Here is a 288,358-nt window from a genome sequence, read left to right on the forward strand (position 1 = left end):
GGAATCTCCAGTTTTAGTTTTTGGATATTCCTCCAAGAAATATCCAGCTAGTCCCCTTCTTGGTATCTTCCCAACATAATTAAAAGCATCATGCCACAATAATATGTGCACAGCCATGTTTATAGTAGTACAATTTGTAATAGCTAAATCTTACAGATGGCCCAAATGCCCATCAATTGATGAATGGATAAAGATAATGTAGTTTTTTTTTTTTTAACACAATGGAGTGCTACTCAGGCATAAAGAATGATAAACTTGAGACATTTCTAGGTAAAAAGATTCACTTTGAGACCTTGAGGGTAATAGCTTGGACACGTATGTGTAAATATTATCTTGCTTCTCTGGTATGAGAAACTGAAAGTGTAAATAAGGACCAAAATGAATGATAGATATTGTAAATAGAAGGTGTTCAAATGAAAAGGGGAACTAGGCAAGGAGAATTGTGAAAGAAAGGAAGGGGAAAGAAAAATGAGAAAAGAAAAAATGAGAAAAGCTTTTGCAAATAATGAGTGATAGAGATGTTTAAAGGAATACAGGGGAATAGAAAATAAAAGAATCAAGAACTATGTACACATGCAAATTCCCTTTGATGAATGTGATTGTTATGTATACCTAAAATATACCAATAAAGTAAAAATTAATAAAAAATCCAACAACTGTGATAAGATCAAATTAAAACCTTTGGACAATGTGAGAAATAGTCCATGAGTAAGAGAAAATATTTGCTAGCGCTTCTGATGGATGGTTGATAACTATAATATATAAATAACTCAAAAATCAACCTTATAAATGAATGCTCCAGTCCAAAAATGGGTTCAAAAGAAGCAGCATTATGATCAATAATTGCATGAAAAATTTGCAAGACCTTTACCCACTAGAAAAAATGAAAATAAAGTCTTTTTTTAGAAGAAATTTCACTCTGGTCAGAATGACTATCAAGAACACACACACATACACACACACATACACACACACACAGAGGGAGAGAGATAGATAGAGAGAGAGAGAGAGAGAGAGAGAGAGAGAGAGAGAGAGAAAACTACTGAGGCTGTGAAAGAAGAGGAATACTCTAATTTATTGGCAGTAATGTAAGCTAATACAGTCACTATGGAGAGCAACATGATCTTTCCTTAAAACAGCAGAGAATTACCATTTGATTCAGCTATACCACTCCTGGACATATTCCTGAAAAAAACATCATTATGTAGTAACATCAACATATCTATATTTATAGTGGTGCAGCTCATAATAGTTATTATGTGAAAATAACATAGATGATCATCCATAGGTAAATGGATACATAAAATATGTATCTTTTCTTAATGGAGTATTATTCAACAATAAAGAAGAAAGAAGCCATGTCATTTACAGGAAAATTAATGAAACCAGAGACTGTTATGTAAAGTGAAATATACCAGATTCTGAAAATCAAATTTCATGTTTTTTCTTCTGCAAGAAACCAAATGAATATATGAAATTATTTAAAAATTACAACATGTGATATAGAACTAGGAAATAGACATTTGCAGACTAGAAATTGGATCAATGAGAAGAGAGAGGAATAAAAAGTGTGGTAATGGGGTAGAAAAATGATCAACATTTGGTAATATGTACCAATTTCAAGACTAAATTTCTCCTTTCTGTGATAGTAACACACACACATATGCGTACACGCACACACACATACACACTTCTGAAGATTTGAAGCAAATCTACAAAACTGCATTTATTGCCAATCCTAGGAATAATTCTTAGTTTTCAACATCCTTATTTGATAGGTATATTGATTGGCTGAACAAACAGATAAGGATACATGTATCTATGTGTATAGTTTTGGACTCCAATTTTATAGTTTCAGAAAACTTTATATTTTTTAGTCAGTATTTGCATGTCTAATTAGTGAGGTGACAGGGGGCTGACCTCCAAATAATTATGGAGGTATTAACTTTATCATCTCCTTAGGTTTGGATTATGTTACACTCATGTCAGAGGATGGAAATAAACATATGATTATAATGTAATCATATGATTAATTGCAAATCAAACCATCTCTAATGTTAATACTTAACGTAGACTTACAAAGTGGAATGAATTAGGAAGAATTGTTATTATAATATACCTTGAGAGATATTAGTGCTTTCAGAGAAATTAAACCTATCAGTCAGAAAATAATCCCTAATAAGTCTCCAGAAAAGACCATTTCTACTTCTAGAAACTGTTTCTGCTGTACATGTATCTTTCTTTCTGTTTCACTTCCTTTTGAATGAGGCTAATTTCTTGTTGAGAGAAACAACCTTCCTTTGGGATCTAGCCTCTTCTCTTTCAGTGGCTCAAGTCTGCTGTTTTTTCTTCTTATCAAGAATTTTAGTTTATTTTCTATTTCTGAAGAATAATTGAAAAAGTAGCTATGTAAATTACAAATAAATAGGCCTTCATGGCTACGTCTTATTTTATTTTATTGATTTAGTGCAACATAGGGTAAAATTTTATATAGGGAAAATGATACAGTGTTGTACTTAACATTTAAATATTTAAACACCCTTCCTATTCTAATGAGCAGTCAGTTGAATTTCAGTGCTGTTTACACACAATTTTAAGAAAAACTTTAATGCTTAACTTTTAACCATACAGATGCCAACTTCTATATTTTTTTCTCTTTGAAAATGAAAACATAAATCTATAATTCAAAAAATATTTAAGCATGTTCAAAGAATGTTAAAATGTTTTTTAAAAATCCAGTCAGTGCATTCCTACATGTCACAAAGTCAAACGACTTATGGTGTTCAGAGATGTGATTGTATCCACTTTACCCTGCTGTTGAATATCTCTCATAAAAAGTGTTAGTGTAGATCACATTTTATAGTCACTATCACAAAGCAAAAAAGAAAACCTAATCAGACAAAATAGACTTTTTTGCAAATAAAATTGGTTGCTCTTCTATTACATTTGGTCCATTTTGATTTTCTAATAATGGCCACTTGTTGATTTTTCTCTTGTAATTCCAGACTCTTGAAAACGTGATTAAAATGCAAAGCAAAATGGCAAGCAATTATATTGGATTCAGGAAAAAAGTTCACTTTTACTCTTTTAATCTCACATTAAATTTCTTCATATACTGGAATGAATCCTACGATAGCCACCTGGGGATTCTCAGAGAATACTTAGAGTTAATATTTAATATCATGACTAGCAGACCTCTAACATTATAGACAGGAAGGGAACAAACTTTTCCCTATATCTTGTGATTTTTACAATTAAATTGTTCCTCTTATCTTATGATTTGATAAATGGATTTAAACAGATGATGTTGGTTGGCCTGGAGAGTTTTGCAAGTAGCTTGGTCAGGATCCTGGAAGCTCCTGACTGAGGGTGTAGCTTACTGCTAGAGGTTTTATGTGGGAGATGCAAGGCCCTGGATTTGATTCCCAGCACCATCAGAGTCCAAGAGACTCACTGTTACTCTTGCTCTGATCACTGTTCTTTCTGAAAAACTTGCAATATCCTGCTGATTTAGTCTCTTCATTCTGCCATATGTATCTGTTAATTAATGAATTATCCAATCATTTATCAAACTTTGTGAGAGCTTAACTATGTGTTTTAAGGGATACAGATATACAAAAGAAAAAAAAACAATAAAATAAGAGTTAAGGAAAGACTGATTCCAACATAGGAATAAAATATAAACAGAGAATAAGACGTTTTGGATACTTAAAAGCTTCATGGCACTGGAAATGGACTCTACAAAGGCATCTTGAGTGTCAACAGAAAATTGTAGAAAAAAAGATCGCTGAGAGCTCCCAGCAGAGGGTACAGAAAATGGTGAAGATTAAGGTTTAGTTGAAATTATTTCACAGAGTAAGAAATGTCCTGGTCTCATCAGTGTTTAAATATGCTTCAGGTCTTTTTACTGCCTAATAGGCAAATAATTTAGCTTCTAATCAATTGTTGAGAAAAGGTAGATATCTTGTAGACTACAAGGGCTTGTTCAAAACCCTCATAGTTTAGGCTTTTCATAACTTCAAGGGCGGCCTGCAAACCGTGTGTGTGTGAAGCAGGCAGCCACCTGGATGGCTCAAGCTGAAGATGCTCAAAGAAGCCGCTGCCATGAAACTACACAAGGCCGCCTGCCCGCGCAAAGGTGACGTCACCGCCAGAAGCTACCACGGGGCCAGAATTGGGCGTTTTGTACCTGGAGCATTAGCAAGGTGTTATTTTGCTTGTATTGGGAATATTTTAAATATTTATTTTTGAATTAGAAGACGTTTTCCAGAATTCTTTTGTCATCATATCATAAAATTCAAGTTTTTTTTTCTGAAGAAGTAATTTTTCTTTAGAAACACACATATATTTTCTTTTTCTTTTTCATTTTTGGGGGACAGATCTTAGAATATCATTGATTATAGTTTATGTTTCAGTTTTGAAATACCTTGGTCTATACTTGGCTCTCCTCTTTGATTTAACTATTATCAATAATATAATTAGTACTTCTAAAATACCATGCAATTCAATACTTCGATTAGTTTTAACAATTTTCACTTACTTACATGGGACCCCACATCCTCACTTGGCCTTCAGTGAAGAAGTGACATATTTTATAGTTTATGTTTGTCATTTCCTTGTTTTTTTATTTAATACTTTCTCCCTAGAATATGTTCTGTATTTGTTTATTTTGAAAAATGAATTCAAAGGAATATTTCATATTAAAATCTTAATATAGGACTATTAACTATGATCAGACCCTTCCCACAAAAAGCAATAAAAGTTTATTTAACGAACATTTGTAGAATAATTACCATTTCAGATATTGAGGATAAAATTGAAATATTTCCTTCTTTCTGCACATATTGACTTGTGAGAAATGGAAGTGATACAAAAAGTTGTATATATAATGGTTTTAATAAGTCATGATGGGCATGTTTCCTAAGTCTTTAAGGATATTTGGAATATTGTTATAATACTATACATTCTGAGTCCAAAGAGACAGCTGTATAAGGTTCTTGAGGTAGATGTCCAGATACGAAGAAATTATAAGGAATGAAATTAAAATAGAAGATTGCGAGCCAGATGGATTAATATAAGCCCTGATGAATTTGGGGAGTGAATTACAGAGAATTTTAGGAGTTATCAATATTATTATCTATAAAGTAGATGCAATAGATTCTATAGGATTGATGCATATTAGAAAGAGAAGTGAAAAAATGATGAAGATTAGATAGATGTCTATATTCTACAACTGAAGTGTTGTAGTGTTCTTATAGTCAAATAAAGGTAAGACTGTAGGAAAACAAAAAAATCTATATGTAGTAGTATTTATTTTAGGTAATTACTAAATGATATGCTTTCATTAGAGAATTTTTAACATGTAATTGAATAGTACTGTATCACTTATGCTTTTTTGCTGCACATGTATTTCATAAACTGTGAATGTATCTGTGCGTGCGTGTGTGTGTGTGTGTGTGTGTGTGTGTGCGCGTGTGTCCTCCCAAATTTTAATGGAAGTGGAAATGTTCAAGGACACCCACTGCAGCATTGCCTGAGATGGAGGAAGGCAAGAAAGGGTTGCAACATGATTATCCACAACCTGAATCAATAAAGACTTTATGTATACAATGAAAGTGGGAGCAACAAATAAAATCAGTGTTTTTTGTTATATAAGTCTCGTGTTGCATCCTAGCATTTTATATTCTTATCACAATACTGGCCAGATGTGCCTGAATTGTCTAATCCACGACTTTCTCTCATGTGGAGTCACTGTGCTCCAAAATCTCATTACAGCAGAGTTTCCCTGCCACGTGATGTTAGGCTTAGCATGGATGTAATTTGTCTGGAAGCTTCAATGACTACTCTAGTGGGTCTTGGCCTCACACTCATAACCCCCTGCATTTTTTAAAAATCCAGTTCACATGCAACAATCTGTCTTTTTTTTTTTTTTTTTCCTGAGCCCTACATCACTTGCTTGCTGTCTGATTCTCATAAAATTATCCTGACATTCACAAAGCAAATGTCCTTTGAGTTTTGACTGCAGGGTGAAGTGACCCACCAGATGTGGTATTCTGGGGGTGGTTTGAAGGAAACAGACAATGTTTACATTAACCTTTTCTGGCACTTTCCTGTGAGTTTAGCAGCATAGTGGTTACACAGTGATGCTTAGTCATCCAGAATCCTGTAAGTACTTGACACCATGTCAGGTAATCTACTGTAGCCTCTATGATTGGGCAGTCCTGAGTATGGTTTTGTAGTAGCCTGGTAGTAAAGTCTCAGTGCTATTTGAACACCTATGCATTGATATTATTCTATATTCTCTTCTGTCTGACAATGTGCTTTTATCAAACCTCATAATTACGAGACTACATGGAGGAGTGAAAACTTCATCCTAATTTTATGAATTTCTGAACTGCAAGTAGAGCCATCAATTGTTTTATTCATTTGCTGAGTTATGATGCTATAGACAGAGCATAACACACAGGGCAGAATAGTAAACAATATCTCATCACATTGTTAACGGTACACAAAAGAAACTTCATGTTAAGAAGAAAACTCTCCTTTTGACTTTATGCTTTACTAAGAATAAAAAAATGTTAAAAGCTGGCAGAACAAGTAGCTTATTCTAACAAAGACAAAGATATTTATATAAATCCATCATTTAAACAGTTTTTCACTTGTTTTTAAGAAATGAAGACCAAATCTACACATGGGCCTCGTCTCGGTTAAACTCCTGATTTCTCTTAAAATAGCATGTGGTTTTCTTAAAATTTTGTTTTTCTCTTCATTTCCTTCTAATTTATGAAAGAAAAAAACCCAGCATAATATCTATTAGTAGATTTCAATGTTCCAATAGCTTCAAGGCAGCATAAATATCATTTTACAGAAGTGAAATCTGTCACAATTCTCAAGTAATGTGAAAACATCATGATAATTTTCTTTTTAAGCTCTTGAGACAGCTAAAAAGTAATAATTCCTTTTAATAAGTGATTGAATGTGTCCCAACATGTGTCCAAGCCTGCAACTATTATGCCAATAAACAGAACTACTCAGTGTAGTGTGCTGGAGGCAGGCACTAGCAGTGCATGCAAATGTAAAGGTGGCAAGCAGCTGAGTCCTAATCTGTTCTCTTAAGGGTTTTCCTCGGTGGTGACAGACTTGGAGGAATTCGTATGTGAATTCTCTTACATTTGTACCTGTCCAAAATGTCTGTTTCCAAGTTTACTCTTATCAGCGGACCATTCTTGAGTCATTTTTATTCCACTGTAATCTTCTGCTGTATCTCTCTGCCTCTGTAGTGTCTTACTTTGATTAGGGTGTGCACTTCACCATTCTTGACAGGAAGACTGAGGGTGTGGGAAAGAAGGAAGATGAGGTGAATGAGGGGAAACAAGGCAGGTAATTGAAATAGATTTTCTGTGTCCTGTGCTTAGTTAAAAGGGAAATACTACAAGTTACTAATTCTCAAGCTATTTTACAATCATAAACATATCAAATATTCTTATATATGTATGTGTGTGTTGTATTTTTATGTCAACAGCATAATATGTATATATGTTAATATAATATGGAAATTTTTAAATAATATAATATTGGCACTAAACATGAACTAAAAAAGCAGGCATTCTTGATAACTCTAGAAATGCTGGTCTGTTGTAGAGTCCATGAAAATGATTAAAGCTAGTTGTAAATTTATTTAATATTTCTACAGTGCCACATACTTTATAGATCCTTTTTTAAACTAGTTCTCACAAGACTGGTGTGAAAAAACACTGTTGCAACTATTTAACAAATTGCTAAAATAAGTGAATACACCATCTTGTTTCCTCTGACATGTTTCTGCCCCCAAGAAAATCTCTGCTAATAGAGATGAAAGTGTCAGACAAAATGATCTTCATTGGCCATAGCATGAGGCCCACAGTGGGAGCTCAGTATTCACCTTTACAGGTACCCTGTGCCAAAAAAAGGGGACAGAGTAAAATAAGCTTGAGTCGTGCATTCCCAGGCTGGGCATCTCTGCAGCCCAACTCCTAGGGGAGGTCTGGTGGACTGAGGAAGGCAGTTCCAAGGAGAAAGAGCTCTAGAGCATTTATAAAACTGTACTGAGGTGTGGGGAATGCGTTAACATCTCTTTAGGAATATATATACCCTGGCTTCTAAGTGAATTGATAATTCTTAAAGAGTAAAATTATTTTCTTTATAAATACAGGTTGTTCTGGAAAGTATTTCCAGATGTTGTCACCATAAGTGAAGTGTTACAGAAAGAAGTGGGCCACCTTAACTGTGATCTTGCAACTGTGGCCAATTTCTAATTTAAATTCAGTTCTGTGTGACTCTAAAATGTCTTCCTCTAAGTCTCAGTCACAACGTTTAAAAACTGCACAATGGACAATTTGTCTTTGTGTTGATACCCACTATCATAGAAAGTGGATAGTGCCTGGAATATTAGGATTAAGTTGTATGCTGGAAAAATGAGAGTTTTGTGTATACCAGAGAAGTATATCTAGCTTTCTGCAGTTTCCTAAAATCTATTGTGATCTAGTGGATCACAAACTGCCCAATCTGTATCTGTCTACAAACCATAAGTTAGTGAATGTCAAGGAAAAAACTTCATTGTATAATCTACATTTGCTATAAATAGTATCCTAGAAAATCTTAACAATTTCATCAATAGATGCACATGGACAATTATAATATACAGACAAATTCATAGTAATCAGATCTGAAGAGGGGGATGTAAAGAGAATACAATGGCCAGTATTGGCAACAAGTAGATTCTAAAGATTCTTTCCACACAGCAGGAACGGATATTTGTACTGCATGTACCTGGAGAAACATACAATTGTTTCCTTTTTCTGATGAATTTGAAATAGTATATTTTTGAACCTGGGAGTTGAGTTTGCTTTAGTAATGATTGTTGGAAGTATTCATCTTTTGTACCTTCATCCTGACAGGTGTAAATTTTCCCATTGCTAGATTTTCACTACATATTTGTAGCCTTTCATAAAAATCAAAACCTACAATGCACTACAACTTCTATTCCCACTACTGTATTCACTAGCACTGAAAGAAAGTACAGCTATACTATAAAAATTACTCTGAAAAAATAGGTAGAAGATTTAAAGGTTTCATTTAGTACAAATAACAAGTAACGCATCCCATTTGAAAGTTAGGTTATCTCTTACTCCCCATCAATGGCACATGAGAGAAGCTGTTCAATGAACTTTTTATCTAGTGGTGTAAACTCACAAATAAATGAACTGTGCTCAAAATCAGATATCTCGTGTTTCTCTCATAAATCCAGCTAAAATGGCACAGCACAATTTGAGTTTGATTATCTGGAATACTTAACAAAAATTCGAGTACAACCCCGTTGAAATTATTTGGATGCAATTTTCATAGTTTAAATCTTTGAGTGTACTAGATGAGTACCCTAACTCTGAGATAAAGTGTCCACATAAATAAATACATATACATTAAACCACACACTTTATATGTATTTATATAAACACACATATATTAAGAAAATTTACTCATAGAACGTTTAAATTAACATTTGAAAGAGTGTGATATACTCTAAAAACTAAGAAATCTAACATAAAGAGCAAAACAAAAATAATTGGAAATAGGGAGATAGTTCTTTTATGAAAAGAGAATAAAACAAGAATGAGGATGTGTAATGAACGTGGACCGATACTTCAGAAAGAAAGTAACTAATCACTATATGTTGCAAAGATGTGCTAATAAAAATTGAAAGCAAAATTATAAATAACTGAAGATGGTAAGAATAAAGACTGTTTAGAAGCTCAGATAAGAATTAGGCAGAAATATTTCTCTGAATTCCAGCTTTGGCAATCTTCTAGGTTTGGGGAGAGTGGGAGAGAAAGCAATTATTAAAGTTAAGAAGGTAGCTGTTAGAAAATTCAGGTTAAATACAGCAGCCTTGTTCTTAAAAAGAGAATTCAAGAACGTAAAGAGGCTTGTATCTGAGTTGGGAAGAATGCTGGCTATGTATCTTCGCCATGCTTTTCTTTTTCTGAGGTGTTGTTGCTTTATTTTAGAATGCAAATGGCCAAATGAGCTCTTTCCAGGTTACAAGGGAAAGTTTGTGAGTGATAATTTTCCTGTTGGCTTGGTTGTGTAGCTCCTGGAAGAATGGTGGAAAAAATAGAGATACCTAGTCTATTTCATTGAAACAGATTTTTTTTTGAAGCAACACCTGACATCTGCTCACACTTGTACATATTGTTCACACGCACACACACACACACACACACACACACACACACACACTAATAGATTTTCCCCTACTGCATACATTGTTAATGTAGTTACAGTTGTATTTAGTCCTCTTTTGATGTAAGTGACATATTATATTAGTGTGGGTATTTAAAGTACGTATGTATTCTCTAAGTAAAGCTAAGATTGCAATAGTAAGTTCACTAAAAGTGATTGTTTAATAGTAATCAAAATACACTGTAGTTACTCATTTCTAATAGGGATGATGGAATGACAGGCAAAGGCCACATTTAGGCTAAAATATCAACTATGTGACTAATAACACAATTAATTATCACTTTAAAAATTCATTGTAGCTATATAAAAATTTAAAATTCATACTTTAGTATTACACTTACTACCATATAAATATGCAAATATACACAGCAAATAAAATTGAAGATTAATATATTATCATTCACATATAAAGCCAGTTTTGTTTTTCATTGAAAAAATTCTGAAATATTTTCTGCTGGCTAGTTACTTTGAAAATATTATCTCATATAACATTTTTGCTAGTGAAATGTAAAATGAATAATGCCATTTATTTTCCTATTTACAAGACAACCCCATTGTAGCAGGGACAGTATTTTACTCTGTTACAATGCCTTGAAAATTCATTGCTAAAATGTTTTTATTAACTTGAATTACTTGTCTTATACAAATCAGAGAAGAAGAGATTCTTAATTCTATAAGCATAGTAGTCCTCAAGGTCATGTGCTAATTTATGTCAGAATTAATATGTGTCATAGAAATATTTCTATCAACAATTTCTTACTTCAATTTTACTGGTTTCAAAATGCATATTCAAATTACTAATTGATTGGCATCCACATTGAAACAAAGTATCTTGCATGAATGCAAAGGAAATATTTAGGTTCAACAGTGTTGGTCTTGTTTGAGCAACAGTGCTTGATTAGCTAGTAAAAATATTAATTATGCTCGATTAAAAGAATTGAAGCTGTTTGGGTAATTAAGAGCGTTAATGAGTAGGATTTATTCAACTCTAGCATATAGATATCTTAGTTTTAAGTAGGTACATTACTGCTTCATGCTAAACACTTTTACATTTCTTTTTTGCATCATTAATGTCTGTACTTAATATAATATCCAAGGATTTAAGTGTCAACATAAACTTGAAAATAATTATCTAGTAATACTGATATGACAGCTCATAGTGAAAATGCTAGAGAGATAGAAAACTAAGTTCTCCTGGGCCATGATTTCCATCTCTTTTTCTCTTTTTAAACAAATGTAAGCAGGCATTTTCTAAAATGTTAAGAGCTATTTTCTCCAAGAACATTCATTTTACAAAACCATTTTTCTGTTCTTCTCTGTTCTCCGGGGTAGCAAGGCTTGTGTCCCCACTCTCCAGATTGCAGGATCCTTTCCCTTCTCATCTCACATCCATTTCATTTTGAACACGTGAGCTTCTCAGGGAGTTCAAATTGGTGTCTTGACTCTCTACCTTTCTTGACAGCAAAGATTGTGAAAGATTTCTGGATTCAGAATCATTTTTTCCTCACAATAAAATTCTTCTCTTCTATCTAGATGAGCCATTGTCAAGGAAATTGATTTAGAAAGAGAAAGGACAGACAATTTCTACATTAATTATTATAGTTTTCAGGTTGATATTGTACCAAGTAACAAAGGTCTGGAATGATTTAGGTGGGTGTTTAAAGAAAATATTTGAAATTCAAGCTGTATGATTGGGTTACTGTCTTACTAAATTTAAATGTATTTCATCTGAAATTATATATGTGGAAATTATTTTCTTGATCATATATTCAATTGGTCTTAATTCAGCAAGTCTTAAGGATATTAAGCTAAAGTAATGCCTACCTAAATCCTTTCTAGAAACCTAGTAGGGGTAGGGGCACAGTACCCTGAAGATCTCAGAAAGTGTCCATAATGGTTATAGGAAACAGATATTTTCCTCAGGCGTGTGTCTTCAGTCTTCTCCACCAACTCTTTGGGGCATCTTTTATCTCTGAAACAATATTTGAACAAGATGATTTTCAAGTCACTCCCCGCATTTATGATGAATATGCCCTGTTATGAAGTTTTCCATTTCTAGAGACAGTCTGAGGCTACTCTCCAGAGACAGGTAATTCTGTACCTGTTACGCCTCAAAATGTGCTCTTATAACCTTCGCGCAATTTCCTGTAGGGTCCTGAGGAAAGCCAACTGAAAGTGGCCATCATGCTTTTAATACTTAGACAGGTATTTTTAATTCTCTCATACTGAGAGTTGACTGTAAATTATCAAACACAAATTATTTCGCTCCTCATAACTGTATCCTGACTCGCATATAAACTAATCTGGACTATACATTGGTTAAAATGTCCTCAGAGAATCATCATGTAAAAATTATTAAGAGTCAATATCATGAAAGAAAATCAAGCTTATACTCATCTTTAGAAAGGAATAAAAATTAATCAATTTCAATTAGGTTAAGTGACATTCAATAAGACCAAAAAAGGGATGCATTAATAAAAAGACTAAAAAAGAAAAAAAGGCTAAAAAAGTTTTAAGGCATTTGACTAGATATACAATATAATTTGGTATAGCATATAACTAATATACTAAGTATGGCCTGTTGAATATCTTTCTATTTTCTTATGATCTCTCACAAATAAAATCAATGCACACAACTGTTTGTATTCTTGGGAATGATATGGATGCTACAAAGTTAAAATTTTTAAGTTCATTTATATTCAGTATTGTTGTGACTAAGAAAAAAAACAGATAATAAGCAACACATTTTTATTTGTGGAGGTACTAACTTGGATGGTGCTGCATACACAGGGGAGGACAGGGAAATAATTTTAATAAAGAACCTAGAGGCATTACAAATATGGTAAAGAAATGATAAAACCAAGATTTAAGCTGTAAAAATGCAAATCATTACACAAGGGGAAGAAATAACCTAATGCGACTACTCAGAGTGTGAGACAGACCCAAGAAAACAGTTAGAGGCAAAACAAATCTCTGGATGACAGCGCACAGAAAATGCGATATAAACCGGCAATAATAATAGACACAAAATATTCCCTTGTGCTTCTGAACCACAGAGAGGGCTGCTTGCAGAGGAAGATGAAGGGTCAGGCGCCTAAAAATTGATTTCAGCTTCTGCTACACATATACAAAATGGCATGAATGCACAGTTGGACACACAGCTGTGCAGAGTTCGGACTGCTGGAAAGCTGCACAGTAGAGGGAATTTCTGTTACATGTCTATTCCGTGGACTCATTTTAAGTAAAGGGAGTGGGAAGGAACCGAGCAGGATACAGTGACTGCCCATAAGAGTGATGTCTAACTCCTAGGAATTCCACGCACACTGCCTGTGAATCACATGTTATTACACACAACTCAGCTTTCAGAAAAACACAGGCAATGGACAAAATCATTTCTAATGCACCAAAGAGAATTTTAAAAATTTGAAGCAGAGGTTGAGGTTATGCAATTCAGTGGTAGAGTACTTCCCAGGCATGCACAAGGAACTGGGTTTACGGTGGCACCTCAGAATACAAAAAAAATTAAAGATAAATAAATAAAAGTCCAAAGGATGCAAGTTATGATTCATCATATATCAAAAAGGTTCTACCTTGAAGATAAGGCACAATCTGATCACTATTGCCATTCTCTTATTATTTGGCTATGGAATTTTGCTTTATTTTCTCATAAAATAAAAAAGAACAAATTAATTTATTAGTATGAAGCAGAAGTTTAATGTCCATTTTACAGATGAGAAAAAATGAAGCACAGCAAAATGAATCAATTTTCCTAACATCCTTCAGAACTAAAGTGTAAGATCAGAATTTAAACACATGTATGCCTAATGCCAAAGTCCACGGTTTTCACATTATTGAACTTGTTTATTGATTCTGTAACCAACTCACTAATCATCAGTCCTATGAAGCAACTTGGTGTTTTTTTTCATGCTTGCAGAGACTTTCTTCAGGTTGTTAGCTTACAAAATCTTTGACCAGGTTTTCATTGGTTTTGTTAAAATATGAGAGAAATAATGTTTGAATTTTTTTCCAATTTGTATCCATACACTTTAGAAATCTTATAAAGGTATGCTTCACAAGTGAAAATAACTTTTATAAACAAATTGTAGCGTCAGGATGTGAGACATTGGTACATGTGTTTCTTGCTACTTGTTTCTATATGTCAAACCCAGTGATCATAGTCTTCACAAATCATAACTGGTAAAATATTCCTTGCAAAGAAGATAGTATTCATTAGGACCCCGAAAGGGAAAAAAGTGCACAGCCTCGGAAAATTTTGTGTTTTGTTTCCCAGGGTTTCTTTTATTTTGATAAATAACTTGCATAGAATGAGAAGACTGCCTGAGATTAAAGGCATGTAAAGGACAGGGTGTTCCCCACTTACTGTGGTAAGTACTACAATGCAGACACCTTCACCACGCAGGATGACTGTTAAGCAAACATGGTCTGAATTGAGCCAGGTCCTATAGACGGATTTATATAAGAGACCAGTTTTAACTAGGGAAGATAAAATGTAAATATGTCAGTTTGATAGAATTAGATTTGAACATGATTCTACAGAGTGCTATGGGCTTAAAATTTCACCGTGTACCCTGTGTAATTTGTTGAATGTACTGATAGACAACACTTCAGAGGCTCGTCAATGATTTAATTATCTTCATGGAGACAACTCGTGAGGCTGCTTTGCAAAAAAGAAAAAAGCCCACCATTTACCTAATGAAACAGATATGATTATGATTTAAAGCACTGAAGCCACAAGTTTTGAAAATTAACCTGCAAAAAGGGACTGTTCTAAATTGTTTGGTACTGCTTACCTTTAGAAAAAAAAGAAAATTGTCAAATATATTTATATATGGCAATACTTTTTTAAGGAATCAGTGAAAAACTCGTCACCTTTGATACAGTGAATTTTCAAAATACGTTTGTCTCAGAAATTATCTTGGGGCCCCAGTGGATTTACCACTCATTTCTGATTCCTAACTTAAAGGGAACATGTATAGAAATTGCTAAGGTATGGTTAGTGTGAGCCTGTTTAAAGGCTCATTCTGCCTTCCCTGATGATATTTTTTTTTTCTTTGAGAACACATTTAATTCAAGGAATTTCCTAAAGGAGCAGCTGAAGTTGAAGTCAAGCAGCAGTCAAGCTGGGTCCCAGAGGTATTCCTAGCATTATACCCATCACCAGCAGATCCATTGGAGAGGAAGTCAGCTGGAAAATCAGAGTATTGTATCTTGTTAACAAGATTGACAGGTGGAGGGGGGCAGGCACTTTTATTTGTTCATTGAATTCCAATACTCTGGCTTTGCTGTATGAGCGTGTGTTTCTGACTTGCACACAAAAAGCAAAGGTTATATAAACTAGCAGAAAACATGATTATGTTATTTTTGAAGAATTTAGAGATCCGGAGTATTAAACATGAATGGGATGCCCAGATATGGGCAAAAGTTGTGCTTAGTGATAGAAGATGAGCTTCAGTGAGAAAGGGCTGGAGTGGGGAATGAGAGCAGGAGCACGGTCAGTGATGTATTGGGGGAAGACAGTTTCTTCTCTAAAAGGTACTGGGGATAATGCAAGTTTACACACCAAGAGATTAGATGCCTAGCTCTCACCAAATATGAAAAGCAACTCAAAATTAAGAACATTAAGATGTAAGAAACCATGAGACCATCAGAAAAAAATATAGAGGAAATCTTCATTACATAGAAGTTGGCAAAATTTTTTTGAAGAAGGCCAAAGGAAATCAAAACAAGATTGACAAATGGAATGACAACAAAATAAAAAGCTACAGCACAACAGGAGAAACAGTCAGCAGTGAGGAAACAACCTACAGAATGGAGAAAAGATTTGCAAATTAATACCAGAATACATCATTTTTAAAGACAATATATTTTAAAATATAATCTCTAATAAATCTCTAAAATAATAATCTCTAATGGAGGTGTTGCACATTTGCATCATTAGAAGTTCAATTTATATGAAATAAACGTAGAAGATGTTAGTTAGGCAGGCTTTCCTCTGATGAACTCATTTGGACCAATTTATCTATCTGTGGTCCTTTTAAAAATGATTCTGCTCTGAGACAAGCACACATAAAAGTAGACTTGCTTTCTCAAAAATCAAGTTTTAGTTTGGAAGGAAATTCTGATAAGAAAGCACTCATAAAAAGAAAGCACTCTAATTTTCATAAACATTTTAAGTATTTCAAAATGAAGCATACTGGATGATAAAGTTTGCTCTGCATTTACTTAATGTCAAAAGATACTTCACATTCTTATGATTAAATATTCATTCAGTCAATGACATAAAATAGCATGCCACAATTTCTTATTGTAATATCTTTACTTTTCAAGCAGTATTAAGTAATCTCACAGCAAGAAAAAGTGTAACTTTGATTTAGATTTTAATTTATTTTTTCACCTATAAATCTATGCTTTGTTCCATGTAATATTATGTCACTAATAAGATTTGGAGAAATTTAAAACTAGTACTATATATTTTAAAATTTTGAACAAATGTAATAAGATTGAGACCAAATTGGAAGACAATACTAGAAGTTTGATCTCCTTCATTTGACAGGATAGGTTATTTGGAAGAATCAATTTTCAAAAATTCTTATAAAATCATCTTTATAATGTGTTATACTCTAGTTTATCAAAATCAATGGAACACGAGATGCTTTAGAAATATGGGAAATTCTCACCCAGTAGTGTTAGTTTCACAAGGAACAAGAAAGTTTTCCTAAGTGCCAGTGGATCTCAGTGGTGGGACTGCTCACATTCAACACAAATTCAGAGAATCAAAGAAGTTTTCACAAACTTTTTCCTTTATACAATTAGCCAAAGACCCCCTAAAAATTTTACCACTGTTCGAAACAACAGGAAAAATCACACGCAAATTGCTCAAAGAAAGAGCAATATTTCTTGACTAAGCCCATGCCTCTAATTTCCTTTTTAACAGCTGAAAAGATTAATGACTAACATAAAAATCAATGTTTAATGTCTAAATTTATGTTTTAAAGAAAAAGTTCCAAGAATATTTTGATAAATAAAAAGAGGAACAGAGGACAATCACTATTTAGAGAAGAAAAAAGACAAAAACAGAACATGGTTAAAAGTAAACAGATGAGTAACAGCAATAATGAAAGCAAACCTACAAACTAATGCATTTTTTAATAGTTTTTATTAACATAAATAATAATTATATATTCAAAAGACAGACAGCGCACCTCAGAGTAAAACGGATTCCAGGGTGTTGGGGAATACTAGGATACCATTCACACTCAAGGCAATTAAAGTAAGCATGGAATTACAGACAATGAAAATCATACAAAGAAACATACATCTATTAAATTGAATTTAGAAAAATAGCAGTGCAAAACCTAAAATGGTAACAGAAACTACAGCAGGAATCAGTGGAAGAAAGATTGAGAAAACTGCTGTTTGTGTAATGCACACAGTTACCTACTTGAGAATAACTATGTGATTTGGAGCTTAAGTAATTGAGTCGACACACAGGGCTCTGTGACACTTCGGTGGTAGACACTTTCCTCATGCACTAAAATCTCTAGAATAAAAGAAAAAAGAAGCTGATCATTATAACTTTCATTTATGAAGAAGAGAACATGGTAGACACAGACAGAAGGAAGCAATAAAAAAGATAGAATAATAAATACTTTTCTATTTTTAGAAAAAAAGTAGGTCTAAATGTTAAGAGTGAAAAGTGGAGCATATAGCAAGCAAACACAATAAAAATTGTCAAACCAAAACATTTATAATAACAAAACAAAAGATAACATGTCTAAAACTTATTTCATATTTATATGAATTTATAAAATATATTTTAAATAGGCATGCACACAAATTTTAAATATCTTTGAGAGACACAAATTCAGCTGAAATAAATAAAAATTAAAAACCAATAAATTTAAAAAGTTCAAATTTTTCTCTAAGTAAATCTGAATTAATATAATGCTAAAGAAACTATCTTTGAAATAAAATTTGAACAATTTCTGAAGTTTATGAAAAGAGATAAAATGAGAAAAATTTAGAAATATTTTAGTAAAAAGATAAGTAAAGATAACTAGTAATGGCTATTTAAAAATTTATAAAATTAGTCATTTAAAAATAAACGCTGGCACTCGACTGTAGAAATTTTCCATTATTTATATAGTAAACTCTCTATGAATTAGCAAGTAAATGACAGGAACAACAATGCGATCAGCGGGGGAAAAGTCAATTATTCTATATACAATGTGGAAACAATGAAGAAGGCGTAACAATCTAAATGCTAAGTAAATATAGAATATTAAATCACATTTGTTGAATTGTTATAGATATAAAAATTTATAACTTTTCAGATTTCTCTTTTTTTAGTATGTTTTAGGATTTTTTACTTCAATTTAGGATTTTACTTTCAGGTAATTCTTACTTTATAATAATGATATATATATTATTTTGTTACATTATACATTCTGTATAGAATAAATTTTCATGGTGAAGTGATTTTATTATTATGACATTTGTACATTCAACAATTTTTCTTATCCTTCTTGCCACAGAAATCGAGTTTACAAAGTTTTCTTTATTTAGAATTTTCTCACTGCTTTAGGGCAAAGGATGCTCAGAATCCAATAAAAAACTAAAAGGCTGTATTCTAACACTATAGACAAATGGACTGAAAACAGCAACAAAAAAAAATCAAATAAATGGTTTTAATTTAGGATTGTCTTTTATTTTTCCCGCTCCAAGATGACTTAGTGGTAGTGATAATTTCTGTCACAAAATTTTGAAAATCAAATGAGAGGAACCCTTTATTTACCTATGACCAAAACTATATTAATAGGGCTGGAGATTTAGCTCAGTGGTATCAGTGCCTGCCTGGCAATCACGAGGTTACAAGTTTGATCCCCAGTACCAAACACACACACACACACACACACACACACACACACACACACGAGAGAGAGAGAGAGAGAGAGAGAGAGAGAGAGAGAGAGAGAGAGACAGAGAGAGAGAGAGAGAGAGAGAGAGAGAGAGAGAGAGAGAACTATGTTAGTCAAAATGAAAACTTTAAAATTAGCCCAAAGTTGGAATTATCATCTTGGGAAAAATATCCTCCTTACCATATTACAGCACAATATTTTACTGATATAAATGAGGCAACCAAAAACACTATATACACTATATATATGAAATTTTAACAAATTATTTTTTCTTAAAATTTTTCATTGAAAAAATTTTTAATACATTCTAGAAATAGACACACTGAACTATAGCTGAATATGCATTGGCCTCGCCTGTCTATTGGATGGGAATAGAAAGCAAAATTATTAACTTCATGTACTGACTGTGCACATATAAATAAAAAAGAAATATCACTCCTGTAAAACCCAAACTATTTAAAAAGACACCACAGTTTTTTCACTTTTGGTTTAGCTTCAAACTCATAAAGTACTGTGTTTTGTTTTGCAATAAATTATCCATTAGAAGAATATGTTAGCTTCCAGGCAAGAAGTGAAAGTCTGACTCATTTTTAACCTCCGAATCATGATTTGGTAGAAGAATAGAAATGAAGAATCAAAGCAAACTTTATAGATTGGCATCACAAAACATTAGCAAAAATGGTTTAATTTGATGATGAAAGCAATGAAACTTTGTTAGCTCATGATTCATGTGGTTGTTATCCAAATGTGAACAGCTCACAGTGTCAATTGTAGCATCATTAGTGGCTGTCTTGGCCTTTTTTTTTTTTTTTTTTTCATGTCTGGGATTCTTGCTGCTCATTAAGATCTAGTTTGCATTCATTGCTTGTATTTTTGTTTATAGATACATAATTGTTAGAAAAAAATGTGCTCAAAGTGCCTGTAGTTCATGCCTTTGGCTAAATATTCAAGACAAAATCTTTTAGTACTATTATTTCATTTTACGCTAAACCCAAATACAGAGATATTCTCTTTTTCCTAGTGGTCTCACTGTGCCTTATTTTTACTCTACTTTCAATTGAAAATGGAATACACAACTGTGGTGAAATAACAATTTTAATATGTTTGATAATACTCATTTGGCAGCAATTTATAATAGTAAGTTATAATAAATACATGAATATGTTTACATATACTACATATAATCACAATAATTTCTACAGTAATAATGACAATAGAAATACACAGTTTTCAAGTTGTGTGAAAAATACTAATTAGTCCTTATGATCACCTTATGTGAATTTTATTCTAATGATTCATAAATTAATAGCTATAAGTTTCTTATGGTTTTGTTAACCGTTGATAAAGATTAATAAAATATTATATTTCTGCTTATGGTTAGCTAATAGTGTTTCAGATACTTGGGCTGGGACATAATTATCCAGTTCACCAAATAGCATTTTCAACTCAAAGTAGCATTTGAAATTCCAAGCTTGATTTTTGTAGAACATGTAAGTTTGCCCTCCTCATTCCTATTCCAACCTCCAAGACTCCAGTAAATGAAGAGAATGACAATTGAACTAAGTTCTCTACTTTTTACCAGTGAACTTCTCCCACTTCTTGCTGGTGCCTTCTGTCCAGGGATCTGGAGAGAAGAGAGGATTATAACAGTTAAAGTGATGTGATGACTCTTGCTTAGCTGGCCATAAACGTTTTAAATGACACTTTCATTTTCGCACCTCCTTCCATAGACTCACTAGATATTTTGCTGGAAGCCTCACGGCTCCAGTGGAATTTCTTAATTCATTTACTTACTCATTTTTTAAATGCAACAAATCTATTCTCTTTATCCCACCCACTGACTTTTAGGGGTCAACTCTAGCTCTCTCCATGTTCTTTTTTGAGATTTTGGTTTCTCTTAGTTCTTTTTTTTTTTTCTTTTTCTTTTTTTTTTTTTTTGCAAGACCTGAGATGACACGATACCACTTTTTGTGTAACAGAACATCTTCAAGGAAAGTGTGCTCTTGTGCATGCTACTGGCAATTTTGGAACTACACGATTTCAATGCAGTTGCACTTTCCTGGTTTGCTGTCAAGCCACACCTCCTTGAGACATGGGCCACCGTCTACTGTATCGAGTCACGGGGGAACAAAATCCTATGCTTCATGTCTTCTAATTACAGGAAATATATTATTGCCTAGTTCTGTAGTTAGAAGTTGCCCCCTTTCATCTGTGAAGGTCCTTTGGGAACTTAAAAGAATGTTATCTGCTAAAATGTGTACCAAATAAAATAGAATATATCCGTGGAACCTAGTAGAACGTTCAGAATCGATTTCAGACTAATTCTGAGAAGAGGATAGGTTAAAGATTTAGGTTGAAGACACTGCTGTGTGGTCAGAAGGAGGTCTGGCAAAACCATGGTAGAGTCCTTCACCCACTATTGGCTCTGACGAGTCCTATGTGTCTTAAAAATGGGTTCTTGTTAACAACACTGCCTGATCCAGTCACTGCCAGGGAGGACCTCTAGTTGGGTGTGTCCTTTATACAAACTACAATGCAGTAGTTGAAACTCTTTGCAGATTTGGAAGACATATTCTCATGGTCACCTGGTATATCTCACTCTTACTCCAAAGTGTGTAAGACATGCAAAGGTTCTTGTCCAAATGCATCTCCTCATGAATGTTTCCCAGAGAACCTTCTCTCTGTCTCATTCTTCCTTCCCTAATCTCTTACTCTTCATATTTTAAAACTACATGACATTTTTTATTAAAAAATAGTTATACCAGGTTTTACCATTTCCTTGGAAAAATTTCTGTATGGTTATTTGGGTTTAATATGTCCCATTTATCTTTTGTAGATCTTTGTATATAAGACATTTTAATTTGATGTTTTCTAGCATATCTACTCTTAAATCTAAAATAATAGTAAGGAGCTAAAGGCTCATGGTTCTTACCTTTAACAGTGAATCTGATAACAGAATGCTATTAAAATAATATTTTATATGAGAACACATGTTGTACTAAATGAAGAAAGAATGGTGTTTTATAACCTTGTTATTTAAATATTTATTTGTTATTCTTGGGGGTATTGCACAGAAGTTTCTCTCTCTCTCTCTCTCTCTCTCTCTCTCTTTTATTGATACGGGGGATCGAACTCACGACCCTGTGCTTGCAAGGCAGGCGCTTATGCCACTGAAATAAATTCCCAAACCCAGTTTTTGTCTCATTTACATAGTAGAACATTTATTTTAGATTTAATGTAACACTAGAAAAGTGTGCTTATATATTTGATTTATGTATCTAGTTTTCCCTTCAAATTCAAACACTTTTAAGATGTCATTTTTTTCAATGTCTTTTTGGTCTTACCTATAAAATATACTGATTTATGTGCAGAATTATGGGAACAAATGCATTAACACTGAAATCCACATATGAGAAACCAAATGAAACATTTTAAATTTTAAAAAGCTAATTCATGGTGAATGTAGTCTTTGTATATCTAAATCTACAATAAACTGTTGGCTCACTACTTTAAATAAGAAAAAAAATACATTTTAATTAAATTTTAAAACCCAGTGTAGATAAGAGTAGATTTACAGAAAGAAAATAAAACCAAAGAATGTGATATCTTGAATTCTGTCATCTTACTATGTATTTAATGCCTCATTACAAAGTATTGATTTTGGTGCATGAAGTACAACAGAAGTTATTTATTACTTATGCAAGGTACTGTCAATTCTCAGTTGAATCTGTAGTTAGATTTTTATGAATGCATAGAATATAACATTACTTGATAAATTACTGAATGGTTTTTAGTATTCCTAAATTTAAAACTGATACTTCTCGGGGCTATGCTTTACATTTTTGTTAAGGTCAAATGTAAAAGCTTTGCATTTAGCAGTCAATTATAAAATAGTTACTGCCTCAGGAATCAGCATGTCTTTTGCTTGATCAAAATAACTAACAGTTAAGAATTCATCCAGCTGTAATTTTTACTTACTATGATAATTTTATAAATGTGCCTACAAAAACAAACTTACTAGTCATACATGTAATATTGCCATTAAATACAGATCAGCTTTTACCTGATTCCAAAAATTTAAAAAAAAACAAAACTTCTTCCTTATAAATTGGAATATTAGTACAGATGGAATACAACTTAGTAAAGGACAAATTTAGTTACAAATGTAAGCAAACAGACAAGAAACAAAGTAACTTAAATCTTCTGTATGACTAAGGTTAAAATCTCAGAAAAGGAAAGCAAAACAAGAGTTTTCATTTTTTAAGTAAGGAGAAATCGCTTGCTATAAACCAAAATTATTCTGAGAAAACATTCAAATTCTCTATATACCATTAAAATTTTTTAAAGGCATGATAAATGTACTGAAAGGATAAAAGGGCACGATTTTTGAAATGGAATAATGGAAGTGAAGTCAGGCGCTTGCTGTGTTTGCTCTGTAGCCTTCTTCTGATAGTAAGCTTATTACATCAGTTGGAGAAGTTAGGGTTTTCCTAGATAGAGGGGAAAAAAAAGACCCAGTAGAACTTTTAGCACTATCTTCTGACGGGGGAGATAAGCTGAAAATGCGTGGAGACAGGATCTCAGTGAGAAAGGTGAGGGGAAAATTTACTCAAAAACGCACCCAGTTTTCCACTCAAATTGTTTATCCAATTCTTAATCTTTTCAAAACTAGCTGAATGCTAGGTTGAGAGTTTGAAAATGAGAGCAGAGTTTTTGTCTGTGTCCTTGTCCTGTCCTCAGCGGTACAGTTTGGGACTTTCCGGACAGAGGCCCTGATGGACATACTAAGATTGCACCTGAAAATTCTGGATATGTTCACATTGGAGTAAGTGTAAACAAAACGTACCAGAAACCTATGAAAATTGCTATCCAGTCTCAACTTTATTACTAATTAGATTGTAATCATTGACTATTACTCTATCTGTCCAGAAAAGAGAGGAGCCATTCCTAGAGAAATACAACAGTACAGATTTTAAAACCCATAATTATAGCATTTAATTTAAAAAGTGATTAAAGATACCAACAACCAAAAGAAAAATAATTAAAAAGAGACACACTTGATCCAAATGTTGGAATTAAAAAATAAATTAAAATCACCCTATACACGAGGCAAGAGACAATAGACCAAGAAATGGAAAAATAGATGAAAATAAGAATTATATCCAGAGGACTGGTATCTATCAATAAGGTATAAATGAATAATGCTAGAGCTGAATATTTAAGTCTCTAAGAAAACAAATGCAATAGAGCTTTTAACTGCATTAGACAGAGCAGAAAGAGTATTAGTAAATTTAAACCCTTTTCTCTCTTTTGTTAAAACCATTATTAACAGCCAATACCTAAACTGAAGCATGAGAGTGTATGAAAAACATCCAAAGAGCATAGAAAGCATTCAGTGTATAAGGAAAGGTGCTTTATATACAAAGAATTAAAGTTTCAGAGGAGGTAGAATAGAGAAAGACAGAAAGGAACAGTGAAAACAATAACTAACTTTCAAAAACTGGCAAAAAATATGAACTTGAAAAAATATGTGAAATCCAAACAAAATAAATAGAAAGTACATGACATCTAGATGCTACATAATGAAAGAATGGAAATGCACAAGAAGAATCATAAAATTATCCATATAGAATCAACAAATAATTCAAATAATTGAAAAAAATACCAGCAACTAAAATTTCTTTATTCAGAAAAAATATCCCTAAAATATAGATGAATTACATATGTTTTCATGTATACAAAAGTATGTAGAATCTATTACTAATAAACTTCCACCAAAGGGTGAGGAAAATTCTTTAGGTAGAAAGAAAGTGATCACAGTATATTGAAGTACAGGAATGAATGACTGACAAACCAGACATAAATATGGATTGAACATGACAATAACGAGGGACAAAAACAAGAAGAAAAAGAAGGAAACAAAGCATTTGTAAATCAGAGGAAGACAGGTTGAAGGGAGGGGAGGGGAATGGGAAAAAAGAAGCAGCTAGATAGATCATATACAGGTATACATTCCCTATGGTGAATGTAATCATCATGTGTATGTAAAACATACCAATAAAATAGAAAAAAATACACAAAAGATAGCCACAATGATGATTAAAAATTTTTTACATACATGTGATTAAAATATGTGAACATGACAATTGCAAAATTTGGGAGGGGGTATCTAGAATATTCATTTTCCATAAAGTTGTAGAGGAAGTGTGCAAGTATTAATTTATACTACAATATGATGGAACCTATAATTTACAGTAACCATTAAGAAAATCAGAAAGAAACTACAGCTAACAGATTAATATAGCAAAAATGCAATGGCAGTGAAAACCTGAGCCAGACATGGTGATACACAATTGTAATCCAGCACCCTGGGAGGCTGAGGATCACAAGTCCAAGTCCATCCTGGGTAACACAGAAACTTAACAAGACAGTGAGTCAAAATAATGATTGAATAAATAAAACAAAGACTCCCTGTGCAACCTTGTGTTCAATCTTCAGTTTTGTAAAAACAAAGTAAACAAAGAAAAATAAAACAAAAGAAAAACTCCAAATTCCTAAGCTCATATAAATGAAACTAGAACAGTATGAGTGTTTAAAGCAGGTTGGTATTTATGAAATCGAAGTGTTTTAAATTGTATCCAATATAAATGAACAAAGTATTTGAAGAATAAGATTATTAGATTGAATTAGGACAAAACTTCAAACATGTGTTATTCTTTAAAAAAGAATCTTTGCCTAAGACTCTGGAGTCAATCCAAAGGATAGAATCAAAGATACACCAAAGAAAGATCAGACACAAGAAAGTCCACATATGACTTTCCTTTTAAAGGTAATTTGGGGTCAAAAGTACTGCTAGTGGTAAAGAATGATATTTATAATGATAAAAGAGTAAGGAAAGATTGAACTTTCTAATCCTCTATGTTATCAGTACTTACTTCCCAGACACATAGAAAGTTAGCAAACACTAAACACCAGGAGTTGATAATACCTATTGTTTAAAACATTGGAAACATTGGAAAAATATGAACAGCACAATTAATAAACCTGCATTAATTGTCATATCATATAGCCTAGCTTCAATATTGGTTAAACAAATTATTTTCAGCAATATAGGAATCAATTACTGACATGATAGGTTACTGGATTATCTTTGTAAAATATAATTTTATTCTTAAAGAATGAAATATTTCAGGCTCAATCAGCTTGGTATCCCACTAGAATTTCTACTAACTTAGAAAAACATTTTATGCACGAAAAAGAACAAAATTTCAAGGGATTTTTCTATAATATGAGTTAACATTACTTGATCAATTAAAGAGAATTGTAACTTTCATAACAAGTATGTCATGGGATGTTGTATTTTCCAGTAAAGATCAGCATTATTAATTCTATTTTAAAATGTTATTGTAAAATGAAGAAAAGTGTGATTTCTTTTTAACTTACTAAAGTCTTCTTACACATATTTATATTATATTGCTGAACTCCACTTTTAGCTATGCATATGTAATTTGTATTACCTAAAAAAGAAATTCTCTCTAATGTTAATATGGTGAGATTAACGCTCTATATGGCAGTTTTCCAAATTGCTGTGAATGATGTCAAAGTCCTGGGTTCTGTTATTCATTGGTCAGTGAGTGTTGTATCATGCTATGTCCACAGAAGCCCCTAAATTGAGTAGATATTTTATAAAATGTGTGAGGCAAAAATTGGAAGGAAAATGTAAAATGTGTATGGATCAGCAGAACGATTTGGAAAAAATACTGCTTAAGGAACATGCCCTTTGAATCAATAACATCATCTTGTTTAATAAGCTCAGCCATTTGATTTATCAGAAAAGACTCAGATTCATCCCTCATTAATAGAAAACTGCGCTGCGGGCTTTGTTTACTTAGAAAACTAAATCAGAGGAAATGTTGCTAGATTCCATTTGTATGTGGTCCCAATAATTTACAATGAACAAAATGAACTTACAGTTTTGACAACACTAGGAATTATTTCATGTGAAGTAAATTACATAAAAATAAATCCAGCTCAATTTTAAGAAAAATCTATAATTACTGTCTCACCATAATTATCTGCAAAACAGGGTGTTAATGTAAGGATGAATTAACATAGACCTAGATGGTTTTACATTACTACCCTTGGGCTTCTCAGGGGCAAAGAGACACTGATAAAGATATGTGAGCCCATGAAACGTAGGATTATACAAAGTTTGAATAAACTGGTAAAGTGGCAAAATGAGGCACGTTCTCTTAAATGAAGGTGTATTTGATGTGTCAGTTTAATAATTAGGCCTAACATGCAGTTCATGCATTTCTCAGAAAACTAATTTCACAGACTTATCTCTGGAAATGCATGAATTTAGCTGAGAACCCATTTAGAATTCTTTAGCTTCTAGTCCGTATGTGTCTTTGTCTAATGCATAGAAATATAGGGAAGGTTTAAGAGTTGAGCTTTTAATTAATTACTCCACTAAATATCTTGCCTGGGTGTAATATAGAGAGTGAAAGTCAGTACTTCTTTGACTAAAATGTCATTATTTTTCACGCTATACTAAAGGCCAGCTTAATGGGTTACAGTTTCACAAATAATTAGACTAAATTATAAAATGTCAAAATAAATGAACAAGCATGGCCTTTGATATTATTTCTTTATTTAAAACACTACTGATTTGCATACAGACTAATTTTCCAAATTAGAAAAATTTAACTGTTCTTTCTAACATTTATGCAAATTATCTTATTTCATTTATTTATGATATTTCTAAATTTTTAAATGCTATTGCTAACAAAAAGATCCCAGGGGTTTTTACTCTGCTGAAGGAAAATTTATATTATCTGATAATTTCTCACTGAACAGTAATGACAATCTTTACAATCATTTCAGCAATTACTTAACTAATTAGTTCCCTCACTTTCTTGAAAATTTCTCTATCAATTACTGATAGTTTAAGTGCCAAAATGCATATGTTTATGTGTGTGTGTGTGTATGTTTCTGTGTGTGTGTGAAAGTTAATTCCCTGAATAACGCATTCAAATAATGTATGGAGCCATGTCTGCTTTCTCGATCAATTTACATTTAGTCTGCGTAAAACTGATACCTCAATTACTTGCATCCCATCACTGATCAACTCTTACTTCATTTTTTCAAATTTACCCTCCAAGTCATTGATAGCCATGTTATGACTACATTAGCACCCAGCTAATGATCTTACTGAAGTCAACAATGTTCTCTCTCCATAAGATCTGGCTTCCCAGTGGCATAAAGCCATCTGCCTTTACTTCCCATTCATTAGTGGCCCTATTGCTTTTCACTCAGATGGGGGGTCAGCAAGTACAAGCTGAGTCCAGGTATGCTACTTAAGCTGTTATTTTACTTGAATTAGTTAGGTTACCAGGGCAGGATCTGTCTATAGCAATGGCAAAAATCTAGAGGACAGGAAAAATATGAGACCTTTTAAGGTTTAACTTGTAAGTATATCACTCCTACGTGTGTTCATGTTTAATTGGTCAAAGTCAGTCTCATGGCTGAGTGGTGTGTCAATGGGTTGGGAGGTATACTTTGTTTTTAATGTTGCAATACAAAAAGTATTAATGCAAAAAAAAGTGTGCTTGTTCCACACAGTTTAACCACTAGGGAAGGATTTCTCCCTTACATGCATTCTTTAAAACCATTGGCTTTCTGATCTCAATTGTACACTGCTTGTGCTCTCTTATGGTTTTTTTCTCTTGCTTTCCAAATGTTGACATTTTATAACATTTCTGATTAAATACAAAGTTTAATTTTACTACTCATTCTATACAATTTTCTTTTTGAGAGTTTGATCTACTTATGCAAATTCATTACTTGTATTCATTCTAAATGCTTAAATCTCAATTTGTAGATGTCTTACTTGAACTTCAGACTCAATTTCTAATTCAACACTAGGTTTATCAACTTAAACAGATATTAAAACTCCAGTCTCTGTATGTCCACAGTGAAATTAATGACAGACATTGTAATTATCAAGAATGTTACTTCTATTCTCTTTAAATATTAATGATGACATTTTGTACTGAGATATGCAAGTTTAAATTGTAGAAAACAAACTAAACAACTTTCCTTTTCAGTACCCCAAACCTTAATCGTCACTAAATCCTGTTGAGTCTATCAAATCCCTTTTCTAATATTTCTGCAGGTCTTGTTCTAATTTATCTGACAAATTTTCTTATAGCGATTGTCATCAAGGTATTGTGCTAAGCCATGTTAAATACTCAGAAATAACTTGTCTTATATAGGATATAAATATTAATATATTGATAAGTACTAAATGGTGTCAAGAGAATGGAGTGATAAGTTTTAGAAGGTGACTTTATGAATAAATTGCTGTTTTATTATCCAGCTTGTGTCTTATATCATACAAGAGGAATAGTGTGTAGATATAGAAGGAAGACAAGATAGCAGAGAAAAGACATACTCAGCAATAAGTTAATGAGCATAATCACAAAATAAAATTGCTGTATTTAAATGTTAAATCTCAGCAAATCTGAATGTAGATAGTTTGTGGCCTTCCTCCAATTCTATGGGCTCAATTATTAGAACCTAGAAGGCTGGCATATCTTCTTCTTCATTTCTGAGGAGACAGGCATAATTTATTGGGAGTGTCAGTCAGAGTCAAACAGAGTCAGACAGAGCCAAAGTCTCCTAGTGATAGTGGTGGTAGTGAGTAGTTTTCTTTAGTAGTAGAATCAATGCATGTGAACGATAGAACTACACATCTGAGTATATTGTTTATATTGTAATTACCGTCATGCTCTGTTTTCCTAATTTGCTTAGTCAGTTTTTACCCTTTCTGCTGGTTTCATGAGCTGTCCAAAATATTTCCAATGTGCTGTTTTCTTCTGCTTCAGCTAGATGCAGTGTGCTTTTTACCAGCTGCCTGCCTTTGGCCAAGTTCTGTAGACGCAGACACTAATACGAGAGATTCTGCGTGACAGATCCATTAGAGATGAGACCTCAAGATTTAGGAATGTAGGAGGCAAAAAAGGAGCAGTCAGGGGCATAATTTCAGGCAGATTCCTGTGGGGGGTTAGACTAGCCTGTTCTGTGAGAGGAGATGGGAACTGTGAGCTACACTTTGGAGTTTGTCATTTTTAAGGTAATGGTGTCAAGTTTCTTTAGTCTGTCAAAGTCAGTTATCAGAAAACGTCCACCTCAGGGTGTGTAAATCCCAAGGTATTTCTGTCCGTATATGTAAGCAAAACAGCTCCTGCACTTTAATAGCAGTATCAGGGAGCGGTGTTGGTAGTAGGTACAGAGCAAAACACAAACTGCAGAGTCAGGAGGAAACCACACACAGAGAGATTTCTCTATGGAGCTATGATGTTTTCTATCAAGTACAACTGGTTAAAAATCATGAGGGCTTACATAATTTATTTCCGTGGAAATGTAATTGTTTAACTGTTCAACTTGGGAGGAGATGCAATGAAACTCTGTTCATGTCAGAGAATTGAGGGGCTTGGGATTTAGCTCAGCAGTATAAGCACCTGCCTGGCAAGAGCAACATCATGAGTTAGATCGCTGGTATCCACAAAAAAAAAAAAAAAAAAAAAAAAAAAAAAAAAAAAAAAATCAGAGAATTTGTCACACAGAAGACAAACAGCATTCATTTGCAGGTGGCAAAGAATAATTGTTAAATATGTGCTGCATGAAGCCCAAATGTCTTGCTTCTGTCACTTTGTAGAAAAAGACCTATAGTAAATCATATGACCATATCTATGTTCTTTCATAACTAGCATTAGTTAATCCTTGTACTTACACCAAAGGGGTTTTTTTTGCACTTGAATCAATTAATATTTCCATAAAATTCAGGACAATACCTGGCTTGTGGTAAACAATAGAAAGTTGTTAAATAAATGCTGTTGTAAATAGCCAATTTGATTGTCCTCTGGAATTTCCTAACAATTTCTCTGCAATGGAATAATTCAAATGACATTGATTTAAGACAAATCATTGGAATGCTGGAATTAAAGATGTTGACCATATAGAAATTTATTCTGTTTTGATCTCCAGCATTAAACTCATTATACTTATTTGTTTTGTTGTTATTGAAGGGAGGGGCTTCATTGTGTGAGTCTTGAAGGGAAGAAGAACCTGGTCTTCCTAGGATTTTGATTTTAGAAAGAGTGACTTACACTACTGGGATAGGTAACAAACATTCATGGAGATAGTAGTAATTGGAAGCGACCACGATTTTAGAATGCCTTGGCTATACTTTTTGGCATCCGATTTCCCTGATTGTGCTTATTTTCCAAGCCTGGTCCTCTAGATTCTGCAACTGATCTGTGATTTGCCAAAGATTTTTCAAATGAATTCCTTTTGTATTTTAGTTAGCTAGCCTTGATTCCACTGCTGTTACCAAGAACATATAGTCAACAAGCCTCCACCTGGAGAACTATGCTCAGGGGGAAGCAATAGGCGATGAAATACAGATGCAGCTTTAAAGTCTTCATTCATTGTTGAAGCTGAGTCTTGAATTTCTATGTTCCAAGTAAGCTATCGGCTTCTTATCTGAGTTCCTTCATACTAGCAACATTTCTATTGCTTGCACCCTCAAATGGACAGATACAGATTTATTCATCTTTCTACGAAATGCACTATCCAATTTTTTAATCATCAGAATCTTTGCAGTACCCAATTCTTTAAACATCTGATTCTTTTTCTAATTTTCTGTTTTAATTTTTAAGTACTAGCAATTAAACAGGGCCTTTGCTCTGACATTTATCCTCAGCCTTTTGTTTTTTATTCATTTTTTGAGAAATGGTCTCACTTAGAACAGGCTAGGCTTGCAGTTTTCCTGCGTCAGAGTCAGCGCTCTGGGATCGCAGGTGCTCACCATCACACCTGGCTCAGGTTAATTTTCATAGTTTCAGAATTTTAGCCTTTACAGGTGCCAACGATCCACACTATCCTGGGTAGTGTATGTATTAAATTCAGGGTTTTTTGGGGGGCAGGCTCATTACAAAAATGTTAGTAGAGTATTAACTCGAAGTGGCTTTTCCTCCTAGTCATTTGATTTTCTTAACATAATACTTCTTTATTTTAAAGAGAAAAAAAAAGATAAAAATAACAATGAAGCAAAATTTCAGAAGAACTTAGTAGGACAGTTATGATAATTACTAAATTGCTAATTGTTGTCTTCATATAGTTATTCACAGTATAAAATATACTGTACTTTGAATAATTTGCACTTTGGATCATGAATTTTGGAGCAAAATCGCATGGATTTAAAAGTAGATCTATGATTTATTGCTTTGGTAATTTCATGAAGCCCCTGTTATTGAATTAAAAAAAAATATAAGTTTAAATTCTCTGTAGTGTAATTAGGGAGTTTGATTGAATTATATGGAACATACAGGCCTCATAGTAAAGACAGAAGGGACAGTAATTATTATTACTTGCCAGCTAATATACAATATTTAAAAATACCCATTTTTAGTGACTAATTTCACAAAATGTGTTCTTGTATACTAATATGCAAATCTTGTTAATTTGCTATTTATTTTATTTTTAGGGTCTACTATATCTTCAGTAAACCTATTATATATTTCATACATCTGTACATGTATATATCTAATTTTTATCCTGCACACAAGGACTGTAATATAATTATTAGCATTTAGAAAGAAGGTTATATGAATTATAATTAAAATCATATAGTATTTTTTTATTTTGCATACATAAATCTGAGATCTCTTTTAAAATGCTCAGATATGTTTGTACTGTTAATTTCTGGGAAATAATTACACAAATGTTTCTTAAAATCAAGCAGTTATAACTCATATTTAAAAAATTAAGACTTAGAATTATAAATTTAACAAAAATTCTACTATATTTTCAAAAAATTTTGATGTGTTCTATTTTATAATGCTGAATATAAGATTAACAATGTAATGCGATATAAAGAAGAAACTGACTGAGTCTGTATTATATGGAACAAGATGGATAACCCCACATGGAATAAACTAAATACTTTATCCAGTTGCAAGAAAGTGTATAGATAAACTTCAAAGTCAAAATTTACACTATTTTCCCCTTCCAGCTGTCAGTAGCATTTTGAAAATACACTGAATGCATTTTATCCACAAAGAAACAAAGATCCTTGAGAAGAAAATATTTTTATCTTACTATTTTGTCTCAGCTGTGGGGTAAAGAAATACAGAAATGTTCTGGACATGTTATTCTCAGCCCAAAACATGTTTTGACATTCTAGTGATTGAACCCTAGTGCTTCACACTGAGCTACATTTCCAGCCCACTTTTATATTTAACTTTGAGAGAGCATGTTAAGTCACTGTACTGCCCATGAGGGTTCAAACTCACAGTCCTCCCGGCTTAGCCTCTTTGGAGTGGTGGGATTCCAAGTGTTCATCATTGCTCCCAGCTACAAGCCTACAATTATAAAATATGAAACAAGGAGAAGCTCTTCAGCATTTTGGACCACATATAATGTTTATAAATGCATTCTTTATCTAAAAATTGAAGAAGCATTAGTCTGCATGTATTAAGACGACATCATAATATGAACACGACTTTCCATTTATTCTTAGCAATAGTGATAGGTTAAACTGTATCATAATCAAACTCAGTTTAATTATTTATTGGTAAATACAGTTTCTCAGATAAGTGGAGAAAATGTAGTGCATTTATTAGATTACATATGTGTAGTAGATTACATATGTGTTTACTATACATTAGACAGAATACATCAGCTCATAGTTCACAGAATTTAAAATAATTTTAGGTGAAATGTAAAAATGTCAAATAATCAATGTACACTAATAAATTTTGCATTAAAGAAGACCTTGTCTAATAAGGTATAATAAACAAAAGTTGTAGATTAATATAAATAACAAAAGAGACAAAGCAAAAGAAAAAAATAATAATCATTATGACTACATAAAAATTTAAAAAATACTTTAAAAAACCTAAGTGATGTTATAATACAGATGACTGAAAAAATATACATAAAGTTATGTGAAAATTGTTACATTATGAAGAACAGTTAGGACAGATAAAAAACGAAATGATATAAATAGAAAATTTGCAAATAAAACCAGAAATGGCTAATAAATCTCACTAATAATTAAAGATAAAAAATTATTACAAATGAGTTGGCAATTTTTTTACACATTAAAATAGAAAAATTCAAAATTAAATGTTAAAAAGAACTAAAAAAATTCTAAAATGTATATTTGTTGGTGGGCAAGATGAACAAACAATATAGTAGTATTTCTGTTAGTGTTCACTAGAGATACAGAGTTAACATATGATACACAAATGTATAGGGATTTATCAGTTTGGTTTGTAGTGGCCATCCAGAGTCAGGTATGGAGGAGTGGTAAAGGGCTTTCTGCGTGCTAGAGACATAAAGGACCCAATAGAAAGTCTCACATAAGTTTGTATCCAAAGACCAAATTATCTGGGGTAGAAGGCTGTGGGATCTGCTCTGGAAGCAGGGAAACAATGTTCAAGTTGAAAGTGAATTCTGGAGCTCCTCCAGAGAAACAGAAGCGAGTCAACTTTCTTTATTTCCTTTTTGTCCCATCCAAGCTACCATCTATTAGATAGTGCCACTCACATCCAGGGTGGGTCTCCTGTTTTCAGCATATTCATGTGGCCAAACCCACAACTACGCTTATCCAATTAGTTGAATGATTTTTATTCGCGAGAACAGGATAAGTTAACTGTCACAAATCATGTATCTCCTAACACCAAAAGTGCATGTATTTTATGATGCAGCAACTCTGTATCTCAGTATTTACCTAAAAAACTACTTACTAGGATGCTCACTGCAGTAGTTTACACAAGAATGAATTTCAAAACAAAAAGGAATTGCTTATCACTCTCTGATGTCTAAATAATTTACCCATTCTATAGATTGCAATGAACAAATTAAGAAGATCCTTATGTAACAACAAAGATGAATATTCAAAGCACATGTTTTGAGAAAAATAAATGAATAGTGGATTTAATATACATGGTATATACATATAGAATGATGACTTATAAAAGACAAACAAAATAAAATTATTGCTATGAGTCCAATAATATAAAATATTTTTGTAGAGAAATCAGAGGTGTGCATGAGTATGCAAAAATGTGTTGTGTGTACGTGTGCATCTGAAAGTAAGAACTTACATTATTTGCAAAAATTTATTTGCACTATTTCCATGAAAATAATTATATACTGTGTTAAATATGCTTTACACAAACTCAGAACAATAATTTTCTTCAAAAAGTAGAGATTAAGATTAAATTAGCCACAGTTATAATCATAACTGCAGATACACAATAGTGGTTGCTCTTTTTATGGCCATTCTTTTCACCAGCATCTAAAAAGCGAGTAGCTCTTTAAATTTCATTTCTTTTGGATATTTGTAGTTTGTGAAATAAATATAATAGTGATCATCACTGAGAAAATGGATTTAGGGTATACTCCCGTGTCTTTCATTAACACACTTGGTGTTGACTCTATTTGTCTAAGACTAGAAACCTAATAAATGCAAAATTTTGTGGTAGGGAAAATAGTTAATTGGCCCGTTGAATTAGAATCATTTTCAGTATTGGTTGTAATATATATTTGTATATTATAAATAATTATCAATACAAAAATATTGATAATCACAGGTGACTGCAGTACAGTTTGAAGTTCTGATCCATTATTTGTTCAGTGAATTAGCTCTCAATCTGAATGGCATGCAGAATTATAGCTGATTTTAAAAATGCCAATGCCAAGAAGTCTTTCCCATTGTCCTGTTAATCTGACTGGTACAAAGTAACAAGGTATGAAAAGGGTAAAGAATTGTGGCTTTTTGAAAAATCTGGGCTGCATTTTGAACAGAGTGTATCTTTATTAACCTACTTTAAAGATTTCCCTTAATGAGAGAACTTTAATTACTTGTATAGGCTACAACTCTATACTTTCAGTTTATTATTCTTGAGTCATTATTAAAATCAGTATGACTTAATTCCACAAGAACTATTACTCAGAATCACTGAATAACAACATATTGTATAAAAATGCATTTCAAAATTTTAAATTCAGATAAAACATTAAAATTATATTATTATTTAGTGTATATATTCACAAAATTATGTATGTATGTTACTAAAAGTTATTTAAAAAATTTTATTTTCTTATATAGAAATAAGATTATTTCATAATCACAAATCCTAAACATCTTAACATGCAAATATTTTTATCAGTTGGCTTATAATTATTTTAATTGAATCAATTACATGCCTTTGCACAAATGATTATGAGGTGTAATACATGTATTACAGAAAATGAACTTCAAGGTAATAACTATAGTAGAAATATTAAGTTGGAATATTTTACTGCCTTTTTAAGTATAGCAATATACTATAAGCACAAAGTGGCTAATTCCATCATTATTATTCCTGATTAAAATATAAACAGCTATAACCAATAAAAAAGTACTTAACATTTCAAATATTTGTTCTTATTGTTTTTAAAGGGTGGCAGCAATAGAAGTGAAATTATAGAACAGAATGCTGATTTGATTTTAAGAAACACTTATGATTGTTCTGTGATGCTGAAATAATTATCTGAATTAATGCATCTGATCTAATCATATAATTTGAACTTTCACTGGTGATATTTTTTGGAAGCCCTGTGAGTCTTATCATCAATTTGTGCTCTTTATCACAAGTAGATCTTATATCTAAAGCACAAAACTCAGAAATGTTTTTGTGTATGTAGAACTCTATTAGAGTTCACTGCAGAATCAGATTTAGTACACACACATATGATTCACAACTCATTTCCAAGACGAGGATACAGTGCTGGACTGCATAGTCAGGAGCAAAAGAATGCGAAAGAGTTGTCTTCACCTTGGGGAGCCAGAGGGCCCAAAGTTTGAAGATCTGGACTTCACTGTAAGGTTCCATGTGAGCATCTATGTTGGATGCCTGGAGATGGATATCCAAAGCTGATGGTGAAGACTGGAGCTCCATGCTCAAAGCAGGAGCCCAACTTCTTTCCCTTTATCCATCCCTGACTCGAGCCTATTGGTTGGTATCACCACTTAGAGTGCTCTCCGACCTTCAGTAAGTCAGTCATCCAGACACATCAGCTGTGCCACACCCATCTGCTAGGTGTCTCTTATTCAAGTTGACACCACAATTAGCTATCACAAAACCTTTCTATTACAAAATAAAGCCCTAAGTGTTCTGCAATACAAAAATGACAAATACTGTATCAACATTCTAATATCTAGAACCTTTGAATATGTTATGTCACATGTCAAAAGTTGTTTTTCTGATATGACTTTGTAACCTGCCCTGGAATAGCAAACTCTACTAACCTTTTTTTTTTTTTTTTTTTTTTTTTTTTGTCTGTTTGAGACAGGGTCTTGCTATGCAGTTCAGGCTAGCCTTGAAATCACTTTGCAGCCCATGCTGGTCTCGAACTCATGTGATCCTTCTGCCTCAGCCTCCTGCGTGCTGGGATTACAGACATGTGCCACCATGCCTAGCTTAATAGCAAATTTTAAAAATTAGACTTTTTTTTCCAACAGAGAAATGGCTTCTCTAAACATTTTTAATCCCAAGTCACATGCCTCCACCTCTGCCTTTCCTCACCTAAAATAAGTGGACAGAATATGCAGAAAGTTAAGTCTAGTTTTCTATCCTTAGGCAATGGAGGGGAGATCTGCATCCGAAAGTGGGAAAACAAGCCTGCACAGAGACGGTCTCACTTCTCTAACAGTGCCGTCCTGTGAAAGACCCTGACACACCTGTATGTGGTAAGATGGTGAGAGAAGGTGATTGAGCTCCTCCTCAGAGCAGCTGTGACTAAATCTTTTTTCCCTTTTACCAAAATAAATAGCTTTCTCTGACCTGTGAACAAAGGAACTATGAGGAAAGGAACCTGATCTTACCCAGCAAAGTGGTGATTAACACACGGGAAGACTGTCTTGAACTATCGGTGTAGACCCAGAGTAACCACACAGGTTCCAGAAACAAGGAGGGAAAGAGTTCAAAGTGAGAGGGAAAAGATGCTGATGGAAGGCGGAAGCTTGATTCCAGCTTTAAAGATGGGAGAGAAGGGAAAAGTCAAGAGATGTAGCTAGTCTTTAGAAGCTGGCGAAGACAAGGAAAAAAATTCCACTGGAATCTCAAAGAATTCAGCATTAGTAACACTCTGATTCCAGCCTTAAAATACTCATTTCAGAATTGCAAACTTTATTTAACATTAAGAGAATATTTTTTTGTTTCATGACATTGATTTTCTTGTAGTTTATTAAAGCAATTATAAGAAAACTAATACAGCTTTCTACATATATTAGGCAGATTGCCAAATGGAGAGGGGATTAGAGCAAGGGGAGTATAGAGGGCCTTAGGAATAAAAATGATCAAAGAAGATACATATATCAGTTCCCCAAAATGAAGGTAACTACTGTGTATCACAAACATATACTAATAGAAATAAATGAAACAAGTTATCCCACCCAATAGCAAAGCTGTATAGTTTCTCCTAATTATTTGTTAACATAATTGATTCGATTTAGGTGAGTTGCCTATATTGAAATTGCATCATAGTTGACTTACTGATTAAAAGTAGAAGACTTATGGTGCCTAAATTGTGATTCATAACTCATTTATTCCATTATAGATTAATCTAATATTATCAATAATTTGATAAAAGGGTGAAAATACTGTCTTTAAGTTCTTCGAAATCAGTACAATGTGTTATATATTTTGCATGATTAAAGTCTATTATGCATGTGATTTTACCTATCATTTAAGAGCTTATTATTTTTAGTGTAATTGCATAGTATCCATAAATATCATCTAAAATTCATGCATAATATATGTTAGAATGGATATAATGATTTTTCTTCTGTTGAATCTTTAAAATATTGCCATATTTTAATCATTAATATTAATGTCAAAAGATATTCTAGTACATATTTATTTATATTTGGTTTATATATAAAATGATGATTTAGACTTTTAAGAGTTTTTTTAAATATAAACTTTTGGATAAAAAAGTAATAATTATAATAACTAAGATAATACTTCTGATAATGCTATGAGATATGATTTATGTATAAAATTATTTTATTATAAAATTGTAATTGCTTTCTCAAACATACATTAAATATAGTTAATCTGAAACAGAATGTACTGGACAAGATACAAAATTCTAGATACAAATTGCATAGCAAAAACAGTATGTCCTTTACTATTCAGCAATATTTGAGCTATAGCAGAATATGTGATAACCATAATTAAGCATAATTTATATTTTGATACTTCAATCATACTTCAAATATATTTTTACCCTTAAATCATTCTTATTTGCTTATAAGTTTGAAATTGGTTAAAACCTATTCACTTGTCTTTGAAGGCTTGATTGTTACTATAACATTTGTGTGCACTTTGTGTATATAGTAACTTCCATGTAATTAATATATATTTTCCTATTAGCTCTATTATCTGTTAAGTAATTGTAATTATACTCTTTAATTAGGTAAGGAAATTTAAAATAAGTATCAAATAACTTTCTCAAGGTCATATAGTGACTAAGTAGCAAACAGAAATGCAAATCCAAGTGTCCAACTCCAAATCCATGTGGTATATATGTGACTCTATTCCATCAGTAGTTAAAATGACTTTATATACTTTTTTCCTACTGACTTTTTCTGATTTTGCTTTCCTGATCTAATCTTTATGTAAAAGTACTGTCTGTGACATACACAAAACTACATCATATTCCAAATCTGTAATCATCAAGTTAACTTCATTTGTTTTAAGGCTTGTTTCTAACCAACTGATTCAATACATTTAGAAGTTGATGATGGTAAATGTGTATGCTACTTACTCATGAACATCAGGGTTACATATAGAGTGTGATAGCTTCTGACAGCTTTTAACTTTCACCCAATCAAGGATATTGCTGAGAATACATAGGATTTCAGAAAACCCAAAAGGAGTAGCTTGGTGTGCTGATTGGACAAGTGAAGTGGAAAAGGAGCTCTGGGAGGAGAGAATTGCATCTGATCTTCAATGCACTTGGAAAGCCCTACAAAGTCTCAAGTATATGGAAAAAGAAATTAACAAGTAAAAAATTAGACTATAGAATATGAACCACAGAGACATGACTAATAAGTCAATAAAAGATAATTTATTAATGGGTGTAAAATTTGGCAATGAACTATACATGAGAAATAAGATGCTGTATATAAGTAAGACAGGGTTGTTGTGGGGGAGTGTTATTTAATTAGTTTCATGGCTGGTAATTTTGAAGCTTTTGAAGAATGGAAGGTTTTAGAGCAAATTTTCTCATCAATACCAATGTGAGTTAACACATTGTTTAACCACCTTTCAAGCCAGAGTTGGGGAGAGGATTCCAGTAAATGACTATAATGTCAATTTTTGAAGCATAATAATAAAAAGATCTAAAGATTCTAGTAGCCTACATATAGTATTATATGACTTTGTTTCTCTTTAGGCATTCAAAGTTAAACAACACTAATTACTGTGAGACAGCAAGCAATGGAACCAATAAGCTTGCTAGCTTCACAATGCTAAGTTGGTGAGAACACAGCTGCTCACTGATGAGCTGGGACTTGGAATGCTCAGTGTGAACCCACAGCTTCCCATGTGTTAGTAGTCTGCTTCCAGGGCGAATTACCTTAATGTACTTTTTCTGAGTTATATTTATTTCACTTTTCTCTTGCTCTCTTGCTTGGTTCTGATTAAATGTGATCAGCAGTCCATCAGTCATTTTGAGGAAAGTCAGCTGTCATGTTATGAGAACACAAAGCGAAGTAGAAGACACAGAGCAAGAAGTAGTGATCCCTGGGCAACAGGTGTCGAGAAACCGAGACCAACCAATAACTTCGGGTGAAAAACTGTGAAGGTGGTCTCTCAGCCCCAGTCGAAAGTATATATCAGTAGTGTGCTGGTAACTTTGTAAGAGAACACAGTAATACTGTTTAAAGATCTTTGACCCATAAAACTATAATAAAATTTAATGTTTAAATGACTATGTTAGGGTAATTTGTTACATAACTGTAGATAACTAAGGTATTTACTGTCATTGCTTCCTCTGCTACTTGAAAGTTGACAATAGTAATCTACACTAGAGGATTTAAACAGTGTGAACTTGTAAGATAAAGGAGGAGGAGTTTTATAGTCAATACTGACACATTACCTACTTTTGTGATCTATATTAAGTGTTTTTTTTAATTTTTAAAGAGAAAAAAGATAAATATAATAAGGAAACAGAGATTTAAAAAGGTTATTAGGGTAGTTACAATAGTTGATACATTGTGTATTGTTGTATTTGTAGCAGTTATTCAGAGTACAGAACAAAAACATGACCTATAGTCTAAACAATATTAATGCAAATTTTGATACCTAGTCTAAAAATATTAGCACAAAACTTTCTTTTCATTGAACTAAGAGACTATCTGTATAAGTACTTTAACTATCTTGTATATACATGTACATATCTTTCTTTATCCCTTATTTCCTTTCTCCTTTCCCCCAGCATACTTTGTCTTTTCTTTTGAATAATTTCTTCCTTACTCACAATATGTATTATATATTTTGAATCTTCTTTGCTTGCTCAGTTTCTCACACTAGTGAGAAATTTGATGCTTGCACATATGAGTTATATTTATTTCATTTTGAGTATTGTCTCAAGTTGTATCCATTTACGTATGAGTCTTCATTTATTCTTCTTTATGGCTCACTAGTACTTTATTATATATATGTATATATATGCATATATATATATATATAACACATCCTTATTATCCATTCTTCAGTTTATGAGCATTTGGGTTGGGCAACAAGGACAAGGTAAAGGACATCACAATCCAAGACCTGAAATTATACTACAGAGCTACTGTGATAAAATCAGCATAGTACTGGCAAAAAACAAACATCAATTAAAAAAGAAAAAAAAAAAAACCCTGATGATCTGTGAAACAGAACAGAAGATGAAGACACAACCCCAAAACACTCAGCCACCTTATCTTTGACAAAGGAGCCAAACATGTTCACTGGAAGAAATTTTCTCTATTAAAAGGTACTGGAAAGACTGACTTTCCACATGCTGAAGACTAAAACTAGACCCATGCCTATCATCATGTACTAAACTAAAGTCAAAATGGATCAAAGGTCTAAATATTAAAAGAGAAATACTAAATTTACTGGAAGAGAAAATAAGCAGAAAGCTGGAAGAAAGTCTGTAGACAGAGACCTCATGAACAAAAATCAGACTGAAAGGCAGATAGTACAAACAATAAACAAATGCCATCTCATCTTATTAAAAAGCTTTGGCACAACCAAAGAAATCACCAAGAGAGTGAAAAGACAACCCACAGAGTGAGAAAAGGTTATTGTCAGTTGTCCCACAGACAAAGGGCTTATATCTAGAACATACAAGGACCTGAAAAAAAAGCAGACCCCCAAATTCAGTGACCAAATCCAAAAATGGACCTCTGAGATGAATATGCACTTCTCAGATCAAGAAAACAAATAGCAAATAAATTCAAGAGAAATGTTCAACATCATTGGTCATTTAGGAGATGCAAATTAAAACAACCCTGAGATTTCATCTCATTCCAGAAACAATGGCTATCATCAAAAAATACACTGATAGCACTGCTGGCAGGGCAGTGGGGTAGAAGGAAACCATGTCGATTGTTAGTGGGAGTGTAGACTGGTGCAACCACTGTGGAAATCAGTGCGGGGTTCCTAAAACAAACAAACAAACAAACAACTAGGATTAGAGGTTCCATTCAAACCACGTGTTGCTGTCTGAGAATCTTCCCAGAAAAATTAGCTCAGTGGTGTACGTGCACCCATGTTTATAGCAGCAAAATTTGTAATAGCTAAATCTTGATCTGTTTTATTCTGAAGCTGATAAGGTGATAGAAACTTTTCTCAAATATAGCTGATGAGTTCTTGCTCATCTTATTTTCATGGGTTTTACTATTCCATATTTTTCTTGTCTGTTCGTTAAATATCCATTTTTTTTTTCTTTTTTTGAGACAAGGTTTCACTATGCAGGGCCGGATAGTCTTGAACTTATTATGTTGCCCAGGCTCAAAAACTCACACCAATCTCCTGTCTCAGTCTCCTAAAGTTCTGGAATTACAAGTATGTGCTCTCACACCTGGCTAAGCATCCATTTTTTGTCTGGAGAGTCTCTCAGCTATGAATGAAATGTTCATTTATAATGTAACCAATTGAAGTATTTTTCTTGGGTTTGTGCTCATTTCTTCTTTAAGTTTTGGGCTTGTTTTATGGTAATTAGTATCAAGTTTCTCAATTAGATTTTAGAATCTCTAAGAAATGTGTATCTGAATGAATTGCTTGTTTATAAGATTGAGTTAAAATAAACTCTACACATAAAAATTATACCATTTCATATGATAAAATGGTTGTAACATTATTGTATTTCATCATGATCAGTATAATGTAAAGAGAAACCCAACTTTGGAGTCAGAAGCATATACTCTCTGGTGGAACAATCAGATAATAACTACATAGCATAAAGTTCATTTTTTTTTTTACTTTCAAAATTAAAAATTCCAGGATTATTTTTCATATACAGAATAAATATTAGATTCTCCTGAAAAGACTTATAAAACCTAAGTAATACACATATAAAACCATTTGGTTTACATATATTTCAGTTATTCAACAAAGAGGACCAAAGAATAGTTGAGTTTCTTAAATATAGTTATCATGAGTTGGGACAACTCTTTGACTCCATCATAAAAATCATCTTGTCCAGAATCTGCACTAAGAAAGTCAGTCTATTAGCAGTTAATTCCTAGGCAAAATAAAATATATCACCCATTTATTTTCAAATAGGTGTTGTAGAGTAAAATGATGTAATTTTTAATATAGTATTCACATGATGGATTGCTAGGGTTTGAGGCTAATAGAAATAGTTATTCACTAAGTGGCATTTATAGACAATGAATGATAAGTGTTTAAATGGCCAAAAAGTTCTGCTTTTTTATCAATTAATTTCTCAGAACACTTTTTGCTCTTAAACAAAACATCATGAATGCAGAGCTGCAGAATATGTGGAAAATGTTTAATGATATATGCTTCAATCAATGAGGCATTTAAAAAATGCACAAAGCATTGTTCTGCAAGTGGCCTGAACATAAACTTAAAAGAATTTGAATTAATTCAGCTAGTTCCAGAGCTGGAAAGAAAATGAACTGTACTTGTGGGAATTTGTTTATAGACCCTTAAGTAATTAAGGACAGTCTGCCTACTCCAGTAGTTTTTTGAAAGAATAAGTTGGTTGTCTCAATACCTAAGTGAAAGCCAGTATGTGTATATATTTGGGGCAAAATAATGGTGAGAAATGATAATCTGATTTAAAAATACTCCACAAGGAAACAGAGGAATCTCAGCATCTGTAGAAGTACTAATTGTTGATGAATATTCATTTCCTAGAGGAGCTTACTTCATGTGGAAATTAAATTCAAAGCATGTTTGTAAAAACCTTGAAAATATAAAAAGAGCAACAAGGTGACAAAAATTGTCAATTTGCTAGCATCATTTAAAAAATTATATTGTTCTTTAAACTATCACAGCTTTAGCACTTTTTAAAGCAATTTTTATGTGCATTTTTTTTCTGATAGTGAAATGCATGGAAAAAAGGATCAAATTCTTTGCCCTGGATGTAATTAAAAAATGCAACCATTGTCTCTGGCCACAGAGATAGTGCAGCATGTGGGTGGAGAGTCATAGTTAGAAGTGACAATTTCTAGTCCTAGATCCATGTTTATCAGCATTTTGGCTCTGGCTCTGATTTGGGGGAGCTCTCTGTGCCTATTTGCCTATTCTATTCTATTTACCTATTCTAAGTCAGCATCTATGAATGTTGTTAGCAGTAACAAAAACATTGATGAGAGGACGTGTGCTTTGTGTTCTGCTTTTTCCTGGAAGAAAAGTTTGAGTAAGAGGCATCATGTTGGTTCTCTTGTGCATGCAGTCTCATATATCAGTAGGAAAAAGTTTTTAAAAATTCTAGGTGACTTTGCAGTGGAATTAACACAAAAAGCTGCATGCTTAATACAGGTGCCAGGTGACATGGAGGCTTTCAAAAGTGAAATGTACCAAACATGAAATCAGAAGCATAGCACAATAACATGAAACACAATAGAAACACTGGGTATTATTATTATTTGTCTAATTTACTTCATTTTAGAGTTTGAAAACCACAGCTGAATCTGTAATTTTAGCATAAGTTGTTCACAGTAGCAGTTGAAAATCGATCTGCTTGATCTTATCAGAAGAAACTACACTGTTACTAGTTAAATAACATTTTCCCACCATGACAGGTACATGGGAATAATTTTGATTCAATTATCATTTTATGCAATGCATACATTGCCTTAATTTTGCTAATCTCAGTTTATACAATAATGTTATATAGTAATGTCCAATGAAATATTTGAGATTATTCCTTAATGAAAAATTTTTGACTAAGAAAAAATTGGTACCTCAAAGTGTAGAATGTGGTGGAGAGCTTATGTAGCAGGTGTAAAGACTTTGGTTTCATTCCCAGAACCACCATCACCCTAAAAATCTGAAATATAATAAGTATCCTTTTTTATAGTATGCTTTCTTAAGTTTTTGAATATTACTTTGGTCTTCTCTTTGGATGTGTATAATCCAGTGCTCCAATATTGTTTATCTGGATTGGGGCAATCAACCACATTCCATATTTTAATTTCAAACAATGGCTTCTCTGAAGAGCAAATAATTCCCTGTATCCCTTTTTCTTCCTCTCCTATACTTTATATCCATAACTTATGAATAGAAATAACAGGGCTTTGTGAAGTGAAAGCAGACTAATGCAATTTACTCCATAGTACTGGATTTAAATGAAGCTCTAACATAGCCATTGCAGTTTAAGTTAACAAATAAGGTAAAGAAAAAAGAAACATTGTGTGAAAATTATAATCCTACTTAGCTTGACTTTGGGGGCAAAGAAGAGGAGAGAGGTAGGGTTACCCCACAAGAAGAAATTATTGAAATAAGTCTCCCTGAGAGACCTGAATGTGAGTATGATTAGTTCAGCATTGCTTTCCTTCTTTCCTCCTCCCACTGGAGACTTCACTTTTATTAACGCTTAAAGAATAATGCCTGAGTCCCATCAGAATGACTTTTGAGATTAATGCACTCAATCTATTCATAGTACTGAAGTTGTAGTGGTGATCAAACAGATTTGCATAAATTATCATGGAATATTACAATGATACTTTAATATCCACATCAATACCAATTATTTGAGAGCATCAAATATTATTTTGAGTTAAGAAATTCTAATCCAGCTCGGTAGTTCTGTAGATCAATGGATCCGAATAGAATTTACAGATGCAACTCCAAACACACTAAACCACCTTATTTTTGATAAAGGAACCAAATATATTTACTGGAAGAAAGATAATCTCTTTAGTAAACGATGTTGGAAAAACTGGCTCTCCATATGCCAAAGATTTTAAATAGTTTTTTACCATGTCTATCACTATGCACTAAATTAAAGTCAGAATGGATCAAAAAAATCTAATATTAAAGCAGAAACACTAATAGAAGATAGAATAAATATAATAGAATAAATATAATAGAAGAAAAAGTAGGTAGAAATGTTGTAGGTGTAGGTGTAGGCAGAGACTTCATGAACAAAACTCAGCCTGCATGAAGAATACTACAAAGAATAAGTCAATGGGATCGCATCTTGTTAAAAGGTTTTTGGACAGCAAGTGAAATAACCAACAAAGTTAAAAGACATTCCACAGAGCTTGAAAAATTATAGCCAGTTGTCCTTCAGACAAAAGACTTCTATCAAGGACATATAAAGAATTGAAAAAAATCAAATACACAAAGTTCAAAGACCCAATCCAAAAATGGACATCTGAAATGAATATACACATCTTAGATTCTCAGATGAAGAAATAAAAACAGCCAATAAATATATGAAAAATGTTCAAAATCATTGGTCATTTGAGAGATGCAAATTAAAAGGCGTGAGGGTCCATCTCCCTCCAGAAAGAATGGCTATCATTAAGAAATCAACCAATAACTAGTGCTGACAGGGCTGTAAGGAAAAAGGAAATACTCTCCCTTGTTGGTAGGAGTGTAAACTGGTGCAACCACTGTGGAAATCAGTGTGGACACTCCTTTAAAAAGTAGGAATACAGGTGCCATTTAACCCAGCTATTCCCCTTTTGGTATTCTCCCAGAAGAATTAAAAACATTATACCACAGTGATATATGTGTACCCATGTACAGCAGCACAGTTTGTAATAACTAAATCATAGAAATAAACAAGATGCCCATCAACCGAGCAATGTATAAAAAAGGTGTGGATTTTTTAATGTAATGGAATACTATTAAGCCATAAAGAAAGACAAACTTGAGACTTTTATATGCAAATGGATACAACTTGAGACCGTATTCGAAGTATGAGAAACTAAAAGAGTAAACAAGATTGAAAACATACCATTGGGAAGAAACTAATAAAAAGAAAGAAAACTGTAATGGGAAAAAGGGAAAGGAAAGGAGGGAAAGAAAAAATATCATGTGATAGTTAAGATATAGAGTATATCTTAGTCCATTATTGAAAAGAAAGTTAGGCGGTAGTAAATTTTTGGACAATATTTCATGCCTATATCTTGTACTCTGAACAGCTACTATGAACATAACTACTCAATGTTTTAACTGTTGTTAATTTCCTCCTAACACATTTTGAAACTGTTTTATTTTACTTTTACTTTTTCCCATTTAAAATAATAAAAAAAAATTTTGGCGCTCATGTTTCTCTAGACAGACACATTTTGAATGTCTTAAATTTTCACAGATATGATAGATCCATCAGAATGGACTATTTCTTGCTCTGTGCTGTGTAGATTCTGGTTTGCTAGCAAGAATAAAAAACAAAGCATAATAAAACTATTAATATGTGCAAACAGAAGTATTGTCATAGGATATAGAAATAAGTTGAAGATAGTAACAATTGGTAACTGAATGAAATTAGAAATATAAAATCTCTTTTTGGGAGGAAACACCTACTTTTAAAGAATTACCCCTTGATTGCATTGTATTTTATTTTTAAGCCATTGCCCTGAGTGTGTACTCTCAGATAATAAACATCTGTACCAGATATCTGAATTATTAGTATTTATTCTTTTAAATTCCTCATCTTAATTTAGACATGAGGATGCATTTTTCTTAAAGTTATTTTTTAAACAAAATCACAAAGAAGAATTAAACATTTTTTCATATCACTATCCATTAATCATGGCATCTCACAGGTATGACTGAGAGCATGATCATAAAAAAATATAGCTGATAGCTCTATGTCTTTTGTTTCTTTCAAGAAACTATTACTGGAGTTTATTACTTTCTAAATTCACTATATGATTCATTAAAAATATTCTGTGCAGTTCTAGAATATAAAGCTTTTAAGATAGCTTTGGTTTTGATTTTAATGAGAGCTTGAAAAAAAACCCAAAGTTGATAGAATACTTTTATCACTGCACAACATTTTTTGTGGAGAGGGTTTTCCACATGGATGCTTTATGTTACCTCTTTTTTTCTTACTTTCTAACCAGGTAGAAAGTTTTGTTGAGAATGTGATCATGCCCAGAACCTTGTAGTGGTGCTCCAAAAGAGACATTAATCTATTAGAAAAGCTTTGATTTTAAAAAATTGTGTCTCATGAAGATAGTATATCTTAGTTAATCAACAAATGCAAACCCAGTGTGCTGGCAATAAATAAATAAAATTTGAAATTTAAAGCAAACAAAATTTAGAGGCCACCAAGAAGTATAACATAAGCTAATATAATAACTGTACAACTCTGTCAAATTTTTCTGTGAGCTTAAAATGTCTCTAAAATAAGTTTTACTGGTTAAAAATATGATCAATGGGTTAAAATAAACATTAAGTGATTTTTCAAGTAAGAAAAAAATAATCTGAGACATAAAATTGGTATTTCATTGTTTTATTATTCTTGATTATTAAAATTTTAAATTCTTACTAGAAAAGAAAGCAATTTTATTGAATTGTGAAACATTATCTCATAGTATCCTAAATTCTTTACTTTCTAAAGGATACATAGCAGACTTGTTTAGTTGAACATCATCTGATGCTGAAACCACATTATTCAGAGTAGTGTTTGCGAGTAACAGAAACCAGCTCTTCGTAGTATAAATAAAAAAAAGGAATGTGTTAACGTCATGAAGCCCACGTAAGTTTTGAGGCTTGGGAAAAACTGGACAGAGAAGCCGCACAGCCAGAAGGCATCTCAAATCTCTCCCTGGACCCAGGTCTATGAGAGCACAGTGGAAACTCCACCACTCACGTTGGACACACAGCCACTGGTAACTGGGGAAATTCCATGGACTATAGTTACTGTCATTTCTATCATTCCAGCAAAAATTGATTCAGCTCAGATTTTGGTTCTTTTCACCTTAGTTTCATTTGTGTTTTTGGAGAACAGCAACTCAGAGACCGCTGGTTGGTGCATATTGTCATTATACGCTGTCTCAGATGGAAGAAAGCCTGGGGAGGGTGCAGAAATCTTTTCACACCCTGCCTTGTCAAATGAAAATCATGGCATTGTAGTCATGAATATAAACTTATATTCCTACATATGGTTATACACAGATATCTAGTGTCTGTATACATAGATTGATGTCACCACCCAAGTAAATAATGCACGGATTTTAAATCATTAGTACATACCTGGTTCTCTGTTTATTTGTATGTTGAACCATTTTTAAGGTGTTATTGATTTTGTGGTTTATTCCTTGTTTTCTTTTAAAAGCAAGTGAGTGATTACAGAGGGCTGCTCTGTCAGCAGGATGTATTATAAACTGAAAGGATTTGACACTGATGGCTAAAAAAGCATACTTAAATACTTATTAGTAAGAATGGATGAAATACTTCACCCATGCATTTGTTTGATTAATGCATTAGCTCAGAATACTCTCTATGAATCTGTTGAATCCTTGAACATTGATTCCAGAGAGTGGACATTCACATAAAAATCATGCAAATCATATTAGGGAAATAAACCTGAATCAGAAGGACATGAACATGCCAACTAATTAGATGAAAAAATGTGAAAAACGAAACGAAGCCAATAAAATCCACACATCACTGATTCTGGCAGGCTTTAAACTTGGATGGTGAGATTAAGCAGGAAAATGACGAAGAACGATGAGGTCTTCATGGAGCTGGTAGTAAATTTATTTGAAATATTGTTGACATTTTCCTTTAAACTCAAACCTAAAACCTGCCAAAAGGCTCGTCATCCTGTCTCTAGTGTCGCTGTCCGGAGAGTGGTTGGAGGCCAGGACTGTGTGGAGCAGAGTTGACAGAGGTGGCATCAGCACAGCGCTTCCTTACTCAGAGTGAGAGAATATGCTGACGGGTTCCAGCTCTTACAGTGCTGGCTGTATTTTACATTTCTAGTGAAAATGCTATCTCTTTGGCCTTTAAAAAGTTTCAGAATTATTTCCTAATACTAAACTAAGCACTCCTGAGAATTGGCTTCATTTTTTCTTCAATGTAACAGTGACCTCTATCATTGCTGAAAGAGGGTAAATTTATGTATCTAGCCATGACTAGATTTTTATTATACTGGATTATCCAGAGAAAGAAATAGAATAATCTCGTTTCAAGGTCATTTACAATAGGATAAGATACCATCAATTTAGATAGTTTAGTTGCTAGTCTCATTATAAGTTGAAAGGGACAAGCTGACCTCTGAAGCTACTTCTCAAGATAAATTCATAAGTTTTTATGAGCTAGCAATCCCCAAAACTCATTACCTAAGACTGATGCTTTTCTCACTGCTTATTAGAATACGGTAGAAAACTAGCCCCTTAAATACTATTTTCTGCCTTTTACTGAGATTACAATTCATAAATGACACAGAGAAATAAAAGGTAAAAAATCACAGTATGTTCTTAAATAAGACAGGATAACCATTTGATAGATACATGTATAATTTTGCCTCTCCAGCAGGCAGATTCATTGCCAGAGTGAAACAATTCAAGTTATACAATTCATACATTATATCTCCTGGAGACAAAGAGAATTATTAAGTATGTTACTTTGTATTCATACAAAATTCAGTGAGGTCACATGCATTAAGAAGGACTTTAGGATATATAACATAAATACAATTTATTTTAGCAAGTGAAACAAAAATGGCATTATAATTTATTGCCAGCTTGCATAATTTTAAATAACATTGATGATCTTGGCTGATTTTTTGATTGACATAAAATAAATAATACATTTTACATAAATATGGGCATTTAACTGGATCATTTATACATATACATTAATGTTTCTATTTTTATATTGTACACACTAAATGATCTGTGTTTGTTTTGTAGTCAGAATCTATTTTATAAATTGTACTTTGTTGAAAACAATGTGAATGTATCAAATCTTTGCATTTTAGAATCAATAAAGTCTGTAAGAATTATATAGTGATTTTCTCAAATTCCACTTCTCATAGATTACTTCAAGATACCCAAAAAGACTTTGGAAAAAGAAACTCAGTGACAGAATACTTACCTAGCATTTGTGAGGTACAGTGGGATTGATCTTCTCACTGGAAAAAAAGATAAAATGAAGAAACATTGCCAAATATCATAAATTGAAATAGAAATTTACCTCTTTTTTTCTATTTGTCACTTAATACTTTCTATTGAATCAGAAGATTCCCTCAGAGTCTCTGGAAACATTAATTTGCTTATCCATAGTTGTGGATCTAGAAAGCACTGGAAAGTATATGCATTGTACTAAGATTTTATAATGTAACTGTATAGAGAACAATAACAGATTTACAAGATGGCCATAGTTATTCTTGCACCTGAATAACCAAACATCAAATGTGGCACTAACTTATTGTTTATGTTTGGTTTAGATTTAATAATTAAGTGTGTAGTGGTATTTCTTTTTTTATTGGTACTGGCTATCAAACTCACCTATCGACCGCCTGCTTGCAAGGCAGGTGCTTATGCTGCTGAGCTAAATCCCCAGCCTCTGTGTACCAGTATTTTTGCAATTTATATAGTTATTTGCTATTAATCATTTATATATTTTTTAAAATAAAGGTATCATTTGTTCCTGAGATTGTTTTTAAGGCAATTTTTTAAACAAGTGACCTGTACAGAATTGTGGACAGAACTATAAAAAGATTGCAGTTACTTATCACATTGATTTATTTAATAAGCAATATTTCTTAAAAATTGAAAGAAATACTATAGAATTAGAAAACATTTTTACTATTGAAATTCACTCATCAAAAGAATGTCCCATTGAGATAAACCTAGCTTCTGCAAAGGTACAAATGGTGTTCTATGAATCATAATCATAAGTAAACAAGGGGAAAATCCCCAGCAAAAATCCCAACAAAAAGAAATTTGAAAAAATAATTAACATAAATTATTTAAAAATTGATATGCACTTGTTAAAACCTAATAGCAATTTGCGAGTTGGTAGAAAACCAAAGTATAAAAGTAAATGATGCAATCCAGCATTAGAAAAATTCATTTTCCTTTTCTGCATTAACTTTGAAACACAACTTCATCATTTTACCATTTGTTATTACAATATAAATTGGTTTTATAATTTTAACTATTTATATATTGCAATGTGAAAGTTGCAGAATACGAGTAAAAGTCTGACATTACTTTTCAGCTAGTATAAATAATTCTTTATTACATACTCAGAGTTATAATAATGTAAACTATTGTTGAAGCAAATAAATTATCCACTGGTTTTTACTCGATACATTTTTAAAAATCACTTAAAGTATTATTTGATTGTTGCCCCATTCCCTACCATAGAACGCCTGATCTATGATCTTGATGTAAAAAAACTCACACTCTTTGTTTGTATACATTTATTGAAGATAAAAACAAAAGCAACAGACTATAAATATGTGTATGACATTCTCTTAGAATTTATTAAAAGGCTCTGAGGTAAGTCAGTCTTCTTCATTAAGAAAACCACAGAAATTTTAATATTTCAGATTCACAACAAAAATGTTAGGATTCTGGTCTATGCACCAGTGCTTTAGCTGCAAAAGTCCCTAGCCAGTTACAAGGCCATGTTTTGTCAATGACAAAATGGAAATGAACATAGATCCTACTTCCTTGGTTTTCCATAGTAGCAAAAGATCTGACAAAGAGTATATATAGCATGTTATTCTGAACCTTTATGTCAGAATCATTTAGTAATTATGTATACTTTATAAAATGGTTATAGATCTGTTTCTCTGAGGAGATGCCCTTGAAAATAGGTGATCTTAGGCATATTATATTTTGTTCATATTCATTTTATTAGCATTTTATCCTGAACTTCAAAAGAAAAATTGGAATAAAATAATTTATATTCAACATACAGTTTTTGTTTTAGTAGTCCTTAATTAGTTTGCAAGGTCCATAAATTAATTCTAACCTGAAACATTTGACTATTTATTAGAGGATGTATTTCCTCTTAAGTAAATTGCTTCTTTGTCAAACTCTATGAGAGTTGTATGTAGACATGAAGACATAATTAATTCTTCAATATTTGATTATTTCTTTAATTTATTTCTGAATTCTAAGGAAATTATTTTCTCACTATAGATTCCTGGAAAGTATGTTTCATATAATAGAGATATAATTCTCAATCTTCATTTTGAAAGAAACTTAGATTTAAGTAAAGGCTTAAAACGGACATGTCCATGATGTAATGCAATTTGGAAAAAGAAACAATCTTTCTTCCATGTATACAGGGTTTGAAGCAATACTTGGCAAGGTTCTTGAATTCAAGGAAGAAAGCAAAAACCCCATGGAGTTAGAAAGCATACTAATCTCAATTTCAGACACTGAGTACTAATTTTAACATCATTATATTAGGTACACATATGAGAGTAAACATCTCTTGGAATAGAAATCAAGATAGAGACAAAGTTTCTTTTTTCAATGCTAAAGAGTATGCTTTCTGATGTTAAAAGTTTGTGTCCTATTCTTTCATCTTTCAACAAATAAAGGGATGCTACTTGAAGATCCCAGGTATTACTGAACCTACAGAATAAATTTAATTAATTCTTTCAACTGAGGACCACTCCTGGAAAAAGCACAGAGAATGATTGTAACATCCTTCAAAGATATGAAATTTTCCTTATTCTACAACTAAATCCTGGTCAAAACAAAATGACATTTTAACCTAAAATGTCAACTGATATAGCAACTAAAACTTTTGATTATAAAGAATAAAAATTCTTAAAATGGAACATTGAAGAAAAACTTTTGATTGAAATGTGAGTATTCTGATTATTCAAAATTTTCAGTCAGATTTTCACTTCTAGAAAAAATTCATTAATGATTGATGAATTTTGATATTCATTTTTACTATGACAGAGTTAGAAGTTGATCCATAAAATATATAGAAGATTCTCTGGTAAATAATATGATTCTTAGGAGGCTCTTTATGAGACAGTGGCTACATTTATGGGAGATTAATATTTCAATACATTTACCAGTGAAATCAAGATTTATCTCCATTCATGACATTTATAACAATGAGATTTATGGGTTTCTAAAAATAATTTAAATTTTTTATTAACCTATTTTCTATAATCAATTTGAAAGGAATTAATCAATATCACCACTTTAAATATGTATATATATATATGCATATCAAACTACATTTGGACTTGTTCTTCTTCAAGGAAACTAAATTCCATTAGGAACCAATATGAATAAATTTTCTTTAAACTTGAAAATATTTTGACCCAGGCCTCCATTAGAAGAGTATCAGTTTATTCAGAAAGACCTTAATTGTACATATGATCGTTAGAAAAGGACTTAGTCAACTGGATATGGGGATGCACACCCATCCATAACTACAGTACTTGGGAACACTGAATCAGGCAGATGGTAAGTCAAAACCCAGCTTTGGCCATCTAAAAATGTAGTGAGACCCTTCCTTGAAATAAGGAATAAAAAATGGCCTGGAATTTACCCCTAATATAAAGTTCCTAAGTCCAATTCCAAGTATTAGAAACAAAAAGACGGATTTCCTGAAGAACCATTACATAGTTATTGGCCTAAATGATCACAAGTCTTTACTCATAATTCCTGTCTTTATTTTTTAAAAATTTAAAGAAAAAATACAATTAATATTGGAAGGCAGATAAAGGCATATGTGTATGCAATTATGTATAAACAATTCTAAAATGATTTTTTCATGAAATAGTAAATCTAATACATAATGGTTATTTGAATTATTCTTTAGATCACATATTTTAATCAAATTTAATCTTCTTTTGATTGAGAAAAGTAAAACTGCACACTATTCAGATTCTGAACATTGTATGGTGATTCCTAGACTTCCTAGTTTATGGAAATATGTAAGTTCATAGGCTTTAGTCTCTTACTTAAGATACACTTTTAAAGAAAAAAAAAATGACGGCTTGCCAGGAAGCTGGATAGCGAACTTCTCCAGAGTAAACAGCTCAGATGCCAGAATTTGACAACATGCAGAGAGTCAGATGATTGAAGAGTGATTCTCACTAACCCAGAAGGAAACTGAAGGGAAAGATAAAATTAAGAAGAGGAACAAAAAGTGTGGGTGGAGGGCTGAAGCCCAACACATTGGCTGAGACCAGTTCTGAGTTGTGCTGGGAGTGCTGCTCCAAGGTTGGATGATCCAAGGTCGTGCTGAAGCCAGAACTGCCAGATAACAGGAGTTGGTGAGTCCTGGGCCCTTGGCCGGAGGATGCAGCGCAGTGTGGAGTGGAGCCAAGGTAGAGAGCTTTATTGGCTCTCAGTGAGTACTGGAAATTGGGCCCCCACAGTGTGGGTGGCTGACTGGAAGACATATTGGAGTAGGGCAGAGCCTGGCGCTGTGGTGGCATCAGTCAATTGCCCCTAGCCCAAAGAGGGTTGGTGGGAGCAGCTTGGGCTGAACCACACCACTGTTTGGGAACCAATAGTCAGAAACGAAATGGTTCTGACCCTGTGATGTCCTGCACAGCACAGCATAACTTGCTGAAGGCCCTTGCAGATTGACTGGCTTAGAGGGCACAGGCCAGCCAGCAGCATTGCTGCACTCACCTCAGATATCAGCAAACTTGAGAGAGCAACAAGCCCTCAGCCAGCACACTTTAGAAAAACTCTAAGGAATACAGAGAGGGCCTGAGACTTCCTCCACACAGCTTTCTGAAAGAAACCAGAAACATGACAAGAGCAAAAGGTAAGACAAAACCTCGAGCCACTGACCCTGGGAAAATAAGCCCAGGAGAGGTAAATACAGAACCAGTCCAGCAATCATGCAGTGTTAGCCACTACATCAGCAGACATAAAGAAATATATTCGTGACTTCATAGATGAACTTAAAACTGAAATTCTAACCCAAGTGAGGTAAGAAATAAAAAGGTTGATTAAAGAAATGCTAAGCCCCTCTCAAGAAAACACAGAGGGAATATGGGAGGAACCCACAAAAGGAAGAGAAATATTTGGTAAAAAATATAAACAAAATCTAGAATACATGAAACAGATCCAAAGAGACTACCAGGAAACTAAAAGCTCCATTGAAAGCTGGCAAAATGTCTTGACAGAAACAAAACTTAGCCTTTATAAACTGGAAGAGAGATTTACAATGCATGATCATGAAAGAAAAGACTTATTAAAAATAACAAGGAACCAATAAATAGCAATTCAAAGGCTAGACGAGGACAAGAGGATCTATAACTTAAGAATAAATAATGTAGCAAATAAGCAGGATTAACCACAAATGAATTACAAAGACTATTCACAGAAATAATTAAGGAAAACTTCCCAAGCATAGGAAAAAGAAATGATATCCAGATAAATGAGGCATACAGAACTCCAGCCTACTGCAACAAAAACAGATCTACACTCAAGATTCCAGAAATCCACAAGAATGGAATATTAAAAGCTGCCAGAGAAAAGCAGCAGATCACCTACAAAGTACATATCATCAAAATAACAACAGACTTATCAGCTCAAACTATTAAATTGAGAAGAGCCTGGGAGAATTAGTCCAAGTCCTGAAAGAAAATAACCTCCAACCAAAATTGATGTACCCTGAAAAATTAATGGAAAATTAATGAGAAAACAAGATGTTTCGAAGACAAAGAGGAACTGTGGGAGCTCATGGCCACCAACCCAACCCTACAGAAAATACTGAAGGATATTCTAGAGAGAGAGAAAAAAAAAATACCAGGATTCCAGCAACAGTGGCAGAGAGGCCTCAGTGAACAGTAAGGACAGTGGAATGAAGGAGAAAAATAGACAAATAATAGCAGAAAAATAGAATAGCAGAATTGAGGCAGAGAAGGTGGGCTATAATTTTTAACATAGATAGCCTAGATACACTAACAAGAAGAAACACAGGTAGAGTAGATTATGAGGCAGGATCCATCGAGATGCTTTGAATAGGAAATATACTCAACCTGAAAGAAGCTTAGTAAACTGAAAGTCAAAGATCAGAAAAGGAAGCTCTAAGTAACAGGGGACCAGAGAGAAATGGGGACAACTCTTCCAGCAGCTTCATATAGGTTGGGAAGTTATGACAATTTGTGCAGTGTAGAACTACAAAGCTAGAGGGAAGGAAACCCTTGCAGCTTTAATAAGTAAAGAGATACAGCTCAAGATCAAGCTTAGGGGTAAAAAGATTCAGTACTACTCAGTTATATAGAGTTGACCCCCTAATCTAAAAACTCAAGAATTTAGTGGGGCCCAAAATATACAAAGCATCCTGAGAAAGGGAAAGGTGAGAAATTGCCTGAAAAAGGCAGACAGAGGACATTGTTAACAGTGTATCAGGGTTTAAAAGCCACAGTAATCTTATTGCTCAGATTAGTTTGATTTTATTTTGTTCTGGTCAGTCTACTTATACTAAATTTGAGGGCACAGATAGCTATCCTCAAAATAGCAGGCTATACCACAGTAACTATCCTTAATTTCCTATTAACTTAAACTGAGGCCCTGTCTTACTTACATTGTCTTTACTATGACTGATCTTACTTGAAGCTGATTTGTTAAACTGCTGTTTTGCCTTGACTGATTTTATTCAAATTTGGTAAGCTTGATGGTGATGAGCCTAAGAGTAGAGGCAACCACTCTGAAGATGACAAGTTGTAATAACATACCCATTCCGGTTTGATTATTAACTGCTTTTGAAGTCCTATAATGTCTCCAAAGTTATGTTTTTATTAAAATAGCTATGTAATGCTATGTTCAGTTATAAAAGATGATGTGGACAACTCTGTTGAAAATAACAAGAGAAAAGCATAGTAACTACTGTAGATCACCTGATATTGTGGTTTTATATGTCCTTTTCATTCCGTGCTTTTCTAAGTGGTTTTTTTTTTTTTGTCTTGTTATGATCTGTTTTTCCCTATAATACAGAAAGGATAGATATACATGTAGAGATTCACACATGGGAAGAATTTCTAAACAGTTTACAGGAACAGATTATATAAAGCACGATGTAATGGACAGATACTCTGAAGAAGAGACACTAAGAAACCCAGTGCTAATTTTATAGCATTATGATATAAAATCTAGTAAAACTATTATTCACTGTTCAGAATGATATTAGTCTAGTCTCTTATGCTCAATTTCAGCATATGTAAAGATAAGGACAGGTACTATGAAGAGAATGAGGGCTATTATGGCAGTCACTATTGACTTGCCTAACGTCAGGTTTGAAGACCTAAAGAGTCTTGATCATCCTGTTATGATTAGATTAGTTCTATAATGTTCAGTATGTATTCAATGTGTGTAAAGATGGGGACAACTATTTGCAAAAAAACTAGAAACAATAAGTCAGAAAGTGAAGATCTCCAGTGGGCTTGTTTTGAAATCTGTGCTTCTTAAAATTGTTTCCTTGAGATTTGTTTTGTTCTGTTTAATCTTACCCTCTTTAAGATATGGGCAATTCTTTTGAAGATAGCAAGAGTCATTATAGTAGCCATTGTTGATCACCTTGTATTTTGTTTTTACATTATATGTTATGTCTATTCTTGTTTTAACTGACTCCATTTTGTTTAGTCCATTTGGTTTTATTCTCTTCAAACAAAGTAAGAACTGTAGGAGTAATGAAACCTAAAATGTATAATTGTTATTATAAAAAAGAGGAAAAGAAAGTGCTCCAAATGACATAACTGCATGTCTTACACAATTAATTGTAAGACAGATAACCATACTACTAAGTTTTTGTTGGATCATTAACAGAATTGTTTGCAGTCTCATTGTTTGAATGTCCACTTAATATGCTTTAATTCTGTAACTTGAACAGTGACTTCTAAGATGACAATATGTAATCTATCAACTAATGATTTCTTACTATTTGTCTTTTTGAAATTCTGTATTACTTCTACCCTTTTTTGTTTTTGCTTTTTTTCTCTTTAAATAAAATTCTTTTGTAAAAAAAGATACACTTTCATTGTTGTTACTTTGCCATTACATCCATTTGTCATACTATCTACTAAATAAACACCATGTTCAAGATTTAATAGGTCCTATTATAGTTATTTTAAGAAACTTATCATTTTCTAAGTAAATCGATCTCAGGCTGAAAGTTTGATATGTATGTCTATAATTATAATACTAGAGTTTTAAGTCAATATTTCATACACCATCAATGAAAATTTTAGGGCTTGACATGTAGCTCATTAATGGAGAAATTATCCAGCACGTGCAAGGCCTTCAGTGTGATACTCAACAGAAAAAGAAGCAAAAAGTTGACTTTAATATTGAAGCTTTTTTTGACAAATAATAAATGAGAAAAAAGAATCATAGTTCAAATAGAAAACTGAGCCTCAGTGCTCGCTTTGCAGCACATGAACTAAAAAAGGAAAACTGAGCTACCTCTGCAAATATTTCCAAATAAAACAGTAAGTTCATTGTGTTTTAAAGCATCTAGCCATTTTGTTTAATGGACACTTTATTTTTACAATATACTGTATTTCACTTTTCTGCCTTCACGAGATCGAGTACTTGAAGCCAGTATACCATCTTGTTTTTCCTTTGCGTTTGAAAAACCTCCATAGAAATAATAAATACTACAGGAGGATAGATTTCTACTGCTCTTGTTCTCAGTAAATATAGGAAGTTTAAATTAAACTGAGAGGAAATGGTTAACATTGTGGTCTGAGAGCATATGTGTCCCTTTTGAGTCTCAATTTGTAAAAGATTTTGTATAATGACTCATTTCATCATTTAATTTTTAAAATTAAAGTGATTATTTTTTTCCATTGTGATAGTATGATAATTGATAAAAGATTTGTTCCAAACTTAATTTAATAACACTGATTAATCCCAGTAGTGAATGCTGAGTCTGATTTCATAATAAATATATTTCCCTCAAAGTCTAGATTTTTGTGGTCACCAAAATGAGTCTATTCACATTTCTTACTTAGGAAAAAATCAACAATATTCAACTCTTTTGGGAGGTTCTTCCTAAAGTTATAAATGAGTACTGGTAGCAAAATGCATCATGATTTGACTATGAGCATAAGGTATTTTGAATAGTTTAACTTCATATGTTAAGCTGCAGAATGTTTTTTACCCAAGAGAAAGGGGTATTGTAACAAATGCATCAAAATACACAGTAAACTTTATTTTCAAAATGTTCTATAACTGCATGTACACTTATTAAGTATTTCCATCAAATTAGCAATTGAACTGATTGCCATTAGCAGAACTAGAATAATTCAAAAATCACAAACTGAAGAAATGAGAATTTCATTGAAAAACTAAATTTAATCAAATGGAGAATAAAGTACCTTTTTAACTGAGGAGGAAAAAAAAGGAGCTTAATTATTATTTTTTCTCTTTCTTCCAAACTTCATTCCCTATGGTACATTTTGAATTTTAAAGGTTTGAGAATACATTGTTAAAGGGCCTTGAACCTGTTTTAATGAAACCTATGGAATCACTCTGGTCTATATAGTATTTAATGGAAAGAACACTCCACCCAAAGAGTGGTATGTATTTAATTTTTATAACTTTTTGCAACAGAACATGTTAAATCTTCTTTCTAAAGGCCTACTCAGCCCACATGTACAACATATAATTAACATATGCCCTCATGTATTCTAAGTCAATAGAGTGGTTTGAAGAGTAATCCACAAAAAAATTATGTGCCAACATCAATGTTGTGGGACTTAAGAATGTTTGTTTTATTTGGAGAGTTTTCTCAGTTGTAGTTAAGTTAAGGAATTTTAGGTCAGGAGATAACCTTTGATTGTCTGAGTAGGCCCTCCCTGCAATGACATGAATCTTTTTTTAAGAGTCAAAAGGGGAAATCTTCTATACAAGAAAAAAAGGTAGTATAACATAGAGAAAAGATCAAAATGATGTAGCCATAGCCAAAAAAATCCAGAGAAAAGAAGCTGTAATGTAGGAAAGTGTTTCCTAGAGCTTCCAGATTTCAAACTTCTACAACCACAAAGAAATAAAACACTGTTTTTATTAGAGTAGAACTAAGAAACTTATGCAGTCAACAAACAACACTGATGAACTATATTACCAACATTTTTCCTTTACAACACGATGCAAAGTGGTTACTAAATACAACCTAGATGATACAGGTCAGTGTGTCATTCCAGAGTTCATCAGTCAGCTCAAACAGAAGTTGCCCATTTAACTGATTCACTTATTATAGGACAATATCTTTAGCATTTCTTAAAATACTTGATAACTTTTACAATGATTTCTGTCTTACTATAATTAAATCATCTCTTGTTGAATGTGACAAGAAAAAGAAGCAAACATGCTATGTCACAAAGGCACACATGTTCTTAGTTATTACCCAGCAATTATCTCTGTATCTAAATTTTCAAAATTTAACTGGTGGAAGTTAGAATCATGTTCTTGGTAACCTAGGAGATGTGGTCATTTTAATTTACTTGCCATCCTAATGATAACTGCCCATATCCACAAATATGTCTGCCTATGTGAGTATAGTGTTTGCATTAATATGTGTATACAACTCTATCATCCATATCACAAATTTCCATACCTATTTATAATTTAGTGGGATATATATGTATAATTTCTATGTTACAAAGAAATACTGGGAACTTGATATAATTTCTGTCATATTTAACAGTGTCCTCAAAGTGATAAAAAGAAGCAAATGCAAAATGTATATATACACATATGGCTTTTTCTCCTGGTCATTATCAACCTTCAGAAGAATATCAGTGGCAATAGCATCGTTTACATAACCACTCAGGTATAACAATTCTCACCACCTTCCTATGGGGTTAGTATCCACTCTTGCAAAATACTTGTACTGTCTACCCCTTCCCGAGAGGCTGGTACATCCTTTGTTATTCTTGTCACTAATATTTAAGGATGTGCAGGATTTCTATTAGTTTATACTGTAATGTTTTTACAATTTTTCTCCAGCAGTTTTGAAGCAGGTGTGAAACAGGCCTGAATGGGGTTTGTTAAATGTGTTTCTATCTATCCCCACCACCATAAGATGCGAGCAATAGCTTTTCAAACTAGAGAGGTGAAGCTCATTTCCATGTCGTTTGTTGCAAGAGCCCTTTGGATTGAGAATATTTTATCTGTAATTACTACATAGTTAAATTTCTAACAGATTTATTTTGCTGTTGTTTAAGTATAATAGTGAGATATGTAGGCCTTTATTTAACCATAAGGTAATGACGAAGTCATATAAACTGGGAGTGGGACAGCATTCCTTAAGCCAAGGACTTTGGGAAACAGAGGCAGGAAGATCAGAAGTTAAAATGTAGCCTAAGTAATGCAGCAACTTAGTGAGGCTCTGTCTCAAAATAAAGAATAAAAAAGAGTTAGGAAGGTAGCTCTGTACCAAGGCCCTGAGTTCAATCTCTACTACCACACAAAACACACACACACACATACACACACCCCACAGACGACAAATGCGGTGCATGATGCGGGTAGACTGGAGAGTTTCAAGTTCTAATTGAAATATTTACTGACAATGTGACCTTTGCAACATTATTTAACTTCTGTAAATCGTTTATTAAAAATGATATTCCTTTCATAGGATTTCTCTGGACTTCAGCTATTATACATAGAATCTGTCAAGTCGTAAGGGTTCATCAAACCAGTAGTAAAGTCCTAAATATCAAAGTCAATGTGAATAAATTATATAAGATATAAGAGAAGGATATAAATCTCAAAAATGCAAAAATATTCAAGACCATGCTGCTATAAGTTCTTTAATTTCTTGCCTCCATAATTAAGAATTCAAATTCAACTTTTATTTTTATCTTAACAATCAATTTTGTATTTCAAGCCTTTTCAAACAAATTGAAATTTACTTCAATTACAATGAAAAAAACCTTGAAAAAGAAGTTATTGTAAACTTCCCATGCTGAAGATTAAGTGAAGAATGTACTGTAGATCACCTTGCTTCAGTTGAATGAAGAATATTCTTTAGTGGTAGCCACAGTATTTAGTCTCAAGTCTTATGGTTAAGCTTGTTCTCATTATGGTTTTATTGTGTGTCCTAATCACTGTTCTAGAGTACTTAAAGTTTTCTCACAGTAAGTATAATGTCCTGGTTTGTCACTGCTGCATTGAGAGAATATGCCAGTGTGAGCAATGAATTGCCAGTGGCTAATCTGAAGGTTTTTTCTTTTGCAGCAAGCACTGGGTACCTGCTGGGAGGCGCTGGTACAAACGTGCTGTGATAACAGCCCTGCTCATAGTCCTTTCAGACACACACTAATTCTACCGTGTTGTGCGATTAAGGAAAGAAAAGACAGGTTCATGACTTGGAAAATTTAGAGAAGACTTTTTTCCTCTTCTGCTTAAAAACAGGTGACAAAGCCCATAAAGATGATGTGTTTGAAAACTGTCACTCTCCTGTTTATATTTTAGTGATATGCATTCCAGAAGGAAGGAAGGAGATAGAGCTCTGTCATGATTTGGCTTAAATAAATCATTTGAGCATTTCTGCAAACATTTGAAGGCATGTATAAGTAAAACTAAAAAGAATCACTTGTGTGAGTGACCAACGTGCAGTTACAACAGCAATACAAGCTAACTAAACACTTTGGGAATTAATAAAGGAGAAATGGGGGAGGAAAGCAATGAGTGAAGCTAGCGGAGAGCCACCTGCCTCCTGTATGGGGACCCCTGATGAACCCCGATGCCTGGGAAACATCTGTGCCTGACCTGTAAATTTCAGAAAGGAATTGGAAGGATTAGCTAGCTGTTCACTCAATTGGTATTTAATTTATGAATGACAAACACATAGTCCTGTAATGCTGCTTTAGAGACTGAAGTCCTCTTTGATCATTGAACATACAGAGAATTTTGTGTTTGAATTGTTCATTCAAATTTATAAAGTAGGAAAAGCGAAGAAAAATAGTGAGTCTAGCAAAGGCATCTCAAGTAACCAAACCCACTCGGACACTAAACTGTCATATTCACTAGCTACACTACTGACATCTAGTTACACGGCTAAAAGCACACATGAACTCATGGTAGATAGCTGAGTTGCAGTAAGGACTGGCTACTAAAAAAGTTTTCATAAATAGGAAGGATTGCAGCAGTAAAATGAAAGTAAGCTTAAATATGTCAAATTTTACAGTATGTCCATGAGAATTCTAAATTTATTGTAATTCAGAAAAGCCAAGTTTTATAAATTTTTCATGAAAAATTGGAAATAATTTTAAGATAGATGTCTAGAAGTTTGGGGCTGACATCATAGAAGAAAAAAATGAGCTCTAACAAAACTTGTGTAAGAACAAATTACACAGACTATATACAGGGATGCCAAGCACACATATTTACCCCAATTCTAGTTACAAAAATACAGGCAACTCAAAGGTAAAAGCTCAAGATCTGTAAATAAATACCTTTATCAAAATATTTCAGAGGTTTCTTCTACAGCCCAATAATTCCTCAGGCTCACACTTATTCCCTCCTTTCCTTGTTCTGTCCCTTCATTCATCCATCATTTTTTCTCCCCCTTCCTCCACTTTTGTGATTAGGTCTTCATCTCCATTCAGTTATTTGAACCAGGAATGCCTTAATTAAATTTTGAGCTAGATCCTCCTATTGAAGCATCAAGTTGCTCCGTGGCTGTATAAATGATTAAAAGATGACTTGTCCCGAGCACCATGGTTCAGAAGATTGAATCTGAAGAGAATAGCAAACGTTGTTCTTCTCACGTCACTTTCCATCACAGAAGCATGTGCAGTGGACGCTTCATTACCAGCATTCTCTTCTCTTTATCACTGATGAAGTCGAGCAGCACTAGCCAAGCATGACATATTAATTCTCTTTAAACAAACACATCAATCTTGTGTTTTCATGTTATCAGTTCATTATTGGAGTGATGGAGTCACGGTTTTTTGTGGGGTTAGGATTCAAATAAGGTCTAAAATATGAATGAATGGCATTTTGTTTCTGCAATTATTTTTGGAGAATAACCAGTTATAGTAATATATAGAGTTATAGAATTCAGTTGACAATATAAGTAGTTATATCTCTAAATATGTTATAAAACAAATTTTATTAGTTAAAAAGCAAGTTGCACATTAAACCATTATTAATATCCTATTGTCTCTTCCAAATATTTGTTTACTAGTATTTGTACAATAGTAAAATGTACACAAAATCTCTAAAAGGTACAAACCAAGAGTTTAGAAAATCCAGGCTAATTGTTTTATAATTTGTAGGGAATTGTTGTAATAGCCTTGATATATCTTTATTTTGCAAATTTTAAAAATAATATGTCATAGTTATTAGTATTTTTCATCTTTTTTCACTTGAAGACTTCAAAAGGCATAACATTCAATTTGTATACCTGAATGATACTTTTTAGCTTAAAAACTATATTCTAAAATCTCAATACTAATTTAGGTACTATAAGTGGAAAGGTAAGAAAGTTATACATAGATATAATTCTCACTTCTTTACATTAATCTTAAATTATTTGTACATGTTTTAAGTTTCCCTCTCCCTCTTTCACACACAAACACACACACATATTCTTAGTTCTTCTACATGTAATTGACAATATAGGGTACAAATACCTGATTTTAAAATCATCATACACAAAACAGAAAATGAAGATAACAGAAAATATCTGCTGATTTGATAAGGTAAAATATTGCATATTAATATATAATTTTAATTATTCTACTATATTTTACTAGTATTACCTTCAATCAGATATACTTATTTGCTCCATTATTGAAACCTAGAATGCCTGAATTTAAATGTTAAAGAAAAAAAGTTGCAACATATACCTTTGCTGAGTATATTTCTGTTTCCTACATGTACAATGTACATGTAATAGGAAAATATAACTTTACTTTATTCTCCGTGTCTTCAAACAAATATCAACATATTTTTTTGTGTAGCAGTATAAAAATGTGATAAAATCCTCTAATAAGATTGGTACTGTAATTTTGGCATCAATGTATGTATATTTCATTTTCTTATGAACTGGTTATTTTTCCTGAAAGCATTTTTATTTCTTTATTTAAACAACTCAAAACAGAAGAAAGGGTAGAAGTAGTAAAGAATGTCAAAGAAAAATATTAACACTAAGAAATTACTAGTGTTTAAGTAACATATTATCCTCTTAGAAATAGTTGTTCTATTTCAAACAAAATCAAAGCATAAAAAGTGGACGTTCAGACATAGACAGCCCAAACCATTCTGTTAAATGATCTAATGTAAACTTAATAATATGCTTATCTACCTTACACACTTAAAACATATATATAATTATATCCTTTAGAGCACTTTCTTTCCCTTTAGGTTTTACAATATCAATTATGTATTTTGGATCTTACTACTCTTTCAGTTTTTATTATTTTTTTACTCTAGAGAGACAATGTGATATTTACAACTGTGAGTCTTACTTATTTAACTTATGGGGATAGTCTCAAGTTGCCTCCATTTACTACAAAGGCCTCAAGATCATAATTTTTACAGCTGAGTAATATTCTATTGTATAAAAATACCACAGCTTTTTCATCCTTTCTGCAGTTGATGGGCATTTTGGTGGTTTCCAAGATTTAGCTATTATAAATTGTGCTGCCATAAATATCAGGGCGTATATATTACTGTGGCATGATCTTTTCAACTTTGGGGGTGGGGGAAATATCCAGGAGGGGAATAGCTGGGTTGAATGGAACTTCAAATCCAGGTTTGCTAAGGAATCTTCATATTGATTTCAATAGTGGCGGCACTGGTCTACACTCCTACCAGCAGTGGAGAAGCGTTCCTTTTTCCCTAAGGTCTCACCAACATTTATTATTGGTTGATCTGTTGATGGCAGCCATTCTTTTGGGAGTGAGATGAAATCTCAGTGCTGTTTTAATTTGTATTTCTTGAATGACCAGGGATGGAGAACATTCTTCATGTATTTATTTGCCATTTGTTTATCTTCATCTGCGTAATGTGTGTTCATCTAAGATGCCCATTTTTGGAAAGTCTTTGAATTGGGGGATCGTTGATGTTTTTCAAATAGTTATGTATTCTAAATGTAATTCCTTTGTGTGAGGGATTGATGGATAAAATTCTTTCCCATTCTGTGGGTTTTCTTTTTCACTCCGTTGGTGATTTCTTTTGACATGCAGAAATTTTTCAATAATATGAGATCACAGTTGTTGATTCTTCGATGTGTTGCCCATGCAGTTTGTGTTTTGTTCATGAATTCTCTGCCTACCCCTATGTCTCCAAGTTTTTACCTACCCTGTCTTCCAACAGATTTAGTATTTCTGTTTTAATATTTAGGTCTTTAATCCATTTAGACTTTAGTTTTGTGCATGGTGATAGGCATGGATCTAGTTTCAGTCTTCAGCATGTGGAAAGGCCATTTTCTCAACACCATTTATTAAAGAGGCTATCCTTCTTCCAGTGAACATGTTTAGCCCCTTTGTCAATATAAGGTGGCTGAGTGTTTATAGTTGTGTTTGTAACTCCTAATCTGTTCCATTGATCCTTAGGTCTATTTCTTTGCCAGTACCATGCTGATTTTATCAGTGTGGCTTTGAAGTATAATTTCAAGTAGGAATTGAGATTCCTCTTACCTTGCCTTTGTTGCCCAGAATTGCCTTTGCTATTTTAGGTTTCTTCTGTTTTCAATGAATTTTCTCTTGATCTATAAGGTAGGTTAATGGTGTTTTGATTAGGATTGCATTAAATCTGCATATCAATTTCAAGAGTATGCATTTTTACAATGTTGGTTCTTCCTACCCAAGAGCAAGAAGTATCCTTCTATTTTCTGATATCCTCTTCAATCTCCTTTTTTAGCATAGCATAATTTTCAGCTTATAGGTCTTTTACATTCTTGGTTAGGTTGATTCCTAAGTATTTCTTTTTTTAAGATGTTATTATGAAAGGCAGTATTCCCATAATTTTTCTCTTAGTGAGTTTTTTGCTTGTGTACAGGAATGTTAAGTTGAGAATCCAGTTGTTGATTCTCTGAAGAACTTCCTGTGAAGTTTGCACTGTGTTCATAAACTCTTTGCTTACCCCTATGTCTTCAATATTTTTACATACCTTATCTTCCAGAAGAATTAGTGTTTATACTTTAATATTTAGATCATTGATCCATTTTGACTTTAGTTTAGTGTATGGTGATAGACATGGGTCTAATTTCAGTCTTTAGCCTATGAAAAGCTAATCTTTGAATCACCATTTATTAAATAAGCTATCATTCTTCCAGTGAACATATTTAGTACCTTTGTCAGATATAAGGTGGCTGAGTGGCTTTGTAGTTGTTTCTATACCTTTTAATCCATTCCACTGATCCTCAGATCACAGTACCATGCTGCGTTTAACACTGTAGCTTTGTAGTATAATTTCAAGTCAGGGATTGAGATGCTTTTGCCTTGCTTTTGTTACCCAGAATAGCCTTTGCTATTTTTAGATTTCTGTTTCCAAATGAATTTTAGGATTGTAAGATATGTTAATGGTATTTGGATTGGGATTGCATTAAATCTTTCTTAGAGTTTTGGGAGTATGGTCATTTTCACAATGTTGGCTCTGCCTAACCAAGAGCAAGGGATATCCTATTTTCTAATTTTCTCTTTAATCTCCCTTTTTCAGACTAGTATAATTTTCAGTATTTAGATCTTATTCATTCTTGATTAGGTTGATTCCTAGGTTTTTCATTTTTTTTAGATGCTATTGTGAAAGGCAATATTTCCATAATTTCCCTCTCAGTGAGTTTTTGTTTGTGTAGAGAAATGCTATAGATTTTTGAGTGGTGACATTATATCTAGGTATGCTGCTGAATTTGCTTATTATTTCTAGTTGTCTTTTGAGGGAGTTTTTTTGGATCTTCTATATAGAGTATCATTTCATCTGCAAATAGTGATAATTTAACTTATTCCTTCTTATCTTTATTCCTTGTATTTCTCTCTCTTGTCTGATTGCTCTGGCTAATATTTCCAGAACAATGTTGAATAGGAGTGGTGATGGTGACATCATTGTCTTGTTCCCAATTTTAGAATGAAGGCTTTCATTTTGTCCATTTAGTATAATGTTTTCTGTTGGTTTGTCACAGATGCCCTTTATGAAATTGTGGTAGGTACCATCAATTCCGAATTTCTCTAGGGTTTTTATCATGAACAAGTGTCAGACTTAATTAAAAGCTTTTTCTGCATCTATTGAGATGATCATGTGATTTTTGTTTTTTGCTCTGTTGATGTGGTATATTACAATTATTGATTTGTGTATGTTAAACTATTCCTGCATTCTGGGAATAAATGCTACTTGGTTGTGGTGTATAATATTCTCAATGGTTTTATGCATTCTATTTGCCAGTATTTTATAGAGAACCTTTGTGTCAATATTCATTAGTAAAATTGGTGTATACTTCTTTTGGTTGGGTCTTTCTCTAGATATGATATCAGAGTGATATTTGCCTCCAAGAATGAGTTAGGGAGGATTGCTTCTTTCAATTTCATTGAAGAGTTTAAGAAGTAATGGCATCAAATCTTCTCTAAATTTCTTGTAGGATGTGTTTTAATCACATTTTCAATTTCAGTAGTTGATATTGGGGTTATTCAAAATTATCATAGCTTCTTGATTGAGCTTTGGTAGTTCCTATGTTTCTAGAAATCTTTCCATTTTCCTCTGTGTCTTCCACCCTATGTGAGCAGAGATTTTCAAAGTAGGTATTCATGATCTTTTGAATTTCCATGGGATCTGTTGGATTTCTCTCTTTTCAGTCCTTGTTGTGTGAATTTGAGTTTTTTCTTTCTTTTTCTTGATAAGATTGGCTAAAGGGTTGTCAGTTTTGTTTGTTCTCTCAAAAAACAGCTCTTCAAATCCATAATTCTTTGTATTGCTTTTTTAGTTTCAATCATATTAATTTCTGCTCTAATCTTTTTTTCTCTCCGCTCTAATCTTTACAATTTCCTCTCTTCTAAGAGCTTTGGGTTTGACTTGCTATTCCTTTTCTAGAAGCTTGAGAATTAGCATCAGGTTGTTTATTTGTGCTTGTTCTGTCTTCTTGATGTGACAGTTTATTGCTATATATTTCCCTCTTAGGACCACTTTCATTGTCTCCCAAAGGTTACAGTATGTTGCAGTTGCATTTTCATTGAATTGAAGGTAATGCTTTATTTCTTCTTTATTTTCATCTGTAATCCATCTGTTGTTCAGAAGGTTATTATTTAATTTTCATGTATTTATGTAGCTTTTACAATTTCTTTTGCCATTAATTTCCAATTTCAGTGCACTATGATAAGATATTATGCATGGGATAATTTCAATACCTTTGCTTTTACTTAAGAATGTTTTATGGGTTAATATATGGCCTATTTTGAAGAGTGTCCCATGTGCAGCTGAGAAGAATGTATATTCTGATGTGGTTGGGTGGAACACTTTCTAAACATCTACTAAGTCCATTTGCTCACTGGTATGCTTCAGTTTTATTATTTCTTTGCTGACTTTTTGTCTAGTTGATCTATCTTTTTGTGACAGTGGTGTATTAAGGTCTCCTATTACAATTGTGTTCTTGTGTATTTGGTTTTTCATGTCCATTTGTATTTGTCTTATATAGTTGGGTGCTTCTGCATTTGGTTCATGTATATATGAACTTTTCCACTAACAAGTATGTAGTGACCTTCTTTGTCTCTTAATCATTTTAGGTTTGAAGTTCACATTTTCTGCAACAGAATAGCTATCCCTGTTTTATTTTCTGGGTTCCTGTTGCATGGAATACTGTTTCCCATCCTTTGACATTTAATCTATGAATTTCCTTTTGTATCATATGTGTTTCTTTATACAACATACTGTGGGATTCTCTTTCTTAATCCATTGTGCCAACTTATTTCTTTTGATAGGTGAATTGAGGCTATTTACATTTATGGATATAACTTATATATACTGGCTTGACATTGTCATGTTATGTTGTTGTTTGTTTTCTGCTTTTCCCCTTGTTTAATTGTTTGCCTTGCCTGGTAGTGTCTTTCTGTTGTTGCTCTGGAGATTGTGGTCATTTTTATCTCTATCTAGTATGACTTTCAGTGCACTTTCTAAGGTTGGTTTGGCAGACATGAATCTTCAGTTGTTTTTGTTATGGGAGTATCTTGTTTCTTCATTTAATGTGAAAGACAGTTTTTCTGAGTGTATCAGTCTTGGTTGAAAGTTGCTTTCTTTCAGGGCTTGAAGTACTATACTCCAAGATCGTCTTAACTTGAGGGTTTGTGTTGAAAGTCTGTGGTGATTCTGATAGGCTTTCCTTGATAGTGAGTTGTGTCTTTTCTCTAACAGCTTTTAGTATTGTTTTTATGTTGTATGTCTAGAACTCTAATTACCATATGCCTGGGTGCAGATTTATGTTGCTTGTGACTGTTTGGCATGCCTTATTTATCTATATATTGGATTTTTCCCCCATGTTTGGGAAATTTTCTTCTATTACATCTCTGAATAGATTACCTATGTCATTTGTGTTGACCCCTGCATCTTCATTGATGCCTAGTAGTCTTATATTATTTCTCTTGGCATCATCCTGAAGCTACTGTATTGTCATTTCATATTGCTTTCTTTTTTTTTTTAAGTCCTTTCATGATTGCTGACTGTGACCTTTTTTAAAAGTTCTTTCATGCTTGCTGACTGTGATCCTGTTCTCAAGGTCTGAAATTCTATCTTCAGATTCACTTAAATGGTTTTGCCAGCTTTCAAAAGATTTTTATGTTCTTGTATATCTCATTGAATTTGTTTCATAGATTCTGCTTCTTTTCTATATTGTTCACGCAAGATTTCAGTTGATTTTCCATGTTCCTGTATTTTTTAACTGTTTTTTCTCTGGCTATGCTCCTTTACTAAGGTTGTTATTTCTGTCTTTATGTGAGAAACTATTTCTAACTTCGTTTCCTCTATAGCCTCATGGATCTGTTTCTTTATTTTATTTGTTATGTTTTGGAGATTTCTGAGGTATGATTTTTTTTAAGCCTTCTATTTCAATGTCTCCTGTACTTGCTCCTGATGGTCTAGATGTTTAAGATTGCATTTTGCCTTTTTGCTTTGTCATTTTCACTTTTTGGGCAAATATTTGGTCTTTCAATCCAAATAGTGTCAACTGTTGGTAGTGTGGATCTTAGGGTCCTACTATGTGGTTGATGTTTATCAGATTGCTGTGTACTGCAATAAAGAGGAAGGCCAGTCACCTGAAATCCTCCTTCATGGCCTTTTGGGTGAATCCTATATTCTTCCTGGGATAACTAGCCTAGGAGCAATTCTGTAAGTCAACCTTTGCTGTTGCTATGTCTTCAGGTATTGCAGGTCACCAGATCTCCCTGTCTATGATGTTTGTGTAGGCTGAGGCCCTATACTGTCACTGGGTGTCTCATAAGCCTTTTTATTTTTCTCCAGGTTGGGGGTTTTATTGGCACACTCCTTAACCTACCCGATGTTCTCTGTGTGGAGGAGGGGATCACTCACCCTCTTTTCAACCTCACCAAGGTCTTACAGACCTTGAGAAAAAGAGCTTCACTACTGCTCCTATTTACCCATTGCAGACCTCTGTTTTAGGGGCAAAGTCAGCACACTGATTGGAGTTTGCTGAGATCTTCTGTTTGGGTGAGGAGTTACTGAGTCTCCCATCGAGTCAGCATGGTTAATCTGCTGTAGTTCAAGGTTCTGGGAGAAGGGGAAGGAGCTGAAACTCAACAGCAGTATTAAGTAAGGAGTTGGAGGGGGTTCTTGAAGGGCAGGATGGTGGCGGTGATTCGTGTATCAGCTAAGCATGCGGGAAGTGCACAGAGAGGTGTAGGCTATTCGGGATGCAAACACTTTTAAATAGAATCAATGGTACCAAATGTTGATATTAAAGTAGACAAATACATTGTAAAGAAATGGAAATTTTGGTAGCACCTACCAAGTTGGTGTGTCTATAGCATAAGTTTGAAATAAAACACATAGCCAGGAAGCCATGAAAGAAGAATATTAAGTAGTTAAAATAAAACATAATCAAATAAAGATTGGGATTATATCTCAGAGTAGTATGAATGCATTTAAATAAGGTTAGTGAAGCAGTATGAATGGCTTTGGGGAATATAGGGGCTGGGAGAATTTTCAGAAGGTAGGCAATAAACTAAATTGAATAACCAGAAAAAAAATGTTCAGTACTGAAAACCACCTAAGATCTAGAATGTGCAGAAAATGCTATTAAATGTTGCTTTTGGACAGCAAGGGAAATAAATCAGTTGATTCTAGGATCCATATTGGTGTGCAAAGAACAAGCCGCTTTAGAATAGTTGATTCAAATTTCTATAATTATATGCTAATAACTGTATATATTGATATTGTGGTGAAGAAATAGAATTTCAACATTTGTCAAGAGTTTCAGACAACTTTCTCTGAAATATTTATGAAAAATACAGAAATACAGCATTGATATGAATGAAGTCATTCTGTAGATGCATGCTTACTTCATGTAAGGTATTTTAAAGCAATAGTGGAAATGTAATAGATATGTTTTAGGATGATTATTGTCAACAGTATAGCTCTGTAATTTAAAATATCTAGAGAGAACATCTGAATATTCTTATAAAAAAGAGTAAGATTTTAAGGGTGCAGAGGCCCCAAAGAGCTGACCTCTGTTGCTGCTGTGAAATTCATTGCTCTGAGATTCAGAAGTGGTGTATTACCTTGGGGACAGAAATGCAAGCAGAAGATTTTGGGGAGTCTTCCTTAGTAGTCAACTTAGACCCAGAATGATGTCTGTGACACAGAAAAACTAAAAGCACAGACTGGGGAGCATGCCCTCACACTTGTGTAGAGCTTGGCAAAATGCCTGCTGAGAAAACCTCAGCAGGATGGCTAGATGACAGAAAACACCCCTGGTGGTGGTGGTGGCACATTCATTCAGCGAGAGGGAAACACCAAAGAGACAGATGAGAGAGAGAGAGGGGGGGGGGAGAGAGAGAGAGAGAGAGAGAGAGAGAGAGAGAGAGACAGAGAGAGAGAGAGAGGAGACAGAGAGAGAGAGAGAGAGAGAGAGAGAGAGAGAAAGAGAGAGGAGACAGAGAGAGAGAGAGAGAGGAGACAGAGAGAGAGAGAGGAGACAGAGAGAGAGAGAGAGAGAGAGAGAGAGAGAGAGAGAGAGAGAGGAAGCAAAAAACAACAATCATTTGAACATTTGTCAGAAAAAGTGTTCAGTCACCTGGGGTTTTATGCTATGAAAGGTCTGTGTCTCAGAGACCAGTGGAAGGCTGGTGCTTGCATCTTCTTATTCCAGTGGAGATTCTGCAAGGCCAGCACCCTCTCCTCTGGTGAGAAGCATAGTAAGCATGACAGTATAAATACTGAAGAGCCATGACCCCAAACTTGGCCTATCAATCTGCTTTGATTCTTCCAGAGTGAGAGATTTCCTGGTGTCCTCATTCCCAAACTGGGAAAAGATTGGTTTGTTTCCATTTCCTCTACTGGTGGCCTTGTCAAATACACATCTATAGCCATAAAAGGGCTTAACTCTGCTTGCCCTTCTTGAACAGAGTAGAGAAAAACTTGGAATTTAGGAAAAAATAATTATATATCTCCACTTCTCAGCAGCATCAAATCACTGATTTGGACAAATAATTGTCTCCTTTATAAGTACCTCCACAAAAATAAATAACAAAACTGGTTTTATTTTCTTCTTTTTGTGTGTTTTTATGGACATGTGTATGTGTATATGCATATAAGATCATTCATCATTGATTTTGTTTCTGTAGTTCTAGCTTGTTTTGACATGTCCTTCCTGAAGAGTGTCTTGTAGAATTTTCTTTTTTATTACTATTGTTATTGTATATTTAAAACACATGATGATTATTTTTGTTTTGGGGAATTGATGCACATGTATTTGCATAATGATTATAGTTTTCTATCTTTGTGTTTCTGCTACATCATTAGTGTAATTTAGATTCCCTTCATTGTCTCTTATTTGCCTTATATACTTACTCCTTCCCTCTTATTTACTTTATTCTCTACAAATTTTTCTTCCCACATCTCTTCTATTATATGCAAAATTTGTCAGTAAAGGCTATTTATTTTTATAATTTAAATTTTCATATATTATGTTTTGCTGGGGTAAGAGAAACAATATGAGATTTAATTTATATATTGATATGAAATGTGGTCAGAACTTTAGACATGGCTATTATGGGTAGTTGCTCTCTTCCTAGGACACTTTTTCTAATTCCAGTTAGTACTTCAATAGATGGTGAATGAGTGATTTCATACCAGTCACCCCTCAGCATAAACACATTAAAATAAGAAAGTCACTCATTAAAAAAGACTTCCATACAGTTGCAGTAGAGATATTTGCCCCAATTCATTAGCAAACTTCAGCAGCAAAACAACACAAAACCAAACCAAACCATGAAAGAAACACAAGAATTGTTTGAAAACAACCAAATGTTTCCAAAAATTCAAAACTTCATAGAAGTGATACCACATATAAGGAAGTAACTGAATTTCAATACAAAAAAGTTACAATGTGATAAAATGATCAATGAAAAAGGACTAAATAAGCAGCTTAATTAATCAATTATAATGATTAATGTGCTCACAAAAGATACAAATGAACAGATGAATGTATTAAGGAAGACAACGTAGAGTATGAAAGACTATTCTTGTAAAGAAATGAAAACAAACCAAACAGAAACCTTGGAAATAAAATTCTCAATTAGTCAATGAGAAAATTAAATTAAAAGTCTTACAGTAGGTATGAAGAAAGAAAATCAAGGTTTGAGCTAATTTGGATTTAGCAGGACATACCGGTGATGTCCACAACAATAACAGAAATATAAGGAACTAAAAAACTACTTGAATTTTTGAGAAGGACTCTAAATCAATAATATTAAGACTCATTGGCAATGAGGAGTGCAAAAAGTACAGATTAGCACCAAAGCATACCTATTCATTCAAATTGTAGCAGAAAGAAAATAATGTCAACTTAGATTTTCATGCAAGGGAGCCTTTCAAAAATTAAGGAGAAATGAAGGTCCAGCAGAACTATCAGACCAAGGAATTTATGACTACTCAGCCAACATTACTGAAAATACCTCAGGGAAACCTAAACACATACATAAAGGGCAATCACAATCACAAGACTAAAGGAAGGAAAACAATCATTGGTAGAGTAGATAAATGAATGAAAATCATAAAGAAATAAAATAATACCAACAGTAAAATTACACAAATTAATATAAAACCAATAAGAACACTTAATGTAAATGTTCTTCATTTTCTGATTTAAAGACGCAGACTGGCAGATTGGATCAAAAGTCAAGAACCAACTGTATGTCACCTGCAGGAGATACACCTCACCTTCAGAGACATACAGATTAAAAGTGAAAGAAGAAAAATCATTTGTATGCAACAGAGCTAAAAAAATCAATAGGAGTGATTGATAAAATAAAATTGAAGTAACATTAGGTGATACGAAAACTATCATATATTGTAAATGGAACAATTTACCGAGAAGTGATAATAATGTAAAAACATATGACTGAATGTCAATGAACCACATTTTATAAAAATGACACTTGACATAAATAGTCCAATCAACCCTGTCTCCCAAAGCCCACAGAACTTTACTCCAATTAAACTATATTTTAGTTTATAAAGCCAGTCCTTATAAATAAAATTTAGTTCATAAGGCAGATAGTTATAAAAATTCAAAGTGTTCCTATGAAACTCACAGGACCACAATGGATTAAAGCCAGAAATCAACAGCAAACTAAACTACAGAAAGTATGCAAGATATGGAAATTAAATAATACATTCTTATATAACTATTGAAGATATTAAGGGAGAAATTTTAAAAGTTCTAGAATGAAATGTGAATGGAAATATGACATACCGGAAACTTTGGCATGCAAATTAATTGGAAGAGGGATAATTATGAATGCCAAATAAAATGATGCCAATAAATAATGACACATTACAAGATCAAATTTAGTAGAAAAATTAATATAGATCAGAGCAAAATTTGATACTAGAAGAACAATTCACAGGATCAGAGTTGTTCCATTGTAAAGATAAGACAGATACATCCTTAATTGAATTTACCAAAATAAAGTAAAAAAGATTTCAAATTAATAAAAATAAAGATTAAAAAGGCAAAATAACAACTGATATCACCAAAAATAAGATTTTTAGAAGTGCTTTTGAAAGCTAGTAAAATGGAGAATCTAGAAGAAATACATACATTACTAGACACATATAATCTCCATAAACAGAGCCAAGCTCATGTAATAAATCTCAACAGATCAATAATGAGCATATTGACAAATATTTGAAAATACCTCCAATTAAGAAAAGTCCAGTAAGCCATCTTATTGTTAAATTTTACCAGGCCTTTGGAGAGGAAATAACACTGATCCACCACAAAGTTTTCCACTTAATAGAAAACGTTGGCATCTTCCACAGTTAATCTATGAAGCTGACATTATCATGGTGTTAAAATCAGATACATCAAAAAATGAAAACTACAGTCCACTGTCTTTGATAAACACTGATAGGAAAATCCTCATTGTGATGATGCATTAAAAAATTACAGCACTGTGACCTCCTAGCGTCGTCCAAGGGATGCAAGGATGGCTTAACATATGTAAATCAATAAATGCAATATACTACATAATTAGATCAAAGAATGAAAACATATATTCATCTTAATGGACTCAAAAATGCCCTTGACAAAGCTCAATATTTCTTCTTAATAAAAACCCGGAAGGAAATTTCTATTACAAGTATCTTTCCTCAAATGGTTAAAAGTCATATGTTACAAATCCACAGCCATTGTCATAATGAATGGAGGAAAATAAATACATATCATTTGCAATAAGGAATGAGAAAATTTGTTTACTCTCATTACTTCTGTTCATTATAGTACTTGAAGCTTTAGCCAGGAGATATAGGCAAGAGAAAGAAATAAAAGGGATGGAAACAGGAAATGAAAAAGTGAAATTATATCCTATTTTTAAAATGATGTGATCTGTTATGAAAAGAGTTCTAACATCACAGCAAAATACCCTTAGATCTATCTCATAAACACAGCCAGTTACATGATAGGTTACAAAATCAATACACAAAAATGAATAGCTTTTGCCATCATGTTTCTACCATGAAGCTAGACAATCTTAGACTGAGCTTTCTGAAATTATGAGCCAAAATAACCTCCACTGTTTTAATTTGTAGGTGTCAGGTGTTATGTTCTAGTCATGGGAAACTGAGTATACACTTTGTCAGTGTTTGGCAAGACTAATATAAGTAAAATGGTTACATTACCAAAAGCAGTCTGCCTGTTCAATGTGAACACTATTAAAATTTGTAGGAGTAGAAAAAATATCAAAATGCATATTTATGCAGGAAAGTCTCACAATATCCAAAGCATACTCATCATGAAGAGTCACGTTGGAAGCATAACAATACCCATTTCAAGTTAAACTACAAATCCATATTAAAAAGAGACTACATATTTGTAGCAAAAAAAAAAAAAAAAGCCAAAAGAACAATAAACCGTCATATGTAGACTAATGGAACAGAACAGAAGACACAATGTCAGAATCTGCACACATACGGTCATGCAATTTTCTATGAATATGCCAAAAACATATGCCAGAGAACAGACAGTCTGGTTACCAAATGAGGTTGAGAAAACTAGTTTTCAGTACATGGATTTAAAGTAGATTCTTGTGTCTCATCTGGTACAAAAGTCCATTCAAAAATAGAGCAATTATCTAGATATAAAACCTATGAGACTTGCCTAAAGGATGTCAAACTAAAGTGATCATACAGAAAATTTGAAACTTTTAAAATAAAACATTTGTGAAACTTCTAAATTTAGAAGTTTAGACACAGGCAATGACTTCCTGAATAGAACTCCAATAGAATAGTAAATAATTGTAAGAGTCAATAAATGGGACAAAATAAAATTAAAACCTTTCATGCATGAGAGAGAGATGTCAACAAAATGAAGGGGAAAACTGGATCTGGAAAAAAAATCTTTGTATGCACACTTCTGATAGAGGATTAATATTCAAAATATGTGAAAAAGGACCCAAAACATTAACACCAAATAAACAGAATCCAATCAACAAATGGACAAATGGACTGAATAAAGTATTCTCAAAATAGGGACTACAAGAGGTCAATGAATTATGAAGAAATTTGCAACATTTTTAGTAAGCGGAGAACTATTAATACTACACAGAGATTTCATCTTATTCCATTTAGAATCGCTGTTATGATTTGGATCTAAAATATCCACACAAGTCTCATATATTCACAGATACTCTCTTCAGGAAGCAATGGGATGTGGGGACAAGACCCAGGCAGTGGTTCACTGAGCTCATGGCTAAGTGTGCTGTTAGAAGGTGGAGGTTAGTGGAGGAGTTGGGGTACCGCAGGTATGAATTTGAGAGTGCATCTCCCTCTGGGTTTTTTCTGATCTCTCTGCCGTCTGGCTACCTTGTCTTTTCACTCTGCCTGCTCAGCCTTGTAGCCAGCTGGCCACAATCTGAATCATTTGAATTTGTAGTCCCCAAAACTTCCCTCTTTAATCGTGGGGTTTAGTAATCTTGTAGAACTGTCAATAGGAATATAAAATTTATCAATCTTGGTAAGGTGTGTGACAAAAGGAACCTTCCTCCATTGTCGGAGTTATTTGTATTTTAGAATAACCACTCTGAAAATAAGTATAAAGATGCATCACAAATTTAAAACTACGTGTCCCATTTGATCCAGCTATATCACTTCTTCGTACAATCCTGAAAGAATACCACATGGTATACACTAGTGATACATACATACTCCTGTTGATAACAGCACAATTCTCAATAGCTGAGATTTGTAAATAGCCTAGACACCCAATCCCCACAGGTTGGATGTGTGTAAATATAACACAGTGTTAAAGATAGGGTTAAGGTTAGCCATTGAGAAGAATGAAATCATGTTTGCAGGAAGATAGATGAAACCAGAGATCATGGTATTATTAAAATAAGCCAGTCTTAGAAAGTTGAATATCACATATTTTCTCTTTTTGAACAGTTTACAATTAAATAGAACAAATAAAAGAGAGGTGATAGAAAATTAGAAGCAGACTTTTAGAGATGGGAAAGGAATCCTTAGTGATGAATGAAATAGGAAACTAAAGAAATGGATATCAAAATAATCAGAATATGTTATATGCATGTACCAATATACAACATGATAATCTCATTATTATATATACTGACACATATATGAAAAAATATATGAGATGATGTATAATCCAAGTATTTTGAATTGGTCATCACACAATGAAAAATGCACCAATGCTCATAACTCATAAAGTATATACTGTGCCCCTTAAAAGTTATTATATGTTAATCAATGTTTTCTAAAAATTAAAAGTGTTAAAAATATTCAGAAAAAAATAAATCTTAATTTGGGAGAAAACTTATCATAAGAAAATTGACAAAGTTTTACCATAATAACAGTTTCACAATAATTTGAATTATAAAATGTTAGGCAGAAAATGAATATTGATTGAATGAAACATTATAATAATGTATGTGTAACATACAGTCAAATGCTGAATTTGTATAAGCAAGCAGGATATTCATTTATCAATGAAAACTTATGGCACGAGATACAATAATAAGTTAAAAGATAATTAACCCTTATATAGTGATTTTTAGAGCTCACTTATTACCATTGGGTAAGTAATGAATGTTTATTATTATTTGGTAGTTTGAGATTGGCCTTGACAATTCATTAAACTTATATTTTTTCCTAAAATTTATCTTAACCTAATATTCCAGAAACTAATCCCCAGAGTAAATTTAATCATTTTCTCTGCATTAGCTTGATCATTTTATTAATGTTATCATTTAGTTTAATTTGATCTATAAATTAATTATGAATAAAGTGATCTGTATTCAATTTTTAGCCCAAATCATGTTGTATTTTTTCACTTATCAAAGTATTTTTTTCCTGCTTAAGTACAATTTGTCTTTCTCTTGATCTGTTTTTACATTTCAGTGTTTCTTTATTTACTATTATTTATGACTGCAGTTATGAATGAGAATGTTCTTCCATTTTATTTGATAATTGATTTTTATTGCAAAATAGCATCATGTACTGGGTTTGTATGTTAATTAATTGATTTATCTAATTAGTTCAAATCCATTTTGAGTTCATTTTTACTTACTTTGTAAAGACATAATTCAACATTTAACATGAAACAACAATATTCATCAAATAAGTCTAACATAACAATTTGAAAAGCTATCCATTAGTCACAATTGTGGCTATTATTTTATTTATTACACTAGTAACTACAAATAATTATTTTTTAACTGTTGCTTTTCTGGACCCATTGTAAGGTATAACAGTACAGCAGTGGAAATGCAGACAATAATCTCCATAGTTCTGTGACTTTATTTTGGTGATAATAGACAATCAAAGTTCATAATTTTATTTAGAAGAAAAGCAAATAGAAGTTGTGAGCAGGAGAGGAATGCGATCTGCCTTGTTATGTTCTTATTGATTAATTCCACTTTAATACTATAACAGTGTAGGGCAAATGAGTTGTGATTGTAGGACTTGAATGAAAAAAATTAGGAGATTGCTGCAATTGTCTAGGTAACAGGTCAGCCAACCTGAGAGGTTTAATTTTCACTAATAAAATATACTGAAGCATGGATATGGATTTATTCTGCATGGAAACAGCCTGAAATTATTTGAAGAAAATGTTAATAGAGTTGTTGAAAGTGGATTTGGGTATTAAAATTTTAAGGAAGCAATTTGATACAAATGTGAAATTCTAATATATGTGAATATAATGATCACTCTTACACTGCATTATAAGAACATTTTCATTGTGATGATTATGGTAATAACTGTAAGGTTGGACTTTTGGAATACCAGATCTTATTAGGTTACCGAATAAGCAAGATGCTGCTTAGAAGGATGTCAATATGATGGTTAAATGTACATACTTTAAGAAGCAATTGATGTTTAGCATAATAATGAGATGCATATGACAAAAATACATTATTCGAATATATTGTATTAAATGCAGGAAAAGGAAACTGTTATAAATGATTTTGAACAAGCAGAAATAGTATTTGATGAGTTGATGCTACAAGGAAAATATATATATATATATATATATATATATATATATATATATATAACATCAGGCCTGCTCTACATGTAGCAGCTGCTTTGGAATTTAAATTTTCCATTTATTTCAGATTTTCAAACCTAGTTGGAACAATTTAGAAGAATATTACAGAAGGACTCCACTATAAGGAGGTCTCCAATTTAAAGATGTGAGTTATTCTGAAAAAAAATGGCTGAGGCTTCCATTTTGGTGGAAGTCTAGAAGACATGGAAGAGGTTATGAGAATAAATTTGTCTTTAATTTTGCTTTACAAATTGGTTATCTTACAAGAGGCATTATGGTAACCATTGTTGATCACCTTGTATTTTGTTTTTACATTATGTATTATGTCCATCCTTTTGATTTGACTGACTCTGTCCTGGAATGTCACATTTGGTTTTACTTTCTTCAAAAAAAAAAAAAAAAAAAAAAGTAGTAAGAACTGTGGGAGTAATAAAACCCAAAATGTGTAATTGTCATTGTACAAAAGAAAGGAAAAGAAAGTTCTCTAAAAGATATAACTGCATATATATTTAAGTGTATAAGATAGATAACCATATTACTGAGTTTTGCTGGATCATTGAACAAAACTGCAGTCTCACTGTTGGAAAGTCCCCTCTATATGCTTTAATTTTGTGACTTCAACAACTATTTCTAAGATGACTGTTATAACCTAAGGCCCCCTAACTATCGTAAGGTCTGTTCTGTATAAGCCCACCTGCTGCTTCCCCTCCCCTTCTCCCTTCAAATCTAACTAGGCTAAGTTTTAACTTCCTAAAGGCCATAAAACAAAGGCCTGAGGTAATAGCTCCTGACAACCCGGGTCTTCCCTACCCGGTAGCCCGTCACAAATTGTGTTAATTGCATTAGATTAGTATCAGATTGTACATTCTTCACAAAAATAGCTTCGTTTATATCATAGCAATACCTGTAACTTGGCCTTACTGTAAATGTGTGTTTTCCTTTCCCTCTGGGCAAAGGATTGATATGTTAATCAATGATCTCCTCTGTAAAGAACTGTAAAATCTTACCTAATTGATATGTTAACCATTGTTGCCCTCTACAAATAGAACAGTTGTGGTGCTAAAGTAAGGTAACTAAGGTTGTTAATTGCTGTTAGACTTTTCTATTCTTTGCTAAGAAAAACAAGATTTCTTCTTATCTAAACTTGCTAGTATGCAGGGAGACTTGGAATTGCCGTTTCTGCTTTGTAGTGCGTCACACCCCCATCCCCCTCCTTACCTTGTGTGACCGGCAGCTGTTTGTGGATTTACAAGATAAAAAGTCCTGACTTTTAGCTGTGAGGTGCGCAAATTGGCTCCCGGAGGCTCGTCATCAGGCCTGGATTTTACCTAATAAAGCCTTTGCTTCCCAAATTTTAATTTCTTGTTTCCTTGGATTTTATACCGGGGTCCGAGTTATCACAATGACAATATGTAATTAACTAGTGATTTCCTACTGTTTACTTTTTCTGAAATTCTGTATAACTTGTACCCTTTTTCTGTTTTATTCCTTTCTTCTCTTTAAATAAAATTAAAAAAAATTGGTTATCTTGAAATAGTCTCAATTAGGTAGTCTAAAGCACTTTTCTCTTTAAAAATATAATAGAACTACCATAAGGTAGAGTGGAGGTTTGGGATTGGCAGATGTAATTTTTTTTTTCCGTGAGAAAAGAGGTGACTGAAAAATGAAATTTATAAATGATATATTTTTTGAATTTTCTTTATAAATATATACATATTGTATTGTTGAAATATTACACAAATCTCTTGTTCTGTTGTTTGAAATCTTAAAAATGTAAATGAAATTTTACACATGGAAGGCTAAAATTATTTTCCTAATTCCTAGCATTTTGTGTGGCATTTTCTTATTCTCTGTTGCAACTTACTTTTATTTTTAATTATCTTTATCATACAGTTTATAAAATGTAATCTATATAAACTTAAATGTTTACATAATTGTATGTTTCTTGAGTTGAAAGGAATAATATAGGAAGAAGTTGCAAGCTTTGGCTTTTGTCCGTGGTTTCCTACAAAGATAATATTTTGCAAATTCTGATACAAGAGGGCTGGGGATTTAGCTCAGCAGCATAAGCACCTGACTTGCAAGCAGGGAGTTGTGAGTTCGATCCCTGGTACCGATAAAAAAGAAAAAGACAAAAAAAAAAAAAATTCTGGTACAACATCAAAACCTGCATATGGTTACAATCCACACATCTTATCTATATTTTCCCAACTTTACACGTGTACATGTGCCTGTTATTTTTAAATTAATTTGTTTATTACACTTTAGATATATATAATAACTATATTCATTTTAGGGAATTTGTGTCTCTACATAGTACATCTTGTTTTTTTTTTTTTTTTTTTTTTTTCCTGGAAATCAAACTCAGGACAGTGCTTGCAAGCAGATGCTTATGTCACAGGGCTATATGACTGGCTCCTACATCCTGATTCTTGCTACACAGTTTTGTCTCTTGTTCAGGTTTTTGCATTCACTTCCACAGTCAAGAGACTGAAGTTTCCTCACCATAAAAATTTTTCCTGTTGCCCTTAAATAATCGCATTCACCTACCTCCATCCTGCACCCTATTGCTCCACTTGATCTTAGCCAAAAGGGTAAGAAGAGGTTGTATCCCTTTTCTGTATAAACATTAGCAGTTACTACTGAGGTCTTCAATTCTACCAATTTTCATTTCATTGCCTTTTCTAATTGGAAAATTTTTTATTTTACGGACTTGATTTTCTCCCATTCAGAATAATGCCTACATTTTTATAAAAATGTTTGCATTTTATATCATAAATAGTTTCTTCCTTTTCACTGAGGAATAATACTATTTTATGGAATGGATCTATCAGAGGTTATTTATAGATTTACCCATTGAAGGACTTCTGGTTTATTATTTTGAGCTATTAAAAATAAAACCCAACTATTTATGGATGGGATTCTGCGTGAATATAAATTTTCATTTCTTAGAAATCTGTCAGACAGCTTGATGCTGTGCTAAATGACAATTAAATGATTTATTCTTAAATAAACTATCATACTGTTTTGCATAGAGGTATATCTTTTGTATTCCCATAAGGATGATGGAATTAACTAACTGTTCCATCATCTCAACAAAATATGTTATCATTGTTTTACATTTTAGTGTGTGTTAATTTGTCATTCCAGCATTCGTTTGCTTTTCTCATGTTTAATAATGTTAAATGCCTTTTATGTGCTTATTTGCCATTTGTATACCTTTTCCAGTTAAATACAATCATGTTTTGCCTATTGCTTTATTCCTGATTACTGAATTTTGAGAGTTGGTCATGTAATCTTGAAACTAATCATTTGTCAGATACGTGATTGAAAATTTACTTTCTCCCATTTGTAGTTTGTATTTTCTAGCTGTTGTGAGCTGTAACAGAACAAATGATTTAAATTTTTTATATTTAATGTGAAGTTTTAATAAAAATGTATCATGTTCTTTGTGCCAAATCTAAAACACTCCTAAAACTTGCTAAGGTTTTTTATTGTCTAAAATTTTACATTATGATACATTTTGAATTTTATTACAAGTTTTGAGGTTTAATGTCAACACTTTTACCTACTTCTAGTTGCTCTACAATCATTAGGTTCAAAAAGTGATTATTTCTTTATTGAATTGCTTTTTAGGTTTGCAAAACGATTATTTGAATATGTTGTGTGGGCTTATTTTCAGGTTTTCTATTATGCTATCTGGATCAATGTGTTAATTTTTCTTCCAGAAAAATTGTGCCTTAATTTAAGTACATAAAAGGAAAAAAACCTCTCAGATAAAAGGATTACTTAGTTCTTGGTAAGTGCTTAAGAAATGATCAGATTGAAGCACATTAATTTTTCATGCTATGAACTTGCTTATTTTAGGATGTAGTTGTGATTTATTTTTGTGGATTCCTTGTGATTTCTATGTAAAAAATCATATTATCTAAACTACAAAGATGACTTAAAATAATGGTCCTGATACTCTTATTTTTTTTTCTTGGCTTATTTCACTGGCTACCACTTGAGGAATATATTGACTAGGAATCATGAGTGTTGACCTCTATGTCTTATTTTGAAGACTGAATAGTATTTAGACTTTCATCAAGTATATTGATATTTGTAGGTTTCCAATTTATTTATTTGGTTGAAGTTGTATCATGAATAATTGTTAGGTATTTAAGTATGTCCTTTAGTCTTCCCCACCCTTGCAAAATTATCTAATTCTCTGATTTCACTGTGCAATAACAAAATCTGATGCAGATTGAAGAGAGCATCTCTCCCGCTGTCTTGTAAATGAGATCCATGTACTGGTCTGCTTGGAGAGTGTTATTGTTTCTGAGCTTTATTTCACATGAGTTTTCTGTGAAATGACATAGGAATTAGAAGAATATTTGAAAACTATTAGAAAAACTTTTGAGACTTTTTCTATAAACAGTTTGTACAGTAATAAATGTGGCTAATTAGCAGAGACATCAAATATTTGTTTTCTTGTAGTATCCCTTCTTTATCACATAGGAAGTAAAGACCTTGCCCATATCTGATCACTGAAGACCACCCAAAATAGCAATAAATGTCGGCTGACTGGCAGCATAGAGTGAGTCAGGTCATAGAGGTCATTGCAAATAATTGTCAGTTATTTGGCATACAATACGAGAGTGAGCTCAAAGGTTGTTGACAGGCAAAAAGCATCTCCTGTACTGTATGAACAAGTACAAATTTCTCTGGGAAATGTGTTCTGGAGAGTAAAATGGTATCAACATTTGGACAGAAAGGAGCTTCCTAATACTTACCCAAATTACATAGTCCATTTTTCTAAAACTATTTAAACAATTGCTAAATTATTTTATTTATAATACTAGATTACCTTAATTCTTTTATTGAAAAAAAGATTGCTTCTGTTTTGTAATAATGTTCTTGGTTTATGTTTGCACTGAGTAACTACATTGAAGATAATGAGAGACACTGTAAAAACTTGTTCTCTTACTGTTGTGAAAAGCTGGATCTTTAAATAAAATTAAAAAGAAAGAAAGAATACCTTCTCTTCTTTGAGAATCCCCAAATTTATTATTGAGGAGGTTGAAACAATATTGAGAATAACAAGTTTGTGCCCAATTATATTTGCAGTAGTGAATCTGTATAGTCACAATAGAAACTGAGAAGAATCTGTAGGGGGAGGCAAATGTACAGAGTGAAAGAATGACTGGTCTCCCGGCAGTGCTAGGCACAATTTTCAACCACCCTATTCTGTAGTGTACCTACTCTTGTCCAACACCCTAAAAGAGATGTAAAAATTTTTTAAGAAAGGGTACATTGTTAAGAAAAAAAAATATGTTCTGGGTCATATATGTAACAATTGTAGAATATCTTAAAACCAAACCCATGAAACTCTTTTCTAAAGTAGTATCTAGGCCTTTCGTGGAAATCATGGTCATTTTACAGATGTAATGTCTAAGAATAAGGCAATCAAAACTAATTGGGTTTATATATCCAACAAATATTTATATCTATTATTTTTATTTATTTATTTATGTTTTGGCATCAGGGATTGAACTCATGACCTTGGGCTTGCTAGGCAGGCCCTTACACCACTGAGCTAAATTCCTCCTCTTTGAGTATCTATAACAAATGAGTTATTACTGTGTAAAATTGACCTATTAACCAGTCTTGTCACTAATACTTAAAAAACACATTTTATTTCTCAATAATGTTTCTTTAAGGAAATAAATGTTTCTTTGGGATATATTTGAAAAACCCTCTCTGGTTGAACATTTTATAAGTTTAAGATTTTTTTGAGTAAAATATTTCTATTTACACCACTGTGAATAACTACATGATCTCAGCTTATCTTTGAAATTATCTAGTGTCTTGAAAACCACTAGAATGAACCCGACCAGTGACCATGATTAAAAAAGAAAGTTAATGGCATCTTCTTAAAATAGAAACATTTGCTTAACAACTTCCTTCCACTAAAATCTATTTCTATCTGGACCATGGCCACATATAGTTTTTGGTTTCTTTCTTTAAATTCTTCTTCAGCTTGAGTTTTGGAAAAAATGCAGTGTATTTACATTTTCTGATTGTCAGCACTATTTTCAACATTCAAGTTCATAAAGTACTTAGTTTGTAAGATTTATTTCCATTATTTATTTTAACAAATTTTGCTATGTTTTTATAACCTAAAGATAATAAGGTTCATTAATTGATAGATATAAATGAGGTCATATAAATGCTATTTTGGAAATTCCATTGTGCTGGTGCTTTCCACTTGCATGACTGCAGAATACCAGCCCCTGAAACAGCTGTAGCTAGCTATTGTTAATAGTTCTTAGATGGCATTTTACATTTTGTCAATACTGATTTTAGACATCTAGATAGTGTTGCTTTCTTCTCATGTTTCCATTTTGAAATAATGTTTCATTTTTCATATTTTCTATATTTCTCTGACTATGACATCTTATTGCAGCCTATAAGAAGGTAAATATTTTAAATTATTTTCCTCCCATCATTAAAATGGCTTTTATGAAGAAATCAAAGTCCAGAGGGTGCATATCCTGTAGATTAGATTTACATACCATTCCAGAAAAAGCAAAATTTTAGTGGCAGAGGACAGAGATATATTTTCCTAACCATGTTAATGACAGAGCTGCTTACAAAGGAAGAAGAGGGACTTTTCTGAGGTTATGTGATCATAGCTTGATTTTGCTTGTGGATACTTAGCTGTCTGTATTCATCAAAAGCAATATAATTATTGTTTGTAAATTATCCTTCATTCTTGAAAACATAGCTTTTAACTTCTGCATGTCTTTGTAGTGGAATACTCACCATCATTGTTGCTGATTGGATCCTGAAAGAAAAGTCACAAATTATAACCCCATTCTAATCCATCTTGTCTTCATTGAAGAGGGATTCTTTCTTTTTTAAACAAAACAGAAGACTTTATATAAATTTCTACGTAGCACTAGATTTCTAGATCCAATGATTCTAATTTTAGATATACAATAAAAACAAACATTTCAATTCCCTTAAATACCATTGATAATGTACCTAGCTACAGTGCAAAATAATTGCTAAGTACAGTTCCAATTTTGTTATTGTTATTGTTGTTATTTTTGTGTTTTTTGTTTTTTGTACTGGAAGTTGAACTCGGGACCTGGTGTTTACCAGGCGGGCACTGTGACTCTGAGCTATATTCCCAGCTCAATATTCCAGTTTTAATCAGTTGGAGCATGTTATAATTTTGATTTAACAAGACATAGATGATTGATTTGGATCATCATAGCAATGAAATTTCCATAAGACATGTAATCCAAAGCTGAATAAATGCCTTGCTACAATTTGGATCTAAAAAATCCTCCAGGGGCCCATGTGGTAAAGGTTGAATACTTAGCTTGCTATTAAAAGATGGTACGACCTTTAAGAACTTTGACTTAGTGGGACGTCTTCCATCATTGGTGGTATGCCTCTAGGAGAAATAGTGCAAATTTATCCCTTTCTTCCTTTTTTACTTGTTTGTCTCTCTGAGGTGGCAGCATCCTCCACTACACACACCCTACCATGGTGTAATATTGCCTCTCCTTGACCGAAAGACCATAGCTCTATGTGACTCCAGACTGATTTCTCTGAAAGCACGAGGTAAGATCAGCCTTTCCTCCATGCACATTGATCATCAGAAGTTTATTGTTACAGTATCAGAAAACTAACACATACGTGCATTATGGAATAACATTTCTGCTCTAACAGTCTTACTGTCTCTGTTGAACACCTCTCATGAAGCAATCCTCTCTCCATATGGGCTTTAAAGTGGCTTTATCTACAGTGGAAATGCTTTCTATTTAAACCCATTTTTCCTGGTTTTTTTTTTGTTTGTTTGTTTGTTTTAGATTTTGAACAAATTCTTTTATGTCTACATATCAAAATGTGAAAAGATATCTTCCTTGAGTCTCTTACCCTTCATCCTATCTCCTTTATATGCCATATCTTTTATTTTTCAACAGCAATTTTATCTTCTTTTTTGAACTAGTTTATGATTATTGCCACTATTGTTTGTTGTTGTATTTATTCACCATTCATATAAGATTTTACTAGCTAGAATTGAGTGTAGCCCCTCAGGAGAACAGATTAGAAAAGAATGAAGATTTCACTGTTTCACCATAATTATTATATTTCTATTCATGTAACCTGGGTTCAGATTGTCTTTTTTTTTTTTTTTTTTGACACTTGTATGCGGTAACTTTTTTCTTTCTTTTCTCATAGATTTAATTTTCCTCTATTCTAGCCTTATATCTTTCAGAAATCTCATCAATATTCATTAAGATCCTCATTTAAGGCACGGGATAGAGTGCTATGTTAATGCACAGGACGAAAGATAATACTCATCCAAATCGTGGTGATCTATTAATTGGAAACCTCTGGATATCACTGTTCAATCAGACATAAGTTCACCTAATTGTGTAATCATCCCACTCAGATTACTTCTTTTTATTCATAAGGTTATCATAAGATACTTGTAAGTATCTGAGTGAAATATGAATATTTCTTGTCTATCGCATTTTTCTGATTTTCTAGTCTGGTAAGGCTGTCAAAAAAGAAAATGAGTTTATTCTAAAAAATGTTATTCTTAGTCTACTACAGTAATGATTACTGCTTTTCTTTTTAGTTGCTTGCACCTATCCTTCTAACTACAAACTCAGGATTCATACCTGATATTTTTGTCAAGTCCTCTGATTTGTGAAACAAATATTTTCCTTGTCAAAAGTAAGATTTACAAATTTACCAGCTCCAATCTTAGGCAGTTTTCTCATTTTTCAGTAAGTCTTGAAAACTTTTTTTTTTCTCTCTTAAAGAACACTACCCAAGCAAAAAGAAATTTATTTTAAAAATGAGGTTTTCATATTTAACTATTTTTTAAATAGACTGATAGACAAAAACATAAAGTTATACATGTTACTGTTGTACAGTATAATATTCTAGACATATATATGTTGTGTAATATTTAGAACAAGTAATCACATATATCTCTTCAAACTTATTACTTATTTTACAGTTATATATTTACATGAAGGATTGTACTGCTTTCTCCAAATCTTTGGCAGAATTGTGAGCTAAGAAGCTTGAAACCATGACACGAGAATATGCTAAGTTAGAGCAACTGAGCGGTCCCTTGTGCTTTGTCCTATTGGGCCTCAGGAGACTGTACAACATAAGTTTCCAAACGATGGTTCCTTTTGGTTTTGTTTTCTTGTGTTGAATTTGCAAAATCTTTTTTTATAGTTTTTTTAAAAAATGTAATCAACATACTTACCTTTAGTCATCTTCCATGCAAAATGCCCTGGACCTTCTTATTTCTGCCTATCTTCTTCCCCTCCACCAGTGTTACGGCTCCCTCTACCCCATATTGTTCTTGTCCTCTAAAGAGCAATATCCTACTTTCTATGTCCATAGAATCCACCTTCTAGACCCTGTCTACACATGAGATTATGGGGTTATTTGTTTTTCTGTTCTGACTTACATTACTTAGCATAATAATTTCAAGTTCTAGCCATGTTATCACAAACGGTAGGATTTTATGCGTCTGAATACAACTCCTTCAAGTGCAGGCATCAGATTTGCATTAAATCTCCATTTATCACTTGACAGACATGTAAATGTTTGTTCTCTTTCTTGGTTTTGTTAATATTGTTGCAATGTACATGGGATACAGTTATCTCTTTGACATATCAATTTATTAAAATCTTATGCATATATAAAACTCTCGTGAATAATTTTTAAAAACAAAAGAATAAATGACAATCCTTGCACCTATGCTTCTAACTACAAACTCAGAATTCAGTTGACAAAGAATATGATATTACATGAATAAGATGATAAATACAGTGTGAATAGTCCTTATTACAAAGGTGCTGGACCCCAAGTATTTTGAATTTCAGGGAATTTAGGGTTTGGATATTTTTATATATTGTAGTGAGGTGTCTTGAAAATGATAACTTATTTGAAACAAGGAACTTATTTATTTCTATATATATATTAGATAAAGCCTTAATTTTAGTGTATGTGCATTTTATCAAAACCTACCACATGAATTCACGTGTGGATTTTTCCAAGTATGGAATAATCTAGATGCTAAAAAATAATAACCCTGGAGGATTTTAGATTTTTGGATAAAGAATGTTTCACTTGTAAATGCTTTTAATTAGTATGAAATCATACTGTAAAAGTTTCTATTTCTCACTTATAAAGTATCTAAAATTTATTCTATTTTCCTGTATCAAGAATGATTATAAACTATATTTTCTTGCTTTCCTAACATGCAAATAATCATTCAGAACTGAAGAAAACAAGCAGAAGCAAACAGTATAAAACTATTGCTAGTAGTTACAGGTTGCAAAAGAAAATCATCACAGTGTGACAGAGGACTATGTGGCTGGTTTAGCTCTCTTAAGCGTGACTGAGAAGTACACAATTCAGCTACAATCCCAAATGACGTGAGAGAAAAAACACACGGAGATGCAGAGGAAAACTAATACAGTCAGAGATAAATAGTATAAGACCTTCGAGACCCAGATAGAAAAAATATTAGTGTGACTGATGCACAGTGAATATTTTGGAGAAGGAGAAAGAATTTAGAGGAGTAAACTAGGATCATCTTGGAAAGTCACAATGGTGGTGAAGAATAGGATACAGTTAGAGTACTTACAGATAGAGAATGCTTTGATTTGATTTACCCTTTGGACAACAATCACTTTACTGCTATGCCCACACCTGATTGTCATAAACTATGCCAATGGGAGAATGGCAGGAGGTTCTTGTAATCAAGGCAAGAGATAATGTGCCTCAGACGTTGCAGTAACACAAGATGGTGATAAATCACACAAACTGGAAGTATTTTAGAAGCAAAACCAAGAGTTCTTTTCTGATACAATGGAATGAAACACAAACAGAAGAATGCAGCCCAAAATTCTTAGAAATTATGCTGAATGATTGGGCAGCTTGTGGGAACATTAACCTGGACAATGAGGATTAAAAAATGATTGGATCATTTTCTCAAGTCTTTTAGTTTTATATTTCTTTGTTACCTTGCATGTAATAGCCTATTTTTCTTTGTAAAAACATATCTCATTATGCTGAGATATTAATTTTGGGGCTTTTAAATTTTTGTTTGTGCTATTATGCCTATCACTTTGGCATCCATTCTATTATATACTATGTTTAGAATGGTTTTGATTCAAACAGTTCATGATTTTTTTGTTGCGAGATCCCTTAAGTATATTGTGAATTACTACTGTCCTGTTTATGAATTATGTCAATAGTTAAAAACCCAGTGTGTAGGTACAGAGGAACAATAATTGGCCTCTCAGGAACGAGAACTTCTGAAATTGGCTGTACTATTGTGTTGTGTTACTGATGTTCATATATAACATTTTTGCCTTTAGACAGTTGCTTTTGCTTATATCCTGTGATCTAATTATGCTTGATTTGTTCTCATGTTTTAGCAATGCTACTCACTTTCTCTGTGTCAGACAAACTCACCGAGCTAAGGAGAGGAACTGTCTGTTTGTGGAAACCTCAGTGCAAACCTAGATCTTCTGACGTTGAATCAGCTTCTGAACATGTTGGTTTTTAGATGTAAAATATAACTAAAACTGTAGTTCCTCAAAGATTGAACATTTTATGGCTATCTGTCTTCTATCCTCCATTTATTAAGTTAGACTGTCCTGAAAGATCTTTACATTATAGTTTGAAAATAGAATCATATCTGAGATACTGAGATTCCTCTACTAACTGAAACAAACCTGGGCTCTTATCTTTCTCATTCTTTATTCTAGTGTTGCAGTACAAGTTTGGAGCATGTAAGTGTAAATAATCTTGTCTTATCTGTAGCAGCCTCTCAGACTTTTTCATCTTTGTTTATCGGGCAACTCTTAAGTAGAAGAGAAATCAGTAACACTTCATCCTTGATCAGTGTATTCAAATGGTACCCACAGAGTTTAAAATCTTTTTGCTTGGATATGTTTCTCTTCTCCCATTTTTAACTTGTAATTCCAATATATTCTTTTTTTCTTCTTTGGGGTAATTTTTAAATACGTAGTAAAGATTATTTTTGTGTGAGCATAAACATCTCTTCGGAAAACCTTTTACTGTGGGATCTTAGGACAAAAGTATTTATTTGTTACTCACTTTTAATACATAAAATTTTCATCTTAAATTTATGAAGCTTAATAATTTTATTGTAAATACATTAATTACAAAACACAGAAATATACATATATTAACATAACACATAATATTTGCTATAGAGAAATTAGAATTATAGAATCTGCCAATAACCTAGTCACCTTTTTCATATCTTCTCTTTTCTGGAGATTATTTGATAGAAATGCCAGTTTTCTTTAGAATTTTGTTAGTAATAGTTCTATGAAAAATCTTTTGTGCACTGTCATCATACTATATTTTACCTTATAACTATAATATTTTTCTACAAATATACTTAATTCTTATGCATTCAAAATACTTTTACTGTTACAAGTTTATCTGTACAGTTATAACGGATATTTAGCTATGTGTATTTATCTTACTTTATTTCACATCATTATTAATTTTGAATATTCTTAAATTTTTCCTTCTGCTGTATTACTGTAATGCAAAATACATCTGTTTCTTTCAGTCTTTTAAAAAAACTTCATAATTATAAAAGCATGTATTTGTCTGTAATTTGCTTTTACATAAAAGAGTACATGATGCCCAACCATCAGCAATGATATATAGTGCTAATTTATCAGTATTTTTAGTTGCTAAAGAATACAAGTAGTATGTGCATTATGTATACAAATATACTTTATTATTTCATTATTTCAGTCTTTCCTTATTTATCACTGATCAGAAAATATTATATTACATTGCAGAGGTATACTTACATTAGTTCCCATATTTATTTTTCATCAATTGAAATGTCTAGATTAAACTGGAAATATATTGAAATTATATTATTAAATATTTCCTGTTTTTTTTTTTTTTTTTACCTCCCAACAATGTATGAGATCACTCTTGCTCCATTCTTACCACGGCTATCAAAATTTACACAGTCTAATAATATTACGTATCATGTTTGTTTTATTTTTAGACTAGATATTAAAGAAAACCAAATTTTCTTTGTTCATTTTCCATTTGGAATTATTTTAGAATTTTTTTATGAACTTTTACATTATGCTGAATGTTTATTCAACCTGTAATGTTTTTTGTAGATTTTTCTTATAAGTATTTGTATACTTCTTATTTTAAAATAGCCAAACATTTTTATATAAAACTTTGAATTTATATCTTATGCATCATTTATAATATTTTATTACTTAACATTAGGACTATGTTGGAGTTAATTAAGAATAAACATATTATTGGAAATGCCATATTTAAGAGCTGACTAGTAATTACTAATAGAACTTCACCATAGTATTCTCTCCTATAAAGACTGATCAATGTTTTTATATGAAAATAATGCTAATCTTCGAAGAGTTACTGTTTTATCCATTGCATTTTTTATTTAGGATGCTAAAATGAGAATTAGAGGATTAAATACTGAACATTTTAAGCTGTTTAAGGTTCCTAATGTTTTTTACTTTCTTATATTTTGATTGTAAATTTAATTGAGAAATTAATTTTATACATATTGTGATGTTTCCACATATATTTCATGTCTATAGATCTTGTTTAATTAAGGTTTCCTCTTTATGTCATTGGATTTCTTCCTATAGGCTTTTAATGGCTATAATTTTTATGGTGTTCTTCAATTCATACTCACTAAAGCTTGAAACAGCCTATATGTCTTTCAACAGATGAATAGAGAAAGGAAATGTGGTATTTACACATGCTCAAATACTTAAGTGTATGAATTACAGCTAATTTTGCAAGAGTGTACTTATTACTGCCTCTAAATTATCTGAGTCTTGCAAGAAGTCTCTGTGAAATGTGTTTTTTCTGTATCTACATCATCTACATATTTTCTGGAAATGATTGCTGTTCAATGGATAGGTATAAAATTAGCAAATTAACTGTTTTTTTCTCAGATATTATTTCAAAACAAATTTTACACTTAATGTCAGAAAAAATCATATTGGTACAAAAAAATCTTTGATTTGTGCTTCTGGTCATTAGAATATCTTCAAAGCATTAGCAATTAGAAAAATGAGCGAATTATTTTCTGATAGAGATGTAGATCGGGATAAATGATAATATTTTAATGACTAATGCATGGGAAGGAAGTTATGCACTGATTGTCATTGCTTTGTGATTGGTTGACAGTCATAGTCACGAAAATGGAAGATTCGGTGGGCAATTTACATGGTTTTTTAAAAAAGATTGAAAAAGATGTTAGAATTATCCATAAACTCATGTTACAATCTGTTACTCATTATATACAATCTTTTTTGTTTTTTTTAAAATTGTATCTCCTGCTGGTTTTTGTAGATGTACATAGTGATCACATTTCTGATGGGAAATTTGTATCTGTATATAGTATATCTTGATTTTTTGTTTTTCCCCAGATCTCTTTCCTCCTTGGAACCCCTCTTCTGCTCTTGATTTATAAGTGTTCTGTGTCCATTATTTTCTGATCTCTTTTTTTGTTTGTTTGTTTTGTTTTATCTTCCTACTTTTCACTCTCCGTTTCCCAGTGTTCCCTCTCATTTAAGCATTTTATTTCCCAATATCTAATATACATTTTTGTTCTTATTTACACTTTCTATATTTCACACCAGGGAAACAATGTGATATTTAAACATCTATGCCCAATTCATTTCTTTTATGAGTATAGTCTCAAGGTGCATCCATTCACCTACAAAAGACTCAATTTTATCCTTCTTTATAGTAGAGTGGTACTCCATTGTATTAAAAAAAAAAAAAAAGCAACACATCTTCTTCATTCATCTACTGAGGGACATTTAGCCTGATTCCAAGATTTGACTATTACAAGTCATGCTGCTATAAACATGGGTGTGTATATGTTGCTGTAGTATGATGTTGTCATTACTATCGGGAAGATACAAAGAAGGGGAACATCTGGATCAAGTGGAACTTCTAGTTTTATTTTTTTGAGGAATTTCCACACTGATTTTATGCTCTCACCAACAGTGGAATAGGGTTCCTGTTTCTCCATAGCTCCACTAACATTTGTTATTGATTGATTTATTGATGACAACAATTCTTTCTGGAGTGAGAGGGAATCTCAGAGATTTTTCCCCGCAATGGGAAGTGAACTCATGACCCTGCACTTGCCGGGCAGGCAGTGTGCATCTGACTTACACACTTGGCCTCAGAGTCTTCATTTCAGATGTCCATTTTTGGATTGTGTCTTTCAATCTGGGGAGGGCCTATTTTTTAAAAAAATATTTATATTTCTAAATGTTAGTCCTTTGTCTGAGGAACATTTGGCAAAAAGTTTTCCCCACTATGCGAGGTTTCTTTTCACTCTCTTGGTGGCCTTTTGTTCTGTAAAAATTCTGATAAGATGGAATCCTATTTTTGTTTTTTTACTTCCTGTGCAATTAGGTTTTTTTTTTGTTGTTGTTGTTTTTTTAAACAAAATCTTTGCCAGACCAGAGGCACAGCTAAGAATGCTGTTTAATTTTTGAATAACTACTTTTATCATTTTGGCTTTAGTAAGTGGCCTCTAGAATTAGTGATTTGATTTTTATTAAAAATTGAAATGAATCTGATATTAAATAATAGTGGCCTCACAATACTATAGTTCCAAACATCTTTTTCTTCACATTGAAACAGTGTATGGATTATATAACATGCATCAAAAAATATGTCGTACCTGGATACTACCATGCTATCTAATTATTGGTAGACAGAATTTTCCCTTCATAATTCAAGAATGATTCAATTTGTTCTGTTTCCTTCAAATACCCATCTGTAAAATATAATAATTCACTATCAATGTTGAGAACAACTTAGCTACACATTAAAATGATGTTACTAACAACCAGCAGCAAAATGTTAATTGACTAGTGCGTATCTTAGTTTCGTTGTTTGAACACCCAATACTTTCTTGTATTGATTCAGAGTGAATTCCTTTCATATCTGCATTAGCCAGGGTCAAATTGTATTATCTTCAATTGTGAACATGGATTTGAATTATAATGGGAAAATAAAAACAAAGCTAAGAGTGATAACTCAAGCTCTTACAGATACGCTACAAACTGCTCTCCTAGTTTTTGAAAAGAAAATAGTCCTAAGATTTATAGGTTCAGTTAATCTTTTCCGGTCTGTACTGAGTTTTTGTAGTTTACTTTCTTAATTATTACTGTTTCTTAAATAAAGGCTATTACTCTTTAAAGATCTTGAAGAATAATGAAAAGCACAACAAAATAGGAATATAAAAGCCTAAGGAGAATAACTAATATTGTTAAATGTGATGCATGCATGCATTCAAATGTGTAGAAGATAGCTTAATATTCATCTATGCTTACAAGGAGAACAGAAAGTACATATATCATCTTATGCTTTTACAACAGTTTACTGAATTATTTTGGTCTTCTGGAAAACTTATTATGGCTGAAAAAGTCTAGGGACTTTCCTCTAGGACTATTTGCAATAATTTACATTTACTAGAAAATTTATCACTTGTACTAACTTCAAATTTTACTTTTCATATGTGTGAATATTTAAATATGTCATAAATTGACATATTTATTTTTCTTTTTTTAAAGTAGTTGTGATAGAACAAGTTAAACAAATATATGATTCATATTTATAGGCAGGGAATACATAATTCTTCCTAGTAAAACTTTTTCTCTGGGTTCATGCAATTCTTATCCTAAATTAATCTCATTGCCATTTGTTTTAGGTGTGTTTTATTTTCTGGGTGTTTGGAAAGATTTCCTAGTATGACTTGGTTTTTGTTCCTTCATGCCATCCTGCTTCCAAATAATTAGCATTGCACTACAATTCTAAGTTTAGTTATTATATTATGATATGAAAGTATAAATATCTTGTGGTAACTTTTATTTATTCAATATAAGATAAAATTGGGACATGCATATACTTGGGCAAATTTTATTTTAAAAATTTCAAGCAAAACTAGTATTTTTTCCCCTCACATAGCAGGTTGAAATGGTGACATCATCTGATATTTTTGAAAACTAAGAGAAGTATAGCTCACTTGTGATCACAATGATAAAAGTTATCTACACAAACTCACTTTTTGTCTGCTTGGTCCCAGGCTGTAGTTTTATACATTTACAATGCTTCTTATGTGAAAATGGATAAGTGAAGTAGAGCTATGATTCAGTAACTTCAAATGTACTGCAGGTAATTTTTAATGCTACTTGTTAGTGTATCTGCTTTTCATTAAGACTTTGAAAATTACTGGTACACATCTAGTTTATTGTTTCTGGGTAACATAATCAAAACAAAACAAATTAGATGCCTATTTAGATATTGATTGGTGTCTCAGGGTTGGTCTTTATGACTGAATTGAAATGGAAAATTTTACAGGACCTTGCAGTACCAGTTTTCTGAACATCATACACGAATAGAGAACGCTAGTTTCATGTGGGCTAAAGTACATTAATTCCACATAAAGCTCTCTACAAGAGGAAAGGATATTTGATTTGAATGGCTTTAAAGTTTTAACAGATGAGTCTATCCCTATGAGGCCGCAGACCATTTACCACCGCAAGATTGATTTCTTTCAGTGTTGAAGGCTTGATAGTACTTTTCAGCACAGTTCATTGTGAGTGGAATGGTACTTCAAGTACACATTAACTAAAGAGCCTTCAGAGGCTGTATTAAAGAGATGAAATAGTCAGCAGCAGGGGAGACAGTATCACTGAATCAGAAACAAAATTCTGGATGGGGTTTAAATAAATAAAACAAGAATAATTATTTCTAAGTTGCTTTATAGGAAGTGACATAATCAAAAAGCCTATGGTTAACATAATACCAATTGGTTTGAAGAAAAAGTAATTGGCATTGGACTTGGTGTTTTCTTTTGCATTTGTTAACTGTAATTTCTCTAAGATTTAAGGAAATTTTTTTTTGTTTACAAAGCAAGTGCATTTGAAGATGGATTCTCCAAAAAACAATTATATCAATTAAACATAGCATGTGTTAAGAAATTGAAATCTAATTCTTATTAAGAATCATTTCATAAATCCTCATTCATTTAATTGTTTATTTTGTTTTATCATATTGTGATAAACAATAACTGTTGCCATTTTTGCAGAATTTAAATGTGTATTAATACATATGATATTTTGATGATTTTCCATTCCATATCCTTCATATTCTTGCTCCTTATTTCCTCTTTCCCTTTCCCAAAAAACTACTTCCTTGCTTTTTCAATTATTTATACTTGAGTTTCTCATATAATATGTCATGCATTTTTAACCTCCTGTGTCTGACATATTTAGCATCCCATTAAATTCTCAAAATACATTCATTTTCCTATTACTGGTATGGAAAACTGAGGATAGAAAACAATACAAAATAGAAGCAGAAAATTATACTGTATTTATATTTAGATGGGAGATTTCATATCATTTTAATGTTCTGTAATATTTTCTTATATTTTACACACATTTACTTTTTTTTAATGGTACTGCGAATCAAACTTAGGACCTTGAGTTTGCCACTGAGCTATATACCTGGCCCCACACTTTTACTTTTGAAAGTACAATAACATAAAAATATGATCATGTTAAGGAGAAAAAACAGTTAAGGAAGTTATCTAGCGGAAATTCTGTGTCTTAAATGTAGACTGCCAAAGAACAGGACTAAATGAAGACTATGAAATTTATTTTGAACAGAAAGAAATTTTGCAAATGAATTTGGACTATAAATTAATTTTCCATGATAACTATTCCAAATTTTGTTCATTTACTTATTCATGGCTGAAAAATTAATGAAAACTTTAATTGCTTGTCTATGTCTCTGACACTTTGGAATGTAAAGTACATGTGTTTCATTTTGTGTATGTGTGTGTGTAACAGGACAGATAGTGATAAACTTGTCACTTTAAAATGCTTCATTTCAGGGCTGGGGATTTAGCTCAGTGGCAAAAGCGCCTGCCTTGCAAGCAGACAGTCAAGAGTTTGATCCCTGGTACCCACAAAAAGGAAAAAGACAAAAAAATAAAAATAAAATGCTTCATTTCCTGACTATATTCATTAAGAATTTTCATACTAATTTCATACTCTTTAGAAGTTCTTTTAGTTTGCATATCTAACTTGCCTACGTGAATAATTTGTGTGAATAGTCCATTTAAAATGTATATTATGTCTATTCTGGTAAAGACAAATTCCTTAAGATTTTAATACCCATTTCTTTTCTCAGTCCCACTCATATGACTATCATGAAAATTACAGATTGACTTAAATATGTTTTAATGTGATATTAATTTATCATAATAGTTTACATGATGATTCACTCTTTCATCTGAAGATCAAAACTTCTTTAATTCTTCATAAACATGCATAGCATCCTAGTGAGTTTTGCAAAAATAATAATGATATGTGATTAAACTTTGTGATTCTTAAAATATGATTTAATTTATCTTCCTTGATATTAATGCTGAATGACAGACTCACTCATTTTCAAATTATTAAATTAGTGCAAGAGAGAAAAAGGAAGAAAGCAAACAACTTGTACATCATTTAAACTACAATAAGATTGATTATTGGAGTTTGCTTTTGTGGAATCAATGGCATTCTTTTGTATTAAACAAACAAATGTATCAACAAACAAACCCAAAGAAATAGAATCTCAACTTCTTGAACATTGAGTCACGAGGGGCATATGATTGTTCTTTTATGCTCTACTCCAACAAATCTTAAGGATCCATTTCCTTTCCATTTACAAGTCATCTAGAAACACTGCTTTTGCAGGGTGATGGAGCCTTAATCTCTCTCAAACCATGGCTTGTACAATTCTTGAGAGTTCCGAACTTCAGGAAAATGAAGAACTGAGTGCTTCAGATCATTAGAGCAAATATTCCATAATGAACCATTTGTAAAAAAAAGTAAAATCTTTCTTGAAGCCACAAAAAGAAAATGTATTTGTAGTTGTGTATTCTTGGAAATACATTTTTGGTTTGTTGTTGGGCATCTTGACTGAGAATTTATATTTTGCGGAGCTGCACCTTATAGAAGCCGAGAGATACCCATTGGACCACTATGAGGAAGCAGGTAATGTCTTAACTACAAGGCGATGCTGGGAGAATAGCTGGAATCACCTAAAAGGTGAGTGAGGAAGGTGAAGCAATTGAACAGTGTCTCTGTTGCTATAAAAAAATGCTCATACGTATTTTGCCTATCTAATAAAGAAAAGAAAACTACTAGCCTGAAAAAACAAGTCACATAGATAATAAGGAAATCAGTGATTTTCAAATTCATCATTTAAAGACTAGTTTATTATTTAAGGAAACATTCTGAAAATAAAAGACTAATTACTTCTAAGAAGCAAAACAAGAACTCTGAGAAGTATGCAGGGCAATGAAAATACATTAGGAATAAATTAAAATATTTTTCAGTGTACCTAAAATTTAATAGTATCATAAAATTCATACTAAAAGTGGGCAAGATGTATTTCATATACAAAAAAATTATAGAAAAAATACGACACAAAACTTAAAAATTACAATGAATTGAGAAAAATATCAAAGTAAAGAACACAATAATAGAAAAAAAATGACTTGAAAGTCTAGATAATCTAGAATTACTGGGAGAACATTTATGTGTGGAAGGATGTGTGTGTGTGTGTGCGTGTGTGTGTGTGTGTGTGTGCGCACGTGTGTGTTTGGCGTTGGGAGCAAGGAAAGTGGGAAGTATGATAAAATTGATCTAAATTATAGGGGTTTTCATTAACTTTTTTTACTTGTTTAAATATGATAATACTCAAGTATATATTTCTATCATATTCAAGGAACTAAAAATAATCATAGAATGTAAAGCAGACTATTATACAGAGTGTAGTATAAGATATGTTATATATTGAATTCTTGCCTCTCCTCCAATGACACTATTTTGATGATATAATGAGGTGAAATCCTTGGGAAGCAATTATAAATGGGTGAAAAGTAGAATAAAATAAAATCAGTATTTGTGTTTAAGGAATATGCAAAAACAGCAAAACATGAATGTCACAAGCATATGTAGATTTGCAATTTAAGTAGAAAAATGAAATAATTGTATGTTGATAGGAGATATAATTTATTTCACTATGGGATTAATCAATGGAAATAATACGTTTTATTACATATTGCAGAAGACTAAATTCTAAGAAAATCTCAGTGACTTTCAGGATGAAGAAAACCCAAATATGATGAAACATCTTTTTCAATCATTATAATAGGCTAAATTACAAAAGTAGAATCAGAAAGTAATTATGGTACCAAATGATTTGATTCTAAAATTCAATGATCCTAGCAAAAGACTTTGACTCTTTTTTGAGAGAGAACAAGGCATGAGAGAACCTAGCACTAATAAAGTTCTCAGTTGCTGCCATATAGTAATGAATGAGAGAAGCTACCAAGATGTACGATCAGTCCTTCATTGACAGTCAATAAGGAGCCAGGAACCTCTGTCCTGAAAATGCAAGCAACTGAACAAATGCAGTAACAACCTGAATGAGTGTGGAATTCAGTTATCCTCCAGAGCTTTCAGAAAGTAGTGCTGTCCAGTTAACACTCTAATTCAGTCTCACAAGATCCGGAGCTGAGAACCACACCACATTCACAGAACCCTGATCTACTAAGCTGTGGGATAATGTATGGATTTTTTTCCAGTTACTCAGTTTGTGCTGTTTGTTTCAGACAGAGAGTTGGTACACACAGAAGTAAAATATGCTCAATGATTGAACTAAGAATTGAACAGGAAATTATTTGTGCACAAGTAAGAAAAGGAAGTGAATTTTGAGACATTATGTAACAAAAGAATCAAAGACTAATCACTACTTCCTAAAGTATAACTCACTAAAAATAGAGCTCCTTGTGAACATTACTGATTAATTGGTCATATCATCCTCCTTTAAGTTAATGGTACTAAAATTAGAAAATTACCTATATAACAGAACAGTACATGGTATGACATTTTGAGTGAAGGTTCTATCTGGAAGGATTTCAAATGTTCTTCATCATTAACAAAAAACAAGATTATAAAGTGAAGTTTTGGGGTTTTTAGAGCACATAAATATTTTACAACTCCTGAACTTAGTCAAAAAAATCTATAAAAGTACTTTTTAAAAAATCTGTATCACTTTTTACTCTTATATGGTGCTATATCATATAAAATGAAAATGTAGCACTAGAACTGTATTAAAGTGTATATTGAAAAAATCTGTTAGAAAAAAATTCAAAGCCACCGTCATAGCTACTGACATTGGAACAGTTTTAAAATTTTTGGTGGATCACACTAAAAATTTACATAGTGTATAATAATAGGATAATTTAATAATTAGAATTTTATTTTGAAATATCCTGTACATAAAACAAGCCTACAAAGAATGACAATAGACTGTCCAAGTATGTGAAGAATTAGAAATAGAAAACCTACTCTAGATCATTAAGAAGACTTTTATAAATTTCAGCTGGAAGGAATTGTATATAACATTTCATATCATCAATATTAAATAAAAATAGAAATTTGAGGCAAAGCACAAAATCTTAAAAGCAATGAAATCTCAAACTATGGATAAAAATAGCAAAGAAAAATTATGTTTAGAAATTACTTTCACTTGTTATGTTGTTATGCCCCCTTTTATCTCATCCTCTCCCTTATTCATTAAAAAATCATTTAATTAAAAAAATGTATCAACCAATAAAAAATGCTCCTGGTTCTGTAGGGAAAAAGAAACCCTTTACAACTGTTGGTTAGAGAGTAGATTAGTATAAACACTGTGGAAATCAGTGTGGAGATTCCTCAAAAAATTAGGATTAGAGGTCCCATTCAACCCAGGTATTCCCCTTCTGTGTATCTTCCCAGAAGGATTGAAAAACATCACACCACAGTGACATATATGAAACCATAAGATTCAAAATATACAATAGTCACTGTGAAATGGGAGGAAACTGTTTAATAAAAAGAAGAAACTAAGATAGGGGAAAAGAGAAAGGATAGAAGGGAAAAGAAGAAAGTGCAAGTTAGTTATACCACTTAGTTCACTGAATAGGAAAGGTTGTGCTAATATTGATTGAAGTAATTTTGATGCCCATATTTTGTACTTGAGTGACTAAAGATAATGTTGTATAATTTATTAACAATTGTTACTTTTTCATTATTTTGTTGTGAAAATTTGTTTTACCTTTTCTTCTTAATATTAATAAATAAAGTAATAAAAAAAGAGAAAGTCAAGAAATAGGCACAAGAGCATTCAGAAACTAATTAGATAATAAAATATTTCAAAAAAAGAAATTACTTTCACTAATTTATGCAACTAAAATTTGTAACATGTGAAAACACAATAATTTGATTAAAAAATAATTGTATTATACATTACATTTTAAAAATTTGATATGAGCATGAAATAAAATAGAAATTAACCGAAATGTGCCTAAAGAAACAAGAAATATTGCTGATAATATTTTAAATTAGACTAATAGATTAAAATATGTGAAAAGGAGAGTGAAGTATGAGAGCCATATGTAGTTACAAAGCATTTCAGAAAATAGAGAAACATATCACAAATTGCCAGGAAATAAGAAATACAATATATAATATAGACATATAAAGTTAAATAGGAAAAAAATACAACACTCATTTATAGCATAGAATTATAGAATTAAAGTAAACGAAAATAAAGTGAAATGTTTTAAAATTACAAGAATGATCAACTACCTCTACAATTACTCGTAGATACATGCAGTATTTTTGTATGCTACAGAGATGACACATAAAAATATAGTGGTGCCACTGTTTTGTTTTGTTCTGCTTTTTTTTTTTTTTCTTTTTCCTTTTAAATAAAAAAAAAATACAGTGGTGCCTTCTTTCAGGAACTTAATTCTTTCCACAGTTTTCATCAAAAACGGAATCAGACAAGAACCAAATTAAATTTACCCATGAGGTCAACACTAACCTAACCATTGAATTTGATTCATTTCTTGTTCAGTTCGGTTTGCAGCCAAAATCATGAGAAAATAAAGTTCATAAAATGAGGTACCACTGTACTTTGGACTTATTTGGTGAAGTGGGTAATGTGCTAGGACTCTTAATTGCATATAATAACAAACAAACAAACAAACAAACAAAACATAAAACCTAAGAACTTGTCAACACAATTTGGCTTAAAACAAATAAAAATTTATTTTCCTGTGGGATGTTGGAAAGATGGCAGCTTGATAGGTAACAGGGTAGAGAGTGTCTCTAAGAAAAACAACTCAGATGCTAGAATTTAACAACATGGAGAAGACCAGACAAAAGGAGAAGGATTCTCAGGACCCAGGAAGAAGTTGAAAAAAAACAAAAAGAGAAAAAGGGAGGAAAAATGTGGACAAAAGCCTGGAATCAGAACCATTCTTACTAGAGCAGGTGCCTCGTTGTGCTGGATGCATCTTGGAGTCAGACCGAGCCACAGTCGGGCTGAAGTCACAGTAGTGACAAAATTGGGGGTTGATGAGGCAAAGGCCCTTGGCAGGCAGATGCTTCACAACAGGGAGCAGAACTGTGGAGAGCTGCCTTAACCTGTGGTGAGTGCTAGAAATGGGGTCCCCCAGAGGGGCTGACCAGCTGGATGACATATTGGAGTTGGGAAGGATGGGCCTGAACTCGGAACCACAGTGGCATCAGTCAGAACCTCCTGGCTCAGAGAGGTCTGGTGGGATCTGCTTGGGCTGGATCATACCCTTAGTCAGGACCCAATAGCCAGAGATGAAACTGCCCTGAACCTGTGATGTCCATATAACACACACTAATGTGCTGAAGATGCTCGCTGATTGACTGGATCAGAGGAGAGATGCCAGCCCACATAATCCCTGTGTGCACCTCAGATAACAGTAAACTGGAGAAGGCAGCAATACCCTAACCTGTATGCTTCAGAAAAAACATAGGCAATATGGAAACAGTCTGAGACCTCTATCATACACCTGTCTGAAAGAAAACAGAAACATGGAAAGAGAAAGAAACAAGAAAAAGCCTCCAAGTGCTGAACCAGGGAAAATAAGTCCAGGAGAGGTAAATACAGAAGAGATCAAGGGCAGCAATATGTAATATCATACACTGCATCAGCGGAAATAAAGAAATACTTTCATGACCGCATATATGAACTTAAAACTGAAATTCTAATTCAAGTGAGACAAGATATAAAAAAATTTAAAAAAGAAATGCTAAGCACCTCTCAAGAAGACACAGGTAGAAGAACGAGGAACCCATAAAAAGGAGAGAAACCTTTGATGAAGCATATAAACAAAATGTAGAATACTTGACAGATCCAAGGAGATTACCAGGAAATTAAAAAAAAAAAAAAAACCTCCACTGAAAGCTGGCAAAATTCCTTGACAGAAACTGTAAGAAGTGTTAGAAAAGTTAGATTTTCAAAACTTGAAGATAGATTTGCAATGTGTGATTGTGAAAGGAAAGATCTCTTAAAAATAACAAGGAATCTGGAAGTAACAACACAAAGGCTAGAAGAGGACAAGAGGATCTATCCCTTAAGGGTTAAAAACTGTGAGCAAAGAACCAGGAATAACATGAATGAAATACAAAGGCAACTAACAGAAATAATTAAGGAAAGCTTCCCAAGCACAGGAAAAGGAAATGATATTCAAATATATGAGGCATACAGAACTCCAGCCAGCTACAACCAAAGCAGATCTACAACCAGACATTCAATAATCAATATCCCAGAAATTCATCACAAGAACAAAATCTTAAAAGCAGGCAGAGAAAAGAAACAGATCACCTATAAAGGAAAACCCATCAAAATCACAACAGACCCCCTCAACACAAGCTATCAAATCAATAAGAGCTTTGAGCAAAGTATTACAAACCCTCAAAGAAAATAACCTCCAACCCAGATTGATGTACTCTGAAAAACTATCTTCAAAATTAATGGAGAAACAAGATGTTTCATGACAAAGAGGAACTGTGGCAGTTCATGACCACCAATCCAACCCTACAAAAAATACTGAAGGACATTACAGAGAGAGAGAAAAAATCACCAGGATTCCAGCAATAGTTGCAGAGGGGCCTCAATGAAGGGAGAGACAGTGGAATGAAGGAGAAAAGTAGACAACGAAAAGCAGAAAAATAGCATAGCAGAGATGAGGCAGAGAAGAACGGCTATGATCTCTAACACGGATGGCCTTGATACACTAACAAAAAGAAACACAGGAGTCCATCGATTTGCTCTGAATATGAAATATAATCTACCTGAAAGAGGGTTAATGGACTGAAAGTCAAAGATGAGAAAACAATGCTCTATGTGACAGGGAACCTGAGAGAAATATGGACAGCTTGTCCAGAGCTGCAGATAGGTTGGAAAGTCATGACACTTCAATGCAGTAGAGAGCTACTCAGCTATAAGGAAGGAAAACCTTGAGGCTTTAGTAGGTAAAGGAATATAAAAAGGTTCAGAACCACTTAGAGATAGTGGGTTGCCCCCGCCAATCTAAAAACTAGAGGAGTTAGTGGGTTCCAAAATGTACAAAGCACCCTGAGAAAGGGAAAGGAGAGGAACTGTCTAAAAAAGGAAGGTAGAGATCGTTGTTAATAGTGTATCAGGATTTAAAAGCCACATCAGTCTTATCACTCTGTTTAATTTGATTTTTTTCTGTTCCAGTCTGTCTACTTGTACTAGATTTGAGGGCACAGACAGCTATCCCAAAAATAGCAGGATAAACTATGGTAACTATCCTTAATTTCCTATTAACTTAACCTGAAACCCTGTATTACTTACACTGTCTTACTATGACTGATCTTATTTGAATCTAGTTTGTTGGATTGCTATTTTGTCTTGACTGATTTTATTTGAATTTGGTATGCTTGATAGTATGAAGTCCAAGAGCAGAGCCAACTGCTCTAAAAGTGACAGGATTCAACAATAGGATATCCATTCCAGTTTTTGCTGGTTTTGAAGTCCTATAATGTCTCCAATGTTTGTTTTTATTAATATTGCTATGTAGTGCTATGTTCAATTTATTATGCCTGATGATATAGACAATTCTATGGAAAATCACAAGAGACACCATAGTAACTACTGTAGATCACCTAGTTTTGTAGTTTTATGTCTTTTTCATTTCATGTTTTTCTAGGAATTTGTTTTGTTGTCTTGTTTTGATTTGTTTTTCCCTCTAGTACAGAAAGGATAGGCATACATGTAGAGATTCACACATATGCAGTCCTTCTAAACAGTTTACTATAGATTATATAATGCTTGATGTAATGAACAGATACTCTGAAGAAAATGAGACACTAAGATACCAAGTGCTAATTCTGTAGCATCATGATATGAAATCTAGCAATACTATTATTCTCTGTCCAGAGTGATATTCTTTTTTTCTTTTGTTGAATTTCAACATACTTAAAGATATGGACAGCTATTTTGAAGAGAACATTATTGCAGCCATTGTTGACTTCCCTATTGTCTGGTCTTGAAGACCTCAAATACCCTCATCATCCTTTTCTCATCAGTTTAATACTATTTTGTTCAATATGAATTCACTGTGTGTGAAGATATGGACAACTATTTGGAAGAAATAAGAGACAAGATGATACACAGTGAAGTTGGTAGTGTGTTGGAGACCACTACGAGGTGGCTCTGAACAGGATTTAAATTTTACTAATTGGCTTTCTATGTTTATCTGTGAGTCTGTCCTAGGCCTCAACCCCTTGCCTAGTGACAGGAGCTGCTTCATAGTAAGTGAACCTCTATGAATCACTGGTCCTGGATGAGGCCTGTAGTGGCCTGTGAGACCAAAGATACCACAAAGAGCAAGATAAGGCCACAGCTGTAGACACTCTGGCTCCAACCCCAATTAACAAGGTACACACTGCAGCTGCAAAGATTACTCGTAAAGTCTTACTTCTACCATGTCTTCATAAGACAGTGCTACTGAACTGACTTGATTCATGACTTGGAGACATCCTTGAAGTGACTCCCAAGGTCCTGCCTATTGCCTGCACTTTCCTCAGTCTCTCCGCCCTCTGTCCTTGGTCCTAATGTAAGTGGACTGATCCAGAGAATCCTTTGTCTTTACCCTCGAAGCTTTGAGCTTAATTAAAGGGTTTTGACCCTCCTGGAGCCCTAAAAGTCATACAACTTGTCTCTTTTTATTAAACCTCCTCCGTACACTCGTTTGGGAGATTTGGGATCTAGGACAGAACCCGATAGTGGTCTCGCTTGGAAATCTGTGTTTCTTAAATTGTTTTCTAATGATCTGTTTTGTTCTGTTTTGTAAGATTTTATCTTACCCTCTTTAAAATAAAAAAAAATATTTTCTCATGTAACTTATATGTTGATGGATAGGCCTAATTTAAGGTTCCTTCAGTGCAGGGATTTATGTCATCTGTTCCTGGCCCTAGAATCCTTCATTTCACTTCTAATTCAGATCTTGTCTTAATTTTCCCTGTATCCTTTCTACAGCATCATACTTACTTATAGTAGTTTTTTTGTATTTCATATACAATGATTTTATTTCAGACACTCAGCAAATCTCCTTCGCTACTTCCCAATCAATTCTTTTCTAAGCCAGAAAAAACAATCTTATTCCTTTGCTCTGAAAAATTTAGCCAAATAATCAGTTAAGAAAACTATGGGGGATTTAGCAATTTGAAATCTTAGATTGCCTATGAATCAATTCTTCTTTATGTTCATTTAATTATAAATGAAGAAATAATGCATTGACAGAACTTATGAAGGTTAAATGTTGGAATTTTCTTCTTCTTCTTCTTCTTCTTCTTCTTCTTCTTCTTCTTCTTCTTCTTTTTCTTCTTCTTCTTCCTTTTCTTTTTATTGTTAGTCAGGTGTGCCTAATTTGTCCATGATGGCCTTGAACTTACAATCTCGTGCTTAAACCTTTGGAGAGCAGCTGGGATTATGAAAGTGCACCAGTGCAGCTGACTTCTTTAAATAGGCATTACAGGTTTGAGGATTAGATTTCCCACAGTCCCCATTTCTGTACCATAAAATGTTGGGAGCTTGGTGTATGTGTTTTACAAAATTGTAATTTTAAAGTTTGAATTCTTGGAGTTCATTTAAAATATATATATATATTTCGCATTTTTTGAGTAGGAGAAAAGTACATGTGTTAAAACTAGAAAAAGCAATTGCACCCTATCACCAGTGTATTGCTAACGTTTGTGTACCATTCCACTTAACATTTTTTTAATTTTAAAATTCTTTTAGAAAACGCTATATGAAATAAATTAAAAAACATTCAAAGGGAATATGGAGGATTTTGCTCTAAGACTTTATAAAACATTAATGAAATTCTTTCTGCAGAGTGATTATTTTCTAAATTACTACACGTATAGTACTTTTATTTTAATAAATTACACTGAGGCAAATTAAAGTGGTAATTTTCTGCTTTTTCTGGCAGCCTTCAGACTTGCTGGAAGATCACAAAACATAAGAATTACTTGAAGGGCAAATTAAAATAGATATTCCTAGGTAATTTGTTTCTTCTAGAAATTCAGGCCATTGGTAGGAAGTAGGGAATTTATTTATTTCAGTAAAAATTTCTTTATTTCATCTGGTTAATCTGTAAGTGCTGATAGATGAGTTTTGAAGGACAGATTCAACGTAGAAAACAGAAAGATGTACTTTTCACCTTCTTGCTCTGATTTAAAGAGTATCCCAACTTTCATATCATTTATTTAATTTGATTTGATAAAAGAGTTATATGACAAAAAAGTGGTTTGAATACTACTTTGTTGTTTTATCTTAGCTAGCAAGAATGAAACCAGAGGCTGGAAGTTTAGCTCAGCTAGCATAAGCACCTGCCTTGCAAGCAGGCGGTCGTGAGTTCGATCCCCGGTACCGATAAAAATGAAAAAGACAAAAAAAAAAAAAAAAAAAAAAAAAAAAAAGAATGAAACCAGATATTACTCTATCTTTACAGAAGCCCTGAGGTGTCATCATACTTACTTAAAATCACGGTTGAAATTTAATGATAGATCAATGCACAATTTGTCATAGTCAAAGCTAGAAAATTAGTATTATTAACAAATTTTTAAACATTGTCTAAGACTTGAAGAAACAAAGTACTGAACAATTAATAGGAAAACCCCTTTTGGTTTCATTTCTTATTAGAGAAATTTCAATAAAATTTGAATTTATAATCTAAAAGAAACTAGTAGAATATTTTAATGTTTAGGATGTAGAAAGCCGTAAAGGAATGTCACTTGCCACCAATTAGCAAAAATAAATAACCTTTAAAATCTCAATTTCTCCTACAATCATTTAAAAGCTACAGTTAAACACTATGTAAACAAAAATATGACATCATCTTCATGGAAAGACAATAATACTTAGCGTATCTTTTACTTTAACAGGTCATTGAAAAACAAGCAGGCGCCTTGTGTGGAAGGAAGAAGAAATTGGCTAAAATGTTAACAAATTCGTAAGGTCCTCCTGTGTGATAAGTTGTTAGTTTTGAAGTTGGCAGCTCAAGGTGCAAGACAGTCTTCATGCACTCATTATCTCGCTTCTCCAAAGGTACTCATGAGGAAGATTAGGGAAGGGGAGGAAGCTGGTACAGGTCTTCCTCCCTCGGGAGCTGGAGAAGGATGCAGGGATGAGTACCTGGTCTTAGGGGATGGGTGGGCACTGAGAGCTACCTGCTTCTGAGCTGCTCTAACCTGGAGCAGAGGCTTAATGGCATTGCGGTGTGCAGCAAACATGCAGAGCCAAAGCTAAGATTCCCTGCTTTGGGGATGGTTAGAAACAAAATTCTCTACCGAGAAGGAGGAAGATACCCTTTTTAATTGTTCAGCAACTCTAGGGAGAAATTCAGGGAAATCTGTCCGAGAATACTACATACACCAGGCAGCAACTGGCTCCCATTAGGAGAATAGCAAGCATGTTAAGAAAGCTCCTCAGGGTGTAAAGGTTTTGAAAAAAAAAAAAAAAAGTGTTCTGGAAAAAGAGAAGCTTCACTACCCCAACTCAGTTACAAATAAAACAAAAAAACAGTTTACTACTCAGACAGGAGTAGAGAGAGGGGAGACTCCTCAGTGACACCTACATGTAGAGCCTGCTAAAAATTTAAAGTTAGAACAAGAACCCTAAAAAATAATCTAGATTCCAAAGCCACCTTCTAAACACTAGTTAATGACAGGGCATTGCTGAGAAACTGAAGACTGCGGTACGCTAGCAGAAAGCATAGAAATGACAGAATGGGCATCTATTGCAATTGCTATTTCCACTCAATTTGTTCCACTAAAGCCCGACAGACAGAGGATGAGGCTGCCTGCTTCTTTACACAAATAATATCTAATCTGATATTTTTTGTTCTATCATTAAATGTCGATGTTCAATCAGAAACTAAGATTCAGAAAAAATATGAAGGAAGAAAGCATTCCAAGCAATTGGATTTAGAGAGGCAGATGTCAGAACTGTCAAATAGGGACTTTAAACTCACCAAGAATAATATGTAAAAAGATAGGAAGAAAAGGTGATGAAAATAAAATACACAGGAAAATAAAAATAAACATCTTGAAATTTGAGTGAAGAGCCATTTTAAAAGTAGACATGATAGAGCATCATTTAGAAGCTTTTGCATGGACAAAGAGATGATAGAAAATACATTGTTGTCTATCAAACCTATCATCTATCTATGGTATAAACATGATTAATTACAGGTTATTTTCCTATACCTTAGTTGTTCTGTTTTGCCTCTGATTTGATGATATCTTAACACTTCAGATCACATTACCCACTCTTTTACTCTTATATATTTTTTTCAGAAACTTTATTATATGCCAAACAACTTGTCATTTCAATAAGTATTGTCTGGTAATTTAAATGTTAGTGTTCATCTCCAAATTCTGTCTAGATATGTAACAGGATCCTAGGGACAGAGAAAAGGTTGCCTTGCAGAACTTGAAGGGGTTTTTTTCAAAAAGTTACTCTGTTTAAGGAAGAACCGACTCATCCTCTCGCATCAGAGCATCCCAAAGAACTGTTGCATCAGTTTGGTTGTTTATCTACTTGCATGAAATTTAATTTTTTGAGGGCAGGGTCATTATTTCGTTCATATTCGTATCAGCAATACCTAGGGCATTATGAAGCCTATAAAAAGATAATAAATTTGTGCTGAATGAATGCATGAGTGAATAGATGAATGAACACATTGCCTTTGGGTTGACTGAAATCCTTACTGTTATCTCCCTGTTTTCATTTTGACTCAACAGAATTTAAGCATCTATTGCTGAGCTAAAGAAGATAGCTGATAAGCAGGTACAATACGGAGCCTCATTCTGCTACGTTCTGCAGGTCCTAGTAGAGAACACTTCCCTTAATATCACAGTAATTCACATTTTAATTTTTTTAATCTGACCAACATGATGGAGAGAATTCAGTGTAATAGCTCTATTCTTTACGTCCATCAGTACCTTATTAAGCTTTGATTTGCTCAGATGCTATTTACTCTAATGCTGATGAAGTTTCTCTTTATGAGTCCTTCTTTCTATCCATTTATGTTTATATAGGTTTTCATGGAGGTAAGTTATTATTTGGTAATAAAACAGGACTATTTTTCTGTACCTAATACATATTTTATCTTATTAATCTAAGTGTTGTATTCTTAAATACAATTTTCTTTCTATTTTCCTTTAAAAGAAGCAGTGTTATGAATGGTTTATACTCAGAATGATGAACATTTAATGAAAATATGGAGCACATGTAATGAAATAGTGCTGTAAGATTGCAGTTTGGAATGTCTTTCCAGTTGAATTATGTTGGAATTTGCAATTATGATACTGAAGGTATCTGTGAATTTCATTGTAGTTAAACGTTCATTACCAGACTTGCAGTTTAGCTCTGTGCCTTGAGTAGACAAACGTAATATTGATCAGCTTCCTATTCCCATTCAGTTTACTTTTCTAACAAGCTTTATAATAATAAAGTAAGATTTTTGCCTACTCATCCTTAAGTGTCTAAATACTTCATTTGAAATAAATATTCATAATTAATTTAGTTGATCATTGCACACAATAACAGATACTACTATAAGAAGTTGCTTAAAATAGTAAAAAAAAACAAATCTAATACTTTCCAGGTAAGCTTTTATAATATATTAATACATTCACTAAGTTTCAGCAGCATAATATTAAAATAAATTTTATTATTTTTCAGAATATATTATATATTTTCATATACAATGAATAATTTAACAAATGCCAATTGAATTGTCAATGTTTTCCATATAAATTTATTTATATAAAATAATAAAACTTCTCTTCCAGTTTTCATTTATTCTGGAGTTCCTTTATGCACATTTGCATGAAAGTCAAATAACATTACTTCTTAAGGTTTATCTCTAAAAGTAATGTGTAGAAATGCATATTTGAGAAGCAATTCAGCTTGGATATTGACAGTTTATTTTTCTGATATTTAAAAGAGATTTAAACTGACTATTTTAAGATAATAAGTTCTTTATAGCATATCAGTGGGGATATCAAAATCACACTTATGAAAATTTAAAAATGTTAGACATTTTTATTTGAAGTTATATGAATATGAATAGTGAATCTGGATATTGTATAAAAAGAAAACCTGCTAATTATTAATAATTTATGTATATCTTATTTAAGATTAAAAATATTGAATGCCTATGATCACTGTGCCTCATTTACATGCTTGGGTATATTCAGGGAAAACCTTTATTGTTTGATAATACTATTGACCATTCACTCAACCTCTCAAGAAATTCTACAAAGAATATTAAAATTCTATGAAATGGATTAAATAATATTACAAAGTACTTTCTGCAACCCAAGTTTCTTAGATCAAGATAGGTGACTCTTGGGAAATTTATTCAGTCACCACTTCTATTCTGTCTCCAAGGTAGTCTTTTCTCTGTGTAAGTCTGCACTTCCATTCTTAGACTGCTGTTAGTTGCTATAGAGTGCTTCTAGGGCTGTCCTGGGTATGGACTGCTTTCCCTGGTTCAGCCTCACTTTCAGGTCATACTATATCTCCAAATCTCACTAACAGGACTTTTTTCAGGGACCATGGTCTCTCTAGCAGCTAGGTATATCTTATGGATAGGTTTAGGACAATATTCGTACTTTATTCAAAGATAGATGATTTCTTTCCCTACTCTTACCCACAGCCATCGGGAGTCTTCCCTTTCTCTGGGGATTGTAGGGTAATATTCTCTTTTTCCAGCAGTGTAGGACTTTATCTTTCCCATTAGACACAGTGGGTCAGGTGTTCCCTATTGTCTTTTCCACAGTGTTATATTAAATGTTGCCTTCTTCAAGCCTTTGCCTCAACAGAGGTAATTGACTATTTTATGTCTGCCATATTTTTCTTATATCTTAGAGGGTTGAGTGGGTGCAAATTCTTTGTGTCTGCATCATCAAGATCTTTCATATGATCATACTATCACTTAGTGATTTTTAAAGCATTTTCTCTGAGTTCTTCCTGGATTATTACTTACCCTGGACAACTATGTTGATTTCTGTATCTATCAGTAAGATAGACCTTGGAGCTGTCTGTCTTTCCTTAGATCTCTGGCTACTTGGTTACCTTTTGACTTTCACTCTGTAATGGGTTAAGGAATTATCATTTTGTGGATTATTTGAGGCACCTCCAGCTTTCTATCCCAAGTGGAAGCTAGAAGTTCTGTAATTATTGCTTGACTTAGCAAATTCAGTGAATTTATTGTATAAAATATAATTTGGTGCCAGAATTATTTACTTTCAACTTTATTATCTTTCACTTCAACAGCTATTACTCTTAGAATATAATTTATTTCAAAACATTTTACGGTTTAAAAAAGACAAAGGTGATATTTATTAAATTATATGTCTAAAAATTCAGGATAATTTTATTTTAGTTACACCTTCATTGGCACCCATATGATAAAAATACATTATTAGCTCCCTGCTGTTGACTCCAAGTCCCCTGCATTGGTTGCATTTCCAAAGGCATTATTCTCTTATTGTGGCATAAATATTGTCAGCCAAATGCACTACATTTCACATAAATTTATGTGCAGCTCCAAAGAAGGCATATTTTAGTAGTTTTTTAGTAAATTCCTCATGCTCACTGGCATTGAGTTAGATGTTAAATTCAGTAAAATTATCTCTTCGAAGGAACAGAATATTCCTGAGGACTCAAGTGACAGTCAGTCATTTCTTCAGACATGAGTCAGCTGAGAATGAGAGAAAAGTATATTCACAACTGTTTTTTAGTTAAATTAATAAACACTTAGGGGTTGTCTATAACCAAAAAGATGAAGCACATTCCTCTTGGAACTCCTGTATAAGTGCATTAGAGGCATAAGTGATTCATATGCTATGAATTATAATACATATCACAATTTTTTCATTGCTTATGATATAACAGCACCAATGTGCTACACCATAGCATTTTCCAGATTAGCCTTAATTTGATAAATGCTGACACTTTATAAATATTAGTATGTGATAAAGGCCTTTTCATTAAAAACCTTGCTCCTTTATTTTATTATTGTTTTAAAATTCATTATGGTCTCTAAATTTTTTCAGAGTTCAGCAATCTTTATATGTAATGGGCAAACATGGTACACAAAATAATTTTTCTGATTTATTTAATTTCCTTTGGAAAACAAATAAGGAAGTTTTCTGTGTAATGTGGTGGTTAGAGTAGGCAATCAACTGGATTGGCGTTGGGATCTGCTGGGCAATTGGCTGAGCATGTTTTTGTGTCTCTTGGTGGGTCATGCAGACATGGCCTTGTATTTGTATCTAACTCTTAACCCCTCTACTTTAGTTTTGATCCCTGCTGTTTACCGGTAGCTGTGAAAAAAGCAGCTTTGTTTGCCACAGCCTTCTTCATGATTTCTTTGCTGTGGAGTTAACTTGCTATGGACTGAATCACCTGAAACCATGAGCCACAATATACTCCTTTTTCTGTAAATTGTTGGTGTCTGATATACTGGTTCAGTGAAGCAAAACCTGAATAGTATACAAAATCGGTACCTGAGAAGTGGGCTGTTTGCTGTGATTGGACCTGAGAGAGAAGTCACACAGGCTGTAACCAGCAAGGCCATATGACTGAACTCACAATTCATCACCATTTTTCTTAGATGCCAAATACGGAGCTACAGGACTTAATATTCGGCCTAATGGATTTTAGATTATTTTGGTCCAATTTTATACCATTCCCACATTTCTCCCTTTTGAAATTGGATTGTTTACCTTGTGCCATTCTACTGTGATTGTGTAACTTGTTTCTTGACTTTTATACATTTTCTCTTCTAAGAGTTTCTATTGAGTTTCAGAAAAGGCTATAATTTGCACACTTGAAAAATACTGAAACAGATGAATCTTTGGGTAAGGGATTGTTTGGTTATGTATGGTGGAATGATAAACCAGATATAGTCTTTATTTTGACATAAATACAGTCTGAGAGGTTGTGTTTACATATGATGTAGATAAAGATTATATGTGTTAGGGTGGAGGAGGAATGTGATTGGCTTTGGAATCCCTCTGAGACTGGCAGGTTACATTTCTCTGTGCCTGGATAGCTACTGGAGGTATGGTCTCAGGTTCTGTGCACGTCCTTCACCTGTTCCTCTCTGGTGCTGCTCTCCTGAACTGCTTTGTTGCCACCCCGAAATAAGCATCTTTGTTCTGAAAGGCCCTTTCACTATAATGACCCTGCCTTGGCACCAGGTGGCCATGGCCTTGCAATGATGGACTAAATTAAACCTGTCCTCCTTAAACCGTGGGTTTACCATTTTGGTCTCAGCACCAGGAAACTCATAAACATAAAGAACTAGGAAAGAATGTCTTTTAATATGAATATTGAAAAAAATCCATTTAGTTTTATTCCCATAAAGAAGTGGGGATTTAACACAAGGCATATTCCTACCAAGGTACATCCCCAAAGAGGTTTATTTTTATTTATAGTCAAAGTTGTACTAACTTGCCCAGAGTTAGCTCAGACTGATAATCCTCTTGCCTCCATCTCCCAAGAAGCTGGAATTACAACTATGCCTCACCATGCTAGGCCACATGACTTTATTCTTGCCTTCACTTTTATTTATTTATTTGACTGTAAATACAATTTGTTATCCTAAGAATTTTGAAAATTTTCTGTAATGTCTCCCAGAATTTTTATTTGAAGTTGAGACGCCTGGTATATTTTTGCTATTTAACATTTTAGATACATTGGTTATATTTACAAAAATGGCGTATCAATATATTCTGGGAGTAAGATAAAAGCTTCTAAAGTTTAGCTTTTTATTTTTACCAAGTCTTATCATTCTTTCAAATTTGTTATTTTCTACTTAAAAATGGACTGAAAATTATCTGATATTTTACATTCAAGATTTCTTTTTTCTATAAAAACATGAACATGTAAACTTAAATTTATGGTTCTGTTTGTTCTTGATAGTAACTGTAAATATCTAAACAAATGTCTAAAACTGTCATTGCTGTGGGAAATCTCAAAATGTCATTAAAATATGTGTATCATAATATACAGAACATGCTTAGCATTTTAAGTCACTCATTGTCTTCATCACTTTTCTGTTACTGAGAAAAATATCAGACACTCTGAACTAAAGGAGGAGAGACTATTGTGGATCACATTTCAGCCTATAGTCTGTAGTTGGCTACAGCCAGAAACTGCATGGCAGTGTCCAGTCCCTTTCCCCTCCTCAGCCAGCCTCTACCTTCTAACAGCTGGTCAGCTATAATGTCTCCATTATCCACCTGCCAGATACCTAGCTTTGAACACATGAGGTTTTCAAGTATCATTGTAGACCTTAACTGTAACATTTTGGCACTGACCTCAAGAGTCACATTTATCTTTAATGAAAAATATATTTATTTTAACTCTAAGAGATACTATAGTCTTAACAATTCCAGCATTCTTTAAAAGTCCGAGTTCAAAGTTTCTTCTGAAACTCTAGTGAAACTTAGCTGTGAGTCCCTCCTAAAAATAAAAAAGAAAATGAAATACTACTGACAAACATTGGCATGGTATAAATATTCTGATTCCAAAGGGATTAATAGAATGCTATGGCTTAAATCCAGATGCCCCACAACAAACTTTGTACAATCATAGGAGGAGATTGTGCACTCAGCCCTCTTTCCTCCCCTATTTGGGTGTTTGAGAGAAACAGTGAGAAAGGCAGAAAGTAGCAGTTTTTCCCTCTTCAATAATCCTTTAAAATCTGGTGCGGTCTAGATAGATCTAAGCTGGTCTGCTTTTCCCCAAGCACCACTCCAAGCTCTCTTCTCAGTATGTAAATTTGTAGTTTCTTCTTCTGGAATCAAAGAGACAAACTAAAGAGATTATCAAGCTGTGCAGATTTTTAAAAAAATTTTTTGGTTTGTTTTGATACTGGGAATAAAACTCAGGACGTCACACTTGCCAGGCAGGTGTTGTGCCACTGAGATACATTACAGGCCCAAGCTGTGCAGTCTTGACAGGTATCCCTGTAACCTTCAGCACAACTCTAAGCATTTCAGTATACAAAGAATGAACTTTAGATCCTGAGTTCCTCATTGTTTTGTACCCCAGTGGTTACTCAATGCATTCTGTACCTTAGTCTTGTAGCTCTGTTGCATATATTCCCAGGGAGTCTCCTCATCTTGGCTTACTGAGTTCCCTCATGCTCAAACTCCACACTTGGGCATCACCTGCCAAATTCTGCACAGCCATGGGGTCCTGACAGGGGACAGTTGAGAGAGTAAGAAAAACTATAGCCATATACTAAAAGAAAAGTTGGGACTGGAGGTAACCTGATTTCTCTAACAGAGAGACAGGGACAAACCAGCATGGTCTGCCTCTTTATTTATATAAGATAAAGTGGCACAGGAGAGGGATGCGGTATGGCTGAATGTGTAAGGTCTCAGAGTTTCACTGAGAACACTGAAAGGGAAACATTTTTCAAGCTATCTGTGCTGCAGTTAACAGGGAAGACCAAGGTCATATATCTGTTGGACTGGCATTGCTCTAGTCTCAACAACTTGTTTACATGGCTCGCCTGGCCCCTGAGCTCTGTGTTCTGGGAGCTGGCCCTGAGCTAGCCCCCAGTCTGTGATTGGTATCCACCTCAACTGCTCCCCACACCAGCCCTTGCATTCTGCATGTGGGTAAAACCAGCAGCAAGAAGGTGACGCAAAAGTCTGCTACCATTCTGAGAAGTAGCCAGTTTTCCTTGGAGCATAATTGTGGAAATATCTGAGTGTCAGTGCTGAAATTCCAAGAAACTCTTTCCTAGTTTACTGGTGAATAAACTGGCCTCCCTGGGATGCTTTTCCTATAGCAAAGAGTTTGACTTTAAAAATTTTGAGACTGAGGAATATGGAGTCTTGCTGATTAATGAGCTATCGCAAACTGTCTGTGTTTCTGTTGTTCTGATGCAAAATTCATGTCATCTTTTTAATGCAAATATTTTTAACAGTCAAGCTTTCCTAGGCCCAAACTTTGTTTCCTTTCTGTTAAAATTACAACCATTTTACAAGCTTTGATGCTAATATGTTCTTCTGATTCTCACTATAAACCTGACTCTAAGCAACTCATGCTACAGCCTGAACATTGGACTGTCCTAAAATTTCTTTAACCAATTTAATTACTTCACTACCTCCAAACTTAGTTAATCTCACATTCTCAGGACACATAAAACATAGAAAAAATTTTTGCCAGATAATAACATACATAGTTTGTAGGAATAATGGACTTTTTCTTCCCAACTGAAACCTCCTAATCATGACCGTGGCTCTGTGCACTTGAATCAGAATCTTCCAATAAGCTCTATTTTTAGCATTCTAAGACATCTCTAGTCAGCATCTCTATTCTAAATTTCACCGATGAAACAGTTCCAAAGGCTTCTGAATGACATTGTCAGATATAAGCAAGGCAATCACTGCACTCTCCATACCGAATATTCTTTGTCATTTACTCATTGCTTAGACACAATATGGGCAGCCACAAATGAGAAGAGATTTGTTTTGACTCATACTTTAGGTGATATTCTGCAGCTCCAAGGCAAAAGTGACATAGTGGAGGGCCATAGAAGAGAAAGAGTGCTCAAGTTATGGTGGCCAAGACACAGGGGGTGAAGGGAGGAGTTGAAGATGAAAAAATACCTTTCCAGTTTCTGCTCTCAGTGACCTACTGCCAATCAGAGGCCTCTTTTGAAGAATTAGCATAACAAACTGATAAGCAAATCACTCACCAAACGCACCAACTCTATGTTCAGCCTGTAAGGAACATTGTAGATATAAGCTATAACAGTTATTGAGAAAAAAGTTAAATGAATAATTAATAAATCTCTTTGTCTAGAACTTCATAGAGTCAGAGATTTAAGCCTGCTGTAGGATATGTTAATGTCCATAATGTCTCAGATGATGGAAGAAGAAATGTGACTCTTGATTTGTAGATAACAGATATGCTACTATTGCTCATGTATAAACAAGTAGTAAAGAAGAAACAGAAGCTTTCTGTTCTTATTGGCTCCAAAGCCCCAGTGGGGTGCAATACAGAGGTTGACACATTTAGAATTTCTGTACCCTGTAGGTTTTTGTCACCAATGAGTAACTCCAAGTTTAGTGAACCCTCAGTCTTATATATGGGCTTCTTGTAATGGAAACTTTACACAAACTTTGCACAAGAGACATAATCTCTACTGTTCCAGTTTGGATATAAATTTGTAAAGACATTGATTCAGTCTTTAGGAGATGTTTTGCTACAGAAACATCTTTGGGAAAGTTGTGTCATAAGATACATTAGATTTATCACCTAAAAGTCTATTTATTTAACTTAAAAAATAGATATATCTAAGTGGATATGAATTTTTTTAAAATACCAGTATTTCAGTATGAGACTAAATGTCCATAAACATGATTAAGTAAGATAAGGTAATCAAGTTTCAATTCTTGGTATTACATTACTTACAAAATCAATGAATATTTTCCATTCAAAATCTATTAACTTACTTAAAATACATTAAAAGGAAAATATTTCATAATATAATATATTAAATACAATGCTTTTAATATTTCTCTTTAGAAATAGCTTATTGATAATTAAAAAATTAAAATGTAGTGCTGGTCTCCTCCTTAATTCATGAGTGCTTAAGGTAAAAAGTGTTGATTTTGCATAATATCTAGGTACAAAAATACATTTCTAACAAAAAACCAGTGTCATGTATTATACTGAGTATGGATATATAACATTTGTTAAGATTTTTTAGCAGTGGTAAATATAACTTAAGAACAATTATAATATAGACTTGTTAAGTCAAATGAAAGAGTATTTAGCTTGGATTTCTACTTTTTGCAATTTTATTAAGCAACTGAAATCACAGCTCTATTATAGTTTCAACTAGAAAAACAGCAGTATGAAGGGCCACATATTACTAGCAAGTACTCTTAAAATTTTACGACTCATTAGAGCTATTCTTCACTTTAAAAAACAACAATGTCAAATATTTGTAGGTACTTAATGTTGATTAATAATTTTTATCACCTCTGCTCAGGGAAATGTGGAACTCAGCTTCCCATCTGAATTGGCATTACTGTAGGGACAGATTAGCAGACATAATATAGGACGTGACCTGAGTGATTAATGATTGTAAATTTATCATATTCTCATTGTGTACTATTAATGAGGAAGTTATTCCTTGTGAAACTATAGCATATACTTCCTGTAATTCCATATCACCTTGCTCTTCCCTCACCCCAGAAACAAAGGCCAAGACCCTTTTGGCCTATGTCTCACCAATCTGTGAAATAGTTAATTTTAGAAACCATAGCTTACCCCTATGAGTACAGTGGGTTCTTGACCTTTGGTAAATTAAGTCTAGTAGGTAGCTAATTTTTCTGCATTTGCACAGTAAGTAAACTTTTGCTCCCATTACTTTCATTTCTGCCTTGCTTCCATTTCTGCTTTCCTTATTTTGTTTTGATCTCACTTCTCTATTCTCCACAGGGAACCTTCACCTCTGAGCCAGCCTTGCTCCTCTTCCTCATCCTTTGCCAGAGTGGAGTGAGACACTCAAAGATACTTGGGGGAAGACAGAGGTCCTTGATGATCTCTGGTCCTTCAAAGACCACCCACCTGGTGGAACACCATCTGGTGGAACATTACTATTTTTATCAGAATAGTAACAAGTACTTCTTAAATTACTGAATGGTGCATATTAAATTTTTTTAGAATTTATTTTAATTACTTTTAAGTCATTTAAGATTCATATGTAAAGTACTTTTAAGAATTTTCATGTTTGAAAATTTGAAAGAGAAAAAGGGTAAATTTCAGAATATATAGGACATATGCAAAATTTCATGTCATATGCAAAAAAGGTTCTTGCCATTGTCATTTTGCTGAGATGACAGTCAACAGAAACGAATTATGTTTTTGAGTAGAATGTAACAATTGAAACATTTATCAGTTGCCCCTTGTTGAACTGAAAGTTTTATGAATCATGACAAAATTACTAAGTAACAGAGTAACTAAATATATAACTAATTATACAAACAACTCAAAATATTTTATTGGCAATACCTATGAGTTAAACATCCTAGGCATTCATTTTTTTCTTTGCTTAGATCAAATGTACTACTACCCCTTTCATTTTTAATAAATGACTTTATGATCTTAATAAATAATCCACACCCTCAGATAGCTTGTTTGATGACTATGCTGATTATTTTCTAATAAGTGTTTATTGTATCTAAATACCAATATGACACTTGCTTGCTTTGAGTCTTCATTATACAGTTATTGCAGAAAATTCAATAAAGTTCTAAAACAAAGTTACTAGTAATAATAACAATGATTGATGGAATTTGTGTGCTATCCTCTGCCTCTAAACTATGAGAAAATGCAGCTGTGTTGATTCATTATTAAAGACTACTTGCAAAGTGAATCTCTGACCCACCACACACAAGATTAGCAAAACAACTCAATTGTCTTAATTCTTGATTATACATTTGATTACATTAAAAATGATGCTCATCTGTGATGTGCTACGATTTAATTTACACAAGGAAATGATCACTTTACTAGAATGTAATCACATAATAGTATTATTGACTAAACAATTTTACCTTGCATGAAACAATAAATTCTATTTTAGCTTCAACATAAGATTGCTGACTTTCATATTTTTAGAAAATTCACAGATTTATATCTTATGGGAGAAATATCAATTATTAAATTGTCAATATTAAATTCAATTGTAGATAGGTACACTTCTTATATTATGGATTTTTTATTAAAGCAAAATAACATATTTGCTCTGGTTTTAATGTGCAATTTATTCCAAAAGTAAAACATTTGATTTTACCATACAAAGAATCTGCAAAATGTATTTTACATAAATTTATTGTACAGTTTTTCTTCTGTAAAATATGAGGCTTATATTTAACCTATAGATATCTGTTTAAAAATGTACCAAATTGGAATGATTTTTATTGTAATTTTCTCACATTATTATATATTCAAATTATGTCAGCCTACTTTCAGTTTCTTAATTTTTATTTTACTTTTTTGCTTTTGTTTTTTCAGACTGCCATAGACCTATTATAGTATGCTGAGTTTCAGTCTTACAGCTTTCCCTGAGAAATGTTTCATGTACATTTTAGTTGAAAAACCAGTAACTTTCCCTGTGATTTCGTGTTTTCTTGGATAAACCTTTCTTAATTAATACCAAGTGTATAAGAAATGGGTTCTCTCATGAAGACACATTAATGACATTTGATGTTAAATTGGATATTTAATGATTTAGTAATATCTCTACAAAAATAATTTTTAACCCAAAATTAATTATAAAATTACTTCTCAAGTTTAAAATACTCTTCCCTGCATTACTGTTTTGTCATAGAATACAACTCTGTGACAGAAAGCAGGGAAAAGACGCAGCTATTCTCGGCTCAGAATAGGAAAGTAAGTTTCCTGCGTGACTGAAAAAGAACGTTGAAGTTGAGAACATTTTTAGACAGACTGTAGCTAAAAAGCTGTTTTAAGGACAAATGAATAAACTGCACATGGCAAGAAAATAAATATGCTGTGTACAACTACAGCAGTCTCAGTAGCTGAGAGCCATCGTTTCTACTACAGATGTCAGCTACAAACGATGGCAAAGGACAAAGAGGAGAGGATTAGCAAAATGTGATCCACTACAGAAGTATTAAATACAATCAATCTAAATATGGACCACTTCCTAATTCTGTAAAAAAAAATAAAAAGTAGCAAAATCACGTGTATAGTCTTCACAGTTTATCTTTTAGACTTAGACACTAAGAAGAGCTCTTTCGTTTGTCATCCCTATGGCAAGTATGAGCTAAAACACATATGTGTTATTTTCCAAAATATTACCTCATTTATTAAACTCAGAGCACTCTCTATAATACAAAATTATCCCTTTCATGATTATTAATAAATTTATCTATTTGCCTTTTATTCAACACTTGGTAGCAATACATGTGAAGAATTCTTACTGTACCTTAAATGCACGACCTCAAATGGCAGCTAATGACAAATCACACACTGTTTAAATTAGTAAATTAGGAAAGTATACTTTGGTTCCCATACTTCACATATTTAGGAGACATATGCTACTAGTAGGTATCATATTTGGCTACAGAAACTTTAATTTCTATTAGTGATTATATTTTTATTTTGAAATAACGTTTAGTTTTAAATGGTAGTTCTTATTTAAATTGCACAGCAGAGAAAAGTTCAGTATTAAGTACCCCAAAGCCCGAAAGGAAACTAGTCTATCTGTTCTTTTTTTTTCCTTTTCTCTTGCATTTGCCTGCCTGGTGCTGATCCTAAAGTGAATGGGCCATATAGACTTATCTTTTCATAACATATCTCTAGTTTCCTTAAAAAGTAGTTGAAACATCTGCATCAATAAATCTGGAAGATTATCTATGAATGATGGTTTGCACAACTCTTCTGTTAGAATTTGGGTACAACTTGTCTCTTTGCAAAGATTTTATTTAAGATGAAGCTCTACCTTTCCCTTGTCTTGAATCACAGCATTCTATGCACATTTATGTTGCTTTTGAAGGTCTAAGGAAGCTTACTTTCATACTTCACTCATCATTGTTGGAATCTTGTTTAGAATAAAAATGAACCATCATCTCCTTCAGCTTTAAGACAGTTTATCAGAAAGTGTACAATAAGTTTTAAAATGATTTTCGTGTCTCACTTGCCTCTGCCAGTACTATTCACAAATGGACACTAATGGTTTGAAAGCATATCAATTTCTGCTGTCATTTTATTCTAATTTCCAAGTTTCATTTTTCTTATTTTGTTTCCTTTCATTGTCATCCAAATTACCATGCAACATGATGCCAGTGGCTTTTATAGTTTGTATCTAGATGTCCCTGCAAAGCCTCATGAACTCTGATGTTGGGCTTTGGGGAAGTGACTGGATTCTTAGGGAATGATATACATCAATGAATGAGTCCAGCGATGTAATGTTGGGAGGCTGGGTTTAGTTGGAGAAACTGGAGCCCTGGGCTCCTGGCCTGGAATATCTCCCTCCTAGGGTTCTCCCTTCATGCTCTCTGTTTCTTTCTTACTATGACTCTCTACCATGCTTTCCTGCCTAGGAGCCAGCTGGTTGTGGACTGATATTTCCCCAAACTATGAACCAAAATTAACCTTCTATATTTAAGTTGTGAGTGTTGGGTGTTGTGTTTAAGTGATAAAGAAAACGACTAAGACATTTTCTATAATTTTTAGTATCAATTTTTCCAATTAAGTGTATTGAATGGTGATATTTCAACCTTTAAATATAACATCATTCTGTATCAGTCAGTGCTCACTAGACAAACAGATTTAATGTAAAATATACGAAGATATAGTGGTTTACAAGGCAGGTTTACAATAGCCAACCACAGAGGCAGGTGTGGAAGAGTGCAAAAGGGGCGTCTGCAAGATGGAGAGCCAAAGGGCCCATTAAAGATCAAAGGCCTGGAGCTCACTGTTATATCCCACATGAGTGTGTAATAAGTGGCTGGTAGAGCACTGTGGAAGGCTAAAAGTGTGTGCTGGAAGCAGGGAGATGACATCCAGTGTGAAGGTAAAGACTGGAGCTTTTTCGAAGACACAAAAATAAATGCATCTTTGTTCCGGTCAGTATTTTGTCCAGGCTTCAGGTTTATAGCTTGATACCACTCAAACCCAGGGAAGGGCTTCTGTTTATGGTGCATCCCTCAGCCACACCCTGAACTACGCCAATCAAATTGTCAGGTGTTTCTCACTCAACTGATATCATTAACCATCGCCCATTTTTCCCAGAACTTCTACAATTTTGTTGTCCTCTGAAATTCTCAAGTAAGAAATGGATAACTCTAGGTATTTTAAGTTAGGTGTATATTATGTAGTCAATTGGAAATTTTGTACCCCTATTTAAAACTGTCAATAATGACATTTGTGTTCTATTGTCAGAACAGGAAAAGCATGTATCACTCTTAGAAAAGTTTGCAATATTGAGATACATTTCTGTTTAGATGTCATACATTCAAGCAATACTGCATTTTGATTATCACTATGTATTTTTTCTTAATAAATTTTGGAAAATATTCTTTTATTTCCAAATTAACAAAGAACTTGTTAATGTCCAATCAATGTGTGAAAGAAATAATGAATGAATATCTAATTAACTAGTACACAATATGAGAATAAAATTAGATTGAAATATAAAAAATTTGATATATATTTAAAAAATTTTACAGAAATTAAAGATAAAATCAATAGAAAAGTATAGATATAAATAAAATATCAATAAAACAGCATTATATAGGAAAAGGGTATATGATGGTCTTACTGACAGTTGGGAATTTCAAACTCATATTTACCAAGAGAAACTGGCTAAATAAATTTCGACAACTATTTCAAAGATATAGTAGGAAATCACCATGATCAAGACAAGGGAAAGGAGTAAGAAATACTGACTACAGAGAGAAAAATAAATTTCTAAATGTAAGAAATTCTCCTCACCATTAGGGGTATGAAATATAAGAAAGTAGAGTTTATATGAGAACTAAAAATTCACTGTTTAGGGTTGGAGTTATGTAGAAAGAATTAAAGTGAAGGCTGATATACCACCTGACTATACCATTAATTTATTAACACTAGCAGGTACAATAAAATCTATCTTGCAATAGACTTTGGACCCCTACTTTGACAAGTGTATTTTTATAATGGAAAAATAGAGGAACATATGTAAGTCTATAGCCTATATTTTTAAAGAAAAATGTCAAAGCTGATGAATTTCTCTGTCCATAGCTGATGGTTTTCTGGTGGTTTTTCACCAAGATTTTGTTTGTTTGTTTGTTTTGTTTCCAAGAATCAAATTCACCACCTCCCACTTGCTAGGCAGGTACTGTGCTGCTGAGCTACAGCCCTGGTCTCATCAAGAATTTTGAAAAGTATAATATTTTAAACTACTTTTGATCCAACCAGTTAGCCTGTCACAAATTAATGGCTAGTGGCAGCAGATGAGATCTGTGGAACAGACACAGGAGACTTTATCAATAACAGAAAAATGGTGTCCAGCATTGTGGTCACTTATACTAGTCCACAGCCCCAGCTCCTGCGTGGTAACAGTACAAGGGCCCGATGACATCTCTTATTTCTTTCAGTGCTTCTGTTTGCCTAGGTGATATTTTTCTATTCAGTTTCTAATTCTTTGTTTTGTTACATTTACTCTCATTCACTGTACTGTTATTGTCTGATTTTTCTTAAAGCATATCCATTTTTTTGTAATTTCCTATTCTTTTCCAAAATATTTCCTTTTACTCGTATGCTTTATTTTCATATTTTATCCAAATAGACGCAAAATTCCATCTGATGAGTTCTATGTCTCAATTATTGTGCTTCCTCAGTTTTTTCTGTGTTTTATGGTGATCTACAGCAATCCATTCTCTTCTTCAGGCTTCCTGGTAGGTTTTAAATGAATGCGGACATTGCTGATAAAATAACTATATGATCTCTGGTTGATGTTCTCTTTCAAAATTAGTTTATTTCTATGAGCACTTTAATATGATAGTGATAACACATCAGTGATCACTTGCTGTTCTGATGTTCAAGCTTGATTTACAACAATTTAGATTCGTCTATTTAGTTTGTTTTTTCCTCTTTGATTTTTAGCTATCACTTTTAGACACCAATCATCCTTGTTTCTTGGCCAGAGAATGGACATGTGATGAGGTGAGGGTTTTGACATGATTTACTACATGACACTATAAAATAGTAGATCAGTCGTATTACTTATTCTGCTTCACTTTCATTTTTAATGTTTGTTTCTAATGTTCTGTTAATTATTCCTGTTTATTAAGACTTTGACTTAATATTTTTATATCTATAAATTTTCTAAGATTTCTCTGTTTCTCAAGAAATATTTTAATTATTTCAATATATTGACTCTTTTCTAATCTTCACTTCTTAAAATGGTATCTTAGATGAGGATAAAAATAATATATAACCCAATAGTGAAATATTTTATTTAGTAACTGTTTTTGTTGTTTTCTCCTAAATATTTAGTAGATGAAATATTGTACTGTAGAGAATGCCAAATAAATTAAGGACTTAAGATAAATATAAGAAAGTATAAATATTATTTTAAAAATATATTTTAGAGTTAAATACATGTTTGGTGTTTATATAATTTCTAATACCCACTTAGGAAATACTTTTACATTGAAATAACTGGTCTTGTTAAACTAATACCCAGTGGTCTTCCTTTGAGAAGGATTGATGATGATTTCAAAATATCAAATTATTTGTTTTATATTTTTCTGCCGCATGAATTGGTTTCATCCTTTTGGCAGGTTCTTATGAAAGTAATAACTGAAACTTTTCAAACATATTCTTCTGAATTATTTAGTTTGCATTTGTTTAGTTACACATAACAACTAAACCCTTTCATAATGAAAGTAGGGCATGTCTTCTTGTCATTCAAAAAGATAGGCAACAACATTTCTACTCTTATTTGTGAAGAAAGTAACTTGACATGCAAAAAGGATGAGTATGAACATGTTCGTTAAATAATCGTTCAAGTAAATGTTTAAGTATTTGAAAAAGTACAGCAAAAATTGATGTTGGATTATAGATAAATTATACAATAACTGTGTAGATGTACTTGGGTATTTTTGAAAAAATATTTCAGGAAAATATTTGAAATTGTCATATGTAATGTTACATTGTGGGAATTTCACAAATGTCTCCGTAGTCCTGGCAGGCGTATCAGTTAAATAGTGCTTTAAAATGTTGCAGAGAGAACATGAGACATTATAGTAACTTGTGACCATTGGTACATAAAGAAATAAAAAAGGCATTTGAAGAGAAGTGCAAGGATGCGGAACAGGACAAGATATAAGCAAAGAGATAACAGAGTCAAAGATGACTGTGGTTTATACTTTGAATGTACAGTGTGTGTCATTTATACAATCTTCAGTGTTAAAACAAAAGCAGTTTATTATGGAGGAGAAAAAGACAGTAATCAGTTAGGTGTTATTCAGTTAACCCTTGTTGTATTTGGTTTACTGCTAAGACACCAGGTGTAGAAACATGAGTGGTGGTTGGGTGGTCATGTGTGTATACAAGTTGTGGCATGTCGTGTTTTACAACAGAGAACTATGACTGAACTATGACTGAAGAACCCGATATTTGACCAGAGAAAGAACATGCTAATCTATAAAAAGCCAAGATAGTGAAATGACATCAAGAGACTTCCAAAGAAGGTTTTATTTTTATATTTTATTTTGTTGAATGATCAATATTTTCAAGTGATACAGATATTCTAAAACAGAGCAATTGAAAATCATTTTTAAGATTTCTTCATATGAAATGGGTGACTTTGACACAAGCAATTGAAGCGCAATAGTTGAAGAATTTTTGTGGAAGTAGGTTGAAATATGTAGTGAAATACTGTGACCAATTAAAATTGAGATAATTTATATTTATTTAATAGAAATTTGTTCATAATTATTGATACTTGTATATATCAGATTACAGATCAGTATTATAACAAATCATTTTCATTAGAATGTATGTATAAAAATTAGCGGTCTATATACCAAAGTATTTGCTAGAATATTATTACTTTAATGGCATTCTATGACAAGTGAACAAACACTAAAGTCTTTCTTGTTCACAAAATGAATGAATTGGTGGAGTTGCAATTTGAGTATTCACAACACTACCCATCACAGAAAAATTCAATGTGCCAAATTTATTTCAAGGATTAGTGTTTCTATGTATTTTGTGGTATCATGTTCATAAATAGAAAACTTTAAGTCAGACAGATAAGCCCACAAAAATTCTTTGGAAACATAACCTTTCCCACAAAAATCTCCAAATTGTTATATTTGAACTTATTTTCAAACAGACTAGATTAATGAAAGAAAAATATATGAAGAGAATTATGTTCATGTTTTTATTATTTTCCCAGAGTGTTCAATGTTTAAGTATTCCTTCTTGTTTTAAACATATTTTAAAACTGATGACTATAACAACATGTAAATTTACAAATCCTGAATCCATATGTTTATAGCACCATGTATTGCTATGTATTAGGGAAATTCAAGCATGGAAATATTAGTTGTAGTTAGGTGTTATCAATGCTTGGCACTGACAGTGAATGTCAGTTGCTAAATATGCCATTGGATTCCTATTGAAGATAGATTGATTATATTGATGAATAGATAAAATTTAGACTGGCAAAATAAGACACTAGGGGATATAATAGGTCAAAGAATTGTCATACAACAAGCATATTGTACTTCATGTCCTTGTGTTATTCAAATTTGGCTCCTGCTCTCTACTGTTTCTAAATACACTGCGTTTAATTACAAATGGGAACAGAATTCTAACTGTAACCTTATACCATGAGATAACGAAGACTTATTTATCACTTTTAAAACCTAAATGTAATATCAATTTTAGTATTTCATGTTGATTGTATTTTATATGTAAAATTATTTTGGTAGTTTTATACCCTACATTAAAATTTGTTTATATTTAATTTTACATTTAAAAATATTGTTCTCCCATACACAAAAATATTTGGCCAAGAAAATCAACATTGAACTTTTTATTCATAACAGTAAATGTAGAAAATCTTAGGTTTCCAAATGTTGAAAGAATTTTTTTTATCCTGCTCCAGGAACTTAAATGGAGGGTAAGCCAGCCATTTTCATGGTTCTGGTTTAATAGGACCAATTCTTCAATAGTGTTTTCCCTGCAAATAATTTTTCACAAGCAACAGCATTCTCCCAATGGCCTCCATTACTGTGATTGACAGAGAATATGTAGAAAGTTGGCTAATGTACCACCACTGCCTAGGAAGCTTTGCTCCTGAATTGCCATTTAGAAGTGTGGCAGGTGTGAGTCAAATTAGCATACAAGGGAGAAAAATCTCTTTCATAGGCATTGCTCTCACTTCCTTTAAAATGGCTATATTAAGAGCTTATTTGGCCTTTTGCATTTTTATTCTTTCAGTTTGGATTAAAATTAATCAGTACCAGACAGGAGAATATGTTTGGAGTGTTCCTGTTTGACATTTGATATGGTATTAGTATATCATTAATTAGTATTTTAGACTCCAGTTCTTGTTACCTCAGAAACTCAAAACAGTGTCAGAGAAAAACACAAACCTAGATAAAAAAGTAACAAAATATTTGTTCTTACTTTTTAGGTTCTTTTGATTTCAATGATAACATCTACAAGCTGAACAATTATTGCATGACTAAAATGAAATTATATGAATGATACTAGCATTTGCTTTTATTTATTCACTTTTGTTTTATTCAATAAATCCTTCTATGAAGAGAGCTGATATTTAATGAGAAGCTCAGCTATGGTACAACTTCACAAAATTTATGCCTATTACTACCATTTGGAAAGCGTTAAATTCATTTTCATTAACGTCTTTGCACAGCTATCATTTCCATTAACATGTTTGTGTCATCAGTAACTGTGTTGAAGATTCTGAATCAAGATCTGCTCATTCCAAAATCATAAACATGCTAACTTTTAAAAATTGATGTGGGTACTAAAACAAATATTTTTATCATGAAAAATTATGATCATAAACATTTTAATTAGAACTCCTTATCCCAGTTAGTCTGTTACTTCTTGTATAAAACAGAAAATCTTACCTTTGATACAACATTTCAAGCTGCTACTTTCTGCCTTTTTCAATCATAAGGGCAGAGGCTTTGTGGTTTGTCTCAGTCATCAATGTTTCCCCATTAGCGTTTCTTTGTGCCAGGCGTAATAACCATTTGTTTAATTTTATATGGATTAGAATTTAATTTTTAGTCATCAACCTTTTAAAAAAGTTTTGAACAATTACAACAAAATATCTGTAAATATTCAGAAAATAGAATTAAAAGTGATAGCTTGAAAACAAAAAAGATAAAAAGTGGATTTTATAAAAATATTAAAGACAAATACCACATTATTATGTGGACATACATTACCACTTCAAATACACTACAACTTATATCACCCTTGAATTTTTATGATACATGAAGAACTAGACCTCTAAAGCTATTCATATTCTAAAAACGTATAGACCGTAATACATTTATCTCAAGCAATGTAGTTGAAGTAGATATGTTCTAGCATTTTTTTGGAATATAATATTTTTTAGATAAATTTCAACTGAAGAAAAATAAAATGGATATTGATTGTGTCTTTCTAATTTCATGCTTAAGTGATAGCTCCCTTCTCTAATTCAAAGAGTGTTCCTATACTTTGTTCTTCTTAACATGCATCTGCACTTGAGAGAATTTGCATGTCTCTTCTGCACAATACTGATTGAAGTTTCCCTACTGCCAAAGACTTTTCTTTACTGTTTTTGACTACCAATATGTATTGCAGAATGCCTTACCTTATTCCTATTTTGTTTTCTTTGAATTTGTGACTTACCTCCAATGTTTTTTTTTTCTTACTGCTTTATCATTTGTAAAAGAAGATGGATGCACCTTGGGAAAGTGGTTTTCTTCCTTGTAGAAATTAATTTGCAATGATGCACACTTCCTCTAAATCTCCATAGAAATATTCTTGTTCCTTTGAGATTTCAAGGGCACAAACAATTTTGTTGTTTGTTTATTTTATTCACCTTCAATTAAGAAGAGAGCAATCCTTGCCAGTATTTGTTATGAAGCAAAGTTTAATAGGATTCTTGATAGTGACTGAACAAAACCAAATTCAACTGGCTCAAGGGGGAAAGCTAGTTCATCAGCATACATATTTAAATTTTCCAGTAATAGATCATGTGTGAGTGGATCCAAGTACTCAAATGACATTATCAGAAACCACTCAATCAATGCCTCGTTGCAGTTAGTTTAGCTTTGTTCAGGTAGGGGTTTACGTGTTAGCAATGCAGCCTTGCTCTACTCTAAACAAAGCAAAAGAAAACGAAAAATACACACAAAAATAAATTCTCAAGTAATTTAATTTTTCTCAGATTATACTTTTACTATTGTTGGCAATTAATGGGATGCTGAGCGGCTCAGGCTGTTAAAGAAGAAATCACTGGAGCCAAGATTTGTAAATATGTTGGTGCTTCATAGTTTTGATGCTCATACCCACTGATGAAGAGATGTCCACTGATTTGGAGGAGAGCTTCAAAACAATAGAAAATGATGAGGATGGTGATGTTTAACAGAAAATCAGTTAACCTCTGCACAAAAGATATTTTAATTTTTCTTGACCTTTCTTACTACATAGCAAGACCAACATTCTTCTGCTTCAGGACTAACAAGCTGTGTGTGTGCCCACTATTTTTTTTTTTTTTTTTACTTTTTTCTTTTTTTTTTTTTTTTTTGGAACCCACTATTTTCTATCAAAGTCCAAAATGATTAAAAAATGAAAACTTTAAAAAGTTGATTCTTAAGGCAATCACTGAAATTTCAGGCCTCCATTCAATCAGATAAATTAACATAAATCTATTATGTTTTCTATTATATTTTCTTAAAATCCTAATCTAAGATTCACTTGTGAGTTGATCTTGTGTATGTTACTACATCTCTCCATGTATCTTATTTTGTGAAGCTTGCAAATAATGTACACAATTCTCATTTCCAACCCTCTTATGTAGCAAAAGAAAAATAAAGTAGCAGAGAGGAAATATCCTGAAATATTACGATGGAAAAGTTTTCATTTTCACACTGCAATAACCATATTACGGATTACTTTGCTTAGGTGATTGTTAGACAATGTATCCTAAGAATGACCTGAAACAATGCATACTTTTGCTGGTTTGTGTGTAGGTTACTTTTCTTTCTTTGTTGAGATAAAAATGCATTATGCTCAAAATTAAGGAAAGAAAGGTTTGTTTAGTTTACAGCTCATGAAAGTTTCAGTCCATAATTTGCTGGATCCAAGGCAGGGTGGGGCTCATGTATGAAATCAACAGTCCATGGCAGTGGAAAACAGTAAAATCAACAAGAGGAAAAGTGAAAGGCAGGTTAGAACAAGCCTCTTTCCTTCCCTTATATTGTACACAGGGTACTCATCACTGAGTGCGTATAGCACGCACACTCATAACGCAGGCATTGGACCATCAATCAGTCACAAACTCAAGAAACCTGCCATCATGACTACATGAGGCTTTGGGGGGACATCCAGACACAAATCATAGCAGTCTGATTTATATTATCTGTATAAATTCCATTGGGTATCATTTATTATAGTTCAGTCACTATTATTTTTGTGTTCTTACCCTCTAAATGCTAACAGTGCTTAGTCATACAGTTTATTTAAGAGGCACAAGAATAGTAAAAATGATGGCAGCTAATATGTTTATCTTAAATGCATTAATTAAACTATAATGCGTACATTAAACACACAGTACAAAATGATAATTATTTGGCTTTTTTCTTGAAATAATATATGTAGCAACCTAGGGATATCTCCTTGACTTTTCAGTGTGGTATAATAATCTAACACAATTTTGACTATGTGTCATAAAGATTAATTATGAGATATGTTACTTAGTGATTGTTATATTGTTCCTAAAGCATATATTTTTAGAATACATTTGCTATTGCCTGTATAACTTGATTTAAAGAATTCAGCAATTTTATTCCTATCAGTTTTACTGGAGTACATACAGTTTATTAATTATTTTTGTCACTCATGAACAATACTTTATTTTTCTAGTATAAAAACTTATCTAACTGCTAAATGCTGCTGATTTCATATAATATAATATAATTTGACCTACAGTTATTAAATTTACCATAAATTTTACTTTATTACATACAGTTTTCTCATGAAACTCACACCTTTCATGAAAAGCATGTTACCTTTTCACGAGCAAAAGCCCTCTCATCAACTTTTAGAGTTCTCTAATCTTTCCTGGGCATATTGTATAATGTAGTATGTATGACGAGTCATTGTTCATAGAGCCCTGTAATGATGCAGTAGTAATACAAAGTCATTCTTTGTTTCGTGATGCAGTAATTACCCACAGTGCTACAGTTATAATTGCAATGTGAACTGTGCAACTGTCACTGGATAAAATGTGGTCTTTGAACATAGTGAGTATTTAGATATGATTTGGAAGTTTGCTGAGCAAGAAAACATTGTATCTCAATTTATAACAAAGGAGTTCTTGTGAGTAGAACAATTGAAGAAGCAGTAGAAATTAGTACTTTTGATGTACGTGTCATCCTTACAATGTGTCTTTTTTTTTCAGAAATAGTAAACTTTTAGGTTATTTTGGATTATTTAGTGTATTTTTACATATTTCATGAAATAGCCATGGGAACTTTATTACTGCCAAATGAATGATACTTTTCAGAATATAATTATTGAATAATTTAATATATATGTATATGATCAAGAGTAGAACTGTCAGAATTTCAGAAACAATATATTTGAAAATTTCATTCATAAATTACCCTACTATAAAGTGAAGAAAAATAATTTCTTGAAAGTTATACATAACCTATGGAAATTAATGATACATATTTTACGATAATGTCTTGCAAACAGTATATTCAGTAAATCAAAAGAGGAAAACAAAATATTATTCAGTTGAAGTACTTACATTTTGATTTTAAATTTTTGTATATTGTTTTAAATAATTATCATTCTGTAATTCTGTTATTAAATGTTTGCCAAACTTAGCAATAACATTATCAAAGAAATGTAATGCTTCCATCGTTGAATTTTGCTGATAATGACACAATTTAAGGAAACTGAACAAACAGGTTGAATCTGATATGTAGCTTGAGAATTCCTGTTGCTCAATATATTTCTTAATAGTGTGAAATATTTATTGTGGTCAACTTTGGATCTTCCCCTGTTGATATGAGGGAAATCTTATTTTTTATTTCATTTCAAAATAGGTTTTCTTATGGTTTCTTGAATGCGTTTAAATAAAATTATTTACTCTTTTGGTAATAGTAAGTTAATGTGTTTCTTTCTCAAAACAAAAAGCCACTAATTCATGTTTTATTTTATTGACATGTCTTTTTACACCTAATAAGAACATTGTAACAACAGGTGGAAATATCAACAGCATCTGACACTGGCCAACTAGTTGTCTTGTTGATCAAATGTCCACAAATAGACCCATTTACTGTGTCTGCTGCATAGAATACTTTCTGGTACACTGACTATTGTAACAAGAACTGAGTTTTGCTCTTTATTCTCCCAAATAAAGTTCGTGCATAAAGATTTGGAAAATGACAGCAGTATTTTCCTCAACTAAAGCTAGAGCTTAGCCCTGTTTTACTTATTTAAAAAGCCTATTCATACAAATTAAATCCATTCCCTATCTGGCCCTCTGATGACAGCTCAATTTTTTTTTTTTTCTTGTCTGGTTTGAATTACCTCAAGTCTGTACCCAGAATGAATTTATCCCTTTCAAGAGACTTCTCCAAGTCTATAATAAATTCACATGGGTCGTCCCATCAATGTAGTGAATTTGCATTATTATTTCATTATGAGTAGGAAAGAAAACGGATTAGGTCTTTTCCAGAATTGGCAGGGCCTAATTCAACCTGAACACATGATTAAAGCTGGCATTTATGACTATAACTGTCAAAGAAAACTAATTGTAAACTGAGAGCTGTGGATAATTATGGCTTTTGCTATTAAACCATTTCTCTCCTATTTATCATAGAACTAACTACAGACTTTACTACTGTTTGCATTTAGTTCTCTGATTAGTATGAACCTACTTATGCAAATGAAAATTGATCCATATTCTCAAATTGAAGACTTTGGGTAGATTTAAGTTTAATCACACTTTGCTATGTGCATTAAATTTCCTCTTCTTTTTTAAATATTATGGAAAGCGTGTAGTTACGTGAAAGTCATTTGTCAAATACACTGCAGTTTGCATTGTTTTAATTATAGACTCTGAAACTCTTATCTGCTAATCAGTTTGAAATATATGCTGTGTGAATTATCTGTCTTTTATGGAAGATTTTTTAATGAATTTATTTTTTATTTATACACTTATATGCTAAAGCCATTACATTCATGTATATACACATTTGTGTTTTATGTTTATATATTTACACAGGTATAATTAATTGTGCTCATAGAAAAGGCATATCTATAACTATCACTAAAGAAAAACACACATTTTATACACTTACAGATACATATATGTACTCATACATAATATATAAATGTATACATGAATATCTCTACAAACACTCATAAACATATTAGTATTAAACATTGTAGACTTTTCATTATATGCCATATGTCTTTATAATCTTATGGGAAGCTTTATGCTAAAGTGACTAATCACAAAAGCTTTAGAATTTGTTGTTTTAAGAGTCTATTAAAGATTTTTCTTTTGCCAGCTGTTCACGTATATAAAACTTTATTTTAAAATATATGAGTTGCATTTCACTATAAGCACAAATTAAATTAAATAATAGATTAAACTATTGTAGATAGAATAAGTGCACAATAAATGTTAGCTTTCTGCTAGTTCTATCAGTTTTATTGAGACTAATTCATGTTATTTTTATGAACTCGTGTGACACTATACATGGGAAGTGTAACCATATGGATAGAAATAATTCTATTACAGTTTAATTCTGTGACACTGTGTTTGGCAAAGGCAACTGTTTAAAAGTGTTACTAGCAGAATTTGCTTTATATAACTGCAATAATTTTTTGTAAATAATAAATGAAACATCAAAGAGGCAAATACATTTCTTTGCCTATTAACTTCCTTTTCAATTCAAGGAATAGCTTCATTGAATTATATGATATTGAACTGATAATGACTAAGGAGAATTGATCAATGGTTTGACAAGTTAATTTTAAATAAAGAACAATGGTTGCAATAGCTATAGTATTACCTGTTTTATTCTCCGTTATTAACAAACAAAATATTCATTTAGATAATGTTTCCAGATTTTTTAAAACCACGAACAGTCATTTAGTTTGGGGTTATTAACAATTATGTACATTATTGAATGCAGGGTCCACAAAGTTAATATTTTTTTGGCAATTCATAATATACAACCTGGTTTACAAGATTCTTTAACTGTATCAGTTATTGAAATTTAATCTATTAAATAATTACAAGGACTTAAGGATACATCTGTATTTGTGGATTGCCTTGCCATCTGTGGGCATGAGCATAAATATTTTCACAGTCACATTGTTGGTATACTGTGCATTGCTCTCAAATTTTTTATTAGTTAATAAATAATTACCTATGTTTTCACATATGTTTGTGTTTAACTTAAATAATCTTTTGAATTCCACTAAGCATGTATACTCTCATTTACTTAAACTATACTCTTGAGAGACTTTTGAGTTGTTGAGTATTGTTGTCTTTTTAATGACCACTAAGAAAATTTCAGAGTATATTTCTTTGCTTAATTATTTAAATATGATTAATTATTTGGAATAAGAGTACATTTTTGAATGGTATGTTAGAATTTGACATTACTTTCCAAAATAGAAATATAAACAGTAAGACTTTTTTCTAAAATTATAGCTTTGCTTTGACTGTATTTCTTATTTGATTAATTCATCAGAGATGTATAATAACTGTCGAGTGCATTGAATTATTATTTTTTTCTTTTTTGAATTATTCATTTGCTGAATATATTCCTTAAGCATTATTCCTTTTGAATAAACAGTAAGTTACCTTTTTTTGAAAGACAAGTGTGTCAATAAGTTGTCCTGAAGTCTTAAGTTTAAGTGACCCTGCTGTCAAGCAGGACTACAGATACATTCCATCACAAGGTGCTTTCAAGTTTTGTTTAAGATTACATACATTAATGTTGGGTGAAAGGCCAAGGTAAAAATCAACAGCTGTGTCAAGTTCATTCTCGGTATTAAATAGCGTCTATTCATTTCTCTTTCTGAGAACCGGTCCCTCTTAACAGAGTACAAAGAACCACTAGGTATTAATACTGGAATTTTATAGTTCTTAATTAAATGTTAAAATGATTACTTTAGTACATGCTTCTGATGGAAAAGTTTTACTCATAAGATAAAACAGCGTCATAGACAATATTTGGCTTCAATAATTGCAGTTAAAGAGAAAAATTAAAACTATTCTTATGTACAATACAAAGTTTTAGTTCATGTCTAGTTTACTATTTAAAATTAAAGTTTGTGAAGTAAGAAGTTCAAAATAAACACATTCATATTCTAGGTTAGACAGTGAACTGCTTAGTTAAAACTTACTTGTTCAGTAAGATGAGCATCACTTTGAACAAAGAAAGTGTAAATTTTCTCACAATCACATAGTCATAGCTTTCTGTAACACAATGACTATTTAGTAATAAACTTTTTAAAGGAATGACTCACAGCAAATTCTGGTGGAAAATCTGTAAATCTCCAAAATACTAATTTAGAATGCACAGAATTCTAGGATATAAAAAAATCTGCTTCAGTTTTGGAAATATGCTTCAATTTTGAATTTACTTTTTAAAAATATTTACTACCTCATGTCAGTTCTTTCTGGTGTCAAAATGTCAAAATCTTCATTCATTAATGTAAAAATGTTCTTCTAAATTCTTTTGGTGTTATATAACAATTCTTGAAATCATTATTAAACATTTATATAAATATTAAGTACATTTATTGATTGATTTGTGAGAAATGCAGAACTTCAGGTTTTCATTCGTTGATCATGTTTTTTGACACTAGACACAACAAGCATTAACAATGCAAAGTATTTAACAAATGTGTTTGTTTTTCCAGGAAGTCCTTGACATCCACATAAAAATATGCAAGATCTATAAAAAATATATAAACATAGTTTGAAAAACTTAATAAATATATCTAAGGTATTACTGATTTGAAGAAGAGTAATATATCATTTGTCAGCCACAGACCAAAGTCTACATTATAAAGCAAAGAAAAATACACGTTCTGAATAGAAATAATAAACATCAAAGCCCATAAAACATTGCTATAATGCTATAAACCAAGCATTATAAGAAACTCAGCTTAGAATTCAGAGGATTAGAATGGTGGTAGGAATGCAGGCACTAAGGGCCCGGCTTAAGAGGGTTAGAGCTGGACACTAGGAATACATTGGGAATTGTTACATCTTGCCAATTTCTTTCAGATTTTGTCAGAATCAGATTTTCAGGGTGGTAGAATAACTGACCTGATGACGGGAAGATTTGAGATTTCTTGACATTAAGCCCTGTGATGGGTACTGTGGGTGCCAGCTTTTGGTGAGATTGAGATAAATCTGAAATAACAAACCAACAAATAAAAGCAGGCAGGAAGGCTTGAAAAGCTTAAATTTTGACAAGAAAATAAGCATTGCAAAGTTTTGGTCAAAGAAATGTGGTTGTTCAAGAAATTGGCACTATGAAAAAGAAATCAAAAACTTTGAATAAGGACAAAAGGAATGTTGCCTTGAGGGTGAATTAGGAATTGATAAGAACCCGCAAGTCCAAGTTCAAGGGTGCAAATGCCTAAACTTCTCATTTGAATGGAAATTACCTGAACCTCAGCTAAGAAAAGACCATCTAAGCACTTTGATAATTGGATCTTTAGGATTCATTGTGGCATTGATTATTGCTTGATCTGACAGCAGACTTGGGCATCGCCCCTGTGACTCAGCATGTAGGATGCAAGAGCTGCGGGGTTATGGAATTTTCTATCTAGATTTTAGAGGAATGTCTGGGAAGCCATAAATTGCTGTTTAGTTAGGATCATAGTCCTTGCCAGGAGCCCTTGAGAAGCTGCACAACTGAAGCCAAAATTGCAATGGAGACCCTAGGAAGTTGGAGATGCCAGCAATCTGCAATGTCTGCCAAGAAAAGCCATAGTCACTGACCATAGCTAGCCCAAGAGAGAGGCCAAGTGTGCTGCAGCTGACAGGACCATATGGGAAAGGCTGTCCGAAACCTTTGCCTAAGTGCTGGACGTGAGTTACAAGATCTAATGCTTGCCTTTGTGGGATTTAGTCTTGGCTTAATACTACTTCTATTCCCCTACTTCCCCCTTTGAAATGAGAATGCCGTGTGACATCAGTAAAAGTAAATTAATTCATTTCTTTATTCTGGAAAAGATGTCTACTTTCTCATTTGTACAAGAATGGTGGCAGCAGAAATGTCTATCATTTGGTGGACAGTTTGCAAACAAAAATAAAATTTTGCCAAATACTTCTGTGTGTGAAACAAATTGTTCACAGTGAAAATGTTCATCAATCGAGGTAGAACTATATTTATGCAGTTCCAGAGTTTATTGGGATAATTCAACTTCTTAAAATTTTTTTCCAGTTTCACAGACAGCTAAGTTTGCCTTGAGTTTCACACAAGACTGGGATTTTTGATGCTTTCTGTAGCTCAGAGAACAATTACTTTGTTTTCTATGGCATGAAAGTAGTTGTACCATGTTAGGCAGAATGATGACCTTGTGTTTATTTGGAGATGAGGTACATTTTAAGGAGATGCATTTGGATATCAAGTTAACAAGGGGTTCAATGTAACAGTTAACCTGAATTATCAAAATTGGTTGTTTGAGAGCTGCCCATGATGTTAGTGGAGCATACTTCTAGGTATGTCTTAATTTTTCATGGAGGTTATAGATACTCTATCTGCTTTCTGGCTCCTTCCTTTTTGGCTCTGTTCCCTTCCTCAGTCTCCATGAAGTAAGCTATGTTCCTCCACTAAGTCCTTTTATCTTAACAGTTCTTCATAAGAGCCAGATGGCCATGAAGTGATCACTCTGAAATTATGAGGAAAATAAATCTCTTTTTCTGTAGTTTTCTGGATGTTGCATTTTTTTCCAGCAATAAGAAAGCGACTCTAATAGGTCTTCCATAAATGATCAATGAAGGCACACTGTCCAAAAATAGGGAAACTATCATATTTTCTGTTCATTCTTGACTGGGATCAGTGAAAGCTCTTGTTGCCTTGGCTTGAACTGGGGATTAGTGACTATACATCAAATTTTTAATCAGTTCTTTCATTCTAATGACACTGTTAATTACACATGGATTCACAGGATAGAAAACCATATAAATATGCTATTACATTAATTTATTAACATTTGGACACTAATGCAATATTTGTTAAAAAATTTCTACTAGCATATATTTGTAGTACATAATTATTACATTCATTTTAATAGGAGATTGTAATAGGAGATTACATTCATTGTAATGAGGAGATTGCACATGTGCATACCACACCTTAATCCTTTTTATAATGAGTTCCCTTCTGCCTTCATCCCAACAGCCAATGTCCATCAAATCACTTGAGTTTTCAAAATATGTATTTTAAATATCACAAAATACAAATGACATATTTTCTAGAATAAACAATTAGTATGCACTTGCTAGGGAGCATGTGTCTCAGTTATTTTTGCATTGCTGAGAGAAAATACCCAACAGTCAGTGTTAAAGGTGGAAAAGTTTATTTTGGCTTACAGTTTTTAGAAGTTTCAGTCCACAACTAGGTTCAAGGCAGAGTGGCATAGTAGCAAGGAATTGCAGAGGAGAACTAGTCCAAGCAAGCAGGAGACAGCAAATCAGCAAGCAAGTGGCCTTTTATCCCTTCTCCACTACCCAAATTTCAGATGGTGTCACCAACACACAAACTGGGCCTCACCATTATCCACACCCAGAACTATACTCAAACAATAAACGGGGTAATTTAGCAATCACACACACTTAACCTCAGCATCGCACACCCTAGATTTACCCATCTCTGAAAAGCCTTACTTCTAAGTGCATGAGACTTTGAGGAGACAAATGGAATCAAGCCCTAAGACTAATTATATCTGAATATGTGAGTAACAATAAAAGATGGTTTCATCAGAAAATACATTGTTATTTTTATATTATTTTATTTTGGTACTGAGGATCAAACTCATTACCTAGCACTTATCATGTAAGTGCTTGAGTCACTGAGCTAGATCCCCACCTCAAAAAAATACATTTTTAGAAGATCCATCTCTGATAATTTTAATATAAAAAGATAATCTTCTGGAGACTGCTAGTTTCCTCATAGCAAAATTCACAGTTGATAATGCCCCATAACATGATTAGAGTCTCCACCTTAACTTACTAGTATCTTATCTTTAATGATGAGCCAATAAGCAACAATCATTGTATAGGTAAAGTAAGAAGAAAACAATAAAGAGAACAAATAAGAAATTTTTTTAAAAATCAGTGGTGTGCTTTAGTTTATTAGTTTTGTAGAAGATCCAGAAATTGATATCTTGTCCCAACTCTGCACTCATGACTATTTTCTCATTGGTTGAAATCTGCCATAGTAGGTGTAATTAAAATACCAAAAGTGAGTAATTTCACAATTCTAAAGATATTATTCATTTTAGCAACAACATACAAGGGATTTGTGTCTGCAAAAAAGAATAATATGCTGCATTTTAATAGGGAATAGTAGGATTTTAAAACAAAATTCTTAGAAATTAAAAAAATAAAGTTTGAAATGAAAACCTCAAAAATAATTTTTGGATTACAATTATTTACTCCAAAACCATTAGCAGAAAAAAACAATATTAAATATAGAAAATATCTTGGTTACATTTCTCTTGTTGAGACAAAATACATGACACCCAAAGTAAAGCAAGGGAAGGTTTATTTCTTACAGTTTTGGGTGTTCAGTCCATAATCAGCTGCCTCCAAGGCAGGGTGGCATGGAAGGGCAGCCATTAATGACCACTGCAAATAGTAAGATCAAACAAAGCAAAAGAAAGAGCAAAACACATTTCCTTCCCGCACTTACACTGTATGCTGCTCCACCCCTGGGCAGGTGCAGCACTCATACCCCTAATCCCAGTTCCAGACAATGAACCAATCATGATGCCAGACTTAGCTGTGCCCATGATGGTCTGAGGCTTGGGGAGGCCTTCTGAACACAAGCCATAATATTTATCCCCTGCCCCCCCAAAGACTGATGTACGTCCTTTAAAGTCATCTCCAAGAATTGTCAAAGTCGTAACAGTTTCAGCATTGCTGAAAAGTCCAATTCCCAAGTCTCCTCTGAGATCAAAGACAAACATTTAGCTGCAAGACCCTGTATAAGTGAAAACAAAGTTAAACACTTTCAACTTTACAATGGCACAAGATAAAACTTACCATTCTAAAAGTTACACATATGGGAATACAAAGCATTGGAACCAAAGCAAGTCCAAAATCCTGCAGAGAAAATATTAAAGCCTGGAGTTCTATGCTCAGCATCTGAAGAAATATGATTGAAGCTTCAAAAAGTTTGAATGACTCTACCCCACGGCACTTCCAGGGGTTTCAGCTCCCACAACTTCCTCTTAGGCACACTCTGCTCAGTCTTTGCAGCTTTCCTTTGACGATCCATGTTCCTGGCTTTTCCAAACTTCTGGAGTCTCCACTGCACTTTTCACTGCACACTCACAGCTTTACATACTGCCCTCTTAGGGGACACTGCTCGGCCTCCCTGGCTTCGTGAAACTGGGGTGAGAGCTGCCTTAACCTCAGAGCTCATGTATTTTCCATTCATCTAAAACCAGCACCACGTGGATGTTGCAAATGTTCGCTGCCAGCTGGAGCAGCGGCCAGGCTTTCATCTCTTGTGCTTATAGAGGTTGAGTGCCTGGATTGCTGAGTACTCTCAACATAATTCTGATGAACAAATTCTCTATACTGCAACCATTCTGAAATCTGGTGTGAGTGCTTCCATTTTGGAACCTCCTGGGGCTTCTGCTGCTACTCTGGAACATAGTGCTTTGTGTTTTTCTCCTCCAAGCAGTCATTCACTTTTGCAGTTTTGATGCTGAAAAGACCTGCTGTTTCCTGAATTCCCCCAGGCCATCTATTTTTACTTCTCTGTTCCTTCTCAGAATAGAGCAGAGTTCCTCTCTGTTCCTTGAGGTCTCAGCTCTTTCTTTATAGTCCACAGCTTTACTGAAACTTTCCTTCTGGCCAAATTCACAAAGCTTTAAATCACCCTGCTGGGATCTTTGCTCTTGATTTGCAACATAAATCTGGCTAAAAGCCCCCACCAATAGCCATGCCACTAACTCAACATTAGAGTGCCTTGAAATTTCTTTTATCAGATTATTTAGTCCCCTGCCCTTAATCGCAGTCTGAGGCAAAGTCTCTAGATAATGAGCAAAATGCTAAGATAAAGTTTCTGCTAAACCTTAACACACATCATGTGGAGTCCAACAGCCAATGCAGTTTTTCTTCCCAGCAGAAACCTCCCAAACCTAGTCTTTACTGGTGGGATTTCTATTAGCCTTCTGGTCTCCTGAGCTGTGACCAGAATCACTCCTACAGAACAGTCTAAGATGTTTCAGTTCTATGCATTCAGACAACATCTCCAAACCTTTCCAAATTCTTCCCACAAGTCATTCCTAAAGGCTCTTGAACCATATGGTCAGGTACAGTCATAGCAAGGACCCCACTCCTCTGATACCAAATTCTGTCTTGGTTATTTTTTCCTTTTTGTTGAGAGAAAATACATATGACGCTCAAAGTTAGGTAAGGGAAGTTTTATTTCTTACAGTTTGGGGGTTTCAGTCCATACTTAGCTGGCTCCAAGGAAGGATGGCATGATGGGGCAGCCATTCACAGCCCTCAAACAGCAACAGCACACAGAGCAAAAGAGAGAACAAAATACATCTCCTTCCTACCTCTATGCTAGCTCCACCCCTGGGAAGGTGCAGCACTCATTCTATCAGTCCCAGTGCCAGTCAATGAACCAATCACATACTTTGGACTCAGCAGCATCCATGATTGCGTGAGGCTTGGGGAAGGCCATCCAAACACAAACCATAACAGACAATAAATAAAAACAATGAAACTACGAGTATGGATCTTCAATATCCCCAAAGCCTAATAGTGGTAAGAAAAGATAGTAGAGCAAATGAAATAAAGAAAATAATATTATTAAGTGTTTCTTTCCATATCTTTTTTTTTATTTAAAGAAAAAGAAACAAAAAAATACATGGAGATTAAAAAAAAGGGTAGAAATAATACAAAATTACAGAAAAACAAATGGTAAGAAATTGCTGGTTGATAGGTTACACACAGTCATCTTAGAAATAGCTGTTCATGTTATAGAATTAAAGTATTTAGAATGACATTCAAAAAATGACACTACAAACTGTTCTACTCTATGATTGAACAAAAGCTCAGCAATATGGTTATCAGTCCTACACATTTGTTTTACATCTCAAAGAGGGTATGGTTAAACATATCAAAACAGAACACAACATTTAAAAAAACAATTTAAAGAAATACAGATTTCGCAGCAAGCCCACTGGAGATCTTCATTGTCTATCTGTCTCTAGTGTCTTACAAATAGTTGTCACCATCTTCACCCACTTCATATACTTATTGAATATTATAGAACTAATCAAATCATTGGAGGCTTTTTAAGGTCCTCAAGTTCCAAATTAGGGAAGACAATAGTAACTACCATCGCATCTCTCATTCTCTTTGTGATAGTTGTCCCCATCTCTACATATGCTGAAATTGAACTCAAGAAACCAGTCCAATGTCATTCTAATCAGCGAACAATAGTATTGCTAGAATTTCTATCATAATGCTACAAAATTAGCCTCGGGTTTCTTAGCGTCTCTTCCTCAGAGTATCTGTTCATTACATCTTGCATTATATAATCTGTTCCCGTAAATAATTTAAAAAAAACCCATGTATGAATTTCTACATATATATCTATCCTCTCTGTATTATAGGGAAAACCTAGTCATAGCAAGACAGCAAAACAATTTCCTAGAAAAACATGCAATGGATAAGACATATAAGACCACAATATAGATGATCTTCCATAGTTACTATGTTTTCTCTTGTTATTTTCAATAGATTTGTCCACAACACTGGCTTATTATAGTTAAACATAGTATCATCTATTTTTACAAAAACTTAACTTTGACAGCATTGTAGGATTTGAGAGCTGTTACTAATTAATACCAGTATGGATATCTTTTACATCTTGTCATCCTCAGAGTAGTTGCCTCTACTTTTAGGGTTGATACTAACAAGCATACCAATTTCAAATAAAATCAGCCAAGGCCAACCCATAGTCTTATGATTCAGATTCAATTAAGATCAGTCATAGTAAGACAATGTAAGTAATACAGGATTTCAGTTTAAGTTAATAGGAAAGTAAGGATAGTTACCATGGCATAACCTGCTATTTTTGGGTCAAGATGTCTGTGCCCTCAAATCTGACATGAGTGGACAGACCAGAACAAATTAAATTCAAACTAAATATGGCGATAAGACTACTGTGTCTTTTAAATCCTTATACACCATTAACAATGATCTCTGCCTTTTTTTATAGAGTTGCAGAGCTGTCTATACTAAAGACTATAGCTTACTGTCTCTGCCTCATGTCTGCTACTCCACTTTTCTACTATAATTTGTCCACCTTATTCCCTCATTCCACTGTCTGCCCCGTTCACTGAGGCCTCTCTGCCACTGTTGCTGGAATCCTGGTATCTTTTCCTCTCTTTCTCTGTAATGTTCTTCAGCACTCTCTGTAGGGTTGGATTGGTGGCCATGAACTCCCACAGTTCCTCCTTGTCTTGGAAGTATCTTATTTCTCCATTAATTTTGAGAGAGAGAGTTTTGATGGGTATATGAGCTTTGGTTGCATATTATTTTCTTTCAGGACTTGGAATATTTCTCCCCACTCCCTTCTTGACTTAAGAGTTTGTGTTGATAAGTCTGCTGTTATTTTGATAGCTTTCCCGTTGTAGGTAATCTGCATCTTTTCTCTGGCTGCTTTTAATATTCTGTTCTTTTGGTGGATTTCTGGAATCTTGATTATTATATGTCTAGGCATAGATCTGTTTTGGTTGTAGGTAGCTGGTGTTCTGTATGCCTCTTTTATCTGGATATTATTTCTTTTTGCTATACATGGGAAATTTTGCTTTAATTTATCTGTGAATATTCTTTGTATTTCATTTTTGGTTGACCCTGCTTCCTCACTCACATTCTTTATTCTTAAGTTATGTATCTTTTTGTCATCTTCTAGTTTTTGAATTGCTTCTTTCTGGTTCCTTGTTATTTTTAAGTGGCTTTTTCTTTCACGATCATATGCCATAAATCTCTCTTCAAGTTTCAGAAGGCTGTCTTTAGTTTCTATTAAGCATTTTGCCAGTGTTCAATGGAGTTTTTAGTTTCCTGGTATTCTCTTTGGATCTTTTTCTTGTATTCTAAGTTATGTTTAAATTCTTCTTCAGAAGTTTCTCTTTCTTTCCTGATTTCCTCAGTTCTTCCATCTGTGTTCTCTTGGGCAGGGCCTGTCATTTCTTTAATTGATCTCTTTATATCTTGCCTCACTTGGATCAGGAGTACAGCTTTAAATTCTTCTATGAGATCATGAAGGTACTTTTTAATCTCGGCTGATGCTGTGTCGAGCAATGGATGATTACTGTGCTTGTTCTCTTCAGTGTTTACTTCTCCTGGGCTTATTTTCTCATGTTGGGCAGCTGGAGACTTTTTTTTTTAATTTTTATCTCTTGTCATGTTTCTGGTTTCTTTCAGACTGTCCTGGGGTTCTCTGGCCCTCTTCGAATTGCTTAGGGCCTTTCAGAAGCATGCTGACTTGAGTTTTTGCTGTCCTCCCCAATTTGCTGTAATCTGGGGTAGGCTGGGATGCAGGGGCGGTACAGGCTAGTCTCCAGCTTCTGCGCCAGTCAATCCATAAATTAGGCTGTACTTTCTGGATGTCACTGAGTTGTGACTATTTTGTATCTGCTTATTGGGCCCCAAGCAGAGGCTTGGTTTAGCCCCAGTATCTTCTGCTCTTTGTACCAGAAGCAGCTGACTAATGTCACTATGGCACAGGGTTCTGCCCAAATCCCAGCTGTTCTCTTCCAGACCTCTCTGTGACAGGAGCACCAGAACAGTAGATCTGCCCAAATCCAAGATGTCTCCCACTAGTTCTCTGTATGATGCTGAAGCCAGCACGTACTCAGGCTCTGCCCAATTTCAAGATGTCTTCCACCAGCCCTCCCTACAGGGGGACTCAGTGATGTCACCGAGCTGTAGGTTCTGCCCAACTCTAAGATGTCTGCCACCAGACTCTGTGTTATTGATGTCCCCATGGTGGCGGGCACTGCCCAGTTTCAAGATGTTCTCTGGCCAACCCCAGCAGCCGTGGGGTCCCCAGTACTCACCAGGGTCCAGTGCAGGTCCTCCTCCCGGGTCCACCGCACACCACGCCACCCACCTTTCCCGCGCTCCCGGCACAGCGCGGAATGGTCAGAAATCTGCACAGCGTGCACTCCCGGCACAGCACGGAACAGTCAGAAATCTGCTCAGTGTTCGGCTTTGGAGCTCCAGAGCCTTTCACGATCTCCTCTGGTGCAGCAGGGCAGTCCTGGCTGCTTCTCAGGGTCCCAGGTCTCATTTTCCAGCAGTCACCAAAAGCCAACACAGGTTTTCCTGTTGGGTCCATGGGTCAGTTTGTTGATTTAAGGGCGCGGGATTTGCAGCCTCCCATTATTAGCCTTCACAGTCTCAGCACGACTTTAAATTCTCCAGCTGCACTGTCTTGGTTAATAAGAATCGTTATCCATTTGTCTGGCCCTCTCCATGTTGTCATATTCTAGCTTCTAATATGATTTCTCCAGAGAGACTCTCCACCCGATCCCCTAGCAAGCCGCCATTTTCTAGAGCCCTCTTCTTTCCATATCTCAATGTAATGATTGTTCTAATTGAATGGGCTCTCTATGTATTCAGATCTACGGACAAAATGAAAGGCAAAGCATGATTCATCATCACTGAGCTTCAAATCATGTTTACAACCAGGAAAATCTAACAGTTTTATTTTATAAATTGATCTTGTATAACATGTCAGGGAAACTAAAGTGTTTGTTTTTGCAAATTCAACATTGGAGTGCTGAAGGAAAACAAAAGTAAAGAAAAAATTAAAAAATCAAAATATTCTTAAGCAAAAGTGAATTCTGATACATAAATTTTTTCCAGCTAAGAACTCACACAGGTAGAAATGTGGATCTTCAGGGAATAACACTGGGTCAGACAGACCCATCCTTCACTTTTCTATTTAATTTGGTATTTTAGCTTTATGGTAGCTGACTGTGCATCTCAGTACTCTTCCCTAAGTGATACAAGAAGCAATTTATGTGTTTACTCACTGTTATGATGAGTGTCAAGGAGTGTGTATATGTGTAAAAATGTCAAAATGGAATTTGGACTTGTGTTTATGCTTCATCTAACTGGTTTTGAGTACATTTACCCAAGCATCACAGAGGGTCCAATAGACCCACACCACTTCAGGATTTGTTTTTTGAAAAAGTTTTCTTTTGGGTTTTCTGGTGAAAGTAACCCAATTCAGTACAATGGCAGACAAAAAAACCAGATTTGCAAGTTTCGTAGAAGTCAAAAGTGAATCATCATATTACACGCATGGACGATGAAGATGATTCATTATGGTAAAGTTCAAGTTTTCATAACAGAAGAGTAGTGTGGATGTATGATGAGAAAGAGGAGAATGCAAAGGGACAAGAGGAGAGGGAGGCCTTTGATATTGATCATGTGAGCCAAAGTTCTTGGGACAGTGAAACGAAGCAAGAATTGACTGATAAAGAGACAAGGAATTCAGACCTCCTTGTCATGATGAAGAAAATAGCAATATGAGTACATAGTTGACCAGTCAACATGTTGTCAAATGGCTAAACAACAAAATGGAATGATCCAACATTATAACTAGGTCTGAAAATATAGTGATAGTCTCAGTGGGGATGAAACATATTGGACAGAAGGCTAGTGCTGTCATAACGTTGAAAGTTTTGGTGAAGACATTACAAGATGTGGTATCCGGTACTGGCATTAGACTGTAGCACTGTATCGTTTCCTTAATTACAGCTGTAACCTGCTGTTTGTTTAAGAATGTATTGTTTACTTCCCATATGTTTGCATGTTTTTGTGTTTTATTTTGCCTTTAAGTTTTAGTTTCATTGCACTGTGATCTGATATTATGTATAAGTTAATTTCAATTATTTTCCACTTTCTTAAGCATGTCATATGGGGATAGTATTTCATATATTTTGGAATAAATTCCATGTGATGCTGAGAAAACTATTATCCTACTGATGCATAGAACACTGTCAATATGTTTTATTTCATTGTTCATCCTTCCAGGTTTATTAAATTTTTTAGATATTTTGGCAATATTGACCTCAGTGGTTATAGAATATCCTTAAGAAATTGTTTTTTAATGCTACTTTGGTGGTGGTGGATTTCTTGAGGTGATCATTGTCACATAAATTTTCCATTAATTTTTTAAAACTGTTTCATGGGATACATAATTCATGTTGAAAGTTGTTATCTTTTAAGGCTTGAAATCCTTCATGCCAAGCTCTTCTGCTCTTTGAAGTTTGTGTAGAGAAGTCTGTTGTGATTCTAATGGATTTACCTTTAAACATGATTCATTGCCTTCTTCTACATTTGGAGAGCCAGTTTTTCCAACATCATTTATTAAAGAGGCTATCCTTCTTCCAGTGAATATTGTTAGCTCCTTTGTCAAATATAAGAGGGCTGACTATCTTCATAGCTGTGCTTGAATCTTCTAATCTGTTCCATTGATCCTCAGGTCTATTCCTTTACCAGTACCATTCTGATTTATCACTGTGGCTTTGTAGTATAGGAGGAATTGAGATGCCTCCTGCCTTGCCTTTGTTGCCCTGAATTGCCTTTGCTGTTCTAGGTTTCTTCTGTTTCCAAATGAATTTTAGGAGTGTTTTCTCTGGATCTGTGAGGTATGTTAACGGTAATTTGATTGGGATTGCGTTAAATCTGTATGAAAGTTTTGGCAGGATGACCATTTTCACAGCATTGGTTCTTCCTGCCAAGAAAAAGGAATATCCTTCCATTTTCTGATATCCTCTTCAATCTCCTTTTTTAGCATAGCATAATTTTCAGCATATAGGCCTTTTACATTCTTAGTTAGATTGGTTGCTATTTCATTTTTTCATATTATTGTGAAGGTCAATATTTCCATAATGTCTCTCTCATGGAGTTTTTTGTTTGTGTACAAGAGTGGTATTGATTTTTGAGCACTGTTTCATATCCAGTTAAGCTGCTGAGTTTGTTTATTAGCTCTAGTGGTCTTTTAATGTAGTTTTTTTTTTTTTTTTTTTTGCTTCTATATAGAATATCATGTTATCTGCAAATAATGGTATTTTAACTTCTTCCTTTCCTATCTTTATTCCATTTATTTCTCTTTCTTGTCTGATTGACCTGGCTAGTTTTCCAGAACTATATTGAATACGAGGGGTGAGAGTGGACATCCTTGTGTTATTCCTGATCTTTAAAGTGAAAGCTTTCATTTTTATCCATTCAGTGTAATGTTGGCTGTTGGTTTGTCATAGATGGACTTTTTAAGATTGAGGTAGATGCCATGTATTATGAATTTCTGAAGGCTTTTTATCATGAACAGGTGTTGGACATTATTGAAAGTTTTTCTGCATCGATTGAGATGACCAGGTGGTTTTGTTTCTGGCTCTGTTGATTTGATGCATTACATTTATTGATTTGCATTTGTTAAACCATCCTTGCATTACTGGAATGAATTCCACTTGGTCATGGTGTATAATCTTCATAATGATTTTCTGCATTCTATTTGCCAGAATCTTTGTATCAATGTTCATTAGTGACACTGGCCTATAGTTTTCCTTTTTGGTTAGGTCTTTCTCTGGTTTTGGTATTAGAGTAATACTTGCCACCAGGAATGATTTAGGGAGGATTGATTCCTTGTGAATTTCATTGAAGAGTTTAAAGAGTACTGGCATCAAATATTCTCTAAATTTCTTGTAGAATTCAGCTGTGAATCAATGAGGACCTGGGCTTTTCTTTGTTGGTAAGTGTTTAATTCCATTTTCAATTTCAATAGCTGACATTGGTTTATGCAAAATTGCTATATCTTCATGGCTGAGCTTTCGTAGTTCATATGTTTCTGAAATTTGGTCATTTCCTCTGTGTTTTCCACTCTATATAATTAGAAATTTTCAAAGTAAGTATTCATGATTTTTTGAATTTCCATGGGATCTGTACTATTTTCTATCTTTTCAGGCCTTACTGTGTGGATTTGGGTTTTTTTTTTTTTTTCTTGAGAAGGTTAGCTAGATGGTTGTCAATTTTGTTTATTCTCTCAAAAACCAGCCTTTTTATTCATTAATTCTTTGAAATTTTTTTTTAGTTTCAATTGCATTGATTTCTGCTCTAATCTTTACAATTTCCCCTGTTCTATGAGCTTTGGTTTAACTTGCTCTTCTTTTTCTAGAAGCTTAGATGGAGTACTAGGTTTTTTATTTGTGCTTGTTCTATTTTCTTGATGTGACAATTTATTGCTTCATATTGCCCACTTAAGACTGCTTTCATTGCATCCCACAGGTTACAATATGTTGTTTCCATACTTACATTGAACTGTAGTATTGCTTGATTTTTTCTCTAATTGCATTTATAGCCCACTGATTTTTCAGAAGGTTGTTACTTAATTTCCATGTATTTATACAGGTTTTTCAATTTCTTTGCCATTAATTTCCAATTTCAGTGTGCTATGGTCAGATATTACACATGAGATAATTTGAATACCTTTACATTTGCTTAAGAATGTTTTATGGAATAATATGTGGTTCATTTTGGAGAATGTCACATGCACAGCTGAGAAGAATGTATATTCTGATGTGGTTGGACAGAACACTCTTTATATGTCTACTAAGTTCACTTGCTCGCAGGTATGATTCATTTCTATTATTTCTTTTCTGACTTTTTGTCTAGTTGATATATCCCTTTGTGACAATGGGGTGTTAATGTCTCCTGTTATAATTGTGTTCTTGTGTATTTGGTTTTTCATGTCCATTAGTATCTGTCTCATATAGTTGGCGATCCTCTGTTTGGTGCATATATATTTACAATTGTTAGTTCTTCCTCTTGAATTTTTCCACTAACGGGTATGTAGTGATATGTAATGATCTTCTTTTATCTCTTTTAGTCATTTTATGTTTGAAGTTCACATTGTTTGCAAATAGAATAGTTACCCCTGCTTTTTTCTGGGTTCCTGTTGCATGGTATACTATTTTCCATCCTTTAACTTTTAATCTATGAGTTTTCTTTTGGGTCACATGTGCTTCTTGCATACGGCATATTGTGGGATCATGTTTCTGGATCCATTCTGTCAACTTATTTCTTTTGATAGGTGAAGAGGTCATTTACATTTAGGGATAAAACTGATGTGAACTGGCTTGATGTGTTACATTCCAGTTGTTTGCTTTCTGCTTTTCCCCATTGTTTAATTGTTTATCCTGCTTGGTGGTTTCTTTCTGTTGTTGTTCTGGTCATTTTTATCTCTATCTAGTATGTCTTTCAATATTTTCCTAAGGTTGGGTTGGTGGGGCTGAATTTCTTTAGTTGCTCTTTGTCAGGAAAGTATCTTGTTTCTCCATTAAATGTGAATGAAAGTTTTTCTGGGTACATCAGTCTGGGTTGAAAGTTGTTTTCTTTCAGTGCTTGAAATGCCTCACTCCAAACTTGTTCTGACTTGAGAGTTTGTGCTGAAAAGTTTGCTGTGATTCTAATGGGATTTCCTTGACAGGTGAATTGTGTCTTTTCCCTAACACCTTTTAGTATTCTGTTTTTATGCTGTATGTCTGACATCTTGTTTATTCTATGTCTGGGTGTAGACTTATATTGGTTGTGACTGTTTGGCATTCTGTGTGCCTCAGATTTTTTCCCCATGTTTGGAAAATTTTCTGCTATTACTTCAGTGAATATTTTAATTATGTCATTTGCATTGACTCCTGTATTTTCACTGATGCCTATTAATCTTACATTGTTGTTCTTGGCATCATCTTGAAGCTTATGGATTGTCATTTCATGCTGCTTTGTTATTTTTTAAAGTTCTATCCTTTCATGATCACTGACTGCAATCCTGTCCTCAAGCTCCAAAATCCTATCCTCAGCTTCATTGAAATGGTTTTGCCAGCTTTTGATAGAATTTTTTGTTTCTTGGATGTCTCTTTGAGTTTGTTTCATGAATTTTGCTTGTTTTCTATATGTTTCAGTCAAGATTTCATTCAGTTTCCTGTGCTTCTGTACTTTTTTCTCTATTCCTTCTTTCTATTCTATAGCCTCCTGGAATTTTTTTTTTTTTAATTTCACTCACTGTCTTCTCAGAGATTTCCTGTGTGTTACTTTTGAAGTCCTCTATTTCAGTGTCTCCTGTACTTGCTCCTGGTAGACTAGTTGTTTGTGTTTGCGTTTTGCTTTTTTATTTTGCCATTTTCCCCTTTTGAGTTGACATTTGGTCCTTCATTCCCACTAGTGCCAACTATTGGTAGTGTGTATCGTGGAGTCTTACTGTAGAATTGATGTTTGTCCAATTGCTAAGTCCTTCAATGAATAGGTGGACCAGTCACCTGACTTCCCCCCTGCAGGGTCTGTTGGTTTAGTCATATTCTTCCTAAGCTAACAAGCCTAGTAGTATTGATGTAGGTCAACTTTTTGTTCCTGCTATTACTTTATCTTCAGGTTATTCCAAGTCACCAAATCTCCCTGACTATAGTGTTTGTGTTAATTTAGGCCCTACTGTGTCCCTATTGCATGCATGTGTGTCTCATAAGTCCTTTTGATTTTCTCCAAGTTGGGGCAGCCCTTACTGGCACACTCCTCACCCTGCCTGATGTTCTCTGTGTGCAGAAAGTGATCACCCGTACTCTTGTCAGACTTATCAAGGTCTTAAATTCAGTTGGAGTGAGTTTTACTGCAGGCCTTATTTGCCCACTGTACACCTCTATTTTAGGGGCATACTCACCACACTGACTGGAACCTTCTGTTTGGGTGAGGCTGGTTCCTGAATCTCCCTTCACTCTAGCACAATTAATCTGCTGTAATCCAAGGTTCTGGGATAAAGTGTGGAAGCTGAAGGTCAACAGCATTATTAGGCCAGAGAGCTAGGGAGTGTCTATGAAGGGTCAGAAGATGTCCTGGATCTGGGCATCCACTGGCTGTGCAGGAATCATGGAACAAAAGCATAAGTGATCCTGGGCGAAGCAGGGTACTGGTGGTGTCAGTCCAGGTATCTGCGGGGCATGCAGGAAACATGATGCAGCAATGTAAGTGGTCCAGGACCAAATGATGGGCTAGTGGCATCATCCAGGGCATCCATGAGGCAGGTGGGAATCAGGGTGCAGGGGAGGTGGGGTGAAGGTCCAAGTGTGGTGCATGCATCTTAAGGCCATGGGAGTCATACAGGAAATGCAACAGCATGGGCCAGGGTCCAAGGGCATCATGGAACTCCACAGTGTTGGCAGGAGAAATGCAGGAATGTGTGGAGGTGCAGATCAATGTCCAAGGGCAGCACACATTGGCTAGAGCTGGAGGTAGTTGCACAGGAAGCATGTGTATGCATGGGCCAAGGTCGAGGGTGGCATGGTGCTCCCCAATGCTGGTGTGAGTTGCACAGGAAGCACGCAGAGGAGAACTAGGCACAGAGGAGAACTAGGCGTAGGCCTAGTTATTAAAATATTTAAGGAATAATATACTGGTTAGAGAAAACAAAGGTTCTTGCATTTTAGAATAAATTGGAGTTTTCCTACACCTTTAATGTTCATAGTAGAACTTACTACAATAAAAAAAAAATTAAAATGAAGTAACAGCAAAAATTAACTCTTGACTGGGTATGGTGGTGCACACCTGTGATCTCAGCATTCGGGAGGCTGAGCCTGGCGATCACCACAAATTTGAGACTATCATTGGCTACAAAATGAGTTTAAAACTAGTCTGAACTATTTAGTCAGACCTTGTCTCAAACAAACAAACAAAATTAACCTCAAAATAAAAACAAACCTTTCCAAAGCAAAAAAAGTGAAGTCATGTTGTTTTACTTATGCTTGGATTATTTGAAAAATTACTTTTTGTCAAATTAAATTCATCTTGAGCTGCCAGCTGGGGTGAGTCCTGCATGATATCTTGAGCCATGAGAGATTTTAAGATCATCACTCCCAGTGCTCAAAGATCTGCCCAGCTTCCAGCCACACTAAGCTGGGCTCTGAAGGTTTCAGGCCTGCCTGTGCCACATCCAGTGACCTTCTTTCAGTCTGGCAAATGCAGCTGGGGGGGGGTTGTGGGAGTGGTGGCTGGTGGGGGTGAAAAAAGAAGTAACTCCAGGAAGCTTTAAAGGAATTAAAACTAGAAATAATCTCCAAGGTAAAAGAAGAAATGATAAAAGTAATGAAAGAGATGCTGCACACATTTAAAGCAGACACGATTTAAAAAATTAGAGAAACAAAAAAAAAATAAAACCCCTGGATGACCAATATATAAAACAAACAGAATACATGAAGCCGATTCAAAGAGATATAAAAGAAATCAAAAATACCATCGAAAGTTGTCAAAACTGACTAAACGAAAGTGAAGATAGAATTTCAGACCTTGAAGACAAGATTGCAGCTAGTGAACAGGATAGGAAAGAACTTTTTAAAATAACAAGGAATCATGAAATAACAATTCAACAGCCACAAGATGATGCAAAGAAAAACAACATAAGATTGATAGGGATAAATGAAAAAGAAGGGGACAATACAAATGATACCAAGAGGCTATTTAGAGAAGTAACAGCTGAAAATGTTCCAAACATGAGAATGGAAACTACATTAAGATTAGTGAAGCATATAGTACCCCAAATAGCCATAATCAAAATAAAACTACACCCAGACATAAAATAATCACCATCCCAGAAATCCAACATGAAAATAGAATATTAAAAGCTGTTAGAGAGAAAGCAGATCACCTATAAAGGAAAACCTGTCAGAATCACAGCAGACTTCTCAACACAAACAATGAAGTCAAGAAGAGCATGGAGTGAAGTATTTCAGATCCTAAAGCAAAAGGATTTTCAACCTAGACTGATGTAGCCTGAAAAAGTGTCCTTAAAAATGAATGAGAAATGAGATACTTTCAAGACAAAGGAGAGCTGAAGAACTTCATGATCACCAAGCCAACCCTGCAAAGAATACTGAAAGGTGATCTAGATACACATAGGAAAAAACCACTAAGCAACATAGACAATTAAGCAGAATGGGAAGACAAAGATGCAACAGCAGAAAGATAACATGTCAAGAATAAATCAATATATAACAGTTATAACAATTAATGTAAATGGTCTCAATACAACAATTAAAAGAAACAGACTGGCAGAAGGGATCAAGAAACAACATCCAACCATATGCTGTCTGCAAGAAACCCAGCTAACTCAAAAAAGAAACTCACAGACTAAAAGTCACGGGATACTTCCAGGTATTGTGTTTGCAGACAATGTGAACTTCAAACCAAGAATGATTTTAAGAGATAAAGAAGGTCAATACATACTGCTTAGAGAAAAACTTCAAGAGGAAGAGATAACTATTTTAAATATATATGCACCAAATTTCAGAGCCCCCAGTTATACAAATCAAGTATTAATGGAAATGAATAATCAAATTAGCAATAATACAATTATAACAGGAGACCTTAACACACCATTGGCACCTAGGGACAGATCAACCAGATAGAAAATCAGCAAAGAAATAACAGAACTGAATAACACCTGTGAAGAACAAATGGACTTGGTAGACATATACAGAGTGTTCCATCCAACAACATCAGAATATATATTCTTCTCTGCACCACATGGGACATTATCTAAAATAGACCATACATTAGCTCACAGAACATATTTAAACAGATGCAAAAGAATTGAAATTGTCCCATGCATGTTATCAGATCATAGTGCCATGAAACTAGAAATTAATGATAAAAGAAATTGCAAAAATCCCACAAACACATAGAAATTGAATAATAAACTTTTGAGCAATCAGTAGGTGACAGGGGGAATTAAAGAAGAAATTAAGCAATACCTACAAGCATAGGAAATTCAAATACAACTTACTAGAATCTGTGGGATGAAATGAAAAACGTTCTCAGAGGAAAATTTATTGCACTGAGTTCCCTCATCAGGAAAACAGAATGAATACTAATAAAAAAACCTGATGCTGCCCTCAAACATCTAGAAAAAGAAGAGCAAGTCAAGCCCAAAGCCGAAAGAAAGAAGGAAATTATAAAAATCAGAGCAGAAATTAATGAAATAGAGACTAAGAAAACGATCCAAAGAATCAATGAATCAGAGTTATTTCATTGGAAGAGTAAATAAAATTGATAAGCCTCTAGCTCACTTTATTTAAAAAAGGAAATAAAAAGCTCAATCTATACAATAAAGAATGAAAAAGGCAAAATCACTACAGACTCTGTAGAAATACAGAAGATCATCAACACCTTTTTAAAAAAAATCTACACTATCATAGGTTTGATAACACAGAAGAAATAGACAGATTCCTAGAAACATATGAAGTATCAAAGCTGATCAAGAAGATGTAAAACTGCTGAATAACCAAATTTCTATTCATGAAATTGAAAATGTAATTAAGTCCTTAATTATAAAGAAGAGCCAAAACCCAGACAGATTCACTGCAGAATTCTACAAGAAATACAAAGAAGACTTAATGCTGATACTCTTCAAACTCTTCAATGAAATTGAATGGGAAGCAGGAAGCAAGTATTACTCTAGTACCAAAACTTGAGAAAGACCCAACTAAAAAAGAGAACTACAGGTCAATCTCCCTAATGAACACAGATGCAATAATCCTCAATAAATTATTGGCAAATGGGATGCAGCAAGTCATCAAGATTATATACCACGACCAAGAGGGATTCATGCCAGGCATGCAGGGATGGTTCAACATATGTAAATCAATAAATCTAATCCACAATATCAATAAAGCCAAAAGTAAGAATCACATGATCATTTTTATAGATGCAGGAAAAGTTTTTGATAAGATCCATGCTCATTTATGATAAGCACCTTACAGAAAATTGGAAAAGATGGTCTTTACCTTAATATGATAAAGGCCATCTATGACCAATCAGCAACCAGCATCATATTAAATGGCCAAAAACTGAAGGCCTTTACCTTAAAATCAGGCACACGACAAGGATATCCTTTATCACTGCTCCTAATCCACATAGTACTGGAAATACTAAGCAGAGCAATTAAACAAGAGAGAGAAATAAAAGGTTTAAAGATAGGAAAAGAGGAAGTTAAATTATCATAATTTGTGACATGACACTCTACATAGAAGACCCCACAATTCCCTTGAAAGACTCCTGAATTTTTTGCAAATAAATTCAGCAATGTACTTAGATACAAAATCAATACTCAAAAATCAATAGCATTTCTATACACTAATAACAAAATCACAGAGAAATAAGAAAAGACACACCCTTCACACTAGCATTCAAAAAAAAATGAAATACTTAGGAATTAATCTCACAAAAGACGTAAGAGATCCATACAGGGAAAATTGTAATACCCTGAAAAAAGAAATTGAATACGATTTCAGAAAATTGAAAGTCATCCCTTGTTCATGGAAGAATGAATATTGTAAATATGGCCATTCTCCCAAAACTGTTATAAAGATTCAATACAATCCCAATGAAAATACCATCAACATACCTCACACATATAGAGAAATTACTCCTAAAATTCATCTGTAACCAGAAGAGACCTAGAATAGCAGACTATTCTAATCAGCCAAGGCAAAGCAGGAGGCATCACAATCCCTGAGTTGAACTTATACTACAAAGCAAGTGTAATAAAATCAACATGGTACTGGAATAAAAACAGAGCCAAAGATCAATGAAATAGATTAGAATATACAACCACAACTACCAACACACTCAATCACATTATCTTTGATAAAGGGGCCAAGCATGTTCACCATCTCTTTAATAAATGGTGCTAGAAAAACTGGCTCTCCACATGTCAAAAACTAAAACTAGACCCATGCCTATCACTATATACTAAACTAAAATCTAAATGGATCAAATATCTGAATACTAAAAAAGAAACACTAAATTTGTTGGAAGAAAAATTAGGTAAAAAATCTTGAAAACATAGGGGTAGGTAGAGAATTCATGAACAGGAATCAAACCACAGGAAATACTTCCAAGAATCAATAACTGGGATCACATATTATTAAAAAGTTTCTGCATGTCTAAAGAAATCTCCAGTACAGTGAATTAGAAAACACCCAAACTGGGAAAAAAAAATCTTAGTGAACTGTCCTTCAGACAAAGGACTTCTGTCTAAAACATATTAAGAATTTTGAAAAATATATCAGATCCCAATATTCAGTGACACAGTCCAAAAATGGGCATCTGACATGAATACAGTTCTCAGATGAAGACATAAAAATGGCAAATACATGAAAAAATCTTCATCATCATTGGTCATTAGACAATGCAAATTAAAACAACACTGAGATTCCATCTCACTCCTGAAAGAATGGCAGGATCAAGAAAACTACCAACAACAAATGCTGGAGAGACTGTGGGGAAAAAGGAACTCTCCTGCACTGTTTGTGGGAGTGTAGATTGGTGCAACAATTATGGAAGTCAATCTGGAGATCTTTCAAAAACCTGGGATTGGAAGTCCCATTTGTTCCAGCTATTCCAATTCTAGGTGTATTTCCAGAAGAACTGATCACATCATACCACAAGTGATATATGTGCACCCAAGTTTATAGCAGCACAATTTGTAATAGCCAGATCTTGGAAACAACCTAAGTGTCCATCAACTGAGGAATGGATAAAAAAGTTGTGGTATTTTTATACAATAGAGTACTACTCAGCTCTAAAGAATGATCACATTGAGATATTCATAAACAAATAAATGCAACTTGAAACCATACTGATAAGCAAAATAAATCAAATTCACATGTATAAATATCATACAGTCTCCCTAGTGTAAGAAATGGTAAGAGTACACAAGAGTTACATTTCTTTAAAGCCTTATAATGATTGGGCTCATTAGTTGGAATGATTTTATCCTGGTTTATTTGATTTTATTTTCTGTGAAGTATGAACAGCTATTTTGAAGACAGCAAGACCTTATAATAGCCAGTGCTGATTTAATATCACCTTACTCTGAAGTCCTACTATGCTGTTGTTGTTCTGTTTCCATTGGTTCTATTATATTGTATCTTATTTTATTTTATTATATGTGATAGTATAATCAAATTTTCTTTCAAAAATGAGATAATATAGTAGCCATTGTTTGTTCTCTGTTATTTAGTTTTGAATTCCCTGTAATGCTTTCATTCTCTTGAATGGTTTTATACTGTTTTGTTATGTTTGATACTATCATATATGAAGTTATTCTCAACTATTTCAAAGAAAGAGACATTATGGTAGTTACTGTTAATTATGGATTGTCTTGTGGTAAATGCTATGTTGCTTGCATTGTTCTGATCTGATCTGCTTTTCTATGTCCTCTTTTGTCCTAATCTCTTAAAAATAAAAAAAATTAAATTCATCTCTAACACATTTATCCTATGAATTGTAAAAAATTTTTCTATGGTAATACAGATGTGACTTTGTTTCTTTCCTCTACCTGTGCCAATTTATGATGTTTCTTTTGGATAGTTCTCTTTTAATTATCTAGAGAACTATATAGCCTGAGATGCCCATGTTAGTGCTAGAAATAGATGTCTCTGCCTTCCCAAAAGTATTATTAATTCATCCTTTGTGTTGGTGTTGTAAAAGGAACATCATGTATAGAATATATGAAAGGAAAAAGCAAAATTCTTCAGTTTATCAAGATCTACAGTGAATTAAAACATGGAGTAGAAAAATTTCATAATTTAAAGACCAAATGTTCAAATGAGAAATGACTGAAAGATTTACCTGACATATAAGCATATTAGAGCCCATCAATTAAAAGAAAAACTAAGCTTATAGTTCTCAGTAGGAATTTTGAAAACAATGGTAAAAAATAAAATATTGTATATGCTCTCTTTAAGGTAGAAAAAGATGAAATCAAACATAAAAATACATCAAATTTATGAGTGCAGGAAGGTTTCAACCGGGCTGTACAGACATGTTACAAGTATTCAGTTTATTCTAATAACTTTAAATTATTTTATCAATTTCAATGCACAAGACTTCTTATAAAATCCTCACATCTAGATTTCATTAAACAACTAGAATACGTAGTACTTTAGAAGAATTCTCAACCTAGTGCAAGATAAGAAATGGTACACATTTTTTGGTTTGTAAAAATCTTTAATCTCTAATGTAAACTACACAGAATGTCAAATGTTAGTTTTCTTTTAGCATTGATTACTGCTGTGTCTCTTTTCTTTGGACAGCCAGTGGAGAAAACAAAATGAAAGATAACGATTCAGGCCCTTCCTTTACCAAGTTGTTGAACAAAGAGATCACTTCTGTTTTTTTTTTTTTTTTTCCTCCAGGTGCAGCTACTGTGAGGAAAATACATATTTACTTTACATAAGTATGGTTGCAAGAACGTTTTTGTGGAAATTGAAAAAAAATCTTAAATTTAATGTATCTAATATGTATCCCCAGAGAGTCAAGACAGCATCTGTATAAGCCAAGACAAATATCCTATTCATTTCTTTCTAACTGGATTGTTACATTTTTGATTTTTGAGATTTCTCTTTCAGAGGACTTACCTTCACTTTTGTATCAGGTTAAGAGAATATGTGACAAGTTTCAAATGCTCCAGAGTTAGATATATGATGTCTCCCAAAGGTCATGTACTAAATTAACACCACAACCTTGGTGCTACCGGGAGATGCTTTAAGTGGGTGGGGCTACTGTAGCCCTCTAGTTACACACTGCGGACCTTGAAGGGGCTCTTCCTCTGCCTTAATCTACATTTTTGCCATGAGGTGAAAAATTATACTCTGTCGCATGTTGTCAACCATGGTGTGCTGCTCCCTCTAGAAATCCAAACCAAGAAGTCTATTGGTCATGATTGAACACCAAAACAATGAACCGCAATGAATCTTTCTTCATTATAAAGTGATAATCTCAGATATTTTTCTACAATAATAAAAAGCTACCCAAAATGCTAAGTCCTGTGCACGACACACAGACGAATAACAAAAATCCATTGGCTACATTTTCAGGGAACTGAAAACATGTAAAAAGAAAAACTCCAAAAGTCTAATTACTGTTGAATAACACTAAAGCAACTGATAGCAACAGAATTCTTTAGGGGACTTGTGACAGTTAAAATGAGGTGTGAAGAGGAGGAAATAATACAAGGGGTTTTTCTGATAGTATACCATAGAAATCTGCAAAAGAATTCTTCTTTAGTTGGGAGGCCATTCTTGAAAAAAAGCAGTTCTGAGTGTGATATGGTAAATTACTCTAGAATCAAGGAATACATTGTGGAGATGGAAGATTTTGGAAAGTGGCATAAAAATAGACCTCCAAAGTCAATGCATCAACCAGGAGGCAAGTGCTGCCCAGCTTGGACGGTCTATGAAGAAATGAAAGAGACTGTTGACCAAAGTCATGTTACACGAAGCTTAAACTATATGGAAATACTGTTTTATGACCATCTAATACTGTACTTTTAGATAATAAACTTCTTCATCATGAAACCTAGAAGGTACACCAACACCACAATACTGCAATTACCATAGTAGTCTTCTATGAGTGAAGAAAAAAAAAAAAAACCGACAAACATGAATAATAAAAGCTTGAGTTTTTATTAAGTTGGCTGAAAGATAATTACATGAAAAGTTGCATAATTTCTACATACATGAAAAATATTATGAACAAGTTTTTATAAAACATTATGAAAAATAATAGTAAATGCAAACCATCAATGTACTACCTGTGTACTATTACAAAGAAAAAATAGGCAAAATTAGAGGAAGAAATGAAAGGCCCAGTATTTTGTTATGACAAGGAACCTAATAGTAGAATAAAGAGAGAAAAACAAAAGACAATGAAAAGCCTTTTTGGAAACTCCTTTTAGCTCTTACTTCCCATTGCTTGGAGAAAGCGCTTCATGCATCATTAAGAAGTTTTTTTTGGATCATGGCTTCAGATGGTTTAGCACACAATTGGTTGTCTTCATGGTAGCAATGTGATTGTGGAAACACACTGCAGAGGAAAGATGCTAAACTAAGTTAGCCAGCAAGCAGAGAGAGCACGTCAGATGGAAAGATGTAACCTCCAAAGGAAAGTCCCTAGTGATGCATGTCCTCCATCTAATGCCCTCTTCCTAACATTACACTAAATTATGAACTCATCAATGGATTAATTCACTTAAATGTAGCTTTCTTGTGATCAAATCACCTTCCAAAAGCTTTAATTCAACATATGAGAATTTTGTGGGAAATTTTAGATTTAAAATGTAAAAATTTGATTTCAGAAACAAAGACTACTTTAAGGGAAAAGGAAAGAAGAGGATAGGCAGCATGCAAAAAAGCAGAATAACAAGATTAGGGGAAATCAATGCATAGACAGTGGCCATTTCAAATACTTGTCACTAAAATCTCCAAAACATCAAGATAAAAGTAGAGCAAATTAATATTTACACCATAACTCAAAAATATTTCCTTTAAGTTGGAGAAGATTTGAATGGCCATGTTGAGACCAATATTACTTGGAGACTGGAGAAGATGGCAGATTGATAAGTAGCAAGGTAGGGTATCTCTCTGAAAGAAACAGCTCAGAGGCTGGAATTTACCACCATGGAGAAGACCAGGGGCAAGGAGAGGCATTCTCACAACCCAGGAAGAAACTAAGGGGGAAAAAAAAGAAAAGAAAAGAAAAAATGAAAGGAAAGAAAAACACGGGCACAAGTCTGCAGCCAGATGTGCTCTGACCAGAGCCCGTCCGACTGGTGGTCACAGCACTATGGTTGGAACCAGTAAGACTTGTGGCCACGCCCCTCTCACCAGAGCTGCACTAAGGTTGGGGGTTGGTGAGCCCAGCAGACATAGAGGTGACATGAGATCTGCACTAAGCCCCTATGGTGAGTACTAGGAATTTGGTCCTCCCGGGAGGGGGGTGTGTGTGACTTACTGGACAACATATTGGAATTGGGCAGGACAGGCTTGAACAAGGAATGACAGTGACTTCAGTGGGCAGTTTCCTGCCCAGAGCAGATTTGGCCCACACCCAGAGAGCTCCAAATGGCAAGCAGTTGCCAGTAGTCAGCCCTGGGAGCCAAAAGTGGGCCAGGTGATTCCCAGTGCACCATTTGAAACATCACTGAAAACCCGAAAATAGGTGTGACTACAGCCAGAACTGAGGAATGCCACAACGCCCTAGGACCTTGAACCAGGCAATTGGGAGCTTCCTACATGACTCCCGCTGGTCCTGGGGAATGCATGTGACCCTTGGTTCTTAGCCTCCAAAGCCACCCGCTTCCTGCATGACTCCAGTCATCATTGAGGAATGCCACACTGCCCTGGGACCTTGGCCCATGCCCACACCCAGGATATCTGCTGGCCCCTGGGGGATACTCCCTATCTCCTGGACCTAACACTGCTGTTGACCTTCAGTTCCCACACTTCATCTTAGTACATTGGACCACAGAAGATTAGCAGGGAATCAGAGAGAAATAGGGGCAGCTCATCTAGCAACTGCAGATATATTGGAAAGACATGATACTTTCTTGTATGGAGAACTACTTAGCTACAACAAAGAAAAACCTGGAGGCTTTTGTAGGTAAAGGAATACAACTTAAGATCAAGCTCAGGGGTAAAAATTTTCAAAACCACTTAGGTAAATTGTGGCTTGCCTCCCTAATCTAAAAACTAAAGGAATTGTGGGACCAAAAATGTACAATGCACTCTGTGAAAATGAAAGAGGAGGAATTGTCTAAAAAAGGAAGGCAGAAGGCATTGTTAATAGTGTATCAGAATTTTAAAAACCTACATTATTCTCTTTGCTCTGTTTAATTGATTATATTCTGTTCCAGTCTGTCTACTTGTACTAGATTTGAGGGCACCAACAACTATTCCAAAAATAGCAGGATATACTATGGTAACTCTCCTTAATTTCCTATTAACTTAATCTGAAGCCCTGTATAACTTACAGTGTCTTATTACAACTGATCTTATTTGAATCTGGTTTATTAGATCACTGTTTTGTCTTGACTGATTTTATTCGAATCTGTTATTATTGATAGTATCAAGTCTGAGTGTGTAGGCAAACACTCTGAAGATGACAAGATATACTAGGATACCCACTTTTGTTTGACTATTACCTGCTTTTGAAGACTTATAATGTCTCCAATGTTTTGTTTTTATTAATATTGTTATGTACTGCTATGTTCAATTATATTATGCCCAATGATACAGACAATTCTTTTGACGATAACAAGAGACATTAGAGTAGATCACTGTAGATCACTTTGTATTATGATTTTATGTCTTTTTCATTTCATATTTTTCTAGGAATTTGTTTTATCTTGTTTTTCCAATGAATACAGAAAAGATATACATATAGAGACTCATACATGCATAGAACTTCTTAACAGTTTATGAGAATTGATTATATAATGCATTATGAAATGAACAACTATTTTGAGAAAAAGAGACACTGAGGTACCCAATGCTGATTCTGTAACATCATGATATGAAATATCCAGCAAAACTATTATTCTTTGTTCAGAGAGATTTTAGTCTGTTTTTTTTTTGTTTGTTTAATTTCAACATACTTGAAGGTTGGACAGCTATTTTGAAGAGAATGAGAGACAGTTATGACAGCCATTGTTGACTTCCTTATTGTATGGACTTAAAGACCTAAAATGCCTTATCATCCTATTCTGATCAGTTTTATACTATATTTTGCATGAATTCAATGTATGTGAAGATATGGACAACTACTTGGAAGAAAACAAGAGACAATATGATAGATAGTGAAGAGCTCTGGCTGTCTTGCTCTGAAATCTGTCTCTTACATTGTTTTCTTATGTTCTGTTTTGTTATGTTTAATTTTACCCTCTTTTTAAAAAATTTTAAGAAAGAAAAAGCAGTACTACTGTTGTATGAAGACAGTTGATTTAGATTTACTCAGAATAAGACCAGCTCATTAGCCAAGATTCAGAGGGTAAGCAATGTTAAAGCAAAGACTCTATCAACTAAGGGACTAAGGATGTTAAATCCAAGTACGGTATCTTTCAAGAATAAAGGTTAAAAATCAAGCATTCATTTTATAACCTACTGTGGTTTATTCAATTGAGTTCTTAATTATTCTATCAAATGCATTATGTTGTTGGTTACAACTCCATTCATTGCCTCCAGAAAGTTGTATTTGTTTTCCACACTCAGTATTGCTCTTTTCTTTTAAGATCAGGGTGGATACTTACAGATAATTCATAACTTACCTACAATGTTTCCTGAATCCTAGTCACCAAGATAAATTCATATTTTATTTTATATTACTTTTAGTACCAGAGATTGAACTCATGACCTCTTGTTTGTGAGGCAGGCACTTATGTCATTGAGCTATATCTCTGGCCTTAAATTCATATTTTAACATCATGAGATTCTCTAATTCTACTACTACTACTACTAGTTAATAAAAATTATCCAAAGCAAACTGAAACAGATAATAATGTATCATATACATAATAGCAAATCCTCTACACTAAAAATATTTTCAAGATCTGCTGCCCCTAGAAGTTAAAATGCTGTCCTTTCCTAATCAATGAAATTTTGCAAAGGTAGCCAATGGAGGTGCATCTATGCCTCCATACATCCCGTGCTGTTGAAGCAGCATTGAATATATTACAAGTCACAAAATATTTCTTTAGAAACTACTAACTAATTAAATTTAAACAGTAGTTAATTCATGAAAGTCATTTTGATTGTTCTGATTTTTCATAGTAAAAAATTTTGACTTTGTGTTAGGATTGCTTTCAGAATTATACCAAGTGAATAAAATAAATGTCACTCTGTAAACATAAGATATGCTGTTTTTGTAGTGTGCAAATAAAATTTAAAGTACATAAAATTTCTTAGTATCTTTTCTAATTTATTCTCCATATTAATGAAAATAAAATTTATTTTCATTTTTATTTGTACTTTAAATGCAATAAAACAAAATGATAAAACAGAACAAAACAGTAAGAACAATATAACATTTAAAAACATGACAAAAAGAAATCCCCGATAGTTGCTATATGCATATTGCTATCATCTAAACAAATGCGCATCCACCAGCCCCAGGCCTGCAAAGTCGACCAGTCAGTACAAGCATTATTTGTTTGGTACCTCAGTTGCTATCATCCTAAAATGTGTTCCTCCAAATCAGCTGGTTACCTACTTGCTGAGGTAGGGCAGCCTCTGCTTGTGTCCCATCCTCAGAGTAGGTACTCAGAGGACAAGACAGTGACCAAAAAGATTCATACAAAAAGAAACCAACAGATGATGATACAAATCTATCTTTTATCTAAGATAACTGATAGTATAAGTGAAATACATTACCCCATATATAAAATATTTTTGAAATAATGGAATAAGAAATCTAGAGTCATATTTAATCTTTTCTCTACTTTCTGTTTATTGGTCTTCTAATATATATATATATATATATATATATATATATATATATTTCTTGAAATTCTTGAACCTCCTTGAGAGATCAGTTTGCTGTGAATCATAGGCTTCTCTTTTCCTTGTTTCCTATCTGCAAGAAATAAATATACTTCTTTTAAATTGTTACCAGGCAGGGACATGAAGATGAGATAATTTTGAATTCCAGGGTTCAGTCCACAGGCTGAAGAGAAAAAAAAATTCATAGAATTTTATGGTATAATTTAAGGTGTCATAGTCTGCAAGTAGGCATCCAGGTATTGTTCTTGTGCTAATGGAAAGTGCCAGAAAAATTCATGAAAATAGCACTACAAATGGAGTCATGTAAAGGACAAATTGGTCACATTAAGGTAGAGTTAGGATGATACTAGAATAAATCTAATCCCAGTTGACAAAGGGAATATTCTTGGTTACATTTATTCAGATTAAGGAAGTAAATATGAAAAGATCTGTTTCATATATGTATTCTTTTTTTAATTTGAAGGTGAAGTCTACTTTAAGTAAGTAGAACATAAAACAGACTCTAGTGAACAGTCCTAGCTCATGATAACACAGTAGTAACATTAGTGTCTTTATTGTAAATGTTACAAAATTTTTTGGCAAAAATAACGTAAGGCTAAAAGAAGTAATAAAAGGAAATTACTCTAGAGACATCTCTCATTAGGGAAGATATGCCTCTTAACATTGGCTTCACTAACTTTCTTTTTCCTTAAATTTCTCTTTCTCCCATTTTAATGTGGCCATGCAAATAGATCTACAAGCTTTGACTTGATGTTTCCTGTTTCTGAGTGGACAAGTCTGAATAGAAAATTCAAATATAGTTAACATTCTTCTCTATCAGTTTCCTCAGTCATGGAAACAAAGATGAGTAGCTCAGAACTACAAGACGAACTTTGTTTTAGCAGTGTTCACTCAGAGATTCACCTTGAAACTGAAGGACACAAGAAGCTCCAGAATTAGGGCAGGGACTGATGCCAGGTTCCAGGAGGGACACCCTGGGTTTTCAGTTTCTTTAGCTACATGACTGAAGAAACAGTCTGTTCATGGCTAATCAGGGCCCACTACCTACTGTAAAATGCGATGCTGTAGAGTGTTGTGTTCAGTCTCATCTGGCCAACCCAACATGTATGACTGGCTTCAGAAGGGAATGAACATTATTTGCATCCTTGACATGAGAAGAACTGTACTAAAAACAAACAAAAACAGGCAAGCATCATGAACATCCTCAGAGTTTGACTCTATGAGTTGACAAGTTAGAGCCAGAATTCACCCCATTATTGTTGATGACTGAAAAATTACCAATCCTTGAACAATATGGCATCCAAGACCTATGTCTGACCACTTAATCAGTGAACTCCAGATGATTTACAAAGTGCCCTCCTGTGACTGATCATTTCTTCTCTTTCTTTCTTTCTTTCTTTCTTTCTTTCTTTCTTTCTTTCTTTCTTTCTTAATAATGTCTTCTGTAATGTAAGCCCTACATTTCAATTAGTAAGACAATGATATATATATATTGGGTACTGGGGATTGAACTCACAACCTTGCACATTTGCACATTTTAAGAAAAAGCTGTGCCACTAGCTATATTCCCAGCCCTGACAATAACATTCTAATCTCTCATTTGTCCTAAACCTTTATTATTACTTTAAATGTGCTCAAATGAGAGAAGTGAAGGATATTATTGTTTGATATCATCAAATTCTCTAATAAATTAAACAATATATAATATTAAAATTTTCATGATACAAATTTAAATTATTTAATGCTTATCATATTGAACAGAATATTGATAAGTATTTACTAAGCATCCAACTCCATATCTTAAAAAAATAACTTATAAAAGTTAAAACAATGAAACTGAAGAAAACAAGATATGATTACTATCAAGCTAGTGATAAAAAATAGCATGATATTGGCAAAAAACCAAAATAAAGCAAAAATAGACTTGTGAATAAATGAAACAGATTAAAAAGATAGACAAAGGGCTCAATATTCACTTAGGTAAGTTATTCTTTACAAAAGGTCAATTTTTTTTTTTTTTTTTTTTTTTTTTTTGCCAGAATGAACATAGCCTCTTCAAATAATGGTGCTGGGAAAATTGGCTAATCCAAATACTGAATCTAGAACTATATCTCACTATACACTAAACTGAAATCAAAATAGACCAAAGATCTAAGCATTACAACATAAATATTTAATCTGCTGGAAGACAAAGCTAAGCTAATGTATTGAAAACAGTGTGGGCAAAGACTTTCTGAAGAAATTCTGGTTGTACATGAAATAATACCAAGAAAAAAAGGAATCACATCAAATTAAAAACTTTTACACACCAAAGAAAATCATTAACAGAGTGAAAACACAACCTAAAGAATGGAAAAAAAAATTCACCTGGTGCTCTTCAAACAAAGGGAAATTAAAACAACGTGGACCCTCAAAATATAAATAGCCAATGGACATCAGAAATGAGTAGACACTTCTCAGATGAAAAAATACAAATGTCCAATAAATACTTGAAAACATGTTCAGTAACACAGGCCATTTGAAAAAGGCAAACTAAAACAACTCTGAGATCTCTTTTCACTCCAGAACATCTAGCTACCACCAAGAAATCAACCAATGACAAATGCTGGTGAGGCTGTTTACAGAAAGAAGTCATTTTCCACTGTTGGTGGGACTAAAAACTGATAGTATCACTATCGAAATCACAATAAAAAGTCCTTAAGTGAGTAGAAATTCCATTTGGCCTACCTATTCCTCTTCTAGGAATCTTCCCTAAAGAGAAAAAGTACCATACCACCGGGATGAATGCATACCCATGTTTATAGCAGGGCAATTTATAATAGCTAAACCTTGAAAACAGCCTATATGTTCATCAACGGAGGAATGGACGAAAATGCGGTATTGAAACTCAGTACCATAAGGCAGGATACACTTAAATCATCTGTTAAGAAAATGGATTTACACTGAGGGCTTAATGTTAAGAGATGCAACTCAGACACACAAAATTAAACATTTGTTTCTTTTATATGAAAATCTTTACCCTCTTTTTTTTCCCTCTGATATGAGTAATAAGAAATAATAACAAAAAAGAGAAAAACAAAAATGGTGTTGTGAATCAGCTTGTACAATGTATCTAAATTTCAGTGTATCTTGACTTAATATAATTTTCTTGTCTGTTTTGTATGCTGTTTGGCCTATTAGTCTGGTTTTCAGTCTGCACATATGATAAGTAGCTTTATAAGTTCTTCCAAGATAAATACATGAATCTCATGCGGGAAAAATTAAAGGGAGATGTTAGCAAGAGGGAAAGTAAGGGAATTGAAATGTATTAGGTTCATGTACCAATATCCGATGGTGACTGTAAACATTATGTGCTGTAAGCATGCTAATAAAAATCCAAGAATAAAAAAGATACAAAACCTGTTCACCACTTCAAGAAGAGAAAGAAATAAAGGAAGGAAGAAAAAAAGACAACAGGAGTTAATGAAAATAAAACAAAGAATAGATGAATGTTCAGAAAATAAGTTACCTTAAAAAAATGAACCACAAATACTTAAAAAATAAAAATTATATGAAGTTTTAATAAGACAAAAAACTAAAATGTATCGCAGAAACTGGCTAGCTCAAATACATAATAACAAAGATAGGGAGAGTAATTCTAGTACTGTTTGTTTAAATATTAAAACAATCTATTATACACATAAAAGTAAGAAAGCTCTTTTGGGAATTTTTGAAGATACTAAAATTTAATCTGATAAAATTTAACTCACCAATTTTTTAAAAAAAATCAAAAAGAGTAAACAATCATTAGAGAAAATATTTTTAATGCAATTCATACATTTATTTATTTATTTATTTATTTTAATGTTGCTTGGATTTAGAGATGGCTCCCTGAATCTGTGAGAAAGTGTGCTGTCATTGATTTACATTTTAATTCAACCCAGAGGCAGCGTAATTCACAACTGGAAGACATTAGAATTATTTCTAGTAAGGTCAGTAAGAAACGAGAATATATTTTGTCGTCATTATTATTCATAAGCTCTGCAGCCAATTTTCAATAAAATTAGATAAAGAAGCTAAAATTATCAATCATTAAAGATTACTTAGCAGTTACAAAGATTTGAATTACAGTGAAAATAGGCAAGTAAAACAAGAACACAAAAACAAGTGAAAGCATTTTAAATAGTTCTACAAGCACGTTGTCTATCATAAACAAAGCATTAATAGCTTTCATATATTTAAATAAGACACAGAAGTGTGCTGTGCTTTAACAAAGTCTCAATTACAGTCTACTACAAGGATACAATTGATGGAAAATTAACTTTTCAAGAAGTTCTCTATATGAAAAATATTTCCAGTTGCTGAATGACACAATGAAAATTGTCAACAAATATAAAAGCTAGCTATTTTCTTAGAGTAGAATTCTTTCAATCATCTTTTCTGATTCTCTTGCCTCAGTGTGTATTTAGTATTATGATACTTAGAAATGCCAGTAGGATTCTACCAAAGTCCTTAGTGTTGATAGTTAACTGATGCATCACCGACTTCAGGAGCAAGGTGGACTGCCCTCTGAGACCCTTGCAAATAATGCCATCGGGGTCATTCTGAACAATGAGAAGAGAAGAGGCTCCATGTGCCACCTTCAGGACAGAAAATTAAATAGGCTAGGAGAATGTCTATTTCTCTCGCCCATTTTGACACAGATTTAGAGGACACTGTGGGTTGAGATGGTGGGATAAAGATTAGAGCAGTGTTCTTTGGTGAACACTGTTTGTGCAGTGAATTCATTTAAGAGAATTATTTGGAAATGACAATTTTTGTTGAAGAAAAAAAAGAGAGAGAAACCTAAACCTTACTTTAAAGACATAGACAATTTGTATCTTTTTTATTTATTCCACTTAGCTATTTGATTCTAACTAATTTAGAGGAAAGATCATATCAGAAATAAGGTCTTTGCTCTAGTAGATAATAGAATATTTGGTGTTCTCTTATCAGTAACTCACATATTATGTGTAAATATTATTGTAATATGGAGTTTATGCCTCAATTAAAATATGAGAAAATTTAAATTAGAAAATAAACTATGGGTATATATCATTTACAAAACTGAAAAGTAAATGATGAACATTTCATCAATAAAGAAAAAGAGAACATTATCATCATAGCTATTTAAATTTTGATGATGTACTCTTAGAAAGTTTACAAAATTATTAAAAAAAGGCAATGTAATTTTTCAAGTAACTAAAATGGTTAAAGAACTCTTTTATTATTCACAATTATTGCAAATTTCATTAAAAGCAAAAAGGGCCCTAGTAGTGTATTTATATTTTAATAAAGTTGACCAGCACATTTTCTGAACATATTTTATTTATTTTTAAAAATAATTTGAACTTTTATGTCAAGAACAATTTCATGTATAAAACGACATTTATAATAGAAACAATTATAAAATGTCCACAAAAAATTAACAATAGTTGTGTTTATGATGAATATTAAAACTTTATTGAGGGATATTAAAAATAAATACTATACTGAAAAATATAGTGTATTCATGAGACAAAAAAATGAATTTCTTTAATATGGCAATTAACTCCATATTAATGTATAAATTCCTCAAACCTCAATAATTCTTTCGTTTTTATTTATCATAGACTCTCATTATATGGAAAGGCAAATGGCTACGAGCAGCCAAGAAAATTTTGTAGAAAAACAATACACTGACGCCTACGTTACCAGGTATTAAGTTGTATTCTAAAGCTCTAGTAACCAAGTAACTCAGAAAAACCCAGCTTCACACAGTCATTTGAAATAAAAAACTATAAATTTCTGTTATACATAGTAACCTTCAATGAGTTAAAGTCATATAGTTGAATACAGTGATGCCTCAATTTATGACTCACAAATACTTCTGCTTACAAACAATTTAGTGCTTGAACTGAAGTGTTGGGAAAATTTTACTTCAATTTGGAAACTCTGAATCAGGTGATGAACATGACCATAGCTATCTTCCCCAGAATTCTGGAAGGAATTAAATGTGTGAACAGAATCCCACTGTGTATGACTTTGTCTGGGAAGAATTTATGAAACAGGACTAGAAAGTCATCAAGATTTATAATTTTAATTCATAATTAAGAATGAATGAGAGGCTAATCTACAAGAGTTAGCAAACTTGAAGATATACTCATGTAGCATAGCAGAATTTAAAAGCTGTAGAAAACCTTTCACAAATTCTTACGTGAAGATATAGTAAAGTAAGACTTTCTAGTGAAAGCATTTTTAAACTAGGAAAAATAGACAAACAAAATACAATGAAAAGTTCCCATGAGGAAGAATGAGTACATTGTAATTATTCACAGAATAAATATCTGTGAAAATAGTAGTTATTTTCATATACAATAATGCAAATTTATCTCGTGTTGTAATGCTGAACAACAACACAATGAAAAGTTCATAATTTTCATAGATGATAATTTATTTCACATATAATTTTTACATAAAAAGCATAGATTTTTGTATACTCTTGATTTACAGGAAAAATTGTAGAAACTAAATTGTGAATGAAAACACCCAAATGGTTGAACTTGGTTAAAATTATAAAAGCATGTGATTTCTGGAAGTCGTCACAGTTATTTAAAACATACAAAAGGCAGGACTGAAGTCTATAGGTTCCTAAACTTTTAGTCTCTAAAGGTGTCAGATATGATTGATAATATTTTAGTTGAGAACAATCACACACGAAGATTTAATGCTAGTTGAATAAGAAAAACAGCTAAAGTAATAAAGATTTAGAATGCTAAGAATATATATGTGAAAGAAATTTTAGATTTTAGTAATAGTAAAAAAGTTTTAAAATCATAATATATGTATTGTTACTGGTAGCAATCTTGAATAATCCACATATATTTAAAATTTTGATTATTGTTTGTTTTCAGTACAAAATGATTACGTTTATTAGGGGAAATCCATATGTTTAAGTCTTAATTCTTTTTGTCCCTTTCCTCTCCCATTTTTCCTTGCTCTCTCAATCTCTTGTCCTCTTTCCCACTAGCAAAAAGCTACTTTTTCTTCAATATTATTTTTGAAATTTTCCTTTTATTCCCTTTCCTCCATTATTCTCTTGTTTTTCATCCCATTTTTCCCACTTCATTTTCTTTGTAGCACATGCTGACTTCTAACTTGTGACAATGCTTGTCCCTAAGCCTCCTGAGACTCCTCCTCAGCCGGGGTTATAGGCATAAACGATCACACCTGGCTCCTTTCCCTTTTTAAGAAGATCTCCTTCCTATTATTTGTTTTTACTTGACTATTTATATTTTAAGTTTCTCATATAAGAGAGAATATATGCTATGACCTTATGTATTTGATATTTTACTTAATATTATTGTTTCATTTACCTAAAAGTGCCTTCTTAAAGACTGAGTAGTATCTTATTGCGTATAAATACAAAATTTTCTTTATCTGTTGATTTGTTGATGGACATATGACATATTTGCAAGATTTAGCTATTATGAGCTGTTGCTACAAACATGGCAATACATGTTTTACTCTAGTGCGATGACTTTAACTAACTCTTGTGGGGGACACTCAAGAAGGTAATACATAGCTGAGTTCAAAGTAGCTCTAAAGTGACCATGCTGCCTTTAGCAACTTCTAACATTAATGATTTGAGGATTAGTAAAGATTCAAAAATTTGTAGCATTCCAAGTTATTGCTTATAACTGAGCTATATTCTAAGTCATAAGATTACCCTAAAGCTTCATAACTTTTAGTTATAGTTTATACATGCTTACTATAACACATACTAAAATTCATAAGGCAAAAGAGAAGTTTGAAAGAATCAAAACAACAGAGTAGTAACGATTAGAAAGAAAATTCAGCCTCTCAGAGGCTTAGAATCAAGACACCTGAATAACAGCAATTTGGAAAACAAACAAACAAACAAACAAAAAAACCCCCAGATATCCAGAAATTGGGAAGGAAGTGACAGTAAAATTAGAAGCTACAGAGAAGGTTCAGGAATGAACCATAGTTGGGAAAAATAATGGAACTGCCTGGAAGAATGCTTTGGCACCACAGAAAGGGAATCTGTGTTCACAGACAATAAACCTCCAGAGTGGGCACTCCGGGGGAAAACATTGAACTGGGCCAGCAATTCTAGGTCCAAAAGAAGCCCATGGCATTGTAAACTGCAAAACACCCTTGGGGCTTTAATTTAGACTAACTCTTTCAAAACAAGATTTGCAAAAAGGAATTCAGTTCAGTGCTTGCAATGTTGCTAAAGGGTGTTTAATCAGATGTCATTTCAGAAAATGGTTCATTATTTAAAAAGAAGATCCAGAACAAAACAAAACAACAACAAAAAAAAACCAAATTCACTTCAGGATGCCCACTGCAACCTTCCCAAAGACACTTGATGATAGACAACCAATGGAGATAGTGAGGGAGAAGTTGTAGGCTAGATTCAGACACGTTGAAAAGTTTCCCCTTAAGTCTGTTAAAACGTGTACCTCTTTCTATGCTGAAAAGCCATTCCCAGCTGGTGTGCCTCTCAGAAGTGGCTGGGTTTGAAAGTGTTGTCATCAAGTACACGGAACTGCTTGATCCCTTGCTCTTCTGCCTACATTTAGCATGGTATAATGGTCTTACTGGTTTCCTAAGCTATCAACGTGATTATGTTAGTTACTTTTTTCTAGTTACTGGGACAAAATGCCTAACACCCAAAATTAGGGAAGAAAAGATTTGTTCAGCTTATAGTTTGTGGATGTGCCAGTCCAAAATCAGCTGGCTCCATGGCACATGGGCACATGGGCAATAGTTCAAGGTGGCAGAAGACAGCAGAAACAACAAGAACAAGAAGAAAGAAAATGAGACTCTTTAGCTCCCTTACATTGAAAACAGAATACCCCCCTACGATGGAGGTAGGGCTTACACTTTCTCCATGCTGTCTTGCACAAGATGAGGACATTTACAAAATTAGGACACTGGCCCACTGCAGAGTCACGTAGTTAAACTTCTAAACTTCTCAAATTGGCTCAGGACATCAGCCATTACCTTGGCTTGGATGGTTGCCACAGCCTGGGGTGATCAAAAAGAGGGGACTCTGGAATGGTGCAGAGGGTGATGACAAATACAGGCCATAAGGCCAGGTGAGGAAAAGTGTGACTGGCTGTGTTCAGGACTCTGGATCCCGGAAAGAAACCACGATTCACAAATACAGATAAATTTTCTTTTCTTCTGAGGACTGATTTTTCTAGCTCTTTTTTCATTTCTTCTTCACTTGCTTTAGTTTTGGGGAATTTTCCTTTGTCTTATTCTAATTTTTTTTTAGTTTTTACTTTTTTTCCTCCCTTTATGGTTTACTTTTTCTCATTAAACTTTTTTTGTTACGATATCTAAATGCAATGATTTTTCTTCTACTCCTTAGTATGATCATTTCTTTCAATTCTCTTTTTCTTCTCATCTTCCATTGTTGAATATTCAAAAATTTACAGCTTTTATTCTCTTGTTCCTCACCCCATCTTTATTGGGGTGGCCTTCAATCTTTATTAATCTCTTTATATACTTAGCTAAATCAATACTATTATTATTGGGTTCTTTTCTATACTTGGTGGAGGTATTTTTGTCACACTTAACATTCATTGCATGTCAATATTTGGTTTGTCTTAATGTTTATACTAATAGGTTTCTTCCTATAGTTGAGGATGCTATATTATTGTTATTTATATGACAATATCTAGTTTGTCTTTGACACAATTACTATTGCTGGTTTATTTGTAATTCCTGGGATTACAAAGCTGTTGATTTTAATTGATTTTCTCTTTTTCCAAGACCTGGATTGCTTTTGTCATTCATGTTTCAGTCCATTCCTAGAGGACTGTGTGCTTGGCACAGCATTGTTCCCTACCAAATTAAGAAAGGTGGTCAGATCCTGGGATACAAGCCAAGGCCTATTATTAGTCATGTACAGAGGGCATAACTAGAAACAAACAATAGATAAAGAGATCTTTATTTTAGCAGCAAAGTTCTCCTCTATAAGAACCCAAAAAACCTCATGGAAAAAACAACAAAACAAAAACAATAGAAGAGTGAGAAAACAAGGTAGTAAAACATCTCCCTCCACCTATGCATCTCCTAAGTTCCTCAGTGCCAGTCCACTTCATGGGGCTTTGAGGGGAGGAAATCAAAAGATACACAGATGAACTGTTCAAAAGGATAACAAAAATTTTAAAAAATAGATCAGAGAGATGCTACATTAATTCAAAAAGATAAATATATAATAGACATAATGAAAAAATTGGGGAAGTTTACAGATGGCACCTATAAAATGCTAGCCAAGCTAAACAAAATGATTCAAAGTATGGGTGGACACTTTAGTAAAAGTAATAGAGTTCAGAAGAGGGTTCCAAACAAAAATTCATGAGATTAAAAATTCCTTTGAAAGTATGGGCAGAAGAGACCAATGCGAGAAGCGCGTCCAAACTATAACAAACAACTGTTGTTGGAGAGCAATTATTCAGACACCTTAAAAAAAAGAGGATTTGAAAAATGAACCCAATAGCTGGAAGTTGAAGCAAAGAAGATGAATCTAAGATTAATTAGAATTAGTGAAATGTCAGAAGATAGTACAAAAGATATAAGAAACATTTCTACAGAAATAACAACATATTTTTCCAAAATAGAGAGAGAAATCAAAATACAGATAAGAAAGACAGTTTGAAACCCAAACGGATACAATCAGAAAAGTACCTTTCCACACCAAATCACTGTTAAAATCCTGGAATTCCAACACAGGGAGAAAAGCTTAAAGGCTGTTAGAGAAAAGTAAAATATCAGTTATAAACCCATTAGAATTGCAGCATACTTTTCAACAAAAATCTTAAAGGCCAAGAAAATTTGGAACAAAGTGTTTGAAGTGATAAAAGTGGACTACTTCCATTTCATACTATGTATCTTGCAAAACTATGTTTCATAATTTTTAGAGAAACAAGATGTTTCCAGGACAAAGATTACTTTAAGAAATACATGATCACAAGTCCTCACAGCAAACATTTCCCAATGATACCCAAAAATAGACAATGAAACAAAAAAATACCAAACATCTACTGCAATAAATATGCTAGGTAGTATGAACATTTAAACAAAGAGGAAAAATATAAACTAATGATAGAAAAATAATTCAATTTTAGGGAAAAATATCAATAACTTTCAGTGTTAACCCTCCATGTGAATTTTCTTAAGACATACAGGGACAGAATTGATCAGGAAACAAACACTATCCATAAGCAGTACAGGATAAACATTCAGTGCAAATGTAATTTATGAATTAAAAATCAAGGGAAGGAAAACAATATTACAGGAAACAGGAATCTCCTAAAAAAGGAGTAGATATATTATTTTCAAACAAAATAGACTTCAAATCTGATTAGAAGAGGCAAAGAAAGTCATATACATTGGTTAAAGGATAAATTCTATAGAAAGAGCTAACATTTATAAATTTAGAGGCTCCAAATATCAGTGCACCCAACTTCATGAAACAAGCATTTCTACAGATAAAAATGAGATAAATACAAAGTTATAATGGGGCACCTCAATTACCCATTCACAAATAGATAAACAATCAACAAAGAAGTAACAGAGTTGAGCAAATCTTTGAAACAAATAAAGTATATATTATTTCATGCAACAATACAATGCATTCTTCTGAGAAGCACTTGCAGCTTTCTCCAGAATACACCACATGCTAGCCCAAACATCAAGTTTTGATAAAAAAAAAAAAAAAAAAACAAAATTTATCCTACACTCATTACAAGATAACATTTAAGTGTTCTAGAAACAATGGCAAAAGAAATCACAGAAATAATGCAAATGCAAGGAATTTAAGTAACAGCCTCTTGAATAATCAATAAATCACAGTAGAAACCAGGGAAGAATTTAGTCAGTTCATAGAATAAAACAATTATGCCTGAACTACCTACTAGACCTTATATAAAATATGAAAACCTTCTAAGAGGGAAGTTTAGAGTTATGAATTACCATATAGAAAAAACAGAGTGAGCTCAAATAAATGGACTAATTATTTACCTCAAAGGCCTAGGAAAACAAAAGCAATACAAATGCAAATCTAGTGAATGGAAGCAAATGTGTGAGAATAGGAGAAGAAATTCATTAAATTGACACAAAAACTAATACAAAGAATCAATGAATTGAAGATCTGCTACTTTGACAGAATAAATAGACAAAACACTATCCATTCTAATCAAAAAAGGATAGAAATATTCAAAAGTATAATTATAAATTAAAAGGTAAAAACACAGTAACCACAACCAAAATCAAGATTATAAGGATTTCAAGAATTTATATTTCAATAAATTGGAGAACTTAGAAGAAATTGATAGATTCCTTGATACATATGAATTATTGAAATAGAATCTGGAAGGTATAAAAACTCTGAAAAATCCAATAACATGCAATGAATTAAAAGTATTAATAAACGTCAACAACAACAAATTACCAACTAAGAAATACCAGGTCCCAAAGGATTCACTGGTCAGTTCTCTAATTGTTCTACTGGTTATCTCATGCCGATACAATCAAACTTTAAGTAAAATAAAAGGAGTACTTTCAAAATTATTCATGGAAGCTGCTTACCTTGATTCCAACTCCAGTGAAGGAGTCACTCAAAAAAACAAAACTACAGGCCAATCTCTTTGAGGAATTAAACATTTGCAATACAAAAATTCCTAATATGACAACGACGTTTTTGTACTGCAATAGAGCAGCTATTTTTCTAAATAAAAATAATAATATGCACTATGTTGACTACTGTTAATTCTCTAATGTCTTATTTTGAAATCCTGTATCATTTTCATTGCTCTGTTTTGTTTTTACTGTTTTGCTTCCTTTTAATCTCTTTAAAATAAAAAAGAAAGACACTAGCAAACAGAATGCAGCAAATCCTCAAAAAGATCACACATTATGACCACGTAGAACTCATACCGGGGAAGTGGGAAGGGTTCAACATATGCAAAAAGGTATATCACGGGATGGAGGATAAAAATCACAAGATCATCTCAATTGATTATGAAAAATCTTTGACAATATCCAAAAGCTATTCATGATATAAACAACCCTGGAAAAAATAAGGATAGAAGGAACTTATCTCAATCTGATAAGAGCTATTTATCATAAACCAATAGCTAGCATCATATTAAATGGGGGAAAGTAGAAAATGTTTTTTTCTAAAATCAGGAACAAAACAAGAATGTAAAGTAATATTATTTTTTTTCAATCTACTCCTCAATATATTACCTCAATCAGACAACTGAAAGAAATAAAAATAGCATCTGTATAGGAAAGGAAGGAGTCTAATCATAATTTGCAGATAACGTGACCCTCCATGTAGAAAATCCAAAAATATCCATAAAAGGGTTCCTAAAGTTGATAACCAAATTCTGTAGCACACTGGGCTACAAAATAAATGCAGGGAGTAAATAGTTGTGCTGTACATCCATAACGAAGTGATTGAGAAAAATATTAGCAAAACAATACCATTATGTAGCACCATAAAAAATTAAATATTTAAGAACTAATCTAACTGAAGAGGTGAAAGATCTCTACAACAAAATCTTTAATGTACTGAAAAAAAACTAAAAATGACATCAGGAAATAAAAAGATATCAATAATTCCTGGGTAAGGTAAGCTATTGTCAAAATAGTCATAATTTCATAATTTCTGTACTGATTTAATGCAAAGCCAATCAAAATACCAGTAGAACTAGAGATAACAGCTTTAAATTTTATTCAAATGTAGAGTCTCATCATAATAAGGGCAATCATGGACAACAAAAGCAAACCAGACTTCAAAATATATTACAAAGCTACTGTGATAAAAACAGCAAAGTACTGACACACACACACACACACACACACACACAAAGACGTGTGAATCAATGGAACAGAACAGAAGCTGCAGAAATTATTCTAAGCAAATTCCATTATCTAATCTTTATAAAGGAGGCCAAAACCTATGTTGGAGAAAAGACAGCCTCTTTAACAAGTACTACTGAGAAAAGTGATTATCCGTATGCAAAAATTTGAATCGAGAACAATGTCTCTCAGTAGGTATTAAACTAAAATCAAAATAGAACAAATATCTAAATGTTAAAAGAGAGATAATCCACTGGAAGATAAAATAGAGAAAACTCCTGGAGACATAGGCATAGGCAAGGGCCTCGTAAACAGAACTTAGGGAATAATACTAAAAATGAACAAATGGGACCATACCAAATTACAAGGAATTTGCACAGTAAAAGAAACAACCAACAGAATGAAGAAACAATGTACAGAATGAAAAGAATTTGACAGACATTCCTCGAATAGAGGGCTTTTACCTATAATATGTAAAGAATTAAAAAATATCAAGACCTTTCCAAAATAAAAAATAAAACATGGAGACTTAAAATGAAGAGATAATTCTCAGAACAAGTACGGATGATTGATAAATACATTAAAAATGTTTGACATCACTGGTGATTAGAGAAATGCAAAATCATCACCGAGGTTCCATCCTACTCCAGAAAGAATGGCTATTGGCAATAAATCAAATAATAAAAAATGCTGGTGGGGTTTAAAATGTTGGTGAGAATATGAACTAGTGCAACCATCATAAAATCAGTAGAAACGTTTCTCAAGGTACAAAATTCAGAAATTCCATTTGACTAAAGAGTTAAAGTCATCATATTACAGTGGTACAATGGATATCCATGCTTATAGCAACACAAACCATAATAGTTAAATCATGGAAGAGGCATATATGCCCATTAAAAGATAAATGAATAAAAAACATGGTATTTATACACAATGGAATACTACCCTGACTTAAAGGAAGAAAAGTGAGACATTTGCTGGAAAATAGATTCACCTTGAGATCATAACGGTAACAAATAAATCAGACACATAAGCTTAAATATTACGTAGTTTCACTTATGTTAAAGATCCAATGTGTAAATAAAGAGCAGAATAAAAGATAGATATTAGGAAGTAAAATGATACATGTTTTACAAAAAGGGGGAGTTCCAAGAGATGGATAAAGAGAGTAATAAGGAAAAGAAAGTAGATGAAATAAGGAATTCAGATGTGTTATGTACAAGTAATAACTATCCATAAAGAATGTGATCATTATGCACCATAAACTATACTAAGAAAAAATGAAAATTGAAATTAAAAAGAAGCTATTAACAGCCACAACAATGTCTGTAATCAGTGTTATATTGCAAACATGTGCTAATAAAAGAAAATTTAAAAAATAGCTTATATCTTCATTGTTCACTTTTTCTTAAAGCAGAAGCTAAGATCAAAAGATTTTGCAGACACATTCAAGCATGGCCTCTATCATTTCTGGATTCTAGCATGACAGGATGTGACTTCCATATTTTAGTGAACTTATTTAAGACTCTCTTTTCTCTATCAAACTCACACTAGACTCTCCTCGCCAACTTAAAAGAGTAAAGCACTTTTACAGGGAAAGTTTCCATAGCAAGAATAATCAGGCAGCATCAAAGAGCTCTTGCTGACCCTTGATCAATAACCATCAAGTAACGGGGCCTTCAGTGCTACAGTTGCAAGGTAATGAATTTTAATAATAACCTGAGTGAGACGGGAAGGCTTTGTTTCCTCCCAATTAACTCAGGAGGAAAATACTATTTAATTTGATTGCATTCTCAAGAAGGTCTTGTCTGTTTTGAGAACCCAGTACAAAAAAATATGGATATGGTCATGACAAGATTTCCTAAAACATGAAGTTATGAGATAAAAATTGTATGTGTTTTTTTTTAAGTTGCTAAGTTTTTGATAATTTACTACACAGCAAGAGTTAACTAGTAGAGATGATAGTCACAAAATTGCTTCTTCTGTATGCTGGATATAGTTTCCACTAGTAGCATATTACAGGTAGGCAATGAAGTGGGTTGCAAAAGATCTATGATGGTGGTGTGTGCCTCAGTATGAAGTTTTCCTCAATATGAATCAATTCAAATATTGGAACAAAGTGCTTAAGTAGAAGTCTTTGTGCATCGAATGGTGAAATAGGTGATCATTACTTGCTGGAGTCAGAAACGTGCATATTAACTTGCTCTCTGGTAATAAGTACAAGGACAGAGCCAGTGAGCATGTTATATAGATTAGATTTGGCCCCTACCTGCTTTGGCAAATCAAAGTTTGTTTAAAACCAACCATGCTCGTTGGTTGAAATGACACTAATTGGGGTGTAATGATACAACTGAGTAACAGCCTTAGAGAGTATGCGAGATGTGTAGCCTCAAATATTTATTATCAAATTCTTTTGCAGAAGAATTGTGCTGAGTCTTGGGTTGGAAAACGAGATAAATTAAAATTTTGATATTATACACATACACCTATAATATTGGTAAATATTGAACACAAATATCTCTTATTCAGTGTGTGTTGTGTAAGAAAAATAAATGTTCTTAATAAATTGAAATATGAAACACAGGAAGAAGTTGCAAAGGCACATGGGTATGTTCCATGAATGAAAACGATATAATACTTAAGACTTGAGAACAATATTTTTAAAGGCAATTAATCAGTTATAGCAGAAAAGCATTTTAAGATGAATAAATACGTTTTTTCATTTAGATTACAGATTTTAAGTGACTACAAGAAATTTAGTAAGAAACAAATATATACTTTGGGTCATAGTAAATTTTGAATTGCCTACACATATGTATACAACAGAAACATTTTAGAAACATCTAAGTCGAAAAGACAAGTTGAATACAAAAATACTTATCAGTATATGACTAGAAGTTTTCTCTGCAATAGAAAATAAAACTCAGTATGAGTCATAAAATAAACTCATTGTTTTTATACTCCACTGATTTATTCTGCATATGTGAATCAACAAAGTATTCAAATATCCAGATGTTTTAATAATAAAAACTAGAGTGAGCTAACTGATTATGAGTAGAAAATTTATAAGACAAAATAATTGGTACTGAACAATACAACAAATTACACATAGCTAAAAAGAAGTAAATATTTTAGTCTAGGTAAAAATTAAATAAAATATTAAAATTAACACATTGGATTTAAAACCAAAAACTGCATAAAATTATTACAAGTTGTCTGTTGTCCAGAAAGCGCTGGTAAGGACAAAAGCACTGACAGGGACAAAAGGTGGAATATATGGTAAAACAATAAAGTTATATTATTTAATCATTAAATTTAAATTTGGAAAGTAAATTTCATCATATGTGAAATGTTTCCTATTATGTTACTAGATGTATAACTATCTTTTCACAACTTTTTTTTCCTTTTGATATAGATAGAATCTTGCTGGCCTAGAGCTCAAGGAAATCCTCCTGCTTTAGTCTTTCAAAGGCTGGGTTTGCAAACATGCATCACCAAGCCCAGTTTAAGTGTTCCTTCATACAATGGCTGGAAGAATATAATGAAATTACTATTTTAATTTGCTGAGAATTATAGGGAATTTATGCTTATATTTCTTTACATTTTCTAAATTTATGATGGCCAGCATATATAATGGTTTATAAAAGAAAGTTATTCTATAAACATATTATTGATAAATAGACGAAAATTTTACTTCGGATATGAATAGTTTTAAGGATAATTAATACACATTTATATTTAAATATACATTTATATTTAACAATTTTAAATGTATTTCTTTTGCATTAAAAGCTATTCTGTAATAATTCAGAGCTCCATTTTTATTTTATAATTTACTGTGATGTAGCTTGAAATAAATTGTGTGTAATAATGAAGAATGTCAATACCTAAAATAACACCACTCTTATCTATTATTCCAAAAGAAGTACTTTTATGGACACACACATTTTTAGAAATAGATGTTTAATGGAATATTAACAGTCTTCTCTTAAACTATCATACTTTACTTCTGCCACTTTTTAAAATAATGTGCTACTTTAAAAAAAGATGCTTAGTCATTTATTAAGGTCAGATTATACTAAGTAAAGTTTATTTATAGGGAAGTAGGTCAAGTATGCTTATAGTACTGGATAGTTCATGTCTGATACTTAGTAAAATTATGATATGTAATGATAACATAAACAAACATATTTAAAACAATGCTTTTAGAATATTTTGTGGCAGATGTAAATTTTGTAATTGAGAAAGTAGTGTGGCCTAACCATCAGGGAAATGACTTGGAATCAGGGGAATAGGAACCAAGAATATAGATGATAAAAAATATATGAACTAGAATATTTCACCTGGTCTGAAAATGGTAGGAAACAGGTGGACATCGAAGTCTTCATGTGGTAAAAGAGGTTTTAAAAGTATTGTTTGAGAATGAAGATAGGGTGGAGGCGGAGAAACCATGCGGGCTGATAGATGACTGATTTTCAATGAAGATGTTCTGAGGCAAGGAAAATAAAGTTGGCATCCTGTTAATGGTCATTAACACAACTGAGCTTCCTCAGGCGGCAGTCTTCAGGGATATTATTCAGATTTCCCCGTGTGTAAGTCATTTTGTGAACAAGAAACTGCAATACATCATTATTTGTTAATAGGAGAAGTAAACACTAGAAAGGGTAAGTCATCATTACTGTACAATATTTACTTTTAAACAAACTGTTTACACAAGAAAAAGCAGTTATTTTCATGGAAATGAGAAAGGAAGATTTTCTCTTCTAGCATATATCAATCAAAATGAAATTTAAAATGTCAAGCAGAGTTACTATTTTTAATTTTACCGACTATGGAGAACATTCCTCCATATACCAGTTTAAGACTATAACGTTTGTTATTACAAATATTAAATACCACATTTACTTAGAAAATTAGGTTAGCAATGGAGGGCAAGACTGAAACAAGAAAGTCCTGACAGAAAGCTTCATAATTCAATTGAATTTGCTTATGAATTCAAACCAGAGGAGAACACTTAAAAGCAGTAGAAAGAAGTAACGTTTACAGAAAGAGGAAAATGGAGAAACTTGAAAGAAAGTCATAGAGTCCAGCTGCTAGCACAAAGTAGGAAATAGACTTAGAAACAGCTCATGCTTCTTGGCATCCTCCAATGCGAGGTTTTCAGGACTTCACTCACTGATGGTCTCATCCATCAGGGCTTTACTTTTTGGCGAGGGAAGAACTGAAAAGACTTCACTGTGCCACTACAAACAAACTTTAGGTCATTATATCTCCAAAGCTTTCCAAAAAGGATTTCTCTTCTGTGGACTTTGAAACTGAGTGTTCGAGAAAGCTTCCTGGCGCGGTATTTCTCAGTTTTCATTTTCACTTTGGCTAAGAGGTCTATTTTTGCAACTTTTTTTTTTTTTTCTTATTTTGAGTGATGTAAGTTGGTTTTATTTCTTGAGTCCCAGATTATTCTGAAGTTATTGCAGATGGTTAAGAGGATTTTTGTCTCAAGATAAGGAGACTTAAGCATAGTTGAGTTTCCATTTATGTACCAAAAAACCTCTTGCTTATCTGTGCAGGCCCTTCCCTTTATTCTCATCATTTATGTGTTATATTTTATAGGTTTAATATCCTTGAAGTCATTAAAGTTGAAATGTTTGCTCTCATTAATACAAGAAAATAGAATTCTTGAAATTAATCTGATCAAAAGAAAGTTTGCTTGTCTTTGCTCAACATATATTTAGGAAGTTTTCTCTCTATTGGGTTCTATATTGTGTTCAACAGATTTAGTCTTTTTTTGTCTTTTGTTGTGCCAAACCTCTGAAATACCTTTTACGGTTATCTTTATTATTTCCTTGTTTATTTTCTCAAAAGTCACATCCTCTATCAAAACTTTTTGAAGTAACCTCATCCAACAAGATAATTTTAGTCTTTTTTGAATATTTTATAATCTATAAAAACACACACAGTTTTGTTTGGGTGAGAAGGATTTTACTATGAACTTTTTTATGCTGAGTAAAGAAAGAACCCACTGAATCTACAGCAATCTGCCTACAAAAACCAGGTCAGGCCATAGGATACTATCTGAAAAGTTCTTTGTTATTCAATTTTGTTTTAGTAATGCAATTTTAGAAACAGACTATAGGTTCCTATGCCCAATCTGTTACTTCAGATTGTGATTGTGACAATTAAAATAATTAACTGATTTTGCCATAGCTTCTTTATGGGAAATAAAACTGGTGAACACTATCATTCTTCTCATGATAAAAGAAAGTGGAGATTATACATAAGAAGACTGCCTCAGACTGATGAGAACTATAGTAATCTTTAGCTTTATGCATGCATAATATATTTATTGCATTGTCAGTATAGATTAAACTTTGTTCCTATGTTTCGTGGCTAATTTTGCTCTTGTGATTATGGTGCTTTGAGAGGCTATACTGGTTTGCTATTGTTTTTTACCAAAGGTATGTGCATTTTTGCTCCATAAATATGTTATCTGTTTAAATATGTTATATGTTGTACTTCATATGCATTAAAAAGCAAATTGTTGGTTGAACAGCTCTGTAATCAGTTTCACATGAGAAATAATTTTAGAATTGTCATTCATATAAGATACAAGATTTAAAATCCAGAGCCATTGATTTACTGATATGTATTTCCAAGCTCAGCAGAAGAATGGCCTAACTTGTAAAAAAGAAATGAAGTATTCTGGGAAATTTTAAAATTAATGAGCATATAAAGATAATGAGTTGCCAAGTTAGAATTTCCATAATTCCCTTGTGAAGAAGACCTCTAACTGTTAGCCTGGATAGACATAGGCAACTGCACTTCAAATACCACAATATTCCAGTGTTCATCACTGCCTCCCCCACCCCGTGACATGGCTCAGCACTACAGAGGCCAGGTGGCATCCAGTCCTTTCATATACCACCATCTTTAGATGCAATCAACACACTTCAGACAAAAATTCTTTGGTAGAAACCCTAATGAGTATGATAGACAGAAGTTGTCTATCACATTGCATTGTATACACCAAGCTTCAAAAATATATAGTAAGAAAATCTGTTATTTCAATGATGATTTCCTTTTAGAATTGATTTTATTGAGTTAAATTGACTTAGTGTAGCATTAAGAACAGATATATTCATATGCTCCAGAGAATATTGCCAATTACACATGGAGCCAATTGATATGGTGAATAAACTTTGCTGTCAGGTGAGTGTTAAAATCTTGCTGTTATATGAGGTTTTCCAAATATGAATATAGATATGAATATAGAATTAAACTTCAAAAATCGTTCTCTCCTCATCTTTTAAGCGGAAACCTAAGATGTGACTGACAGGATAGGTGTAGCCTTTGCAAGTCCTCCAAGTGGTGGTTATTGTCACCATCATTATTACAGCTTTTTTTTTCCTTTTAAACCATTCTAAAGTACTTTATATATAACAAATTATTCATAAATCAAATAGTAAATCATAGTACAATAATAGAAGTATTAAACTATAGAGGTAATGTAATAGTTCTAGCAAATTTAATAGTAAATATCTCACATTGACTACAGAGATACAAATATAAAATGCAGTATTTCAACATCAGAATAAATTTTCATTTAAATAAAGTTTAAAGCAAACAGAAACAGAATACAGTTTAATACTGTATTACTATATTATGATTAAATGTGATTAAGCATAATATTTTAAATTATTTACCTAGCTATTTTCTAAATCTGGCATTTACAGCAAGATTAAAATTCCATTTTAAAAAAGTAGTTGTTCCATTGTTTATATTCAAAACCTTAAGAAGAAATAGAAAATGATTTTGAAGAAAAAGGTCTTGATTTCAAAATGAAATTTTTTAACTTGGACTTATAAAACTTAAGATTAATGGAGAACAAATACATAATAAGACAGAAAAAGAACTGTGGAGCAAGAATAGAAATTAGGAAAACAAAACTGATAGAAAACTGACAAATGTCTTCAAATGTACTCAAGATTAGCTAATTTCATATAGGCAGTAAAATAGTAGGATAAAAGATAAAAAATAATTAAACATATATTTTCTTATTTACCCCCAACTACTTTAGTTACCTGGCCTTTGTAAAAAGTGGTTTGATAAAAATACAAGGGGAAATCAATTTATGTTGCTTTTGTCCCTATTTGAAAATTGATGGCAATTGACTCTGTTGTATGTACAGTGGATTTTGGAGTGGTAAGTCCTTTAGTTTTGGCAAAAATGTTAAAGGGTCTTTGACAAATGCAAAGGGATCTAGAATTTTCAAGAGCATATGATAAAGAAACTGAAAGGAAAAAAAGAGATTTTGTAGGTGGGGAGGAGGAAGGCATGTAAATTCCCTGTCACACCAGAATATGAGTTTACACATCTATTCTTGTAAGAGCAGTGTTTGAAGGGAAACTCAAGGTATTGGAATTCAGCTCCCAACCTCAGAGTTAGAAGCAGAATATCGAATTATCCAGGTAAAGACTTGGAATAGACCATAAATGAAGAAATAGAACTTTCTGTGATTATTCAAAAACACTCAAACACCCATCTTGAGAATTCCAGGATTCCACCATAGCTGGATGATTTTTCATTCAGTTATATTTAAGAAATCTAAAAACATCAAATACTTAGAATTGCAACCTACTTAATAAGATTAGAGATGGATACACATTGCAGTGTACTCAAATCTTGAGTAAAATTTTTTGTAAGATGAATAAATCATTCAAACAAATGAATAAGCAAATGAAACTTGGTCTTTTGAGTTATTGCTGATTTAAAAATTTAGTAGCCATAACAATATATTTATCCTCCTAAAATTTTAATGAGTTTATCCTTTTAAATCAATTTTTGTCCAATGTCGCAGATGCAGACACAGCAAGAAAACGAGATGACTCAATTTGTCCTCAGTCTGTTGTTGACTGGTGCCACTATTTCCTTCCTTCAGGGAGTTGGGCCTCTAGGTAATTGAGTTTTTAATGACAACTAATTTGTTGGATAGTTCTTGAGGATTTAAGTTCCAAACTATGCATTTGCAGTATGTGAGATATGTCAGATGATTCTATGTGTGTAGGTAACGTATGTGGAAGCAATTACTCCTAAGTATGATCAACCGGCTTCTCACTCTGCACAAATTAGTGACAGCAAATTGATACACATAGGAATTCATCTACAAGATACCAAACTTGAGTAATAAAGCTGAAAGCTTTAACCAGTTTGGATTTACTGTTGAGGAATTCTCAGTTGAACTGAATTAGATGGAATGGTTCCATTTTGATTTAAGCATCTTATTAGAGATAATTCATGTGTACTGAATATAAACAAATCATAATTATTACAAAGTGAACACATTCATTTGTCTAATAATCCATATCTATCTTTTCCTGTGTGTTTACATATTTACATATGAATTGATAGATCTAGTGAATATTTGGTATATGAAACCAGATATGTGTCATGTAGTAAACCTATTTTTATCTGTAGATATTATAACAACTAAAGTAGAGATAAAGCCAAATTAGCAATGAGATTTTAATTTTATTAATCAACTGGAGAAGTCTAAAAAACTGCATATAAATATAGTCAAATGTAAATTAAACAAGGAGTTTATATACTGGTGTTGAGTTAAATTTCCAGAGGACATTTTAACAATGTACACCAAAACTCATACAAATAAGTGTTCATTTGACTCAGCAATTCTAAGAATTTTCCTAAGGAAATAAACATGAATGTTTTCAAAGAGTTTGTGTTAGCAGCACTTTGTTAACATAAGTAAAATTTAGGGATAATAATCGTAGTTTCTACAAAGTAAGAATTGTTTTATATAAAGTATAATGCATACTTAGAAAATAATATTCGGCAAACATTAAACTTTTATGGAATGAGAAATATTAATTGGTTTGGGGAAATGATCATATTATATATTTAAAGTGATACAAAATAGCTACTTATAAAACACATATTTATAATATATGTATGCATGTATAATAACATCAAGGGCATGTGACACACTAAAGTTGCATACCAATAAGACAACAGAATAAAGTGAAATTAATGATTAATGTGATGGATCTTTGGGGCAAAAATCCCTTTCATGTAGGACTCCTGATTCAGAAGGAAAGTCCTAAGTAGACTCAGAGCTCAAACCTAAGCTCTGTGAAGAGTTCTGTTTTGCTTTACTTTGCACTCTGGAGAATGCCCTTTCTGTGCTGTGCCTCCCTGCTTCCTCTTCTGTACCTCACCTTCACTCACCAGAGCTCAAAAGACACCTAACAAGTTGCTGGAAGGCATTTCCATTATTTAAGGAAGCACAGAGACTTGCTCTGTTTGCCTGCCACTGCCAGAGGTGGTGGCTGAATGGAGAGAACAGTAACTTTTGGGAGCTAAATCTTCCTAAGTAAGCACAAAAATGTTTGGAAACTCAGCTCTGAGACCAGAAAACTGACAGTGACTGAGCTGGAAAAGTGAGCTGGAGTTTTCCTGGTGGTCTTGGTGGTGTGGTTGCAGCAGCTTAGTTTCACCAGCGCTCACATTGCTGGGCAGGACTCAGATCCTCTTCCTCTATTTTCCACCATTAGTATTTCTCCAAATGGAGTCCCTTTGACTAATTAGATAGTTAAGCATTGTGCATATTCATATACACTACATACAAAACTATTCTTATACACTACATACAAAACTATTCCTATTCTTCAAATAGGAAACAGTGTTTACATATTTGTGTTTAAATTTCAACTTTTCAAGTTTTATTTTAGAGAAAATAAAACCAAGCAAAATAAAACAGAATAAAACCAATCAAAACAAGACAGTCTGACACAGGATTTCAACGTTAGGTAATAGGAGATCAACAATGGCTATCATAATGCCTCTTCTTGTCTAAATAGCTGCCCATACCTTGAGACTAAATAAAATCAAACAAAACAAACAGAATAGAACCAATAAAAACAAAAAAAATGAATGAAATACAGGACTTCAAAACAAGATAAGAGTAAATCCAAAATGGCTACCATAGTATATCTTATCTTTGAAATAGCTGCCCATGCTGTCAGATACAACAAGATCAAACAAGACAAAACAGAATAAAACCCAACTAAACAAAACAATGAAAATGATATAGGATTTTGAAACAAGATAATAGCAAGTACTTATTAGTATTTTGCTAGAGCGATGTCTAATTCACCGTTCCTTTTTTTTCCTATTTTCTTCCTTTCCATTCTTTCTTTTACACTTCTCAGTATTTTACAAATGTATCCTACATTTTAGCAGTTTTCATTCAACAGTTTACTCATTCTGCAACAATGATAAACCTTAGATGTTGTACAGACTGGCATTCTCCTGAAATTATTACTATGTTTTTCCCATCATTACATTTGGGTTATGGGTTCTCAAAGGGATACCATAGAGCAAATGTGTCTGTCTTATTGAATCCCATCAAGGATAAACACTATGAATTGTTTCTGTGGATGTCACTCTTGGTCACCTTGTTGAGCTAGCCTTGGTTAGATTTTTCCACTGTAAAAATTCTCTTTTACCCTTCCTAATCTACGCTGCTTATCCCTTAAGGATTCGCTAAAGATACTAGAGAAGTGGTGATTTATGCTCCCTAAATTACTTGGATTCTTCTGAATGGAAGATTTGCTATTCTTTCCTGTTTGTATATTATATCATTTCAATTTGTTTAGACATAAAATTGTATTATACTGCTTTATGTATTTATTGCTTGGATTATGGCAGATATAGTCAAAGATAGCTCTTTCTGTTGGCTCCTAGATCCCTTGGACATACCCACCCTAAAACTTACTTGTTGATTCTGAGATTTTTCTTAATTTCTTGCACTGGATACCATCCAGAGTAATGGCATCTATTCCTTCTGTAGTCTTGGCATCAGATATTTATCTCAGGGATTCTGATTATCTTCTTTGGATGCAAGTTTTTAGAAACCAAGGTTGGATCCTAAAGCTAAGTGTCATTTCCAATTCATTGATTGCTTACATATTTCTTTTACATTTTTATTACCCATCCCATGTGGATATTAAAAAATAGTTAATTTAAAAAAAATATTATGTTAATGATTTTATTATAGTAGTATAATATGTATTGACCTTACGTGAAATGTATTTTAATTCAAACCCTTTCATATATTTATTTGTATTTCACAAGTGTCAGATATAAACTATATTCCTATTTTCCATCCTTCCTTCTTCCTCCTTTTTTCTGTCTCTTACTTTTTCCTTTTGCTTAAGTTTTTTTTTTTTTTTTGCTAGTTTTGGTTATTAAAGTTTTAGGCTGTTTATTAAAAAATGTGTCCTTTCTCCAACTATATTTACAATATTGAGTCATTTCACTCAACCAATATTATCGCTGTTGACAAGTCTTCACTTCCCTTTAGCAAAATTTATGTTTTTGTTTCTATGCATTCAATATTTGTTAAGTTTCATTTCATTTATAAACTATTTCTGGAACTTTTGTCCTGGTATACCATGGATTCTAAGGCTGGGTTCTTGATTCATTTATATAATTGATAACACATATTTATTGTACTAGTTGAACTTTACATTCTAGTATATACTCATATATTCTAACAGCCTTTGAAGTACATCTTTGAATAAATAATTGTAACATTGTAAACTGATGTTAGCATTCATCCTCTACTTTCTTAATGGTAAGTGAACTTCCTGCAATATTAAATATAATAGTGAGATACTTCTTATTTCTTATAATTTTATTAATACAAGGTAAAATATTTAAATTCAGTAAGACAATCCTGACAGTCTATGATAGAATTAGCATTCAGATCTAAGCATGTGGTACATGCCTGTAATTCCAGGTAAAACACAGCATCAATACAGAAGTTTACACAGTTTTAGTAATAGAATTAATATGATATAATAATCTTTCTCTGAAGAATGTACTGAAATATAAAACTGCTTAAATAAGTTAGAAATTACTCTTTCCCAGGTGTGATGGTACACACCAAGAATTTAAGCACTCTGGGAAACTGAGAAAGAGAATAATAATTTTGATTACATCTTAGACAACTTAGTGATTTAGTGAGATCTTTTGTTTTGTTTTGTTTGTTTTATTTTGGGACCGACTCTCATTATGCACTTCAGGCTGGCCTTTAACTCACTGTAATTATCCTGTCTCAAGCCCTGAGTATTGGGATTTTAGGTGTGTGCCACTATGCCTGTCAATTTAGTGAGATTTTATGAATCTCAAAGAAAAAAATAATAAAGGACTTGGGTATAGCCTTATTGAGAAGATCCTACATTTTTTCTCTCACCAGTACTGGAAAGAAAAAAAGAAGAAGAGGAGGGAAAGGAAGAGGAAGAAAGAAAAAGGGAAAGAACGAAAAAGCTCTTCTGTTAAGGGACTATCTGTCTGTCTATCTGTCTGCCATCTGGATTTTTAGTTGTGTTTTGCTTTTATTCAAGATGCAGTATTGGTTTTAGTTTGTTTTTCATAAAAATAATGATTAAAAATAGTGTGATCTAGTAGGTATTATGGAAGATTACATCAACTGTATTGTACAGAGAAATTTATTTCTGTAGGAAATATGAATAGCATCAAGACAGCACACTGTAATACAAAGTAACTAATTATTGTTAACTTTGTCACTATGTTATTATATCACTCGAGGCTGGAGATTACCAATTAGAAGGAGGATTAACCAATAAAATCAGATCATGCTTAGTGTCAATGTTGAATCTTGGAAAAGAAGGTGTTGAAGTAGGATTGGAAAGTAGCTAGAAATTGCTTTGGGTTTCTATTTTTGATGGATACAGACATCAAATCTAAGTGTTAGTTTATCCTACTTTTAATGCCAACCCTTGAATACATTTTAAAATCTACCCCCAAAATCTAAAAAGTAATTGAAAATGTATATAATCTTAGTGAATCAAAAAATCTTTTAAAACTTTGTAGCTATCGTGATGTCTTCTATAGGAAGTCACTGAGATCTGAGTATTTGTGTCCCCTCCAAAATTAATTATGTTGAAACTGTAACATCTGAAGCGACAGCATAAGAAAGAATACTTTTTAGGTCATGAGTAGGTGATATGACCAGAAGTCTCATGGATAGGATTTGCATCTTTATTGAAGATATCCCCAGTAGCAAGAGTGTGCAAAAAACAGTTGGCACCATGTATGATCCAGAAAGCAGACACCAGTCCCCTGATGTGTGGGTTGTATGATGTTATACATAACACACTCTAGACGAAGGAGAGTTAAGCTCACTTGTAATTCATCAGCTTCTCAGTTTAAAGAAATTTTTAATATCCCCAATATACTAAGACAGTGTCACACTATATATATGGTTGTGATACTCTTGAAATTTTGTCATTTTCTGCACATCTAAGAAACAGCAAAACTTATTCCAATGCTAACAGTTTATCAATATAAAGATGATAAGGAACCAAGAGATATTAATAGAGAGGCTTAGGACTTCATAGACAGTAATTCTATTTGCCACATCAAATAGGCAAAGACAATTTGCCAAAAATTATACAAAGACATTTTTGCCTTCAGCTAGCATACCCTGGAGGGCTTTGTGCAGGTTCCTTTCATCTCACCGGGCAACGGGGTGAAGATATTAAAAATGAAATCACTGTAGCAATAAATCTGGTGTTGGCAAACTTTCATCTAAGGAACCATATTAACAACGTTATTTTAGGTATTGAGGGCCACACCATCTCTTTTGTAACTGCTCAACTCTACTGTTAGCATGAAAGAGCCCATAAACAATGAATAAAGGAATGCCTGTAGCTGTGCTTGAGGAAACTATTTTTAGGCACTGAAATATGAAATTAAAATTTATATGAACTATAAAATGTTCTTGTGTCATGAGGTATTATTCTACTTTGAATATATTTTGAAATCTTTGTAGAATGTAGCAGTGTTCTTAGTTTACAAGCCAAATATAAATATAAGAGTGAGTGGATTTGCTTGCTCAGCAGATGGTCTTCACAGGTCCTTATTTGCTGATTCTTGATGCAAACATTTCAACTCTGATTCTCAAATCAGTTGTTAGCCACTCATTAAGCAACCCATTTTTAAAGACCATGTTGTCCATGGGCTGGTTCTAGGCTGTCATCACACTGATATTCTAAAATATTTTCGCATTCTCTTGGAAACATTATTTACTGAAACAGTGTGATTTAGACTAAGGTAATAAAATCTCTGCTTTTAAGACACCTTGAATGAAACATACATACTACATTTGTTTTGATAAGGAAGTTTTCAAATGTGACAAATATTTTTAAATTACACAGAAAAACAAAAAGACAATTTCCCTGAGAAGACACAGTATATAAATACAAGTGTTACTAAAGGCAAGGTGTGATGATAATTCTGATTACGCCAAAGCTGTCTCTCCATGTTTGCCTAAATTTTGTACTAGTGCTTTCCCTCCAGCTAAGAGAGGTGGCTGTAACAAAACTGGTCCTATATAGCGAGGGGGCCACAGGGAAACCGGAAGTTACATCAACTTGGAGGAGACTATGAGTGTGATAAGGAGATGAAGTGCTTGGTATAAACATTTACCTTAATTTATAGCTTTCTCTCCTCTATTCCTTGAGACTCTTCTAGATGAACCCAATCCTCTATATACTGCAAATATAAAATTTTTAGGGCAGAGTTTAGTCTTGATCAGCCTTTCTCAGTCTTTAAGTTGAAGTATGGATAATTTAAAACTGAATCTTATAAAGAATGGATAAAGTGTTTATTTACTGTTTTAAGCAAGCTAGGTGATGAGTGGAAACAGAAAATTTATTTGAATAATTTGAAAAATTTTCTAGCCATGTTATATGTTGATCTCATGTATTGATAAGATTTCCTAGTAGTTGAGAATAAAGCTGTCCTGTTGGAAGTCATAAATATTCATAAATATTAAAATCCAAATAATTTCTTTGTCATTGCCAATTGTAAAGGAAAGAGGATGTCCATATTGTCTATATATTATAGAGTTATGTTTATTTTAACTCAGATTTACTGCCTAAAATGTGCATCCCAAATACCCTGGCCCATTCCTGAAGCATAGTGGGATAAAAGTGAAACTATTTTACACTGTTTGAAGATTTTCATTTTCAGATTTTATGTAGGTTTTACTTATTGAACATATGTCTGGGTTTATACAGTGCAGTTGAAATGTATTTAAATAATGTGTTCTATTGTATATACACAGGCACAATGGCTGTAATGACATGTATAGCACTATGACTTAATACAGTAATTGACTTCAAATTATAATTCCACATTTATCTCCCTCACTGGTCAGCAGAGGACAGGATGGAAATGGCTGTTGAAATGTTTTAATCAGTGTTGATTCTCCACCCAAATTTGTGATTGGATAAAGTCCAGCAATGACTTTCTTTTTTCTTCTCATATTTATCAAATGTGAACATAGAAAAAAAGGACAAAAACTCCACTTGTCTATATGGAAAACCTTAAAATTAAGTATTTTGTCATTCTGAGGTTTTTTAAGACCTCACATTTGGAAAGAAAAACACAAGGTGGTTTCTGTCTTTTCCGGATACAATGTAGTACGTTGTTCCATTGGGCCAGTTGGTCTGCCAAAATTCCTTGGCAGAAGGATATCTCTGGCTAGCTAACTGTGATTTAATAAATGATCTGACCAGATTGTCAATGAATTGAGATCTGACGTTAGAACTACTTTGGGAGATGGGGAAATTAGTTATTTCTCTTCATCTCTTGTCACTAGAACTATGAAAGCTCTGAAAAGTATACCACAAAGCTCTGGAGAATTAATAATGTGGAAAGGAGCAGCGTGCTTTCATTTGTCTAAAGTTATGAATCATTTATTTATTTACAAAGCTAGTGTCATTATTAAATACTCTCGCTAATATTAAATCTACTATGGTCATTTGTATGTGGCTAAGCTTTGGGGAAAATTAGGGAATCTTAATTTACTAGCTCTTCCTATCATTTGTTAAAATGTTGATATATGAATAGCCGTTTTTCCCCACATTTTAAATTATATTACATATTATATGGTACTTTGCATTGTGCTTTATATAGCTTCATAATCCAGCATGAGCAATTTACCAAATCATAAAAATCTCATAAAATTTCAATATTTAAAATATTCAATCAAATAACAGTGCAATATTTCATTGGTAATTTAATGTATTTATATTCCAATATCTTAAAAGCATACCATTAATATGTCTTTCACCAATATTAAATTTGATATATAATAGAATAAATAATCTTTGAAATTTTTGATTATAATGATACTGGAAGGAGCACTCTGATGAGATAGGATTAACAACCCATTGTCATTGTGGTCAACATTATTATTTTTTAAAATTTTCTTGTGCTTTCCTCATGACTACAAAACAGTAACTCTATTTCCATGCTTTGAATTAACATTCTGTGGACCAAGAGAAGAGAAGGAGAGGGCAGCTTCACCATATGTGTATCTACCCTGAATAGGAGAAGCTGCATTTATTTTCCTCAGAAGTTTCTAATTAAAATGACCATGAATTCTTCTGTGCACAATGGGACAGTCTTAAAGTACCAGCTACCGCATAGCCTAAGGTAGGAAGATGGCTTGTAACCAGACTGGGCAGCAAAGTGAGACCCGGTATATAATGTTCCCTTGATTTTGTTTAAATATTGTTTCTTGAATCTGGATGCTTCTAAACTCTCCAGTGATAGTCTTTTTTTGCAAGATCTATCTTTATTATATCAAAGGTCTCTCATATTTTACACTTGGAATACTGATATGTTTTCCATCAGAATACTTCATGATTTTCACAAAAATAAAAGGAACATGATTAAAAATTTATAACTCCATTTTGATACCCTACCAAGTGGTTTATAAGACATCTATCTGTAGAATACTTAGATGTGCCACAAGCAAATTTGCCACGTCATCTCAAACAAACCTTTACCTCCACATTCACCTGGCTACTCAGAAAAAAAAGAAAAAAAGGAGAGGGAGAGAAAAGAAAAGAAACCGGGAAATATATTACTTATCTCATTACCGTGGCAATGTTATTATTCATTAAATATTGATTCTAAATATTTTAAAAATATGTTTTCATATGTTAATACCCAAGACATTTAAATACAATCTTCATTCAGCTCTTATGTGTAGTATTTTAATAGCTTTTTGATAGGGTCACCCTATACCCGGTAGCAAAACTACTATTTCTGCTGTTCCAAATTCTTATATCCTCCATGTTTCATAGGACAGTACTTCAGAGTTCCAATTATTCATAGGACACACTTCATGAGGGATTTCGTGGCAGGTAAAAATACTCTGATCTGGACCTCATCTAAAACCTGGTCTTTATGTGAATATTTAGCTTCATCTCCATTACTCTTTCTATCACATTTTAAGAGTTGGTAAAACCAAAGTGTGAAAATCACCTGAACACACTACAACGTTACGCAGTTCCTACTTTTCTTCACACTATTATGTCTTCTGCGATCATCCTTCTTAGTTTGCACCACTGATCCATTTAATTACCATTGTTTCTTGGAAATTCAGGGTGGCACCAATTTTTGATACCTCATGCTGCCCTCCCAGTTTTTTTTTTCACATGGTTTAGCTCTTGTCAGTCTCTGTATATAGCTGTACTCTCAAGATATCAACGTAATTTTAATTTTCCAAAATGCCATGATTATTTCTACCCCTAGACCTTTGCATGAACTACCCAATCTAATATTTGCTCTTCTCTCATAAATTACGCGTTTGATTTATGGCAGCATTCTTTTCAGTGTATTCTCTTAGTATGATTGTCAGAGCATACAGATAACGTAAGTAGAATTGGTTAGATACTCTTCTAAATAAGTTGTTTATTGTAAAGTATTTAGTTCTTACAATAATGCTATCGTGCTTAATAGTACCACTTAACAGATGAGGAAACTAAAAAGCTACTAAAAGTTAGCTTATCTCAGGTTGAGTTAGAGTGGATACGATGAGACAGCTGTCTCTGAAGATTTTCTCTTATTGTGGTATAATAATGCAAGTGTATCATCCATCAGCCATATCATATTGTTTATTTATTGTTTCATGGTTTATGTTGGTGGCTCCAAGGTCTCATGCATTTGCATTGTGCGTGTGTGATTGGTTCATTGTCTAGCACTTGGATTGGGGGTGTGAATGCTACACTGGCCGAGGGGCAGAGCCAGGATGTAATGTAATGGCAGGAAGAAGGTGTGGCTGGCTCTCTTTTGCCGTTTCTGCCTTGCTGTTTGCAGCCACCGTGCCCGCCTGCCTTGGAGCCAACTGAGTATGGACTGAAATCTCCAAAAACTATAAGAAATAAACCTTTCCTTTCCCAACTTTGGTCATCAGGTATTTTGTCTCAGCGATAAGTAAATTACAAATACAAAAAGTCTTTAAAGAAGGCTTATACACTGTTGGATCACAAGTACCCTTAAATATACTTTGTCTGGAATAAAGTTTTGATAAGTAGTACAAACTTCACGAAGTGTTTCTTATCTGTGCTCCACTAGGACCAGTGAATATCTATGATTTTGTTGAATTTTGCTGTACTTATAATCTTTATGGCCGTATTGCCTGGTAAGCCCCTCTAGAACAGAAAATTTTATTTATCCATCAATGTGCCCCAAGTGAAGCACAAGTACTCAATAAAAGGTTACATTTGCAAACAATAATGGTAGGACAGATGTAAAAAAGATATTTCAGAGTGGATCTCAACAATCTCTGAATCTGTGACTTTAAGAAAATATTCATCATATAATTTGCGTGTTAATTATATGTTTTGGGGACACTTTTGTATTTTATTATAAATGAAGATGATTTAGAAATGTCTTGCTCTTTTAATGGCTTGAAACTCCCTTGTGAATCTTAATTTCTACATAAGCAATGCTATTAAAATACAATAAAATGCATCTGAATTTCCAATTTAGGGTTCATACTAAGCTTGCTATGGAATTTAAAAGGAAGCAGAAGGTATATTTCTTGCCCAAAAGACAATGTAATTGGAAATCGCACCAACATACACACAAGAAAAACTTCTGTAAACATAAAGGATAGAGGCATTTATATCCTATTATCGAGGTGTCAAAATACATACAGGTGCAAGAATATCTGAAGTAAATGGATGCAGGTGGATTTAGTTTGACAAGTTTTCTCAAAATTCAATCACGTAGAAACTTGAAAAAAGGCCATGTGGTTTTAAGGATTTCAGAAAGGTATATAAACCAGAAAGCCCGGTGAAAATATACTATCACATGCAATATTTCATGAATGATTATTTGAAATGCTTTCTTTTCCATTCTTTAGTACTTATTAAAAACTCACAAGGTTGTAATTAGCAGCTTGACCCACTACTGTTAGAGTAACACTAAAAAGTTTGTTTTCATTGTCAAATAGGCAAGGCGTGGCTTTCCTTCTTTCAGTGCCCTGCTGTGTTTGTATTTTCCTTACTGCTGTCCCACATGTCTCTCTGCTTCTGTGACCCTGAGCTTTCTCTCTTCTCTTCTATTTGTTCTGGTTTCTACAGCATTCTTCAGATTTATGTTCCATGGAGAATAGCTTTCAGAATACTCAGCAATCCCTGCTTGTACTTCTAGTACTTTATTAATTCCTTCTGATTTTAACATTTTTGTAAAATGAGGAAGTAGAGCTCAATACTCTGAATCATAAGTATTTTGGCATCAAATATTAATTTTAATAAATATGGATTTTTATAAATGTGAAGCATCTATTCACTCTTTTACATTATGGAGCTAATTTTGTATGCTTATCATATAATATAATATATCTTACATGCCAGGAAAGAATAATCTGAAAGAAAAATGATGATTAGTTTCAAAGTACGGTAGCTATTTTGTCAGAATTTTAGATCTAAGTCTTTCCCAAGGGATCACTATAAACTCAATTTGAATAAACCAAAATCTACTCTCCAAAGTCCCCATTTCCTACTTAGTTGAGAAGTTTCATTTACATAAGCTCCTCATAAAATATTATATTCAATCTGAGTGAAATGGTGAGGTGGCATCGCCTAACACTAACAATATTAGTTTTCTTCCTTGAAACATTAAAACCGTATCTCCAGTTTCTGTCTTTACATAAGATCACTCTCGAAGACATACAAAATGAATGAAATCAGCAGACACAGCTTGTAGTAACAACAAAAAAAAATAGAGCAAAAAGAAAGGAAAGGAAAAATCAAACAAACAAACAAAAAACTTCGTCCTATTGCTTTAACCTGACATTATTTTATCTACTGCAGAACATCTAATCTGGGTTTTATTGTTTCCATTGGTTAAAAGAGGACTATACTTGAGATTCATTCTCTGGCACATTGCATATCAGAAAAAAGCAAAATGATAGAAAATAGATAAGCATGTTTATTTCATCTCTGCACTCCCAAAGTCTGTGAAATTTCAGTTTCTATCTGAAGCTCATGAATAATTTGATGTGATACTATACAATCATTTTCTTGTTTTTTGTGCCAAAATTTTATAGTAAATTAAAAACATAGTACAAATGTGTAACTAGAATTGTGGAAGTGTTTCCTTTGTTCATTTCAGAAAGTGAGACTACTTGACATGAATGTGAAGTCAAATTAGAGTTAAATCAATACACTGATAAGTAAAGGAAGGTCAGTTATAAGCATCAATGTGAATTGTCTCAATTTACCAATCAAAAGGCACAAATTACAGAATTGCTCAGGAAACAAGATGCACTGATGGACTGAGTACAAGAAATCCCCCAAAACTTAAAGAATAAAAATCAAAAGATAAAAACAATATTTTATGCTAAGGAACTCATAGTAAGCAGGAATGGTTATGATTTTCAGCCTAATTGAGCTTTAAAAAAATCATAGCAAGAGGAAAAGAAGGTCACAGCATAACTGATTAAAGAAATACAATAAGAAGAGATAACATAAACATATTTTCATGGATATATCTGTTCTCAATTCAGTTAGCAAACAGACATGGTGAGCAAAATTTTGCTTCCATTTGGAAATCTGCACCAGGTGATGAACAGGCACTGGGCATCTACCCCAGAATCATGGAGTGAACTAAGTTCGTGACCTGAGTACCACTGATATGCACTGACCACAGTATACTCAATTTTATAAAGCAAACACTACTTCATATAGAATATGAAATAAACATTCCTATGATTATAGTGGGTGATCCCAGTGCCTCAGTAGCCAGGTCAGCTCAACAAATATCAGCAAAAAAATCAGAATTGAAAAAAGACTTTCAAACAAATGTACTTTCTGGATATATTCAGAATGTTCCACAAAATAACAAAAGAATACACATTCTTCTTAGAAGCACATGGAATTTTTCCAAAATAGATCACACACTAGCTCAAAAAGGTGTTTAAATGCAAACGAACCAATTTTTTGCTATGCATATTATCAAATTATAGACAATACAACTAGACATTAATGGCAAAAAGACCACAGAATTCATGCAAGTGTATGGTAATTAAATACTTTTGATTATCAATGAGTCACAGACAAAATTAAGGAAGAAATTAGACATTACATGATAAAACTAGTGCAACATACCAGAACTTATGGGGGACGAAGAAAGCTGTCATAACCAGGCAGCTTGTAACTGCAAATGCCCATATCAGAAAAACAGAAAAACCCAAATAAATAACCTAACGACGTACCTCAAGAGCCTCAGAAATCAAAAACAATCCAAATTTAGAGATATACAAGGAAAAAACTTATGAAGATCAGAGCAGAAATCAATGGACTGAGATAAAAGAAAATACAAAGTCTGAGTGAATTGATGAGCTGGTTTTTGAAATAATAAAGCAAAATGTCCATTGTGCCACTTTGGTCCTCTTCTCACGCTTAAATATATTATCGCATTCTGAACTCCTAGTGCCTCTGATTTGTCCACCCTTCCCCACTATCCAGAAATTTAAGTATCATGACTTACCATGGGCTTCTTGCCAATGAAATTTCATTTCATTCGTATTTATTATTTTAAAATAAAGTTCATATGTAAAGCAGTTTTGTGTTCACAATTCAGTTGAGCTGAAAGTTGAGTTTCTCTATGTTTTCATCTTCCTCTGGAGTACTCACAGCCTCTTCCACTATCAACATGGCCCCCAGAGTGGTTCATTTGCCAAAATTCACTTACACTCACAGATCATTGTTGTCACCAAAAGTCTACAGTTACCTAGGGCTCACTCTTGTGTTGCACTTTCCATGGCTTTGGAGAAATGTATAATGGCTTGTATTCACCATTAGAGTATCAGTCAGAACAGTTACACTGTGCTAAATAACCTGTGTACCACTCTTTCTTTTTCTTGTGAACCCAGGCCGTCACAAGATAGTTTATGGTCTCCATCATTTGGCTATTTTGTTATGTAGTAATGTAGCAATTGTATATTATAGTGACTTTTCTGGTTGATATCTTTCTTATTTAACAATACACTTTTCTGATTGATTTTATATACAAAGTTTTCAGGTCATTTACTAATGTGAACGAAGCCTTTCTACATTTTTTTCGTAAAGTCTGGGTTTCACTGTGCAGTTCAAGCTAGCCTTGACCTCATTTGTAGCCCAACTGCTCTCGAACTTGCAATGATCCTCTTGCCTCAGCTCGCAAGTGCTGGGATTACAGGCATGCGCCACCATGCCTGGCCTTCTATATGTCTTTCTATGACTTATTAATTTATTTTTTTAGAGCTGAATAATTTCTATGGATTATCAATCCATTCACCTACTGGAGCATATCCTGGAGCACTGTTTTTAAGACTGAGCAATCATGGATAAAGGTGCAAGTTGTCATGTAGCCCTAAGATTTTTAATTTCTTTTGGTTAATATTAAAGGCCTATGACTGCTAAATTGTATAATAAGAAAAAAATTAATTCTCATTTGAAACTAGCAAATTGTACTCCCATGGGATGTTACTATGTACATTCCCACCAATAATAAAAAAAGAATTCTACTGCATCACTACAAGTGTTTGGGGATTTAAATTTTTGCCATTCTAAAAAGTGATGATTTGTGATTTGTAATTATGTAACTCTTTAATGTGTGTTTGTCTGTATGCCTTATCTGGTGATATGTCTGTCCATGATTTGCTTATTGTAGAAATTTGATTCTTTTCTTATTAGTGAGAACTAAATGTGATTACTGTATTTTGGAAAACAACCCTTTATCAACAGTACCTTTTTCAAACTATATTCTTCTGTTTTCTTGTATTTGGGTACACTTGATGGTATGTTTTAATTTTAACGATCCCAAGTTTATCTATCTTCTGAGTTCTTTATAATTGTTTATTTTAAATATAAGCCTATGGTCTATTTGACATTTAGTGAAGGTTGTAACTTCTATGTCTAGTTTTAACTTTGCACTTGAATGTCCAGTGATTCCAGTGCCACTTTCCCAAGATATTTAAGAAAAGATTGTCAATGAAAATTTTAAATTTACATTTTCATTCACAGTATAAGGCATTGTATTTTGCTGTATGCATTCACTGTGGAATGACAAAACAAGCTAATATACATATGTATCACATCACATATTTGCTATTTTTGTGTTTTGAACATTTAAGGTCTAACATTATAGCAACTTGCAATTGTACATTCTTGTTAAATATAGTCACCCCATTTTTAAACTTAATTTTTCTTCATTAAAAATATTTATTTTCATATATCAGAACTGTTTACCCTATTCATGTAAGCCTATTCTGGTTCCCTGTTCAGTGATCTATTCTTCTAATTGTTTTGTCAATACTATACTGTATTCATTGCTGTAATTTTATTGAAAGTATTAAAATTGAGTAGTGCCAGCTCCCCAAAGCTTTTATTCATTATTGTGATGGCTATTCGAGGTCCTTAGTCTTTCTATTAAACACATGAATTAGTATTTTTATTCACAAAATAATATGTTGCAATTTTTATTAGGAATCAATTGAACTATGTTAATTTGGGAATAACTGACATCTTGACATTATTGAATTTTCTATCCAGAAAAATAGAGTATCTCTGATTTATTTACATTATCTTTGATTTTACTCATTAAAGTTTTACAGTTTTTTTATGTACCTTAGACATAATTTGCTAGATATATACTTAGACATTTTCTCTCCTAGATGTAATGTGATTAGTATTATTTTCACTATCAAATTACATTTGTTTATTTCTAGATTATAAACAATGACTGACCTCTGTACAGTGAACTTTTTGCAATAATTGCCTATTAGGTTCAGTTTTCTTGGTAGCTATTTCATTTTTGTAGTTTTAAATTATCTTAGGAGGAAAGAAGAAATACGTATTTCTTCATCCTGATATTTGAAACAGGAATTTCATTTATGTAAATTCCAATTGACAAAGATGAAGCATGTTTATAAGTATATTGTATTTTATAGGCAATGTTGAATGGGATTTTCAGCTCAACTTTTAAATTTTAAATTACTAAATTTTTGTTATTGAGAAATATTTAATTTCATACATTAACTTGATGTTTATCTCTGCTTCTGATCTCTTTCTAAGACCTATCACTGAGGAAAACAGGAAACACAGTTAACTAGAGTGCAATTTCCTTTTTTTTATTAAAAAAAAAAAGATTAAGATAAAAGAGGTCATAACAACACAGGCCAGAACAGAACACTTTAAGCAACATAGTGTTTCACCATAAGACAACCCAACAAAACAGTATTACCATAGTGTCTCTTTCCTTAAAATATTTGAGTATACCTTCATATATTATAGCATCAAACATAACAAGACAGTGTAAAACCGTTCAAGAGAATGAAAATATTGCAGGATAATCAGAACCAACTAACAGAAAATGAACATGGTTACTATATTATCTCCTTGTCTATAAAAATTTTGTTTATACTATCACATAAAAACATCCAATAAGATACAACATTATAAAACTGATGGAGACTGAAGAACAAAAGCTTGGTGGGACTTCAAAGCAAGAATATATTAAATCATCACTAAGTATTATAATGTATTGTTTCTTCAAAATAGCTGTTCATACCATCACAGACAATAAGATCATATAACCCAGAATAAAACCATTCCAATTAATGAATGGAAACATTATAAGGCTTCAAAGCAATATAATGGGGAATCAGGATTGCGACATATTTTTATGTATTCTTACTATTTCTTACACTAAGGAAACTATTCAGTATTTATTCATGTGAGTTTGACTGATTTCACTTATGAGTATGGTCTCCAGCTGCTCCCATTTATTTTATAAATATCTCAATGTGATCATTCTTTATAGCTGATTAGTACTCCATTGTATAAAAATACTATGAGTTTTTTATCCATTCCTCAGTCGATGGACACTTAGGTTGTTTCCCAGATCTGACTATTACAAATTGTGGTGCTATAAACATAGGTGCACATCTATCATTGGGGTATGATGCTTTCAGTTCTTCTGGGAATATGCCTAGAAGTGGAATAGCTAGAACAAATGGGACTTCCAATGCCAGGTTTTTGAGAGATCTCCAGACCGACTTGCACAATGGTCGTACAAGTCTACACTCCCACCAACAGTGCAGGAGAGTTCCTTTTTCCCCACAGCATCTCCAGCATTTGTTGTTGGTTCTCTTGATCTTGGCCATTCTTTCAGGAGTGAGATGGAATCTCAGTGTGCTTTTAATTTGCATTTCTCTAATGAGTAATGATGATGAACATATTTTCATATTCTTATTTGCCATTTGTATTTCTTCATCTGAGAACTGTGTATTCACAGTTGCTTTGTAGTATAACTTCAAGTCAGGGATTGTGAGGTCTCCTGCCTTGCCTTTGCAGCTTAGAACTGTCTTTGCTATTCTAGGTTTCTTCTGGTTCCCGATGAATTTTAGGAGTGATTTCTCTAGATCTATGAGGTATGCTGATGGTATTTTTGTTGGGATTGCATTGAATCTGTATAACAGTTTTGGAAGAATGGCCATTTTCACAATATTTATTCTTCCAATCTATGAGCAAAGGATGTCTTTCGATTTTCTGAGATCCTCTTTAATTTCTTTTTTCAGTGTATTATAATTTTCCCTATACAGAATTTCACTTCTTTCATGAGAATAATTCCTAAATATTTCATTCTTTTGGTTGCTAGTGTGAAGGATATGGCTTCTCTTATTTCTCTCTCTGTGATTTTGTTGTTAGCGTATAGGAATGCTATTGATTTTTGACTATTGATTTTGTATCCAGCTACATTGCTGAATTTATTTATTACATCTAAGAGTCTTTCAATGGAGTTTAGGGGGTCTTCTATTTAGAGCATCATGTCATCCACAAATGATGATAATTTAACTTCTTCTTTTCCTATTTTTACCCTTTTATTTCTCTCTCTTGTCTAATTGCTCTGGCTAGTATTTTCAATACTATATTAAATAGGAGCGGTGATAAGGGACATCCTTGTCTTGTGCCTGATTTTATGATAAAGACTTTCAGTCTTTGGCCATTTAGTATGATACTGGCTGTTGCCTTGTCATAGATGACTTTTATCATATTGAGGTAAAGACCATCTATTCCAATTTTCTGTAAGGTTATTGTCATGAATGAATGCTGGACCTTATAAAAAGCTTTTTTACATCAATAGAAATGATCATATGATTCTTACTTTTGGCCTTATTGATATGGTGGATTACATTTATTGATTTATGTAGGTAGAACCATCTGCATGCCTGGGATGAATCCCACTAGGTCATCATGTATAATCTTCTTGATGATTTGCTGCATCCTATTTACCAATATTTTATTGAGGATTATTGCATCTGTGTTTGTTAGGGAGATTGGTCTGAAGTTCTCTTTTTTAGTTGGGTTTTTCTTAGGTTTTGAAACCAGAGTAATATTTGCTTCCAGAAATGACTTAGGAAGTATTGCTTCCTTTTCAATTTCATTGAAAAGTTTGAGGAGTGTCAGCATTAAGTTTTGTTTGTATTTCTTGTAGAATTCTGCAGTGAATCCATCTGGGCCTGGGCTCTTCTTTCTAGGTAAGGACTTAATTACATTTTCAATTTCATTAACAAAAATTGGGTTCTCAGCAATTTTATAACTTCTTGACCTAGTGCTGGTACTTCATATGTTTCTAGGAATCTGTCTATTTCTTCTGTGTTATCAAACCTTTGAGAGTGGGAGTTTTTGAAATAGGTGTTGATGATCTTCTGTATTTTTACAGAGTCTTTAGTGATTTTGCTTTTTGCATTCCTTATTGCATGAATTTGAGTTTTTTCTTCCCTTTTTAAAGTAAGTTTGGCTAGGTGCTTATCAATTTTATTTATTCTTTCAAAGAACCAACTCTTTGATTCATTGATTCTTTGGATTGTTTTCTTAGTCTCTATTGCATTAATTTCTGCTCTGATTTTTATTATTTCCTCCATGCTTTTTTGTCGGGGTCGCTCCCGGCCGGCAGGAAAGACACACGACAAAGTCTGGCGGTGTGCAACCTTGCCTTTATTTGTCTCCGCGTGGGCCCCGCGAGGCCTCCGCTCTGTCACCAGCCCTTTCTCGCCGGTGGACTTTCTCTATCCCTCTCTGTGCTTCTTCTGTGGCGGGAGAGGCATTCACTTTTATAGGGCAACAGTAGCCAATCAGTTCAAAGCGCGCGATGCGGGCTGACTGGCTAACATCAGCTGTTGCTAGGCAGACTATCTTACAGAGCGGGTTGTTTAAGTCGCCAGCGCAATCAGGGGGCAGGAAGCAGGCACCAACTTGACTCACTCGATGGGAGGGGCAATCTAGCTCAGGCTCCGCTCCCACCCACAGGCCCTATGTCCGCCAAGTAAGGCGACCGGTGTCGGCCGCGGCTCCCAACACTTTTTGATTTGGGCTTGACTCGCTCTTCTTTTTCTAGATACTTGAGGTGTAGCATCAGGTTATTTATTTGTATGCATTCTGTTTTCCTGATATGGGAACTCAGTTCAATAAATTTTCCTCAGAGAACAGCTCTCATTGCATCCCAGATTCTGGTATGTTGTATTTGAATTTTATTTTGCTTTAGGTATTGTTTAATTTCTTCTTTAATTTCTCCTGTGACCCACTTGCCAGGCGGTTTCTTTTAGTTGATGCATTGAGACCTTTTGCATTAATGGTTATAACTGTTATGTATTGATTTATTGTTGACATATTATTTTTCTGCTGTTGCATCTTTATCTTTCAGTTCTGTTTGACTGTCTGCTTTGCTTAGTGATTTTTTTTTTTCTTGACTGTATCTAAACTGTCTTTCAGTATTCCCTGCAGGGTTTGCTTGGTGATCATGAAGTTCTTCAGCTGTTCTTTGTCATGGAAATACCTTATTTATTCATCAATTTTGAAGGACAGTTTTGCATGGTACATCAGTCTAGGTTGGAAATCCTTTTGCTTTAGGATCTGGAATACTTCACTCCATGTTCTTCTTGACTTTATTGTTGGTGCTGAGAAGTCTGCTGTTATTCTGATAGGTTTTCCTTTATAGATGATCTGTCTTTCTTTCTGACAGATTTTAATATTCTATTCTTATATTGGATTTCTGAGAAGGTGATTTTTATATGTCAGGGTGTAGTTTTATTTTGCTTATGACTATTTGGAGTTCTATATGCTTCACTGATCCTGACGTAAGTTTCCATTCTCATGTTTGGGAAATTTTCAACTATTACTTCTCTAAATAGCATCTTGTCATTTGTATTGTCTCCTTTTTCATTTATCCCTATCAATCTTATGTTATTTATTTTTGCATCACTTTACAGCTGTTGTATTTTTATTTCTTGATTCCTTGTTATTTTTAAAATATCTTTCCGTTCCTGTTCACTCACTTCAGTATTGTCTTTGAGATCTGAAATTCTATCTTCACTTTCATTGAGGAAGTTTTTACAATTTTCAATGGGATTTTTGATTACCCATATATCATTTGTATTTGCTTTACATATTCTGTTTGTTTGTTATACCGTTCATCCAGGGATTCTATCGTTTTGTTCCTCCAATTTTTTACCTGTGTCTTCTTTAGATATGTTCAGCATCTCTTTCATTTCTTTTATCATTTCTTCTTTTATCTGGGAGATTATTTCTAGTTTGAAATCCTTTAAAGCTTCCCGGAGTTGCTTCTTTATTTCAGTTGCTATTATTTCAGGTATTTCAGGTGTATGACATATATTTTCTTCTATGTATATAACTCATAAGGTTTCTTGGGATCTGTTGGAGGTTTGAGATTGTATTGTGGTCTTTCATTTTGTCATTTTCCTATATTTCCGTGTTTCAAGTGTTATTCTAGGGCTTCCTTAGGGCCTGTTGGAAATCCTCTTCTATGCCCTCAGCTCCTGGGTCTCTGCCCCCTCAGTTCCCAGGATTAAGGGAGGGTCCCTGGTGCTGGGGCAGGCAGGCCCAAGTTCTGTGGGGCCAGTTGAGTGTGGCATGAAGCTGTGAATTTCCTTGGCTGGTGGGAGCAATGATTCCAAATTCCCAGGCTTGAGATGGTGCGGGGACACTCACCTCAGGCCACCTGGTCTCCAGAATGAGAATGCAATCTCAAATATGAATTATAATGGCTTTGAAATGATTAAGAAACTTATTATTGAAAATTTAATTTTTTAAGTATAGAAATTTGTGATATTTAAAGATGAAAATAAAATTACAATTTATAATTTCATAAATTTAATCTAAATTTTTGATTGGTTTCATTTGAATGGGAGTGATTCTTATCAAAATTTAAGACACTTGATCTTCAACTTTATGGTCTTTTCTGTAATTATTTACATAATTGTCTTCTATAATATGTATTTCAAGATTGAAAATAATGTTGTTTCTAAAATCTGTTCTTTAACGGTAGCATATTTTCTGTCCTTTGAGAAAGTTCATTGTTTTCATAATGAGTTCATGATTGAATTAAGCCACAGTCCATGCCAATGACACTTCTTCAACCTCTAGTCCTATGAAATTAACTTTCTTTCACTTTTATTATTCTAGCTATAACTTGAAGAGACTGTGGGAAGGATCTGTAATGGACAAAAGAAGCACATAGAGATGCGTACAACTGGCCAGTATTTGTTGGCAAAGATGTGTGAAAAGTTTTGAGACTTATACCTATTTTTCAGGAAAGTGCACCTTCTTAAAATAGAACTAAGCATTAAAGTTTATGACTGCTTCCCTCCACCAGGCATAATGATCTATTGTCCTGGGTCAGGGAAGGACGTGTGTTGTTTGGTTTGACTGCAGTTTCATTTCTTTCTGTCTTATAACTGCTGATGTGACAAAAATTAATCTAATGTTTTTATTTTGTTTGTGTATTTTAGGTGTCTGGAGTCGTACACAGAGCCTTGTGACTCTACGATAGAGCCTCTCTGCTATATGCACATCTCATCAAAGAAACTGAATTAACTGCTAAACTACAATCACCCTCTTCTAGCCCTCTTCCCCTCCACTCTCAGGACTCATGTTGCTGAGATTTTCCCATTCCCTGTATGCATTGTTTTTGTGTGAAATAGAGGCAAATTGCTGGCACATATATCCCTTTCCTAGTGTCTATTTGATCGATGCTAAATTTGTATCCATTCTTTTTTTTTTTTTTTTTTTTTTTTTAATCAGTACTGGGATCGAACTCATGACCATGTGCTTGCAAGGCAGGCACTTACGCTACTGAGTTAAATTGCCAACCCCTTGTATCCATTCTTATCCTACACTTGAAATTACCATCTATCTCTCTTCTGATAAGCTTACTTCATTTTTGAGATTTTTCTACCATCTTTTATTTTCAAGTTTGTTCACAAATTTTAAAATAATAAACTTCCATGGTTGAAATTTCTCTGACTTTGTACATTTGATTTGATCTCTAAGGTTTCTCTCAGATTACAATTAATATCATACTTCCATTTGTGATTTTTCAAATTTTAAAAGACTAGTTTTCTGTAATATAAATTCAATGAGCTTATATAGGTCATTTCTACTCAGGAGTAAATTCATGAGTTTTTACTATGATCATATAATGTCCTTTCCTTTTCCTAGGGGACATTTTATGGCCCTTTTTTGACATTTAATATTTAAGAAAGGAACATTTGTAAGCTATCTTTCCTTTATGGACTCTACATTCCTACAAAGAAAGCAATTATCCATTGATCTTCAAATAACATTTAATTAGTATTTTAATAATATTTGAGTAATATAATAGTTTTCTATGTATATCACCCAAAGTAAAAAGTAATGAACATGAGCCTCTACTTTCATAGCACTTCACAAAACATATGAGCCTAATCTTCTCTTTTGGAAATGCTTACAGATTTTCTTTTCTTTTTTAAAAATCTGTGTTAAGCTAAAGGCATGTCATAAGCAGGAACCTAATAACCTAAATGAATGTAAGTATTACATATTATAAACATGGTATTACTAATAATATCATAAGAATGAACACAGGGAAAGGGGATTTAGAGGAAGAGGGGAGAGATGAGAGAAAAACATTTTAAAAAAGAATAAAGCTGTATTTTGTATATTTACTCCCTCCCTGAGATGATTATACACTGCATATACTGCAAATATGTACTAGAAAATAAAAGTTTTTTTTAAAAATAGATTTTTAATAATATTGATATATTAGTTTACATTATTTTCTTTCTTTCTAAATTCTGGGTTAGCACCATTTCTACTGAAAGGAATATTTTAAGTGACCATTTTCAAAATTTTCAATCTCAAATTGAAATAAGAAATACAAAAAAAGGAGAGACAATGGAAAATATCCTTGAAGGCCATGGACTGTGCAAAAATGTGTATTTTACCATTGCCTTTTGAATTAGTAACTTCTCAGTTAAAAAAAAAATGTAACCGAGATGATTATAATATAATACAGTAAAGAAGAGAATATTTTGTGTAAAGTACAACAGCTTATCACGTGGGAAGAAATACTTCATGCACAATTTAGGCATAACGAGTTACATGGGACTTGGTTGAAGCAGGAAAGTTATAACTTTGCCTTTTTTGGTGTTTGTTACGCTTTGAGTGTGGAGGTACCCCTAAAGTCTCATGCAGTCGTGGGGGAGGCTTCTAGAACTTGTGAGTAATTCATCATCCAATGCTGGGATGTGGGTGAGTGCTAGTGTGGCCTACGTTCAATATAAGGGAAGAAAGAGTCTTCTCTCTGCGCTCCTCCTCTTTTGCTTTTGTTGTTTTCTGCCATATGAGAGTTGCCCCTGTGCCATGCCACCCTGCTTGGGCGCCAGCTGAGTATGAACTGAAAACTCAACTAAGCTAAATAAAGCTTTCCTTCCTTAATTTTGGATGGTGGATATTTTGTCCCAGCAATGAGAAAAAAAAAACCCACACATTGTGTGAATGATTTGGATGTTTTAAAATATGTGTTCTCTCTCTCTCTCTCTCTCTCTCTCTCTCTCTCTCTTTCTCTCTCTCTCTCTCTCTGTCTCTCTCTCTCTCTCTGTCTCTCTCTCTCTGTCTCTGTCTCTCTCTCTGTCTCTCTCTGTCTCTGTCTCTCTCTCTGTCTCTCTCTCTCTCTCTCTCCCTCCCTCTCCCTCCCTCTCTCTCCCAACATTGTAAGGTTTTGTTTTTACTCACTAATCATTATGCTTCACATTGCTAGAGGTTGAATCAATACTTTCTTCTTTACATGGATTTAAAAAGTGAATCTCAAGTCCAATAAAAGCTTTGTAACCAAGGATTTCTAGGACATGACTATGTTAAATACAGGGCAACTTCATAATTGATCTTGACTCTTGTAAAGATTAGAAATTATTTAGAAAGCGTGAAGACAGACAAATCATAAGTAAAAGATGTGACTGTAAATAAAAATAAATGTTATAGCATATTCTTAAAAGTAATGATTCAATTAATTATCAATTTAGTCATTAGAATATGTAGGTACTAGTGATATAAACAGGAAAGGTTACATATAACTATATTAAAATTTAACAACATTATTATTTTTTGTTGAACTTAATATTCTCATGTATGACCATCATATGGGAATTTGGAAAATCTCAGAAATAGTGTAGACCCACCGTCTATTGACAGCCTGTGCTCTAACTGGGTGTTTCTTCACTTAAGAAAAGAATGTGAATGTACATTTTACAGTTACATGTTAAGAAAATTACTCTGAAATACAAAAATATTCCTTTAAAATATGTCATGATCATCCTTTAACTTTGTCTTCATGATATAAATGTTAATAACAATTATCATTCTCCAAATATTTAATATGTTCCAAATAATTTGCAAATGAAATTTTACAGTCTCAGAAAAATCCATAATGACTTTAAGAAATAGACATTGTTTTCTATATGGTTCTTGTGTTTCTAGAAAATATGGGAATTGGTTTTGTAGTTCAAAGTGGTCTTGTGCTTACTCATCCCCAAATAGTGTATTTTCTTCTATAATTTTTATGTAGAAAGAAGGGGTGCTATCTCTGTTCAATTAGCCAACTATGGGATTAGGCTTTGAAAAAAAATATAATTCAGCTATTTTTGCATATCATTATTACCCTTTTCAGTTGTAAATAAATTAGATTTGATGGAAAATATGAATCAGATTGTAAACTCCAAACCCTTTATGGCACTAATATATGATGTCATGATAAAAGAAATATATCCTCTCACATATCCCTTCTTAATAGAAAATATTTGGTTAATTAGTGACATGTTGATAAATTCCATTCATCCTTTGCTCTAACTCATGTTTCTTTATCTCAGTTTTAAGGAATATCCTCCTGGAACCACAGTATTTATTGTGTTAGATTTTTTTTTCCTTTTTGTACTTCCTTTGTAGTATAAACATCGACTACTTTTGCAGCTGCTTTGAAAGAACTTTGGACAAGCAAACAAAACCCACTTACTTCCCACTTGCTGTTAATGGCTTACAATGTAGTATAATGATACTCTGTCCATTTTCTTTCTTTAACATTTCATTATACAAGGACTCCATTGTTTTTACACAATAAGAAACATAATACTGTACCCTGCTGTTTTTCTTCTAGAAGGCTAGTAGAATGTAGATGCTATCATCTCACAAAGAAAAGAATTGTCTTAAGAAAAAACATCTCATATATTTTGTGACAACAATCATAAAAATTCAGTGTAGTTACAACCAATAAAGAGAATTTTCTTTTTTACTTTAGATTCTTGTCAGAGGGAAGAAAGACGCAGCTTTTAGCACACTTTAGAATGTATTCTGATACTTCGTATTTAAAAGGTGTATGTTGCTTTCCCCACTGATCTTTTGTGTTGTACAAATAAGGTATAGGGTGTTGTATTCAGCCTGTTGTCAGCAGCATAAAACCAGAAAGGCAGAGACGAAAGTTTGCTAAAATATAAAACGTATAATTGCAGCAACTTTTTTTTAAAATTGTGTTTTAGAACCCACTTTAAGGAATTTTCTGACTTTCTTCCTCTGTTCACAGAGGTTCACCTGGGCCAGTGGAGACAGGGGTAACAATGATCCAAAAGGCTGAAGGTCTCTTGTTAAGAACCAGCCAGGTTATGACATTTTTGTCAAAATTATTTGCATGGCATAATGGTCTTGTTTTAATCTCAGTTTTTATTCTCAGTTACTCACACATACAAGTTGGCTAATTGAACAGTGATAGCATCCCTTCTTTCTACATAAAAATATAGAAGAAAATATACTATTTTGGGATGAGTAAGCACATATAGGAATAAAGGACTAAATAAACATTCATTGAATGAGTAGGTACATGGGTTCAGATAAATTGTGAAAGTTGTCTGAGTCTCTGATTCCTCCCTTGAATAAAGTAGTACCTGAAATGTGAGGAAAATAAATTGGTGTGTGATTTGTACACGTATGTGTCCGTGAAGAGGTTGATGTTCATTATCATCATTTCTAATGCTTATCATCTCCATCATCATCACCATTGTCACCCTGAAGGCTCATTATTATCATCACTTTTACTAATGCAAGAGTCTGCGTTGAGGAGAATGTGATTGCTATACCAATCACTAAATGTTAATATGTAATAAATGACGATTAGAAGTAAAAACATGAGAATATTAGTATGTTTTGAGCTTGTAATAAATCTTTTTTAATCTGAACACTGTTCCCTGAGAGGCAAGCTGCATATCATTTAATGCTGTCAACAAGATATTTGAGAAGAAAATTTCAGTATTTTCACATGTCAGAGACGCTTTTTGCACACTGAATTGCTGGTGAAAATTGATGTCAACCAGTGATTCATTTTAAAAAGAAGCAACTTTAATATTTTAATTTTTCATAGTTTTAGGAAATACCTGGGAAGAGAAAAGCCAAGAACAAGGCATGAGAGAAGTTCATCTCTGGTTAGAGCAATGAGTGGTGTACTGTCTGTAGAGAATTTAAAACCAACAATAAAACAGGACTAAAGTTGGTCTGCTTTTTATTAACACCATGCCTCAAGTCAGCGATAAAAATTTTCTCTCAGGAAAAAAAAATTGTGTTGTTTTAAGTTCTAAACAATTGCTATGGTTACCATTAAATTTTAATAATATATATGTAAGCTTCAAATTAACACATCCCCACTACAGATCCTCTCATAAACATTGTATTCTATGTGGAATTTAATTTAATTTTCACTTTTGCAGCTGGGCACTCATACATGCATTTTTTGAGAGTAAGTTATTAAGATTTGGAGTCATTTGCGTTCTCCTCCATCACAGTCCATAGCTTTCTTTAAATACTGAAATAAAATTAATAATAAGAGTCCAATGATTGTAAAATGAAAAAAAAACCATGAACTACCTTATTTTAGCATTATCTATGATCACTTGGCATTTCTCTCTGTGTTTAAAATATTTGAAATTTTAGAATTGATTCTAATAAAAGTAAAACAGGGCAAGACCATTCATTCCAGTAATTATTGTAAAATTATTTCTGTGTTTCTTTTTCTTTTCTTTTCTTTTTTTTTTTTTTTTTTTTTTTTGTACAGGGATCAGGCTCATGACCACGCACTTGCAAGGCAGGTCTCGGTAAAGTGAGACTTATTAATATATATGCTGAAATTTTTAAGACCTAAGTTCTTTACATGTTCATGTGAAAGAATTTTTCTGGAAGTACAACTGTTAGAAAATATCTGTCCATCAAGTATAAGTAGTTACAGCTCTGCCTATGTTATCTATGCTGTAAGAAAATTAAGTGCAAGAGGTGTGAGCCCGTGAAACAGCACTTGTATAATATGCGCAAGGCCTTGAGTTTCAAACACAGCACCTGCACACATGCACACACACGTGTGCACACACACACATACACAAACTGAGAAAATCTTTGCAAAATGTACAGATTAAAAATTGATATAAGGAAACAATTAGGCCTTTTGCAAGGATGGGGAGAGAAGAGGAGGTAGCAAGATTTAAGAAGTGTTACATATAAAAATATCCACAATAAATGTAAATACTGTATGTTAGACATGAAATAAAATAAAAACAGTAAAATTAAAATGGATGGGATTTAGAGAAAGAAGAGGAAGGTGGTTGGAAAGGGAAAGAAGATAAAAAGAATCAAGCAATGCCATGTACACAGATCTACTCCCTCAAATGAAGGTAATTTGTGTACTGCAAACACGTACTAATAAAATCTAAAAAATGGAAAGTACGAAGTTTAAAGATATATCTACCAACTAATATGTGATAATTGTTTTCTTTATAAAAGAGGCAGTAATGTAACTAAAAATAAAACTTTTTATGCTATTACAGTAACTCTGAATTTACATTTTATATTTTAATAGAATAAATATTCATCTGCAAATCAGCAATATAAAACCTCTATTACGTTGTTCCCTTTCTTGTCATTATTACTATTATGTTTTCATTTTATAACTACTATTTGATTATGACCTACTCAGAATGCTATTAGTGTTAGGTATACTTTTGGTGATTATTTCTGATATTTTGTTACATAAAGAAGATAATGTTGAAGCTGAATATGTTTTATTGAGCCACTATGGAATGAATGAGTTATTTTAAATCCAAAGACATTTAGTTTTCAATTGGGATTCAAATGGCAGAAGGGAACTCTGAAAAATGTCCCTTCTACATTTTACATAGAGGTGTGTAAATTTGGGATGGCATTAGATGGTTGGAAAAACGAATGAGCCTGCTATTGTGGTGGGATTTCCACTCATTAAAAGACCAATGAAGAACCAAAAAAAAAAAAAAAAAAAAATCAAGTCACAGAATTAAATACTTTCAATTCATGAATTTAACAAAGTATCATTCATATCTAGAATGAAATAAAAACTCATAATAAAGATAAATCAATTAAAATGATAAGAAGCACAATAGAAGGAAAGAAAAACGAAAATTTGAACCAAATATTCAAATGACATTGAACAGAACTTCTCAATATCGTATATGTAACAATGAAACACTTAAGAGCTTCACTTAAATGCAAATGAAATATATTGAAAGTTCCTATTGTTAGTAGAAGTGAGGTAAATTATAGTTCTTGAATAATTTGGCAAATATGTAACTGTAAATTTTTTATGACATTTTGGGAATTAGTTTACCACAGTTGTAATGGCTGATCAAATACATGCCTGTTGACTCAGAAATGTTTTATGAGAATTCTGAAACAGAAGCTAACTACCCTTAAATTTTAACAAATTAGCTGTTCAACATGAGAGCAAATGAACTATGTTTTGCCATGAACAGAATCAAATATTACATGTAAATTAAAAATGAAACTATATTGACTTTAATAAGATAGGAGAATATGAATATCACAAATAGTAAACATATAAAAATTTTCCAAAAATTTATATTAAATTCAAAACTTGGAAGAGCTCATATATTTTTGAAACCAAGATAATGTTTACCTTGGTCAAAAACTTTGGTGACTGAGGATCTTGAGTATGATTTTTTGGTGTGGTGATAACACTAAATTTCTTGAGACTTCTATACACATAATTACACTTCAATAAATTTTTAATTGAAATAAATTATAATTACTATAATTTTATTCTTGCTTAGCATGCCCACAAAGATCATACTCTATAGTACTAAATAAAAATTGACTGTATAGTAAATTTTGGTGTAATATGCTCATAAACACTTTGTACACTATCTAAAATCTTTTACAAGCATTTTAGTAAAATTGGATTTTAAGAATGAGGAAATTTCAACTATCACATTTACTTCTAATATGGCAATTTAATATCACATTCATGATTTAATCATTATCTGACACAGAATTACAAGATTGCCTAGTGGAATTACCAGTTAAAAAGATGTAAAGAATACACGTGTTACATTACTCTTAATGATGTCTTAAAATGTTCATTAGGGAAAATTGCTTTGCCAGATATCTAATAATACCCTTAAATCAAGAAGCCAATGAATGTTCTATCATATCAAAAATATTATAAAAACACCTGGTTTCTTCTAATTAGATATGCTATTATATGTTATACATCAATCTTTTTCTCCCAATAACTACGAGCACACAGACACATTCTCTATGTAAAATTATTGAATCTTCTACAAAGCCTGTGTATAAGAGAGTGACAATAATGTATTATTATGGTAAGAAATATAAGTATTTGCCTTTATTTAGTTTTTATTGAGGTTTCTAAGTGCTTAATATTGATAGAAAAGGAAAAGATTATTTGTATGTAGTTATACATATATGACTATATGTATGTATATGTATGCAATATAGAAAACTACAATACTAATATCTGTTAGTCCATCAAAAAGAACAGTTTTTGCTGTCATTGTCTGATTGCTCAATCATTCTTTATGCCTAGATCTTGTAATCTATTAATTTCTAGTTAACACTAGTTACCTAGTGTTAATTTCTTACCGTTTTTTGAAATTCTGTCCTTTGTTCTGTTTGCTTTTTAAAACAAAAAGTGATAGAAATCTATTGTGTATTTAGCTCCTAAATGGCATTGCATCAAATATTAAACTATTGGGTTTATAATAAAATCCCACTCTAATATTTTTTGGATAAATATATATACATTTAACCACAATTTTAAAACATGAAAACTAAACTTTACTAACCAAACTAGTGAATTTCTAAAACCTTGAAAGACAATTTAACCAAGGTTTAAAATGTGTTTCTTTATCAAGCAAAAGATTTTAAAAAGCAATACCTTTGTGACAAGCCTTGTTCTTAAATATTCCCAAAATTACAATTCTACACTGAAAATCAATTGCATTTTATGTTACATACTGGTCATAAGGTATTTAAGTGGAAATTATGAAGTTTTGCATATTTACATCTCTCAAATTCTAAAAAAAAATAATTCTAAACAGGTAAATATTGAAACATAGACTTCAAAGTTACACACAGCCAACAGTTTAAGTTATTACAAATTCAAGTTCATGAACAATTTATTTTCTCCAGTGCAAAACTAATTTCAGCTGTCTTTCAATTTTTTGATCAAAAGTACATAAGGTATGATAGGAGGATTATTATTCGGATTAATACAGTATAGGACTCTCCTATCCTGTATTCCCTTAGTCTAAGCTAGTTTTTCTGGAACCATGCTACCTGATATTTGGACCCAGGTCCTTAACACAAGTTCAGGCTGCTTCACTGGTTTCTCAGTTTCCCTTTGTAACGTGAGGCTGTGTCATTACAGATTCACACAAGATCTTTCCTGTTCAACTCACACGGCTGACTTGCCCTTGTATTTCTGGGTTTTAGTCTAAAACACAGTTTTAATAATTTGGGCTCACCAACCATTGCTTCTTGCCAAAATGCTTTGAGAGAATGTTTACAAACTTTAATCTTATAATCTCTAGAAGAATATACTGTTTTAAAAGTTTGTACATTTGTATCTCATTCTTAGCATATTGCCTTTAGAAGTAGTTTACCAGTGTAACAGTGTACAATATATTATAATTCACAGATCTGTTTTTCAAGTATTTTTCTATGTTCCTATGTAATCCCTCTCTGTTCTTTACTCATTGCCTTTATTTGACTGAATGCTATATAGATGAACATTAAATTGTGTTCTGTACCAGTAAACTTATGAGTTTGGAAATTCATGGAATTCTGAATTTCTTTCTCTGTTCTTTTACTGCTTGTGTGATGTTCAGTGGTTCACGGTAGGGTTTGAGGTGTTCTGCTATGTCTGAAGTTGCTTCTGGTGTTAGGTATATGCTTCTCAGTTCATATGATTCAGAGGAGACCCCGTCATTAAACATCTTTAAAATTCTGGCCTCAGCCAGAATATAGCCATTTTTCCACTGAACAGTGGCTAATAACACAACGGGCAACTTGCATTTTTGACTTTACTATTATTTAAGCTATTTAGCTTTATGTAATTTTTGCTTTGCTTTTTATGCTGTGTGTAGCAGTGTAACAAAATTCCTTTTAAGGAGTGATTTACCTTTATCCCCTTTTGGAACTGGAGCAATGTTACGCAAAAGTCATTAACTTACTTTTAGAACACTAGTCAATCAACTGGCTGTTCTTATATATATGACAAGAAAATCTTTGAAGATGAGTTTTCTTGAAGGTTATAATTTTTACCTTAATCCTGATTCTGAAAACTGTGTGAAAATATTCTTGATTTTTTAAAAAGATGGAAAACTTTTTGTTCAAATAAGGAGTAAATATACTAGCTTGAAAATTCTTCCTTTGATGCCAAAGTGTGACTGCCACGGCATGAATTTTTTATAGAATGACAACCGGTATCATTGAGGGTACATTTAAAATAAATTTAGGTATTTCATATAGATGTATAATTATGCAAAACATGACCTCAAATTGTGCAATATTGTTATTAAATAAAATTTATGTATCTTTCATTAGCCTGCATTTAAACTATTTGTTTAAATCTATGGATTAATTGTAGTCTGTTACTATGGAAGATATTTTGCAATATAGGAAAGCAATTTGAATCTGATAGAGGTTAAATATATTATCTCCATAAATTATGTTCTACTCTTAAAAATAATGCATATCAGTCTGCCGCTTATTTATTGTACTGAAATTTTTAATGTTATTGTTATAGTTTTTGTTCATAGAATAGTAAATTTTAAAAAGAAATTATTTTTAGATTTAAAAAATTTATAATTCTAATTAAGTCAATTGTTTCTCATAGTATTCTAAAATTTGAAAATATTCTGTATGCACAAAAGCTCTGAGATTTACTGGGTTACCAATTAGTCAAATAATAGATTATTATTCCTGGTGAAACTGATATATTACCAAGAAAAAAATTTCCTGTAGAAAGTAAGTGAATATTTTACTTGGTTTTTTTTCTCCCTAAATATGAAATCATAATCAGGAACTTCATACCTAAAAAATATTTTCTCCTACATCTGGAACATCTCATCTGGAAATTTCTTGAAAAATAAATAGAAGAACGTTGTATTACAGATGAAGGGGAGGTCTGATACCCTTATATTCTATTTGAGAAGGTTTAGAATGAAAAAGTGACTGCTTAAAGTAGTTCAGTATTAAATATATATTTTCTTTGCTTATATTTTTTATTATATTGATTTGTTTTGTTTATCTGTAAGTTTAAGTCAGTGAACTCAATTAATGAATTATATTCAAAATTTGTATATGTATGTACCCATGAATATCATAGTTGAAAATATCCCATTTGCAACACTGAATATACAAATCTGAAAAATAACTTGACCTAATTAGTACTTAATGAGATCAATAGATTTCTTATATTTCTTCAAGTATGTATTTGATAATAAATGTTTGATTAATTATACATTGTAATGTTATCTTTTTCTTTTTTCTGTTCTGTCAGTTTGTTGAGTTGCTTCCTTGGTAACTTTTCCCAAAATCTGGATTTTCAGGCTGCATTCTGCTATTTTATTTAATATGTTGCTCTCTACTTTATATTTCTTGAAAATTGGAAAACACAACTTTAGGCCTGAGCATACTCTGGGTGAGAATTTTTATACATAGTCGGATCTAAGTTTGTTTTTAATACAAAAGACATTAAATTTTGGGAAATAGGATGTTGACTATTCTAACTGTATTTTCCTTTTTTGTGAGAGCTGATTGTCTCCTCACAAAACTTTATAAATAACTCATGACAGAATACATTTGTAAAAGGCATTTGTTCTCTCCTGGAAGCCACCAATGTTTGAATTAGGCTAATGGTTTTTGTTGATTTTTTTCTATATTGTCATCCATGAGATATGAACAGAGTTTTGGCTAAAGAGATGTGTTTAAGAGATGTGAGTCCTAATTAGCAGTTCTAAGCTTCTCTTTACATTGTGGCCTTCTTTCTTAGATAAGTTTGTTTCATCTTGTCATATTATAAATGCAGAAGTTAGAGACAAATCTTTGTCAACTCTTGCTGCAACGTAATGTCATTCCGTGCAGTCTTTCTTTATACCCCACGGGTAACTGAGTAGGATAATGATCGAGGCAGAGTGTTAGGGAATGGTGGCATAGGAGTAGTGAATATGGGCATGGTGGATGTTTCATGTCAAGTATGATCATAAGAGTAAGACAGGTATTAGTCAATAATTCTCCTAATTAATGTGTAGCTGCTAATAGAGAGAGCAGTCTGAAGGGAAATGTACAAATCTCAGGATGTAGCAAAAAAAATGAGTGCAATCTTCAATGGGACAGATTTTTAAATTATGTAAATCTCCGAAGTCATATTTTTAGAGAGGAACCCTAAGTCTCAGAAGTCATCTGAAAGATAAGGCCTTACACTCTTCATATTCGACATTGTATAAGAGGATTATCTATAAAAAGGAGAGAGGTATATGGGCTTTGGTTTTTATCTCAACACTGATTGTAAAACACAGACCTCATTATCCTTTTTGTTCACTCTAATCGTCTACACAGAATACATTAGGTAGGAGATAACTACCTTGTCACAGAAAATGTTGACTTCTGGACATATCCAAACATTAGTTTAATTTCTGTTTGCAATACAAATTACATTATATAATTGTACTAAATGTATCAATGTCAGGCTAATTTACTTGCTTTGTCTACAAATACAAAAAATTAGGACAATGTACAGTAACCATGAACAGAAATGTAAGTGTAAACTTAACAAACTTAGAAGTACCAATTTCCCTAAGTTATGAAACATTTCTTTACATCAGCATATCATTGTATGTGGGGTCACCAATGATACTTTAATAATAATAAGAAGAAAGATTTTGTTGTTATTAATAAATGAGAAGCAGAAGAAATAGGAATGCAGAATATAGAATGTGAGTCATGGAAAAAGAATTTAAAAATAAGTAATTTATTTTTTTAGTTAGAAAATGTCAGTGTGATACCTGTTTTGCTCACTTGCACTATTATTCAGAGAAGATAAGTGGTGACAGATGTGACTTAGTTAGGGGGAGAATATAATGTCAAGCAGCTGAGCAATTGTACTTCTTGGAATTGGATTCCTCTTTCTTCCTGAAATTTCCACCTGGATCATACAGGAAAATACTGACGTCATGATGGAACCTAATGGGTGAGTGAATTTTGCATTCTCAAGTCTTCCTGTTAGTTGTATTCAAAAAATAATCTAAAAAGTATCAAGGTCCTGGGTGGAATGATTCATCCAAAAGCATGACCATTCACTTCATTGAAAGTTGGTTAGAAATAATATATTATTGTTTACATATAAAAACTGTTTTGTGTAGCTAGGTCTCTTTCTTGTCATACTTTTTGCTTGGAACAAGGGGCGGTGCTGATATTTTTGGTACATCTGTATAATCATACCAAAAATACAGTCATTACATAATACTGCTTTAGTCACTTTCTCATCATGGAGACACAATAACTGATGCCTGAAATGTAAACAGTAAAGGATTATTTTGGCCATGATTATAGCCTCTGGTTGGCTGGCTCCAAAGTAAATGGAATGGCAGAAGGTTTTGGCTTAGGAAACCTGCTTATGTCATGCTGATTAAAATGGAGAGAACCTGAAGAGAGGAGACAGGAAGGAGACAGTGCCCCTTCATGAATGGGGCACCAGTGACCTTTCTTTTAGTACCAGATCCAACCTCTTAACAAAAAGTCAACAATAGCACCTCTATCATTCAGTTCACCTCTAATGGTCTTGTGTTTGATTGAATAGCAATTTTAAGGGACATTCTTTATCTCGGACCTAATCCCTAAGTAATATATTATGAAAATAGACCTTTCCCTAGTGTGACCGTACGTTGTTAGGGTGCAGCATGGTCTTGGGACAGTATTGCAATTCTCATGCTTAAATCCTTTCCAAAAAATATTTTTTAAAAAAAATTAAGATGCATTACATACCTGCATCAGAATTCCAAAATAAATGGAATCATTAAATACTATAAACATGTACTAATAAAATTTTTATAAAGCTTATAATAAATAGTACAACAATGAGATAGTACTAAATTGAATTCCTATGGGCAAGAAATATTAGAAGAAAGAAATCAACCAGCAGTATAAATTTGGGATTAGGAAAATTATAAGTATTTAATCTCCTATCCCAATGAGTATTCTCCAGGAGATATCAGCGATGTCACCCAGTAATAATGATGATCAAGTGAAAGAGAAATGGTGATTTTTTAAAATTTTGTGGGCCACTTCTATTAGTTAACTACTGCAGGAAAAACTGTAATTTTAATGCTGATGCCTTTTTTCATTGGAATGGTTTCTGCTCCACACTCCAGTGACATGGCTCCCCGTCTTTGTGGGATTTTCGCTGATTTCACAGGTGTGCATTTCACAAACATGAGGTTTTCTATCTTCTTATCTATCCTCTTCTCACAAAAGGGTCAAGCTTCCCTGTCTTAGTTGCTTTTCTCTTATTGCTGGGACTAAATACCTGTTACCCAAAGCTAAGAAAGACAAGGTGTTTTTAGTTTGTGATGGTTTCAGTCCATAATCAGCTGGCTCCGAGGCGCAGTGGCACAGTGAGGTGCAACAGTGTAGGGTGGCAGAAGTCAGCAAAAGCAGTCAGAACATGAGAAGAGCAAGTCTCTTGTCTTCCCTCATATTGAATGCACTTTACCCCTTCTAGAGTGGATTTTGCACTCACACTATCTCCATGCCTTCTTGCATAAACTCAGGATGTTTACAAAGTGAGGACGCTGCCCCCCTGCTGGGATACTTGGTTAAACTTCTAAATTGTCAAAATGACACAGTGAATCAGCCATTACAGCATCCTGGAATATGAACAGCAGCCCTAAGGCATATCCTCTACACCCAAGGATGTGGAACTTCCAAGTTAATTAGTTAAGTTTCTAAACTTCTCGGGTTGACACAGTGTATCAACCATTGCACTTCTCATTACATTGTATATTAGCATCTCCAAGAAAAATGTCACTTATACCACATTTGTGATTTCAAATTTCTTATAATTCATATTAACAGAACTAAAAACTGGTGAAGTAATGAAAATAAATATTCTGTTTAATGTATCCAAAACTTTACAACACTTATTCAAAGTGAATGTCATCCATAAATATCTTACAATCCTTTCCATCATACTAAAGTTCAAAATCCAATGTGTATTTTGTATGAAAGAACATCTAAACTTGAACCAGTGGTACTTCAGGTATTCCAGTGAACTACCAAATTGGAGAACACAGACTAGGATCGCAGCACTGGATTGAGTTATTACTCCCCTTCAGGTCTTCATCTAATAATTAAGAACCTTCTTAAGAATTTCCTGCACTTGTGTATCTCAGAACCCCAGAATTGAGGTGGCATGTCTTTCTTAAAGAAGTCAAATATCATGCTTTCATGTACAGTGGACTTCATATTTCATAGATGAAACTTAAATCAGCATCAACAATGTATCCATAAACAGGGCATCTGAAATGTCTTTGCTTTATATCTTCTTCGTGAAACATTTCCTTAGTTATGTAATTGTTGAGAAACTCTTAAAATGTTCTTGTTGTGCAGTTGGTAAAAAGAAATAAAACTGTAGAAAAAGAAATAAAACTACACTCTATGAGCTTGTGAACCAAATAAACCACCCACTATGTCTAGGGGCTGTTAGTATGTTCAAGGAAAAGCCACATGCATTATTGTTCTGTTTCTCAGAGCTAAGTTCCAATCCTGCCTAGACATGTGCTTCTGTGTTCCAGCTTTATACAATAGGAAAACCCTTGTCAGCTTCAAGTAAGAATAATCATAATAGTACTTAATATTGCTTTTTTGCTGTTATACTTTTAATTATTTCTTTGCATCAAATTCTTTGTTAAAATTTTACAAACCTTAATTACTCATTTAATTATGTAAATAAATCTCATGAAGCAATAGAATATATCCAGTATTGCTGATGGTAACTTTAATAAAACTATAATATTAGTGATATAATTACTGTTTTCTAATCTTCTACCTTCAATTTTCTTCATTGATGATGATAAATCAATTTTCTTTATGGACAGAAACTTCTAGTGATAAAACAGTGTGTGTCAGTCATGACCCAAATCCCAAGGGGTTATTTTGTTTCTTACATTGAAATTCTTGGTTTGTAAGTGGTCAGTAGATAATAAATAAATAATGACTAAGTGAGCCAAAAGGAGATCTCTTCAGAACTGAATAATCTTTCCATAGCATGAGGCCATCTCAGTTATCCTTCCAGAACATATTTACAGCTGCACTTAATAGGTAGCCCTCAAAATCTGACAATATAATCTCAACAAGATCAACGTTTCACAGACAATGAAGCAAGCACAGTGCTTGTTGAGATGAAGGATTCAGATTCATAGACAGTAGGCTTGGCTGATCACTCTGCACCCTCTCTTACCCCTCCTGATAAGGCCTGTGTCTGTAGGTGCTCCACCTGATGTATTAATGGCTGGAACAATTTGACATGTACAATGGGAAATCATATGGGGTCAATTTATATAAAAACCTGTTACACTCTTTTGCCTCTATGTTTCTTTACCTCAGAGTAGCTATTGAATTGGGTCAGTTTTCATTTTTTCAAAATAATACTATATAGTTTTTCTTTAAGATATGTATATATATATATATATATATATATATATATATATATGAATCAAAAAGCATTGGGGATTTAGCTCAGTGGCATAAGCACCTGCCTTGCAAGTGTGCAGTCATGAGTTCAATCCCCAGTGCAAAAAACAAAACAAAACAAAACAAAACAATGGCAAAGCCAGTTCTGAGCTAAAGTCAAAGGACTTTGTATATAAATACTTCTCTGAATTTTAATTTAAATTATTTTATAAATCCTATTAAAATTAATTACAGCTATTCAGCACTGTGTGTTAAATGCTATTCTGTATGACAATCTTTCTTTTTAACTTTCCTTCTCTTTTCAAACTTGAATTCATTGAAATATTTCCTATGTAGCTGCCTTTCCTCTTTTCCTTCATAGCATTGTAATTGTTAATGTGGATGTAAGAATCTGCCTCAGAATTGCACATCATTATTTTTTATCTGGAATGTTCATTTAAAGTATTCCATTTTAATAATAGAAAAAAAAAACTCTGAATGGGTAAAATATCCATTGGTCTGGGTCAAGAATTTCTGGTCTAAAAATTTTAGGATACTTCCAAAGCCAGTATTAAGAGTTTCTGATGACAGGCTAGAGCAAATAAAAGAGATTGTAATTCTTTACACATGGTCATCTGGGAGAGATTTTCGATGGGATTTTTGCTTAAAGGAACAAATGGGCTTCAAAGTTTCCCCTCAAAGGAAAATACTTGCAATAAAATGCCTGCATGCCAGCTCTGTTTTTCTTCTTTCTTTTCTTTTTTCATATTTCTTCCTTCCGTTTTTTTCCTCCTCTATCTTTTCCTTTCTTGTTTACTGTCTGTAAAACTTGGAAGATTGATGTCCTATGAGCACAAGAATGAAATTATTAATTTGTAACCCAATAAAGAAATATTATTGCCTGAGGGAAAATGAGCTCCCTGAGAGAGGAAGTTGACAAGTCCAACCTCTTTCTGATCCCTCAGCTGTTGGTGACATAGCACATATGTGGTGATGAGCTGTAGTGCACAATGCATGACTCGGTGCTTATGTATGAGCATTCAGTGGGCATGACTTTTGTTATGCACAAAACTTACTTAATGGAAATAGCCCATAACCTTTCAGAGTAATGGAAAAAAGCAAAATATATCTTAAACATGCTTTGTAAAAAAAATTTTTGAAGTAAATTTTCAAACTTAAGGATTGCCTAGTAATTCTAGTTTTAGAACTATACATTTCAAAGTTGGGCTATTGAACAAGCTAGGCAAGTTTATAAATAACTGTTTCAGTCTTAAGTTACTTAATTACTTATTTCAATTATTTTTTAAACAACAGTTACACAATGTTACTAAACCAAATTAAAACAGGAATGAAATGAAAACCAAAATTGTTGTTTTAATAAGCTCCATTTATTCTCAGAGAAACCTGTAAAATATAAGAACTGGGCAGAATAGAACTAGGTTAAGTCATCAAGAGCAAGATCATTATTTTCTCATTTCAAAAGATCTATAAAAGGGCACAGTGAAGTCCTTGGTGTGTTAATTCACAAGCATAAATATTTGAAGGTAAAAGCTTGAAATGTACATCTGGTCCAAAATTACAACAGCAAATGACAGCTCATCTCACTTTGTGAGTCTATCTTTTCCTAGCATGTTAGCCAGATCAAATTAAATTTTGTACAGGAAGGAAGTACAAATTTACTGTTTGTGATAACTAACTTTCCTATTTAATTACATAGGGATCACATTACTGATAGTTACACAAATTAATTTTAACTCTATATTCTAAATGAATGATATATGCATGTATTACTTTGTAGTACATAATACATAATAAATCTCTAAAGTTTATTAAACGAAGAAAATTTTATGTTATCCTTGATGACAAATTCGTATTTTCTGACCCTCATTTTCCTTATTTGTAAGTGATTAACTTGGAAAAAATGGGAAAAATGAGATGACTTCAGAAAACATAATATACATGAATTATATTTGAGGAAACAATAAATATATAAATAATCATTTGTCTATATTATTCTATTAGTTCCCCAAATCCAATTGATTGCTTATTTTCATACTTAAAAAGATTTTAAGTAAAACAGAGATTATATATTTTTTTCCTACTTTTCCTTTGAGGAGCTAGTTTGTCTAGAGGAAACCATTAGGAATTTTCTTGAAAGTGTTTTACAAATAAAATAAATCATATTATAATTTAATTTTATAACAAGGCTTAGCAATAAATGCATGCCTTTGGCTCTTTATAACCTTTGAGCTATTATACAATACTATAGCTGACTGATCTAGTTACCTTGAAATCTAGTTTGTCTCTACTGGATTCTTAGCAATTATCTATTTTGTTGTAGTAAACAAATAAATTATATCCATTTTATGTGAGGTGTTGGCATTTATCGATTTAATGTTCTCTTAAAATCTTTCAGGAAATGCTCTTTAAATTGTGATAATAAGTGGACAGAAATTAATGGACCTCCCAAAACTAGAGAAACATGTTTGCATGGAATTCACTGTGAAAATTCTGTGACTAAGCTTTTATTAGGACAATTTGTGAATTTAATTTTCATTGTTTTTCTTTTTTTAGTAAAGAAAATGATGGCCAAAGGGCTTCATGTACCTATGCATTTGAAACTTGCAATGCAGCTTTTCTTGTGAGTCTGTGTTAAAGATTCTCTTTTATTGAGAAGCATTATTATTTCCCTTCAGATATTGACCACATACTGAAGCTTTACTTACTAAAAGTCCTTCAAAAGAAAATCTTTGAGGAAGGATTTTAGTCTAAATAATTTAGGAAGAAGAAATAGATAAACTATTGTGAACATAATAAATGATTAACATTCAGACACTTCTGCATTAATATTTAATAAGACAATGTGTTGTAATGTAACATGCAATATAAATTTTGCTAAATATGTAAAAATATGAGACATGAATCATTCAGATCACCTTTCTTGTCAATCTTCAATATAGTTGTAGGCAAACACTAATGTTGCATCTTTACAAACTCATAATTACTGTTGTTCCTTTATCTAATAATTCCTTTCTCAGCTTTTGTCCTATTATATTCTTAGCTCTTCCAACTGCTCATCCATTTGTTAGCCCCAGTTATTTTTGTTTTCATTTATCTTTAAAGCCAACAATGGTAGTTATCAATATGCAATTAAAGTCTATTTAGACATTATTATATCTTTACATGTTTGTTTGAATATGAACACACAAACTACATATAAAGCCTAAATATACCACTTCTTCTATCCATTAAGTTTTCGTTTGGATATGTTTAAACACCAAACAGCTGAAAGTTTTTAAAAAATCAATAAAAATAAAAATTTGGTTTTTATCTTTTATTCAATTACAATGGCAATTGATGAGTCACAGCACATTCATTCTAAACGGGGATGTGGACTGAGCTTTACCTTAGTAGAAAACACAAAAATAGTGCAAGAGTTACAAATGTCAAATTTTTCCTTCAGTCATTTTTATTTGGCAAAGAAGGTGATTGACTTACCAAAATGTTTGCTTTGCTCACTATCATACTGAAAGATAATCTTGTTTTAGCAATGTGTACCTATATATTTTTGCTTTCATGGATAGGAATCTTTTCCTGCTAGACATGCCCGTGACACACCAAAAATGTGAAAAGCTGGAGGTCAAAAATGTAGAGTCACATTATTTTGGAGATTGCCTGTGGGGTATTCTTGCATTCATTTGCCCCCAGGGTTTTTGGGTAATCTGGTTTTCCCATAGCTTAACTTTCCTGAAAGGTAAGACACAGAGGCAAATGTAGAAAATATAGATATGGATTAAAAAAAACTTTGGCTGTCAGTTCTACAGGAAGTAAACCTTTTGGCTGGAAAATTTATATTTTATTGATTAAGCAAATGATACTTGAAAAAGATGATTCCTCTTCAAAATCATTGTCTTTTGTACAATGTTCTCAATTTGACTTTTGAAAAATTTCTTTTTCCTTCCAATTATGTTATTTTGAAGGTTTTTAGCATTCTCTATTCACTTATTACATTTTATTAGGCAATCAGTGTAGCTGAATGAAAGCAGCTGAAAAACTTTTTTTTTTCTATTAGAAACAAACACTGGTTCTTACATGAAGGAAGAAATAAACTTTTAATGGAAGTGTAGAGATCATCCCAAAGACTGCACAAACCTGTGTTAACCTGGTAAGTGAGCTCACCACAGTGAATAGACTAACTAGGCATTGAAGTTCAGTAAAGACAGTCATGGTTGAAATCAGTTGTTGCCTTTTCAAATCAGTCTTTGAAGATAGTTTGGTTAAAAAAAAAAAAGCCAAACATCTGCATAAAAATCTTTATCTTTCTTAACTCGTAACTGTTATTCTTTACTAAATACACATCCAATATTATTCTGCTGTTGTCCTTTAACAGTTTAAAATCTCAGAGGCACAAAGTTCCAACAGCTTTCACAATATTTATTTTTGTTTCTGATCCACTCCTTAATCACGCACACCTAAGTGGACAGCTACGTGAGATTTCCTAACTAACCTCATGACAGTGATTAGTAACCAGATAAACCCCATGATCGCACTGAAGAAACCATTCATTCATTCACTCTCAGTTTTACTCAGATTTATGAAGGCAAAGTTGACAAAGCTTACCTGTATTTACACTGTGCACTGTGATATTTTGTTATGTGTATGGAATATTAAATGATTAAATCAAGGTAACATATAATCACTTTATATTTTTTTTTCAGAATCTTTAAAGTGAATACTCCCAGTGACTCATATTTTAATGATTGTCATCATATAACAATACAATAGATCTCAAGAATTTTTTGCCCTCACTAAACTCCTGTGTCCTTTGACCAAAAGTTCCTTATCCTCATTTCTTCCCTGGTCCTTACACCCTTCATTCTTATCAGTTCGAATATTCTTTAGAAACCACAGATAAGTGAAATCATGCAATAATGCCTTTTCTATGTCTTTTTTCACTTAGCATAGTGTTCCAAAATTTCATTCATAATGTACATGACAAAATTTTTAATATAAAAAAATGAATAGTATTCCTGAATATTGTGTAACCTGAAGTTTATTGATTTATTTTACAAAGTCAATTTGCATTGGTGAATTCCATATCTTGGCTATTGTGAACACTATAGCAATTAACATGGGATACAGATTATCTCTTCAAGATGGTGATTATTTCCTTTGGATACGTACCCAGAGTGGGATTGCTATATGTATGGTAGGTCTAGTTTTAGTTTCTGAGGTATAGACACTCATAATATCAAACTATTATATCCATTAATTTACATTCCCACCAACATTATATAATGTTCTTGTTTCTTGCATTTTACATTTATTATCTTTCATCTTTTAGAGAATGTTTTAACACATGAGGATTTCAGTGTGTTTTTTTCTCATGTTTTCTAGTAACTGATATGACACAGTAACTAATCAAATAGATGGTACTTTTATTTTATTTAGAAGAAAGTCTATCTTCCTCTAAAATTAAATGCATTGCCTGACATTTCATAAAACTTCTAACAAAAAGTAATTCTTTATTCTAGATGAGGTATATTTAGGGAGAACATTTCTTAAATAGTAAGATTAATATTTGGAAATTTTTATTCTTTTATATTAAATTTGTATTTGTACATCACTTTTAGCATAATAAAATAATGTTAGCATAGATATTGAGGCATTTTCGAGGGTGCCTAAAAGAAAGTATAAGGTAACTACAGATTTTCTACTCAAAAATCAGCAGTGATAGTAAAAGTTTTTATGCTGAACAAAATAAGAATTTATTAAACTACATGAAGAGCATGCTTTTCACATGGCATGTATTCAAACATATATACTTTGGAATGACAAGAATTATTTAACCAGCAAAACCTGCCCCTGCACTGAGTTATGAACTGTGGTGCAAAGATTAAAAACTAATGGAGACTCTTTTCAGTGTTCCACTATATAAAACTACATGACATTGTGTTTTGCATTTCATTTCATGGAATTCAGAGTACCTGGAGTTCAGGTTAAGTATTACTGCTTCATGGCTGATTTAGTCTCCTGAAACATGCTATCAAATTTACCATTCTTTAAAGGTAATCAATTGAAAAAATATAAAAAATTAAATTGTGAATAAATTCATTTGAAATGAAATGCTGAGCAATCATGCAGAATGAGTATCTTGTAATTTCAAAACTGCAACTAAACCTTACAGAGCCACAATTAGTTCAGTAGTTTTAAATAGAATGAAAAATTCTTGATCATATCCAGTAGGGGGCAAATAGCAAGAACAGAAAGACAGAACCTGAATGACTTTGGTGAATTCTTTAAAAGATCAGATCACTGTGATGTCTGCTCTTTGTCTGTGAAGATATGTGACTTACATGATTGCTCCTTTTACTTGTTTGTCATTTATGATCCTTGCTGAATTGTTAGTCTAGATACACATTTTGTTAATGAATCACACAACAGTTTTTTAAGCCACATATATCTGTGGCTGTCTGTTTTGAGTTTCTGGTTTTCATATAAGTTTTAAAACAAACTTATAACTTATTTAATTGATGCATACAATATAGATACTGGTGTATTAACGTACAACATCATACTTCTTTAAAGTTTTATTTTGTTTGCAGCACTGAGGATCAAAACCTAAGTCTTTGTACATGCTAGATGAATGATTTAAAACTGAGCTGCATTCTCAGCCCTTTTAAAATATTTTTTGTGACAGAATTTCACTAAATTGCCAAGGTTATCCTAAGATTGTTATTCTCCTGCTTCAGCTTCCTAAGCAGATGCAATTACAGGTGCACATTAATACCCAAATCTATGCATAATGTTTTGTTAATTTGTAACATTTAAATTAGGTCAAACATCTCTAACTTATCTATCTTATAAAATATTAATTATTTCTTTAAGGAGAACATATTTAAAATTATTTTTCCAGATTTTTGGAATGTAGAGTATTTTATAACTACCTTACAGTGTGATTATAGCACACCAGAATGCCTGCTCCTCTATAATTGTACTAAATCTATTTTTCTGCATTCATTTCACTTCCCCAATTTTCCTTGGCATTTGGCAAACATCATTCTATTTTCAAGTTCTATGAGACCGATGTTTTAGATTCTATAAAATAAGTGAGATTGCAGAGTACTTGTCTTTTTGCTCCTGGTTTATTTCATTAATGTAATGACCCACAGGTTTATTCATACAGTCACATATGATGGATGGTAGCTCATTATTTACATAGATAAATAGTTCATTGTTTTCTACATTTTCTTTATCCATTCTTCAGTTGATGGGCAAGTTGCTTTCATTTCTTACTTTTTGAAAATTATGCAACAGTGAACATGGAAGGTGAACATCTCTTTGATGTATTCGTTACACAAAGGGAAACTTTTTTTTTAATGATTTGAATTTCCATTGTAATCCAAATTTTCATTTTAATTGTATCATATATAAGTACTTTAGTGGTTCACTAGTCCATAAAGAGTGGAAGGTTTTTTCTGTCTTTAACTTGATTATTCTTTCAAAGATCCATTTGTACTCCTCAAATTTATTGCAATAAAGTGTTTAACAAGTATTTATGAAGTATATAAATGTTCAAGAACAGGTTATATTCCTTAAGATTATGATCAAAGTTCTTGCCTTTCATAGTACTTTCTTCCTAATACACAGAAAAGACAGAAAAAAAGAGAATAGAGTGGCACCCTGCACTCATTTGTAATTGGTTTTGGGAGGCACAACAAGTGTCCAAAACAATAATGGGAAAAAAAATCTTGTTTTGGCTTGAAGGGTAGAAAGTTTGAAGATAGTCCATACCTGCAGGTCTGGCTGTAACAATGAGTGCCCATCAAATGATGGAAAAAATTTTTTTTCTCATCAAAATGCATCAAATACCAAGCCCTGAGTTTAAAGAAGTCAGGTAACAAGTAATAATCAGTACTGTAATGGAAATTAAAGAGCAGGGAATAGAGTAACAGAGGGTGTTTTAGGCAGTGAACCAAAGCACTCTTCAGAATCAGTGTCTAAAAAAATACGTTTGAAGATGCCAAAGCAACAACAACAAAAAAAAGTTGATTGCAAGGAATAGCTTTGAAATCTAGATGATTAGAAGAAGTGTCCAGAGAGGGCAGGAATAGGAGTAGTGGCGTTCATCAGCAGATTGAAAAGAACAAATTGAAAATGTAGACACACCAGAAAATGCATGGTCATTGGTCTCGATCTCACTGCGAATGTGATAGAAGCCCCTAAAACTTATTGTCTATGGAACGATAGGACAGAATTAAGACATCAAAAACGATCAAGTTCATTGTTCTGAGAAAACACAAAACTAAATACAGCAAGAACAGAAAGTGTTACTGCAGTGTATAGTGATTGTAGAAGTTTGTAACAGTGAAAATGGTGAGATTGGTTTATGCTCCTTATTTAAAGTGGGCATAAGTCTGATTTTCTGTAGAAGGGATACAGGGCATAAAAAAGGGAGGCTACTCCATAATAACTCTTTGTGTTTTGGCTTAAAATAATCTGTTTTTCCAGGGAATGTGGTAAAAAAAACTGGAAGAGGATCAGGCCTGGGGTAAACCATTTAGATTCTGTTTTAAGAGTACAAGTTTTGTCATGTATATTCAAATTGCATATTTGGTATCCAACTATAAATGTCAAATAGGTGTTGTGATGTACGACCTTGGAGTCATTTAAAGAAGATGGAATTTGATATGTAAAGAAATCTTCAGTGTACGAATACCTGAATACCCTCATTTTCTAGCACCTGACTTTGGCTCTTACACTCTTTTTTTCCTCCCTCTCCCTAATGCACACTATCAATTTTTTCAGTTCAAAGTTTCCAGCTCTGTTTTTTTTTTTTTAATTATTGGTAGAAAAGTGGGTCTGCAAGCAGTCCTAAAGGCTGATAAACTTATCGATGCTTTTGCTTTTCCATGTTCTACTTGTTATTAACTGTTCACAAACGGTCCCTCAGGATTAATGCTGTTTATACTTACTGCCTTTAGAGAAATTCCATTTTATTCATTTTTCTTTCATTTACGATTTTCAAATCTTCTCAAACTTTTCTATGTGAACATGTCCCTTGGAGATAATTTGAGAATGGAGAATTTGTTTCAATGGGGCAAGTAAGGCCCATGTTGCTAGTGCTTGGACCACATTTTGAAAAGAAAACATTTGCCATGATAATTATGGGCTTCTTATAGTTCATAAACTTTTGCCAAAATATCCAGAATGTTTTATGTATCCTTACTGTTTTGAATGACTGATAAGAAAGCATTTATAATTTGAGCCAAACATTTAGGATCAGTCATTGCCAGCAAATACTTCCCTGTCTGACTTTGAGTCTGGATCATCACTTCTGACTTCCCATACCCTAGGATGAGTATCTGGGAGGTAAAAATGATCAGTGGGATAGGGGTTTGGCAAACTCTCATAACAACAAACTTCAGTGTAATTATCTTAATGGATTAGAAAATTTCAATAATATTGAAAATTTTTGAGATATCAATCCTTTACCTCCAAGACAGAGTTTGGAGGAGGGAAAACTTTTGTTGATTTCTAACAATTCACTAGTCATGTGTTTCCTAAAATGCCAACAAGAATCTGCATTTTATTGCGGGCTGACTTGACTGCAGTTTTCCTTCATATCTCAAATTTTTGAGACAAATATAAAATCAGAAATTAAATTACACAATCAGTTGTGAAACATTTTTAAAACTAATTTTCCACTAATATTATTATTGAAGGTAACACCTTTGTCAGTAATTCGTTCACTTTTTTAAAATCATGAGACATATGCTGAGCACAAGTGGCTCCTAAAAGAACAAGGTCAAGATTAACAGTAAGAACCAAGTAGCCCTTGCTGACCACTCTGTAAAGGCACAGACTTAAAACTTAGTAGGTGCATGGTGTAATATCTTGTTTGTCATTTTGAAGTGTCAAACATAATGTCATAGCAAAGGAATTTATTTTTGTAAAATATGGAAAGATAAACTATTTTGTGTTTGCCTCTGGAGGAAATCCAAGGTACAGAAGGTATAAGCCACAAAATATTTGTGACTCTTGAATTGAGTTTAATATTTAAGTGGTATTCTGCAAATGCAAGTTGATAATTTGACTCTAACGATAGCATTTCTTTGCACCATATTTTTTTTTTAACTTGAGTGTCAAATATACTGATTTCTGGGGGTTACATGAAATATTTTAAGAAAGTTTGATGATATTTTAGCATGCAAGTTAACACCTTCTTCTCACTGCAGCACTATATCATGGTGGAAATTCTAGAAAGCAAATCTATCAGTAAACCTGCAGAGAAAAAGTACTGCAAATTTGTAAAGCAGGCGTGTGAGTGTTTCCAGCAGTATCATTTGATCCTTTGAAGGAAAGATTATATTTTACAAAAAAAAATTGACTTATCTTCTTTTATTGCTGTAGTGCCATCAGGCCATTTCCATGCCTCAGGACCACAAAAAAAGTAAATGTCCAGGGATAAAAGGCAGATATACTAAGTGTTGCATTCATGCTGAGACATGAGTGAAGCTTAAATTTCCATTTAAGGCTAATCATTGGATCAAAATGAGTATTTTTAGAGCATAAGGACATCTCATTAATTTTTATTTTTCTAGTTCTTAATAAATTTCCATACCCTTCATCTCAGTTGATATATAGTAGTTATTTCTACTCTCATTCTATAAGGTTATATGCATTTAAGTCAGAAAATTTTGATTTTTTTCATTGGTTAAAAAGTAAATTTGTAACTATGCTGAACTATGGGAATGTATTTATTTAGCCTTAAAAACAGAGTGCAACAAGAACAATTTAGGTAATTTTCCTACAAGGGCGGTGTTTTCATATCATCATGAGTGGTCTCTCATTTCCAAAGCACATATTGCTGATCTCAAATCCAGTTACTCATCTGTTCCTATTCTTTGCTGTGTTCCTGCATATTTTTCTATTAAAAGCAGTTCGAGTCTTTTTAAAAACTCTTTGTTCAGATTTGATTTATACATTTTAGGATCAATGAACTTAGAAAATGTGAAAATTTCTTTTAGCTAAAAAATATTTGCATCACACTTTTTGATAAAGTTCCGGAAATTTGAAATATTTGTTAAAACCTTTCCAGGAATAGCACACTTTTACAAGGTTATTCTGCAAAACTATACCAATGAAAATAACAGTAGTAGTAGAGTCATGATAGAATATTGCTGGATTTATGTTTGTTTATTTTGATATATTGTAATAGTGTCTCTTCAGCTGGCTTTCATAGCCATTATAAGAAAGGTTTCAATGATACAGTGCATTGAATATAATTGATGTAAGACAGCAAAATAAAATATGCTTAAGAGGTCATCACCATGTAACAAATGACTTGGAAATGTATGATTTCTTTCTTAACAATATAGCTGTCAGTCACGCAGATCAATTTTCTACAGTGCATATCCTCCAAGAGATGTTTTGTGATAAGGGATATTTTTTCATCAGTAAATTTTAAAAACCAAACCCAAAGCTAAAACTTTGATACTTGGACCTTGCTTTTTTGACAGCTCGAAATACTTGGCCAGAAGATATTCAGGAGTAAATTTTCATGCAGTTCTTTAGTACTGTTGACATACACTCTATTTGGATAATCTTCATATTTATTTACACAAAGACAGTTTTCAGAAGCCTAACAGACTATTTTAACTGTAAATACTGTAAATATTAACTGTAAAACTTGTAAATATTGATAGAGTCTGGCAACCTGGGGCTTAGCTAACCCTAACATGATTTTCACCCAACTTGGCACCAAAAAATAATTTTGCTCCAAAAGTAATTTCTGTGTTGTTCTTCTAGTTCCAGAAATAAACCTCCTGTTCCTTTTTGTGCATGTACTGTGTCCTCACCAATCCCAAGACTCCACAGCCACCCAAAAACCCACTCTCAGCCTAACTCCTAAAAACCAATACCCAGGTCCTGCTTTTGGTGGTGGTGGTGGAGGGGATCTTGACTCTTCTGCAGCCCTTCCGTGCCCGCAATAAAGGCCACTTTACATATTTCTCTCTCTTGTTCTTTATTTCTCGACCACACACACACACACACACACACACACATATATATATATATATATATATATATATATATAGTACTCTCTAATATTCAGAAATTTCAAGGATATATGTGTCTCTATTATTTATTTGATTGTTTTTTTTAATACTAAACTAATTTGGTAAACACATGATACTCAAGTAAGAGCTGATTGGCCCTCAATGTTTAGTATATAATAAAGTCATTTTAAAAACAAGGACATACATACAAATTTCATAGAGTAATATTTTAAAACGTAGACTATACCAAACTTGAAATTAATTCTTTTTTAAAAATGATTTTAGTTTCTCCACCAGAAACTGTTGTATGCAAATACCAGGAAATTTCTCAAGACATGATCTACTTTATAGAAAGTGTCTAAATTACCAAAACATGAAATTATGAGATTACAAAAGACATAAAACATGAGGTGAATCAAAATAATTGTGTACTAACATTTAATACATAAGCTTTGAAAGTTCTACATGATACAAATACGTTTTAAATTAGCCTTTTAAGTTCTTCATAGTTACATATTTACCTCTTTCATTTTGTGGTATAAATTTGTGTCTTTCAGTTCCACAAACATTTAAATCCTAAAATAAATCCTATGAGATCCTACGAAATAACATGTGTGTATTTTAATTGAGTAAATAAAATGTACTTAGATTATGTGGTTTCATATCTTTCAGAAATTTGGAAGGTCTTGCTCATACTAATTTAAAATATTATGTTACTGAGTTTGAATCCCAATAGCATGACCAGAACTTTATCAATAAGTAGAAGAGTGAATTTAAGGCCATTAGTGAGGAAATCTTTTAGGGTTTAAAGTTTTTCCTGACAGAATAAATACTAATGAATTTGATAAATGCAAGCCTTTGAGTATAAGAAGTGCTGCAAAATTTTATAGTGGCCAATCAATGTTAAAATGTTAGTAATTGGGTATTTATAATCTAGTGCATCTAAGACATTTTATGAAATGCATTATTCTAAGATGCTAGTAAAATTTTTGATTAGCATCCGTTGTTTGAGGAGACAGTGACTTTTTTATTTTTCTGTAACATGATATCTTAGAGCAAGAATTAACACTTTTTCTCTTGGAGTTAGACGGTGAAAACATTGTTGCTATGTTTGGTAGCCAGTTTCTGTGATGAGTAAACAATTTTTATATTTCAATAGATATCATTTTGAAAGAAAAGGTAACAGGTCAAATTTGACTCTTTTAGTAGATATTAATTCCTTACTAAATTATGCAGAGGTGAATAGTACCATTCTTTGATAGCCTTCTTTTTATTTGATATGATACAAGTTTGGAGAACCAACTGATCTATATTTTCATCGAATTAATGTTTTCCACATCAGAATTATCTTCAAAGTGAGGATATAGGCAATACTGGAGCCATGTGCAATTATTCACAATCTGAACATTTGTAGGAAATGAATGAGATTGTCAATATGTGAAAATGTTAATTTAAAGGCTAGAGACTTTATCCTCCTAAATGTTCCAGAAAGAAGCTACCTCCTTACAATTTATGCTGGTATGTGGCCCGCAAAGTAATTACTGTCACGACAAAACCCCTGGAACTTACCACATAGGAAAATTTAGTGAGAAACCTCAGAGATGCTGCAGTAGATAACAACTTGGGGACAAAAGCAGAATCTGAGATCCTTTGAGAGCCACCCATGAAAGTTATATTCAGAGTGCAAGGAAAACATTACAGTATCCTGTAGAAGCTGATTACAGAGAAACATGAATGAAAAACAAACACTCAGTGTTAGCAATTGGCATAAAGACATTTTGCTTCTATTAAGACAATGATAAAGTAATATCATTCCTTTTTTAACATATTTTGTCATTTGCCTTTTTGAATTCTATCTTTTCTGCTAAAAGAGCATTTTTCTTTTGACACTGTTTTTATTTTAAATATTGACCAATCTATTTGTTATAACTAGTTGTTTTTCTTTGATATAAATGTTATTTTTTGGGTTTTTCCAATTGCTTGATCTTAGAAGCTATTAATTTGGTCTGAAATATTTCTTTTTCTAAAGAAATGTTAGTATGAAATGCTTCCAAGCTCTTGTTTTCCAGTATTTGCTTTTCCAACCAAATAAGTGGTCTCGAGTAAAGGCCATCACCAGAAACAAAGTAAAAGGATATAAGACAGTTAAGACATTTATAAAATCTTCTCTTTAACTTATACTAGAAAATTAACTGAAGATATTGGTAAAGCCTAGAAACTCTGGAATAAATTCAATTCTTTTCCTTTTAGGAGTGGGATGTTTAAGATATGCTTTATATTTTTTGAACAGTGTTGTACTTATAGAAAAAAAAAGCAATAAATACAAAGATTCCCCATATACACTGTATCAAATTATTCTATACTTGGCACTGACATTAGTCTGTTATATTTGTAAAACTAAAAGAAAAATATTAGCATAGCACTGATTCAGGCTCATAATTAATACATTCATCTTATTCTCTTAGTTTTTATCCTAGTGTGATTACTTTTTAGAATACCATCTGAGGTACGCACTTTACACCCATGTCTTATTTTCTTAAAACTTTCCTAATTTTCGAGACCTTGACACAATTGAGAATTAGTGGTGAAACACTCATTGGAATTTTTCTTATGATTTGACTGTCTCCAATGAGTTACAGGTTGATGTATCTTTATCACAGCACAGAGTGATTTTCACTTTATTTTTATTAAGTTTATTGGTACAATTTAAGTATACATGATGATTGCATTCATCACAGGGAATTTGTAACTATATACAATATATCTTGATTCTTTTTTCCCATTTCCCTTTTCTCCCTTCAACCATTTGTTCTCTCTTTATTGACAAAGATTTTTCCCCTTTTTTCTGTATTTATTCATATTGTTTTCTTTTCCCTTCCTTCATCACATTTTATTAAAGGTTCGTAGTCGTAGTAGCACAGGGTATCACTATTGCTGTTGAACTGATGAGGTCCTGCTTGCCATGTTTACCCAGTATGAAGTTACTCTTTCTTTCTCCCTTTCCTTGTTGGGTGGTTTGGAAACTATGCACAGGTCACACACTAGAAATAGGAAGTTTCATTCTCTTTTCTAAAGGTAAAGTAACTCCTTAAAATATCTGCATAAGGCTTCTGTGAAATTTTATTTCTTTTCTCAGATGTATTTATTTCATTTTTAATTTATGCAGTATTTATAGGTGCATGAATGTTTATTTTATGCCTTGCATTTTAACACATTATTACTTTATTTTCTTGTTCAAATTATTCTAGCAACATTGGCAAATGTGAAGTCTATTAGTAGCCCAGTCATTATATTCCATCAGTGTGTGTATGTGTGTGTGTGTGTGTGTGTGTGTGTGTGAATTGTTTCCTTATTTTCTGATAATATAATCTACTCCAAGTAATCTTATATGTGTATCTTTTGCATGAATCTTAATATCAGCTTTCTTTCAATACAGCTCTGATTCTTTTGATTTGAGAATTGTATTTATATCAAGGCCTAATATATTGGAACAGATATCTGACTAAACAATATTTATAGCCACAATCTTAAGAAAATATTTGGCTTGAATTCTTTTAATCCAGATAAGAGTTTCAGGACAACTGAGGTTTTTAATGCTTTTTGGTAAAACTTTCCAGAATTTAAAATATTTAGACATGTTTACAGCATAACATGTGTATAGACATGTGAAGAGTCAGACAATAGAGATTCACTGACTTACAAAAACTCATATATGAATGTTTACAAACAGTAGAAAATATTGAAAAAAAATTGACACCATTGATGAATGCAACAATATTATGATTAAACTACCTTCCAAAAACCCCACCTCTGAACATCTAAGCTTCATGGAGGCATTTTAAACATAAAGACCATAACATATATATTTCTCATAAGAGGTTCAAAATAAAACTCTCTTGCAATTTAGCAGCACATGATTAGAAATATTTGATGTGGCAAAAATGGCAGATTAAGAGGAGAACCAAAATGGCAGAGTGGTAAGCAGCAGAAAAACAGCCTCTCTGAGGGATGCCAGGCAGATGCTGGATTATAGAAATCTGAGGAAGACATGATTGAAAGAAGTGGGTACCCTGGACCCAGAAAAGATTGAAGTGAGAATTGAAGCCTAAGGAGAGAGTGAAGAGAGAAAGTTTAATGAAGAAGAAGGAGGTACCTGGCAGTGTCTCCTCCCAGCGTTGGGTCACACTGTGCAAGAGGAGCAGTTCAAATCATTGAACAAATGGTGACTGGTGGAAATTCCAGAGGCCTCCATGGAGACACTCAGTAGTGGAGATGAGTATTGGACTTGAAGAGCTACACTCTTGGTGGTGAGTGCTGAGGGTTCACTCTTCCTGTGGGAGAAGGCAATTGGCCAGAAACCACCTTGGAGAAGTGCCCACTGAGCTCAGATCTCAGAATGGCTGCTGGATCTATCTAGTGGCTTTCAGCTGGATTCATTCCTACCATGGAAGGTGTATAGATGGACGAATCCTGAATGGGTCTGGCTTTGACCCTCACCAGCCAGAATACAGACTAAAGTATTTTTCAAAACTGACAAAGAAATAAGACACTTCCTTGACCACCAAATCAGCACTCCAAAATGTTTCGAAGGATATACTAGAAAGAGATAACAAGAACTACAACTCCATGAATCCCAAGATAAACTCCATGAATCCCAAGATCCCAGGCAAGATAAACAATTAAACAGATGTGAGAAAAAAAACTCAGAAAAATAGCATGACAAAGATATGTCAATAAGTAACAGTTACAACCATGAATGTTAATAGTTTCAACTAAGGAAGAAAAAGACACAGACTTGCAGAGAGGATCAGGAAGAAAGATAAAAAATTTGCTGTGAACAAGAAACACATTTAACAACAACAACAAAAAAAGGCTAAAAGTCAAAACATGGAAAGTGATACTCTGTGTGATAGGAACGCAGAAAAAAACAGGGGTAACTATTCTATTCACAGACAATATGAATTTCAAGTTAAGAATGATTAAGAAGAGAGTCAAAGAAGATCACTATATCTTTGTAAAAATAACAATTCAAGAGGAAGAGATAACTATCATAAACATATGGAAAAATTACCAGTGCACCCAACTATAAAAACAAATATTAATGGACATAAAAAAGTAAAATAAGCACAAATACAATTGTATTGGGGGAGCTCAACACAATTGGTTGTAGATGTATACAGAGTAGAGTGTTACACACCACGACATCATAATGCATACTCTTCTCCTCTGCACACAGGATATACTATCTCAGAGAACATGTTGAATAAATGTAAAGGAATTGAAGTTATTCCATGCATTTATCAGACCATACTGCAATGAAGTTGGAAATCAATGGCAAAAGAAATCACAAGAACTTCATTATAAATGGAAATTAAATAACACTCTCCTGAACAACCAATGGATCATAGATGAAATTAAAGAAGAAATTAGAACGCTTCTAAAATTACATTATAACAGTAGAGTATGCTGGAACTTATGGGACACAATGAAAGTAGTTCTAAGAGAGAAATTTATAGCAGTGAATATCCATATCAGGAAAACACATAAACCGCTAATAAACAATTTAATGTTGAATCTCAAAGTTCTAGGAGAAGAAGAGCAGATCAACCCAAAGCTCAGGCAGGGAAGGAAACTATAAAAATTAGAGCAGAAATTAATACATTGGAGACTAAGAAAACAATACGAAGATTAAATTGAAAATTGGTTCTTTGAAAGCTTAAGCAAAATTGACAAATTAAAAAATGACAGGAGACTTATGTAGTACTGTTCAACAAAGAATGGAACAGTTTTTGGGACCAAGAATACAAATGACCACAGTAGAATATTTTCATTTAAGATTTCATACACAATTGTACTATTCATAGGTGCTCATCAGTTTACAATAAACATAATTTTAGACTTCCACACATAACATTTTCATTAAATTAAATATTTTATTTTTATTTTAAAGAGATTAAGACAAAAGAGGACAGAACAAAGCAGATCAGAACAGACAATGTAAGCAACAAAGCACTTCCAACAAGACAACTGGATATCCACAGCGATTTTCAAATTTCTTCCCTTCAGCAATAAATATTTACCACCTGATTTTATGTTATAAAATATAGATTTTCTTAATATTTTGGACAGTGGCACAGAACTTGGTTTTGTATTGTGATTGCACCACTTTCAGGGTATAGTAATTTATGAGACTACAATTTAATGAATGCACATGCATGCTATTGACAATTCTAAAATGAAAATTTTTACAGGTTCTAAATTTTTATACTCTCTTCGGTCTAGCATATACTTATAGAAATGGCTCTGCTGTGGTGAAAGTTTCAGCATGCAGCTGATTAGATCAATTGTGCACAGATGTTGTGGGTGTGTAACAGTCTCCTAAACTGCTACCTAAATGGGTCATTATCAAAAATCAATCATGGGGTGCTGGGGATTTAGCTCAGTGGCATAAGCGCCTGCCTTGCAAGCAGGCAGTCGTGAGTTCGATCCACGGTACTGATAAAAAGGAAAACCACACACACACACACACACACACACACACACACACACACACATAAATCAATCATGGTCATCGAATCACTGAAAATATCTAATAGTTGTTTTGATTTGTGTTTATTTCATTATAAGTAGTTTTGAGGGTACTCATGTTTTTGTTGATCATTTTATGTCTTTGTCTATTAGCTGCTTGTTTTTGTTCATCTATCTCTCCTTTTTCTGTGAGTCCTAATATTTTTTCTTGTTGTTAAACCTTCTTCATGTACTAAAAGCATTCATGTGTGTCTTTCAGAACTAATTGTTTGTTTGTTTGTTTGTTTGTACCGGGGATCTAACTCACAACCTCATGCTTGGTGCTTATGCTGCTGAACTAACTCCCCAGTCCCAGAACTAAAACTTTGTTATGGTTAATTGTATTTTTGTTTCACTACTGGGAATTTACAAATTTTCATGTTTTTAAAACTTTTCATAAAATCAAATTACTCATTTTTTTGTGTTTCTTGAATTTTACATCACTAGACTTTAGCCGATCCATGAGTATAAGCAACATCCACAAATTTTGTTTCCTAATTTCCATCATTTGGTTTATATTCTCTTTTACAACTTTATTCACTTCTAATTCATTTTGCATTGTTATCTATTTATATCAAGTTAACCTCAATAATTTATTGAGCAATCTCACTTTTTAAAATTGATTTTAAAGGTTTCTGAATAATATATTAAATATTCAGGAAGGAAACATGATAAAAATGGTATACTGTGTATTGATGTGCAATCATTCACGTTTATTAATTGAAAGAATTTTTTATCAGAAAACTGAAGCTCTATGTGAAAATTTTACTAATCCTCCAATAATTCAATCTTTGCCAATAGTGAAAAGGATGCCAATCCCAGAGTGCTAGAAATATATGAAAAAACAAACAATTTTAGTTTTCCAAGATACATATTCCATCCTATACAAGGAAACATTATTGTCTTTTCCCATATCATTGTAGAACACAGGATATAAAATAGATCCCGAAGTTTCTTGGTGTGTTTCACAGAGTTGTTAGGCTTATTTTATTTATTAACCAAACTACATATAAATACAGCAAATTACAGTCCATGTTTCTGCAACATACAGATATCAATAGTAAAATGTCAGATCCATACTACAGAACACTGATGTTGAGCTCAAAGATCCCAATAACCTTATAGTGTAGAATTTAAAAATTTTACTTCATTAATAATTTTACATCTATTTATTATCAATGCCTCTCTTCTGGAGTTCAGAAAAATAGTATGATATACTTTCATACCAATATAGTATGGCAGAAAAATGTAGAAAATAATTTCTCAAAGTTTGACAGTGTGTTGGATTTTTACTCCAAACAGTGTATCTCAAGTAAGGCTGCATGACCTGTATCTCAGTGGAATAGTTGTTAGGCATGGAACAACTGGATGATAGACTCCAGCCTCAAAAGTTTATATGACTTTTTTTGTGTTTCTGCAAGAGCTAAGCTATAATTCCTGAGTTCATGTCATGCATGCATTCATCAGCCTCTGTGTTTACAGGCACACACGGTGAGCTTATTTGTTTATTTTTAGATGGAGTACTCCTTTGAGTATGATTGTGTGTAAACATGAATCAAGAATAAAGAGGATGACAGAATTCTGGAGGGCAATAGTTAATTTTGCTTTAAGAATGAGTTCTCAACATTTCTTATTTGTTGAAAATGAAGCTTGTAATTTCCCAAAGGTGTGCAGTGTAAAATAGATAATATTGGGAAATTCATGAGTGATTTATTATTCTATGATGGAAATTATGGACATGAAAAAAAATGTTTCTGTAAGTTAGGGTAGCATTTAGAATATATGGAAAGACGTCTGACCTGAATATAAACAAATACATCATTAAAATTTCAGTAAGCTCGTTTCTTTCTCAGTCCTAAGCCTGACAGAAACAGGAAACCACACATATAATAATTGGATCAGAGGGACAGTGGCTATGTTGTTCTCACCTACTAGTTTTGAGAGCTCAGGTTTAGTCTATAAGAACAGAAAAAGGGATGGGAAGACAAGAATGAAGACATACAAGTAAGTAACAGTGACTTCGCTAAGAATAATGATCAGATATGTTTTCAGTGAGTTTATTTAGTAAGAAACTTCTGTCTGTGTATGAAGATATCTATTATTTACCAATGAATTATCACTGTACCAAGTAACTGCAGCAGAAAGTGACATCTGAAAACAAAATACATTGGTAAACATGATTAAAAGTAACAAATATAGAATCTTTTAATTTAAAAATAGAACTGAAATGTTTTTTGTCTTATTTTTCCTACTTTATAAACATTAGTCATATCTCTTTTTTGTTCTTAACTTCATTATCTAGAGCAAAATATCTCATCTCCTGTCTTTTTATCATGTTTTTTTGAACAGAATCTGGTAGTCTTTTTTATCACTGTAAATCTGAAATTTCCTTGTGATAATATTTAATATTTAAGAATGTATAAAATAATTTAAATCTTATGTGACATTTTGTATAATTTTATTTTATTTATCTTTGCAAGGATTGATATAGTTATTTTGAAGTTATAAGAAATTACAGAACCTCAAAAGATGGACATCCTTAAGTTACTCTAATATTTAATTCACTTTTCTCTTTTTTCACAGTTTCATATTTCTCATGACTAAATTATGACTGAAATATTTAGATGAGTTATCCCACATGTTACAGGAGATACAGCTAACAAACTGGGAGCAGAGAGAGAGACCGTGCATACTCTGGTAGTTTGATGAACCATGCACAGTAAGAGAAGACACAGTGAAAGATGATTCAAAGAAACACCTGTTCTACAAATGAGGAGGAATTCAGAGTCCTAGAGAGACTGGATGAAACACACTGTCAAATGAGAGCACACTGTTTTGTGACTCTTGGAAGGCTGGGACATAGCTAAGAGTAAAAGAATAAAAAAGAAAACTGTAGGTCGCACTTACCAATTTGGACATTTGAAAGCAAAATCTTATTATGTGATTATACAAATTCTCAAAAGTATGAAACATTGATAACTCCCATCACTTTACAAGGAAAAACATTTACTTTTGCCACGTTAGTTTAAGCAAATTTCTTACAATCAGAAATAACACTACATTATCATCATGGTTTAGTATGTCACTGGATTCTCCAATATTAGGACATAAATATTCAGGATATTACAATGCCCAGAATAGACCACACAGCTGTTTGTAGTATACAGAGTATTTCTAAAATAATGTAAGAATTGTTAGGGTGGAAAATAAAAGGGAGTTGTTGTAGTTAAGGGTTGTACATTGAGAACAATTAAAATCAGGACATGGAATTAATATTTTTTTTTTATAATGGTCACTGGGATTTAACACAAGAAAATGCAGGAGATCTATCTGCAACACCAAAGACTTAGATTATTTAGTCAAGAGCATAGATCCTACAGCAATGCCCCACGAGTCCAGATAAAACCCAGAGCTCATGACAATGCCCACCATGGTCCAACTGCAGGTCCAGAGCCCACAAGAAGGACTTACACCAGTCTCTTATGGATCCATGCTGGGAAGGCCCAGGGGTCAGCGATGGAAGCTAGAAAATGTATGCCAGCAGGGTGAAGGAGCTGTGCTGGTGGGATGAGGGTTCTATGCTGGAGCCGAGAAGTCACCCTCACAACAAAGACCAGAGCTGTCCTGAAAGGTACCACAGCCATCCTCAGCGACACGGAGGCCCCGAGCTCCTCCAATGACAAGCACAGTTGGGTATGTGTCAGGAAGCCAGCATGATGAGCCTATCCTGGAGACTAAGCGGCACATATCTTCCCCTCCAGAGCCAAGAAGCAATGCTCGATTTGAGGACCAACATAACCTAACGGCTCAAACAGCAACTCATAGGAGAAACCATAATGCCTCAACACAATGCAATATCGCATTAATGCCTCAACGCCTCAGTGCCTCTCTTCTTCTCCACCTATTTATCCTGGCAGCTTTCCTCAGGCGGAGCATCTTCACTCAATGCCATGCTGGTGTAATCCAGCTGGCGTTAAGTTGATCACCAGTTCTTAATTCATAACAACAGTTTACCTCTGGAATTAAAAAAAATCACTCTATATAACTTGATTTGAGTCCTTTGTAGTCAAGAGTCCTGAAAACTATGGATAATTAAAAGTCACTTGTTAAAAGTATTATAGATGGTACATGCCTTGTATCTATTTTCTTTTTGTCTCATTCCATAATTGGTGTAAATCTGAACAAAGAGATGACATAAACTGCCAAAGATCCAGGGTTATTATTTTGATGTTTAGCATGTTTGCCAGGTGAAAAATACAGTGCGAAATTAGTGTGTACTCTTCCTCATACTGAAAATCTAAATTCACCTAACCTATCAGTTTGAATTCCAGTAGATTTGCTAGCTCTCACCCCTAATGTTAGTAGCAATGACTTCTAAGGCAACGTTGGAGATGCTTGGTGTATTCGGTGGTTGATCCATGGGAAGCAACAGAGCTATCAAAGTTAAATTTGAGGTAAAGCCAGAAAAGGAACAAAGATGGACATGTGATACCTTTTTGCTTTTTGTAAGAAATTGAAAAAGAAATTTTCACAAATTGTGCTAATTTTAAGAAGTTGCTGATATTACAAATGAAGTCTTCATTGTAAAACCAAAAAGACAATTCATAATGCAGTAGTTGTATTTCTTTCCAAGCTATACTCACACTGACAATTTTGAAGTGGATTCCATCTGGATTCCATCAATGTAACCTGTTAATATGATGAAAGGTGAGCTCAATGAAAAATGAGCTTATATTTGAATTCAAAATGCACTTCTAGACCATACAATTGGAGAATTTCTGCTCTGATATTTTTTCTAAAACTAGCAAAGAGGAGGTGGAAGTTTGTCATGCAATTTGTGACAATGTATTTTTGTGTAATAAACTATCACATCAATTTGATAAAGAAAAACAAAGCCCGAAACCAGTTGTTGAATGCTTTTATGTTTGCTACAGTTTGACAAAAACTGTTTTGCCTTCCTAAACTAGAACAAAAATATTGTAGAGATATAATTTTGCCTCTTTGTGAATATTTTAAATGTATTGCTATTATGAGGTAAAATATATACATATTAAACTTAAAATAGTGAAAAATAAAATACAGCTAATTATAGTAATACCTCGGTACATGAACCCTTCCGTTTACTAACAATTTGCTTCACAAAGGGAAGTGTTCACATTTTGCTTCCTTTTGTGAACTCCACAACGGGTAATGAGCACAACAGTGGCGATGTTCTCTAGAATTATGTAATGAATTAAGTTTGTAAGATGAGGTACCATTATGTCTCATGAAAATTCATGTTTTATGTTACTGCTTTCCCTCTATAGCATGTTCAATGTGATTATATATATATATATATATATATATATATATACACAGAAACCTAGAAATATTGGGTGCAATTAATAGAAAGAGAAAACAAATGACAACACTTTTTCAACACCTTTACCGTAATCAAAAACAGGATAGGAAATTATGAAAAAAATTATCCATCAAGTTAGAGAATGTATACTAAACTTAGTAATGATGTTTAGCAATGTAGTATGGGAAACAGAAAATTTGAAACACCATTGCAAGAATTAGTAATTTGACACACTCATAAAATGTTATCTACATGTAATATAATAAATATATTTTTAAAAAGCAAGTGATTTTTCTGTAGAATACATTTATCATAGGTATAAGGGTCATTGTTCCATTAATTGCTTTTCATTTATTAGTTAAATTTTTTGCTTATAGCAAATCTTTGGATTTGTATTATTTTATGATGTAAAATGACTTAGTTTTATTATTTTAAATTTTCTTAATTATTAATAGTTAATTAAATTTCTTTATTCTTTTCTGTTTTAAAAATATTTCTTTACATAAAAACACAAAAAATTCAGAAAAGGTTAACCTTTTGTTATCTTTTGTGTATTTATTTTGTAATTGGATTGCATATAGCAATCATAAAAAATAGAAATAATTATAAAGTGATCCTGAAATAATATAATTGTTACTTTTTCTGTATTTTATTTATGCATTTTATTATATACTTAAATTTATTATACAAACACCAGGTCACAGCCTCTGCCCTTGTGGGGCTCCCAGAGCAAGGGGGTAACTAACACAGCCCCCAACTCTACCGTACAGGATCTGCGCTAAGATGGGCTGTTCCCCGGGGTAGGGACCCAAAGGAATACTGGAGGTCTCCAAGAGAGGGAGCTGCTGGCTGGGGGCAGCAGGGGACAGTGGTATCACAGCAGGAGCCTGTGGAGGGTCCTGGAGTCATCTATCGGGGAACAGTCTGGCAGCAGAGGTGGGCGGGGAGCAGGGGTCTAAACTTGAGGAGGGCGTGTGGCATGTACCAATTCTCCAAAAGAGTTTCATTATACTGCATTGTAAACATGTACCAATAAATGGAAAGTAAAGATAACACTACAAAAGTAATAAGTTAAAAATATCTGACACTTCATCCATTTTGCTTAAACATTCCAGTACATATACTTAGAAAACAACACAGTTATTGTTTATAATTTCAAACTAGTAGGACCAGAATTTTTCTTATAATATTTCTGGACACTAACTTCATATGAGTTTGTATAAGACAAATAAAGGGCCAAAATTATTTATGTATTATCTTTAATGTGAAGTATTTATAAACCAAATCCATCAGTGAAACATTTTATACTTTTATTTTTTTAACAATGTGGACTATACAGTATATTTTTAGATATGTCACTTTGAGACATTCACCATTTAATTTTCTGATTCAATATGGTTAACCAATTACATTACATGTAAAGGAAACATTTCTGCAGACATTCTGACTGTAACCCATCCCATCTCCATTAAGTATACACTAATGCAGCAGACTTTCAAAGGCTATTAGTATATATCAAACAAATTGTCATAATCAGCCAGATTTATAATAATCAATGAAAGTGACTGATGGAACCTTTTAAAATTGTATTCAGCAGAGAAGTAGTATTAAAATTTGAAATTGAAAGAAAATACTACTCAATTTGTAGTCCACTATGGAGATTTTTTTTTTAAATTTTGAAAACATTACTATTACAGTTGTGAGGATCTTAACTTGATCTGAAAAGAGCTAAAATACAATTTGGATGTCTCAAATTTTAAAAATCTGATGCATTCCATTCATTTTTCTCCCTGTTGATTGCAAACAATCAAACAAATGCCATTAAATTTAAGCTAAATTTAATCCTTAATAAAATGGTGCCATAATGATATGATTTGAAAAATAAACAACTGTACTTACCATTTACCTAATGCATTCTCTTCTCATTTCTCCTTTTCTTAATAATCTCTTTATTTAGAATTAAGGTGCAGATATTTTAAAGTTATTTATCATGGACTAATAACATTGTCATTTTTCTATTATAAAACACAACATTCAATGCATTGCTATGTAATATTTAATAATTTAATTTTTGTCATTTTCTTTATGTACAAGCATATTTAACAGAAGACAGTAGTAAAAAGATAAAAGTGTATAATGGACTGAATGCATACTTAAAATAAAAAATAAATTCTACACGTGTGAAAGATTACAGAGAGATCAGATACATCATTCAAAGCCTGAAGCAAAGTGATTTGTCGCTTTACAACAAATATTTTATATCTAATTCAAAATAAAACCCACTGTCTGATAATAATAAACACTATAAAGAGACATTTTGATATTTTGATAGGTCACTTTACCCTTCATAGAAAAGGATACATAATGGTTTGTAATGTCAGAAAAAGACAAGGAAATACAAAAATGAAAATAACATTTGAATGATATCTTAAAGGATGTGAATTATACCACTTCTATTTTACCTAAATATTGTGGCTTAGTGCTTTTAAAAAGTTTCAAACAGTATTGTAAATTGTGTTTACTTTAAACATGAAAAGAGTCAAATGATACTAAATTAATGTCAATGTGTTTTGATCAAACACATGCACTATCACCGGGGTCTCTATATGTTCTTTTAAGCATTTGAATCTATCTTCAGTTGGGGATAATTTCTCCTAGAATCAGAGAATTTCAGAGAGCATAGCTTCAATGAGTTTTGATGCGATATTTACATTCTAAAAGATAATGGAATATCTTGTAACATTTCAATCATTAACGTAGATATTCTAAACACATCTACAACATTTCTTTTGATTTTAGGGGCAGGGAGTAGTTGACTCTATATTGGACATATTAGAAAAATCATTACATAATAATGTTTTACAAAATATATTGCATGAATCATCACATTTCTGATGTTAGACTCTACTATATCTTAAGAAACTACTGAGTAAAAAATATTTGGAAGACATGTTAAACTGGTATTCTTACGGCAGAACTATGCACAAACTCCAGTGTTTTTAATGTCGATTATAACTTGTAAAAGGGAGGTACAATATTCTAGATTCCAAACATATCGATAATAAAACTGTTCTGCTTCAAGTAGAATTTTGCAGACACAAAGATACAGGCATTGAGATATTTGCTGGAAAACTTTCAGCCACTAAAATCTAAAAACAAAAGAGAATATTTTCAATGAAAATACCTGTGTGCCAATAGATTTGAGATTTGTATATGTGACATAGAGGTAGGAGAATAAATAGCATGTTGAGTATACAAAGAAAACATAATAATGAGTAGACTTTTGTCCAGTTTTTCTCTTTTCTAGTTGATATGTATGTGTGTGTGTTCCTAGTAAATAAATTCATGGAGAAATTCTTGATATCTTAACACACCGTGAAAACAAAGAAGTACTTTTAAAAAAGAAAGACAATGCTTTCTCTATTCTAGTGTTTTTAAACCTCTTTCACAATAAGCAGAAGTGAATTTTCATGACTATCAATATGTTAGTGACTATTGTTTTGAATTTATATTAATGGACCACGGAAAGAAATCTTGTATTTATGGGTTTTAACAATAGCATTTGGTGTTCAATTCTAATGTTTTCATTCAATTGTACATTTGCAAAATGTACTGATGATATATTATTCAAGAAAATGAAACCAGGCAATAAATGAGAATCAAACCCAAGCTTTTGGTTTATTATATGCCTCGTGCGTCAGCACTTTTCAAAGTTAGTGCATATTATGATTTCCTGGAGTCTTTTAAAAACACAGTTTCTCCACTAGGTCTGACATCTATCCATGAAATGTATTTTTTTAATGCCACATATCATTTTAGATTTTTGATCTATAGGTAGCCATAAAAGTACGATAATTTTTAATTTAAAAGATTCTCAATTACATGAATACCTTTTATCCCAGTGAATACATTCTCTCTCTCTCTCTCTCTCTCTCTCTCTCTCTCTCTCTCTCTCTCTCTCTCTCTCTCTCAGACACACACACACACACACACACACACACACATATGGTTTGTTATTAATACAGTGTCACAAGGTAGATTCTTAAAAAGTATATGTAATATTGCCATTTTGTCTAAGAGTAGAAATCAGCCTCATTCTATGTTAGTCATAATACTTACTGAAAAGAAAAAAAAGTACAGTATTTCATAATCAATGATGGTTAATATTCTTTGAAGGGGGAAAGGGTCCTTTCCCCCTCATTGCAAAAGGATACTCCAATAAAGAAAGATGGATTTAATAGTGACATGTATGATGAATTTATTTAATAAATGTTGCATATGTCTTGGAAGCCATCAGAAATAAAAACTTGGAGACTCAAGGAAATCTGCATTTTTATTCTAAGTTTTATAAAAGAAGTGGATATTTGTATAAGAACTTGACTGTACAAATACAGACATAATCTAATAACTACAAATGGAAGGGAAGAGGCTCAGCAGGGTCCGTCTGCTCAGAGGATTTCCTGGTTTTCTGTGGGACGTTCCTCACTCCCGACTATAAATAGGACAGTTACAATCAAAGAATCTTCCAGGAAAAATGAAAGAACCAAGAATGCCTCAGCAGGTTTTATGGCTCACATGGTGGAAGGGAAATTCTAGATGCTATGATGCCCTTCAGGAGACAGAGCAGGAAAGAGAAAGGCAGAAATTCCTTCTGTGGTTTCCTTAAATTCCTTTTGTTTAAAGTGCTTACTAAATTAAGTTGTCACATTTTAGGTTTTAAAAGCTGAGACAATAAGCACAAGTTAAATGAACACTAATTTTTTTTTCTCTGAATTTGCCCTTAAAAAAACTTTGAAATGTTTGAGTTTTGTCATAAAATCTCAATTCTGATCCACATCTCTTAATAAATATTGTACTCACACACATTTATTTAGCAGATACTCGATAACACACACTTTGCTCCATGCTGGCATATAAAAGGGCAAATTTGATCTCTATCTTAAAAGGGATCATAGTTAATTGACTGTAATTTGCGATCCTCATTAGTGATGTGTTATTGATATGGTGACCAATAAATGTTATGTGAATAATGCATATTTAAAAGGGATTTTGATTTCCTTATATACTCACTTTGTTTTGTCGATTTGAATAAAGTAAATTTTTTTTAATACTAGAACAGTTTAAGGTTGTCGATAACTTTATAAGCCTTCTGTGTCTTTGAACATTTTTATTTTCCTCATTGGCATTGGGGAAAACTACCTTAAAGGCATGAACATACTTTTATTTTCTTTTTTGTAAATAAGGAATGAAAGCAGAACTTGATTTCAACAGGTAATTATGTTACTTTGCCAACCTTTCACTCAGGCTGTGTAGGCTTGATCTTTGTGCTTTGAATTAGAAATAGTTATTTAAAGGGGTGCTATTACGTTCCAAGGAATAGAAAATTCCATGGATAACAGATTGCCGCGACCATTATAATCTCAAATTTGTCAGCTATATAAATTAAATTCAAATAATTTGGCATTTAATATAATCATTATTTCATAGGAAGATGGAAACAAAGGGAACATACAATGGAACATGGATTAATTTAATACAGGGCATAGATACTGCACAATGGTTCAATAATGAGTTCTGGTTACCTGTGGTGTTTTTACTTTCACCTTTTGTATTTTTCTTTGTGGAAAACATTTATGTAATTATTAAGTAGAAATTTGAATTCTGGTTAATTACGCTTTGTAAATTGTGCATACTCATACACATATATACTGTGGAATTTTAAGTGTATTTGTAAACTCTGATTTATCTTGATAAAATTGTTTTCTTCATCCATTATTTTCTCATCATAGTCTTCTTATTTACTTTGGGTGAGGAAATTTGAAAAGAAAGAGTAGCAATAAAAACTATTACTTGGTTGATTAGAATCCTTCAATTCGTTCTCAGGAATGCATTTCAATCAAATGTCTAAACAAGCCAAACAGGATTTGTCATTTATGTATTTCACAAAGGATTTAAGTTTTAAAATTTACTACCTAATTACATAGTTTTGATAGCCACGATGTAGAAAAACACAGCACAAGTGTTTTATCACCTGAAAGAAGAAGATGTCTTCATATAACCTCAAATACATTTTTCAAATTAGTTAAATAACATAACCTGTCTTTCAGTAGCACACAATGTTTCATACTGAAATAGCACTTCACATAGTCTTTCTTTGAGAATTGATGCACCCAAAACCATATCTATATCTGTAGCTACCCATATACATTATATGTCTGTTCATTTCAAATAAATTATCTACGTATAGAATTTGTACATTGTGATAAATTCTATTCCTTACTGAGTGACTGCTCTTCTCCTTCTGAAAGTTCTTACACTGCTATTTAACAAGTACTTGACTTACAAGCACTAACTATATGCAAAATGTACAGACATACCCAGAAAACTGGAAAGGTGTATTACATGATATTTTAACATAAATGATAAAATATTAATTATGATGAGTACAAAATGTATATTTGTTCTTTGTGGTGGTAGAAATAATACCACAGCAGATACATTTGTGAAATGAAGAGAAAATGTAACTATGCACAAATTATCAATTTAACAGAGAAAGCAGAAACTTTAGATATACAGCAGCATAAAAGAAATGACTTATAAAAATAAACGTTATATTTAAGAACAGTTTTAGATTTATAGGAAAATTGAGATTATATAGAGTCCATACATTTATAATTTTAATATTTTATCTCATCATGAAACATTTGTAAAAATATAATGAATCAGTATCAAGATATTATAGTCCACTACATTTTGCCCATCAGACACATTTACTTAGATTTTACCCAACATTTGCTATTCTCAAATGTCATTCTAGACATCACTTTCCATTTAGTTCTCATATCTCCTTAGTTTCCTATATGTGACATTTTGTTTCTTATTTTTTGATGAGAATAGTTTTGAGGAATATTAATCAGAATCTTATAGAATATTCCTGTACAAAGCTTTGTTTGATTTTGTTTTCATGATTTAACTGAGGTTATACTTTCTGAAAAAAATAAAGTGAAACAAAACAACATTTAAAAAAATAGAAATAAACTCCATTATATGAAGAATATACACTGCAAAAGTATCTACTGCTGTTCCTGTTCACTGTATCACTGGCTGGGATAGTGTTCTGCAGATTTCACAGGTGTAAAATTCCTCTTACCCACCTAGTCATGGCTCTGCACTCCTTGTGAGATAGTGTGTGCTGTCCACTGGGTGATACACTTCTCTCAAGAGATCAAAGAATCCACAAAAATTCTTTAGAATTCTTCTTCAAGGAAAGAGTTGTCTCTGTCCATTATACACTCTGTTTATTTAATCATTGATTTTATTTTTGTACATTGGTGTACAATTATTATACAAATTGAGTTATGATTCTTTTTATTCTTGTGATCAATTTATTTTAGCTTTGTCCATTATGAGCTTATTTCTGACAGTATCATGTATTTCAGGACCATCATAGATACTTCTAGTCTTGTTATTAATCAGCAAGTTTTACCTAGAATTCCTGCATTCTTTTATAGGAGACTGATAGTAGAAACCATGGTTTGAATGTCAGGTGTGCTCTTGTTCCGAGTTTCTGCTACTTCTATGTGGGCTCAGGGGACAGAGCAGGAACATTTATGTGCGTACACGGGTATGCGTATGAAGTATATCTGTGCCTGTTTGTATATGCATTTGTCTTTTCTCTAAGCTAAATATAAATTTACATTGTTTTTTCAATTCAAAGCCATATTATGCATATCATTTTTTAAGTTTTTTTTAATGTTTTCTTGTGAATCAGTGACAATCTTGCCTTTTGTCATTCACCCATATTTTTATTAAACTTTTCAATTCCACTATGCAGGCCATGTAATATTGTAATCACTCTCTTATACTTCCTTAGAAACCAGTTTTATCAACTAAAGTCTAATCTACTTTTAGCATTAAAGATTTCATTTATTTCTAATGTTAATTTTGTTAGCTCTATTCCTCTGTATTCTTTTCAGAGAAGTTATTTTTAAAATGTAATATTATGAAAATCTTTTCTCATAGCGAGAATCTTATTCTAAGAAAACATTGTGTCCTAAAAGCACTTTTTTTCTGATTTTCCTGTATTAACACATTTTGTGCTTTAAAATTCTATTGTTTTTGACAAATGCATAGTGAGATGTATCCTATACTATCATGCATGTAGTTTTATTGCTCTGAAAAACTCCCTGAGCTTCCCCAGTTGAACTCTGTTTCTCTCTCCTTGGGTCTCTCTATTTTTCATCCACAGTCATACACAGAGGTCATATATTTTCCCATTGTGTTTCCTTAAAAATAAACAATCCTTATATATAATTGATGGCAGCTCTAGGAGCTGGTGTGTGAGCCAACAAAAAATCATACTGAGCATTTCAATGAGTTTTCCTGATGAATGTTTACATACTCTTTATTTTGGAAGTACTTTCTATTTTTCTAAAAATGTATTAACTAAGTGATGTTGAGTAATACTGTTAGTTTTCTGCACCTGGATGTATTTTTTTGAGTCAAATTTTCTTCTTTTTGGAACATGGATATAGTCAGTGCACCAATATCAAATGCCATTACTAAAAATTTGATCTTGTGTTACTGTGAGAAAATCATTGTTTTTTTAAAAAATTGTATCACACATTTTCATTCTTTTTAAAAATAACAAAATGAGTTGAAATCAAATCACTTGAATCAGTTTTTCATTTATACAAGTTATGTAATTTTGATCACATGTAACTCACAATGGGAAGAATGTTACATTTCTGACCTGGCTATATTCTCTGAGGGCCTGAGAGCACCTCATAAATTTTTATCAAGTTGAAGGTTTGGATCATGCTCAGGACACTGAAAATATTTACATAAGGTGATGGAAATGCACTATAATATGCTATTTCCATTCACCCAAAGGTAATTGAGACATACTCAAAGTTGGAACAATATTTGTTTATCCTTGAAAATGCTTGAAAGTTTTTCTCATTCTATAATTTTCTCCATTTTTTTCCTTCGTGACTTAAGATTTCTAAGTTTCTAAGCCATAAAATTGTGGCATTCAAAGCAAATACTCCTAATGTGCAGATCGTACTTGATGAAAAATATGTTCTATGTTCACTTCTGAGCTTTCTTTCAGATTGCTTTGTTCTCTGTCTCTCAGTTTACATACATTTATTTCGATGAATTTGTTCCATTTTTGTTACAGAAGTCTTCACAAGGAAATGGACATGCAATATACGTATGTATTCATGAGAATGCATTAAAGTACATCTTGTCGGTTTACCCTTTTGTGCAACTGACATTTATTTTTCATTTAAAAGGTTTTTTACTTTTGTCTCACTAGTAAGATGGTTTTAGTAGTCTGCCCTCTGTTTGATTCTGAAGAAATCTCTAGTTTTCATATGAAATAAAATTCAGATAGTCCTATGCACTAATATTTAGTGTTAGACACAAGCATGCATGTGAGATATAGCTGGGCTATAGCTCAGTGGAGGGACAATTAAAGTCACATCCAGGACTGAGTGGAAGAAAAGGTATACGTGGTAATGTAGCACTTAAGAGGGATGTGACTATATTCAAAATTACCCAGTAACAAAAATATGGCAAATATCCTAAAGAAAACATTTCAGTAAAGTCAAGTGATAATGTCCATTTAATGAGCTAATAAAAGTGAAGGTATTTGTTTCCAAAGGATTCTTCTATGATCAAAACTGAAATATTTGCCCTTTTGACTTATACTTGCATAATCATTTGAAGTAAAAAAAAAATATTCATAATATCTGTTGAACAGATGCAAAGATGAGCCAATGAAAACATTAATTGAAAAATAACATTTTTGTTTAGGAAGGAAATAAATTTCCAATTATTTTTCAAACAGCTAACCGCTGACCACTATTATGTAACTTTATAAGAATTTTCACGTTAATGTATACTTGTAATTAGAAACGCTTTCAAAAATGGCAAACTATGAAACATTTTGTCTACCTAATGAATTCATACGCTAAAAAGAACTTAGTACAAGAGTGAGTAATAGAGGTCAGATTCATCACTGTGATATTCAGTGCATATATAAGAAGTCGTGCAATTCTTCTGAAAGATTTTATTTACGTATGTTTCAGGAAGTCTCCTCTTTTCCCCTTGGTATTGACCTATTTATCTCACATAGAAAAGGGAAAAATGACTTAAATTTAAGGTAATAATAGAGTGGAGCACTCATACCAATTTTAAAGTTTGTTGTCACCCTTGTTCCATTTTTAAATTAAATTATTTAGATTTTTCCTTTACAGAGTTAATTGTTTTTGTAATGAGAGCAACACTATGTATTTTTCTTTTTACATTTGTATATCTTTAAAAGTAATATTTCCTAATGATGTCTAATTTTTCGTAACATTGATACTTTCTTGTAATATAATTATTTTTGCTCATAGGTACTGCCTCTTTATGAGTACTCTTTGCTCTAGAAATCAATGAAAAATTGACATTATAATCCCCAAATAACTGAAATGAAAATATCTATTCTTATATCAACAGCTACCTACCTCATGTAGCATAATTTTCCCTCTTCAAATATGTAACATGTACTCCACTTATGCATAAAATATTTCTCTCTTAATCATAACATTTGAGATGATTTTTACTACCCTGCTTATAAGCAGTTACATATTAAACACGGTATTTAAACTAATAGCAACAATAGGTTGCTAACCTCTTTAGTGCTAAGCAGGCTTTTTTGTTTGTTGTTTGTTAGGTTTTTATGATCATTACTTGTTTCTATTTAAATAGTGACTGCTTAACACAAAATCCAGGTTTTCTAATTCTCAAACATATTCCTACTGCATTTTTGTCCACCTGATGCTCCTCAAAATGAGCACTCATAGCCCTGCCAGGATATGTGCACTGTACTTTTTACTTCAACTTAAATTGTTGATTAACTTTGATGGATATTTGAGTTTATAATCTTTGATTGGAACCTGTCTTTTCTCCACTAAGTCCCAGTCTATATTCCAGGTGCTCTTTAAATACTTCCTGACATCTTGAGCCTGCAATCATTTCTGTTTGCCTACCACTCTTCTTATTTAAAGACTAATAAGGAATTTAGTATAATCATGCTATTTTAGCTAAATCCTCAGTCTCCCAGGTGAATTATAAATCTATTAGGCTGATAGACCACATTTTGCATTAATCTGTATATCTGACTCTTTAGTACAGTGCTTTGAGCATGCATTTTAAATAGAAGCCTTCTATTTCACTTACGCTTAATATCTAGGGAAGCATATATCTATATTTCAAAATAGAAATTAATGTCAAAAATTTTGCATTATATAGATTTTGGCGCTATGTGTACATGGTTTTTCTACTACACATTTTGTCACCAGCTCAAAAGCAAACAAGAAAACAGTTTCTCTAATTTCAGGCAATCATACTCAAGTACTTACTTTTGGTTCCAATCAGATAAGGTAATATTTTCAAGTAATTTGCAGCCTGGAGATTCAAGGAAATAATGCAGGAAGTTGCCGGAGCTATCATTTTTGGCAACAAGAATCTGCTTCCTACTCAGTCTTGATTCATATACACCATGGAGATACAACTATAATTTCAGAGGACATGTAATACTCCATGAAAATTGGAGTTTTATTTTGTCATAAATGGAAAATATAGAGATATAAAATCAGGAATGCAAAAATTAAACTACATATAGCTTAAGAGTGCAAACCTCTTAATTAGAATTTAAATTATGACTTCAGATTTTTCAAATGCAGTTTACATACTTTTCCTAAATTATAAGGAATAGATCATATATGTATTCAAGCTTGTCTGTTTGACAAAGTAAAACATGCTTTAGGACAGCATTTTTGGTGCTGTCAAACTGTTTCAGAATTGCTCTGAAAGGGTTTGTTTGACTTCACGTTCTCACACAAAGGCATTCTTACCTTATATATCAGAAAATTAAAATGTCCTGGTATCAAATTGATTAACAATGAAGATTCTGAGGCAAAAGAAAACAGAACTGAACTTTTAGTTTACCAGCAAGCAAACTGCCAGTATCACATTTCAACTACAATTTGTGTGCTATATGTATTTCACTAAAATAGACATGATAGTAAGGTAGAGTTTTAGTAAATATATTTTGAGTCAAATACTAATCACATAGTTTAAACACTAACTACACAAAGTAATGGTAAATGTGAGAGCTGTGACATTCTTGATTGGTTACTTCAAGATTGTTTCATAATTTTTCTTCTTCATGCCTCTGGCAACATTTTTTTTTAGAAATTATGCTAATGTGGAGGGATTTGACTGAAGTAAATTCCTTTCCATTCTTTTAAAAAATCCATATTTAAATATGATGCATTTGTAGATGATGTATTTTAAAACTCAGTTGAAACCATTTAAAGAAAGGAAAATCAAAATGAGCAGAAATGAATCTGGAAATTTTTGCAGGGGGAATAGATGTGTTTGAAGATGTTGAAAGTCACTGGTTCTCCCTAAACTGACCTAGCAGCTAAATTTTGGGAGTTTATTTCCATACTGGGAAGTGAAAGATGACTTCTGTTGTGGAAAGCATAATGGTTTAAAGTCTGATAATAGACGAAGTTTCCTGTCCACCACACTGCAGTACCTTCTGTGGGCCCTTTTCTGCCTTGTGTCCAACTTGCTTATTAAACATTACCGAATCTCTACAAATTTGTCATCCACAACCCTTTGTCCAGAAGTAGACTTGTCAAGCACAGCATAGTTTCCTACTGCATCAGGCCAAACCCTTAAGATTATCAGAGATCCTACGGATGGGTTGATTGTATCCAGTGTCTTATTGTCCCCTTTTTCAAGAATTGTGCAGAATGATTGATGAAAGTTGAAGTTTATCATTTATTTTAAGCAAAATAAGAAGCTAAAAGCACAAAATAAGTGCTCTTGAAGGAAAAGTTCTATGAAAAGAAGCTCTGTGCAGAGAGGGTGCAGGCCAGTTAGAGTAGAAATACATGCTACAGATTGCAGAGGCTGCTGGGGAGGAGGCTCCCTACTTGTTTCTGCCACATTTTATAACTCCCCTCTTATGTCAGTCTAAGTAGTCTCACCAAAAACCCACTATTACTTGTGCCAGAAAATAGGGTCAGGTTCAGGCATTAGTTTAACATAGCACCAGATTATTTTTTGCATAGATGGTTTTGTTTGATCTCATGATGTTCCCATGCCAGGAAACTATTTCCCCACCAGTTTGCCATGCCCTAGCCTCCTCTTCAGGGTGACCTTTGGTCCCTTTAAAATACAGGCACCCTTTGTTCTGTCCAACACTTGAAGATAATGTCATTGTCTTTAGTCTCTAAAGGAAGGGAAGAGCACAACTTAGATACACAGTTAGATGTTCTGGTCCCGTGGGCCACTTTCCTTTCTGTTGAGAGGAAATTTCTGCTTCTGACCCTGTTGAAGATCTTGTAGTCCCTCCTCTCTACTTTGTCACCCCATCTTAAAACACCTAATTCTGTCTGCAATGGTTGAAAATTTCAGGTAATGATGAACACTTTTTTCTCAACTGTAGTAGCTTATTTTATTTGCCTTTGATAGGGTCAATACAAAAATGGAGATGGAAACTACACTACTTATCATCACTCAGAAAATGCTGAGGAGGTATGTACCCTTTACTAAGAGAAAAATTCTGTAAAACAGAAATTTTCTGTAAAATTTTCTGTAAAAACAGAAATTTTAAGTCAAAATCCATGCCATACGAAATATCATTTTTTTTTTACTTAGAATTTATTGAAGGAGAGGAAAATTAAATTCACACAACATTATTGCAAATTTTAAAGTGGAAAAAGCAGAATTAACATGAAACAAACAGAATTAACATGGAATTAACAGAAACAAACATGGAAAACTAATAACAGGAAAAAAAAATCCAGCAAAAACAAAAGAAAGGTTAAAGAGGAGAAGGAGAAAGAGAAGAAGGTGGGAAGAGAAGAACAGGAAGAAGAAAAAGGAAAAGAAAGAGTGAATGAGTTAAGGATCATGTAGTAAAATTATTAGAAAACCTGAAAAATCTGAAATAAGTACTTTTTATAAATAAAGAGAAAATTTAAGATGAAATATATATAAATATGTCTAAATGTAAAAAATATGATTGGAAAAATATATTTCAAAAAATTGAAGCAAATTTACAATAATTTGACGATTGCTAAAACCAAGCCCCAGTTTTATGATGGGATTCTTTGTTACATGGAAATCATCACTGTATAACTAATGATTTAATTCTGGAGTGGTGATAAATGTGATATAAAAACAATTCATTTTACTTTTGAGGAATAAAGGTCATGTTACTTGATTAGATTATTTGATATGGAGAAAATGTATATATTTATATTATATACATATATACATATTTGATCATATATAGCAAGCTATCACTGAAATTGTAATGATGCACCAAAAATGAGAAAAGGAAGATATGTTAAGGAAATAGATACTAAAGACAAGAACTGAGATGTATAATACATCTATCCAGTAGACTACACTATCTACACACTGTATTCATGGAAAATATTTGATTCTGGTTTTAATTACCTACCTTGTATTCTTTGAAATATAAAAGTCAGATGATGTGTTGGTGTAATTAACTGAGACAAACCTTAAGACTACATAAAGATCATGAGGAGAAAACAAAAAGTAAATTATTAGCACAAGTTACAATTTAGGGATTTAACAGTGAAAGTTTTACATATTTTTGAAGAGAGACTTTATTACATATTTTTCAGGCACTATATGTAATATTTTGGTCTATAATGTTGGTGTACTATATATGCCTTCCATTTATATTTATATAATTGCTTTTATATACATCTATACACAGACCTATAGTCATACAAATACACCATATATTAGAAATGCCAAACAGTTTAGTGACAAAAAATAAAGGGGTTGAATGTTTGAGAAAAACAGAAAATGAAATGAAAAATTTTCATTGATGTAAATGTTATCAATCTGTATCTCTATGAGGAATTATTGTCAAAATGCAGAGCAAGAATTATACTTTGTTTTCTCAAATAATTTAAGTACTCTATGTCATGCTCCAACATCCCATTATAGCATATGCTTAGTCTTTTCTATTTTATTAGAACAGAAATTTTGTTTGTATTTATTTATTTACTTTTTGAGATAGGCTCTTGCTATATAGTTCAGTTCAGACTTGAGTTCACTAAGTAGCCTATGCTGGCCTCAGACTTGTGGCAATCCTCCTCTCTCAGCTTCCTTAGTGCTGGGATTACAGGTGTGTTCCATTATACCTAGGGAAAATATAAAATTTGTTTTGAGAAGGAAATTATACTCCACAAGGAATGAAGATTTATGTCATATATTGTAGGGCACCATTGAAGCTGAAAATTGATCACATGTGTGAGCTAAAGTAAGACCAGCTCAGGAAAAAAAGAGACCAAAACAAGCTGGGTAAACAAGTTGTTCCAGCACCAAGAAGCCAAGGGGCCCAGGTCAGCTAGATACACAAGTTGCTAGGCAGTGGGGTTGAAATTGACCTTCTTTTTTGGAGGGTATAAATAAATGTGCTGCTGTGGTTGAGCAGTTCCTTTCCTCCCAGCAGGAGAGTAAAGGCAGTTTTGTCTCTTCTTTATTTTGTCATCCTTTCACAGCCCTTCTCCCCAAGTACCTCAAGAGGCACGTGGGTCGTGGAAATATATTTAAACTGTGCTGTTGTCTTCCTTTGTATCGAATTATCCATTTCCATAATTTTTGCATTTTTAAAAGGCATAGTTTTGGAAACTCTTAATTTTACATAAGTGCAGTTAGATACAATACCAATTACTTATACTAAGAATAGCTTTATATTATGTTCTCGTATATACTTGAAATTTTATATATGAATACCATGTATATGTATACATACATGCATACAGAGATCTTAAGACATAATACTACAGAAATACATCATACCAACAATTATAGTAGCAAAACTTGTAATAGTTGAATCCTGAAAACAGCCTCTGTGCCCATCAACAGACGACTGGATAAGAAAAATGTGGATTCTGTGTACAATGGAACACTACTCTGCTGCAACGATTAGAGACCTTTGTAGGAAAATGGATTCCCACAGAAAATATCATGTTGAATGAAATAAAACAGAACCATAGGGTTAAACATCACATTGAATCTCTCACTTTAGTGACAAAATGCTCAAAGACAAGCATAAAAGATGAATAGAAGGGGACTAGAAGGTGCATCTCTTGCTATAGGAAAATGATCCAAGGCACAAAGCATGAGGGGTGAGGAGGAGGAGAAGGGGAAATAAGAATAATAAAGAAGTGCCTTGTGCAGGAACCCACTAACTCCAGTTACTGTAAACATTATGTGTTATAACATGAACTAAGAATAATAATATCGGGGCTGGGGATTTAGCTCAGCGGCATAAGCACCTGCCTTGCAAGCAGGCGGTCGTGAGTTCGATCCCTGGTACCGGTAAAAAATGAAAAAGACCAAAAAAAAAAAGAATAATAATATCAACCAGAATGAAAAATGGGATAGGAGATTTGACAGAGGAGGGAGTCAAATAGAGGGAAGGGGAAGGGAATTTTTTTTAAAAAAGAAAAAAGTTATGGTATGTACATGTGAACACTTTCCAAGATGATTGTAAGCTACATGAACTGTAAACATGCCCTAAAACAATTTAAAAATTCAAAAAATGTAGTGACGTTACATATTGAGCTCAAAATGTTATTATTCTAAAGGGTCATGCACAGAAGGAAACTCAGGAGGAATGTAAAGATTAAAAGGCATCTGATTTTTTTTATTTATTTAAGATAAAAAACAGAAAAGAAATACAAAAAGCAAAAGAGACAACAACAAACCCCAAACAATAATAGTATAGATTTTCAAAACAAGATTATAAGAATTCAAACAATAATTGCAATATTATATAGTATTACTTTCAAAAGGGTTGCCTAGATTACCAGACATAGATATGTAAAGTTGATCTAATTATATGAGTATTAACTGTTCTATTCTAAGAACTAATACAGTTTTTTTCCTTCTTTGCTCCTTTCTCCATCCCGATTGATTTTCATCTTTGACTAGTAATTTACCCTTACACAATATTTCTTATAGATTTTGGATCATATTTGCTCTTTCAGTTTCTTACACTTGGGAGATAATATGGTATTTTTACATGTGAGTTTGATTCATTTCACTTATGAGTATGGTCTCAATTCACATCCACTTACTTATAAAATCCTCAGTGCAATCATTCTTTATAACTGAGTAGTACTCCATGTATAAAAATACCAAATGTTTTTCATCCATTTCTCGATTCATGGGCACTTGAGATGTCTCCAGGAGTTGGATATTACAAATTATGCTGCTACATACATGGTTGCACATATATCACTGTGGTATGATGTTTTAATTCTTCTGAGAAAATGCCCAGATGTGGAATAGCTGGGTCAAATGGAGTCTGTAATCCAGGATTTTTGAGGAATCTTCACACTGATTTCTACAGAACTTGCACCAGTCAACACTTCCACGAACAGTGCAGAAGGGTTTCTTTCTCTCTACAGCTCCTCCAGCATATATTATTGATTTCTTCAACTTGACCATTCTTTCTGGAATAAGATAAAATCTCAGTGTTATTTTAATTTGCATTTCTGGAAAGGCCAATGGTACAGAAAACTTTTTCATATATTTATTTGTCATTTGTTATTTCTTCATCTGAAAAGTGTCTCAGATGCCCATTTTTGGGTTGGGACTTTGAATTTTGGAGGCCTGATTTTTTAAAATTCTTTGTATATTCTAGGTAGAAGCCTTTTTTTCTGAGAGACAGTTGACTAATATTTTTTTCCAATTCATGGGTTTTCTTTTCACTCTGTGGGAGATGTCTTTTAACATGCAAAAATGTTTTAATAAGAGGAGATTCCAATAGTTTATTCTGGGAAATATTTCGCATGCAGTTTGGTTTTTGTCCATAAGCTTTCTGCCTATCCTATGTCACCAGGATTTCTATCTATTTTGTCTTCCTGAAGATTTAGTGTTTCTTTTTTAGTGTTTCTTTTTAATATTTAGATCTCTGACCACTTTGATTTAGTTTAATGCATGATGATATACATGGACCCAGGATACATGGATTTAGTTTTGACATAAGTCAAGTCAGTTTTTCCGGCACCCCTTTTAGAGGCTGTCTTTCTTCCAGTAAGTATCTTTGGCCCTTTGTTGAAGATGAGGTGGCAGGGTTCGTAGTTGTGGTTACTGTAGTATAACTTCAAGTTAGGGATTGTGATGCCTCTTGCTTTGCCTTTGTTGCTTAGAATTGTTTGCTAGGTCTATTTCGGTTCCAGGTGGATTTTAGGAATGGTCTCTAGATCTGTGAGGTATGCTAATGGTATTTTTAGAGAATGACATTTCCTTGTTTTATTTCATTTTATTTTATGGGGTTTTTTTTTTTTTTTTGGTTGTTTTTTGTTTTTATTTTTTGGGTACTGAAAATCAAACTTATACTCTTGCATTTGCCAGGCAAGCACTTGTGCCACTTATTTCAATCCCTGGCCCAGAGAATGGTCATCTTCACAATGTTTGTTCTTCCTATCTATGAACAGAGAACATCTTTCCATTTTCTGAAATCCTCTTCTTTTTCCTTTTTCAAAATAATGTAATTTTCAATGCATATATCTTTTAGTTCTATTGTTTGAATGATTCCTCAATATTTCATTTTTGGATGCGATAGTGAAGTGTGTAGTTTCCCTTATTCCTCTCTCAGTGACTTTGTTGTTTGTGTACAGGAATGCTATTGATTTTTGTGTGCTGACTTTGTATTCTGATTTTTCTAATCGGAATTTTCCAGTGGAGTTTTGGAAGTCTTCTATGTAGAGTATCATATCATCTACAAGTAATGATAATTTAACTTCTTCCTTTGCTAGCCTTATACTTTTATTTCTCTCTCTTGTCTAATTGCTCTGGCTAATATTTCCAGAGATGTATGGAATTGCAATGGTGATAATGGACATCCTTGTCTTGTTCCTGATTTTAGGCTGTAACTTTTCAATTTTTGTCCATCTAGTAAGATGTTGGCTATTGTTTATCATATGTGACTTTTATCAGATTAGAGTAAGGATCATCTATTCTGATTTTCTGTAGGGTTTTTAACATGAATGAGTGTTGGATTTTATTGAAAGCTTTTTCTTCATTTATTGAGATGATCATGTGATTTTTGTCTTTGGCTCTGTTGATGGGTATTACATTTATTGATCTGCAAATGTTGAACTACTCCTGCATTTCTGGGGTGAATGCCTCTTGGTCATGCTGTAAAATCTTGATGATTTGTTTCATTCTATTTTCCAGTATTTTATTGAGAATTTTTGCATCTATGTTCATTAGAGAGATTGACCCATAATTCTTTTTTTTAATTGGGTCTTTCTCTGGTTTTAGTATTAGAGTAATACTTGTTTCTATTAATGAGTTATGGAGATTGTTTCCCTTTCAGTTTCAATGAAGAGTTTCAGGAGTGATAGCATTAAGTCTCCCCTAAATTTTGTAGAATTCAACTGTGAATCGATCAGGACCTGGGCTTTTCTTTGTTGGCAAGGTTTAATTACGTTTTCAATTTTACCTCTGTAATTGAGTTATATAGAAGTTTTACATTTTATTGATCCAGCTTTGGTAATTCATAAGTTTCTAGGAATCTTTCCATATCTGATATGTTATTGAAGCTATGGGAATAAAGGTTTTCAAAATAGGCATTGATGACCTTCTGTAGTTCCAAAGTATCTGCAGTGATTTCACCCTCTTAATTTCTTATTGCAATAATTTGAGTTTTTTTCCTTCCTCTTTTTGATAAGGATGGCTAAGGGTTTTTCATTTTCTTATTCTTTCAAATAATCAACTCTTTTGTTTTTTAATTCTTTGTATTGTTTTCTTAGTATCAATTGCATTAATTTCTGCTCTGATCTTTATAATTTCCTGCCTTCTTCTGGCTTTTGGCTTGTCTTGCTCTTGTTTTTCTAGAAGTTTGATGCGTAGCATTAGATTTTTTTGTTTGTGTTCATTCCGTTTTCCAGATGTGGGAGTTTATTGGTATAAATTTTCCTCTGGGGACTGATTTCACTGTGTCCCATAGCTTCTGGTAAGATATACTTCCATTTTCTTTTGATTGTAAAAATGGGTTAATTTCTTCTTTAATTTCCTCTGTGACCCATTGCTTGTTTAGGGGACTGTTAATTTCCATGCTTTTATGGAGTTCTTGCAAATCTTTTTGTCATTAATTTCCAATTTTATTGTGCTATGGTCAGATAATATGCATGGGGTTACTACAATTCCTTTGCATTTACTTAAGCATGTTCTGTGGGCTAGAATATGATCTGTTCTAGTGAATGACCCATATGCAGCTGTGAAAAATGGGTATTTTGATGTTAATAGTGAAACACTCAGTATACATATGCTAGGTCAATTTGTTCATAAATTTGATTCAGTTCTGTTAGTTCTTTGCTGAATTTTTGTTTGGTTGATCTGTCTCTTTGTGGTAATGGGGTGTTAAATCCCCTGTTATAACTGTATCATTGTTTATCTGACTTTTCACATCTCTTAAGATTTGTCTCACATAGTTGTTTTGTGTACTCCCACGTTTGGAGCCTCTCTCTCTCTCTCTCTCTCTCTCTCTCTCTCTCTCTATATATATATATATATATATATATATATATATATATATATATATGATTCTAATCTCTTTCAAGTTTTCTCCTAACAAGTATGCAGTGACCTTTTAAAAAAAAATATCTTTGATCATTCTTGAAGTTCTCATTGTCTCCAAAAGGAATAGCTACCCCTGCTTTTTTTCTAAGTTCTTGTGGCATGGTTTCCATCCTTTGACTTTTAGTCTATGAATTTCCTTTTGAGTTAGATGTGCTTCTTGTACAGCACATTGTTCAAATTTGTTTTTTAATCCATTCAGCCAATCTATTTATTTTTATTGATGAGTTGAGACCATTTACATTGATGTACATAACTGATTTGTACTGACTTATCCCTGCCATGTTATCTTTCTGTTGTTGGTTTTCTATTTTTTCTGTTTTTTTCCCTGCTTAGTGGTTTTCTTCTGCTGTTGTTCTTGGTAATATTATCTTTATCTCTTTCTAGATTATACTTCAGTGCTCTCTGTAGTGTTGGTTTGGTGACCTCGAATTTCTTCAGGTTCTCTTTGTCATGGAAGTGTCTTATTTCTTCATTAGTTTTCAAAGATAGCTTTTTAGGGTACATCAACCTGGGTTGAAAGTTGTTTTCTTTCAGGACTTGAGATTCTTCAAGCTCTTCTTGACTTGAAGATTTCTGTTGAGAAGTCTCCTGTGATTTTCATACACTTTCTTTCGTAGGTGATCTGTTTCTTTTCTCTGACAGCTCTTAGTATTCTGTTCTTATACTGAATTTCTGATTTTCTAATTATATGTCTGGGTAAAAATTATTTTGGTTATGGATATTGCAGTTCTGTATGCCTCAATTATCTGTATATCAAATTATTTTCCTATATTTGGAAAATTTTCTGCTATCATTTCTATAAATAGTGTTTGTGTGTCATTTGTGTTAACCCCTGTTTTTTCGTTAATAAATATCAGCATCATATTTTTTCTTTTTGCACCATTTTGCAGTTGTTAAATTATTGTTTCTTGGTTCCTTTTTTAAAGAGATCTTATCTTTTGTGATCATAAACTTCCATCTTGTCTTCAAGGTCTGAGAGTTTATCTTCAACTTCATTCAAGCAGTTTTGCTAGTTTTCAGTGGAATTTTTAGTTTTCTGAATGTCTCTTTAAATCTGTTTCATGAATTTTAACTCTGTATTATTCATTCAAATTTTATTCAAATAGTATTATTCCTTCAAATTTTCCATCATTTTCTTATGTTTCTCTACTTTTTTTTTAAATCTGGATCTTCTTTAGATACACTGAACCCTCTTTTACAATATTTTTCATTTCTTTTTTTACTTGTGAGATTATTTCTGATATGATTTCCTCTAGAGTGTCATGGAGTTGTTTCTTTACTTCAGTTGCTATCATTTCAGAAAGTTCAGTTGTGCAATTTTCAGTGTCTTCCAGTTTAGTGTCTCTTGGGTTTGACTAAGACTGAGGACTAAGTCTCAGGCCTGAGACTGTGGCTTGCTCTTTTGTTTTGTCATTTTTCTCTGGGATTCATGTGGCTGGCCTGGTACCTTCAGATGGAGTGCACTGAAATGCTGCACTGGGTAGAGCTTTGATCCTCCAATATCTCTGTGGCTAGCCAAGGCACACTCCCAAACTGTGGTGTCAGGGACCTGTGCTCTTATGACCTGTAAGGTTGGTGAGAGATTCCCCTGGTGGATTATGCTGTGTTGCACTGGAATGCTGGGCTGGGTAGCACTTGGATCCTCCATGCAGCTAGCAAGGATGTACCCTGGAGTGTGTCACCAGGGGCTTGCTCCTGGCTTGGCAGAGTTCAGAATCTCCAGGACATTTGTAGCTAGCTAGAATCACCCTTTAACTATGGTGATGGGGCCTTGTACTCCGTAGAGTAGAGCTCAAATTCTTCAGGAGCTGATGACTAAGCCATTCACTCCCTGTTGTGTGGCTCTGGGGCTCTGGTCTGGGTGGGGCTCATTACCTCTGTGACCTGTGAGACTGGCTTGGCATTCCCCTAATGGATTGTGCTGAGATGCTGGACTCAGCAGAGCTTGTATCCTCCATGTAGCTGGTGAAGATGCACCCCTGGATTGTGGTGCTGGGACCCTGAACCTGGCTTGGAGGGACTTAGAGACTCTGGACCATGCAGCTAGCCTGAAAACACTTCTGGAGTATGGTGTCAGGGCCGTGCTCCTGGCTGAGCAGAGATCAGAACCTGTGGGACCCGTGTGGCTAGCTGGGATGCACCCCTGATTTTATTTTATGGATAAATTTATACTTAATCAATGAATAAATTTTTTAACATTTTGAAAGTTTGGAGAATGTGTATATGGGTGAATATAATATTAATTACTATTATTTTATAAATATTATTGACATGAACATATGAACACATAAAAGTATACTGTATAACATTTTAAAATTGAATCTTGTAGTTGGATCATTGACAGTATAGAAATAACTTGATGTAGAAAGATAATAATGTTGGTGCTCTATAAAGAGTTACTAAGTATTTCAGAATCTCTGGTTCCTTATTTTTAAAAGCAAGCATTAACAGTTTTGCCATGTATAGCTGTTTAAAAGTTGAGGAAACATGCTTTGAAATTCCTAAAAGTCCAGAAGCTATAGAGACAAATGATAATTCTTCTTCCATCAAGACATTTCCAGTTACTTTTATTGATACGTTCAGAGGACAAGAAAAGTTTTATTGCCTTGATACTTTTCATCTTCTTAATTATTCTGAAGATATTCTAATTCTCATAGTCTGGGCAGTGTTAACACATTTTAGCATTTCAAAAACTCAGTAGGTAGTATGCCAAAGAAATGTATGCAGAGCAGAGTGTTACTATTTTACAGAAAATTAGCAAGAATAGAAGAATAACAACATTTAAAGCGTTATAGTTTATTTGACTTGCAAATATATTTGAACTATGATATTTCTCATTTCCAGCATTTGAATATTACAGCTCATTATCAGCTCAGGCTTAATCTCAAAATCTTATTTGTTTATTTAAATTTAAATTGAGTTATTTACTTTTTGTTTATATCAGAATTGTACACCTCCTTTAAAATAGCATTAGAAAGAGCAAATCTTCTTTTGACAGATTTGTTATGGTAACAGTTTTTCTTTTCTTTCTGGGAACTGTTAAAGTTAGAGATTTCAAGCCAATAGTATCTGATATGGCAAACTGACTTTGAAAACACCTTTACTTTGAGCATTTTTCCTTTTTCAGTGTGATGTTCTATGACTGATATTTAGTAGTATTTTGCCAAGGTGAGAAATAAGGGGCAATAAGTATGTAAGTAGAGGGATCCGATATTGCATATCAAGGTACTTTGATTCTTACAGGTCAATTTTTATTTATGGTTTGATATGTAAATGCCACATCATTTATCTTTCAAAGGAGTTGATATTTTGACAAGGCAGGAAATTGTACACTAAAATGTATTTTATCTACATACATACATATATATGTTCATTCCCTCACTGTCTCATTTTGAAATTTGAAAACTGAGTATGAAAGTATAGTTAATTTTCAAATAACTTTATTAAATCTACTAATTAATACAAGTGTACACACAAATGACGCTTTGTGTTGGGACTATTTATGACAGTAAATCTACTTCCTAATGTTGTAACACTCGTAGTCTCTGTATCCCATGGCTTTCTAGTAATTGTAATCTGCTTTGCCCCCTGTGTTAGAGATATAATTATGTTAACAGCTTTCCTACACAGGCACCATACATTGCCATTATGAGCCTGCTTCATTTAATTAGCATCATGTAGTAAATTAGCAGTTATAAGGACTGCTGGGTACAAGGGGATCTCCATTTTCTCACCATTTACTTAATCCTCAGTCAATGTTAAGATTACTGTTCACTGAATCTCCATAGCAAAATCACCATCACCCTCCTTAGATATTCTTATTCAGCATTTGTATGGATTTAGAGCAAATAGTGAGGATTTAGCAAACTGCCCAGGAGTTAAGATTACTGAAATCCCATCCTACTCCTGGTTGGAATCACAGAAAGCAGAAAGAGAATGTCCAAGTGAATGAATTCTTTTTTCTTCTTTCTAAGTAGAAGTTTAAAAGAAAAAACTGGATTAAAAGAGTACTTACTATTAGCTAGCGAGTAAATGGAAACCCAAAGTGTTTCTTTTGAAATGGAAATTTCAAAATTTTATTAGCATTGTAGTGTGAAGACTTGTTGATGCCGAATGCTAGTCTGAAAGAAGTAAAATTAAACTTCATTATTGCTTATTCCATAATTGAACTTCTAGTGGGCTGTGACGATAATTGATATTTTCTATGTTGGTTTAGACTGTGTGCCTGATAATTTATTGGGATTCAACTTTGTTAAGAGTTATTTTCAGAGAAGCAAAAATATTGAGTTTCATCCAAATTATCAATATTAGAAGGTAAAAAATTTCAGAGGAAGATAAATCTCTGATTACATCCCTCTGAAAAAAGAAATCTAGGGCATCAGAAAATGCAATGATACTCCCTATTCCTAGATAAGCACAATAGTTATACATCTGAAATTGATATGCAGATCTAATGCAATCCCATTCAAAATATTAACACATTTTTAATATAGTTAGAAAAATAATTATAAAATTTGTATAGAATAAGAAGAGACCCAGAATAGCAATTCCAATACTAGGTGACAAAACAAAGTAGGTAGGATCACAATCTCAGGATTGAAGCTATATTAAAGCTATGGTCATCAAAGTAGCATAGCACTGGCACAAAACTGGGCATGTGAAGAAGCGGAAAAAAACTCAGGCACAAAAAAACTATTTAATCTTTGAAAAAAGGGCCAAAATAATTCACTGGACAAAAGAATTTCTTTACAAAGTAGTCCTGGGAATCGGTTATCAAGAGAGAGAAGACTGAATCTATAGTCATATATCCTGCCACACACTAAATTAAAATTAAATGGATGAGGATCTTAATGCTAAAAAAAGATACATTTAGTCTACTGGAGGACAAAATAGGTGCAGTTCTGGTAGATGCAGTCAAGTGCAAAGACTTTTCGTCTCTTTGTAACACAAGTAATAATACTGTGAATCATACAAGCTCATATCAAATTAAAAAAGTTTCTGCACAACAAAGCAAATATCTAATAGAATGAAAAGACAAGATACAGAACGAAAGAAGTTTTTGCCATCTATTCCTCAGAAAGAGGCCTAACATGTAGAATACACAGAGAACTCAAAAAATAAGAGTCCCCAAACTAAAAAATAAAAAACAAAAAAATCAAACCAGTGAGCATCTGAAATGAACAGGCACTTCTGAGAAGTACAGATGATGATAAATCCATGAAAAATTCAACATCAAAGACCATTAGAGAAATGCATATCCTGTAATGTTTACAATGCTTAAGTTTTATTGGTCTTGTTCTCTACTGTTTTGTTCAACTTTATAATACCTAATGAGATAGACCATTATTTTTAAGGAAACAAGAGACATTATGGTAACCACTGTTGATAACCTGTACTCTAAAGTTCTTACATCATGTACTATGTCTATCCTTGGTTTTGACTAACAGCTTTGTTTTGCCATATTTGACTTTATTCTCTCCCCCGCCCCCAAAAGTAATAAGAACTAAGGAGTAATAAAACCCAAAATGTGTAAATTTTGTTGTAAAAAAGAGCTCTAAAGGATACAACAGCAAGAGTGTTTAGGGGTGTTAAATAGCTGACCATATTAATGTATTTGGTTGGATCATTGAACACAACTGTTTGCAGTCTCACTGTTTGAATGTCCACTTTGTGTGTTTGATACTGTGACTTGAGCAACTATCTCTAAGATGATAATATGTAATCTATTAACTGGTGATTTCTTACTGTTTTTTTTTTTTTTTTGTAGTTCTGTATTACTTGTACCCTTACACCGCTTTGTTTTGTTTTTTCTCTTTTTCCTTTTAAATAAAATAAAAAAGAACTATGCTGAGACATTTTACCCTAAAAAGATGATTATCATCAACAATTCTGATAATTGCAAATGTTGGAGAGGATGTGGGAAAAAGAACACTTCTACATTTTTGATAGGAATGCAATCTAGTACAACCATTGTGGAAATTAGCATGGAAATTTCTCAAAAATCTAGAAAGTGAAATGCCATTTGATCTAGCTTTTCTCTATCTAGGTATCTTTCACAAAGAGTTAAAATCATCACATTACAGGAATACACATGTACTCATGTTTAAAGCAGCACCACTCCTAATAGCTAGATCTCGTAAGCAGCATAATGAATACATAAACAGATGAATGAGTAAGGACAATATTGTATTTATTCACAATGGATAAATGCATAAAGAAATATAAACTTGAGGCGCTCATAGGTAAATGGGTGCCACCAAAGAACATAATGTTAAGGAAGTAAGTCAGACACACAAGATAAATACTGCATGGTTTCTCTTATATGAGAATCTCCTAACCGCCCTCATTTATATAATGTCTGTATACAAATAGAATAAAATGCAAGATAGATAAATAAGAGCTAGAGATTTCAAATAATTTCCAATATTACCTATGCCTTTGTTTCAAAAACACTTTTATATATTGCTATTTGTTTCATTTATATTTCTAATTTCTCTATTTATTGAAAAAAAAGGTTTTGTGCCATTATCTGCTTATTTCTTCTCTATAAGGGACACTCTTTTATCTATGTCTTATTCTCTGAATATAACTATTTTGAAGACAATATACGAAGTGTATTGATTACTACCATTATTTTGTAACAACTGATAAGTGTGAAGTAATTGGCAGTTGTGAGGCAAATGTTGACTGTCAGTGGAAGATGGAAGTGAAGGGTAAAACCTCTCATTTATTTCTCTGGACAAATTCTTTTGAGTTGGTTGCTCATGAGGTTTCTTTCTGTACAGATATTCATCCTATTCTTGCTTTCTCTCAGTCTTGCTAACTTAGGCATTTACTCTCCATATAGCAATACCATACAAAGTGCCAGGTTCAATTTTCCAGGCAACTAATTAAGTTAATTACTTGGCTAAGAGAATGTCCAACTTTAGGTCCAATCAGCTCTATATTAATAATAATACACTAAGCTTGAGTCATTTTTTGTTGTTGTTAGAAAACTTCTCTGTACTCAGTCGGATCATATTGACATATTACAATAATTTAAACATATATATATATATATATATGAATTTTGTGATATTGGTAAATTACAAACTTGAATATTAAAAAATCTTTTCCACTGTAGTTTTTATAAGAGAAATGTAACCATGCAGTAGTAAGGAAAATGGTACTTGAAAAGAAAAAGAGTGAGTGGCTAATTAATATAGTGAGAAGAGCTCTGGAAAAAATTAATGTATCTTGCACCTATTGATCCCGTAAAATTCAATTAAAAAACTGGGGTTATAATGATGACATTGACTTTACAAAATATCTCAAGTATTTTTGGCTATATTCTGCTTAAAAAATAAGGCAAACTTTGTGGAAAATTTTCATCCAAATAATTTAAAAGTCTTGATGTTAGTTTGAACATTGATACTGGTTTTGCTTACCCTCAAAAATATGACCATCTATCATATATTACTTTCTTAGGTTCAGTATCATATTTAGTTTTGTCTCCTATAAGCAGCTAAATAAATATTTCCATTTGGCATCCTGAAACATGTAGAAGAGTACTTTTATTGGCCAGAAAATATCAGAGTGAAACAATGCATTTTTTTCTTTCTTCTGGCTGTAGTAGTCAATATTTCTTCATTTATTTTATAATCTAGATCATGTAATTATTCAAATATATGGGAAATACATATATATGTACACATATATATATACATATATATATACATGGAGATATATATAATAAATGGGAGATATATTATGTATAATATGAATGGTTATAAGACTGTCACAGTTAACTCCACTCAGCAAAAGACATGGTAGGCTATAGAAGTGTTAATTGATGTGGAAAATGGAGCAATTTTCCCTGAAGGAGATTTAACAAACCAAGATGCCAGATTGAACCCTGGCAGTTCAAGAAGAATCTGTACTCTTAAACATGACACTAGCATCTCTTCTTGTCAGTGTGAGTATAAACAAAATGTCATGCTGTGAGAATTTTATGTGTTCATTTATTGATGAGGCAACAGGTATAGCTGATTAAATCAATTGAGATGTGTCCTTGTGCCATGACATAAAGCCAAACTTTGGGTTTTGACTTTTCCAAAGAATCAGAGTGGTGGCTGCTAACGAAGAAGCAGCTGATGGGAAATGAATGAGAGACCCCAAGTAGCCAGAACTGTAACTGTAGAATGAGCTAGTCCTGTGCTGGCGGAAGCGGGAATGCAGGTGAGCTAATCCTTTTTCTGAGGGCTGGGTGTGCAGTACTTTCATACATGTGACTTTATTTCATTTCTCACAGTGAGTCTGTATTACAGAAACCAACAAATGCTTGTAATGTTTTAGATTATCCAGAACATTGGAATTTTTACATTATTTGTAAAATCATTTTTTAAGAAATATTTGTTTTCCAGATTGTTCTTGACCTCATAATGCCCTGTCTCAGCATTCCAAATACCCAGTATTACAATTCCACCTTGTTTTTTTTTTTTAATTGCTAAGAGATTATATTTGTTTTACTTTGAATTGAGTACTTTTTGGTAATATTTTATTATTTTGCTTGATATATTTTTTTTACCTCAATGCATTAGTATGTAAATTTTAAAAATTCTGTTAATTCCCTTTATTCTCAGACCTTACTTGGATTTCCAGCTTCCCAGGAAATCACAGCATATCTTTGAATTTGAACACATCCTTTTAAAATATGCCCATACAGTGGATATACCAACTCCGCAAGAGGAAAATGATCATTATGTGCTCCAAATTATACTACTAAAATTAAAATCTTGAATAAACAAAATAAAATATTTTACATTAAAAATAAAAAATAAAATGTGCACTCTTGCTTTCTGTACCCACATTTTTTTCCAGAATTTATCTACTATGTATTTCATTATGGGAACAACAAAATCCCCTTTCCACAAGAAAAAAGCAGTCAAGATTGAAGTCAGTGCATTTTGGAGTCTGCAATCCACCATCCAATTTGAAAAAAATGTGGTGTTTTTCC

General features: G+C 32.9%; 1 long non-coding RNA gene across 1 annotated transcript; it reads right to left on the reverse strand.

The window, feature by feature from the left end:
- Positions 1–20,789: 20,789 nt before the first annotated feature.
- Positions 20,790–37,325, reverse strand: LOC134472931 (uncharacterized). Its single transcript, XR_010042965.1, has 3 exons — positions 37,112–37,325; positions 33,578–33,646; positions 20,790–20,841 (listed from the first exon to the last, which is right to left on the reverse strand). It is a non-coding gene; the product is annotated as an uncharacterized LOC134472931 (long non-coding RNA).
- Positions 37,326–288,358: the final 251,033 nt, after the last annotated feature.

This window comes from Cavia porcellus, unplaced genomic scaffold, assembly GCF_034190915.1.
Source record: "Cavia porcellus strain 051 isolate PalLab524CR breed Dunkin Hartley unplaced genomic scaffold, mCavPor4.1 scaffold_2, whole genome shotgun sequence".
NCBI lineage: Eukaryota > Metazoa > Chordata > Mammalia > Rodentia > Caviidae > Cavia > Cavia porcellus.